Source organism: Zosterops lateralis, assembly GCF_965231275.1.
Source record: "Zosterops lateralis genome assembly, chromosome: 1".
NCBI lineage: Eukaryota > Metazoa > Chordata > Aves > Passeriformes > Zosteropidae > Zosterops > Zosterops lateralis.
In genome coordinates, this window is record NC_139762.1 from 37,957,518 (window position 1) to 38,245,875 (window position 288,358).

Below are 288,358 nucleotides of genomic sequence, written 5' to 3' on the forward strand. Positions count from 1 at the left end.
ATGCATAGACACAAAAACAAGTGGAGAAATAATTTACAAAAAAATACCAGCAACTATTACTTAGGGCATTCAACTAATTTTGCTTAGTTTAGCAAAACAAAACTTGGTTTGTTTAATATAGCATCTTTAGGCTGATTGCTGTTTATTGCACAATATGTCAGTTCTGAAGCACAGAGAGAAGCTGAGTCTTTTTAATAGAAAAAATAAATGTTAATTCAGAGCATTTTAAGTTGAGGGATTTTACATTTTTGAACAAAATGTTTGGAGGACATTGCTATTTAATTAATTTGAGAATGGGCTTAATTGTGGTAGGTTTTTTACTTATAAGACATCTTATTTCATTGCATTTTTTAATGATGGAATAAAAAATAGAATATTAAAAAAATCTTGATGAGGAGGTTTCTCTGTTAATCAAATGTGGAATGTTTTCTTGTTTAAAGACAGCGGTTAAGCCACTACAATTTTGATGACTATTAGTTTCAAACAAAGGGCAAAATTAAGGCCAGGAAATGTGTAACATTTTAAATCAACATATATTTAAATAATTCTGGTGGTATTCTGTTTATTTCAGAGTCATTTTATACACCAGAAAAATAGCTACATAATCAAAATGCACAAAAAATCTTACTTAAATCTGTGAAGCTTTTCTTAACTTTAGAGACAAAATAATCTAAGTTACTCCCATTAAATTCAGTTGGACTACTCACTTTACGAAGTTAGCAAGGTAGGAAAAGGAAAAGTCAATAACAGTGTTTGCTCTTTTTGGCTTAGCAGTTCTCTAATATTTATTAGAAAATAAATATATATTTTACTTGTCTCTGTAAAATTTATTTAACAAAAAACAAAATTAACAGTACAAATTTCACAAAAAGGCTTTGCTTCCATAAATTTCAGACACATTGTTGACTGACTTACTGCTTTTCTAGTCTATAAAACTGAAGTCTCTTTACGCTGTCAATTCATCCCAAAGCCTAATCTGGTATGATGCCTTTTGTACCTGCTGCCGCAGTCAATCTGAGACCGCCTGCACAAAGAATAATTCTATTGATCATTTGCCAAATTGTACACAGAGAATGGATGTCAATGCTCTAATAAATCAGGAGACTGTCAAGATGAATGAATATATTTGTCTTCTCCTTTGCTCCAAAAAAATTTTTAAAAAGCCAGCACAAAAACACCAAACCTTAAAGAGGCTTATATTTTCTAATTTGTTTTGTAGCTCTGCCACTGTAGGGTCTAAGCAGAATAGGAGGAGACTGTGTAATCTCCAAGAGTCCACTGTATGTATCTTCTGGTGCAGTAGTCTGGATTTTGCTAGATGAAATGGCCTGGGAGATTTTAAAAATGAGTATCATATAGCATATTTTTACATTCTACCAGGTCTAGATCATTATTTTTACTTGCCAAGCAGGAATCTGATGAATACCAAGCTATTCTTTTTGTTCTACAATAACACTTTTTAAAATTAATATATCCCTAGGAAAAGTTTTCTTTTTCTCTAGAAAGCACTGAACATAGAAAATGTGTTCTTGTTGTGATGTCTATTGCTATCACGCCTCTGGTTTCTGGTATCAGGTGCCTGTCACTTGGTTCCATCTGCACAGCACACCAAATCCCATTAGTAGCACCATCTTTAGTACCCTTCTTGTTAAAAGTTAAAACAGTTTAGCTTTCAAAAATAGCATTCTAATGAGGATCGGGACTGTCCTTTTACGTTCTGAACATCCCATTTGGCAGGGTTCAGATAAGCAGAGGGAAATTGTGCTGAATGAACTGAAGTGGGGCTTTGAATCTTCAACTGTTAAACAATAGTTCCCTCTCATGGACGTTGGAAGCTACGACAGTTTGCAAAATGTGGCTGGAGAGTGGCAGCATTTAAAAAAAGAGATATACATTTTGTTTCTTCCATGCACTAAACACGAGATATTTGCTTACAGAAAGGAGGAGAAATGGTCCCTACAACACTCATCATTAACCTGGTCTATGGCAAATGCAGGTGGGAATGCGAGGTCGTTTTTACACCACTTTGCAAAGAACGTCCTTTTTTTTTTTTTTTTTTTTTTTTTTTTTTTTTTTTTTTTTAAGGTATTTTAACCGGGAGAATACTTATCAGGAACTTCATGATAATATTATATGTTTTTTATTCAGTCCTCACCATAACAGAAAAACTTAGCATTTCATCTCAATAAAGTACAAGTTAGTGTAAATAACTTGGTCAAATGAGATTATAATGGATCAGGTATTTTGTAGTTATACTTGAGGTCAGTCTTTGATATCTTGAGACTGGGTTTGATCCTGCAAGATAGTAAAGTCTCGTTTTGGAATTTGGAAATGTAAAGTAATCCCTGTAATCTGCCTTGATGTAAGAATTCTATTGCCACAGCACATTCTTTCTCCCTTGAATGCCCACTGCAATATTTTAGGAAAAAGTTATCTACTTTTCCTTAAATTGGTGTTATTCAATTCTTGCGCTGCCTGATTCTGTAACATCAGGTTGCTTTTTCCCTTTCCAGTTAAGTACCACACAGGGCATCACACAGAAAGAAGAAGAGAATTTATCAGTTTATTTTCTCTATTTACATGTCCTAACAAAATACCTTTTAATCCTCTGAAGATCTATTTGGGATTTGAATGTTAACATTCTCCTGCTTTATTTTGGAAATAAGGACCAGCTTGGAACTGCACTCTTGCAGAGATGTGTTTCAAAATCCCCATGTTATCTCTTTCAGAAAGCATAGTTTGATCAACCAGTTCAGCAAATGCTTGCTTATACAAAAGGCTGAGAACAGATGACAACTGACATTTTTCCTGGATACAATTTTCAGTTTTTGACCTACATCAAGACAACCACTCCTTACATTCCAAATTTATATTGGTACAAGATATTCTTGCAGCTGTTAACAAAAATTACTCTTAATTCCAGAATTGCAAAAGACATAACAAAATTTTTAGAATTAGGATGGAAACAGAAATTACTTATATCCTGATTTATTCTAGCATCTTGAAATGTTTTTTAAAGATTTTTAAAAATCTGACCCAGCTGTCAAATGACCTGTTTGTGAGGGGGGGGATTCTGTTGTGGCATACGTGAAAATATTTTTGTTAATTTTCCAAAATGTAAGAAATTTGCAGGGAAAAAAATTATTTAATGTGAATTTCAAAATTGAAGTAATGGACATAATTTTAAAATCAGTCACTCAAATGCTTTTGACATTTGTAATATAATGTCATTACTGAATCTATGTAATGTTTGCAAAAATATATTGTATGTACAAAATAAAATAATAGTGAAAAAAGGCATGATTCTGAAAGTCACATCACATGGCTGTGTGCAGGCAGAAGATATTGATGCAAAGGCTTGAGGAATAATGTCTACTGTTTGTCTATAAATCATATAAGAATGTTTGTCAATGCTTTGCCAAACTGCTTTATCCTTGTTCTGATTAACTCAAAATTAGAAGTTAATTCTTGGCTTCTTTTCAGAAGGTGAGTTCTAAGTATCAGTTCCCACATTTTATGATGTGGATGCCTGGCTTCAGGAAGATGAGTTTGAATAACAGCTCATCTCACACAGAAGTATCATACATATAACTGAATCCCAATTTCCCTCCTTTTTAACTCTAATTGCCCCATTTCACTGTGCTATGCACCTGTAATACTAAAGATAAATAGGTTTCTTTGAGGCTGTAATGGTAATTTTTGTCATCCCTGTCCACTTCGAGGAGCAACAGAAGATGTCTGTTTCCACTAGCAACAGAAGATGAAAAATACAAATTGCAAATCTGAGGCAGCCATGCCTTGTGTAGGCATGATCTTGTCCAAGTGAGCAAGCTGGAGTGACCCCAATGAGTTCTAAAATTCAGTACTTGTCTGATATATTTCAAATTTAGGGTGTTGCTGTGTCTTCCTCAACTTTTGTATGTTAGATGCCAGGAATCTGTGTGTTTTGTCAGGTGAGAATGCTCATGTGCAATGCAATGTTGCTGAAGAATAAGCTGAATTTGCATCACAAAACATAAATCCATCAATTCTGGAGTCAAAAGACTATAGCATCCAAGTGTGACCTGTACAGTCAGGGACGGGCTACCAAGCCTTGAAGCAAAGTAGATCCAGTTCACAGATCCCCAACAAGAGTAGTAGTAGCCTAGAAAATGGAGCTGCTCTGGTGTTTCTGCAGTGGATTAGATTAGGACCTGTAGCTGTAGGGTGGACTGTTCCACAGTAATCTCCTCTATCCCACAGAAACAGTGAATTTGCAGCTTTGACTGCACAGGGCTCTCTGTATCCTTTTTGAACCACCTCAGGCTTCATCTGTGTGGGTTTTTTTTCCATAGTTGAGCATCCTGACTTTGAGTTAATATTGATCTGCCATCTTTGGGGTTGCAAAAATTGGTTTTAATTCACTGCAGAGATGCCTGGTGTTGGGTCTGGTGTGAATAATTTGACAATTACAATTACATACTTATCCAGGTGCAGGGAAACAAAGGAAACTTTTAGTTAAACATCATAATATAAGGCGGAAAATACAATAGAGATTTCAGGTAATCTTTTGCTTTCATTTATTGCTTTGGGGTATTTATATATTTTACTTTCATATGTACTCAAAACAGTTTTGTACTTTTTATACCATTCAGGAAAGCTTGGAAGTAGAAACAAGAGAAAGAGATGCTGAAATAAACCTGATCCATTTCTCTCCTTTACAAGCAGATGCAAAGAATCAGATCCATGCGATGAACCGATTTCTGTAGTTGCCATGTGATTTTCCTTGACACTTTTTCACTTATTTACTTGCAAAGAAGAATATAGGAGGAAAACAGCACCTTTGTCCTATTTAGTTAGGGGTTTGGAAGGAATGCTCAAGGTATGAAGATATGAGTATCTCTCAAATGAGTGGATGTTACTTCAGTCTTCAGAGACTTTGGGTCTACTCTTTTCCTTAAATTAGACTCTCATTCCTTATTCATAAGATTGCCATTTTCCATCCCTGCTCATGCTTTCAAATCTCAACTTTGAAAAGGCGAGATTTGCTGAGTCAGTCACTTTAACTGGGGTGGCTCCATATTTTACTTTTCCCTGTAGTTTTTTCTTTATAGCACCCATGAATATTAATCAGGATGGGGAAGTATTGGGGAAATCCTAGCCTGTCTTTAAATCGGCAAAGTATTAGCTGCAGAAGAAAAGCACAGTGTGATTTATAGCTGCCAAAACATTTTTGGGTTACTAAGCTGCTTACCATGTTCTTTGTCTCCTATCTGCTATATAAAAAGACTGTTTAAAAACTGTGTGAAAATTTTCAAAAACACCTTTAAAAGATTCCATTACTTAAAGTGATTTGGATAATTGTGTTCAATGGTAGCCATTATTTAAAAATATAATTAGTTGCTGAACTCAGAGAAGGAGGGAAATTTCTGCAGGTGTTTCTCATTATTTGCTATGCATACAAAATATCTGCATAAATTACCATTATTATTTCAATGTATACTAAGAGACAATAAAGCATTAGCAAGCAAAGGAAAATGTTGTTGACCCACAATCTGTGTTAGCAGCATAGTTTTGGCCTTCAGTGTTTTTGAGGCACATGTGCAACAGCATTCAAGATTGAAATTACAATTTTGCACCTGTAACAACATTAAATATGTAACAAGAGTGTATCAGAAGGACATTGAAAATGCAAAGACATTAGGAGAAAGACAGTAGCATATGCCGATGACTGTGCCACACAAAACAAGCATTGATAGGCAGAAATTTACATTCTATATTAAAGCTTCAGGTAAAGAAAGTCATTCCATAAGGATCTGAGCTTCCACTAATATATTTTTAAATTTATAGATGCTGCTACAGATGATTTGTATGTGAAGTGCAGAGACCAGTTAGGAACTTCTGACTTTAATTCTGGTTCTGAGCAAAACATTCTGCAACTTTGTGAAAGTTTCCATTTCTTATTCTGTGAAATGGAGTAATAGTAATAATAACAGATGAACAATAACCAGAAAAAAAAAAATCAAATTATCTACTAGATCAGTAATTTTGAATATATGTACTCTTTATGAATACAAGTAAGAGGAAATTTCAGACAATCTTGAATTTCATAGAAATTTATTCAGTTTTAGAAACTTGAGTTATTCACTGCTTTATATGTTAGTTTTACAAAGAGCCCTTGTAAAAGTAAGCTTTGATTAGTTTACTGGAATGTTGATGTAAAAAGAAGCATTTACTCATTTCAATAAGAGTTTTATCTTTCCTATCTGAATGTGTTTTATTTTCGTCCTTTTGTTTCTAAATTGCTATCCAATAAAGGGGAAATTATAATAATCTGAAGTCAATGCATACCCATGAATGGTAAATAAATTTGTTCTATCTTATCGATTATGAATGCTTTGCTTCTTGTCACAGTAAGTGGTATTCATAGCACCCCACCAGGTAGAAAGGACTGCCTTGAAGGGAGGAAAAAGGTTTTCTCACAGTACACAGTCAGGATGGAATGGTCTCCACATCAAGACCTTTCTAATACTTCAAATCTCATAAACTGGTGATTAACTTATGGTCTGAAGTATTTATCCTCTGAGCAGACTTTGCATTTTACAATACTACCATATGACGTTTCATTTCAATAAGGGAGATGCAGTCTATCTGAAGCTCAAGTCCACAAAAAGTCTGGAAGGGCAAAGGTAGAACTAGAACTTCCAACAGAAAAGATTAATGTACTTTTCAAATAACCATTTTCCAGTTTTTACAATGGAACAGAACTTTTTTTTATTAGTTTTACAACCCCCTTTCAAAAAAAAAAAAAAAAGAAATCAAAGGATAATCTGGTGGTAATTGACTTGCATTTCTTACTAAAAGAATGTGATATGTATAAATGCAAGATAACATGAATAAAAAGCTTCAGGAAGATTGAAATGATGCAGTGGCTATCTGCATAGGAATCGATTTTGGTGTTCTCCATTCCTTATTCCCGGGATAATGCAAGACCTTGGACAAAGGTGTATAGGAAGAGGCTCAGCTTTTTGGAGAATTTTGTATTTGTGTCTCTAAAGTTCTCCCATGAATTATAGGAAGGAAATTGATTTAAAGTCACTAGGAGGAAGCATCTTAATGATCAGGTTCAGAATTAATAGCAGAAAATTCAATAGTTGAGTTATGTCTTAAGGGAGTCAAAACATTTAATTTTTGAAAATCAGTTGCATTGATAAGCAGTCATGTTAGAAATTTTTTAGTCATCTGCTGGTAATTTTAGACCAGTTTATTCCACATACTTACAAGTTTCAATGAGTATTGTCTTCCATTGAGCAGTACTCTTCTATCCTTACTATTCTAATTTCCCTTGCTTAATGTAAAATATTTTCTCTTCTGAGTAGGGTGTTCCTTTTTGTTTGTTTTGATCTGTAAATTCTTTTTAATTTGGAAGTCTGGTTTCTTTTTGTACTGTTCTTGGTGGTTTGCTTGTTTTTAACAGAAAATTGGTAACAAATTGTTTATAATTAGTTGAAGTATGATTATCCAAAAACAACAGTTGCAAAATTTAAGTGAGGGAAAAGTAAATACTCCAGAACACATAACAAGTGTAAGGGTACACTGTATAAAGGTATCTGGCCAGAATGACCATGCTGTGTGACAAAGACTGTTTATTTAGAAAGCACCACATCTTTCATTTATCTAAAAACTAGCTACATTTAAAGTACTGCATCTATAAAACTATTCCTCCTCCTAAAAAAATCCTGTAACTTAAAATTCCATGTGGTATACTAATACTTTTAACGGTTCAAGAGAATAGCTGGAGACTAGCCTTGAAATTTATAAGGACTCTGATCGCCATCATTTTGGTGGTGTACCACAGTAACATGATGGAGCAGATTTATTCATTCTTTCTTCTGAGATTAAATGTAATTGGTTTAAAGAAATAATCATTCTTTTGTTTGAGTTTTATGCATTTCTTATGAAGAGCTAACACATTTTTCTGCAGTCTGACAAAGTATACGGTCTTTTATCCTCATTTCCCAGTGGATAAATACTTTGTTAATTAATAAAGTATTATACTAGCACTTAGTGTCTGCATTTAACAGTGGAAGGATTTTATTCAGATTATGTTAATAGATTGTCTGCTTTATTTTTGCATTAATTACAACCTTTTCCTGTGATATTGTCATAAAAGAATTGTTCCTATGAATACAGGGGGCTTGTTTGGATTATTTTTGTTTGACTGTTCTGATATAATGCCTGTTACATACTTTTATTTACGCTGTTAAGCTGGATGATTAATCATATATTTACAATTATAAAAATTGCAAATTCAACTTTTCTTCTGCTTCTCAGTTGTTTACAAGTATATCTGTATATGAGTATTTAAGCAAGTACAAATAGCAAACAAATTTGTATCTTAGATTTTCTTGATGCATTTTTTTCTGTTTATATAGCTTTTTTGATATCAGCTAAATCACATCCTACAGTTGCTAAAGAAAACGTGAGATTTCTTGCTAAGCAAGATTGAGGAATGAGAAAAAATAATAAACAGAATGAAAAAAAACCCACCATAAATATTTACCTTTGTAACAGTGTTGTAATTCTGTGCTTATTGCTAGATTGAGGTTGTCCAAAGAAATGTGTAAGGGCAGTGGCAGGTTTTTGCATCTAGTCAATAAGATAGTGTACGGATGTGAGAAACAAAGGAGCTTCATGGAATTGTAATGTAGGACACTCTTAATTAGTCTTTACTTGTGACTATGTCTATGGAATATGTGGGGGTGCAGGAATTGTTTCATAGGTTTTTTAGTTGTAAGTTTGATGTGATTTGGACTTTAACCCTAGCCAGGTAAAGCTCCTGTCTTGGAATGTTCTTATCAGAAGTTGATAAGAGTTTCCAAGACAACCCTAAACCTCTGCCTGGAGTTTTGGTCATCCCATTGTCTTTCTCCCTCATCTCAGTGCATCTCCCCTCCCCGCCCATCATCTCCCAGGCCTGAAACCTGCTGAGAGGTGTTGGACAGTGGGTGGATCTCCGAGGACTCCACCCCAATTAACCTGATTTGTTAATGTTGTGTATTGCATTTGGCATTAGCCACCTTGCTTTGTTTCATTGGTCTTGTAATTTGTGCCCACCCCTGAGATTTCTGATGAACAAAAACCCCCTGCAAACCAGGCCCTGGGTCACCCTCCTGAGGCACAGGCCTGGGACCAGGGACTGCCCCTGTGATCCCCGAATAAAACCTTCTTCCTGAGCCTTGAGAGTGTCCCCTCTTTCGAACCACGGCCGTGACAGCCAAGGCAAAGGTACTGCGGAGCCAAGACCCACACAAAGGTACTGTTGAGGCGTATCAGAGCTAGCAGGGTAGTCCAGCCAACCGCTGGACTGGCCTGAGAGACAGATACGCAAAGCAACAGAATAGATATGGAGAAAAGGAACCAGTTCCATTTTCAATACCTTTTGGCCACATTTCCTTGAAAGGGGAAATTATTTCTCACTATAGAAAAGCACATTGTATTATTTGGTTTTGCATTTCATCTCTAATGATAGAAAGAGAATCTCCATGTTGGATACTTAAAATTAGTGAAACCTCATTCTGTGGGAGCCTGATCACACTGGCCTGTAAATAGAATATATGTGACATTTTTAGAATACTCAAAACAAATCTATATGTGACCTGGGGAATTAATTCTACATGAGATGTGTTTTAAAATATACTGCAATTAATTTTTTTTCCTTCTCCATTTCCCAATAATTCTGCTGAACTGATATATTGGTAATGAAGGAAGCACCAAGTTTTCTATTTAACCTCTTACTTTTTCAGCTTGTTGTTCTAATTAAAAAAAAAAAAAAACTGTTTAAAGGCATAGATAAATTTTTTAAATCTATCTGCAACAGAAACAAAGATAATTACTACATGCACTTCATTAAAAATATCTGAGGTACTAGAGATATGTTAGAGGAGTCTCCAAGTTAGAACTTAGCCTAGGTGTCCATGACTCAGAAGGCAAATCAGTGGTTTATCATTCTGCTATCCATGGCTCGCCTTTTTTTTTTTTTTCTTTTTTTTCTTTTTTTCTTTTTTTTTTTTTTTCTTTTTTTTTTTTTTTGTTTGTTTTGTTTTGTTTTGTTTTGTTTTAATAATTACAAGTATTTCCTGCAAATATAAATGGAGTGGTGTGGAATTAAGTTTTTTAATTTTGGTATAATTTTTATTAAGGTTTTGTAAGGTTTCATTCCTACACCCCCCACATCCCTGCTCCTCTTAAGTACAGTCGTTAAGTCACACAATAGGCCCGGGCCATCCCCATTGTATGTCTATGATAGCCCCAGCTTCAGTTGTTAAGGATCTATTGTATCTTATCTTGGGTACACCCAGGTACTTGATGGCTCTGGCTGGACCAGATGGCCAGAGAGGCCTCAAGTAACATCCCACTCCCTTCAAACCTTAAATGGTAATGTCACATCCCCTCCTTTGGGCCACTCCCCTTCATTGGTATTCTGGAACACTCCTCTTGATAAGGACAAGACAGACTGAAAATCGGTCTATTTGGGCTCTCACTCTCAGACACACACTCAAGCCTGGACTACCTGGGCTTCTGCCCTGAATAAAAACCTTCTCTACTACTGTTTGTGAGTTGCTCCTTCTCTGATTTATGCACGGTTCTGACCGGGTCCGGACCTGCCTAAACTTCACAATATCACGATGAGCCCAGAAAGCCTGAAGGCTGTCTGGGAACGGTGATACATAAATAAATAAATAAAGGTCTAATTTTCCTGTGTTTAAACGGTGATCTATATATCATTATCTGATACCAGGACATGATTCCCAGCCCTTCTCATGTACCCATGTCATGGTACCAACAACAGTTTAGATGGCAGCCTCTGAGCAGAGGAGTCCAGCCCTAGAAGAAGTGAAGCTCTGCAAACAGGCATCAAGGGACATTGGCAAAACTACCTGCAGAAGCATACTCCCAGTGCTCACAGTGTACTAGGACCTAACTAGACCTTTCTGTTGCTGCTTCTGCTATTGTATTCATCAAATTCACCTAGGAAAATAGATGAAAATAAAATGGTAAAAAATACAGATGCACCTTCCAGTATTTTGCATCATGTAAGCCACCTCTACTATCTAAATATTGCTATATTTATTTACTTTTCTGACCACACTCAAAAAAACCCCCTCAACTGAGTGTTAGATACACAAGTAAGTTCAGGCCTGGGATGTCTTCTGACATTAGGGAACCTGAAAGAAACTGGCTTTTTCAATTTTTGAGACAGCAGTTTGTCTCTTAAGAGCTTATAGAATTTGCAAGGGTGAAGCATGAAGAAGCTTTCAAAGGTATTTTTCTTGAGATCAGGAGCATGCTTTTGCAGTGCATCATCCACTAATCCCCATTACTCTGATGTTTGCATTTTGAAATGGTTTAAACTCAGAGATGAAACTGCAGTGGAAGCTGCACTCCCCAATGCATATTGGAAGAATCATCAAGAGTGTTCATGTCAGATGTTCAGCAGCTACAGTTTTGCTTCACAAATCTGTTCCTGATATATGGCACAATTTGCCAATACAGACTTGGCCAACTGTATACCTCAGAGGATCCGCTAGCAACTGGATACACAGATTGCGGGAAAGAGGAATACCATGAGCACAAAAGCTTGCCACTCACTCCAAGTAGGAAATCTGTACTACAGAAAGGCTCCTTAACCTTCTGCTGATTTCAAAGGGGATCAGTGATCCTTGAGAAGATAACATAGACAACACTGAATATCTCCCAGTTTCTAGAACAAACAACTCATGATGCTTCCGGAGCCTTTCCTCAGTCTGAAACCCACCTGCTTCTGATGACATGGTCCTACCAGCTGCTCCTGCTTCATCCTGAAAACACTACTAAAGCTGTAAGAAAAAGCAGAAGACATGGACAAGACTGACAACTACCAAGAGGAAGATACTCAATTAACCAAAAGAAGGTCCCTCCCTTTTTTTCACTGAAAAAAAAGGTGCATAAGGGCACCTTTAGTCTACTAATTCAGTGGTGTTGACTGAAGTGCTTACTTGAAAGAAAACCTAAAACACCCAGAAATTAATGGTGTGAAGGTGACCTTCTGATAGTGCAAACTCTAGTTTTTCTGTTGCATAGAACTAAGAAAACCAGAATGCATTTGTTCTTTGGAACGAAATAATGTTTTTAATTACTGTGAAATGTTTAGAGAAACCAGCAGACCGGTATTAGCAACTTTTCCAGATAAACAGGGATCTTTGTCATTAAGCATGTTAAAATTTGATGCAAACACATTGCTACCTTTAAAGTGGAACATTTTTCTTTATAAACCTCTAAATATTGTGATAGCTATCAGCTGCCATTCATTTCAGGACAGTGATGTAAAATGGCTGGAATTTCAGAAGCAAATCTGCAGAACCTATTATATTTTTGTAACATATTTGGAGGCCTTCCAAGCCACACTTTCAATATAAGACTAAGATGGGCAGTATTACTGGACTATTTTTTGATAATGCAGTTTAACAGTTTGTTTGGAAGGCCGTGGGCAATTTGATTAGTGCTGTTTGATGGAGCAGTGTCATCAGCATGAAGTGGAACAGTTCTGCTTGTAAGTGTCTGGCAGGAGATCCGAGTTTTTGAGCCTCATACCGGCATAAGCAATAAACAACATGTTATTGTATGCTCCATTTTATATTTTTATAGCTGAAGAAAATTAATAATGCATGAGCATCCAATAGGTCTCCATAAGACTCTGCCTTCAAAATAAAAATACAGACTACAGCTTGTGGTAGTATAAATGTCTCTACTTCATATCTGTGAGCACACTTTCCCGTCTCTCGGGGCAAGAAGAACCTGGGCTGAATTCTGGTCCTGCTGAAGTCAGAGCTCCATTAGACTCAGATGTGCCAGCATCTCACCCTGGTTTGCAGTGGTGAATTGTGGCAATGTTGCTGCTCTAGAGACTACATCAGGTGCTGCTGCTGCTAGGCAGTGCAGATGGAGAACAATCCCTCTTTGTAATGCTCAGCTGCCCTTTTGTTCCCCCATGTTGGGGTTGCATAGCAGATACTGCATAGACTTTCCTCATCAGAGGATATATTTGAATTCAGATTTCCCTGTGCCTGTACTCAGAAAATTTGCCCTTTATCCCTTTTTTTTTCTACCATTAAAAATCTTCTAGATTATTAATCATCTGAAGTTGCAGAGGTGAAATGGGGTTGTTGGCAGGTGAGGCGTTGATAGGGTCTGCCACTAACTGTGCTTTTTTGTCCAAAAGTGGTGAAAACACATAGGAGCTGGACTGCTGGGTGCAATCGTTCCCATAACAGAGCCAATGATATGTGAACGCTGCTTATCTGAAACTTTTGGGTAGGATTTATTGGTTGATGCAAAACCATAAAATGGAATACCTTGGAACTGAGTATTATACCTCAATAACTAGATAAGATTATTACCAAAGTAATATTTGAAATATTTTTAATTTGCATCTTGCAGACAAATCTTTCTTTGTTTCATGAGATGGAGTTGAAATGGCATGAACAGTTGAAGCCATTTTCTGGTCTTTATGACACAGCTGCAGAAATCCGAGTTGTTTATCTGCAAATTCTTGGATGCTCGGTCATTGAATTAGATCAACTATTGCTTTTCACTTTGCTTTAGCCAGGATCTATACACAGCAGTAGTTGCGTGGTGAATGATTTGGGTCTGTGAAGTGCGGGATTACTTCACACTATACACGTAACCAAAGTTAGGGTTAATTTTCCAGAGTATATAAATCAACATTAATATTGGTTATGAGGAAGAAAAAAGTCACATTTATCATAACAGTGGAGCAGTGTAGGTTGGTCATACCTAGTTTAGGGATGATGTCTGTCTGGAAGACATACTTCCATAGTGTTTTGGACAAATATGAATATGAAAATCATATTCTAGTTTTGGAGTTTATATTGGGGTTGTGGTGTTTCTACTCTACTTTGTAGTGCTCTGAAACCTGATATTGTATAAGGTAAATTAGAATAAATAAGCTCAAAGGCAAAGCCATAATATAGAAATTCAGCCCCCTGTCACTGCCTCTGACAATGAGCCAGTCTTGGCTGTATAACTCACCATTACCAGAAGTCAGGCAGAATTCAAGTGTTCATGGTATTTTATAAAAACCATATTTTTTCCCTCACAAGTGCTAGGCTCTCTTTATTTGTTTATGTTTTGTTTAAAGAGCAATTATAAGCTGAAATCTAAGAGGTTGAAATTTAATTTTCATTTTTAGTGTTTGATTACACAGAGTGACACCTGATGGCTGCATAGAAGATTGTCTTTGCAATGTACATTGTGATAGATTAACAGATTTTCAAGCCAGAAGGATTCTATTAATGTGACACACCTGGAAATTAGCACAGGTCTCATCATTTCTTCACGTGATTCTCGTCTAGCACAACCCTTGTGAAACAGTACCATTCATCACCTGGAAACACAGTGAATCCTTCAACATGTTAAAGTGCTTCTGTAAAAGGATATAAATTGAATTAGTGGGGCCTTGGCCTAGGGTGGCTAACGATCTAGGTAGCTTTTCTGGTCTCTGCTTTTCTGTATTGTCTGTTGTGGTTTTGTTAGATTAAAGTTACTAAGGTGTAGAAAGTCTACAACTTCCATGGGTAAGTTCTTCCATTATTTATATAACTTTGCGATTAACAAATCAATGTACCTTGTTGGTTTATTTTCTCTTTGCACAAATTTGCTAGTTTTGGCTAATAATTCTGAAGTATAGATATCATCATGTGAGTTTTTCAGATAATATTGCTTCTTCTAAAGATCCTTGGGTGAAGAGGTGGTGAGGTGCTGCTGGGAAGGAGAACTTGCTAGGTATTTTCTGTGAAGACTAGAATTCTTCTTGCTTGCAATAGAAGAAAGGATTTAATAATATAGTTTTGGGGGTTTCCCTGTTCAAATTTGGTCTCTGTGGATGTATGTTTGAAGCAGATCTAGGTGTCTTTCATGTGCTGCATGGATATTCACTAGGAGCAAAGTAACAATTCCTAGTACGTCAACTCTGTATCATTAGTCTAATATAATAATTCAGATTAGGGATTTAGTCTAAGTAAAAGAAAATGAAGCTCAAAAGCAAGGGAATAAGTTGAAAATCTGGTTAACTTTGTCTTTATATGGTTAAAAGTCTGACAACTTCTGTGTTTAACAAAATAGATTAAATTTTGCTCTTAAGTATTATGGTACTTAAAATACCTCTTGGATTTTATTATTGAAATTTTCTAAAGCTTTTAGTCAACACAAATAAACAATGGATGGAAGAGTATTTAAAAATTAAATGACTTTAAATATCAACTGTTTTGAACTCCATGCAAAAAAACCCTTGGTCAACATTTGTAAGCTGTATTCCACTGTAAAAATTAAGAGAATACAATAAAGAACACTTCATGCAAAAAGTGTAGTGTTTGCAGAAGTAGGACCATGCTTTTCACATCTGTAGTTTCACGTTTCTTAATTTTTAGAGATTTTTATAAGTAGCTGTATGACAGCTTTTATGATAATATAGAGATCTGCAATGTTGATAAGAATTTAGATTACTAAAGAGAGAAAGCAGACAAGATCAAAAATATGAGGGACAATGCAAAGTAGAGTCTCATAAAAACGCTGCCTTTACAGCTCATCAGTGCAAATTTCTTGTCAAAATGCTCCTTGAGCTAAGTAAGGGTTACTTATTCATGTGAACACCTGACTTATAAAATCAATCAAGCACTGATATCAAAGATGTCTGGCTTTTGCATCTATTCAGGTTGATGCTTCCATTAACTTAACTTCATACTCTAAAAGCGTATTTCATTTCTAAATATGCTGTGTATAACTCATTAACATCAGAGCCCCCAGCAGTAATTGCCTGAAAGTGAGTAAAGAAAATCGAAAAAGATGAAGAGCTGAATTGCCACTTAATGAAAGAAAAAAACCCCACAGACAGACACTTAAATTGACTATCATGCAGTAGCAAGTCTCCTCTCTATGGAAAGCATTCAGACTGCATTTACAGTTCATGTGGAGATGTTTAAAAATGTGTTAAGTAATACTAAATACTACTTAAAAGCTCAATGTGCTCCTAGATGGAATTTTGCTCAGAAATTATGTTTGTTAATGATCTTTTCTTTGTGTTTACAATATTTTATGCTTCTTCACTCTACGTCTTGTGGTTATGTCAGCCTTTAGAAAGATCTTAAGAATGAAGTAAAACTCAATTTTTTTAGAAGGTATGAAGTAGCAGAAATCTGCTTTTCAGAAAACTTCATTTCAGGCAAAGCAAAACCACCACTTTCATTATCTGATTGACCTTTGGGAACTGAAGTCTTTTGAGTCCAAGACAAACCTGAGAACGTGATTGCACTTGTTTCTGGCTTGTGGCCACTGTGTAACATTTGTCAGTGTGGCTCCCCTGGCCATAATGGCTCCATTTGCCTTGGTGCAGCTGGATTGACTTCCAATGGTGCAATTTATATTGATTCCTCTGATGCTTTTACTCCTGCTTTGGGACAAAAAATTCCTTGTTTTCAAGACAGTTTTTCCACATTCCTTCGGGTAGCTGTTGGGGAGAAGGTGATACAGCCCACTGGCATGGCTTAACTCTAAATCCCTCACAACTCTTGTGGGGACACTTACTACAGGATGAATATTTGTTATTCTTATCCTGGGAACTAACACTTCAGTTTAATAATGCAGTAAGATTTCTTTTAAAAATATCTATGCAGATATGATCAAAGTAGGAACTAAATATTTAGGTAAGTATATGCTGTGTGCTAAGGGTGGATAGGGATGAAAACAACCACCAAGAAAACTGTTCTACCACTGAGGTACAGAAGGATAGCATTTAGGAAGACCAGGGTTTCACTGGAGTAGGTATAGAAGTTAATTTTTCCCTGTTGCTTTACAGTGTGTTTTTCAAAGAGACTCCAGGTAGCAAATTTTGTTTTAGATTTCTCTCATTTGAATCAAACTCTAAGCTTGACAGAGTCAGGATGGAGGGAAAAAAAAACTCCCCGCTTTGCATGGCTGCTGAAGTTTAAAAAAAAAAAAATCCAGTATTTTCAAAATAACAGTTAAGTTTACTTTTTTACCTTTGCTATGAAATGGGGAAACCAGATATTTATTTTCACACTGCACCTGTTTCTGAACACCTTCCAGTCATGAACAATATGATTCCTGTCAGGCTATGTGACACTACTGGTATTTTTTTGATCTCCCTAGAATGAAAAATGCAGATAAACTTTTCCCACACATATGTAAGGTATTTTAGGTGTGCCAAAGCTGTGCTGAATGTCTTTAGCAACAAAGGGAAGGTTGAAGACTGATAAGCCTTTAACAGAAGCACACAACAGCAGAGTTTGTTTGGTTTTTAGCCTTACAAAGCCTCATTTTACAGTTTTCAATGTGCTCCAGCACAAGTGTAGTTTTTCTTCTTGCTTCTACCCCCACTAATTCCTATTAGGCCTAATTAAACACTGCTGTCAGGGTAAGCACTTCTTCTGTATATATTTAATAAACTTTTCTTGGATTTAAATATATTTTTAACAGTTCACCACCTCATGGTTTTATATCGCACACATTCCGGAAATCTGTCTTTGGTAGTTCCCTCCCTTTTCAGGCATATGTTGAGCAACTCCATTCTGTTAAACCATTATGGCTGATTACCAAAGCATAGGGACAAGAACAGCAGAAGTATGGCTTGCTCTGGGGCCTGCACCTACAAGTAGCCAAGTCTTGGTGGCATATGTATTGTGGAGTGACATTTTGTAAAGACCTGATGGTACATGCTTCTGCTGAGAAGACAGAGCTAGTTTGTCACCCCTACTGCCTCAACACTTGTTTCTGTGCCTGTTTCCCCTACCTTAACCATGTATGGACATTTTTGGAGATGTCATGGGAGATGTGGAGAGAGAAAGTGTGTCTGTTCCTGTGCACTGCTCTTCAAATCAGACAAATGCCTGCCCGGACCTGTGCTAAAGGGTGCCATGGAAACAGGATTTGTTCCTCACCACAGTCTGGGCTTATGACCACATTACTTGTATCAGATAAGTATGAACTCAAGCATAAGGTTGAACTCATGCTTAAAATCAATCCTGAAGTAGTCATAGTAACCACACCACTAGTAGGGCGGAGTTTGCAAGAGCTACTGTGTGCCCCAAAAATGTAAACACTGCTTGCAGTACCTTTCCTTAGTTGGAAGGATTTGTATGTATACATCCTGAGGTATACAGGAATATACTCTATTCCAGGAATAGAGTCTCTACACAATAGAGAAAGATTAACAATTAATTTTACAGGAGACAAAAGTCCACAATGAGTGAAATATCAGGACTCAGGACATTAAAAAAAAATAAATCTATCAGTCTGCTAAAAAATCCCCACACCAATTATAAAGCTTATATAATTCTTTATGGCACTTATTAATCTAAATTGAAAATATGGCCACAAATTTGAGTTCACTACAAGTCTGTTACCTTTTGTTTTCATTATCATCTGCTGTTTTTCTGTGCGCACAAAAAAAATCTAATCTGAATGTCCAAATATTTCATAAGTACTTAGATGAGTAACACTCTTGCTTCCAAGGAAAACAGTCTAATATGGAACAAAGCACAAGTAATTAAGAGGAGCAGAAAAAGAGAACAAAAGGAGATTATAGATAAGACAAATGGGATCCTGCTACATCCCCATGATATTTCTGCTTTATTCTGAAGTTGCCAGGTACTACGCAATAAATAAAATCCTTTATTTCCAACTGCTGCACATCACATACCAGTTGCAGTTTTCCAGGCTTTCCTGTTAGACCTGCCTCTGCCATAATGACTAAAAGGGTCAGTTTTCAAGCAAATAGTTTTGCTGTCAATTTGGAAAGTATTTTGCAATAGCGAGTAAATGCAGAATTAAAATTTGGAAACGCTGGAGAAGCAGGAATTGGAGCATGCAAGACTACCACCATTCATGGAGTAGAAAATGTGTGCCAGTGTGCTTGCACAGAACCAGAAATATTGTGAGACAGGAAAAAAAATGTGGGTTGCGGAGGAGAAATACTTGTAAAGAAATATTTTAGGTAAAGACAAAACAAAAGTAGAATTAGTAAATAAAGATTAATATAGTGTATTTGGCTTCATTGGGCAGTAGGAAATGACAGAGAAATATGACAGATGCCTCTCATACTGCCTGTGGAAGGCTGGCAAAGGGAGCTCTGTTAATTGTGTGTTGTTCTGAGGGTGAAAGTTTAGGTATTCTAGGGGCTGTTCTCCAATCACTGCTAATCCTAAGATTAGACTTGTTCCTGAGAGTTCAAGGCTCTAGTTTCTGGTACTAACACAGATGGACACACAGTTATCTGACACGTTATCATTCACAGTTTAAGCTGCTTTATTTTTCTGTAAGTTTCTAAGCCACCTCAAAAAAACAAACAAACAAACAAAAAAAACCCCTCACAAAACCCCACAACACCCGCCCCCCCCCCAGCCTGATTATGTCTGTTTCTTTTCTTATTCTCAACTTTCAGAAACATCCAACACCAATTTTACATATCTCCTGAAAAGATCAAAAGTAAACTCTGCTCCATCCTGCTTCACTTAAACTCTAGGACTACAGTTGCTATCTGAGCTAGCAGACTTCTCCAATTAATACATTTGTATAATTCGGCCTCTGTCATTAGTAACTGGTGGGAGATGTAACAGCAAAGCACAGGGTCAGTTTTTGATACCATTGTCCTGTCACCCTTTCCATTACTCTCACCTTAAAGTCAGGCCTTTTCTTTTTGCATGACTCCCTCATCCTTCATATAGCAAAGAGGAGGAAGAACACCTGATGTTAAACTTCTGGCGCTAGATGAAGTTAGTAGGAATGACGTTTAAAAGGTCAGATTGTGCTGAATGCTCATCTGCCCCCCTCGCCCTGCCCGACAGGCGCCGCGGCGGGGTGCAGTGCGGGCAGGGGGCCGCCAGGGGGCGGCAGTGCCACGCCGCTCAGAGCCGCGGGAACACCCCGCGCGGAGTCCGGGATGGAGCGGCCCCGGCGGTACCGGGGAACGAGCCCAGGGGGGAGAGGGCTGAAAGAACACCCACAGAAGTGTTATAACAAGAGTCCATGTGTGGTTGTTTTTTCCCTGGGCTCTACTAACCCTGCTTAAACCAGTAGTATTGCGACAAATTATCTGAGACAATATTTTAGCGGTGTGCAATAGGAATTTAATAGTTGTGAGATGCAACTTGTGACACAAGATTTCAGAGCGGGATACTTGAATATGTGTTTAGCTTGCTGGCTCTCTGCTAGACGGCCTGTTTCTGTTACTGGCTTGGGTTTGTGTTTACAGTGGGAAATAAAATTTGTCAGTTCTTGATTGATAAATAAGGCTTGCACAAAGAATAATAAAACAAAGCGAATTAAAACATCTGTTCCTTTGATTTAAAAACCAACCCTGCTGTACCTTTGAAGAGAGTTAACCTTATGCCTGAAATGGGTCAAAGTTTTTCTTATGGTGCTAGAATGCAGTTTCTAGAGGTTAAGTCCAAATATGAATTTCTGGTTTGGGTTCATTCTTTTTGTTTGTAGGATATGTGAAAGGCCATGCTAAGTAAAAGGTAAGGTGGGTGGATGTGAAAGAAAATAAAGCACTGAAGGAATTATTAAGTAGCCGTCTAAAAAATAATCCTCTGAGTTCTTCTTCAAAAGAGATTTTGAATGAAGGATTCAAAGTATAAATACTAGTGAAATATTTTGTCTTTGAAGAGCAATAACGTTGACAATCTTATTTTAAGCCTTAAAATTTTTTGTTATGGAGTATTTTAGTGTTCAAAATACCTAATTTTGACAAGGAAAACCGTCTAACATCTAATTTTATATAAATCTAAAATTTCACATTTGGAACAGAATAGGTTTTAAGGGGCAAAATTGATTTTGAGGTAATGATACAAAGTATCAAAACTTTGGGGTTTTCCCACAGAAAATCAGATTCCAGAGGCTTTGCTGGAAATGGTTTCATAATGTCCATTGGGACTAAATGTATCAATTCATTGTCATAATTGCTGTTAACTTCACTAATTAAGATTGTGAGATTAAGCTTCTTACTAGGTTTCTTCTCTCAGTCTTCAATCTAACAACCAATATTCAAAATTCTTTCACTTGTAATCTCAAAAAGTTCACTCCTTGGGTTAACATGTCATAGTTTGACACTGGCCAAATGCCAGGCACACAGCAAAGCCAGTCACTCATTCTCCTCTGCAGCTGGACAGAGGAGAGAAAATTTAACTGAGGGTTCATGAGATAAGAACCAGGAGAGATCACTCATCAAATACCATCACAGGCAAAATAGGCTCAACTTAGAGATATGAATTTATTGCTAAAAAAAATCAGAGCAAGATAATGAGAAGTGAAACCAGCTCTTAAAAATACCTTTGTCCCCTGCCCCTGTAGCACCTCCTGCCCCTCCTTCTCCACTGACCTTGATGTCTGCAGAGTTGTTGTCCTCACTCCACTCTTCTCTAGTCACAAATGAAACTGCGCCACAGCTTTTATTTTATTTCTTCTCAAATCTTCTAAAACTGAAGCGTTACCACCTGTTGTGGTGTGTGTTTGGGTTTTCCAGTTTCAGTATGCATCTGTTCTTTGTTTTACAATGGTTTGTCCCATGTACCCATGTTGAACCCTTCTTGGTTTCCCCCGAGTCATTGGTGTCAATCACAATTATGGGTCCTGTCCATCACTTTACAGCCTCACCTTGAAGTCTGGAAAAGTCTAGTGAAGATGTTGAGGGATTGACAGGCTCCCTGTTCTCCTCTCCTCTGGATTTATTGATTGTCATGTATGTTCTGGGTCACTCTCTCCCCCACTTCTGGATTGGTTCCAGGCTCTCCCCTTCCCCTTTCCCCACCCCCGTACTTAAGGTGCGGTACAAGGGAGAAAACTCACTTTTTCGTGGGCTGTCACCCTGGGTGTGTACAAGTCCCTCAGGGGCCTAATAAACCCCAGCTGAATTTCTCACACGAGACGTCCTCCCTTATTCTTCACCATTGCTGATGCTTTTGCCGAAGGCAAGAACCCACAGGATGGAGGACGTATCTCAGCACACAGAACTCTACCTTTCACTGCAGGTCCGGTGCCAGGGCTGGCCAGAAATGGGACACGGGTTCCTGAAAGATGCACCAGACCACCACCACCACTGTTTCTAATTGGTCCAGCCTTGGCCAGCAGCTTGTCCATCTTCGGACCCACCAGCAATTGCCTCTGCTGTACATGGAAGAAGCTTCTAGCAGCTTCTCACAGGAGCCACTCCACTACCAAAAACCAGGCCGTGCAAAACCAATACACATAACTATCCATAACAGTGGGTGAAGCACAGAAGGCCTATCCTGAGTTTTTGAACACTCACAGAATTGTGCCTTTTGGGCAAACTCTTGCTATCGCACATCAGAGTGGTGCAGTTGTTTCATTGGGCAGTTTCACACAGTGTTTTCCTGTAGGTTACTTCTGGTCCCTTTATGCCTGTGCTTATAATGGTATTTTCTTGCTAATATCATCTGAAGTCACGTTTTTGGGTAGGTTCTGAGGAAACGTGTATGGCCAGCCCCATCCCACACAAAAATGAGCAGTCTGGTCTGAGTAAGAGATGGAATTATGTAAATGTTCCCTCTTTATCTCTGAAGAAAACCACTGTAGGCTAAAGTAATTCTGTAAAGATCCAGAAGTATGAAGTTTAATTATTGCAATTACACACCTGAAACAAAAAGTTCTCTAAATGACCTGCGGGACTGGGGGTTTGGTGTGCTGGATGATTAGATGCTAGACTAATCATGGTGATGTTTTGGTTCCTTAGAGAGCTAGTAATTTCAAAGTGAAAGACTGTGTTTGGTGTTGCATTTACAAGTGATGTTATGCTTATACATTGCAGTACAGCTCTATCCTCACACAATTGGCTGCATGCTTTTGAAACTTGTCCGATTGCCTGGTGATTAATGTATGTAATAGATGGAAGATTATGACATATGCTTAATAAACTGATTATATATAATGTAGAAGATAATACATTGTTTGGATTTTCTGAATCAAGCTGCTAGATGGCTAGAAAGTATTTGGTATTACAGCCAGGCTGTGATTTGGTGCCTTTCTTCCCCAAAAAATTTTTGCATTCTTTTTTCGGGTCTTGATTAACCACACAAAACAAGCTGGTTATGTTAATATATGGTATGTTAATAGGACTTCATCCTGTTTTATCTCATATTGAGTTAGTTTGTGCAGTGAATGATAGGACTTGTAGATGGATTACAGCCATTCTGTCAAGATCCATTATTTGTTGGTTCCGATTTTTTAATTCAAATAAAAGAAACTGTCTGATTCTGTTACAGAGATAGCACAAACCTGGTTTAAAACTAGTTGAGGGTAGTGGCAAAGTGCTTTCCTGCTGGCCTTAAGGTGTGCAGGAAACTCAAAATGGTTTGAACACCCTAGGAAAATCCATCCTCTAAATCAGTATATTTTTCCTTTATAAATCATCATCTCTGGAAAATACATATGCTGCACTGAGGACTTGCATGCAGAACCACAAAATGGAAGTGGAGGGGGGGTGTACTCTTTGTGTTCTCTGTTCAATACTTCTCTCTTGTGTAAAAAATATAAAGCATTTGTCCAATTACTGTGGCTCATTCCTGAGTTGAAGAGGTCATATGTAATTAAAATGTGGTAGAAATGTCTGTTTTATTTCAATTTGTGAGCAGAGAACAACTTTAAGGAACTGCACTGTGCACTGCCTCTGGTGGCAGATGTGGCTTCAGAAATGCCTGTGTCACCAGACCTGGTGTTAAGGGAACCCTGTCCCACACATTATGCCAACACAGATTTTGGCAGGGCTACAATATAACCTGAATCAGAGGAAATATAAAGGCTGGAAAAGAAATTTGATTCTTGAAGGTTACTCTGAATCTAGCAGAATTTGCTTATTTGTTTCACTGAGCAGCTACTAAACAAATTCTACTGTCAAAAGTAAGGAGGCTGAAACTCTTCCAGGGAAGTTAGGAGCACCAAGAAAGGAACAACTTAAAGTGGTTTTATTTGCTTTAGGCTGCTTTTCTGTTTGTCTGCTGGTTGTAATAGTAATGGAATTTTTTTCTTAGGTTAGATGAGAGAAAACAAGATTTGCAGAAAAGGTAAGAATGCTGGAAACATTTATGTGCATTTCTAGATCCACTGCCAGCCAACTTTGAAGCTTAAAGTAAACTGCCTAGGCTGAGTAGATGGGTTACTTTTATTTCTTCCATCCTTTTCCTTTTTTTTTTTTTTTTTTTTCCCCCGAATTGTAACAAATCCTTAGATATCAAAGCAAGCATCACTGAGTTGCCCACTGAGCAACCAATCCAGAGCTTTTGATCTGAAGACTTCCTCTGCTAACTTCAGTGAACTGGAGAACAAACTGGGCAGGCAGAAACCAAATTTATGTCACAAAGTAATGCTACTTTCCATAAGTATAACCTTATCCTTTGAGTGCATGTGTTCTTTCAATTAACCGTAAAGAATTCTGCTCCTCCAGCAGTAGAGCACAAATTCTCATGTGATAAGCTGGTTGTGAAGCTCATTTCTGTGCAACAGAATCATGAAACATTAATCATGACTGCTTCCAGGCTACTTTTCGTCACTAGGAAATTGGTTTCTCTTATTTTTAATTCAGGCTATTTAGCAGTAGGTGGCATCCTACTTTAAGATTAGAGTGAACTGTAGACTTCCTAGCATGTGTTGTCACTCAGTCTAGAAAGTTCTTAGAATTTCTCTTGTATTTGGACTTGTGTGCAGTATTACCAAGGAAAGACTTTTTTGGCTTAAAGTAAACAGGAATGTGTGTGAGTTCTGATGAGAGTACTATATACTGGAAACTTGCTAGTACCATGCAGTGAAATCCTAGTTGAAATTGGAATTTGTTTTGCAAGAACTTGAAGCAGACCTTTTTAAATCAGGAGAGATGAGCAGAATCAAATTATTAAAGGCTTTTCTGAGAAACTGGATTGGTTTCAGCTTTCTCGGATGCTCATTGTGTTCTGTCTGCAGTACCAGTGGGAAGTGAAAATAATTAATCCTGAAAATTAGATTGAATGGCTGTTCAAAGCAATAAAAGGAAGGAAATTAATTGCTAGTATTGATACACTATCCTTAAGTCATCTCACTCAATATCACAAAGTGTCAGATTATGTGCTTAGGTAGAAGCTAGCAAAAAAAAAATATAACTCAGATGTGTTTAATGGAAAAAATCTAAAACAAAGTTTTGAGAGGAAAAGAGTTAGTGATGGTTCTAAGTGATAATGCAGGAGGAAATTGGGGATGTGAATGACAGGGAAATCAATCAGGAACTAAAGCTGGTTTTGTGAGGTCTTAATATGCTTCACCAGAATCCCTGTGACTTGAATTAGCTATTCTCTTTTCAGACTCAACAAAGTTTGTCAGAGCTGCTTTAGCAGCCTCTAAAAACGTTCCTAACTTCCTTTTTCTACCCCCCAATCCCCCTCTGAGGTTTTTGTGTAAAGAAATACACTTTCAGCAGAAATTAAGTATAGATTGCTGAGGTATCCCTGAGAGTGTTCTTTGAAATACCAATGCTCACTCAAGCTTGAATGGGGACTGCCAGGAGTAGCAACATTTGAGACTCAGTGTCCTGAACTGGGTGAGGTACCTCTTTTATTTTAGTATGTATTTATTTGTGTGGATTTGAGCCAGGACAGATTTACCTAACAGCTGCTCATTCTCTTTCTAATATGATAATTATATCATGCTGAAAAGGAAGAATACTCAGTGCTTAAATGTTTTTGTGTATCTGGCCCTTGTGATGCAAATAAGCAGCTTTTGTAATATTCAAAATCACATGGGTGCTCAACATAAAAATATTTCATTTATTGTCTAATCTTTTCTCTTTAAGCTGATCACTTAGATTTTGCATAAGAGAGCAGCTCTGTTTTAATAAGAGGTAAAAGATTTAAGCCTTGTTAAATGTTCCATGAAAATGTACAAAGACATAAAAGGTGTTTAAGCATTAGTTTGATATGAATTGTGTGTTTAACTTCATTATAATAACTCATTTGCTTAACATCATTCATGTACTTATGTAACCACCTGAATGTGGGCTGTGCAGAGACAGGTTTATTGAAAGGATTTTTATGGCACACACTTTCATCTCAGTATTTATATTTCTGAAAGGAAAATGTTACAGTAACATGATAGATCTTGGGCCAATGCACCTTGGGTATTGCTATCTCTACAGTCTGCTTCATTACTGATGTCTTTGTGAAATATATCACTTGCACATTCAATAATAAACAATAACACTGAGTTACATGCTGTTCTGTACTGCAGATGAAGCCTTGCTAATGTTATAAAGAGTTTTTGGTGAATGGGAACAATACTCCTCAAATAAAATAATATCTTTCTGTTTGGATTTAGTTCTTACTAATTTGCTATCCATAATCTAATAGAAATGGGACACGGGAATTTCAGTATGTGTAGGCTGTATAAAAAGTGAGAATGATAATGAAGAAAATATAGAATGAGTTGCTGTGAGAAAACGAATGTGCAAAGTATATAAGGGAGAACAAAACCCCAATTTCAGTGTCAATTTTATGTTTAGACCATAGCTGGACATAAAAATATCATGTTTATCTTTTGCCATTTTCAGCTGTTAGGTAATTGTTGAAACACTTTCTTTAGGTTTTTAAGGAAAGAGAATGGATTTGTTGGCTTAACAACATCTAAATAGAGCCACTAAGAAAGATCCTTCTTCACTAAAAGAATTCTGTGTATATCTAAAACTTAGCTATTAAAGCCACAATACAGCCAAGTGAATTAACTAATCAAGTCTGGGTAGTATTATTTCTTTTTTTAAGGGCTGGGGTTTTTTTTAAATGTTCATCTGATCTGTGTCCATGACACCTGCAGTGACAGCAATAAATCCAGTGGGAACTCACAAAATGTGTATGTTGTATAATGCTTAAAGCAGAGGACTGGAAGCTGTGTTGTATCTCCAGTGCCATCTGTATAATCACACCAGCAAAGACCTAGGCTTTTTGTCTATTGAGGACCTTTAAAACATATAAGTAATCAGGTCATGCTGTAGCTGGAGGCAAACAGTGACCACAGTCCTGGAAAAATGCATGGTTGAGAGCTTAATACTTGAGTATGCTTATCTTACAAAATACACTGCAGCAAGTGCTGAAGGTATTTTACTTAATAGAGCTTAATGTTAAGCGTATTACCAGTCCTATATTAGTATATGTTTTAAATGTTTTGCTGAATTAGCTCTGGAGAACATTAAGGTTGTGCTTAAAGTACTAGAGCATTGATTTTAAGTTCTTTTTCAGAAAAGCAAGTTTAGAAAAAAAGCATGTGCTTACCTAAGCACAAGTTGTATTCAAAATACTTGCAACAGTCATGTATATTATCAAATTGAAGTGGGTCAAAATATGTTCATACAAGCTCCTTTCCTGTAATTCAACCTGTAGTCAGTAAAAATATTAATTTGGAAAAATTTCTGCTAGTTTTAATATTCAGAGTAGCATATTGCCCAATGGAAATAGAAGCACATCTAGCTGTGAAAATAATTTTCAACCTCTTCTGCCACACTTCTATAACCCCAAACTACATGAAAGATGGAACTGTTTATCAACCAGCAGGTCATTAATTTGTATTTTCACCTGAGGAAGCAGTTGGTCCAAATTAATATTTCAAATCATATTTTTCAAGTTAATTCTTTCCAGAATCTTTCACGTGCTCCTTTTATTCTCATTAGAATTGCTTCATGTTACTTGAGGTAAGGCTGCTTTTTTACTGATGTAACTATACTGGAGGATAATGGCCCAGTGTTGTGGTGCATTTTGGGTTTTTTAAAGTTCTGTATGTTTTTTGTTATAAGTTTCTGTAATAGTTCATCCCTACCATCCCCATTTCCCAAATACCTGTTGTTTACCCTCACAACAGCCTTCTGCCAGCCCGTTGTATCTTATCCATTGACACACCCTAGTGCTTGAGCACCCTGGCAAGAGCTAGGTGACTCAGCCAAGCTTCAGGTTCACCACTCCCTTTTTGTCCCAAAATGGCCATGCCAATGCCCCCTGTCCCTATGCCCCACTCCCCTTCATTACCAAAGTTAACCCCCTCTGTACTTAGGGGCAGGTAAGAGCTAGAACAGTTCACTCGCAACTGGGCCACGGCCTGAATAAACCTTCCTAATTCCCAAGTGTGAGTCCGCTCCTTCTTCCGGCCGGGAACACATCTCTGTCTGGGATCTGGACCCACAGGAATAACTTGTTTATATGGTTATCTGAAGAACAGGCTGGCTGGGAGATCAGCTCAGAACAACCATAGCCCAGTCTCATATGATGCAAATGCCAAGTGTTTGGGGTCTGACTGCATCCTCTTCAGCAGCTGCTGCTGGATGGCTGAAGAAGTTTCTACCCCAAGCACTCATCTCTGCTATCTGCTGGCTTGTCCAGCATTGCCTGGGATGGTGGTCCTTTGGAGCAGCCTGCTTCACTCATATTTATCAAAATGGGCTGCATAAGCAAGGTGAAGGAATGATTACAGGGGGATATTAAGACTGAGGACAAGGGAGAATGGGAGTCCTGATAGCTATAAATAATTTGCTTCATGCACAGTGGAGGAGAAAGTGAGAATAACTTCTCATGCCTCTATTGGGACTTACAGAAAAAAAAAACAAGTGATTCTCAGGAGGTGAAATTACACAGAGCAAAGAACCATTTTTGTACATCTTCTACCTTTCCCACCTTATCTTTAAGCACCTAAAAACCTTTAAAATTTTGATATTTATTTGTTAGTACCTTGAACTCAATGTTTTACCTGAACGTAATTGAAGTTTGAACAGGCCGAAGCTGATCCTTGCCCTTTGTTTTAGTCAATATGATAATGAGATCTCAACTGAGATATGAGAAGATTCTCTACTGTAATTCTTGTAATTCTCATCTATTACTCACAAAATGCTTTACTAAAAGATACAAATATTCCAAAGATAAACAAAAACTAAATCACAAAAATTATTTCATGTCTTCTTCAGAGTAAGAAAATGTGGTACTTCTTAATGTGAAATGCAATGGTTGTCTGTGTTTTGGTTTAAAGAATCTGAAAATCCAAATGAAATCTTATGTTTTGTGCTATTTTAGGTAGGATAAGAGGCCCAAATATCAGAGGTGTTAGAATAAGCTTTTTACTATATGAAATTGAATAAGATGAACTTTTAAGAAAAGGACATCAATATCAAGCAGCTATGACAAATGTAGATATCCATTCCAGGAAGTTACTCAAATATGCAAATGTTCCAAATTTGGAAGATACGTTCAGAGTTTTGAAATTAAATGTTTGTGAAGAACAACAGGATTAGTCAAAAGCTATTACAATAAATCTGAGAACCACAGTATAAATTCGTAAACTTTGTGTGTCTTGTCAAAGAGGACAGAATTACTTCCAAAGGTAGGTTGGCAGTTATTAGGTGACAACTTAGACTTTGCATTCTGTTTTTCTCAGTTCTGTACAAGAAAAATACGAAATGAAAATGATAGAATAAGGCAAGATAGAAAAGGAGGACTCTCCTTTTACTTATCTAATAACCCACCATGGCCTGTTGGTTGCCAAATGCTTGGTTTTCTTGTTTACTATATGTTATATCAGTTGTATCACTACAATAATTGGATTTTCCAGCATTTTCATGGACTGTTCACTTATTATTTGTTATAATAATTCCTTTCGTCTTGTAACTTAAACAAACATCCTAAACCCTGGTTTCTGCAATAGTTATGATCAGGTTTCAGTTCTTTACAAGTTGTTCAAGTGTTTATTCTGCCCGTAGTTTATCATAAAAATATAAACAAAAAGCTATACATTTTGACAATTAGGTAGGCAATAGCAAAGTGATTATCTCAACTGCTAAAGGAACATAATGAACTAACACTACTGTGAGTGATTATTCTCTGCCCAGGGCAGTAAACTCTAGAATGTTCCAGCTGTAAATTTATCTTTTCTACCATTTACAGAGCACAGATAATGTTTCTTAACCTGTCTAGTAAATACCTGACCTTAATTTCTAAAGGAAAAAATAGCTGTTTAGGTTGCAGGAGCCTAGAGGTTTATTTGGAAAGTATATTTTAGCAATATTAAATTTACTTAGGAAAATTGTAAGCTAATACCAATGAGATAACACCACAAACTGCATCTACATGTTAACCTGTGTATATATAGCTTCAAACAAATCAGATGATAGTGGTTTGAAATACCCAGCCCTTAATATTCCATATTCATCCTCTGACACATGATCAGATAGTAGAGATATACCTAGAGGTCAGTTCATAATGTTCATCTATTTCTTAGTTCACTTGAGTAAAGTTGTGATGCTTATTTTTGTAAGGCTTTTGATTGTTGTTTCCTGCAGATAACCTGGTAGAGCAACTTAACTAGAAAATTGGTACTAAAAGGTGGGAAAATTAATTCTATCCAAACTTGAATTCCAAACTTCAGCTCACTCTGCATTCGATTCCACATTATTTGATCCCACTGAATTGCTAGATAGAATAATTCCCACCTCTGCTCTTTGACACTAGATCACATGACTGTGATCACAGGTTTCTGTTCCTTAGTATGAAACAAATTAATTTAGTTTAAACCTTAATCTGAAGAGTTTTTTAGCCTGAGCAGCAGAATAAGATGTTATTTCTTGGAAAATAGATGTGCTTCAAAACACCTGGGAAACCTTTTCCATGGCCTAGAAATCTCAAAACCATACTTATAAAATGCCCATGGATTTTATTATGTTCAGTTGTTATGAGCTTGGAAGAAGCTGTGAGTTTTCGTTGGGAAAATGGCTACATTATCTATTTTAATATTTTAATTTCAGGTCTTCATGGGACAAAAAGTGCTGACACAAATTCTATACTGAGCTTTAAACTGCACTGTAACAGCAAATGCCATCCTAGATAAAAGATTAGTCTTGAAAATTGTACCAAGAATATACCAACCAGTCTATGCAAAAAGGATAAGGATATTAATTCAACCTGACTAGGGAGTAGATTATACTATAAATAGGACTCTGAGGCTGCATCTACTGCAAGGCTGGTCATTTCCTACAAAATCCATTGCATGTGAATTTGCCCTAATCCTGTAATATGATCCTCAATCTAATCCTTTCACCTACCTATAATGCCATACTAATTTTCCTATGTGGAGCGCTCTGCATACCTGAGGCTTAGTTGTTTGGATCCATTGTGGGATCAGAGCACTGCATATAGATGGAACATATAAAAGTATAAGGAAGATTTTATATAGAAATTAAGCTAAAAAGGATTGACATACCTGAAATCCCAAATTCTCTGAAACATTGAAAAAAATTGGGACAGATCAAAATCTAAATGAAACTAAGAATTCTTCAGGTTCCAAGTGTCATGCAGACTATTTTGCAGTGTATTTTGGAGCTGACTGGAGTTCAAGATTCATTTCTTCAAAGTCCAAAAATAATCTGTTTCTGTCCTGTTGGGGGTTTAATGGAAGAAGAGCCACAAAAACCAGAAGGGTGTGATTGCAGCATAAAATTCTCCTTAATCCTGATTTCCACGTTCTCACAACTGCTTCAAAATTACTGTATTTTTCTTTTTTCTTTTCCTTCTTTTTTCCTGGCTCTGCTTGAATCTTGTTGTTCATTCTTAGACCTGGTGTGCTTCCCACTCTTCTCTCCCTTGAATTCATCTCCTCCTACTTAAACCCTGTTTTGTCTGTTGTCACGTGTGTTGCACAACAGATTTAGTCTAAAGCTCAGTCCTGTGCCAAACATGGTAACTTTCACCTGTTAGATGTTTCTTTATCTGTGTACTTCTGTGGGAATTCTTTGCCAATTCCTTGCATTAGTCATTGAGACTCTTTTTCAAAAACGTTTTTCCTGCAGTCTTCCTTCACTATCTTTATCTCTTTGCAGTGTTCTTCTTTGCAAGTGTCTAACTCAAAGTACACATTCAGGGAAGGTACATTTATGAAAATCTCTCCAAAATAAGGAAGTAAGATATATATTTTTCTAATGAGGGTGAAGTAATAAGGGTAGTTTGTTTAATTTATTTGTGAAGATTTTGAGTATCTTCTAGACAGAGAAACATTACTTCTGACTACTGAAGTATCTACTGGTTCTTCTGTTTAAATGGCCTCATGAGAAGAACAACTAATGAAACTCTTATTAAGATGGGAAAGAAGTTGATGACTTGAAGAAGATTAAAAAGCAAATCAATCAGTATTAAGGCTGATCTGTTACAGCCTTGATGGATCAAGTTAGACTCTTGTTCCTTAATTACTTGCAGTTTAACTGTTGACTTCTGCAGAACTTGTTATATAGAAGTAAGATATTCTGCAAAACAAAAGGTTGTGGAGGATTTCTTGTGCTTTAGGGGTTTTCAATTTATTTTTAAACAATCATGCAATTGATTTAAGTGAGAAGAAAATTCAGTTTTCACTGGTATAATAGAAAAGTTATGTAACCTGAACTGTAGTTAACAAAAGTTTTATTTAAAATCTGTGGAAAATAGCACCTTTCTTATATTTCTGAAAGGGTGTATGTGTTGCATATCTTTAAAAATTTTACTTTGTCTAGTTGATGCAAGGATTCTTGAAGAAAGTCTAACCCCCTTTAAATATTCTTAAAATCAGTATTTCTTTTTTCTTCCCATGTCCCCTTCACTTCTTCTCCAATTAGGAAAGGTATTGTTACATTCAGTTGTCTGATAAATTTATTATTGCTTCACCTAACTCTTGCCAAAGCATTTGATCTTGGTGAGTCTATACTTATACTAATAAACCATCTTGAGGTTTTTAAAATGCATTTACACTTTATAGACAGATATTTTGGAACTATAGTAATATATTTTAGAGTTAAACACATTTTTCTCTAGCAATTTGGGAATTTTTTTAAGCTAGTGCTTATGACATTTTAATGATACATCAAATACATGTATCTCTGTGATCACTGTATTTACAATCTTCTATGGCAAAGATTAAAGACCTCAAGATACCTTTAAAGTATATATCAATTAAGGTCACTTACTATGTGTATTGAAGTAGAAGGTACATTTGACCTGCCATAAGTATTAATCCTCAATTATTTCTGTGTAAAACAATGCTAAAAAAATTAAGTTCATGTCCAGTTATTGTCTAGATATTATGAATGGTACTACAAAATATGCTAATTATACTTATGTAATGGAAAGAACTTCAGTTTCCCTGTTAGGAGTTTTCTAAAGCAAAACTTAACATCTGACTTTAAGTTATTGATGTTGATTTCTGCAAAGCACCACTTGCCAATTGCACCTTAGAGAAAATGTGCTGTTACTGTTAACACCCAAACAAGCCATATAATTGAGTGGTATTCATATTTACTATCAAACCCCCTAAATGTCAGAGAATTTTCACCTATGTCTCTCCAAGAGGATTTTTTTTTGGTAGATAAATTAGATGTCAGGTCTAATTTATATATTAAGATAAATGTCTATTAAAAGTACATACATCATAGCACTAATTTTTATGTCTTTATGATATGAAGTGATTAGAAATACTTGTTCATTATGAGCTTGGAATTTTCTAATGTTTTTAACTTGTTTTAGACATTAATCTTATATTTTAATATGAGGTTTTCAGTTTTTAAAATACAGTAAAATTTAAGAGAAAAGAGAGAATAAGACCCAGTAATGCCAACCAGGCTTTTTATTAATGAATCCTCTGTCAAGGCAATTGCACTGAATAAACTGAAGATGACATCTAGTGAAGTACTATTCTGTTTCCTTTTGAGTTTTCTGTGTTCTTGGTAGTCTTTTGTGACTTGCAGTGATTTATAACAAACAAAGTTGCAGTCACTTCCTGCTCTCCTGTCACTTCATGAATGGTCACTAAAATCTTAATTCACATCAGCACCACAACACTACTAGGGACCAGCATAGCTGTACTGCTTAATTCTTTCAGCATTATCTGTGGTGCTTTGCAAGTCAGAAATATCAATAAAGTAAAACCAGCTGGTGTGTCTCATCCTGTTCTTTATTGCACTGGTGCAAGTCAGGAAAAATATGGCTTAGTCATGCGAGTTATTTTGGTGAGGTGGAAGAAGCTTAAGCACAATATAAATTGTGCTCAAAAATATCGGGTAAGGAACAGAAAAAATTATTTTAGACTCATCAGGTTTAAGGATTTTAAAATAAGTGTACTTATGAAGGAATTTGTTCTGTCTTTGGAGTTGCTTTTTAATAATGGTATTTAGAATGTGATAATGAAATTTAGATAGGTATTTCCCAGTGTTTAGGGAATATCTGTGTGGAAGATGGCAGCACAATTTGTAATTAACTTGGAGAGATCTGTGGGAGGAATCACTTTTTACATCTGCATGTAGGAAGATGATGTTTAAGGCTTAAGAGAAAATCCCATACCTAGAGCTGTGCTGTGATTATTTTGCATTCAAAGCATCCTTCTATGTCTCTTATGCAATCAGTATCACATAAATTTTTGGACTGAGTTCTCCTTTATTTTCTCTGAGCACTCTCTTGACTTGAAAATAATTCTGGTATTGTACTCTTTAAATTCAAGCAGATAAATGGTAATGGATTACATTTAATAATGAAAATATTTTAAAATTTAGATCATAAGTGAAGGTCTGATATTACTATAAAAATATTCTCAACAGCTGTTTTGAAATTCACTAAGTGAACTCGTTCCTTTTCAAAAAGAATTTAGAACAAAATTAGCACTCCTCATTAACAGGTGAACTGGATTGGCCACTTTTTTTGAGATGTAGGATAATCTATAGCATCCTTTAACATCAGCATTGCCTCTAATGCCACAGTGTGGGTAAAAGGCTTAAGATGTCTTTTATACCCAGGAAAATAAAAAATAAAAAATAAGCCATTACAATGCCTCAGTCTCTTCTGAATTTAGCTTTCTGTTTATCTTTATTTTAGTGCAACAATTTTAATAAGAAAATTCTGTTCCTATTTAGTTTACTATAAGGTTCATCACCAGAATTGTAGGGTAGCTATTTTATTTTACTTTTTATTTAACATTAGCAGTATTATTTTTATTGGTTTTGGCTTTAGTTTTCTGAGGACTTTGATTTTGTTTACTGATGAAAGCCAAACTTCACTCAAAATAGATATTGTTTATTCAGCTTTGAATGCTAATTCTGTGCATGGAGATACATTTCTCCTTTATGCAATACTTCTTTCCAATAAACAATGATTATTTTTTCCCCACATGATGGTGCTCAATTAATGTTAGAGCAACTGAGTGTCTTCTTAATTCCTTGTTGTTTGAAATGTGGTTCAGTAACTTTCTGAATGCTATTCAATCTCTTAAATAACAACTGCTAATTTGTTTCTAGGTTTGTCAGAGATTTTTGTGAAATTTTGTTGTTATGTGAACATTAACCACATCCACACAATCCTTGGTGAATTATGATTCAGAAATTTTATAATCTTATTGATTTTGAGATCTGATAGTCTATTCACCATTGAACCATTTTTGTTTGACAACAGAGCTACCTTTGTCTTAATTCATTTTCTGTTTTGTAGAAAACAAGAGGCAGCATCTTCTCTCTTTATAAATCCAATGGACACATGAAACCTGGGTCTCTGAATGTATGAAGAGCTCTCTACCCATGAAAAAAACAAATGAATATTGTATAAATCATTAGTCTACTTAGTTGAGAATTATGTATAATGAAATTAAAACTTATCCATGATTACCTATATATTTCAAAAGGAAATGAAAGCATAAATTGCAGCCTAATGCAATGGTGATATCAGTATAATTAAACCTTGTATATCTACCACAGAGCTTTTTCAGTACCTTAGCATATGGCATGTCTCTGAACATTAGGTTTGCATCCTTTAACACCAGTACTAAGAAGAAATGAGACTTTTGCCAAAGTGTTTCATCAGTATCTACCAGGAGCAGAGAAAAAGTGACCTTTGAATCCTTAACGTCATTCAAACTAGCATCATGTATGTATTTTTCTATTTGCTTGCAACTTCCAGTTTACAGGAACTTTGTCTCCTCGTGAGCTAGAGGTTCTGGCTTTGCATTTGAACTTCAACCCAAACTGTCCCTTGTTTGTCAGAGTTTCAATTATGCAGCTCTGTTCTTGAAAAGTTCTGTTCTTAGCTTATGCACAACGAAAGGCAGGGGCCAGCATTTCTTGAAGAACAACAATCATTTATCAGGATAATATTCTTAACACGCACTACTTCAGACTAAATTAGCCTGTTCATGGCAGATGAACAGCAGGTTGCCATTATTTGCCATTTCCTAGTATTTTCAGGCTTTTTCATAATTCCTTTTTTCCACTGGATGCCAAGGTTAACAAACAAATAAGTGGGTGGCAATTTCAAGCACAAAAGTAAGCTTCAGGCAGTCCTTGTCAATTTGATTTTCACTAGCTGCTTTCATTTGCATAATTGTAGCAGGTAAGTTGAGGTCAAATAGTTAGGAGTTGCTTCCCTGACATAACTTCTTGCATTATGAGGTAATTCATGATATCGTGGAATATTAATAACAAAATTTGGGAAAAGTTCTGTTGGTTAAATCATAAATGAAGAAGAATTATGAGCAAAAATGCTCATCATGTTGCTCCTTGCATATATTCTGTGCAAAATTCTGCCCATGCTCACATTTCTGGGTAACGAGTAATAATGTAGATTATGGCATGCCTCACAATGTAATGTGCCCAAGTAGCTGTGGATAGGCACAGGGAAAAGTATGGCTGAGATTTTATTTATATACTGTTAAGTAATTTGAAGTGACAAACCTTATTTTTTAGACAGTCCTTCTGGTCTAAACTGTAAACCCCTGAATAAACTTCATTTGCAATCATTCAGGATGCTCATGGCATCCCGAAGAGTAGTGCTATTAGTCCTTAATTTCTCAGATTTGGCACTGTTTATCTGTAACTCTTATCTCTATATTTCTACACATATTTATGCATTTGAATTCAGCAAAATGCCCCACAGTGAAAAAGACAGGAATACGGGGAGTGGACTATTTACTGAAATTGTATATAGATTTATACACAAAAACCAAAGTTAGATTCCAGCGCTTGCTTTCCTGTCCTTGCCAGCAAAAATAAGTATTACATTAACACTATGTTCAGATATCTCAGATATTAGGAATTAATACAGCAAAATTGAAAGCTTGTTTCTTGAAACAAGATAAAAATTGCCTGGCTTTGTATTTTAATTTTCCTTAAACATTAAAAAAAACCCTCAAAACAGTGACTATTCAGAGTCCCTAGTTGGCTTTTCTTTTAAAGCTTAAAAATAATTTTCCAGGACTTGACTGCAAGCTTTCAGCTGCTCCTTTTACCTCCCTTTTACATAGGCTCAACTTTTGTCTGCTTTTCTTATCTATTTCTTCTTTGGTCACTAAAATTTCAGCCTGTTAAATTTGCCTGTTTTGAGCAACGCTAAGCTTCTGTGTTTTGCAGTTAACTGTCTGCAGTACTTGTAAAGTACCTATACTCTCTGAAGTTTCTATTAACAAGGATTACACTTATGAGTAAAAGTGTCTAGAATATGCTAAATACAAATGCAATTTGAGACTTTTTATGTACATTATTTTTGTAATATGTTTTATTAGTTCTTCCTCAGAGGTGTTTGAGTGGTTGCTTTGTGGTACATGGGACACAAACATAATTTTTAGGAGCTTAATTGTTACCTATTGTTCATAGCATGTAGCCATTTCCATAACCAATCTATAAGCCATGCCATGATTGTGAATCCTTGTAAAGGACAGCAAACTTCCTTCCTTCTCTCCTGAGGTTCTCAGAAACGAAGAGGCTTTCAGCATGTTCTCCTTATAAAGATTTTGATATCCATCTCTCTTGTGCATCAGCAGAATTTCCTCGTTGGTAGAGCTTTCACTGCTATTACTGTTGCATCCCCCAGGCTACTGGTGCATTTCAGTAACTAATTTGTATTCACCCTTATCAACACGGAATATACCATGTAACTCCTGTGGCCCTTATCCATCCTTTCTAAGCTGTTTGCACAACTGTTTGGTATTCTTTGTCCAAGTCCTAAAGCTTTATTAAAACATTTTTTTGTCTCATGATTAAGAAATTTCTATGACCTCTTAATAAAGCTCTAAACTTAAGCTGTTATGTCATGTGGCCCTCAAAACACTATGATTACAACTCAGACTTGGTGTGGCCATTTATGGGCTTGCAGATTTACTAGATCACAACTTGACTCCCCTGGAAAATTGTCATTTTTCCCTTTTGTAATGACCAAAGTTGAGAAATATCTTCATATGTTTAAATTTATATATGAGTTTACTTCTCACTGCCTGTAGTAGGACTAAGAATGCACTTCTTTCTCCGTCATTGTATCCCTACTTAAATGGTGTTTGGGCAGGCCATAGAAAAAAAATGCAAACTGAAACACAATTGCAGCAGACAGGCTACAACATAGGCAAGTCTTTCAAAGTTTGGATTTACCTTGACAACATCTGTTGCTGATCATTTTTTCAGAAGTGAAAACCTGATCATGCTTTTGAGGGTTTTTCAGATATTGAAGCAAGATTTTCTTTATTTCACAAGTGAGTACATGTACTATCAAACCCAACTAGACAGAGCAACTAAGTGAAAAACCATCAATAGAAATTAATTTTGTGACTCTGCATATATCAAATTGGAGGATATGACAATATTAACAAAAATTAAAAATTGATGGCATTCAGTATTAAAAATTGTCTTTTTAAGGACGAGGCTGGTGCACTTTAAGGACAAGGCTGACAGGAATTTGAGGATCATCAGGTAGCAAGAAGATGATCGTACTTTGAGATTTTGAAGACTTCCAAAGTACTGTACAGGCAGTCTCTCAGTTCATGTGCTACTTCTGCAAACTGACCTGTCAGCTCTATATCAACTAGTTTCTAAAAAGCTTCTAGTACAAGGGCAACTGGACAGATTCATGATCTCAGCAAAATACTGCTGCATTCTTCAGAGCCAAGGTGAGGTTACCATGGGTAGGCTTTTTATTGTGCTAGAAACCCTGTGTATCAGCATTTTCTGAGGTTCTGGGGGTTTTTTACATTTCATTATCTGTTGTAAAGAAAGGCCCTTTTTTCTCTTTTGTAACCTCTCTCAATGCTGCTTATGCTAAAAAGTGGGAATCACAGTCTTCTAACCATCTGGAAAAATAGAGAATCCTAGATAAACAGAAATAGCAAAAAAATACAAATAGCAGTACTGTAAAATAGCATAGGAACCCAACAGGCTTCCTCTGCACAGTGACTTTGTAGATTAGGGAGTGTACTCCCACTTCTTTTCTCTAGGGTCTCTTAGTCCTCAAAGAACATGGGGACGTTTTGCCATTGCTATTACAGTAAGGGAAATGACTGTACTATGGAGAGTTATCTGGCAGCATTTAAAGAGCCATGGTACCAGTCTGGACAGGTCCGTCTGAATGTGGAATGCCCCTTCTTTATTGCTATTTTTACATATTTATTTATTTGAACTTACATGTTAAACTTTCTGGGCTAGGATATGTATTAAATCTCTCTTTGGCTGGCAGAAAAAAAATATTTCAGGAATTTTTCAGGGAAGACTGTTGAAAGAATATTATAGGATGCATCAACAAGCACAGAAAAATGCCTATTCCTTAAACAAAAGAAATAGCCTCAACATGCAAATGGTGCCTGAGGCCACACAACTGGTGGAGCATTATCCATACCCCAGTCTCACTCTCCAATGAGCACCTCCAGAGGCATTTGCTATCCATCAAGGGTGTTTCCTTTCGGCAAAGTGAGAGCCCGTGCTTTACCCTGCGATATTGTTACTCATGAACAGGGTCCCTGTGAGCTGAGATGCCCGGGACCCTTCTCAGGCGCTGGAGCCGAGGTGTGTCTGAGCCGGCCGGGGGCGGAGGAGGCTCCGGAGCCTCCGGGAGCCGCCGGTCCCTGCGCTGCCCCGCCCCGCCCGGCTCCGCTACAGGTGGATAAAGGTGGCTCTTTCCCAGCTCTCCTCCAGCCCGTCCTCCTTCCCGGCGGCTCTCCACAGGCGCCCCCTCCCCCTTGCCTTGGGAGGGGCGCGGGGAGGGGGAGCGGGCGGTGCGGGCGGGGCGCGGCTCAGCACCTGTGCGCGCTCCCGGGGCGGGGGCGCTCTGCGGGGCCGGGGCTGAACGAGCGGGGGGCTCCCGGCGCCGGAGGCGGCGCGGCGGCATCCCCATCCTCCTTCTCCTCCCTATCCCTCCGCCTCCTCCCTCCCTGCCTTCCCCCGGGCGCCCTCTGCACTTTCTTCTCGAACCACCCTCGTAGACAAACTTTGATGGGGAACCTCGCACCGCGCTGGAAAAATGCCGGTTATGAAGGGATTATTGGCACCCCAGAACACCTTCCTGGACACCATCGCCACCCGGTTTGACGGCACACGTGAGTCCGGGCTGGGGCTCCCGGGGAAGGGGATGCACGGGGGGCATTGCGCGGACGGTGGGAGCTGCCTCTTCCCTCCCCTCCGCCCCCCGGGGGTTTCCCTGCTCCAGGAGCCGGCAATGAGGAGGGGGAGGCGAGGGAGCTCCCAGCCTCTCCCGTTCTCCTGCCTGGCTTCTCCACGGCTTTCCGGGCGAGGAGGGTGCCAAGTCCCCTCCGTCTTGGATCCCCCGCGCGGAGGCTCCGGGGGGCTGAAGCCCGAGATCCCTGCAGGAAAGTTGTGCACTGGACTGGGGCTTCCCCCGCGCCCCGGGCAGCCCAGAGACCGCCAGGGACCGGCCCGCTCAGAGCCCGGGCAGGGCTTTGGGAGGAGGTTCGGGGAATTTTTTTTCTTAAGTACCCCCAGCCTTGAGGGGCTGCGAAATCTCCCTAAAAGCTGAATTTCTGTAAGTGGGACTCAGCCGTGAGAGCGGCTGTCGCAGGGCGTTGGTGAGGCAGGCAGGCAGGAGGGGACCAGGGCCCCTCGGCGGCGGCGCTGGCGGCCCGGCGGCAGGACCAGGGACAGGTCCCGGCGGCAGGACCAGGGACAGGTCCCGGCGGCAGGACCAGGGACAGGTCCCGGCGGCAGGACCAGGGACAGGTCCCGGCTCGGGCTCCTCCCGCCCGGCGGGCGTGCTCCCCCTCCGGCCCTGGGGGGACCCGCCTGTATCCTGACTTTTGTTTCCTTAACGGGGCTTGAGCGTACTAAAGCAAATAAAAAGAGCAGGGAGATAGTGGATTTAGGCCAAAATGGACTGTCCGCCCTTTAATTCTCTTTTAAGAAATCTAGACCTTGATAGTGGAGAATAAACGAACTCGGATTTGAGTTGCTGTTAGCTGTTTCTTGACTGAAAACATTGCTATCTAATTGGATTGATATCTTCTTGATTGAGTATTGGCATTTCCTCTATGGTTCAATTACTGTGTGATTAAGACAACTGAACTGTAATTACTGAATCAGTAAGTTGTAAAATGTCAAGAAAATCATGCATTCACAGAGATCAATTGCAGAGGAGCACAGAACTGTATTATAGCTGCTCTGCTAGTCTGAGGATACACAGATAATTATGATCCAGGGTTGTAACTGATACTTCACTACAAAGCAATCTCTCAAGACTACTTAGATGTACCTTTAAGTTCCTTTGACTACAGAACTCAACGTCCTCTCCCCCCATCCTCCAACCTTTTATTTCTACAAAGTGTGTGAGTATTTACTGCGTATTGAAGCATGTGGCTCTTCTTAGAGTTTTGTTGCTGATACTGCCATTTGCCAGAAAAGCAGTTCTTCCCTTCTTTGTGCTCAGGACTCTCCCCCTTCATAATGGTTTCCTTTGAAAGGATGGAGCACACAAACTGACCTGTATGCACAAACACTTCATTGTGCTTCAAAGATTCAATTTAGCAAGCAATATAAGTGGTGACATCCAGTTCTCTTATTAAATAAAACACCAAAATTGTCTAATCCCTATCTTCTCAGTGATACCAGTCAGCAAGTATGGTAGAAAGCCTATTTCTTAGCTGGATTCTATACCCAAATTGAGCTGCCTTTTTAAGCCAATGATTTTACTGACCTTCATGAAGTGAAGGACTGACCTTTTCTTAAACAAGAAACAGACCCCAGCATCTTACATTGAAATTTAATGCTAACAGCTCATCTGCTTTCTGCTGGGATATAATAGAAAAAGAATGCAATTACATGTTTAAGTTCACCAGAAAGTACAGCACATTATCTATTTATTACAGTCAGTGAAATATTCCTTGTTAGTTAGTTTTCCAGAATTTGGCTTAAATATTAAACAGGTGTATTCTAGAAGCTGTCATTTTATGATTATTAGCATGTGAAATATTCCAGGATGTTCACACGGAAAGATGTTTTATGAACTACGTGGTGTTACATCTAGAAAAACTTTGCAGGATGATACTATTCTATGGAAAACTGCTGGCATGTCTCTTAATATATAGAATAATATATCTCCTTTAGACTGTTAGAGTAAAGTGATGAATCAGCTTCATGTCATCTGAAACAAAGTTTCAGAAATAGAAAGTATTCCAGTTCAGAAACAGCTCATCTGCTTTGTTGCTTTGGAAATGCTAAATTTAAATATAAAACTAATACTTCTTTAACGGGCCTAAAAAAATTCAAATAAAGAAGCATATTTTTTCAAAATGTGTAACCATCTAACCATCAAGTAGAAAAATTAAAACCAATTTATTGTTCATTTAAATTGCCTATGTGGCTGGTATTTCTGAGCTTGCGCAGGTGGCTAAAGATAGAAGTAGTACCCATGGCTAATCCTTGCAGGAATCAGTCCCATGTTTTATTAGTTTTACAGGTGATACAATCTTTAGAAAGAGTAGGACTGATACGTAGCACTGAATCCGATGTTATGTTTCACAAACTTTGACCTCCCACATGATGATATTTAAATCTTTAAATACTGGCTCATGTCCAATGTCTTTTTTTTTCTTTTTGCTGTTGTTTTAATATAGTCTGTAGTTAACAGACCTCTTTTTAGTTTAAGCCTCTGGGAAGGATATATTATGTTGTCATCAGTGATAGACTAATCCACCAATGCATCTTTAATCCAGAAGAGGGATAATTCTAATTCCGGGCAAAAGTGCAAGAAGGGATTCCAGATAATATTAGCAAATATGCTTTGCTTTGCACGAAATTTTCAATATTTCATTGACAGATTTTTTTTAAACTATACTATTGTAGTGATTTATGTTTAATTAGCAGTTGGAAACTGCACTATGAAATACTGCATATCTCAAAAAAATATATAAAACGAGTTCTTGGCAGCTTTTTCAGCTGCTCAGAATTCTCCTGGTGTGTGTATATATATATATATTTTTTTTTTTTTCCAGAGTGTTACACATAATTTATATATAAAACCAATAATATGTGCCAAAGTAAGCAGTTAGATTAATTTTGGGGTTACAATTAGCTGTGCAGGAAATTGCAGATGTTCCCTGCAAATTTCCCACTACGTGTGTTGCACATGTGGAAGAGTAACATTAAAGGTTGCTTCTCTGGAGTTCCATGGCAGAGCTCTTGCCTGTATGCTGTTATATTGATACCTTCTTCCAACTCAAAAATATCTTTTGTGTTCCTGACATCTTAAGTTAATGGTTTCTCACAATGTTTCCCCCCCCACACACCCCATGCCCCATCCAAAATGTAAACACCAAGTCATCCAAAGACTTTTTGCCCCCTCTGTTAACAATATGTTCATTGCCTATATGGAAAACAAGCATAAGCATTTTCAAATGAGTGGTTTGTGGTTTAGGGGTTTTGATTGGTTTAATTTTGCTTTTTAGATTTAAGAGAAAAAATAGCGTTTTCAAGTGTAAAAATATTTCAAATGTAAACCTGTAATTAATCCCACCACCAAATATTATGAAAATTAATGTCTGAAGTGAGTTATTTCACATCAAGCTTTTGAATGGAAATTTTGCATGTTGTTTCTTAATCCTATTTAGATTAGGCAAAGCATTCAGATATAGTTGCATGGTAGGAAATTATGTTCTATTGTTTTCATATATATACAGACGTACATAAATATTCTACATTTACTATTTATTTATTTAAATAGATTAAATTCACACCAAGGTGGCTGTTTCTGAAAATTTGTGAGACTTTCTCAGGGAACAAAGTTAACAGAGGTTCAGCAAATAGCCTTATTAATCTGTGTTTAAAAAGGACAACAATTTTTGTGTATGGTTATACCATGAAATGACACCTGAATTTCTATAATTATCTCCTCTCTGTCATATGTGATCAGATTCCAAATTAAGTGTGTACTTCACATTCTTATTGACAATTTTACACTATCCATCTAACCTGAAGATCAAGCTGAGTAAATTCTTTCTTGCTCAGTGTCAATGGTGATAATTTGTTAATTCACTATTTGCTGAACATCTTCTAAATTCAAATATATTTTCCAATTAAAATCATGTTCGAGTACTAACAAAAGGATCTTTGCACCTAAGCAGCAATTTTCATAACTGTTTGGGGTTTTTTTCCCTTCCTGACAAAATGGAATCAGCTTTCTGATTGTTTAAGTTACCCTTAAGGTGTGATTGAAAGGTACCTGATGAGAACATACAGATTTAAGAATACCAAATGTGATGTCAGCATACTTCTGTTGGCACTGTGGGCACAACCAGGTTGTCTCTTTTACATCATTGTCAGTTGTTACGGAGCTGAAAGCCTATGTATACACTGATCTTTCCAGATTGCAGGGTCAGATTCCTCCCCCAGTCTTTCCCAGCTACCCCCAGCACTTGCTTTTCTGTCTCATAAACAAACTGGTAATGTCTGCTAAGTTGAACCAATGAACTAACACTTTCTGCAACTTTGTTGTCAAATTCTGTCTCATTCAGTAGGAATCCTATCCTCTCTACACCAGTCAATGTGCTGCTTAATAGTATCATAGAAACTTCAAAAGCAGAAAAGTGCTTCTTTGCTGCCTGGGATCTCCCTCAAACAGGCTCAAGGAATTGCAGTAGTGTCAGATGCAGGGAAGCAACAGCTGAGCTTCCAGGAGAAGGAATCTTTTGATCTTACTCCAGGATCAGAATGGTCCACCTTACAAAGACAAAATATGCTCCAATTACAGACTGAGAGCAGAGTGGCTGGAAAGCTGCCCAGCAGGGAAGTACCTTGGGCTGCTGGGCGACAGCTGGCTGAACATGAGCCTGTGTGTGCTCAGGTGGCCAAGAAGGCCACAGGCATCCTGGCCTGGATGAGGGATCGTGGGGCCAGTAGGACCAGGGCAGTGATCACAGCCCCACACATGGCACTGGTGAGACTGCGCCTTGAGTACAGCGTCTGGTTCTGGGCCACTCAATTCAGGAAGGACAGGTGAAGGGTCTAGAGAGAATGTCCTATGAGGAGCAGCTGAGGGAGCTGGGATTGTTTAGCCCTTGGAGAAAAGGAGTTCTCAGGGGAGACCTTATCACTCTCTACCACTGCCTGAAAGGAGGCTGTAGCCAGGTGAGGATTGGTCTCTTTTAGCAGGCAACCAGTGGCAGGATGAGAGGACACAGTCTCAAGCTGTCCTAGGGGAGGTTCAGATTGGACATCAAAAGGAAATTCTTCACTGTCCCTGGAGATGTATAAGGAAAGACTGGACATGGCACTTGGTTTAAACATGATAGTGTTCAGTCATAGGTTTGACTCAATGACCTCAGAGGTCTTTTCCAACTGAGTTGATTCTGTAAAATCCTGTGACCAAGGAAGGGTGACTCAAACTATGATAAGCACTGATCAAAATCAAAGAGACTTCCAAGCAGTGACAGCGGAAAATCTGGTGGTCTGTCAAACTGTCCCTCTGAAAGAATAAGAGCGGGGAAACTGGTCTTGTTCTTTGTTGTAAAGATGAAATGAGTTAGTCAGAGGGAAATTTCCAAAGATACTTCTATTGTTGCTCCTACGTTAATGCAGAACTGTTAAGTGCTTTTACTCATATCCTTGAACAAGTAAATAACATGGTGTTGTGAATTAATCATTTGTCACTGAAAAATATATAGTAAACACTGGAAAGACTCAGTGTGTCTGTTCTCAGCTCAGAGCCCCAAAGAAGCAGACTTTGCCTTTCTCTACTTTTCTCTGAAAGACATGACCAGTACTGCACGTGCTGTAGCTCTATACTAAAAAAGGCAAATAGGATTTTTAATATAAATCAAGGACCAGATGTTGGAATCTGTGTTGTGCTGTTGCTCTTTGCTGGAAGTAACCAAGTGGCTAGATTAGGCAGCTACCTGGAAAATCTTTTGCTCTTCTTTTGGGACAAGTTTGAGGGTGTAGAACTTCATAATTTAAGGTGAGATTATCTGGTTATCTTTGCTTTCTGTAGTTATGGTAACTTCTGATTCTAACTTGAGCTGAAGTTGGACCTGAAAAATCAGATTAGAATTGTTTCAAGGCATCTTAAGACCATGTTTCTTAATTTTTGAGTTCTGGTCATAAGGATGTGATTCAAGCAAACAAAAACGCATTCAGGCATTATTTTAAATGTGCAACCGCTTTAAAATCACGACAAATGCTCATTACTGTATGTTTTATTCAGAATCCATGTTATTGCTAGGGAAAATAGTGATGTATTCAAATTCTTGGGTGATGTTCTCTTACTTTTGGCTAGGCAGAAATAAGACAGGATGATAATTCTGCAGTTCTTCCATTCAGACCTATATAATTCAGTAATCACACTAATTTTGGACTAGTATTATTAAGTTAGACTAATAGCACACATCATTGCTTCACAAATAAACCCTGTATTTGAATTCAAGGCAAGCATTGGAGATTTAAGAGTTAAAAAAGTCATTAAATAAGGGATTTTTTTTTTCCCTCAGTAACAAAAGAATATTATCTTCTGTATTGTTTTTGGGTAGAAACCTGATACACAGTGCAGTGATCAAAACAAAAATATTTGAGATTTACATATACATGAACAAACGTGTACTTTGTGTGAGTGGAAGAGATTTTTTTTAATGTTTCTAAACCTTAGATGATTATCTGGATTGCCACTAGAGAGTTTCTGTAAATGTCCCCTTTTTTCCTTCCCCAAATATATACTCCTTTTTTCTCTGTTTACACATTTAAATGAGTAAATGGGTTTATCCCGAAAACAGATTTCTCTTATTGTTATCATTACATTTGTACATTAAACTTCTATTTTATCATTTTTTATTTTATTTGTGCAGGTAGCAATTTCATACACATTCCCAGTCTTTTTGGATGTAAAGGAAAGATGCTCAGAGCATTTTTCAGGGAAATAAAGAGTAGAAATAACAACAAAAAGCACTACCTCAAGTACATGTAAAAGTGTAAGCAAATAGATGTACATGAATATATGAAAATAAATCAGGCAAGATATGGGTTTACAGAGCATTTACTGCTCCTAGTACTATTCTGAGGAAATGAATTTTTGAGAGAAAAACAAGGTACATGTATTACATATACTGTAGCCTGGAAAAGTTTAACAAAGGCAGTTGCCACAGCAGTTTTGCATTATCACAAGCAAGGTCATCTTACCTTGTGTTAAAGTGACTAAAAGAAAAAAGCAGGTAAGGAACAACCTGCTCACAGAGTAATGTTTCTTGCCCACTCAATCTAAAAATAAATAAATGAGAAATAAGGAAAAAAGAAATGGTGGTGAGGGAAGGGGGTGGGGGGAAGGGGAGGCACAGCAAGATGAAGAAACAAACAAAACAGTCTCAAGTCTCAGGGAAGAGAGAGACTTCCTTAACAGTAAAAAAAAAACTTCTTTTGGACTTTATCTTGCCAAGAGCTTCTGGCTCCTTCTGTTTTCTGAGACTGATAGTAGTATTCAAAGACTTTGGAACAGGTGTTGTTCTTAAAATACTATCGCATTCAACATTGAACTTGACATTAAATATTGTCTGAGCATCCCTACAGCTTAATGCTGGCTGTCAATCATTTCATTTCTAGTACAGCTGAAGGCAATTGTGTTATGGAGAAATATGTTGTCTTCCCTGTTGGTCTTTTGAAGAGAAAACAGCTTCCAGTGTGCCAGCACTCAATTCACTTTCTCCTCAGGCCTTACTTCTGATGACTAGGAGTCTAGGATTATTTTGCTTTTTTTCTCTTTTTATAAACCTATAGAAATAAAAGATTCATCTGAGCAGAATAGACCTGCAATTCATTGTTACAGCTTTTTTTGGTGGCATTTTCTTTTTTGCCTTCCATCTCGCTCAATAGCTAGTTGATATGTGACTAGGCAACTTATTCCAAAGGTATGAAAGAGAACTCTGAGCTGGTATTTTTATCATTTATTTGATGTTTAGAATGAGAAAAATGTCCTTGGACAAATAGCTTGATTTCTTTTCCCCCTAAATGTCAGATAACTCCTGGACAAGTAATGGGTGTGTTTTTGTGTAAGTTCTGCCTTTTCTCTCATTTCAGTTAGGAATTTCTCACAATTTAGTTTAAGGATTTATAATGATATGAAAAACAATGGGGAGACTATGTTGTTTTAGAGAAAAATATTTTTGCAGAAAAAACAACCTTCTTTATGGAAGATCAAAAAGAACTCTTTGGAAACTAAAAAACCTTCAAAAGTCAATAATAATCACTGTGTATTAGTTACAAGCTGTTTCCTCTTCTTTTTTGTGTGTGTTTTTTTAATGATTTAAATCAAAATACACAATATTTTAATCCACATATCTCTCATTCATATATGGATTACATTTGTGAGATGATAAGACATTCGCTACATTTATTAAACTGGGTTGTTTCTTTATTGCATTGAAAGATCTTGAGGCTTGGAATTTGGACTTAACATTTCCTCTTTTTTTCACTTTCAGAACTGTGGGAAGAAAAATGCACCTCATAAAACCTGTAGTTATAAAATTATATGTTAGGGATTTAAATAATTAAATGTTCAATGTAGAAAAGAATAGTTAATAAATATTAATGAAAGGTCTTGAGCTACACATTTGCCAAGATTAAGGAAAACTAACAGGATCACTGATTTACAGAGGAATATGTATAGTTATAAGTTGTGTCTGCTTCAGTGCTGTAATTGTTGGGTGACAGCATGGGAGGAAAAAGGTGAGAGAATAGTGTGGTCATGTACTATATTTTGAAGACCTTTAGAGGTCTTACTGTAAATTAGTGTTTGGGATTTTGAAAACATGGTTTTAACGGCCCTCTTTGAAGCAGAACTATGACTAAGTTATCTTTTTAGTCATGCTCAAGAGTTGCTTCTGCATTGGAAACAGAAACCAGGAGCATTAGAAATCCTGACTGTTTTTACTACCTCGTTGTATTTTTATAGGAATATTTACCCAAAGTGGTTGGTTTGTTTTGGTTTTTTTTTCAGTTGACATAAAGGAGATGATCAGAGTTTACCAGGAGAGTGACTCTGCTGACACTGCCATGCAGAGCATGTACCTGAGAGTGGTTAGAGCAAGGCATGGTCCATGGATCTGTTGCCAACAATTTCCTGCCTGGGATTAGGCAGCTGGTGCTCTTCCATTGTACTACACTGAGTGCTTTCTCTAAGGAAAGGGATGGGAGGCTTGGATACCCACATCAGTCCTGTGAACTCAGTGCAGTGCACTGTGAGACCACAGACAGGATTCATCCTTTACACACTGACAGGTATGCCAAAGCTTGTGGTGGTTAAAGCATATTTCCAGATTTTCTTCTGATATGGTGGAGGCTTGCATCCACCTATTTTCAGTTCCCTGTAAAAATTTGACATTTCCCCCTCTGATTCTGTGATTTTTTTTTTTTTAAAATTCATTAACGATTAGTTAATTAGTAATTAACTTATTTTTGTACCTGTAGAAAGTTAGCCATAAGTGATGTATGAATTTTGAAAAAGCAGTCTCTTATCTTTTAAGATGTATTAAGAACCTTTAAAAAAAAAACAGATTATAAGCAACCTTAAACACAAAATTGATTTTTTTTAAAGTTTACTTACAGAATGAACTGGAATGGTGATTGATTTTTAGAGGAAAGGGATAGTCCTGGGTTGTAAAGTGTACAAGTGATCTTTGGCCAAGAAAGAAAAAAAGGAGAGAGCAGCTGTGAGGAAGCAGAGATGGATTGACCGATGGGATTGCTGAGTGAGCAGCAGGGATTGCTTTGGAATGAACCGAATGCTTCCCCATGCTGCTGATCGATCCCTGCCGCAGAGGCTGTGATCAACAGCACTCAGGATGGACAGGTGGAAATTACTGCAGACATTTAAACACATCAGTCATAATTTTGACAGAAATAAAACAGGCAGGTGTTGAATTGTGTTCATACTACTGTCAGCAGGATCCAGATGGGGATTTGGGATTTTGGTTCCAATTACGACTCAGTGTTAATCATCAAATTAGACAGTGGGAGCAGTAACTCTTGGAGAAATGCAGAGACTTTGCTGCCTCCATCCAGCTGGAGCTATCTGAATTGCAGTTTTTCCCCCCTGCTTTTGTTCTGATTAAATAAGACAATTATGTATCAAAATTGTGCTTCCTTTTGACAACGACAGTATCTTCAGAAAAGCAATTATCTATCTGGCCATTTCAACACTTTGTATTTCAAATATATTTATAAATAGAGAAACATATGCAGGTGATAATCTACTTTAATTACAGAAGAAATCATACTTCAAATAGGATAAATAGTTCATTTATTAATTTTTCTGTTGATGTGTGTCTCCAGGGAATGATTCCTTGAACTGTCAGGGGAGCTCCAGGCCTTCTGTTTGTGTCTTTTGTGGTGAATAATTGTAATGTTGCTAAATTCTGCTGGGTTTTTTGTGGGTATGCTTTTAAACCTAAATAATCACAACCTGATATTGTATCAATCTCACTTGAAATATATCAGATTACTGAAACAATAACTTTATATAGGTATGATCACTCAAAGAAAAAGGTGGAAATAAAACCAGACACTCTATGCAATAGTAAGTCAGATGTGAAGTACAGGTAAATAGTTCAACTGGCAGTCTCACAAGTGATGAGCATGAGGAATGTCTCTTCCAGGGATGCAGCAGAGTAAGTTCAGGGAAATAAAAATAATCTAAATAAATAAATAAAATAAATAATCTGGAATTATAGTAATTATTTTGCAGTTTAGCTTTATTCTTAATTTTAAAACAAGTTTCCCTTTTATGCATTCAGTATAGGCAAGGTCTTCTCATTGAAAGGAAGAAAAAGGCCAAAAAGCCCAATAGTAGAAATACTGTGTGACCCACACCATGATGGATGGATCTTAATAAGCTGAGTTTTAGGAATTGAGGGAAATAATTACAAGTAAAGCTAAGAGGTTAGAATTAATTGGAAGAATATTATTAGGCTTTTCCTCAGCCTGATATGGTTGATACATCAGTTTATGTGAACTGTCATTGAAAATAATGCTTTCAGGTGCTATATTAAAGGCTATGAGACATCTTCTGACACCTTTACATATTCTGTTTTATGCTGGTATGACTTTCTAAGAGAAGCCAGAATGAAGGAGGAAACTTTTTACATTTGTAGCATGAAGGCATTGGCTTCTAACCTTTTTGATGCTCAGAAGCCTATAAAATTGATTGTATTTAATTAAGATGTACATAACTATTTATTCAATGAACTATTTTTCTTAAGTGAGGTTAATGAGAAAGAATCCTTGTAATGGTGTTTCTTAGTTTGATAGTAGCTGGTTTTCTAGCCATTAAATCTTGACATATTCTTGTGCTGAGAACAGTGATTTTATTTAATCTGTTTTAATGCTTAGAGTATTGTAGCAATTTGCACAGCACTTGGATATTTTGGTATTCATTTATCACGGCTAATTCATAGCTTCCAGGGAGAGTCTGTGAATGGCACAATAAACTAAATGTAATAACAGAACAGTTTGCTCCTGAAAACAGGTGCTTCCTGATAGGTTTTTCATGCTTGGCAAGCAAAGTTTGTGGCAGTAAAATAATGCAGTGAGTGTTTTAATAGTTTAGCTGTTGAAAAAACGCAAATCCTTCTTTTTTGATAGACCAGTGTTTTCTATGGCACATAATATGATGCTGTCTTGGGCCACATGACACAGAATATCTGTGGGGCTGGTGATGAAAATTTGGATATGTCTTCCAGCCTGGCTCAGGGTAACTGCAGGGCTTGCTGTTCTGCTGCAGGGAAGCACCAATACTTCTCTTGTTCTGGGAACCTCTTTTGCAGATAAGTCCTTGAATAACAAATCAAATACCAGAGCTGACATCTACATAAACAGTGTGGACACCTCACAGGAAAGGGTCTAAATTACTGCACTGTCTGATGGTCACAGGTTTGTGTGATGGGATTATGAGGCAAGAGTCAAGAGCCATCACAGAAATTTAATTTCTTTCTGGTGTCACTGCTGCCCCACACTAAGGGATATGTTTGTACACTTGTTAAATCCTCAGTAGCTCCTACATGAATTTATACATGCACTTAAAATCAAACATATGATGTTATTACAGAAAAAAACCAAAATATATTTACGAAGCAAAAAAATTATCTTCAATTTTTAATTATCTGAAACTTTGGACCAATCCTGAAATTTTATCAAGTTTTAAGCTTTAGAAATAATTTTCAGTAGCCTTTTACAATTTGTTACTCAAGAGATGTCATGATGACCAAAATAATTTCAAGATCTCTTGTAGCATCTAGGTAGTTCTGTTGTTAAAATATTGTGCTAGAGAACATAATAGCTACAGCTGAAGAGAAATAGACAAGTATGAAAAGTGAAGGTTGTATCCTATTTTCAGAAGTGCAAATTACTATGAGTTACAGATACAAGATTTTCACCACTAAAAACCACTCTTCTACCTTATCTATCCCATTCTTGCCATGAAAGGGACGTGTTTCACACCTTTAATCTTTCCAGCATAGTTACATTGTATGAATGGATTGTTGCAGGTGAAAAGCATATTTCCATCCTTACCTTTTGTTTCCAAAATTGCTCTTATAAAATGGTATCTTGACAACACCAGACTAGCTGGAAATGTTAAAGTTGGCTTAAACTATACTGTGACAAACAGGAAGAAGCAAAGCATGGAACTAGACAGTCTAGGCCACAGAAACCCATCTTGCACTATAAAGAGAAAATATCTCAATTTTTCTAATCTTGTAATGTTCTCAATCACAGACTTGGAAAAAATGAAAAGGATTTTTCACCACACAGGATTTGTGACAACCTACACTATGATGAAACAGCATGTCCATAAAGAGCAATTCTATCTTTACTTGCAATACATATCTTTCAGAATATTAACGCTCAGTCAGCAAGACAAAAACATTTCATATAAATGTGGTTTTAAATGTCTAGGAAGAAAAAATGTTCCTCTAAAAATGTACTCTACTTTCCAAAAATTGTTCTAATGACACAGCTTTCACATAGCTTTCAGACCAAAATCATAAGGCAAACTGCATAAATGTTTAAAAAGAAAAAAAAGCCTAAAAGTAAAAGAGGAACCCAAACACACTTGCATCTGTGAAAATCTGGCAATAATAAATTTATGTATTTTATCACACTGTTATATTTTATGTCAGGACTCCAGGGTTGCAAAATTAGGAAACATCACAAACAGAGTGACTTTTACTGGTATTAACTGCATTTTCTGAGGGACAGCTGATTTTGCTTTCAATCTACTGAAAGTAAAAATAGAGCTACTATGAATACTCTGAGGTGTCATGGTGTATTTTCCTGCTTTCTAAACCATCAAGACCAGAACCTCCTGACACTTCAACCAAATGCACCTATTTGTTTCTTTAATGTACTATCCTTCCATTCCGACTGGATACCAGTGACCCAACCTGACTTTCTCCCAAGACAGTTCTTGACCCAGCTCAGATGAGTCAGAAAATTTCTTTTGCCAAGTAAGAGAGAGCTGTCCTTGAAGTGTGGGAACATTTAGTGGCTTCCTCGTTCGTCAGACTAACTGTAAATGTACTGGGAGTTTTTATTTCCATAAATAATACATAGATTCCATACTGTTTTGTGAGAACAACAGCACAAGCCCAAGTTCTTCTCTATAACTCAAATATAAAATCAGTGATAAGAAACAAAAACCCTTAGACCCTAGCCCTGGACTGGTCACCTTTAATATGCAGTGAACATGGTACCAGTTTAAATGGACATCTAACAAATTTCTTTGGATAATCCTTTTCTCTTTATTTTTTAATTAATAATTTTTGTTTCCTAATTTCACAAAGTGTTGAAATTCTAGCATTTAATATTTGCTAAAGTATCAGAGAAAATATCTTCAGCTCTTTCAAGTATATGAAAGGGGTAAAAAATAGTTCTATGTGCCAAAGAATCCTTGCTTACCCTTGCAGCTGAGCTGCTATATGAATATTCTGTAATCCAATACAGTCAAGCTGACACTGAAATTTTGTGGAAATGGGGCACAAGTAATTTCTCTCCTGGCTGTTTTATAAAGCTTATTGTATCTTTTCTTCCCTGATAAATATTGCTGAAGGTAGGCAAGGGATTTAATGTTGAGAAGAGAGGAGATGGGGAGGGGAATCTGAGGGATGTGGGAAACAGAGTCACTTACATCCTGTTTGCTTTATTACAAAAAGCAACAGAACATTAAAACTTTCTTGAGAGATTCAGCAAACATGGGCAATCTGTAGCAGTTCAAATATCACCCTTTATAACACTCTGAAATAGATACCTAACTGATTCTGTATTGAAGCTTTCCAATTTAAGGGGGTTTTTTGCTTCAGTAAACTAAAATAAATGTGATACATCAATTCTGAGTCTATTGCTTTGAGGGAGAAAATAAATCAATTGAAATGCTCAGAAGATAGTAATATATGCTATTTGTCCTTCTTGCTATTTTAGACATGAGGGTTTTTTAGCACTGAACACCTCTGAAAGGTATGGTGAATGTGGCACTATTTTTCTCTCCTTAACTGGTTCAAGTTATTTGCAGCATGGAGTACAGGAAAGTGCTTTTCTTTCTCTTGTCTGCAGAGGGAACCTTGCATTCCTAATCTTTAGTGCTTCTTGGATGCACTCTAATTAGAGGTCTAAAATAGACTGTATAACTCCCCTTCATAACTGCCTAGAACTTATAAGAATCTTGTAATAGCTCCTCTCAAATCTCTCACATCTGGAAATAGTGAAGCCAATTATATTTGAGAATTGCCTTTTTCTGCTTTTATGGAAGGATCTTGCATAACACCCTGAGAATCACACCTCTAAGAGAACTAATGCAGAAACTGAAAGAGTAGTCAAAAGCAGAGCCACCTAGTTTTTTGTCTTGCATTTTTTTTCCATGAAGACAGACTTGAACTAATTTCATCAATAAAAATTACTGGCTGAGTGGCATAATTTATTTGCTTGAAACAATTTAGAAATAAATGACACTTAACTGAGTTGTCTAACAACATTCATTTTTTACACTGTTTCAGCTGAATCGTATATTAGCACACAAAATGAAGCAGCTGGAGATAGTTCTGACACTTGAGAAAAGACCCAAATTTATAACTATAAATTTAACCCATCTGGGTATGAAGAATATTATTTTAGATATGTGTGATGTCAGTAGCAGTCTTAATATGCACATAATGTATTTTCTGATAATTAAACCATTATTTGAGTATATATTCCATTATTTAATATATTTGATATTGCTGAATAAAGTATTGGTTTTGGCTGAAAATGTACTTGAGGAATATGAATTTAACTGGTTTTATTATTAGAATTAAAGTCTGGTTGCTGTTTGTTTGGGTTTTTAAAATACTAAAATAATTACTAATGTAATGATCAATGAATCAAACATTGCAAGATACTCATAATCTTTCATGCAGTCTTTTGTGGCTTTCCCCATGAAAACAATTTCTTCCTAAAATAACAACATTATCTGGCGTGCAGTGTCTGAACATCATGTACTTACTATGTTCTCTGTTGTTCTATGCAATGGTAAAAATTAAAGTAGTTTCCATATAAAGTGAACCATTGATTTATAACATTTTATGCCATTAAGTATTTCAAAATAGTTTTATCCACTGTTAGGAAGAGTTATGAAGTTATGCATTCATAACACAAAAATCAGCAGAACAGAGATACTTTTAAATATTCCTTCAGAATTAATGATTGTAAAAATGCCAGAGCTTTATCCTTAACAATGAAAATTAGAAGTGTTTGGTTGCCTTGGCCTGCATTCATACTTCCATTTGTAGGAATGGGGTAATAAGGAACAAGTCCCCATGACTGATCTCAAAATACAGATACAAAATTATTTTATACATAATCATCCATCTCTGATGAGTCAGCATGTTATATATAACTTGTAGTGCATTATTTTTTAAAGTGACTTCATTCTTGGAAATAAAATTTTCAGATAAGTCTAAGGAATGAAGTCAATTTTAAACGAAAATTCGAAACTTCTGGAGGACCAAATGTTTCAGTGTCTTTATTAGGAACACACTTACTAAATGGATTGCCAGACATAGGAAAGGGACAGGCAGGTCCAGATGGTGTTTTCACCATCTGAAAAGTGTCCTTCTCTCCATTGATCAGAGTACAGAAGTAAAGAATAAATGCCTGAAATTTGACAAGACAAAAGGGGACACTATGGTCTTTTTTCCCTGTGTTTAAATGGCCATACAGGCCACAGTTATGAAGTTCAATAATTGAAGAACATTGGTTATTTAAAATAAATGAATTTAAAATATATTTGTATGTATATACTATAGCAAGTTCTAATTGCTGCAGCGATTGAATTCAAAACCAGTTCAGAGATAAAATTTCTTTCAGACAAACCATGTTAGTGTTGATATTTGAACTTAAGTCTACCAGTTGCGTTTATCATCAATAGGAGCTTACATCTGCAGAGCAATGTATTGAAAGCTGTGTGCCAAATTAAAACTAGGAATGGTATTTCACAGGGTTGCTCTGATTTTACCCTGGGTCTGAATTTAATTCTGTTTCTAATGAAGCTAAATTGCAAATTAAAACCACTGTATTACCCTTGGCTTTCAGTGCAGGGGTAAATAGAGTAGATGTAGAAACAGCTGAACATGAGAAGCTGCCCACTCCAGGTTACAAGGAAACACAGGTGGGCCAGGAGTGGCTGGGTTGTTGTTTGCCACTTACCTTATATTAGTTCATAATCCTGTAGGCCTTTGGGAGATTACTGTGGAATTGAGTAGTCCTGTAACAATGTTTCACATAGTAATAATCAGGAATAAAACCTGTTTCCCAGTAAACAGACGGAGCTCTGTGCACCCACCAAACCGTAAACCTTTTCAGAGTAAGCCCTCTCAGGCTAGAAACACTGGTTTCTTGCCACTGTGTGCTCTCCTTCAATGTCCCTCAGGAACTTGCAAGCCCAGACTTCAAAAAGGGAAGAGGGCTGAAAATGTCACTCCACAGATCAGATCTTTCACACATAGAATATTTTCCATTGGAATGTTATTCTCATCTCTCTCGATACTGCTTGCAGCTGTACAAGGTGTTTTATTGCATAATGGGAAAATACACAAGCAGCAGGTTCATAGGAAGTATTTGATGTCTGTGCTTTCTTGCATTATTATTACTTTAATTCAAACTAACATACATCATTGCCTCTTGTTAATGAGTTTACATTAAAAATGACATATGGTCTGAATAGATCATAACAGTAGGGTTGGAATTTGAAGGTCCTTTTGAACCCTAATCATTTTATGATTCTAATAAATCTCCTGTATGTCCTTTAATTTAGATAAAACCTGTATTTGTGGTCCCTGCATGGTGTCTGTGGAGTGTTTCACATTTGCTGGATGCATTGCACCAGAGTGACCCAATTCAATGCAATTTGTGAGATAGGTGGAGTGGCCATGGAGAGTTCATTCCTGGCCTGGAATGCAGGAAGTATTGTTGACACTGTGCATGATGTCCTGTAGCAACATGCAACATTCCAGTGAGACCACAGTAATATGCACAGTAGACTGCATTTCTGAAGTTTTCTGAAAGTGAAAATCCACGCGTTGCATTGGTGGTCTGTCTCAGTAAAGGCTTTGTCCACTATTTGTGCATATCTCACAGTCGTGCTTTCTATCTTGCTCCTTAAGAAGTAAGTCCATGGGTGTGTATTGCACAAAAAATATAAGAAATTAAATTCTTTCCAGATAGGAAGACTGAGTGTAGTATGAAGGAAAATCAAATTAAGATATCTGATAGTTCTAGGGTTGAGTAGAAAGGTAGCATTTTGGATGATTCAAGTTATACCTTCATTCTGGCTCTTGAGGCAGTTACAAGGCTGAGTAAATAACAAAATTCCCCAAATCAATTTTCTTCCATCCTTGAAATGAGACATCATGTGCACGTAATTTGTGTGGAAGCTCCGAAGAATATTTAACGCTTTTAAAACATCTTGAAGACGTGCAATGATCTGCAAATATTGGCTATCATTCCTTAATTACTAAGAAATTACTCATTTCCCAAATCCGTTATCAGTGCTATTATTTTATCTTTTGGTTACTACTCTGAATGAGTGTTTTGTTTTCAAAAAATATTATATCAATTAAACTTTAAAAAGAACATTATTTTTACTCTGGTCCAACCGAAACCTCCTTTGGGGTCAGTGGCCATCAATGTCCCACCCCTGTTTAGAAGAGCAATAAGGTTGTGCTAAGTTCCACCTGCTGCTGTGATATGTCACCCAGAAAACAATACTGATGCTATAATATTGTTAATTTTACTCCAGCTTAACTGAAACTTTGGATTTCTCAGTTATGATTCCAGTATTGTTTTGAGAAGATTTATGATATCTGTGTAGCTTCACATTCTCCAGATATCATTGCCAAATTAATTGCCAAACAGAAACATTGTAGAAAAGAGTTTATTTCCTCATTCTTTTCAAAGTTAATAATATATAATGTTACTATTACTCCTTATCATTTTGTGCTTTGAATACTCTTTTTTTGTGCCCTTGCACATTTTTTAACTGGAATTATCCATTCTTTCCTAATGCAATGAATTTTTTGGAAAACATCATGATAAAAAACAAATTGTAAAGGATTTTTTTTTTTTTTTTTTTTTTTCCTTCTAGGTACTTCATTGTCAATTTAAAGTTATGGTACTTAAATTTTCTTCCTTTCTGTGTGTGAATGCTTCACATCCACATCCTAGGAGTCAGAGTGACACATAGATGGGACAGATCAGGGAAATTAATAGCTGGAAGACTAGAGCTTCTATTTGCTAAAGATTGTTGAGTCTTAAGCCAAAAACGCATATATGTTACTCTTACAAAGACTCATTGTAGAGAAATCCTACTACATGCCAGTTCCTGGAATTTTCTTCCTTTCCTTGACTTCTGAAAGTCTCTCGTTTTGGTTTGTTTGGGGCTTTTTTGCTTTGTTTTGTTTTACATCTATTTCATACTATTCAGAGTATTTTTACATTTTTATAATGCCTTCTTCACTTTCCCATAGACTGGGTGTATATGGGCAGTGAAGAGCATGATCACAAATGCCCTCTTCTGTGGCCCTCATTGTTTCCAGCTGTCTGGAAAGCTGATGGCTGGCTATCACTTCAGCTGTTGTTCAGTTATCATATCCACTACACTTCTTTAAGAAGAATTTAATTGTTTACTGGCTGATAAAGAAGTGTACTCACCTTGCTGACTCCCAACTTGTCACGGGCCAGGGTTAAGTTTCTTCTCCTTTTTTGTGCTATATGAGTTTTTTCCAGGCCCACTCTTTAACTGTTTGTGTATAAATCATGGGAGTGGTGACATTTTATCCTAATATATTCTTTAAAAATTCACCAAAAATAGTCTTTGAAACATATGAAAACAAGGTCATATGTAATCTTAGCAAGAATAATATCTTCTGAATTTTAAAGTAAATAATTATTTCATGGGGATAAATTCCAGAAGTTCACATTTATTTAAATCTTAACCTTTAAACCCACGGAGGAAGGAAAACTATCTACAATACACTACAGCTCAACAATAGCTTACTGTTCAGGCTGAAATATTTAAAAAACTCCTATGCCTATGTGCAGCCAAAAAATATATATAATAATTGATGACTGGTGAACCTTAAAGTAGGCAAGAAAATAGGGGAAAATACCTTTTTTAAAAAAATTATACTGTAAGTCTTGTTTGCCATCTATATTTAATAATAGATTTCCATGATATGAACTGCAGTTTGTGCTGTTTCTTGAGCAATTTCATACAGATTTTCAGATCAGGATGTGCCATAAATATCAGAGTATAAATAATCTATCATTATACAGACATTTCATAAATAATGTATAGCTACGAAAAGAGTGAGCAAGCATAACTTCTAACGCAGCCTTTTGAAACATTGATAAATATATGCAAAAAAAAATTTGTAAATGGTATTTCCAAATTATAATAGCTACACACTGATGTAGTAAGGAGACAAAGTGCACAGTTAATACGCAGAAAATAAAGAGCATTTTCAGACACTGTTAGTTGAAAATACAGACTATAATTTTATTTTAATCTGTTGTAGTCCTAGGTGAGAATATTACTACATTATTAGTAAATCAACTAAGGAAAAAAGCTGATGTATATTCCGCTTCTGAAAATCATGGTGTTAAGTAATGGTGCTCTGTGCAATAGCCTATGAAAACTTTTTTGGATGTATTATCATCAGAGATAAAAATATTAAAACGCAAAAAAAAAAAATCTAAAAATTCTGCTCAACTGTTGGTTAAAAATGCAACTTCAATTTTTCCTACTATTGTTGATTTATCACAGAACATAATTTTTTTCTGTGTGTGTGAATTTGAATCTTGAGTACTTCTTTGTAATTAACTACTTTGATTTCTTAAGCATATTTTATATGTAGATCTTCTTTATGAAGACCATTCCTTTCCCTGTAAACTCTTCCAGTGATGATATGTACCATTCGCTTCTGAAAATTTGTGGACTGTGACACTTTCTCCCTGAAAATCCTTTGATAATTTTAATAGTTTATCTTCATGTTTGCATTTTTGGTTTGAAAAAATACACAATTTGAAACTAGAGGAGAGGCAAAAATATGTGGGTAATTTATTATAAACAGACTTGTAAGTAAAGTTTTCCTAAGTATCACATGTGGTTATGTCTTAGAGTCTTTCAACTCTGTTAAATGACATGGAGATAACTGATTTTAGTAGAGAAAAAGAAATGTTTAAATATCTTGCATTATGCATGTCATTAAGTAGGCATGTAATAATAGACTTTTATTTAATCAATTGCAGTTACCAGCAAATTATGTCTTGTCTAACTTCTGGTATAATACTGAGGAAAACTATGATCATAACATGCTTTAATGACATGCAGGGCTCCAATTGTTTATCACTACAAGATCATTCCTCTTCCTTTTTCATGTGTGATTTGAGTGGTGGGTCATTTGTGCTTTTGAAAAGTGAAGCAGCACTCTGCACCTCCTACTTTCCTGAACAGTCAGATTATCCATTTAGATTAATTATGATGTGGAAAAAACACTACAAAGAGCTTCTGTTTATTACTTGTTCTTAAATGCTGAAAGGAGTAACAAAACCCAGCAAAAAGTGAAATTGCCCTTTTAAGTGTTTCCAAAAGCTGCAGAAAAAAAAATAAAAATCCCAATGTACATGTGGCCCTTGAATATGACAGTATTTCTTTACCAGACAGCGCTATGCGTGCAAAATAGGGGATGGGGGGGAACACTCATCTGAGATTGATTGCACTGAGAAGCACAGTGAAATCCTGCATTTCTAGGAAAAAAAAAAAAAAAAAAAAAAAAAAAAAAAAAAAAAAAAGTGAGGCTCTCTGATTATTTTGTCAGAGGACAAATCCCTTGCCTATGTTCTGTGTCCCACTGGCTGGTTTTAAATTCTGCTCAGCAATTTGGTTCCTTTGATAAGTGGCCTTGTTATCACACTGACTTCTCTCACAAAGTTGTTATTCTTTTTGTTCTTTATGCTTTATCATCACACCAAGTATCTTCCAGTCTTCTGTCTGTAGGGAGATTAAGAATAGGTTTCTGTATGCATATCAGATCCCAAGGGAAAGAGGACATCTTTGAGATGATAATTTACAATCTTTTGCTTAAATTGTTTACCAAAACCCTGATTTATGAAAGAACTGAAGCAAAAACTTGAGAGGAAATATATGTCCAAATATATTGTGTCTTTATTTTTTTCTCTTTTTTTTTTTTTTTTTTTTTCTCTTTAATTTCTGCTTGAGTGGAAAAGGAAGGACATTACATTAAGTGATGGGCTTTTTTTCTTCTGATTGTGACTCAAGCTTTTGGTTTACTAGATTATGTCTACTTAGCTTTTTTACTTTTGAAATGTGGACCTCCATTATATAGGTAATATATCCCTTTATTTCATCAAGAAAATGATAGATATTACTTTTGTGGCCATTAAATCTCTATTTTTTTACCCTACAAATAGATGGTCCTTCTAACATAGTTGCCTCTTTTGAACTTTTCCATATTATTTAACTCAATAACCTTGTGTGTTTCTGTTAGTCAGGGTCTGTATTGCTCTGATCACAATCTGATGTTTAGAGATTTATTGTGTATGTATGTATGTATAAAAATTTCTGTACACTTCATAACCTCATTTTGTATAAAGGAATTTATATGAAACACTAGAAGTGAGCCTGTGTAAATAATAGATTTTTTATTTTGGGGAGCCTAATAGAGTTTAAAAACTAAACAAAAAAAAATTTGGGGGCTTTCGTGAAAAAGCATCAGGAATTGTAGCTATCTGAAATGCTTTCACAATATTTTGAACAATTTTTCCCTTTTCAGTCACAGTCTCTGGGCTGAAACCAACCACAAAATTCAGTAAGTGGTTATCTCAAATTTATGAAAACATGGTTCAGGGGGTACTTAACTTATGTTCTTGTTCATAGTTTAGTTTTTATCAGGCTTAGTTTCAGTTACAGAACACGTCAGAAGCAGTTTCCTGGCATATGCTGCATCCCAGGGTTATCTTCCGTGCTGCAGTGTGTCTCAGTAATGATGGAATAACATGCCCACAGCAATTACACTAAGTAGTGTTGCCACTGTATTTAATACTCTCTTATCTATTTTAATACAGTGTAACAGGTGGAAATTGGAGGCAACCTGCCATCAACGCAGCAGCTCAGAATGATGTTTTACCATTTCTATGAGAGCTACATAGATTGTAGACAGATTTTAATAAATGCCAGTAATTATATAAAGTTTAAGAAACTCTGTCAAAGGGGAGATAAATCAATAACACAATGGTTGTTTTCTTCTTCAGATTTGTTAAAAATCTGAACAAAACTAAGGTACAAAACTAAGGAGTCCTAAATGACAAACAACTCCTCAGACAGGAAACAATATTATGATTGGTTTTAGTCCATGAAGTAGGATTATTTGTTTCATTTAGATGTAGATACAAAGATTTGGTTTGAAAATGAACATGTGTACCTATGAATATATAACTTGGATTAGATAATATTTTTATAAATCTACTTTAAAACCCATATTTGTCATAATCTGTCACAAATATTCTGATTTGGTATGTAAACTTTAGAAGGAAGTGAAAAGTCTGTAAACATAGATTTTAAAATATATAATTATTAATAGTGGTCATATTTTTCTATCTTTAAGTAGGTTCTAAATGCTGATAAGGGTTAGTATTATTTTCTTTTCTAGTCTGCCTGTATTTTACTGTGATATTCTTTTTTTTTTTCTTAATATAGGACATATATTTTCTGGTTTTGGAACAAAGTTTGCTTTAAATGATTTTGGGTTTTTTTTCTGGCATTCCCTTTCCATACAGTTGTGATTTTTGAGTCATACACTAGCCACTGCAATAGACATTTACCTCAGCACTCAAGCTCACTCTTTAAAGCTTTTTCACAGAACTTTCCCTGTCGATATGTGGTGAAAGGGGCTATCTCAGCACACTGCTGGTTGCAAGTTCAACTTCAGCTTGAAGCATGCATGGCATTTCTATAGAAAAATACAAAACCTTCTCTCTAGGCCAAGTCTGCATTTCATGCGCAATCCCAGCAAGCTAACTCTGCTGGAGAATGGTTTTAACTTAATTCTAGTTTCACTAATAATAACAACAGGGCCAGAATCTGCAATCATTCCCTTCAGCCATGGTCTAATGATTATTTCACAAACAGCCATGTTGATTTACAGTGTTTGTATTCTCTTGGGGGTGATTAGTATCTTCACAGTGCAGCCAGTGTAATGGATATTATTAGTGTTCTTGATGTGTTTTTGTGCAAAATCAGCCAACGTAGATTAATCTAATTTCTACCTTCTTTGTAGGGAAGTGGTGAGGAGTATTCAGGAGAAATATAGGACAACTGGGACAAGAGGTCGTGGTTCCACTAGGTGAAGACAGATTCAAAGAGGAAGGCAGAAATTCAGTACTGATCATCTTATAATGACTGTTTAATACCTTATGCCACTAAGAACTCCTTTAATTTCAGTGGAGCCATTTTCAGGGCAAATATACCCTAAAACAGAAATTATGATGATGGACAGTGGTAGTAAATTATCTATGTGGGGCTCAGTTTCTCTCACTGTGGTTTATTCCCAGTGCATTATTCCCAATAGAATCCTGGAGGAAGAAAGCACCTCTTTCTTTGGTGCTGCTCTTCATCAGCAAAGGCAGGTAGGTAGTTAGAAAAAAATAGTAAGAAGCAACTGAAGCCTTGAGGACTCCATTCTCCATCATACATCACAACTGTAGCTGAGGGGAAAAATAAAGAAAAGGGTTGACTCATCTTTCTTTCCTATCCTCTATTTTCTTCCCTAAATCCCAAAGACAAGAGGGGTTGGAAACCAGGTTTATATATTGGAAGGAGCACTTACTAAGTTCTCTGACCTATTTGTGAAGAAGGAAAAATGCAGAATATGGCCCACTGATTTTTAAGTTTGAGGAAATAAGTAAATCAAATTTGTTGTGGTTTTCATCCTGCTTTAATTACAACACCAAACACTTCAAATGTAGTTGTAGCCAGATATTTTTGCACATTCTGTGTAAATTAAAATAATCATCTTGATTATCTAACAAGATCTATGTAAAGTGATCATAAAATAGATGAAATACAGTATTAATTTTCTTACTATAATATGTTGCCTAAAACTGAAGTGTTGTGGTCCCAGGAGTGATGTATGGGAAAATATTAATCTGTGAACTTGATATTACTTCTCCATATCATGCTTGCAAGTCACAGGAAAGTACATGAAATATTTCATTCTGTCTTTTTCAGTCTTGAGCAGAAAGGTTATGAATCTGTGACCTGTCATGATCACTAATAACTGAAGACTGTAGTTAAGAAACTGTTTCTGAGGAAAGTAGTTCTAGCATACTGAGCTAAACTTGTAAGGGTTTTCTTTAAAGATAGCTGAAAATGTTAAATGAAAGACATATTGGTTACACATACATTTTCAAAGGATAAATAAGGCAATTACTCATTTTCCCTTCAAGTGTTTGGATGTATCATCGCAGAGAAGAATTTGGCTGTAGAATGATACAGTCATCTGAACTCTTCCTATTTAGGTTCCACATGGTATTTAAAACCCTTAGTGCTTTTTTTTGCTTGTTTTTGTAGACATGCTCAACATTAAAATAGTAGTGCTGAAAATTAATCTATTGGGCAAAACAAAGCTAGTTATGTCATTTTCAGCTGACTAAAATGCTGTTTAAAAAGGGAAAAGAATTATTTTGCATAATGTAGACACTGTGATGCAGAATCTAACTGCATTTTTTTTCTGTTGCCTTTATTACCTTCTTTATCCCCTTCTCCATTTCATCCCAAACAGATTTTTTTCAGAGAAGTACACAATCTAAATTTAAGCCACAGATTCTTCTATACCTGTCCTAAAATTACTGACTTAAAAAAGGTAGGAATAAGGAGTGACATATCTATTATGTTGAACATCAGACTGTCAGCAACGATGTAGATGCAAAAGATGAAGGAGGAACAATGGAAAATACATTAGGAATTACTGGCTTTTGGTGAATCTTTCACCTCAGTTTTATTTTGGTACAACTTAATTATTTTTCAGTGGAACTTGTTTACACAGTATTAGAATAAAACTTATTTTTAAATTTCTCTGTGAATACTGAGTAAAATGCTTAAATCTGCAAACTGGTATGTAAGATGTTCATGCAAACAAGATTTTGTGTGTCTGGGTAAACATCTCTGCACATATTCTTAGGTTTACAGCATATGCAGCTATGGTTACAAGTATAATTAATGCAAATACTAGACAAAGCACAGATATTCACAGTTCCATTGAAGAAAATGGGAAATCTGTCTGCTGTTACCAGCAGGATTTAGCCTGTTCAGATTCCATTTAATTTCTTGCTGGCAGAGGCATCAGTCTCTGCTTCTCTTCATAAGTTCAACTATGACCTCCTGGCGTAAACAGAGGAAATGACCAGCAACTGAAATGGTCATTCACCTGCTGGCAAGGAGAGGAAACAGCTACTGGAAGCTGCCTTGGTAAAAGCATGAAAACAGCATCATGAGATGCCTAAAGTAATACCAGAGTGGTGCCTTGAGATTTTGAGATAGGGCACTGGATTTAGAGATTTTCTAGGGTGTTATTTTGAGATTTTTTAAAAACTACAAGGTTTATATTTTAGCTGAATTTTAGGAAGTTTTTATAGATAACTAAATTGCATATAAAGGATTTTGGCAGATTTTATTTAGCAGAAATTGCTAAGTTCACGTATTTGTCATCTACCTAAAGTGCCCAAGATTAAGATATGTGTGTGTGTATATATATACATATATATATATATATATAAATCTGTACACCTCTTCCTTCAACCAACAACATCATCAACCAATTCTTGCAGAGCTGATTCTGAGGCGAAAGAACATGACTTAGTTTAATACGAAAAATATGTTGTGCTGGTGCAAGGAACACTGAACACATAGCTTTGAGTTACTGCATCTTCCCCTACCATGCTATTAGAACTAGGTGGAGAGAAAGAAGTAAAATTGATTAATGTTTGCTCTTGGGGATAGTCTTTCCCAGCAGATGAGATATGAAAGACAATGAATACACACACTAAACATTACTTTTGATGAAACTTGAATCATAGTGTCAGGTAATATGTGTTTGCGAAGATGTCTGTCACAAGGAGACCTTGTGTTCCAAACAGAGCAACAGGAAAGGCTGAGCTGGATTTTGTTTATAGACACTCTTTCAGAAATTCTGTGGACTCAAGGATTGCCTTTCCAGTTCTGCAAGCATTAATAATCACTCTGTTACAAGATCTCTTAAAGACCTCTTATGCCAGGTCATTTTTGTGCTTTTCTTGGCATCAATTAGTTAATTTAACATAACAAAATGTTATGCAAACAAGAGACAAAACAATAACTGTACAAAGAATGAAGAGTCTTGCAGACATTAAGTTTTGCTACCAGTCTTTAAAGGGTGTATTTCTGACATATTAGCCTTACTGTTCCCTCTTCATATATCCATTTTAAAAAATATCTTTGAATTCTAGTGAACCCTTTGGGAAATCCATAATTATAACTTTTCTTATTAACTAGTGTCTTGAAAGATTTAGTATATTGAAAAGGAGGAAAAATCCCTTGAAATATTTTTATATTATACAAAAATGTCTTGGGTTTGACTTGAGAGTATGCTTGTCTTTGAAAAAAATCATGAGTGACTTTGGCAGATTACATCATGCAGAAGAAAGAAAATATTACATGGATTACAGATGATGGAAGATTTTCCCCATTGTAAGGAGGAGAAATGTTTAGAAAACAACAATTTCTGCCTCTCACCTACATGTAATTTAATGACACATAGTAAAGTACTGCCCAATGAAATATTAAGAAGTGTGGGCTTTGGTCCAATGACTTTTTAAGACAGTTTATGTTTTGACAGACTGATCAGTTTTAGCTGTTGACCAGGAAAAGATGCATTTTACATAAACTCTGAACTGTGATGGATAACTGTGATTAAGCAAATTCAAATGTTCTTGGAGAGATTTGAGTAGAAAGACACAAAGCCGTACAGTAACAGAACTGCATAAAATTTTAAGTGTCAATCCTTTCCCTAATGTCTTTCTGCTAGGGTAGCAGATCAATTTGGAAGAGAGGTGCTGACTTTCTAAAAGATGATGACTGTCCAAGATTACACTAACTTCTGAAAACTCCTGTGACTGGTGATTAAGCCTGTAGCAAACATTGCTTATCACAGACAGGGTTAGGCTGTGAACCAAAGGCTATACTCCAGCAGCCCAGATGTTGGAATATGCAACTTGCTATAAGCATTTTGTGTTTATTCCTCTGTGTGTTTGAGGAAATATATATGGAAGAGATAAATGTGTGAGCACAATCCTAATGTATGTGTTTAATAAACATGGAGAACAGGATTGGATCATGCTAACTGAATGTTCCAGTCCTGTTCCAGTCAGAAAAATGTTCCAACCCATGAGGGAAGAAATCTGCAGGAAATTGCTGCCTAATTAGATCTTCCATTAATTTGTTCATTCCAGGCAAACCTTTGACTGTGCTTCCCTTATTAGTAATATATTTTTTGACCATATACAATAGAATTTGCTCTGGGTTTAGGCAAAAGATTTGCAACAGAAATCTCAGTCATGTCCTTAAGGTTCTTTCCTTGAAGGTATAAAATGAGATTTCTTCTGAATCCACATCTCTCTCATAAGCAAAAATTCACTAAGGAAACATTAAGGTTCATCTATTGGTGTCTGTCAAACTCCCACATTTTTTCCTGTGTTTTTAGCAACTTCTTTATAGAGTGTGCAAGATTAAATAGACAAATCTTGAGGTATCTTTTGTAATTGTTTTAAGTAAAATAACTTGCAAATGAAATAAACACATTAATAATCTGCACAGCTATAGGACTTTTTTTTTTCTTTCCACTTTGGCTTTTGATGATAATGATCATGTAACAATAATGTAAGGGACTGTAATGTAACTGCTGAGTGTTGACTTGTGACTCTACATGTATGTGAGAAGATGGACCTCTGTGTCATGTTGGATAATACTGATTTAGGAGCCACAGGGTTAGAGACAGTCACTCTCTTCAAGGAAAAGGAATAAAGAAGTTTTATGCAAGTCCAGTATGGGAATGAGTCTGTCTTTTTGTCAAGAGGGTGAAAATTCAAATATAAGTATAAAAGACAATGTGAGATTTAAGGACTACAAATAATAAAAGCAGATTTTTGTTTTAAGTAGATAACAAATCTCTTCTGTCCGTGAGATATGTGAGATATACGTATGATATATAAATGTGTCTTACAATGAGACAAAGAGTTTTGAAAAAGCATTGAGTTGGAATCACTAAGTTACAGTACTAACTGTGAACATTGGTATAAAATGTGATTTATACATTTGCTAAATTACTTTCTGTTTCTAGATAGTTAAGATTTCTCTAATTCTTCTTCAAAGAAAAAAAATATTTCATTAGGATAGTTTGAATTAGAGTTTGGAATTTTCATCTTCTATCCCTAAATCAAACTCCCCTTCAAATTGTTTAATTTTTTCTAAGTATCACAAATAAAATGAATTTTCATGCCCACATGTCTTTAGCAGCAAGTAAGGATTTGTCATAGGTGAAGAACATAGAATTGAACTATTTTAACATAAGTGGCAACTATGCAGGCAAGTCAATTCATAAATACTGAATTACATTACATTTCAATGAAACATTTATTTTATGTGCTTTTAAGTAACTACACTTTCTAGTTATCTCCTTTTAAATAACTACACTTACAAATTACCTAATTTGTGATTAGAGAGGCATTTCCAAAAGCATAATTATTGTTAGAGTTTTTCCCAACTCTTGAGAGAAATAAAATTACATTGCTATTCTGAAATAGGAGACTCAGGAAGCTATGACACAGCTATATCTTCAAATGAGTCTCCATGACAGAAAAACCAGCCATATATTTCAGAAGTGCAGCACAATAAAATGGGAAAGATCCGTTTCAGTAAATAAAAATCCAAGCATATTTAAAGGGAACTAGCATACCCCCGTGAAGCTTATAGTTTAAGCAATTGGAAGGAAAAAGAAACATTATAAATATATGAAATCACCTATATTTGTCATCATTAAACTTTTTTTGTCATAATTATCAGAATGGAACAATGGATGTTCTTGCCTTGGTTCACCAATTTGGCTGCATTAATCAAAACTGTCTCTAAAAAGAGTTCTGGAACAGTATAAACAACCTTTAAAAAATAAATAGAAATCTTCTTCAATGTTATTATGTATTCAGGATTTAATTCAGTATTATAACATTTGTTTTAAGAATTCTGCATTGTGTTTATATGAAATGAGCACACTACCACCCCTCCTTTGTACCTCATGAACCACAGAGTGGAAAATTCTGCAGGATGCTTCTGAGTTCTTAGCACCCGATAAGTTCCATGTTCAGTTTTCAGCATAAGATTTTAATGCTGCAGCTCTTATTTTCAAACCATTTTCTTCCAAGGAAGTGGAATGTAGGTCTGTGGGTACTTGCTTACAGAATCTTATCTACATCTGTTTTTACATGAATTGTATCATCATTCCACTGAGTTAAAGGAAATAAGATTATTTTATTTTTGATTTGTCTCTTTATGTGCACTTACTGTTTTCCTGATTATCATGTAGTGTCTTGCAGGAAAATATAATGTTGAATCTTTCACTGAAAATCTTTCACTTATTTAAATCTAAATTTTCTTGAAACATAAGGAAAAGAAGTTAAATGTCTGAGCATATCCTTTTGAATGCGTTAGTGTTTTCTCTGGTTACTCTTTCATTATACTTTTTTGACATTTTTCTTTTCTAGATTATGTCCCTATACCTTTAAGGGTTGCTCTGTGGTGCCACATAGGTGTCCCTACTTTTCTGAACTTTGCTTAGGTCTTGTGGCTCCTGCCTGAGCTCAGGACCAAGGAAATTGTTTAAGGAAAGCTATATGCAGACTTTTATCATAATCAAGCTCATTGCAAATGTCTTAATTTAACAGGATAGCATACACTATTGTCCCACTGGAGCATATGGCCCTATTCCCACTAGACACATTCACAGCATCATCTCAAATACACTTTGAGTTTACTTACCAGGCAAAGAATTGAAAAAAAAAAAATTAAAGCGTTATTTTAAAAAATCACCTTAAACTTTCTTGGTTTTTTCCATTTATGTGTAATTTTTTATTTGAAATGCATGTTCTCCATGTGCATATCACAATTGCCATAGACTGGAGAATTTTACAGGATGCTACTGACTTTCCAAGATAATTTACATTGTTACAATTAATTTTCAGTGTGTTATTTATAGTGGATCTTCCTTATTTTGAAACAAAATGTGCTAAGGATATTATGTGAGTCTGCATACGCAGAGCTATCACAGACCTCAGAGGAAAACAGCACTAGGCAGAGTCGAGTCATTGCACCCAGACAGAGGGCAGGAGCTCAAGGCAAATGTGACCCATTAATGAGTCAGAATGTTACATCAGGATGTTGAGGTACCTGTTCTCTTTTCTTCTGTTTCTGCTGTGGTCCACTTCAACTTCTGTTGGGCTACTCTTGATCAAGTTCATCAGAGGCAGATAAGACCCTATAGATTCTTGGATTGAGTCTTTTCCTGGTTGTAGAAGGTAGAATATTTTAATTGAGCACCTCCGACTATTTCCTAGAATGTCTCTATTTTTGATCTGCTTGTGGGGAAAAAGAGATAGCAATGAGTTGTACAGATGTACAGTTGTACATCTGCCCTTTTTCTAAAAGTAATGCATTGGCCTTTCATGTCAGCAGAAATCATATGAAATTAGTACAATGATGTAAGAAGGTATTCAAAGTAAACATATACCAGAAATGGACCTGAAGATATCAGACATATTCAGTTACAGAATCTTTTGCAGATAATTAAAGAAAATAAACTATCTTTTTTTTTTCTGTTTCACTGGGAGTCATTTAATTCTAAAGATGGAAAAATCTCAATGTGTCCTGAGCTAACTGTTTGCAGAGTATGATTCATCCATATGCAACCTTCTCATTCTGAAAGTTCTGTTGTTGTGGCCTTGATATAAACTAAAACAATTTAAAGGATGTTTATGTGAATTTTTCAACACCTGCTGAAAATTAACATCACCTACCTGCAATCTTCCACTTTATGCTCCCTTCAAACATCTTTTCTGTCTGGGATCGAAGCCTGTAGCCTGTTGTTATTGACCCTGTTAATATTTGCTTGAGAGTCAAGAGTGGAAAATTTGCCCAGCCAGCAGCAGCCAAAATCTGGCATCTTGTTGTAGATTGCATATTAATCTCATTCAAACACAAACAGGTGATCATCTTCCATAAATGTTTTAGTTGAGAAATTAATTTTTGAAAGCTGTTTGCACTTATGCTCAGTCATAAACCAGAAAATGCCTTCTCAGTGATTTTCTTTTAATGCTGAAGTCTTTCTGATCCAGTTGATCTAAAAATGTCATTGTTAAGCAACAAAGGCTTACAACAAACCTGTGAAAGCGTGCAGCCCCCAATCAGGGGGCTGAGGTAGAAACTTTCTGTTCAGTTTGTGTATGTATATTCCTTAAGTTGATGGTAAACTTACACTTTGTGATATATAACCAGAAAAAAAGGAATGGAACATATATGCAGATATGCCTGTAAATCCTAGTAATAAGCTTTACATGGATTTTATTTGCTTTAATTTCCTTTTCATTTTTGAACAGTAGTATAACTTACACTGGCATTTAATTTCATTTTAGAGGATTCTTTACAATCTTTCACAGAAGTTATTATTGCTATTGTACTCTTACATTGAAAAAAAAATTGTCAGCAAGGGTGGAATTCATTTCCTTCCTATAAATCTAGATTCATGATGACATTGAAAGAAGAGTAACTTATAATAAGTAAGATTTGAGACTTTTTTTTTAATTGCAATCTTTCAAAATAATATCATAAGCTACTAGAACTGCATTGAAATTTTCCAATATTAATTTCATGGATGTACAGTATTATGTCTAAGAAATTGGGTACGAATCATTAATTCACTGCTTTTTCATTCTAGATTTAATTTTTTTTCTTAATTGAAAAAAATCCAACAAAACCAAAACCAAACCCAAAACAAACAAACAAACAAAATTTTTGAAAAAATGCCTATATTTTAGTCAGACTGCAAGTTTTACTGTTCATTAGGATTTTAAAATATAAATTATTTCACTAAAATTCCTTAAGGTGTAATGTTGAGCCATTAGTGAAAAGTGAGAGGTTTCAGAGCATGGTACAGTCCTGAGCTAACTGCAGAGTATGATTCATCCAAGCTCTCTCTCCTCTTTGGCTTGTAGGTGTAGACAGTTTCTGCTAGAGAAGACAGGTCTGAATTCAGGATGCTGGCATATCTCATAAATGGCCTTATATGTTAAAAATATTTGAGGACAGAAAAGGAAATGTCTTTAAAGTGTGTTCGCAATAGCCAATATACTCTCAAGACTGTTGGGAAAGCCAAGATATTGTCAGTGAGAACAACTTGAAGTTTATTGCATGCTGTAGGTGACAATGGGAAGCCAAAGGATAAACCTGATTTTGTGTTACTTGAGGAACATGTGATGCTAAACAAATTTAAGATATATTTTTTTTTGTCCTGCTGTCTTCTTTTTGCCATATCTAGCTGGTCTATAAACATAACTTCTTGTGCTCATCCTTATATGTATGGACTTTTTCGCATATAGGCAAAGTCCTTTAATTTATACACCAAAGCTCTAGGGTCTTTAAAGCCAATCTTTTAAATTAACTCCTTTTCAGACAACTTGGTCAAGATAAATCACAGTATGTAGCAAACAAATAAAAAGTATGTAGCAAAAAAATATGTAGCTAGAATTGAATCCATTGCCTTGTCAGGTCTCATACTTCCTGTAAGAAAACCTTTTATGTAGGACCTGTTCTGCAAACAGTTTTATACAAGGGTACATTCAGAATTTCTGCCCCTATTTATAAACAACATGAATCATACAAGATGACTCATGAGACTGTATTGGGTAAGTTTAGGCTGCTGATTCTTGCTTAAGAAAAAGACCTAATTTGTAGATTATTTGTGTGCTTCCTTGGCAATGTGAAGCTGTGTGCTATGCTAGTGTGGAGTCTCCTGGATGAGAAGAATCAAGTATCCAGGCCAGACAGACATTTTCCTTCCCAAATATATCAGCAAATTACTATGAACTGGCAAGTTTGACCATGCATATTAGCTGGTGCTTCTCTATGGACTGCACTGAAGGCTTGTTCCAGGACAAAGCCACAGGTGACTCCAAGTCAGAGGGTGTTTGAGCCGCTTTCGCATTTACAGTGTAGTAGAGGAATCCTGAAACATTTGTGCAGGTGTCTTCTGTAAACAAAAGCAGGCACAAAATGGAGCTTGACCTTTCAAAGGATTGAATTTAAATTGGTTTTCAGTGTCAACGGTTTTTAAAATATTTCACACTTTTAAAATTTGTTACCCCGATTTTCATAGACCATGGTTTACCTTCTAAAAGAGTAGTAGAGTGGAATAACAAATGGCAGCTGACCTCTGCTTTTCCTTGACTTTTTGGACTATATTACACATGCTTCTCCTCCTATCTAAATATTCACCTTAAGTCATAGCCATTGTCTCTCTTTATAATTAGTGAATAGAAATAGACAACTTCAGAGCATGAGTCATTTGACCTCTCTGTGACATCTGCATTAAAACACATGGATGTTGACCACCCATCGGCCCTCTATTTATACAAAGACCAGAAGTCTAGCTCAGATTTGAAGTATGTTTAGTCAGGTGAGACTTCACCAAGGTCTAAGGAATGGAATTTTTTAATGTATAGTGAATATATACAGTCTACCTTTTGTTTCATGTGTGTGGCTTAGTGTCTGTTGTCTAGGTATCTCTGGGAAAAAATAGCTTCAAAGATTCTGCTACACAAATATGCCAGAACATACTGTAATGTGGGTGGCAAGGGTATAGAATCCTGAAGTCTCTGTTTATAATACTTATTTCATAATACGAGAATTGCAAACAATTCATATTAAGACTAATAAGCTTTTAAATATTTTGCTGTTTCTGTCTTAGATCTTGCAATAGATTTTATGGTGTTTCCTGCCCTTGCATTTAAGGGTCAGACCTGTGAAGGAAAAATAGGCATCTACAGTGGTAGCCATGAATTAAAAGAAAGATGGACATAAATTAAAAGAAAGATGGATAAAAGTTTCCTTTGTTCCAATTAATAGTACATTTGAAACTGTGGTGGTGTCCATCTTCTTAAAAACAAAGCAGCTTTTTCTCCTGTACTCTTAAAAAAATTCAGTCTATTAGCATCTAGATAAAATTTCGGGAGAAAGAAAACTTAAGGGTGACTCAAACACAAAATGTAGCACCTGATAAGTTCCATCCAATGTCCTGGGATATTAGTGACTGTGGTTGGCTCAGTCACACTCTGACTCAGTGAATGTTATCTTTCATGTGGGATAGAAAGGACTGAGAGACAAAAATTGAATACATAATTCAATAATCCAGGTATTTACAGATTCAGCCCATTTGACATCAAATCCTGCATGCTGAATAAGTGTCCAGTCTTCTTAATTCCTGATTACTGATAAAAAAGAAGGAAAGCAACAAGGACAAAGATGCATGCAAAATTCCTTTTCTACTAGGAAGAGGAGGCCCCTCATGTGGTATAAAATCTGTATTTCCAGACTACAGCATTTCTGATGAAATTAGTTCTCTGTTCTCAGGGTACTCAGTTCATGGGGCTGTGAGTTTAAAGCCTAGATCTTGTGCAAGCTTGAAGTTATAATTGACAAACGCTGCTGTGACTCTTTTACATATGCCTCATGTTACCACTCAAGTTTATTCTCCTACAATGTAATAAACTTGATTCACTGTATCTAGAGACCACTTTCAAAGCACAGTTAATAAATGCAGCCCCTCCATAACCATTGCTTTAAAATTGGAACTGGCAAGGTAGACTATGTAATACATTTATGCTCAGTTGATAAAAAAACTCTAATTTCATTCACTCATAGAATAAAATCCAGAACAAATAAATATCAGTTTTAGAGTAGAGAAGTCTTGTTTGTCTGCTACAGCTCTCATCCATAATGGGAAGTCTGTTCATTTAGAAATATGCTGCCATGTTAGACTCAGTTTATTGATATTTCTGCTTATATCACTTGTTTTAGTTCAGATTATTGTTGCATTCCTACATATGTCTAGAGTGTGTCCAAGGAAGGCAAATAAAGCTAGGGAAGAGTCTGGAGCACTAGTGAAGGATCTGGAGTGAGGGAGCTGAGGTTATTTAGCCTGGAGAAAAGGAGGCTGTGGGGGGACCTTATCACTCTCTACAACTGCCTGAAAGAAGGCTGTAGCCAGGTGAGGTTGGCCTCTTCTCTCAGATGACAGAACAACCAAAAAGGGACTCAAGTTGCAACAGAAGAGGTTTAGATTGGATATCAGAAAAAAATATCTTCACCAAAAGGCTTGAGAAGCATTTGAATGGGCTGCATAGGGAAGTGATGGAAGTACTATCCCTGGAGGTATTTAAAAGACATGTAGATGTGGCTCTCAAGGACTTGGGTTTTTGGTGGACTTGGCAGTAATGGGTTAATAGTCAAACTTGATTTTAGAGGTCTTTTCCAATGTAAACAGTTCTGTCATTCTAAGCTTTTATTAGCTGACTTGAAAAATACTGTTAAATAACTGGTAAGTAGTTGTTGCAAGTGACATAATGACTTCTTAATTAATACGTATTTCTGTCTATGCACTTGAAGAACTACAAGTAAACATTTTCAGTTTAGACCAACTTCATTTATTCTATATATTGTGTTTTTAATCTTGAGGTTGAGCAAAATGTATTGGCTTAAAGCAACTTATAAACTTCAGTCAGTTTTTCCCAGTCTTGATGAATCTCTTCAAGATGACAATCTTCTTGCAAGTCAGAGGAGGAGGTTAGTATTGGCAAGGAAAGCTGCCACACATCCTGTATCTATATCACAGATCTGTTGAGTTGTATTAGTGGATTATACAGTTGGCTTTCAGGAAGGTTACCTACACTTTGATCTCTGAAATTGTTATATCACACATTATAACTGGCTGCATAAATAGATCACAAACAATTGATTTCCAAACTCAAAAATAATATACCAAAACTAACTCCCATCTTCAATCTTTTATCTCAGTTGCAGGTACCACCTTTGCATCCTTTTGCAGTAATCTTCTGACTGGGATTGTGGGACTAAATATGGCTTGTACTGAGCTAGACAAATTAGTCAGAAAAACATAAATGAGAAAAATTAGAGAGGAGAAAGGGGAGTACTAGAAGTAAGAAGTAAGACAAACATGAGAGGGAAAGAAATATTGGTCTATGACATGTGACAAAATCCCAGAGTTATCCTTTTCCCCAATATAATAATTCATATGAATTATTGAATCCAGTGGAATTTTTTGGAGAATACTGAAACCTATTTTTATATAATTCAGTCTGGGCACTGATTCTCATGCACAAATCTACTGTAATTGTTTCTGTGTTTTGATAAGTTTTGAATTTCATCTTTATTCAGTTTTGTTTTACTTAACTTCTGGTGAAAGATCAGATGCTAAAATTGCAAAATAGTCTTTAATAATTGGACTTGTGGAATGAGTATTTAACAGTTTCCTCCAGCAGGCTCTGTATGCTGGAGCAGGATCAGCTCAGACAGCAGTTTCATGAAGAGGCAGGTCGCATAACAAAATCCATCAAAAGTTCTTTTTTCTTTAAAAAGTAGTAATGAAGGTATAGTTCTGCTCTCTGAAGTCTCTTAATATTTCTGCTGTTAGTGATTTGCAGATAGATGCAATATTGCAGAGCTTTGATGTGAATGAGTCTTGAATTAATTTCTTATCTGGTGTCAGGGAAAACACTGATTTTATTTCAGTTCTTATAGAGAAAAAATGGGGACTTTTAAGGGATTGAATCAAGGGAGTAGGTACTCAATATGCAGTTGCAGAGGAGATCTCAGAAGACACAAAAACTCCATTCAAAACTTTACATAATGCTCTGTGCATTAATGATTGGAAAAATCATATTATAAACTAAATTACAAAATTTGCAGAATCCTTTTAATCTCTTCGGAATGTCTTTTCTATGAAATACCTTTTGAACGGTCTATTAATGCAGTTTTAGAGAGATGCCACTGATATTGCTTTTCTTTTATAATTTATAAATATTCTAAGTGTATTAACTTATTGAGCAATTAGTCCTTTTGATACTGTTGTAATTTCTCTCTTAAGCAGATAAAGATGAAAAACCTATCAATACATGTTTTAAGCTTGTCACATATTTTCAGATTGACAGCTGAATGCTTTATGGCACCCTTGTTTTGCAGCAAGAAAGAAATTTAAGTATGAAGCAACAACAAACTAAAAATAGCAGCAGACTAGATAATGTAACATCTGTTGTAAAGTGGAATAACATAGTTTATAAGAGAGAGAACATGGAAGTTTAGAAACAAATTCTATTTATTGACACTAAAACTGCAACCTAAAATGATTATTGCCTTAGTTGCTGTTTCACTGATTCTCTTTTATAACAATATTACAATTTAATAAAATTGGTTAATTGCTAGATTGTGATCCTAAAATCACTGTCTCTCCTTCAGTATGCAGAGAAAATATTTTGTACAAAATGTAAATGAATATTATTGAAATCAGAATCTAATTTGCCAGCTGCCAGGGTAAAAGTGCTGGATTCAAATGAAATGTTTTTCAAAAGTACTAAAACTTAATCCAAGTTTCCAGATTTACATCTCTTCTAGAAAAAGATAGATTTATTACTGCTAAATGAGTTGCCCTGGAGATGCACCAGAGTAACTGAGAGCAGGGAGAATGAGATTTTAAATATATATATATATCTAAAGATGAAGAGCTATGTCTCTAAATTTGAAAGTGGAAAAAACATATATTAATTTAAATGGCATTAATTCCTTCTTATTATGAACTGTTCCTTTAGGGAATAAAGGAGAGGAAATGATGGTGCATATCAGGAAAGGGGTTTTGTTTGGTTCTCCCCTCCCACCTCTCTTCTTACCTTTACATTAAGTTGTAGAGTACATTTGAGTAGTACACAGAACCATGGATGTAAAGGATGGATCATAGAATGGTTGGTTGGTTGGTTTAGGTAGGACCTTGAAGTTCATTTAGTTTTAGCCCCCTTACCATGGGCAGGGTCACCTTTCATTAGACCAGGTTCTGAGTCCCGTCCAACCTGGTCTTGAAGCACATCCAGGAATGAGGCATCTACAACTTCTCTTGGTAACCAATTCTAGCATCTCATTTCTCTCTAATACCCAATAGAAACCTATATTCTTTCAGTTTGGAGCCAGTCCCACTCATCCTGTCACTATATGCCCTTGAAAAAAGCCCCTCTCCATTTTTCTGTGGGTTCCCTCCCTACAGATGCTGGAAGGCTGTAATTAAGTCACCATGCATCCTTCTTTTTCCAGGTTGAACAATCCCAATTCTTTCAGCCTTTACTTATAGAAGAGGTGTTCCATCCCCCTAATCATCTTGGTAGCCTATCTCAACAGGTTGATGTCCTTCCTGTGCTGGGGAGCCCAGAGGTGGATGGATGCAGTGTTCCAGATGGTGTCTCACCAGATCAGAGGGGGAGAATCACTTGCCTAGCCCGGCTGGCCCAAGGATACAGTTAGCTTTCTGGGCTGTAAGTGCACTTGCTGGGTCATGGCCTCTCATCCAGCAGCACCGCAAGTCCTTCTGGACAGAGCTGCTCTCAATCTGTTCATGCTCCAGCCTGTGCTGGTACCAAGCATTATCCTGACCCAGGTGCAGTGCCTTGCTCCTGGTCCTGTCAAAACTCATGTGATTCCCAAGGCCCCACTTCTTGAGCCAGTCCAGCTTTCTCTGGATGGCATCCCCCTCTTCAGGTATGCCAACTGCACAGCTTGATGTTGTCAGAAAATTTGCTTTATTCTTTTTTTGATAACGTGATTTTGGTCTGCACGTTCAGGACTCCAAAGAGACATCATGGAAAACCAAAGAGGTTACACTTGAATGAGCTTTTATCAGGATCCATTCAGCTGAACATTTTCAGATGTATTCAGACTCTATTAAATGGAGAACAACTGTGGGAAGCAAAAGTATAGAATTTAACCTTGAGTTGCTAATATCACACAATAATAATCTTTTTTAATATATATTGTGACAGAAAAACAAGATGATATGAGAAAGCTTTTGTGTACATTTGGAATCAAAGTAAAGAGAAAAGAAAAAAATGCGGGGGAAAAATAATAATGGGAAATAAAGGGGACTTCAGTGCCAGGGCTCTCACAGCACCTGTAAGAATCTTATCAAGGATTATAACTATAATTTACATATCCAGTCAATATCAAGCTTAAGACTTTCTATTCTAACTACTACTTTTTAGTTATGAATATGGTGTCTTTGAACTATGATGAATGTTATTTAATTTTGAACTGATTAGCAACCCAAGGGAAGAATTAGGTTTGAAACTTCTTAATTAAAAACCAAACCAAACCAAAACAAAACAAAAAAACCCACTCCAAACCCAACAAACAAACAAACAAACAAACAACAAAACCAAACAAACAACAAAACCAGTGGCGGGGGGGGGGGTGGGGTGTGCTAAAAAGTCACTGGCTAGAAAGCCCAGTGATTAAAATAGGAGAGTCACATCTGATTTGGGCTCTTCTGCCTAGCAAAATTACAAAATTATATACACTGGACCATTATATTATGCAAAACATGGTGACCTAAAGCTACCACCTTTGGAGGAAAAAAACCAGTGCATTTTAACAATTCCAAATAAAAGTAATCATACTCTTTATCAATGACTTTACTGAATCTGAATTGATCTAAATCTATATCAAGATAACTTTGTTGTTTAGATATTTCACTTCCATAAATTTCATTATGCAATACTATTACATCATCTTAAAATTCTTACTATTAAAATTAATATGGTAATACAAACACTTATTTTTGCCTTGATTCCAAGAAAACAAGATGTGTGCTGTACTATTCTCTGTCAGTTCTCTTTCCCCAGAAAATAACCTTGGGAACTTGCTGGTTGAATTAAAAAATACTAAGTTTGTGCAACTTGCCTGCAGAAGAAACAATCAGAAGACATGGAAAGTATTTTGAGCCATTGATTTGCTCTCAGCACCTGAGAAGTTTGACTTGAGTTACACCTTGACATAGGGACCTCAAGAATAAAAGGAGGAACTGGGGGAATCATGAGGGGAGCATGTAGGGAAAACTGCAATAGAGAAATAAGGAAAGGAACGATGAAGATGCTCTTTTCATGGTGGACTGCAGTTACAAAGTCAGTGGCTAAGAGCTGCATATCTGTATACCTGATGATCCTGTAGACCATTTTCCAATCTAAAAAAAATTCTATGATTCTATTATTATACATCCCATTAAAGAAACCCAAATTTTTGTTTCACAGCTGATAATTAAGGAATGTCCATAACTCAGTTGCTGTAACTCTATTGTGAAAGGCCTCCTAAAGGAATTTTTTTTCTTTGCAAATATTCCTGAAATTTGAAAACAACTCTAGAAAACATAAGTGCAAAGTAGGAAGCTTGCATGTACCTCATTTTCCTTTCAAAACAAAGCTGGCCTGGACACTGTTTGGGTGAAAGCATCACTAATGGTGGTCGTCAACCATCAGTAATTCTGCGTTCTGATATGGGGTGCTGAAAGCAGTGGAACATCAATGGGGCACATCTGTCTCACAGCTGAGAAGCAGGCTTCTTGTGAATTATCATCTTCCTGAAAAGTTTTATAGATTGCATATTAATCTTGTAATGAGTGTGGTCTCTGTTTACTTGTGACTTTGGAGAGCAAAAATCCTTTTGGAAATGAAACACCTCAGTTACAAAAAAAGGTTGTCATGATCAATATAAATCTTGCTTACGTGTCAATGTAGCAACATAAGTGTTTGGCTAGATATGGATTTTAATTTTTCTCTAAGTTTTTTTTTTTTAGAAACAACTCATATCAGATCTGGAAGTGAAATAAAATAAATGGGCCATTTGTCTCTTCTAGTTTGGTTTGAGTTACAGAAAGTGAAAACTTACTGATTAGTTTCAACAGCTGAGTAGGACTGGGTTAATTACCATCAGCTCCCACTTCTTCAGCATAACTGAGAGCAGTACCTGAAAATGTCTGGCGTGTCAGTAAAAAATGGAGAAAGTAATAATCGGAAATTAAATATTCAAATAATTGCCTAGTAATATATTGAAAATGTGGATGTCACTGTATTTAATTGAAAATGTGGTAGCATGATACAGGAATATACTTGTGAAGAGAAATCTTTAACATTGCCTCTCTTTACAGAAGAAGTTGTTAAATGTAAGTTTTATAGTTTCCTTCACTTCTTGTGGAAGCTGAAATATGTACAAAAGATTGTTAGGTTACTCACTTTTCTACTGTGGGCATATAGCTGATAGAATAGTCTGGTTTAGTTGTGTCTCTGGAGGGCAAGGATATGATCAAGGGACTCAAATGGAATGAGGCTACTCATTCTTCTCTAGGAAAGCCAAAATGGAAGAGAAAGATGTTCAGGAAGAAGATTAGTTGTAAAATGCTGCAAAGCCAAGGGTCCATGTGACTAACCTTTTGTTATAAACTTTTAGTACCACAGAGAGAAGATCAAGATTGTGTGATTCTCAGATTCTTGCTTAATTCAGGTCTGAGGCAAATGCTATTCCTGTTCCAATCTCATTATTTCATATTGCCTAAATCCAGTCAGGGACAGATACCATAATAATCACAAAGCCCCTTTCCCAGGGATTCAGACCACTCAAAGAAATAGTGATAGTTCTGGGAATTGCAGTGGCAATGGAGGCCAGAAGAGGTGTGTAAATAGATGAGAAACGAGTTTGACCATTGTTTAAAGCAGAGGGCCTGGATGACCTCTAAAACCAAAAGAAATTGCTGAGAATGCCTCTGAAGAATGACATTTAATGTCTGTGGCATGGAATTTGGTCCTCTAAATCCCATTCATACATTACAAATTTATTCATTCATTAAAATGTGGGGATAAAAAGCCAAACTGAAAATCCTTTACTGAAATATCACCAGTGTATTATTTTCCAAAGCTCCCAGCACATCCGCTTTTCTTGCACGCTGCAAAAATGTTGGTTAATGCATTATTGAGGCTACACCCTGAGAAGAACAAAAGCTTTGGGAAATGGTTTTCTTTATTTCTTTTCTTAATTGATTTTTTTCCCTGTGTGCTGTTTTATATTTTCATTACCATGGTGCATGAAATGGTAAAAAAATAGCTTATCCTTATTACCTTTGGTTTCTATTTTTTTTTTTTTTTTTATAAGGTCATTTTTCATAATGAAAATTAATTTACTTGAAACTTTGATTAAATTTTTATTTCATTTTAATCTTAGCTTAAAATGCATGCATGTATTTGAATAATTTTTTGAAGGCATGCTCTTACAATTTAGAGATTATATGGACAAGGTATTTTTAAAAGCACATTTAAATGTTAATTAAAAGCTGGTTAGGAGTACTTCTAGAGAAATACTTAATACACTTCCTGCTTCTGAAGGATCCTTTGAAATATCGTCATTTAGTTGGTGGGCTAAAAACGTAGGGAAACATTGCTCTGGGACAAGCCCCAAAATTAATTTTATGACATTATTCCTATTAATTTTGAAGGATTCTAACTAATCACACATTTTTATATAGTGAAAAATAAACTTCAAGGTATTATTATAAAAAATTACCTTTTATCATGGCTTTGATAAGAAAAATATCTTAATAATATCTAAAACTCAATGTTTATGCACTTTTCTCTTTGGAATATCTTTAATGAAGTGGAGTGAGGAAGTAAAACCAAGAGGTTAACAGAGGTTAACCTATCTACAGACATCTGTATCCCATAGTGTCCTCTGGAAGCAGCAAGCCAACTATGTCAACAACTTTCCTGAATTCACCCCCATCTTTTAATCAATTTTTCCCCCTATTTCCAATTTTTTCCCTTTCTGTTGCTTTCTTTAGCGTCTCTTAATTTAAATATTGGTTCATTATTAAAGCAGTTTAGAGGACTTTTTCAATTTTTATGTGTGTATGCTCATAAAGCATCCTAGAACATAAGCATCTAACAAAGAGCAAGTAGTTAGTAACACCGACAAAGGACAGGGAGCGCAGTGGGAACAGGAAAACTCTCTATAGTAGCCACCCTGGAAAGCAGTGACAGCATTCACTGAAGAGCTCTGGGCAGTTCTGTAGTGCAGTGGCTGGCTGTGAGGTAGATGATTTTTCACCTGGTTTTTCTCTATTGCTATTCACTTTTATCAGAACCTCATTTTACCCTCCATGTCCTCATCACCGGTTGTTATTAAATGAAGGCATTAGTGCCATTTGATGAATTAGCCATGAGTGATGTGTATTTATTACTTATTAAGTTTATGTATAGACTTTTTACAGTTATTTTTACATTTATTTACATTTATTGTCAAATAAATCAGTATTCATTACTTCCATCTGCATGGTGTTTTGGTTCTGTCTAACAAACTGATATCTTACAGAATGAGATAAGGAGGCAATGGGAGTGGAGGGGTTATTCTTAAACCAGTGTTAGATGCTTATTGTGAGAGGCCATCACTGTTCAGCCTTGCAGTTGCAAAGCTGGGAGAAGTGTGATATAAGAACTTGAGTATGTGGAGAATAAAGGAAAAATTATACTACAGAGACTGAAAACTACCTCAATAATGCAGGTAGAGGTTACAAAGCCATAGTATTGTCAAGGCTACTACTGTGGTACCTAAGATACCACAAAACATTTGTATTATTTCTGATGCAAATCCACTGTATCATGTTTTCTCTGGTTGTGTGAAGTCATTTGACTTTAAAGATCATGCGTCATATCTTTTTTTGTTTTGTTTTGTTTTGTTTTGTTTTGTTTTTTGTTTTGTTTTGTTATTTTTGTTATTTTTGAATAAGAGCTGTAGATTTTGTAAAGTTTTGCCCAGAGTTCATCATTGCTATTTTAACTTAACAAAGTTAATTTATACTGTTTTGCACAGTCTGTGTATTTAGCCTATTTACTTATATTTGTATGTATGAAGTGGTCTGAAATGGAATAATTTTCCTACATCACAATACAATCCACAAGTTCAGATTCCTACTTCATGCACCTTATTCTATTAGTATAAAAAAAACCCCACCAAAACTGGCAACAAAAATTGCACTTATTTTTCTCTTTCCTCAGAGTAATTTCAGATTAAGAAATTAGTTGTACAGTATCTCACCTACAGATGTTCTTTGACATTTATTTGCAAGAAGGGAAGACATGGGCGTAGTCAGGTGCATTTACTCAACATTTAGAGCCTGGCTGTGTAAACGTAGTACAGAGGTGTTCTGTTTCTGGCTTGATGGTGATGTTACCCACTTCCTGGGCTTTAAGATGATGCTAGACTTGAAGGATTTTGATCAACACACCCTCCACATATGATAAATATAAGTCTTTTTTCTGACTAACCCCTTGAAGATGGTCCTTCCTATCATTCCAGTGGAGTTCAACCTCCTGAGTCCAATACTGAGGTTGAGCAGGTTAAAGGAAATGTTTTACACTGGTTCAGTGATTTGGCCACATGTTTTGCAAATAGCATTTCTGCTGGTGTATATGATGCTGTTGGTTAAATTCTCCAACAGAATTTTAGTCTCTGAATTATTTTTTTACTTTCAAAGCAGTATTTAAAGCAGCAATGAATTTCCACATTTATAACATCAGATTGCATAGGAAATGTGGCAGTATAATCATGTTGTAATTTATAGCTTTCTGGTACTTTTGGTGTTTTGAGTAAGTGTAATTTATGGAACCTTATTTCTGTATTTTTAGTATTTTTCTCTGTTTGCTCAGTGCCACTTATACTTGATGAGATAAAGATATAAATATCTGGTTTTCTACAAATTCTTTCTAAACTCTCAGAATAAAAAAGATTATTTTCTTTAGCATGAAAACTTTGCAGCCAGATACAAGCACCTGCTGCTATTTGTCAAGATGCTTTTCATCACTTTCTTCAGATTGGGCTCCATAAAAACTAAGCAAGACTTCAAACTACCTCCCATAGCAGCACTGGAATTAGACTGCAGCATTCTTATAGCTTTTTCCTTTGGAACAGAACAGTTGTGTTGCTTTTATCTAGCAAGTAAAGTGCCAGCAACTGGGTTTTTTTTACTTTAAAATATTTTGGACCAGTTAGAAGAATTTAGTTAAAAACCCTAGTGGAATTTGTATATTTTGACAGAATTCTCAGAAACATTACCTGGTTCCCCAATGATATTGACTCACTGCAGTACAGTTAATAGATAACATTTTCCTGGGATTTTGTATGTTTGGGACTTGCATTAATTATTGAGCACTGGTCTATTGTTCTCCTGAGAGTCTCCTATGTAAGTAAGGTAAGGGTTTTTTATGTTTAGGTAGCTCTTTGGGGAAAAGAGGAGGGAAGGGGTATTGGTTTTGTTCCATGGCAGAATAAAACTTTTGCTTTAAAATGCCAAAGGTGGTTCTGTGATGCTTGGTCTCTTTATTTCCTGTGAAAAAGAACTAGAAATAGAACAAAGCAAGCAGACAAAAAAAAGGTCTAGATTTAGATAACTATCTTCAGTCCTGTCATTATTTTGGTGTGCTTCTCTTATCTGCACTGTGTAAGTCCTCAGGGGTTCAGTTCAGTGAAATTTTTTATATCTCCTTCTGTGTCTGATTCTTTTCATTGAGACAATACTTGGCCCAAAATAATTTTTTCCTCTTCTAAGGTAATCAAAATCCTGGGAATTTCACCGTGTGTTTATATATGCATTCCTTTACTGCAAAGAAGTTGCAGATGTTTTGTATCTTCAGATCATATTCGTTTCTTCAGCCAAAATCTGGATTTTTCTCTAGAAGACAACCAGGCAGCATTCGCTTCAAGCCTTTCTGGTTCCCCGAGCAATCTCTTCTATAATTATTTGTATATCTTGAATAAATCAGGAGGTCTGTGCTGAGGTACTCCTGCTGTAAGCCATGCCAGTCCTTCAGGAGGTCCACAGAAACTTTATTATGAGAAATAATAGCTTATGTCTACTTCACACATCTGCTTTTCCATTGAGGTTATTCTGCTTGTTTATTCTACAACAAAACTCACCCTTCCACATATTTTTAGCATTTTTCCTCTGGATTTTTTATGACATCATTCTTAGTTGAGAAATCCACTACAAGATGATTCATTTTCCTTTGAATATGACTTAATTACATTCTCACCTGCAACCTCTGTCTCATCCTTTTCCACCCTTAAAATATTGTCTTTTTACAGATCTTGCTCAAGACAATGCCAGTGATGCTTATATTGAAATTTTTCGGATATTTTTATGCAGAAGGCATGAGTTTGACATATACTGTGTAATTCTTTACAACAGTGCAAATAGTGCAGTATACAACTCTCGCCTCTGGAAATTGCATTTCCTGGACACTGTACATTTTTTTATGGACCATTTTTAATATGATTTGTGTCAATTTTTCAGCAGAGCATTCTTTTCCACTGCATTATTTCAGATTAGTGTTGCTTCTCTGAGAAAACTGTGTGCAGAAATTCTTGCTGTTTACCGAGAACTCATTTCACTGAAATAGACACAAGGGAGTCTGGTTTTTCTTCCCATTAAAATTAACTCAAGATTATCCTTTAATTTCAGGGATTGAAAGATGGTCATATAAACTATAAACCTTTCAAAATGGTTACTCTTAAAGTTCTTACACTTTATTATTGAAGTACAATAATTATAGCGGAAAAATCAATACAGTAAAACTCACCACTAGCTGTCATGAAATTGTCATGGGAGTCATAGGGGATTGTAAAAGTGACAGTGAAAAGCCCAGAAAATATGTATATGGGCTAGCATACATGAAAATCAGCTTTAAGTCTTTTTGAGTAGCAACTTCAGGCTAGTGTTGCACTTGTATAAAATGGAAAAAGTTTCTTATTCAGAGAATGTAATAGAAACATGTGATATCTGAACAGATAGTGGTTTTGACATTGCCATTTAGGTATCCAGCCTGTGAAAATGAAAATCATATGCAAAATTGAGGATACTGCATCACCCTCTGTGGAGCCCAAGTGCTGCATTAGGCAGATGGGGCTGAGGAAGGATGACCACTGTGCCTTTTGCCTTCAGTTTAAAACCCAGATGCAGGACTGTTTTTTTTCCTGAGGATACCTAAATTTGTTCAGGTGAGGAACCTTGCTATGAAATGACTCACTGTCACTGGAGGACAATTAATACCTTTATGATTTGTGTCTCACTAGTCTCTCCACACGGCATGGCTTGGTCTGTTTCTTTCATGGTCAATTCCAGGGCAGCAAGTGGAATTTCTACTCCTTCATTCTTGGAAATGGTGGCTGAAAGTTCCCTTTGCTCAGCATGTAGACACTAAATACCTTCTGGCTTTGCATGGTAGAAGCAAGTGGAAGAACCATAAAGATTTTCTGCTCACTTTACACTGCTATCTTTTTATATTTCTGTATCGAAAATATTTGCTTTATGTACTTACTGATATCATTCTATTACATAGGGTATAGAATCCACAGATTTATTTTTTTTTTAACATGGTCACTTTAAAGGGGAAACAAATTTCCATGAAATCTTCTCATTTCAAGACCCTAGCAATTTCTCTGTGTATTCATATATGTGGTCCTTCACTGCAAAAAAGTTCCAGATACTTTGAGTCTTCCAGACTATATCCACTGCATTTCAAGTGATAAGATGAAACTTTCCCAATGATAGTTAAATAGTCCTTGAACTCCACATCATCACATTATAAAGAAATTTGGTTTCTTGTTTCCAGTATCAATGGTATCACGATATTTTCGAAGCCCCTGAGCTACTACTCCATAATTAACACAGTCTCATAAGAGGAAAGGAGCATTAAATTTCAAAGAGCCAGGAACATGATCTTTCAAAGCCATTTCACACTGGCTTCTAAATGTCTAGCTTATGTTCTTTCTCTCAGTTGTGCAAGAATAGTGTCTCAAAAATCTTTTTCCCTGTATTCTTCCACTAGCTCTCCTAGCAGAACCTGTAATATATTGCTGCTCATGTATTGCACTATCAGTTGCAGTGCATATATTGTGTGCAAATATTCAAAGGGTTGTCCACTGTGATGGCATTATAATTAGTTTCATCAGGCATGTATGTAATAAAGGGAAGTGTGGGACACTAAACCCACAAAATATTATGAAATGGTGAAAATTTAGTATGCCTGTAAACTGAGCACCAATTGTGAGTAGGTGACATAATGCTTAATACAGCTGTAAACAAAACAGCTTTCAACTCCTTATTTCATTTCTACTACAGACAAGTGATAAAGGAAGGTATGGACAAGATCACATTAATAAAGATTTGTTGATGATGTGGCCCTCGTATTTGAAAATATTTTTATTCAGGAAGAATGTTGTCTGCAAACCTTTTTCTCATTTGAATATTTGAACACAAGTCATAGTCCCAGGCTCCTAAATCATTGGGCTATATGATTTGAACTTAGGAGAACCCTATGTGTTAGTTTGATTTATAGCAATTCTATTTCCAAATTTCAGGTGAATTTTAAACCAGTGGAACAGTTGGGGAAAAAAAACCCAAACAGCAAATTTGTATGGGTAACACAAATGGTTCTTCTGCCTGGTGGATGAACTTAAAATTTCCATGTATTTAATTGGAGAAATTGCAAAACATGTTTCCCTTGGAAATGTGAACCTGCGCACCCTGCTGTGCGATGGGCACTCAGAGAATGCCCATCTCTCACTGAAGAGCAGCTGAACTCTCTCATGAGGGATATAGGGTTCAGTTCTGCCAGAAGAACAGGCACCCAGCAAGTAACTTCTGGATGACACGGCACATTGTCACAGCATGCTGGTGACTCATGAGTTACAGCATCTCTTGATTGCTAATGTCTTTGTTTTTCTGATTTTTTTTTTTCCCAGTGGCATGTGCTGTTTTTCTTGCAGCACTTCAACGTCTATAAAACTGGCATGTAAATATTTGACAGCTGCAATATAGCTTTTTTAGTTACATCTGCACTGTGCACTGGCAGCCACTGCACAATCAATAAAACAAATAAAGCTCATCAAATAGAATGTAATCGTTTTTTAACTGAAAAATAATTATTTTTCAATATTGATAAAGCTTAAGGGTGGGAAAAGAAGTATTTTGTTGCAAACTTGATTCAACTGACATATGTAAATTTGTAATTCCAGGTAAATATAAAAGCAAAAGCTAAGATGTACTTTAGACTAATTCATATTTCTCTCTGAGGAAAAGGTGTAGCTATTTACTTCTTCTAGTGGAGCTTAATTTTGGAGAATTTAAAAGTCATCTCTGCTGAAAGATTTTATCCTTTACTATAGTTCACCCTTTACAATTGCACTGATTGTTTATTTCAAAGGTGCTCTGTAATGATAAGTGAGCAGTCACAGTAGTGCTATTATTTCAACAAAGTCTGTCTCAGTCTTATATTTTAGAGTTTAGCTGGATTTAAATGATACTGAGATTGGAAAAGCAATAGGAACATGCAAAAAGATTTCTAATGGAGCAACAAATGATTTTTTCCTCAGTAAGATGCCAGAAGCCCATTTCACCATGAGGTTCACTATTGCTTTTGGTTTTCGCTTTGTTTCTCTTTGATACAGTCTGCCTTTTTGGTCTGCTTTCTTATAGGAATAGGTAATTTTACTGGTCATGCAGAAAGCTGCAGTAATTATTCCAGTATTGACCTGATGCACTAATGGCGATGAAAGCTGAGTTTGGGATCGTTAAACACAGAGTCTCTTAAGTGGCTTAGGATCTTGTGTTTATCAATAAGGCTGGGAAATGATTTAGCAACCAGATGCCTAAATTTTGCTTAGATACCTCTGTGCTGAACTGCATTGCAGATTAACTCCTCTTGTAGCTATAAATATTGTATAGAGTAAAGCATTTTTCCTGTCAGACTAAATATTATTGTAAATACAAAGTGAAAGGTTTATTTCTTAGCTGCTGAATTCAGAATTTTTCTACTCATTGTAAATTATTCCTGTCAGTTCAGGTCAAGTAGGAACTATGGAAGCTCACCCCTTCAGCTGAGTCCATAGGGCTGGGTACTTCAAATACTGATTCATAACTCTAAATTTGTAGCTGCTGCCCAATTTTATGAATCCTCATAATGAAATGAGTAGGCCAATTAAATCAATTATAAAGGTTACAGTGAGTTACAGTGATAGGTCTTCTGTTCATCAGTCCATACTTTTACTTTATAATGCAATAGTTTTACCTTTCACTGTGCTACTATAAATTCATTGCAATATGAATTAATTTTTAGAGAAGAGTGGGAGGAATTATCAGTATAATCAGCTTTTTTTTCTGACTTGCTTAGATCTAGATAAATCTTTCCTTCATATTAGTGACCCAGTCAACTGTACTGAGATTTTTCAAGAGGAATTTTAATGTCTAGAAACGTATGCATTATAAAAATCATCTTTGTCTCGATCAGATTCAAAGGACACTAGCTGGAAAATGATTTTGAGCTCTAATTAAATTCATTTGCATCTATATGTGCTGACTTAATGCTAAATGTTTTCATACATACTTTAATCATTCAATTAATTGGTAATCTTAACTGTTAATGTGGTCATGTTCTCCCTCATGGTATTTTGCATGAACCTGGAATGAGATTTCCCTTGTTAAGTTGCCTGTGTACAAACTGTGTGTAGTACGAAACAAATCTGTGTGTAGTACATCCTTTCATCCAGGAGAATTGTGGACTGTTCTGCAATCTGTAGAGCAACTACGTGAGTCAGCAGCTTATTTAATGCAGCTTCTTTGATTGCTAAAGATTTTTTCTTTTGTAGGATTTTTTTCTTCCTCTTTAATTCTTAAATACCATGACATTTAAAATTAGAATGGTTGTTGGCTTTGCTCAGTTGCAGAAGAATTCAGGTGTTCTCTTCATGAAATCTTCTGGACTTTGATCGAAAAGAACTGGGGAAGCACAAGGATGAGATTTATAGCAGACATAGCCCTAGTATTAAAGGAAAAGTCCTTTTGTCATTTTTTGCTAGATATGACAGTAGGATTCATGAAGGGAGTGCAGAATATAAATTTAACACAGTGTTATTACAAACAGATAATTTTTAGGCATTAATTAGGGGGAAGAGTATTGCATAAAGCCTTTTTCTTTAATTATCTCACTTCTAAAACTTTATCATGGGATGTTTGCTGAATAAGATTCTCTGTATCTGATGGCATGAGATCTAAATTTCTGTTGCTCCAGTTATGATTTTTTGGTATCATGCCATTGAAACAGGGTAACACTGTCTAAACCTGTGATTGAAGGTATAGTTATCATGGTTCTGGTTCATCCTTTTTGATTGTCTCTGGCTTTATGTTGTGTTTCTGGCAGAGATTTCTGAAAACCACATGAGTCTTCCATTGATCAATGTCCTATCCTATCCAGTATGTTCTACTTCTGAAATAAAGGCAGGCATGCAACCTCCTAATGGTTTTCCTTCAAAATTTCATGTGAAAAAGTAACTTGATCTTCATGGAAAATAAGCATAAAGTAATAGAATCACAACTGAAAGAAATCTGCTTTTAAATCATGCTGGCAAGCTGGGACTTCTCTCATATTCATCCATCTTTGCTGACTTGCTGCTAAAGCAAAAGCTCATGAATGTTGGATATGCTGTGTTTAGGCTTCTTCTCCCATCTTAGCAGAAGCACTTTTAAATTATCTTTCACACAAATCTCACAGGCTTGGACAAAAAATCAAGTATTTGTATCCAAAGCTAATATACAAATATCCAATTTGAATCTTTTAAATTTATTTTGCAGAGATTTAACACCACTTAATTTCTGAGCTGAAACCTACGGTTGAATGGTTAAAAAAATATCCAGTCTGCCCAGTCTCTGGGCTCTGTGGCAGTCACACTCCCAGCTCAGAGACTTTCACTTCTGGGACCGAAGCCGCTTCCCTGTGGGTGGCTCCAGTGACCCCACAGGTGCCCACCTGACTCCCTGCACATCCCACACTCACAGTCAGACTGTGACTTTCCCTCCTCAGTCCACCCCAGATTTCTCAGAGCAGACCCTCAGATGACTCTTTCCATAAAGCCTTTTATTCATGGCACAGCAACACAGAAACAGCCCCAGCTGGTGTCTCTGGGGACAGCAAAGGAAACCCAAGAGTTTTATACCCTCACAATGTCTCCTCACATGTCTCGTTCCTGAGTCCTCTGCTCCTGCTGTGTCTCCCAGAGTTTATCCATCCAGCTGTCACCACCCACCTTTGTGCCCTTTGCTGACCAAAGGGTTGGCAGCTCATGATCTCTTGTCTTGGGCTCCCAACAGCATCTCAATCTGCATCTCAGTGTGCAGTCGACAAAGTGAGCTACCTGCACCAGATTTAGTCCTCAACAGTCCAAATCAGCTCTTTCCTACACAGATTTCAGCAGTTCTTCTCTCCTTTTCCAAAGACTCACAGTTACATCTTTCTCAATAGATCAAGTATTGGATGTATTGTCTCATCTAAAAATAAAATTAAAAACAAACATCCACCAGTAATCTAATATTATCTCCTGATCAACCAACCTGATCATCAAAAGAACCTAATATTCCATTGAATGTGCAGAAAGCATAACACAGAATTCAACAACTTCTATATTTTTATGGAAGTGGTGCAATCAACACACAAACATATACCAAAATACACAGACTAGCAGGTTTGTATCTCCCATTGCAACTTACCTACTGCAAGTACAAAAATAAGCAAATATGTTGTCTTCTAGTCCATAAGTTTCTAATAAATTATTCCAAAGAAAATGTCATTTATTTTACTCTAGATTTTAAAATCCAGCTAGTTATCATTGAATATCACAAAATTGCGTGCTGGATATTTTATTTGTATCACAAGAAAGACTGAATGATAAGAATTTCACCCTCAATACTTTTTTTTTTTTAATATTTTACAGTGTTTTACATATGCAAGTAATAGCAAGTGATATTAAAGATTTGAAGCTACAAAAATATATTACAGAACTAAACAAACTTTTAACCAGAACATTTTAAGGTATGAGTTTGTTGGGCTTTTGTTGTTTGGTTGTTTATTTTTTTAAATTTATGTAATAATGATTTATGTAATAAGTAAACATTAATCACTTTATAAATGTTACTGAAGAATTAGGTGATACATGTAATTACTGGGTACAATATTCCTTGGTCCTTTTCAGTATGACAACATTTTTTTCAACAAAATATTTTGATATGTCCTTTAGTGTGGGATTTAGGTGCATCTCTTGTTATTTTATTTAAAATTCAAGCTCAAGAAGAACAGCAAATATAATTCTGATTATATTTTCCAGATGCTTTGCTGTGGTACTCAAAAAGTTCAGTAAAATTAGGCTTACAAGCCCTTATTAGACACCTGCTGATATTAAAAGAAAAATAGGCTGTTATTCTAGCTTGTGCTGGATTGGCATTTATAAGTAAACTGGTTTATTCCATGAATCTTAAAGTAAACACAATTGTTCAGGGTTTATTTTGATAAAATAAATGAAAAATTACTTCATAAATTTATATCATAAATGAAAATAGAATTTTACCACTTTACATTTTTCATAAAATCACGGCGTGCTTGGTAAGCTCTGCTGTATTCCTGTTTATAGTGACATTCATTCACTACTGAACATCCTCTCTACCTTTTCTGTCCTTTCAGTCTTCCATATTCTGCTTCATAAAATTCTCAACAATTAGAATTAAAGAGAAAAACAAAACCCCAGTGCAGTCTTTGTATCACATAATTGTATCTTAAACAACAAGAAACAGGGAAGTAAATTAATTTGCTAGCTATGAATGTATTTGGTATGAATGATCTGCTGGTCTTGCACCGTCACACTTTCATTATGCACTGCAAACATATGATTTTAATTTTTTTGGCAGTGTGGGGATTTAGTTTTGTGTTGTCAGGAGGAGCAGCATGTTAGTGCATGAATGGTAATGATACTTATTTCCCAGTTAGGCAAATAAAAATGGCAGGTTAAGTCAAGCACTACACTGAACCAGAATGCATTTTAAAAACACAATATTTGGTAAATGGGAAAAGACTGTTTTAATGTAACAATCATTTATTGAAAAAAATTAAATTTGTACAAAATGTGGGTAACTGAAGGAAAGTCTTGAGAGAAAATTGATCATTTAATAAACCTCCATTGTCTTAAAATACTGAAAGCAATATAAGAGTAGTATTTTATCCCTTGGGTAATTAAAGAGTAACATAGCTGAGATTGTTAGGATTTCACAGTTGTAGAACTCTTCTGACAGTTCAGACTGAAAACAGATTTATTTTTCCTCTATTTTAGTGCATGAATTCTGTGCCTCCCTTCCCAATCATAAATAATATATCTCTGTATGGGGATTAGGTATATCAACCTGAGTTTTCCATTAAAATAATTCATTTCTTTCTCTTTAAATTTATGAATATTTATCAAGGGATTATGGGTTAGTTAATAGTATTTCTCCTTAATACATACACATGAATTCACTTGCACATAAGTCTGAAAAATGAGAGGTGTCTATCTTGGGACTAGACTGCTCCTAAGCTCCTGCTAGTAAGCTGTAAGGTAAACATTCCTTAACAAGCAATGGGCAAAAAATAGTCTTTCCTCCCTCAATGTGAAATGTAGACAGATTTTGCACATAAAACTTTTCTTTTTCACTTTAAGATAAGGAAACACAGGCAAAAAACCTGTATGAGAAGTTCATATGTTGTCTGGAAAGGGTCTTCCTGATAACTGAAAAGGACTGTAAAGGGCCAGAATTGTTGACATAGGCTGAAGATGAAGTTCTGAGGTACAAAGCCTTCTAAAGCATTTCAGAGAGGGGTGGAAATGAGCTATTAGGCTGCCAAACTGTTATTTGCCCAAGATTTGAAATCAAATTAGGACACCATTTCCTTGGTTGATGCCCATATCAATATGCTACTCTTGCATGTATCATACATGATAGCTGCACCTTAAACACATTGAAAAATTATTATAAAGAGCATTAACTATAACAGAATGGTGAATCTTTGTGTTTCATTTGGGACAAATATGGTGGGACTCCAAAAGACAGGTGACTGACTTTGGATGATTTTTTTTTCTTCAAAAGCAAAAGCAAACAAAACAAAACCAACCAAACAATAACAAAAATACCCCGACGAAATCAACCCCACCCCCATAAAGGACAAATAATTCGCTGTAGTCTAGAATGTCCCTACTTCCGCATAGCCTAGCATGTCACTCAACTGCTTTTAAGGATTCCTTTGCAAAATTATATAGAATAAATTAGTTTGCTGATATAGGTCAACATTATCTTATTGAGATCATGGAGATTTTCAGGGTTTTATCTTGTAGCTGTGTCTGTTCAGAGTGCAGAGTAGTCTGAGTGGCAGCATAACACAACATTTGAAATTGCTCCAAAAGTTTTAATATTTGTCATTAGTCTTCGGTTGTTATAATGTGATGGCATCTATCTTAGAGGCAACTATCAGAAAGTAGTCCTTGAGGAGACCATGAGGCAAACTGTACAAAACCATGAAGAACTATTGTATATGACCTGTGGACGAGATCTGTGACTGAATTTCAGAATAATAATCTGAAACTAGAAATTAGATCCTTGTTTGCAGGCATTTGGGACTTTGCTTTAAAATGTCTGTCCAGTGTGGCTGCTTATGATGCTAAAGAAAGTACTCTGTCAAGTGGTGTAGAATTTAGACTTTAATTCATATTTTACTTTTTTGTTCTTCTGCAGATAGTAACTTCATCCTTGCAAATGCTCAGGTGGCTAAGGGATTCCCCATTGTTTACTGTTCTGATGGCTTCTGTGAGCTTGCTGGATTTGCACGGACTGAAGTCATGCAGAAGAGCTGCAGCTGTAAATTTTTACTTGGTGCTGAAACAAATGAGCAGATGATTCTTCAAATTGAGAAATCGTTGGAGGAAAAGACAGAATTTAAGGGAGAAATCATGTTCTATAAGAAGAATGGTAAGTCTTTCTTTCCTGTTCTGTTAGTCATAAGGAATGAAACAGCATATAATATATAATATATATATAATATAATGTTCATTTCTAAGTAATAATTTAGTGTGTCTATCATCAGGCCCATGAGAATAGATTTGAATAATGACAGTAGGTACACATTGAGACCATGGTTGCACTGGTGTTATTGATTTTAAATAAATATGTTACAAAGCTGCATAGAAGAAATTCAGGGTACTAAATTGCATCGTGAGGCATTTATTTGCACTCAGTACGGCACTGTTTTTTCTTCTTTTTCTTATACTGAAGTTTTTACCTCTTATTGCTGAAGATGCAATGAAAATATTCATATTCACCACAAGACAAGCTACTTAAATTTTTCAATGCCATCTGTAAAATGCTTAGATATCTGAATGAGCCAAGTGATTTCTTCTCAATAGCTATTATACATAAACACAATAATAATTTATGGTTACTTCCTAGCTGTCCACCGGCCAGCCCTGTTCTTCAGATAACCGCATAAACGAGTTATTCCTGTGGGTCCAAATCTCAGGCAGAGATGAGTTCACGGCTTGGAAGAAGGAGCAGACTCACACTTGGGGATCAGGAAGATTTTATTCAGGCCTGAAGCCCAGGTGCAAGTGAAGTTTTCTGGGGCTCACCTGCCCTTAAATACAGAGGACGTTACCTTTAGGAATGAAGGAGAGTGACTTGGGAACAGGTGGCTTTGGGGTGAAAAGGGAAGCGAGGAAACCTGAAGCCTGGCTGAGTCATTTAGTTTTCGCCAGAGCACTCAAGCCTTAGGGTGTGGCAATGGGTCTTATAAGGGAAGGATTACAATGAACTGGGAGTATGCTATTGCAAGGGGAAATGACAGGGATTTGGAAAAGGGAGGTCGTAGAGATGAACCATTACAGAAATTTAATAACAAAAACATACAGAACTTTAGAAAACTCAAAATACACAGTGCAACAATAATTATTTTTGAAAAGTGAAAAATTTATGTTCGACAATGTAATGTCACATAAAGCTTTGACTGCTATGGCAAGGCATTTATAAGGACAATTTCATTGTCAAGATGAATGAGGCACAGAAGACAGCAGCTCACCATGCACAATTCTCAGCTTCTTTAATTTATATCAGGCTCCTCCAGTGTACTTATTCCATGTATTCCTATTGCCACATTCATGTGATCTTCAAACATGTGACACTAAGTTTGAGATAATGGCAGGATTTCAACCAGGGTAACAGGAGCTGAGTGATACAAGGACTCCCTGGATCTATGGGTGTTGAGAATCACTTTCTCTTTTATTATATGGCTAGAGTTTATAGGCATATGTCTAGACCACATTTTTCTCATAGGTTTTCTCTCCCTCTGTCTTTATTAATGAAACATTTTCTTCTCGAATAACACTATTATTATATGCTTTAAAAAGTTATTTTCTAAAAGTGATAACTGCATAATGACAACAAAGTGATTTGGAGGATTAGGAGAATGCAGCTTCAGTTTCACTCAAAAAAATAAAAAGGAATGTTCCTTAGTTGGCTTGTGTTCATGATGGCTGCTCTTCATAGTATGAAAGTTTGAAGTTAATCTGGAAGATCCTACTGAATGCTTCCTCCTCTTGAGTCTTTGGAGAGGCTTGGGAGTATGGGAGGGTGTTTGGTTTTATTTTTTAGCTTATAGAAGAGACTCAGACAATTTCTTGAAATCTTTCAGAAAGGTTATTCAAATAAAATAGCTTCAAGTTGTAAAACATGTCTGAATATAAGGGAAAAATTGTTTTAACCTGGAAGGATAAGAACTGTTTTTTTCCAGTATTCCATAGTGATAGCTGGGCATGGAGAGAAGATATTTCAAGGTATTTAAATTAAAGAAGTAAAGCTAAGACATTAATTTCATTGTCTTCATCCTGAATGATAAATTGTGATTCCTTTGCATTATAAAAAGGTGCTTCAAATATGTAATAGATATGATTAATACAGACAGAAAGAGAATGCAGGTCAATTAGCAGAGAAGTAACTGAATCACAGATAAATAGATAAAGAGGAATTTTTGAGGCTAAAAGAATTCCCACTATCCATCCTACATTCATCCCTCTGTATAATTTGACTGGAAGCTTCCCCAATACATTTTTTAAATTGGAATAAATTTCCCTAACTGCCCATTATATTTTTCATTTCCATGTGGTTTTGTACCACTGGGAAACACTGGTATTAAAATAACATGATAATTTTTTATATAAAAGGAAAATTTATCTTAAAAAAATAATCTTGGTTTTTCAGCAGAGCTACAAGGTGCAGGTGCTAAATTTGGCAAATTGGAGCCATTTTAGCTGCATGTTTTTGGGTTGGGTTTGGAGGGTTTTTCAGAGGAAAAATTGAACTTCTGAAGGTGTTAAGCTTATTCAACTTTGTCTTTGTCCAGAAAAAAAGTTTTAAAAATATTTTAAGACATAAGAACTTTGGGAATCATGTCCCTGAAATGATTGTATGGATACATTCCAGTATGTCCAATATGGAAAATCATTGTTATTTGGGCTTCTATAATGCCAGGAACATAGGTGAGTGGGAGACACATAGCTAGCAATGTCTAGTTATCACTGGGCCACATTTCAGTGGCCTGTTAGGGCTTTAGGATGTCAGAGGGGAACCCCTATCTGGCTTTAGGCTGCTATTTAGCACAGCCTTGCTTTGTAAGCCTAACTACAAGACCAAACAAGCACTTCCAAGCCTCAGGGGTAATTCTGAACTCACGGAACAGACAGATGTGCCTCAGAATACTTCTTGAAATCTTAATAGTTAGTACAATGTTTTGATAAAAATTACTATGAAGCGCATGAGTGTATGAATACAATAATTTCCTCTTGGTTTGTTCTTCTGGATTTGGTCTAAAATGTAGATCATATGTGTCCTGTTTTTTTGCGGCAGATGTTCAAGATTACAAAACTGAACATGCCTCTATCTCTTAATTGTCACATTTTTCAATATTTTAAATTTGATTTAAACTTATTTCAAAGATGGTTCAGTTTTTATCATTAAATTAAACTGTTCATTCTCAACAATGAATTTGATCTGATTTTATTAAGCTTGAATATGGACCTTTTACAGTTATTTAACCATCATTAAAGAATTCACGTAACACCTCTGCTCAGTAATTTTTAGTTAAAGGAATGATTGCTATAACTAAAGCAACCCCAGCAGTCCACATACACTCTCATGGAAGTTTCCAGACTCCTCTGAGCTGATAGTGCAACAAGAGTAGTGCACAAGGAGTTGGGTAGGAAGCTGAATAAAGTGGATTATCTGTCTGTGTTGGATGAACTGCAGTGTTTCATTGCCTTTGTCATTGGGGTTTGGATTTCAAGAATGATATTAAGCAGTTGTACTCTGACCAGTCCTGAGACCACTAGAAGTGGATAAGAACTTTTTTCTATATATGTTCTCATTTGGGAATTTTAATGTATTTCTAGGATAGGATAAACTGGTTGTAACTCCTCATCCTGAAAATTTTCTGCCATGCTAGAAATGGAGAAGTATTACAACCATGGCAGCAGATACAGCAGCTTCAGAGAGAGATGTCTTTTGAAAATTCAACTCAAAATATACTTTTCATCATAGTTTCAGTATTTATTTTGGTTCCTCAGTCAGTTTCTTGCTTTTTCTTTGACAGAGCTATATTAGTTTCTTGAAGACTATCAGAAAAGGAGACTATTAAAAGACAAGAAATTTTATGATTGTTGCCTTCTTCAGAAAGTTTTAAAATTATATTGCTTAGGAGCTGATTTTAAGCTTTTTTTTCCCTGTTACTATTTCTACATTTTCTTTAAAACATCTGCAACAAATTAAGTTGTCAATTATGATAATGGAAATGCAAATTAACCTTTCGAAAATTCAGGCGAGTTGTGAGAAAAATGTTCACTCCTGGATCTCTTGTTTAGAACAATCTAAAAGCAGTTGGACACTATGCTGAGGAACTGTATTTAAATAAACCCTTCTTTTTCTCCCTGTCAGACTTTTTCTGAAATTTGTCAATAGCAAGTACAGGTAGTTAAATGAGATGCTCACATTCCCTCAAACTGAAGTACAATTAAGCAGCTGTGTGGATGCTTTTCCCTTTCTGTTATAGCCTAAGATAATGCTACAATAAGCCCTGTAATCAGTGACTTAGTCCAGCCTAAGCTCTCCATCTTCAGCTGCTGAGAAGGTCAAACCTTGGGTCCCCTACGACCCCATCAGATTTATTTCTTTGTCTCAAAATTAGGTTTGTAGTGTTTGAAAAGACATCTGTGCTTACACACAACCTTTTAAAACATGCAGTAGTTCCACGGCCTACCTTCACTGAAAGGAAATTGGCCTCTTTCTGTGTATGTATGAGTTGTGTGAAACACAGTGTTACCAGCAGTGGCCACTTGTGATTTATGGACATTTGAGAGACTTCACTGAGGGGTCCACCGTGCACCCCAGAAAAAGGGTGTTTGCACAAACCTTTGTGCACAGTAAAAATCCCCACTGGAAAAGGTCTGGAGCAAGTGGGTATTGCTGAGACTATCTTTACAAGGTGCTTTAGGACTTGGGTGCAGGCAGAGTTTGCTTTATCTGTGACAGTTAACCATGACTAAAGAGATAGTCAGCTTCTACACTAATTTAAACACTTTCTGGGTTATGTTTTAGGCATGTTCCTTGTAGTTCTTGGTCCCTCAAGGTTTGGTGAGTAAATTGTAAAGTCAGGAAGTTATGACGTATTTAATTTTGGTATTTATTTCTTCATTTATTATAAATCAATAAGATTACATCAAGGTATTTTCTCTCTTCTCATCACTGCATGAAAATATGTGTTTTGATAAGGTTGTATCCATATCTAGAAGGTTGGGATTAAGGTATTGTATCAAATGGGTGGAAGATGAGTTGAGAAAGGGTGAAAGTCAGACCCTCTTACTGAGCTAGTGGATTCATCAGGCAAAAGGCTGTTTGAGGTCTGATCTCACATGAACAGCAGTGACAACCCCAGGTAAATGAAATAAAGGCCATGAGACATCATCGTTTCTGCCATGTTTGTGGTTGAATAACGTGGCTAGAGAATAGCAAAGGCTACACAACATCATTTCTATTTAATTCATTCCTTGTGTTAAGAAAAAAAAAGTCTTTTTCTAGACAAAGAGTTCAATGTTATTTAAAATTGTAGAAGAATTAATTAATTATGAAAAAACTGAGGAGAAATTAACTTCTTTTATAATGAAAGAAAATTGGATTTTCCTCAAGCTTGTCTACAGAAAGTATTTTTCTTATTGCAGAAATGGTATCTGTTCCAACAAGAAGTTTGAACACATACTTTTAATAGTTGTCCAAAAATATTCTATAGTATTTGAAACATGGGAGTTGTATGGTATGAGGTTAACATTAACTGGCTGCTTCCTTTAACAATGTCCTGAAATCCATCATTTTGGAAGCTAAGCCCAGCAGTAAGAAAAGGGGCATTTATTAGAATTTTCTGACTGGAAAAAAAAATTCTGTACAGAGACCTCCATTTTCTTATGACTACTTTCTACTGCTTTGTAGTGACAATTTTCTACTTACTAATGTAGAGAAAGCCCCTTGACAAGTTGCTTGACAGAGCAGTTTGTAGCAATGTGGCCTCACTACTGCTTCACTGCTTCTCTGCATTAAAAACATCAACTAAAAAGCTTTTGTGGAAGGCTTCCTCACATTTGCTAAATTATAGTACAAAATACAGGAGGAGGGAAATAAAAAGCAAGCAACACTGAAAGATTAATCTGAAGGTAGCATCTAATTGCTATTACCTGAGCCATAAAAAATAATTTTCAACTTTATAAAATAAGAATTTTTCTTCTTTCTTTTTCTCTTTTCTTTTTTCTTTTATTGTTTTGGGGGGGTTTAATTTATTTTTATTTTTTTCTATTTTCTTGTTCTTTTTCACTTCCCCTTTCATATAACTTTCATAATCATCAGGAAATTTCACTGATTTTTGGGAAGTCTTCCTCTTTAAAAAGCAGTAGAGAATATAGGCAGAAGATAGGTCCTTATTTTCCTATGTTTCACAGAAGAGAATATTTTTGTCTCCTTTCTCTCCAAACCCTTCATTTGCTTGACCCATGGCTTATGACGAAGGGTGATGTGTACCTCTGAAATGTTTTGATGTATTAGAGGCAGTCACTGTAGCAGAAAAGGAAGACAAAGAAGGTTTGTGTTCCTCTGCAGTGCCCTGGCTTAAACTCTACAGAGACCTGGGTGAAGTGGTCAACAAAAGCCTGAAAGAAGATAAAACAAAGGGATGAATTTCAGTTAGAAGGGAAAAAAAAAAAAAAGGCAGCAAAATCCTCTGTTGGCGATGTGATCTAAACCATCCGAGACCTTTTCTAGAATTTAATGAGACATCAACAAGACTGCAGCTTAGTGACAGTGCTGATACTTCATCCTGATGGCATTCATGGTGATATTGGCTAATAGCTCCTTTCAGTAGCAACGTGGTGTATTAAAAGCATAATTCACTGAGAAAAGACTTGTTCTTCTAGAACCACATTGATACGTAAATAAATCTGTGTGAAATTTTCCTGTTACTTGTTATATTGCTACAACTTGATGCCCTTCACTGCTAACAGATGCAATTTGTTTCCACACAGGCACCCAGAACTTGCAGCTGCATCTGCTATGAATGGCTGTTGGTGCTGCTGGATGCTCTTTTTTTTGTTTTTTAAAAAGACTTTTCATTGTACTTCTTTTTATACATCTATTTTCAGTAAGAGATATTGGTATACATTTTGCAGAAGGATGTTCATAAGAAATCTCACTAGTCACCCTTCTGCTCAAATTTTTCTCACAATTTTATGGCGACACTGAGTCTGCTGCCTTTTATTTTTATGAGATTTAAATCAAGCTTTGGCTAAAAGCTGACTTGGGTGCCTGTGCTCCACCATGAGTTAGGCTGTTCTTTGGATCAAGGAAGTTCAAAGTATCATTCCTCCAGATGACCATATGGCTCTCTTCTGCTGACATTTCCTTATTTCATTCCTGATCCCTAAATCCACTTTCTGGATTATGATGCAGACCCTTTGCCAACCCCTGTGCTGATGCTGCAATGGGTTCTTGCTTTAGTTCCACAGTTTTTTGGAAGGTGGTAGGAGGCTCATGTTAGCATAGCACTGTCTCCTGAACTCTCACTGATTTGGGTAGGGAATTGCAAAAGCAGTTTGATTTTATAGAGCAGTTAGATAACTAGAAGGTTAAAACCTGCTGCTTTCCAACTGGTGGGGTTGCTATCATTTGTCACACTGGACAGGCTCAGACACGGTTTACAGCATGTGCTCACATGGACTGAAGTGGTGAATTGGGAAGATTAATCCTCTCTACCATGTTACATAATTGCTCAGTGTGTGTTTCAAAACCCTTCTGTACAAAAATCCTCCAACCTGACAGGATGGAATTATCAGTTCAGATCCATGACTCAGCTCTGTCTCAAGTCCCAGAGTTAGACCCCTCCTTCCAGAGAGTTGCCCATGGTCTGCATATGAAGTACAGGTTCAAGTTTTTGAATCATGGCCTCAACAGAAAATCTGTAAACTTGCTGAATAATATTAAAATTCTGAATAATATTAACAGATAAGACAAGGATCGTAGAGCAAAATATTATTCGACCTATCCCTATGGGAAAAGCACTGTGACATAAATTGATCAGTTTCTAAACTGTAGCCTTTCAATATAAGTGGAGGAGTAACCAGCAAAATCCCCTTTTTGTCTGTGTCATGAAGTTAGAAAACTTCATGAATAGGCATGAAGTTGCAGCCAACCTCTTCCAGTATCTCCCATCCTGCAGACTCGAGGCCTTCTGTTTCTAGGGGCTGCCACTGCCAGAGACACCAGAGTGAGGGTCACAAAAATATTTTGCAGATATTTTAGTTTATATAATTATCACTTGATTTTTGAAACTTAAAATGTGATTTTTAATTTTTTTTTTAATAAGTGTAGTGGTCTGTTTAGAGATTACTGGGTTTTTTACTTACAGTAAATTTCACATCATCTTGGAAGTCTCTCTTTTCAGATAATAAAATTATGAGCTTAAAAGCAAAATAATGTAATTTGAAAGCATGGCTATGTTTAGGTGAATGTGTGCTTTAACTCCTTCAGATGTGAAAATATAAGATACAATTTCAAAATAATAAATACATTCTTATTCATATATATGTATATATACAAATATATATGCAAATATATATCCAGACATACATAATGTATAGGAGAGCTCATCTTGTTTTAAAAAAGAAATAATCTTGCCTTCTTTTCAGAAGTGCATCCTGCAGCAGGCTGAGAAATCATATTTACTGCTTTGATTACATCTGTATGTTGACACTGAAAGTCCAAAAGGAATGACCACAGGCTGTAAACACAGTTTTAACAATAGATTTCAAAAATACAGTAATCAATGGAAAGCAAATTTGGCTTATTTGGAAATTGCTTGGCTGAAAGCAATGAAGCAAAGACTAAACTGATCAGGAAGGATCAAGCCTGACTATTTTTGAAGAAGTCTGTATAAAGGTATTGAAGAAACTGTATTTTGTTTTGTTTTGTGGTGCTTTTGTTTGGTTTGGTTGGGTTATTTTTCATTTTAGCGATAGTTATTCTATATTTGTTTATATAAATAGATTGTCTCAATTAGTACCTTCCCAGGAGTTGGTTGACAAATGTTGAATGCCCTGCACTAATATAACTGTGACAAAGTAATTATCATTGGAGGGGGAGGGAAAGTAAGTTGAAGACTGATGATGTTTATGAGTCTACCCTGAAGCTTTTTGCATTTAAACAGAATGCATCTCACTGACTTAACTGAGTTTTTAGATAATCCTCTGTGTTTTGCTAATTGTCATAACTGGAACCTAGTAAATGTATTACATTGGGGAAGTACTTATCTCCCTAAATGTTGTTTTCTTTTCTAATCTGGATGGAGATAGGAAAAGGAAATTAGGGCAGACAAAAAGAAAGTGGCACGCTTAAGAATAATGTATCTCACATGGCATTAAAAGACATTGCTTAGTTCTCTGCTTTTGTTCAAGGAAAACTCAGGGTAACTAAAGGATTTTGAAATGGTTTCATTAAGGAGAGAAGATAGTGGAGCTGTACAAGGAGAGACCAGAAAGCTGAGTAAACAAAGCTGAAATGTAGATGTGCTGCAGCTCATAAATTAGTTTGCATGAAACATTCACTGCACACTGTACTAGCTGTTGCATACAGACACTGCTCCACTAAGGCTGGAAAAGACATCCACTCAAACTAAGAGCTGCCATGACACCGACAGTCTGTGTCCAAAATGTGACAAACAGAAACTTCAGGGCTGTTAATTAAGCTTGTCTGTGCTTAACATTGGCAGTTTGCAGAAGAGGCAAGGGTAGGAGATTGCTGTGTTGAGGAGGGTCTTCTCTTGGGGCATCCTTTCCCTCTGCTCATCTCTCCATCATGGCAGCAATGGCAGAGAAAGTTAGATGTGCTGGGCAATATGAGGCACATGACATATGAAGCACTGCATTACCTGGCAGCAGAAGGAACAGAACAGAGGTTGAAGCTGAAAAGGCACAGAAAAAGCTAGGAAGACATGGAGGGATGGATTTATGTATCTCTAATGAGATGTAATAGGTTTAAATAATTGCATGTGGTACTCTGCAGGGTATATAAAGAACTGGAGAGCTTTTTTAAAAAAAGTTTTAAATCAACTCCACAGGATTAATAATTCTCTACTTATTCATACTGAAATACAACTTTTTACTTTGTTATTAAAGTATCTTACTATCATCTTTCATCTACCAAATTCTTGGGACACAACTGTATTCTGCTTTGAGATGGAAATAAATTTTGGACTGGATCCATTTTGGATGCATTAATGGATTACAAATCCATTTTAGAATAAATTTACATTGACTCTTAAAACTTGTAAGGAGACTTACTTCCAGGATACAAGCATGATCTGGTGGTCACACAGGTGTAGGGGAAACAAATTCTTGAGTCTTCTTTACCACTCCTATGAAAATGTTAACACAACCACATATTCCCATATAAGTTTCAGTTTCACCATTAGTTCATAGTTTTGCAATTTTTTCTGATCAGAATGTCACTGCCAGCAGATAAGCTGCCACCTGCAATAGCAGAATTCAAGAAAAAATTTGATTTTTTGCAGAAATGATGGAGAAGAATGAGGTGATAATTTGTTTAAAGCAGTAGAACTTTGCATTAGCTGCATTAATTGATCATTGTCAAAGTTATGATATTTACAAAAGAGAAAGTATTTGAATTTATAGCTGTAGTTTTCTTACAGCTTCTGTTCTTCCCTGTTCAGTCCAGTTGCAATTTTTTAAGCATTGTTTTCTTTGCACTTTACTCTCCTCAACAGAATGTTGACATCTTGTCAAAACCACATAACTTTCAAAATTAAATGTTATCAGTGAGGCTGGGAATTTTTGGGTAAGCTGATGAGAGAGTTTGGTTTCCTCAGACAAAGTCTTTGGCATCCTGGTCTGTCAGTCTTGAAGTGCACACTTTCTATGATGGAAAAGTGGAAATGATCAAGCTCAAATATGTCTGGTGTTATCATGTCTCCAGCAGCAGGTTTATTTTGCTAAAAATTAGTAACCCCCAATGAGACACTGTTGAAATACTGAGGATTTAGCATCAATCTTGTTGACAAGTTATTGTAGCTATCTACATGGAAATAATTTGATCTATGTCTTTTACATAAATTCCTGGAAATAGGGTGATGTGTTTTAATAGTTTTCTTTAAGGCTTGATTTGCATCTCCCTACAAAAGCATTTAGTTTACTAAGTCACCTACTTAAACAAAAAGATATATTCCAGATTTATAATGGCTTGTGAAGCCTAATTCTGCCCTTTTATGCATGTATATAATTATTCCTTGAAGAGCTATTGCTTCATGCCACAAGATTTTATATCTAGTATGCAAACCATTTAAACTTTCATTCTTCAGATACTTGGATTCTTAGTCTAGGGACCATTACATTTGGTTAATCTGATATGCTATGTGCAGACTCAGAGCTTCACAAAAGAGCTTGATCCCTCTTCCTTGCACCACAGAGAAGTGGAGACAGATCACAGAAATTTGTATGTTAGTTATTTCTGGCCCCTGAATCATGGAAGGGACAGTATAAACTGCATCATTGTCCCTCTAGAGAGCAGTGAGGCAAGAAAATTCCTGAGGAATTGAGGATCTGGAAGTGGTGGATATAACCACTCAAGTCAAAAAGTAAAAGGAACTCATAAGCTTTTGTTCCTGGACAAAACTACTCCCAGACTGTTAAGAGCAAAAGAAAGCCATAGCTTGGCATAAGTAGCATTAATTCCAAGTATTTCTTTGATTTCTGAATAAAAAAAGTATTAAGAAAAAATTTAACAAGATGGTTGCAGAGTTAATTTTGTTAAAGAATTACATAAACTTTTACCAGACCATCACCTCATGTCATATCTCAGTTATGAAACCTCTGCAATACCCAAATATCCACCAAAGATATTTCTATTCTTAGTATTTCATTGGGCTCTGTCTGGGGTGAGCATGACTACAGATTACATATTAGCATACAGTGAGTGCACACAGCTCATCAACAGAGCTAATGGTCTCAATCTGTCCCATGGTTTAAGCAGGCCTTATTTTCTAGTGAAAAGAGTGTTTGGTTTTGAAGGCTACTGGCATTTTAATGGCAGGGTTTTGTATAAAATCTCCTTTTTAAATGCTGTGGTCTGTTGACCCTTGTTTTGATTTTAGTCTGAGGACAGACTTCTAGCTGTCAAAACGAGGAAAGGTAGAAAGGGTGGTTGAGAGAGAGACCATAAAGCACTCTCCTTTTTTTGTATGTATAAAAGGTGGACTATAGCCAAATTGCCTTGTGATAAGATTATGCTCCATTTGGTTTCTTTTCTCCTTCCCTGTGATGTGCTTATATAAGCCTTGAGGATATTAAAAAAACCCTTCACTTCATAATGCAAGAGAAAGATTAGACTCTTTCTCCAAGAGGGGTGGCTTGAAGCAAAAAAAAGAATCTGTATATAAATAAACCTCCAAAAGAAATTTCTTTGATAGACGACTTGACAATACAGAAAACCTTTGTATGCACCATCTGAAGCAGGGAAGGAATTTCTACCTCACAGATGACTGCATTCAAAAGAACTGTAACAAAATTAGGGCACTACTTTTTTTGATGAGGAGAAAGTTCTGCTTTTGGTTTATAGAATTATGTGATGCTGGCTTTCAGTAAAAGCTATGTAACAGATTGCATTGCAGTTTGTTTTTCCGAGGATGCTCCTCAAGAGTGAAAGAGACAGGTCTTCTGTTCTTGACAGAATGCAACCTTATATTGACCTAGCCCTGACCTAAAACCCATCATCTCACCTAGTCCAAAAACAACTTCGTATTCATTTGCTCCTTTCAGAGAAAAAGCAGAAAAACAAATGAAATAAAAACACAAACCCCCCCCCACCCACCACCATCTAACCAGCTCAGATTTAGGACTTCTAAAGATTCAGTGTATAAATGCAGCCAGGACTGACAGCCTACCACACATGGCACTATCCTGGAACTCTTCAGGAGGGAAGTAGCCTGTGCAGGTATTGGATGTGTATTTTCTTTAGTGGCGCACACCATATTTTATGCATGTTTGCTTTGCTTAGTTAAAATATATTCAGATATATTTATAGAGAAGGAGAATGAGAAAAGAAAATGAAAGAAAATATGATTGAGAGAAACTAAATGATGACAGGATGTGGAACAATTTCAATGACCTGTGTTCAGTGACAAATGTTCACCTGTAAAGAATTCAAATGCACTTACTTTGATTATACAAAATAGCCAAAGCATTAAACCATGAAATACTAAATTGATTTGTCTCTAATGATTAAACATGTGCACCCTACAAATCCATCATTTCAGACAATATTACTGTAACTGAGTCAGGTTTGTTTGAAATGGCTGATGTCTGCAACTTTCTTTCAGGCCTTAATATCTTGTGTGTGTGTATGCGCGTAAAATTGACAGGTAACAGTTGAAAAGAGTAAGACATGTTTCCACTTCTGGAGGAGATGGAAACATTTTCTCAAAAGACCATTGGCCCCCTCGGTGGTGTTTAGAAGAAGGACTTGAGAGAGACATCTTGTCCACTGAAACTACTACTAGAATGCAGCTGGGTACAAAGTAATTTTTCTAGTAGGAGTTTGATCACTTTAGAAGTTATGATGGCATTTTGTAAGGACTCATGTTCTTATTTTAAGCAGTAAAGTTTCTTAATGCTTCTTCTCTCTGAATGGACCACTTTAGATTGGGAAGATGATGACTCTCTAAAACATTTCTGACAGTAATGCTACTGAGCAGTTTTTACTGGAATTTTAATATAGTCAAATCTGTTAAAAAAAAAAAAAAAAAAAAAAAAAAGAGAGACGGAGAGAAGAATGGAGAATCAAAGTGGGAGAAAGAACAATAGAAATGCCTTGCTTCTGATTCTGACATAAGTTTTACTTTCTTTTAAAAGGGCATCTTTTCCTGCTTTGTCTTCAAACCTCAAAATAAGAATATTTAAACCCAATACAAAGCCAGTCTGCTTCTTTCCACAGGTTTTTCTGTCCTCCAGTTTTCTTTCCTCCTGTTCCAGTTTCTCCCTGTCCCTTCTTCAAATAGCTTAAGTAGAAGCACTGCCAGATTGCTGAACTAGTAATGTTAGTCTCAAAGCTGTCTGTGTGACTCTTGGAAAATTTGATCAGGACAGAGAGGGCCAGATGAATTTCCTTTGAAGCAAATTTTTGTACCTTTAACTGTCTTGGTCCTTCAAAAGAAAAGCTGCTCTTTCACCTATCATCTTCATCTACCGTGTTCAAAAGGCAGCCAGGTAACTTCCACCTAAAAATCCAAATTATAAAACTTAACTGCGACCTTCCTGTGCCCAGTTCTTTTTCAAAAGTGGAAACTTCAGAAGACAGCACAGCAGGAATTGGCTAATCTCTTTGCTGTTCCTAAGGAGCCCTCCAAAGCTCAGCTGATCATTTGACAGCAGTCAGCTGAGGCAGCAGTGGTCTATGGAGCTAGTCTTGTTTCTTTTCATGAATTTGAGTAGACTTTTGTTTGTAAATGAATGCTAAAAATAGTATGTTGTGAAGCAGCAGATTGTAGAAGTGTAAAGACATACAAAAAATGAATTTTAAACTCTTTAGTGGTACTTATATCTTTTATAAATAATATTAGTAGGCTGAGGGTGGATGGAAGTAGTTAGCATTGATATCTAAAACCTGAGAGACAAAAGTCTGGTACTAGGCTGAGTTAGCCCAGAATGGATGGGAGTGGGATCTAGGACGCTTGCATCTAGGCATTAAATAATTTCTTCCTCCAAGTGGTGTTGATAGGAATTGAAACTGAACATATCTTGCAAACAGGACATGTGATGTAAACAGTAAGCATTTATTATAAGCTACATCATTATGTAGCATGTGTGGACAAAGAAAGGTTGATAAGAATTAAAAATATTGTCAAACTCAGTTTTGTCCAACTTCAGCCTTAAAAAGGTGAACATTAAAGAAATTAAAGAAGATAGCTGATATTAATTTTAGAGATTATGTCTGATATTATATATCTCACTGACTGTGCAATGAGTTTATTTCTATTCTAAGTCTGATATCTGATTAGTTTAAATATCTTTGAATTAGTAGAATGATGCTCTGATTATCAGGTCTTCTGTCAAGAGGTTTTAATGAGTATCAAGTCAGATGATTAAGGTAGAATGATTCTATAGCAGACATGAATGTTTCAGATGCCGACTTAACAAAGTGAAAGCTATTCCAGGAAATAAGCAACATCAGTTGAGAGTTCAAAGGAAAGCATGGTTTCAGAGGAGTAAGCAGCTTCATTAATGATCCCTGTAGATAAATTTTGCATTTAAATTAATGTCTTGTGTCTAGAGAAAGCAGTATTACAGAGCTTCAACCAATGATGCAAAGTGATTTACATGAGCTGAACATCTGTGATTCCCTGACTACTGACCTCCTAAATAAGCAGTTCACATTTTTTCCCCCCTCTCTCTGCTAAAGGACAGCTGTTTGAATTAAATTCATTCTTTATCCTTGCAGGGTCTTCATTCTGGTGCTTACTGGATATTGTTCCTATAAAGAATGAAAAAGGAGATGTAGTGCTCTTTCTGGCCTCTTTCAAAGATATAACAGACACAAAAGCGAAGATTGCTGCAGAAGACAAAAAGGAAGGTTTGTGTGAATTGCAAAAACATTGATAAAAACCAACATTTAAATGATTTTAGGAATTGCACCTGCATGAGCATTCTCTCGCATGTATATTGTTCAATATAGAGACATCCTAGTTTTCCAAAGGAGAAATTAATATATCACATGGAATGATAAATAATCTGTTTAGGTTTATTATTTACATATTGCTGCAGGTTCTGTAAACATGGAATTTAGGAGACAATATTTTGTCCTAAAAATTAAAATTGTTTTTTATGTACCAGGATTTAATTTATTTACTTTCAGGATATAGTTTGGTATTTCAAAAAAGTTAGACCTTTTCAAAAGTTCCATCTATGCATCTGATTTCAGCATGGCTGTGAGTAAATGAAGGTGTTTTTTCATGCTTTCCAATGAGCAGAGTTTAAAACAGCTATAAAAATTATTTTGCCTATTGATAAGCATATATTCTTTTGTGTCATCTCATTTTCATCGCACTTTAAGTTATAAGACTTACGTCATCAGAATTATTCGATAGTATAAGAAATACATTCTCACTTTTATTTGCTTTGGAAAGGAAACACTGCAAAGGTTCTTTTCTATGAATTTGGAAAATTGTCATATGGGAATGGCTCACAACAGCCATAAAATAATTTTGACAGCATAGTGTAATCGAGGTTTGCTAAATTTTTCTAACACAAGACAAAATCAGTTTAGGGGGATGAAGGCATCAATTTGTGCATCAAAAGCAGTGAAATTATTTCTGATTTGCATTTTCTAAAGGTATAATGAACCAACACTTTAGTTTTGTAATTTTTCAGTCTCGAAGGAACTGTTTAGAAAGAGTTTATCTACAGACCCCAAGGGTAGCTCTCAGAATTCTTTAAAATCTCATTGGTGTTGAATGTGCCAACCTGTTACTACTCTGGGATCTATTTAAATTTTTCACCCCGTGGTAGCCATTGATCTCTGCATATCTCGAAAACTACACAGTTGTGGCCCTTAGAACACATTTACTCCTCATGGATTTCGAAAGTAGGGGAATAATTAATATTCAACTTTTTCTGGTTTTAAATGTTCACTTTTAAACAAAAAAAGTTTATTTCAGTTACAGGGGTGTAATTCAGTATTCTTTTATGAAATTTTAGTACTTTAAACCATAAAAGCTCTCTTGTGCTGATTAATATTTATAAATCATCACTTATGCTTATGATGTCTTCCTCTTGCATACATTTGGACAAATAATTTCACCTTTTACTTAATTTTCAATCCCTGAATATTAGAAGGTTTTGGAGGGGTGGGGAATTTTGCATCTTTCCCTTTTTGCACTAATATATTTGAAAATTTCTAAGCTGGAAGGCTGAAAAGTGGTTTTCAAGTAGTACACCAGTACATTTTGCTGCTTTTCCTTACATTCAATTTAAACTAATTGCTACTTCTTGAAGTAAAAAAATATAAGTATGAAAAATATTTTACCTTGTTTCTCCTTAAGCCTCAGAAAACCTTACTCCAATAAAAGTTTTAGGAAAGTAATTTATTAAGACCTGATATGTGGAACCATGTAGGAGAGAGACTGTCAGAACATCTGTGCTCTAAAGACTAATGATTTACTTACAACTGATGAAATTTTTCAGGATAGTCTCAGTGAGAAACCACGTTCAGAATGCCAGTGATGACCTGAAATAGGTATGTTGCTGATCACTTGCAAAATGTCAGCTATTGTTTTTCTGATAAACATTTTGTAGCTGCATGGTTATTTTAGGATGGATTAAGATGGTCTTTTGACGTGGTTTCATGTCAAATTATAAATCTAAGCAGATTTTAACTCTGCTGTGTGCTGACATAGGAATACACTTACGCAGGGCTACACTACATCAGCAAATGCCCATTGAATTGCTACAAGCAATGAATATTGACACTTGGCTTTTTTCCATGATGTATTCTTTGGAGTACCATCCTGAAACTTGGCTGTTCCATCCCTTCATATTAATTTTAAAACCATGACAATAATTTTATGTTATTAGCATCAGGGAAGCAGAAAGTAGCACTTAGTATGGAGCTTTGACAATTTCAGCGTTTTAAAAAATAGAGTCAGATAACAAACAGGATTTAACCATTTATTTAAAATATTTTTTAAAAAATTTAGCATTTTAATTTTGTGTATATCCACTTGACTATATAAAAATAAATCTAGGGGTATATCAGCTCTTTTTTAATAACATTAAAATTCTTCCTATGCAGAGTGATTTACTTATCCTCCAGTGGTGAATATCATCTCGTTATTTTTTAAAAAAGAATTCCCAGTACAATCTGTGCAATTCATTCAGTATCTGAAATTTCATAATGTTTAACTTTTAGAAGTAATTGGTGCTTCTTAGACCACAACTACTATCAGGAATGTACAATGCACCTTATATTAACCAAAACTTGAGTTAGTGTTTTGTTTGGATGTATGAAAAATCTTTAATGTTCAGGGATCGATTTACTTTTTCAAGGATGAATTTTTCCTTTCAAAAATCAAATAATTTTTGAACTTGTAGTTGAAACTGAGCTGAACATAATGCACTGTTTTCTATTGCCTTTTTAGCATATCTCTTGAGGTTAGACACTCATGGAAGGAGAACCTAGATACAAACATTTCCAGTGTGAAACTGCTCTGCCCATGCAAGACCCCTTTATCAGTGTTTTTGTTTCAGTCTCTCTCTTCTGTTTTCTGCCTAGAATTTTTATAATTTGTATGGATCATTAATAGTTATATTCCATCTCACTTTAATTTCTAAACTCCTTAGAAAACTTTTCTAACAAAATTCTTTCATGTCCCTTTTCTCCTAAGTCTTCCCCTTTGACATCCCACCAGCACTTTACAGTAGCGCGCTGTCACTGGTTGTGCCTCCAAAAGCTTTCTCCAGACTCCTACTTGCTCAGGTCTTTCCTACCTTTGATATCACCTATTTCTTCTGTAAAATCTTGTTCTCCTTGTACTTTTACAATGACACCTTCCTGAACTTTATCTTCTGATTTTATGGCCTCTTTCTTCTTGTGCGTTGTATATTTACATTTGCAAATCTCAGGAGCCATTACTGTCTTTGATTTTCTGCAGACATTTTCTTATCTATTTTATCTCATCTGTTCGCACAACTTCAGTCGGTCCTTTGTGCCAATGTGCTTTGCAAAAGTCCACTTTTTTACCTTATTTTCCTTTACCCAGCACAAATGTCAGATGTCGTCTGTGACCTTTTCTTTTGAATGTGTCATTCTAAATACAAATTTAACGAGGGGTTTTTTTCTGCTCTTCTTCGGTATAAAAGTTTCCAGTGAAAAGAGCCCTTTTAACCAATGGGAGAAGCAGATTTTTTCTAATTCTTTCATATAAGAAAATGGAAAAACACGTCTGAGAAGTCTGACAGTCTTTAAGAAGTGCTATGACAGTCAGCAACTTTCACGCTTCTTTGGTTTAGGTTTGGTTTTTAAGTAATTTTGTCAATATCATTAAAGGCATCAGTTTTTCAGTATTGTTAATTTACTTGCAACAATACACGTTTGCCCTACCTGTAAGTTTACTGTAGAAATACACTCTGCTTTCCATCTGCTTAATACTATCTGTAATAATTTGCTGTTGCAAAAAGCAACTTGCCATCTTTTCTTGCTAAAACTGTACACTTTAAGCAAATTGATGGTCTTTCCAATATACAGGAAAAGGTTTGTTTGGTTATTTTTTAAAGAAACTGTTTCTTAAGTACTTTTAGGGTAAGTACTTTTAATTTTAACATTCTAATTTACAATGAGCTATTTTTTGATAAACTCGTTCAAAGTCCCATCATCCTTTTGGAGGAAAAGTGATTAAACTGAAAATTCTATTCTCCAAATCTGCCCTCCAGTGTGGCATGGCCGGGCTAGTGTTTTTTCATTTCTGCATATGACACTAGAATATATGCTGGAATTTAGTGGCAATACAGGAATCCAGGTACGAAAATAAAAAAATAAATTATTCGGTGACTACTTTTAAACCTCTAATCTGCATGCTGCTATGGAATAAGGTTACATAGATGTAGAGTTCCATTGCTATAGTCAGTGCTAAAATTCCCCTGATTAATTCAACTCATTCCCCAAATCTTCCTTTAATTTCCATTAGTAATCTATTTGCTTTTGTTTTGGTTTACTTTACTGTGAAATTTTTGAACTTTTTGTTTGAAAGGAATTATTTTAGGACAGATTTTCTCAGCTGTATTCCAGAATTATTATTAAAATATGTGCAATGTATAGTAACCACACAATCACACAATATTTGAGGTGGTACTCTCTGGAGATTATCTGGTCCAATATCCCTTTCTCAAAGCAGGGTCAGATTGAATGGATTGCCCAGGAACACATGCAGATATGTGCTCAATAGCATGAAGGATGGAGACTCCACAACTTATCTGGGCAGTCTGTTCCAGTGTTTGATTCCTCACAAAGCAAAAAAAAAAAAAAAAAAAATGTTTTTCTTGAACAGAATTCATGTTTTGGGTTGGTCTGCCTGTTGGCAAAGATGCCTTCATTCTCAAAATAATGTGACTTAAAAGTTGGACTACACCTTCTGCCACCACAGATTAAACTAAGATGTATGTTATGGTTCAACTGTCTGGCTTTTTCTGGGTTCTTAGTAATCCTTAGGTCCATATGAATTTCTGAGGAGACAGATTTATTTTGATTATGTATCATTTGTTGGAGGGAGGAGTTGTTCTTTTCAGTGTGCCAGAAGTGAAATACCATGTGCCAAACATTTTACATTCCAGATTTTTTATGTTGAGAATGTCTATTTGGAGCATCACGGGCCTCTTGTAAGAAATTCTGCAATATGTACTTTGATTTATTCTGCTTAATTACTGTGTCAGTACTTCATGATTGTTCAAGCTACTGCAGTGAATATTCAGGAGGCAGTTTTTCATTTTAGAGCTCCTTATACCTGTCAGGAGGCAGTATGCTGGGATGGGGAACATAACCACCTAGACTCACAACAACCAAAGCAGGTGAAATTGTTTCAGAATGTACAGGCACCATGCACTTCTATCAATGGATGAGATGGGATAGAAGCAGAGTTTTACCCCAATATTCCTGCTGCCCAAAGGAAGAACATATTGTGGAAGCCTTTATTCTGCAATAAGTCTGTTACATCTTCCCTTGGATGGCTTTGCTCCTGAATCACCATCAAAGTAAGAAGGGCCTGAAACTCTTCTGCCATCATTAAAAAGAAACTCCTTTCCTCCTAGTCTGTGGACAATGGTTTAAATATTAGGAGACAAAAAAAGCTGTCTTTCTCTCCCTGTTCCTGTTTGCATTTGTGAGCACGTAGATGCTCTCGTCACCTTTTCACCTTCTTTCCCAAGCAAATAAGTTGTATTTGAGCCTTGAGTCTTTAGAGACATATCAATCTTTGTAGCTCTTGCTTTAGCCTTGCATCAAGTGTTAAATGTATGTGGCAGTTCCATTCCAGCAGCTCTCAGAAAGGCACAGGGCATCTTCTGGAGCTGAGGGGAAAGTGTCCTTTGTGATATTTGTAGAATGAAAATGAGAAAAAAGAAAGGCAAAGTCTGATTCTTTAGCAAATGCAGAGACCAGACTGTATTCTGGGATATCGTGGAAGGTAGAGAGAATATATACTTTAGCAATGAAAAAGTTCATACTCACCAGTTTCTAGATAAATTTATGCCATTGCTTCCAGATTTTCATTAGAAAACAAAGTTATCAAGGTGAGGGGAGAAGAGAGAAGTTGTTTGTTTGGGTTTCTGTTTTGTTTTGTTTTTCATTTTGCTGGCACATTGTTGGAAAGTATCTTCAGACATTCCTTTTAAAGTTTGAAAACTCAGACATGTAAGAGACAAAAGAAAGCATGGAAGAAACAGGGAATATGTTCAGTACATATGTTGCTGAGGAACTTTTCAGAGGGGTGTGTGTATGGTAGGTGATTTTTTAACAAGTCAGACCATTTTCAACCTTCCTATATAATTTACAACCTTTCTAATTTCTATGGGAAAAAATGTGAAATGGAACAAACATCTTTAAAGGCTTTTACTGGCCTAGACACAGCCTGGTATCTTACATTTTTTTAAGAGACCATGAGGACTAGAATGCATATTTCATGTGTACTTTGTGTTCAGAAACACATCTAGGAGGCCTTGGGCCATTTGCAGAATTTAACTGTAATTGCAGTTTTAGTGTGTGTAGTTCACGCTGTAGATCCTCAGAGCAATTCTGAGGTGCTGTAAAGATACAGCAAGTAAGATCTGTTACAAGTGAGTTTTGCATAGCTGTTGAAGAGATGGGTTTACAACTACCTGTTCTAAATTGCACACTTAAAATTGTATAACCGATTGAGTTTAGGACCAGTCACCCTCAGAGTCTGAGAATCTCATTTCTTGAGGGATAAGCAGAGATTCTTTCTGGGTCTTCCAGTGACCACATGGAATATATACACAGACATCATAGGATTTTGAACTTACATATTTCTTAAGTTTAAAAACTTTTTTTTAAAATCTATTTCCCTTCCTCCTGCTCTTTTCACTCAGGGAAAGTTACATTGACCACAAAACATTTTTATGGGTGACTTACTTGGTTCTGTGTTGTACATAAATCAATTAAGAAAACAAGTCTTCATTCTCAAAAGACATGCTTTCTTTGCAAGATAGCAATTATTTAGGTTTATATATTACTATTTTTACTTGAGTGAGCAAGGTGTATTTTAACATCATCATCTGTGCAAATTTTTGAAAAAATTATTTTGCAATTAACGACTTTGAAATTATGATCATCTTTTTCTGAATATAAAAATGGAGGAAAAATATCTACATATGAAATACATAATTAAATTAATAGAATTAAAGGATCTGAGATATTATGTCCTTAAATACTACACACTTGCAGCAGAAGACATATTAACACTTGCTGAAGAGTGAGAAGTTTCTCAGTAACTTAGATGGTTGGCATTATATAAGTTCTAGGGGTTCTTAAAAAATATTTCAAATATTCTCCTTATTATTACAGTTATGTTTTTGTTCATAATGATATATGAGCATATCACTGTCTCATGACCCTTGTGGGATTTTGCTGTGGGAAATTCAAACTGTTCTAGGAAAAACCAGTCCCTTTACATACAACTGGAAGTGAGTGATGACCCAGCTGTAAATTCAGTGCTACATTTTATTCTGTAAGAACAACATATGACCACTCACTTCAGTTGAATCAATAGACATATCTCAAATCTGATTACATAATAAAAATGATCATTTTCTGGTTTGTGAGACAATTCCAGAGTAGTAATAGAAGAAAGCTGGCAAATAAAATATTTTTACACAATTACAAAATAGCTATTAGAATATTTCATTTCATCATAAGAGTTCTCTAACTTTTGGTAGTAGCATTAATAAATGAGAATATAGTTTAAAGTAATTCTCTTTCAGAGTTCTTCCGCTGAAACTCAGCCTATTGGAAGCAGTTGAAGAAAGATCTGTCTTTTGGATTTTTTTTTCCCTAACTCTGAGTTTTATAAGATATACCCAGATACAGGCATCTAAAAAGGAAAATTTATTTTTTCATTTAGGGGTGTACTCCCATCCACCACCAAAATGGAAGAGGAGAAACAACCCTTCTTTTGGCTTTGTGTGTCTGTTTCCTCACACTTTTTTATCTTCATGGTTGAAGAATAAGCAGACAAAAATGTAGTTAAGGATTTTTATCTCATAAGCTCTTTAAAGATCTTTCTAATTCATTAAAACATTAATATGTATAATATTTCTTCTTTTCTCTTTCTGTTAAAAGCTGCATTTTCTCTGAAGGCATAATACTAAAATTATGATAATCATACCAGTGATTCTGTGTAAAATTTGCCCCTTTAAAAAATGTTCTGCAATAATGTTTACAGTGTATAGCTGGTATGTGTGTTAGGTACATCTTCTTATTGAATCAATTAATCAGTTAACAGAATTAAAAAAGCAGCTAGAGGCTAGCCTGGATCCACCATACAGCAAACACTTTTGTGAATTGTTGGTTGCTATTGACAGAAAGAATGTGTCATACAACCAACAGAACTCCTGCAGCCTCTTGCCATGGTAATGCTTTTATTCCGTCATTAATGTCAAAGATTACTTTTATCAGTTTTTTCTTTATTGGCAACTGCTGGTGTGCTGTCCCCTGAATAATAAATGAAAATTTGCTAGATTTAAAAAAGTCTAGAAAAATTATACCAACTTTCCACATATTCTGGTTTTAGAGGGGGTTTTGTGTTCATTCAGAGTTGCTTTACACCAGTTGATTCCTTCAGAATTTCCTTGGTGGTTTGTTTTCCTTGAGGACTGCCAATGAAATGTGTTTTGTGTCAATGACAGTGGATATGATTTAAAACCATTGTGTTTCCTGTAGACATCATTGTATTTATTTTCTTGCACATGAGTTATTCATGGGGGCCTATTCAAAGATCACACTTTCTGTTGTGGTATTCCTTACCTTATGAAGCAAGTGATAAGGGTTTCTCAAGACATGTATTAAAAGGACAAAAAAAAACCTTATTGCACTTCTTAAAAGTAAGCCTTTTATAAGTAGAGTTGTAAGATGAATGAATGATGAACAAATTCTTTAACAAATCATTCACTGAACCCAGGTTCAAAAAGGAACAATTCAGTACTTGTAAGATATTCCAGGTGCAAACATCTCTGTGCGTGATTGGGCTGTGTGGTTGTGAGAGCTTAAAGATAAACACAGGAAAGGCAATGGGGGAGGTTTATTTCCTTGCCTGATTTCAGAATAGAGCAGCAAGAGAGATCATACTGGTATGACAGTATACCACTCTTTTTTGAGCATGGAAGAGTCCAACCAGAATTAAAACCACAGTGTTAACCTGGTTGCTATGCATTTTCACAGTGTTCCTTCCACTGTGTGCATGGAACAGCATCATGGATTACTTCAAGTCTGTCCATTTCAAGATAACTTTTAGCAATGGAGTCCATTTTTTCTGTTCTACTCTGCTGTTGATGTTATTGTTCAAAAGGAAATCTAGTTTACACATTCAAAATTATGTTACTTCTATGATAAATTTTCTCAGATGGGACTTAGCATTACTTGCTGTTTCATCTCATGGTTGACTTTAATTTTGTAAACAATGAATTAAATAAAAAGTTCTTATCTACTCTGCCAATTTATCTAGTCCTTTGAGTAAAATGCTAGTAGAATAAAATTTTTATCTTTTTGTTCCTCATATTCCCCCTTGGCTTAGATCTCAAGATAGCTAAGGTGAATTAATCTCATTATTTTATGGAATATATTTATAAAAGCGTACAGTACACTGTTAAATAAACCTAAAATTTAGAATTTTCACAGAAAACGCACACTATAGAGTCCATGTAAATCCAGAACTCACTGTTTTTCTTCAGGACTCTTCCTTGCAAGGTGTTTAAAGAGATCTATAGCTGTATCACCTTTCCTGCTTTTGCCCAGTCAGGGTTATTGAACATCATGACTTGAGATGGTCATATTTACACTCTTTGAAGAGGATAGTCAATGTGTCTGAATCAATCTTACCCTAAGCCTGACAACCCCACCTGCCAAGCAAAAACGACAGTGGTGGCAATCAAATAGATGGAGCTGGAATATAATTTTGAGCATGGAGTTAAAATCCTTGTGAAAATTTAAAAAATCAGTGAAGACTCACAGTCCTGTCCCTAGTGGTGAACCTGTCTTTTCTTGGCTACTTTATTGCAGAAGTATTGCTTAGAGATCCAGGTCTGCAGCCTCACAGCCTTTAGGATAACTGTCACATTGGTTGCTGATAGAACTACCATCTCTGAATAAAGTTACTCAGTTGTACATGTGTTTCCATACCTAAACTCCCAGGCTTTACATTATCCCTCTCTATTTCATTCATATACTGCCAGTATATTGTATTCTGGTCAAATCTGAGAGGTCCAGGTCACTTTTATTAATTTTCTACATGTTAGGTAAAACACAAGCAAATCTCTTGGATTCTCCTGTGTCATATGAAACAGTAGATCTTAATTTTCTGGTTTTTGTCCATGCACACCTCTATTGAAAATTTTCAGTTGTAATGACCCATGATCAGACTGGGAGATATTTCCATACAAGAGTATGTTGTGTATGTATCATACCACAGGGAACTGTAGGTAGTGGTTTGAATGAATGCATGAATGAATGAGAAAAGTTATAACAGTTCTTCTGAAGGGATACAAATTCATGCTATGAAGAATGAGGAAAAACTACCAAGACTGAGACTTTTTTTGTAAACAAAATGCAAACTTTCTGGCCAGAGCAGATTAGTTCATTTTGATATTTGGAAAAAAAAAATGGATTTCATGGTCTCTCTCTCCAGAGATTGTCTGCTATGGAGTGAGCATAGTGCTTCTGGGTGGTATCAGGGTTATTCAGTTTTCACTACGAAAGTGGGGAGCTGCTGGAACAGCTCAGAACTGGAATAGTGAAATGGTCAATGTTCCATCCTTGGAAGTGTGCAAGGCCAGGTTTGATGGGGTTTGGAGAAACAAGGTCTAGTAGAAGTTGTCCCTGCCCATGGCAGGAAGATTGGGACTAGGCGATCTTTAAGGTCTCTTCCAACCCAAACCATTCCATAATTCTATGATCCTATAAATATGTCAGACTTTACCAGGAGAATGAGATAATTATAAGCCATGAATTATTCTGGATTCTATCTAACGCTATGCTCTGACTATTCTGATTTTAGGAAATAATTCTTCATCAAAAGAGTTATCGAGTTTGGAACCAGCTGCCCAGGGAAGTGGTTGAGTCACCACCTCTGAAAGTATTTGAAAGATGTGTTAGAGTTGCACCTGGGGATAAGGTTTAGTGGTGGAGTTCACAATTAGCAAATGCAAATTGATGCTCTTAAGGATTTTTTCCAATTTAAATTTTTCTAGGATTCGATGAACTGCTTCAAAGGAGAGCAGACATACATTTGATGTCAATTTAGTCAGTAAACTGACTTTCCAGTTCCTCTTCATTGCTAGGGAAGCGCATGCCTATGAAAGTCTGTCAGAAGTTGTCAGGGTTTATATTTCTGATTTATACCTAAGAAGTAGATTATTTTTTTCCAAATGGAGAAGAAAAGAGTTATGCCTCCACTTTCTATTAACCTTAAGTGGATGATTGAAGGCTCATTTTCACACAATGGAAAAGACAAGAGTTACAAAGGCTTCTGTGTCTGATTGTGCTTTCTTTCACTGCAATCTTCCCTCACAAGATTGCAAGAAGTCTTAAGCTGTTAGGAGGCTAATGTTAAGCTTAGCAAAGAGGTGTTGTGTTATTTTCTTAGAAAATCTTTTGTAATTGTCATGTCTTGTTGGAGTCCAGGACATCCCTTTGGATGACCTGGGACTCGGGAAAGGGAATTTGAGCCCTGGACAGGGGGGTGTGGAGCCAGTCCAGGGGGGTTGGAGACCTTGCAATGAGCCCAGGAAGACACTGAGTTTGATCTTAGCCCATGGGAGAAACTTCCAGCACAAGGAGAGGAATTACAAATCACCAGGAAGTGAAAATAGTAGTTTAGCACAGTAGAACATGCAAAATTTAGTAGTTTTAGGATTCTTAGAATAGAGGTAAATGGGGGACAAGATGGTGGAATTTGGATGGTACCTTGTGTCCCTCTCCTTCTTCCTCGTCCTCCATCTTCTGGGGTGGTGATGAAATAAGATAGTTAGAGTGGATTGGGTCAAAGCAGAAGTGACCCTTTTAGTGTAAGCACTAGGCATTGGTGTGAAATAGTAAATATCCTATACGTAATTATCTGTATAAATGTAAGGTGATGTGCCATCAGGGGCAGTCCCCTCGTGTCCCAGCCGCTGTCCAGACCTCGGCTGGGAGTGGAGAAAAACTCTGTGATATCAAATGATAAACAACTCAAGAAACCAGAAAACAAGGCCTTGAAGACTCCACTTCTTTGTACCAACATGACTCAGGGCTTTTAGAGGGCAAGGACTTTAAACAACCGGGTGAGAAAACCAACCCGAGAATGTCTGATGGTTGTGATACTATACCTATCTCCATTTGAAAGGAAAACAACCACAAGGACAGCAGTAAGAGTTAAAAAATGTATTACCACTTTTCTGATAAAGGAGAGATAAGAAAAAATTGCAAGCATCCTTTTAAAGAGCTATCTTGGGGAGGGGATTACCATTACACAGGGAAGGGGTATGTAGAAGCAGCAGGAAATAGACCCCAAAATCTGGGATTTTTCTAGAACAAGATTTCTCACTGTATTTGGGGAGATGAGAAATCCTTTTGATTTTAAGCACAGGGCAAAAATAAGCCAATTGTATTCAAGTGACTTTCTGCTTATGTTTGATTTTGTTCTTGGGTCTTTTTTTTTTTTCTAAGATCAGCCATGGAAAAAATAAAAAATCAAGTCCGTCAGGTACCTTAATTTTTGAAGGACCAGAGAGAAACAGATGGGAGTTTATAAAAAATGAGCTGTCTCTTCCAGAATAGTGAGCTGTGAACTGAGAATGACAAGAAAAGAGGGAAGGTTACAGAAAACAATCACACACATGTAGAGGCACACCTGGTGAACAATATAGTTTGCTAAGGCTCAGGATTGATTCCTTTCTTGGAGGCATTGGGAGACCAGAAAGCAGGAGAATTAACAAATGTCATTCTCTTATTTATGTTATAAGCTACTGACATGTGCTCTGATGGCATCTTATCTTCACAATAAACTTATCTTCTTTCACTTCTAATAAATAAACTTATCTTCTTTCACTTCTAATAACAACCATAAAAACTTTTTTGCCACTTCTGGTTATTAAGAAAATTATCACTTCACAACTAATGTAATGCTTAACTTACTGATGCATGCTTTTCTGTCTCGAGGAGTTGAGTGACTCCCAATAGTAACACAAAGGTAGCATTAATCCTTTGCAAATAGTGTAATCAGCATGTGATGGAAGTTTTTACTTGCTGTGAAAATATGCGACTGGTGTGATTCTAAGTGCCATATCAAGTCCCACAGCCTGAGCAGATTAGTGAGTACAACATCCTTAGTGACTGAAACACTGAACCTAGGTAGGACAGAGGGAATCTGTGTAAAGCCAAAAATTATCAGGCTGCTGACACATAAAATTTAAAACCTTACAAGAAACCTGTCCTCGTTTAAAGAGTGTATAGAAAGTGAAACTCTGTGTCAGTAAATATATGGGAAAAAAAGAAACAATAACTGAATGTGTGTCTACATCAACTGTTTCCATAGTCTCATGACATTCTGGAAAGAGATGGAATTGTGGACAGCTTTCAGTTCAGTGCTCAACATATGAGAGAAAGGCACATCTGAGCTTAGGAGTTATAAAGAAAAAGCCCGAAGGCAGTATTACACCATTGTATCAGGCAATCATGTATCCATAGCTTGAAAGCTGCATGTTATTCTGCAAGTAGCTACTGAAAGGATACATTCAAAGAATATCTTTGAAGTGGCATAGGTGATCTAGCTGAGGTAAAGAGAAGACTTCCAAGGCTGAAAAGAGGTAGAGAAATCCACTTCCACTCTGGAAGGACCTTGAATTGCTGGGGTGTTGAAAGTGCTCAAGGAAGTTCCCCCTGAAGGTACCAGACCTGCCTTCTGAATGCAGTTCAGTGTGGGTCTCACAACACATCAGATCACCAAGGCTGTTTTATCTGCCAGGATGGAATACCTTGGGTTCTATAGGCTAAGGACAGATATTGAACAAAGTACAGCATGAGGATGAAGCCTTAAGCTAAAGCATCTCAAAAGTATTGCTGGTCAGAAGCTCAAAAAAAAGTGTTTTCCCTGCATTCCTCAGAACAAATCTGAATCCTATTTTATTGACTGCTTTTGGATGCAGTAGAGTGAACTGAGTGGCCTCATACAACATGGCAGTTTAGGTTGAGAAAGGAAAAAAGAGAGGCCTGTAAATAGTTTTAAAGAGAATTTCAAAGTTATATGACAAAACCAGGCTACCATAGCTGAACAATTCTACAGTGAAGACCCAATTCAATTGACTTAAATTCATTTTTCCTCAGAGAAAGAGATAAGCACTTTGTTCTCACCCAGAATGTAAGAAGACCTAAAATTTAGTTTGAGGTTTAAGTAATTTGATGATTGAAAGATTATTCTTTCTTAAAAACAACATTAATTTAGTAGGGTCTCTTCTGAAATAATGTTTTTTTGTTCTATTCTTCTTCATTGTAGCTGACACCAATATGTGTTGGAAATACAAAAGTATGAGGCTTTTCCATCTGCCTCCTTCAACTTTTGAGTATTTATTTGGCTTTGCAGTACAAAGTTTTTCCCTTTTTATTTTTAGTTTTCTTTTTCCCCCTTCTCTTTCCCCTTCTCTTTCCTGACAAGTTAAAAAAATTCTCAACTTGCAAGTGCTCTTGCATGAATTACACAGAAACTTCTTTATTGAAAGTTTGGAAAATTTTTCCTCCTACACATTTTGTTATGTATGGTTTTGTGCTGTTAAGCCAAAAATACATCAGTGTCCTATAATACAAATCTTTCTCACTTTTCTAGGCAGGTTCCAAGGCGTAGCTATTTTGCTTCCTTCTAAATTCTGGCTCTGCTAATTAGCTTTGTGTTTTGTTAATTTTTTTCCCCTTAATTTGTATGCATTCAATTGACTTTAATTAAACCTCCTTGACAGACGGCTTCTTCCTTTAGTTCTATAATTTCTTTTTTCTTAATCCTGACACATCACAAAAAGTCTGCTTTCATTTACTCTGGCATCAATTCACTGTAATTCCATCAGTGTGACTGGAATTACTTTGAATTTACTGCTCTATAAGCAAGAACAAAATTTGTTCCCATGATTGACAATTACAGACATCTGAATGGAGGTAAAAACCACAAACCTTTCCAAAATAATGTTCAGTCTTTACTCTTAATGGGTTTCATGTCACCAAGGAATATGTCAAGTGATTTTGCCAGTGACCATGTGGTGGGAAAAGAAATCTAAATGCATGAATGTAAGAATTGATTATTACTAATGAGCAAGCTTACAAATTAGCATATTCTGACATAATGGAAGCCTACTACAAGTCAGACTCTCTGTTTTTAAAAAGTACGCCACAAGGGATTTTTTTTCTTTCTGTGAAATGAGAGAGAGAGAGAGAGTAGGATCACCTCAAGGATATTTTCAGTGGTTACTTCTAGACATCGTTCCCTCTGGTCAGTAATGTCTACTTTCTGAAACAGTAGAGAGTACATTTTTCTTATCTCTGAAATCATATATAGGAATTATCTGCTTCTGACTTGTGTAATTTGACAATTAAAATTTTACAGTGGTTTTAATGTTCTTCAGGAGAGGAGAGTTTTGTTTCTTTGCTGCAAAAGATTAGGCAGAAGAAAAGGTGTGCATAATATTTGCATTTCTACCAATGTCTGAAAAATCAGTAGTTGAGGTCTCAAAGTCTAAAGCATTATTTCCTGATATCTAATGAACTCTCACTTCTGTTCAGCAGAAAAATGGAAAGGAAGAGGAAGAGCAGGATCACATTTTGAGTCGGCACGCAGACGGAGTAGAGCTGTCCTTTATCATATCTCTGGACATCTACAAAGAAGAGAGAAGAACAAATTAAAAATTAATAATGTAGGTTAAATTCTTTTCTTCCCATCCACCCCTGCCCACCCCCTCCCCCCCCCCAAAAAAAAACCCCTCTTTGCACTATCTTAAAAAAAAAAACCATTAAAAAAAAAAAAAATTGAAAGTGCTGTAAAAGGTCAGTGAGTAGTTAAAAAGCATCCTACTCATAATTTTACAGTAACAAGGATTAGAATGCTTCTTGTTGAAGTATATTTCTGCCTACTGTGGTGTTTGTTACCATATAGCAAGATAGTGCATTTAATTGTACTGTAAACAAACATTTAATGCCATGAATGCCACATTATAAAATTTCTTAGAATTTAAATTCCATAAGTTCTCAGAATTTTAGACTCCAATTTACCTTGTCATCTCAATTATTTTATCTCAATTATTACTATTTGCCAAAAAAACCCCAAAAAATAAGAGACTCGAGGTCTTATTCTAGCTGAAACTCTTAATGCTGTTAAGCTTCAAAAGGTTATACTTCATTTAGGCAAGTTTTCATGTGGATTTCTCCAACTATCTTGTGATATTTATCTTTTCATTTCCTAATTGAAATTGTAATGTTTCTGTCTTCAAAATAGTTCTGTATTCCCTCAGTAACTATAACTAATGAATAAGTTCACAAAACATGCTGTAAATATTGCTCACGCTAAATCAAACCATAGACAAACTAACAATATAACAGCAAAATTACTTCTTAAGAAATGTTAATGAGAAACAATAACTGTCCTGTTTTGTGCAGTACAAATTAAAAGTCAGAAAAACTTGGTATAGATTAAAGACATGAAAATACACAACTGGTCATCTGACATACTGCCACTTCCATTGAATTTAAATATTAAATGTTGAAAAAAGATTAAAAATTGAAAAATTATATTTAAAAAAAAAATTACAAATGTTTCATGTTGAAGAAGCATAATAATAAAAAAAACTTGCAAAATATGACCAGGTCTTCCAGGGAAATTTTCATTGTGTAGTCATATTATAATATTTTTTAGGAACATGACTGTTAAATAGTTTTTGACGACTTACCTGTACTATTAAAATGCTAGTGCAGATGTTATTTTACCATGTTAAAGCATTTTTTCTGAGACTAATTTACTAGCTTTAGTACATGCATTTTTGGAGCTACGGATTGGAAATAATTTGAGGAGTGTTTTTCCATTATTAAAAAATGGGCTGATTCTAAGAACAGTGAGAATTCAGCTGCTTAAAATTCATTAATAAGAACCAAGAGTAGAGAAGGTAATGACATCAGTATTTCAAATTAAGCAAAAAGAGAAAGGCTGTGACAGACAAGGCAAATGTAGTTAAGTGTACAGTTATGCAGGTTTTGTCTTTTTAATTTCATAGTGAATAACTTCAAGATCAGAAGTAATCTTAGCTTGCTGAATGCACAATATTGTTTTGGGAGGCTCTTTGTTACTGGAACAGCATTAACCAGGAGCACAGAAAATGAGCAAGAATTTTGTTAGTAAATAATGCAAGACATGTCATGTCCCACATGCTGCTTTTTAGGAGAGTAGGTGTTTTTCCTTAAAGTTCTGAAAGGTGAAAACTAAGAATTTCTATAGCTTAACACTGAAATCTTGGCTGCATAAAACAGTGGTAAGACACAGACTCAAGACAAAACTTAGTCTAGTGACAAAGGTAGTCAGTTCTGAAATCATATTATGATAGATTAATAGTTTGATCTAGATCAGGAGTGCAATTTTAAAGAAAATAAAAAAGTTATTCTTACCAATTGTGTTTTCATTCCCATGAACTGGATTATTCCTGCAAATGAAACTAAACCAGGAGAGGTGGTCCAAGTACTGGAGCTGTCCAGTCCATACGACCAGGCTAGAGATAGTCAGAAAGAACCTCCTCACAACTCTGTGTATAGGATGTTTTCCAACAGCAGCTGCTTCTTCCTCTATGTTCCTATTTACAGTCCTATGTCTTTGTGTATACAAAGCTCTCACCTATCTGTCCAGTAGGAAAACACTCCTCTACAGTGAGAATTAGTTCAACAGAGGAAGAAATAATTTGCCAGATGCAGTCTCCTCTTACACCATTTAATCTGTAACTTAGTCTTCTTCCTGCTGCCTCAACATTCACAAAAGTTATTCCATGAACAGAAACATCGGTATAAATAAATGTGAGGTCTAGGTTAGAAAAAAAAAATAGCATTTGTTTTTGCCTGCATATAAGTATGTCATATGTTATTATGATATTTTTTTACAAAAAATATCAACCACCTAAGGGCTGTGTTGCAAGAAACTTATGCATAATCAAATTATTGTTTTGTCTCATTTAATTTTTCTTCTGTTTCTTTCAGAATGTTTTCGTAGATAAACCAGCATTTCCAGAATACAAAGTTTCAGATGCAAAAAAATCCAAATTCATATTGCTGCATTTTAGCACTTTTAAAGCTGGCTGGGACTGGCTTATTTTACTGGCAACGTTTTATGTTGCTGTGACTGTACCTTACAATGTTTCCTTTATTGGTCATGATGAGCTGTCTACAACTCGAAGCACAACTGTCAGTGACATTGCAGTGGAAATTCTCTTTATCATCGGTAAGATATGTTTGGGGGTTGTTTGGGATCTCTTTTCTGACATTTAGGATTTTCGCAGAATGAATAATATTTCAGAAAAGGAAATAATTATCCCCTTCATGACTTCAAAGAAAATCAATTTTAGCTCTATGGCTTGTATGGCTTGATATTTTATCTGAACTTTAGATCACCTCTTTTCTTTTTTTTTTTTTTTTTTTTTTTTTTTTTTTTTTTTTTTTTTTTTTTTTTTCTTTTCTTTTCTTTTCTTTAAATTGATTTGGGTAGTTCTGCTATTACCTAAAGGGACTTTTGTTTTCAGGAAGATTGAAACCCATTGTTTCACCCCAGGGATGTCTGAAACTTTACCAGTATAGGGATGCCCCCTGGAATTGCTACAGTTTTGTTCACAATCTATAGGGTTGTTTTTTTGTTTGTTTGTTTGTTTGGTTTTTTTTTGTTTTTTTTTTTAATTTAACACTTAGAAGAGTTATGGACCACAAGCTGCATAGATTTTTTTAAAATATCGATGTAAGATTAAAACTTAACACTGAAATACCAGAGTACAATATCAATGTGCTATATTGACAACTGGGATAGAATTTGAGAGACTTGAGTTATCATCTGATCCATTCTCTAAACTTTTTATTTCCATGACCTGTTTAATTCTTATATCTCTTAAGAATCAAAAGGAAACAGGATCATATCTAAAAATGGCTTTGTATCGAAGAAATTTCTATCTTTTTTTGTATCTTTTTTTCGGTATGTTTTCTGAAAAGAATCCCTGAATAGAACCAAACAGATTGTTCCCCAAGATTTTACTGTTATAATACCACCTCAGTTCTGTCACACTGATAAACCAGAACTCAGATCTTGCGCTACTTGCAGGTGAATTGAACTATTATTTTTAAGAAATAAACCAAGTTGGGTAGGTCTTTCTTGAATGTGAAAAGGGTTTGGATGGATTCTGAGAGAGAAGGAGAACAAAAAGAACAATAAAATCATTTTCAGCTTAGAAACTTTAGAAACTTCTTTTCCACTTTAATCTTCCCTATTTTGTCATGTAAAAATATAGCTTAGCTCAAACATTAAAAGCAACATTATGATCTTCTCTGGGAGAACTAAACAAAATTGTAACTCCATAAACGCTAAGCAATAACTCAAAAGATTTTCTTATGGAAGATTTGAAGAGTTTATTCCATTTCTCTATCAGCTTTACTCTAGAGAGTAAGACTGGTAGTTGATATGGATGATGGAAGAATCCGATGTTATGATGAATAAGTATTCGTTTCCTCCTTTGTCATTGTTTTGTCATTAGACTCAAGGTATAAATTTCTGGTTTATGCTCACTATTAGATCTTGGTGGACTCTTTCACATTAATGCAAACAATTCACATTCAAAGATTCTCAGGCACTGCAGTAACAAACTGATTACATTCTGCAATGCAGATCATCAAGGATCATCCTGTGTCTTGAGTAGTGAGTGAAGTTTTGACTCTAGTCAGTCATAAATTAATGTTAATTAAGAATACTAAATCTAATAATCCCACTTGAGGTACCTGGGTGACTTTATAAAAAGAGTAGGCTCAGGGTTACAATATTTTGATACTGGTGTAAATAACTGGTTTGTGTTAAAATGTGTATTCAAGAAAGTATATCCTATCTCTTACTGTTTTATGTGCTGTAGTATTCATTTGAAACAAGACAGATGGTGAACTGCTCAGTGTTACTTTTCTGGTTATATATTTTGCTGGAAATATGGAGTCTTTATATCAGTAAGTCAAAAGCAAAGACATCTCTATGATCAATAGAACAGCTGAGTAAGAAAAATAAAGCAAAGAAGATTTTCTGTAAATTTCATATTTTCCAGTTAGATTTTTCAGTCTGTAGTCCAGGAAATCAAACTATGGCTGTAACTAAATGCATTCAAAGAAATGTACATGGAGCACTAGAAGAGGCTTTGACTAATCATGTTACTGGTAACCACAAGCATTGTACACTAGAATACCAAAATTCCTCCCCCAGAGTTTGAATAATGGCTCAATTTTTCCCCAGAATAATTTTTTTTCTAGAGTTAATATCTGATTTAAATCTCCAGTTCTGAGAAAGGGTTTTTGAAGTATTTTCAGGACATTGTCATACTGCATTTAAATCCCTGCAGTGAATTTAAAGAAAATAGTGTGTTTATGATCATCTCTCCAGGGTCTCTTGTCTGTAAAAATGTTGAATTAATATGTCTCAGAACATATATAACTATATTGAAAGTAGTAAGATTGACAGAATACTTAAATTTAAGCATAGGTTTCCTGGCATTTGTTTCACTATGGCTTTGACGAGCTCATCTTTGATGGATGATATATGTGCTATGAGAAAAGTCAATAAGAAATGTTGAGAAAAAAAATCTTGTTATGATGCTGCTGCCTCAGAAATGATACAGAAACCTCAGTTCTATTACAGCTTTGTAGTCACAGATTGAGGTATCACAAAAGTAGTCATGGATTGGAAAAATAGAGTCTATCTATTTTGATTTTATTCATATTTCTGGGAGCACAGAGTAATATTCCTTTCATGAGCATAGCTTGCATAAGCACTCATTTAGATTTGGCAAGGTCTTTGTTTTTAGCTGTGTTATCCAAGACTGACTATATTCTTGGGCATACGGTGTGACTTTTGGGGATGGTTCTGTGGATGGCCAGGAACTAGACCTGATGGTCCCTTCCAACTCAGCTTATTCTGTGATTCTGTGATGTGTGTCAACCTATGTTTAATCATGATAAAAATATGTATGGAAGTCTTCTTCTGACTTGGGATGTTTACAAGTAAGAGCATTGATATGAATTATATTATTTATGAGAAAAGCATCTAGCTAGAGATTTAACTGCTTTAGCCTTTAAAGTTCTCTAAAACACAGACAGGAGATAAACAATTATAAGAGCCCATTTTGTGAAATCTTCAGAGAAGAGGATGAAGGGAGAACATAATTAGGTCTTCTCATATGAAACTAAATTTTTTCACTTGATGTTTCCTGTGATAACTTGTGTGATGTTGTATTTGAGTGTACTTTCATGATCTGTTTCCCTTTGTTATTTGTGCAAACCTTCTCTATCGTCCCCCTGTAAATCAATCTTTTGCTTCCTCTAACAAAAGATAGAGTAGAATTAGTTTAGTTTTAGAATTTTTTCATCATCTTATGTATTCAAAAACAATAAGGGGGTGTAGAAAAAAACTTGTTAGCCTTACTGTATTTAAAAAAAAAACTCATTTAAAATATCCTAAGAAGTGTTTTATCTGGTGAGGGCTATTAACCTGCTTTGTTGCACTATTTGCTTCAAAGCTGATACCTCTGTATTTGCATAGACAGTAGCTGGGTTCTTCATTTCTGGTTAGGTATGTCTGGGAGCCTGAATATCAATTCTTCTAAGAAGCATAATGGATCTTGTTTACTTTTCAACAATATTTTTCAAGTTTTCTGTCTTCTGGAGGAAAAAAAGGCAGTAAAACCTCTCACCAAGTTCTTTCAATTTATTTAGTAATAAACTCCCAAATGCTTAACTTTTACTCTTCTGTAACTATCCAGTGAAGTGTTTTTATTTCTGCAACAGTTTCATTCTAGTTTTCAGATATTGCTTTTCTTTATCTGTTTTGGGTTTTTTTAAAAATATTGAACATCTTGATTAAAGAAAGCAATAATATCTGAGCAATTATCAGTTATTTATTGTCTACTCACAGGACTATTTGACTAAGAGGCCCTCAACAGGAATTGAGATCAATGCAAGGGTTCACTGAAAATATGCATAGGCTTTCTGGATAATGGTAATGCATTGTTTGCTGAATAAGATCAAAAGGGTCTGAGTATTTTGTGTCTAAGGTGGCCAGGAACAACTATAGAGAGAAGAGCTCAATTTTCAATTTGTGGATCATCTAGTTTTTTAGTGGAAGACAAACACTGGATACTAATTATGGCTATGAAGTTGCACTTTTTATAAACATACTGGAGAGTTATTTAAAGTGATTTCCTGCAGTATACTACTTTGCCACCTGTGGGGGAAAAACCCACATCATTCCTTTCTCCACTCTCCACACACACACTGGCATCTGAAGACTTGATCAAGACAGAAAACTGATCTTGATTTACACTAAGATTTCCTCTCTTTGTATGCATATTCCTTTCTTTCCCATTAAATACTATTTAATAAAGTGTTTTATCAGCAATTTCTGTTTCTAAATCAGTATGTTTAAAAGTTTTAAAGCTCTGATTTGTGTGGCATGACACTGTAGACTAACAGGACTCATGTGGCCATTAGCATTGATCACAAATTTAAATTATTCAAAATTTTTTTAGTAATTTCAATCATATGAAGTCCTTGACTCTCACATGTTTAATATGTAGAGACTTAAAACTATGGTATCAACCTTGTAGAAATTAATATAATCATTCATGACTTACACAGTAATTCAAGGATACATAATATTGTACTGAAAATAATATATGTTGAATGAAATTTGTTGGAATAAGATGAGGAAGTATTAAATGCTATAAATTTTATTAGATTGCTTTAAAATGGAAGGCTCACTTTCTTTTTTCTTTCTTCTTATTCATTATTATCATGACTATAATTTCCTATCTTTGCAAGTGCACAGAAGCTGTTTTAAAATAATTTCTGTGTCTGGGGGACCTCACGTCTAAGAGAACTTCTGCATTTTGAAAGGAAATGGCAGTGTTTTGACTTTTGAAAGTGTGGTTACACCAGAAGGCTGTAATATTCTAAAATTCAAGGGAGTGGTTTGAAATTATCTCTGAGAATTTATTTCTAAGCAACAAATGGTGTCATCTGTGAATGCATATGAACAGAGCATACAAACAGAGTCACATTGTTGGCATACCTAATATCTGAAAGAGAAGGTCATTAAAATATTCAGGGTCTATGGATTACCTAGTAATATGAAAAGAACAGTGCAAAATATTTATGCTGAAAAGCCATAGTAAGCTTCCTAAAGATAGTTCCTCAAAACATCAAACTCAGGTGGGCAAGACCACTACAATTTTAATTTTTTTTCCAATAACCTTCCTTGCATAATTGTAAGGAGAAGAGATGCTTGTCTGCAGACAAGATGCTGTTTCCAAGCACAAAAACATCAACCTCGACCTAAAAGAGAAAAGTTTAAGGCACAAATGATTATTTCATAGAAGTATTTCTGCATCTCCAGATAGATGCACATAAGTATTATGGTAATGGAGGCACCCTGAAAATTTTACTTGTATTACCTTCACTAACTCCTCTTACTTAGAGCTAAAATCAGACAAAAGTTATATTTACTATCCTATAATACAGTGGTAAGACAAAGTAGTATTTTTCAATAAGATTAAAGCATTTTAGTAAGCAATCTATGTAATTTCCAAGGAAATTATTTAATACTTAATAGTTTACCACAGTCTTTGTGAATTAGCATGTGGTCTTTTTTTTTTTTTTTTTTTTTTTTTTTTTTTTTTTTCATGATTTATGGCTATTTTCTATGCAAATTGCTGTCAAACCACATGGGGTAAGTGCTGAGAAAATTATTTCAGACTTTCTCTTGGAACTGGTCAAAACCTGGAGGTGAATAAAGCAGTTATGTCACTATCCACTGAATATTTTACTGATTTGATATTTGCTTTGTTTTCTGCAACATTTATGTGAAGTAAAATCTACTCATAAAATACCCAACTATGTCTGCTTCACACAGCTTGAATTTAGTGAAAAGTTACATAATTTGACCGGTGTTTCTCCACTCTTTGGAAATTACTTTTTTCAGCCATATTTCTACAGGTTCTATTAAGAAAATTGCCCATGTAGAAACTTTCACACTTCTGCAGTCACACATACTAGCTTCTTTTCAAAGCAGAGCTAACAGTTCATTTTTCAGAAATATTTTGAGTTCTTTGCTCTTCTCTCAAGACTCCAAAGTCTGTATCTTCTTTTGCAGAAAAGTCAATAAAACATATTTCAGCTATTCAATAAGTTCAGAGATTGAGTCTGTTTTCAAAAGATACAGCATAGTTTATAAGAAAAAGTCTTTCCAGTCCAGTATGTTATAATGGTCATGATACGTGATGCTTTTCTGGTGTGTCAGCTACTACGGGACTGAGATTATCTAATCACATTATAACACCCTCATAGTCAAAGAAAGCAACTAAAAAGGGCAAACTCCAAAGGCAAAAAACCAAAGAAGCAGGTAAAATAAATAATCCCCCTGTCTTGACATTGGGGTGCTGGCCATTCATGTCTACAGCAGCCCAAGTATGGTGTTAGATAGAGCATATCATGTTAGCGCATTATCGCTGACCATGCCCTTCTGGAGAGAGTGACTTTTGTTATAAAAACACCCATTCAAAAGATGCCTTCAGATTACTTTTTTAAAATATATTAATGGATAATTTGCCCAAGTAAAACAGTATTTCCACTTGGATGTAACTTCAATATCACATTACTTTCCACTGCAAGAACAAATAGTAAGGAAGAGCAAATCACTGTCAGTTATAGATGGATTTGGGGAGTTACTTCTACTATGATCCATCACACCCAAAAATGGATTTTCATCTGTTAAAATCACTGGAAATGTTTATTTGACAAACTTGAATGAATCAAGGCTGAGAACATGCATCATAGCACTCCCTTAGGACAAGGACTGTGCCACTCCTCATGTACTGTGCAGTGCTGAGCAACTTGGTGTCAAATGGTAAATAAACTCTTCTCACTGGAGAAGTCTGACTGGTAAAACAGCTCAGTATATTCAGTTGTGACTTTAACAGCAAAAGGACTATGAATTAAAGTTACTCCATGCTAGCAGAAGTCCATCAGGTTACATAATGCCATGTGTATTGTGGTAAAGATTTTAAGAATTTGTAGCTTTTAACCATGTTCCTGTTATTTATCTGAATTCCAGTCATCCAGCTAAAACCATAAGAGTTCTAAAAAAGAGCTTCTTTCACTGGAGGTATAATGTGGGTCTAAAATGTGTTTTCCACACTCTGCTCACACAAACAAAATGGGGTTGTTTGCCCAATATTCTGAACAGTTAGAGACCAGAAGAAAATTACATTTGGGGTTGCACTGAAAGGAAAATAGGAGGGAGAGGTATACTTGGTAACCATATTTTACTTTTTTTTAATGTACAGTTGCTTAAGGGCTAATTCTAATGCTTTTCCATAATTTTCTTTAATGATAATGCTCCTCAATGAGATTCTTTTTGTTCTTTCTGTTTAAGCTGTGGAAGAGAACAAATTTTCCTAACACCATTCTGGTAGTACAATGATAGGTCCTAATATTTCATTTTAGGTACCAAGTCCATTAGGACCTAGACATCATACCTTGGGATACTTAATTTCTTTAACTGCAAGCAGTATATAATTTGGTCCAACTTCTTCCCTCTCACTGTTACCTACATCGATACAAAACACTTGAAACTTCAGTTATGTGTAGTTTTGTATGATCTTTCAGCTCTCAAAGATTCTGACAGGAGCTAGAAATATTTACCATCTCGTTGAGTCTTACATAGAAGATACCATATTTAACATGTGTATTAAAGAAACTATATTCAGATAAAGCACATTTTCCTGAAGGACATCAACACTTCTTCAAAGACCTTAAAGATTCCACAACTCTCTTTACTTATGACTTGTAAACTACATATTTCTCTTTTGGAGGGTTTTTTTCATCAACCTGCAGAAGTGACATCTCATTGTCTGGTTTTTAAAATGTTGCTACCTCCTGACTCTGATTTTGGGCACACTGGATTGCAATTTGACATCTGATATGACACAACCTTGCTTTGTTACTTCATTCCAAAATTAGATAAGAATTATATATTGAATACATCTGGATTTTCTACAAGATTATTGTTAGCTTTTCTTGTAATGACATGATGCTATTTACTAAAAAGGAACTAAAGTTTCTTATTAGTGTTTCTTTCCTAAAACTGTAATTTTCCTTCATCATGGACACCAGTGATTTCTTTCTCAAACATATCTAGGTTTTCATTACAATTTTTCTACTTTATATCAGCTATTACTTAACATCTGTTCACTGTTTGATATAACCTTCTAAAAAAGAAGAAAAAGTTCTGTTCCTCCAGCAGCTGAAATAGGCTTTTACTAAGGCATAATTTTGATTGTATTATTTATATAGTATGTATTTTATTATATTTTATATATTTATTACATAAAATTCCTACATTTTAGTACTTATTTTATTGGTACTTAAGTTTTGCTGAGCTTTTTTTCTTGTAAGCTTTATTTGATTTCAAGTTCTTCCACAATGGTATAAGATGAACATTACTTTCTTTTCTGACATCAACTCAATTCTACCTCCCTCACCTGATCATGTCAGCCTCTGAAAGAAAATCATCAAGCTAATTGTGGTTATAGATGTCTGGAAGAAAGATGCTGAACTGAAAAATCACACTTCCACTTGAATAAATTGTTCCTAGGCAATTTGCTAGGAACATCTATGTTTGTCTCAGCAGTAGAATAGAAAAAAAATAAGAGTTTATATAGGGACAGATAAATTGTTCTCCAAAGAATATGGTACTAATATTTCTTGAAAACTTTCCTAAAAGCTCTCTGGACAGATTCTAATATCATTATCTTGTATGATAAAATAAAATTTGCTCAAACAATCAGATAGATGAAAGAGCCTGGACTTTGGGGAAAGGATTACTAGCTAAGGACAACCAATGTAAAATCACATAAAGAAAAATGAAAAAAATACAAGAAATTAGAGACGAGTCAGTCATACCATCTAGAAGAGAAAGATAATGTAGAAAACTGTCTTTTCTGAACATCAATGGGGTTAACATAGCTAAATCATCTCGTTCTCAAAGCACAGGTTTGAGTGACTGCAGTCTAATAAAACATCACTGCTTATATGTATGCCACTTGCCCTAAAGGCACAGTATTTTTCAATTTCATTTAGTTCCCAGTGAAAGACTGTTAAACTGTGGTATATTATATTGCATTTTCTGAAATTTAAGGCTACAACATGGGCAGCTATTGAATCACCTGCTTAACCCTGAACTGTTATTCTGCTATAACTTGATCATATGTTTAATCCTAGCAGGATTTATTTTTAAACAATCAAGCCTTAAGAGAGAGAAAAAAAAGTTGTCACAGGGAAATCAGCTGCTTCAGGTAAAATAATCCTGCTTATGGGTAAAATGGCTCAGCTAGCCTCCAGATATCTATTTTTTAACAGGGATTAGAAATTGAGATTATACACAACACATATTGTGCTTTTAAAATTTTACAAGGGGTATTATATTGAAAAACATCTTAATGATTAATAGGTTAGCTTGATGACTATCAGTTTGTGGCTTTTGTTCCTTTTATATCATTTAGGAGACAAATCTGCATTATGTACAAAGCAAAACCTCAATTTTTTCAACATAAGTTTTTTTCCCTTTGTTGAACATGAGTTTGAATTGGTGTTTTCATACAATTCACTGCATGAATGTCTGTGAATGTGTCACATAATAGAAATCTAGAAAAAGGCATGTAGCAAGGATGTAGCATGTCATACAGAGCTTTAATCCAAGAGACACCACCAATTTCAAGATCTTATAAGCCTGCTTAGATTTCCTGGATCTTTTATGCCCAGCTATGAAATAAGTTGCCTTTTCTTAAGGAATCAAGCATTTCTAGGGCGTGGATTTCACATTGGAAGCTTGTGAAAAAGAAAATAGTCACCAATAGGTGAGTAAAAGGCATTAGACCACTCAGATAAGGAAAGTAATTGTTTAGAGCTTTCCAGTTATATCATGTTATTGGACAGAGATATTTGGAATGAAAATATCACAGACCTATGTAGCCATGTTAATTACAAACTTGGAAGACTTTCAGGTAATGACGGTCCCAGTGTTCTGGTGTTTACTGCTATGAATACTGTGTGGGAGCTTAATGGGAGCAAAATATATAAATAAATTAGGAACTGCAACTGTATATAGATAACAATTTTAAATTCATTTCATGGCTGAAAAAACTAGCATTTGTTTTTATAAAACAACATTTTCTATAATCCTTCAGTGCATTTTTGCATGAGTTTTGGAGATATCACATTTCTTACAAGATTTTTTTATGGGATGTGTGCCCATAGCTTACCAGTAGTGCAAATAGCAGACTGAGAGAATCCATGCAGATGGAGCTAATTAGCCATGGGATCTAACCATGAGAAAAATCACAGTCATGGTTTCACAAATTCACTGTTTATTATCTCTGCATGCACCTTAAGGACTTAATGCCCAAAGGGGCTTCTGGTCTCTGTTGAGTTGGTAGGGAAGGGTGATCAGTCTGCAGGGTAGAGAGAAGGGGGACTCAGAGGAACAGGATTCAAAAGGCAGAAAGCAATTGCATCAGCGGGGAACTGTGATCAGAGGGTGTGTGGAGCAGAAGCCCATTCTCCTACTCAGTGTGCAAGGGTAATGGGATTCCTAGTTCCAAGCCTCTTGAAATTGGAGATCTTGGGTTCTCCCTGTTGGGCACTTTCAGGTCAAGTTTATCTTTATGTTCAACAACAACAACAACAACAAAATAATAATAATTTTTAAAAATCACTGCTTGGAACACTGACACTTTTTGCTCAAGGTTCACACACAGCAATGTGTATAGAAATGAATGGGGAAGGAGGAGATCATGACTGGCTTAAGACACGGTGTTTGTTATCACAACATGTATCTGTGTTAAACACAGTATAAGTTTTGTGGAAAAAGCCGTGTAGTGAAACATTATCAAAGGACCTTTCTTAAAGTCAATAGGATAGTCTAGACTTTATAATGAGCTTTAATTTACTTGAATCCTGACTTTTTTTCTGTCTAATTTGAACCAAAATTGAATTATTTGACAAAATAAGAAGTCAAATTTTTCTGAATGAATACAAAAACAAAGATGTTTCACTCTTTTTTTCCCCTGTCTATATCAAGAAAACATGGTATTTTAGATATGTGTGTGCTGTGCTTCAAGACAGGTGTAATGAGTTAAGCAGTTTGATATTTTCTGCTGTTCCTCCTGCTTTTGTTTTACGTAACTTTGTAATGACATTTCTCATGTCAGAGACATTATTTAAATGCTCCATTATGCTCTCCTGAGCACATGGCATGTGTGGCTCACAAGACCAGTTAAAGTGATGCCTTCCTATCTCACATTAAAAAATTGCAATAAAATATATTCAGAATTTTCTTTATATAACAATAATCTTTGTAATTAATGTTTGGGTTTTGCATTATGAGAGGTGCTAAAGCAAAAGAGGGATTCTAGTCTTTGTCCCAGCCTGCAAGAAACATATCAAACACGGCTTTAAATATGAAGTTTGCACAGGCTGAAGTTTTTGTTAGAGCATTCTTAAAGATAGTATATTCAAATGTACCTCTTGTGGAAAAATTTTAACCAACTAATTATCCAAATATATTGGAGTCACTTCACATATAAGATATAAGAATCAGCTCAGAGATTCAGCATTGCTCTTGCCTGGTTTACAGGTGTAAACTTACAATTGTTGCCCTTCAAGTTATAGGAAATGATTAAAACACACCTCATCTCAGAGTGTTTGGAGCAAACTCAGAACTAGAGAAAACCACTAGTTTTGAAGCACTTGAGTAATCTGGAATCTCTGAAGTTTTACATTATTGATACTCGTGTTAAATTTCAGATCATTCTTTCAATTGTCATCAGTTTGTAGAAGCTACTGCACAATAAGATTAACAAACAATTTCTAAAATATTAAATAATGCATTAGTATTTTCAGAAGATATTACTAGTGATAAGAAAACATTTATTTAAAAAAACAGAAAAAGTAAATATTCCACTTTTTTAACAGAAATCCCAAAAATACTGTTAAATATATAATTCCTAGAAATAATACAATCTCCCAGAAGAAATGGTTATTTCTAAACTTGTGTTAAAGATTTTGTTGTGCTCTCAGAAGTTTTTTGCCTTAGGAGTTGTTTTTTCTGTTTTTTCCCTTACAGATTTCTCAGTAAGTACTTTAGCACAGCAGTTAAGCTGGAAATAAGATTGCCCAGATGAAGAAAATGTTTACACCCAAGTATAGCTCAGAAAGTTGTCAAGGAATACAAGATGGATCACACTTACTTCCTGCCCTCTGGACTTTTATCTAATAAGCTGGATGCAGAAAGAAGCAATTAACATTTCCTTTTTTTTTTTTTTTTTTTTTTTTTTTATATATATATATATAGCTATTATCTGAGGCTATTGCCCTAACTTGCTTTGATACAAAGACAGAAACGGGTGCAGTGCAGAAAAACCTCTAATCTCTTCAATCTTGAACAGTGAATTGCATATGCACGTTGATAAGCCTTTGGTGTATTGGATGCACTTACATTTAAAGCAAGGATTTATCTCCTTTTCTGTTAAAGCTTTAGTTGTTTCACAGATGCTAATGGACAATAAATAAGCAAATACTTTTTCTGACTTTGATAACCATACTTTGGAGTTTGTGAGACAAATGAGAATGAGAAGTTTCAAAATACTGGTGATGCAAATATCTTTATCTTTCTTATCTCTATGAAACAAATCTTCTTGAAGGTGTTCTGTATGTGACTGGCGCTGCCATACTGCCCTGGAAATGTGACTAGTAAACAACTGTCTCTACAAAGCACCTGTGGAGTTAAACACACCCCCTTGCTCATTATGAACCATGTGAAATTATGTTATATTCCCATCTTAATTGTATTATTGAAAATTTCATAACATTTTTGTAGCTTTAAGAATGTAGGGACAGCTGAGACTACTTAATGAGGTAATCTAAAATGATTATATACCTGATTTTATTTGTATGTTTTATTCAGTCTGAGGACCTGGTTGACTGAAAACATTAGTTCCTAAAACATGAACCTGCAAGACCTCAGTCAATGGAACCAGATACCCTCCAATATGTGTCCAGGTCACTTTGTGTTATGGTTTTGCACTAAATCCTAAATGATTTGCAGGATCAACACTGTGCCAAAAAAAATGATAATTTCCCCAAATATTTCATTAATTTAGCAGACTTGACTCTACTGGGTCAAAGGGAGGGAGCGGGCAAGGTCAGACTGTTAGAAATACCACAGGTTTATTACCAGCAAAGTATGGGTTAACCAGTATGACAAATAATCATAGCAGGCTGTCCAGTTTCAAGATGCAGGAGACAGCAAAATTTTTTCTACTAGTGAAACCAGGCAAATTATTATTTTTCAGACCTTGAAGATTACAACTTGGGGTTTGATCAAAATTTATCCTAAAGGAATCTTTTTTGATACCCCAAAGGAATGATCCTCTGTGTGCTGAACCTCTCTCTTCTTCTCTTTGCCCCCAGTGCAGGAGGAAAAGATTGTTTCCTGTCTTGCATGTTATGGTTAGCAGGCTTGAAGAAAGGGTCATACTTTATGAAGTCTTAGTGTAACCTACCTAAAGAACTTCTAGGGAGAAATGCAAATCGATCTCTTTTTTCCCCCTAAAGCTATCTTGCTCTAAAACACCAGCCTTAGTGGTTGGCTACACTTTTTTTTGACACTGTAAAAGTTACATGAATAGTTCTCACTAATGTTAGTAGAAACAGGGTGCATAGCTTGAGGACAGATTATAGTCTTTGTCTTGTAGGACATGAAAATAATTGAGACTCTGTTGTCAAGACCTGAGTTTTTCTTCTAGTGCTAATGTGTTTGGGCAAGACACGTCAAAAGTATATCTCATACTGAAAGACATGCATCCTGGAATGTTAGATGGGAACATGCAAAATACACAAATCACCGAGCATTTAATATCACTTTTTTGATCTCCACCATAGACCAAAAAGCCTTTTGTTCAAGTGTGTTCAGCATTTTTCAGTTGATAAAAAAATGGTTGTCCTTGAGGATGACCTTTGTCATCTGTGCTAAGCAGTTTTCACTAAAAGAACTTAAATCACGTCTTTTTAATACAATAATTAATGATTTTTTATTTCAAAATAAATGTAAATAAATTTTATGGACAAAAATAATACCCTTATTTTTTTCTTTTAGAAAAATAACAATATTTGTACACTTTTAAGATCAATGTGTGTGGATGTTATTTTTTAATTTAAACTCCTTTTTAAATCAGTGAGTGATAAATGTTTTAGACATTCTGTTTACTCACTGAAAAGAAAATGCATTCATTGTTTTAACTCCATGTATATGCATCTCTTACCACTATGGTTTTTTTGTTTCTATATTAGATTATCCATCTGATATTTATGATGCAGAAGAAAAACAATCAGCATTATGCTGGATTCCTGGTGTTATGCCCAGGAATTATGAAATCTCTGTCTCTGATTCTGTTCATTCTTTGTCAAGCAGATATTATTTTAAATTTCCGAACAACATATGTCAGCAAGTCTGGCCAAGTGATATTTGAAGCAAGATCTATTTGTATCCACTATGTGACTACATGGTTTATCATTGACTTAATTGCTGCACTTCCTTTTGATCTTCTTTATGCTTTCAACGTCACTGTGGTAAGTACTAACCTGTCTTTAATTGTTCTCCTTTTTCAAGAGGGGCTTGTTGATGTGAGGTTTTTTTCCCAGATCTGGAGAATGAAACGGAATTAACTAAAATACCTAGATGTCTTTTACAACTTTGTGGTGTATTTTTACCCCTGGGTGCACCAATTTTTTAATTCAATTATCTTTGCTTCGTAAACAGTTGCATCTATATTAGCTCAGTGTCTAATAACTGTACTCAAATACAGTTTGCTATGGCTTTTGCTCTCTTAAGGTGCATAAATTCAGTCCTTAATTTTTCAAGACTCATAAATTTTTACTGTGGCAAATTAAATCATTGTTATGGTCAGCATGTTTATTTAGTCAGGAATCCTCTTTCTCTTTACTTCTGAAAATTTTAGTGAAAAAATTGCAGCATGACTACTAATTTTTTGTGTGTTCTAACATGTATTTCTTACAATTCTCATTTACTTTGACTTCGATTTCAACTCTTTTTTTTTTGAATGAAGTGACAAAAATCCTAATCTGCTTTGAAAATGTTTGTTCTAAAATTAGGTGATGTCAAAATCATGATGGGTTACATTTGCATTGGCTTACTTATGCTATGACAAAGGTTTTTATTCCGCTAGCCCTACTGGATTTTATACAGTAAGGATCTAATAAGCAAAATTGCAATAAACAAACAAGCAAATGATCCCCCCCCAAAAAATGCAAACACCTCCTGCCTCTCTGAATCAGAAGGTTTAGTTTTTGAAAAAAATGTTGGCAGAAGTTTCTTAATTTTGTGGATTTTTGCCACAGAAGACTAAGGTTTTCAGCTGTCCACTTTTCAATTCCCAGAATTTTGATCTTTCGTAAACAGATGCACTCAGTCTCAATTTCATTAAAATGAGGTATAAACAAGTACAGAGACTATAGCATAAAGACATCAGGAAAAACAAACAAACAAACAAACAAAAAAGAAAAAAACACTAGTCAGGAATGGTGCCAGATAAGGTATCATGTTTGATTTTACCATTTAATTCCATTTCCTTCAATGGACTCCCTTTTCATGTCATTTATCACATAAAGAACCATCAATCTAATACTGGTGTAGATGCTTTGTAAAACCTGATAGTTAATAGTTTCACATTGTTTACTGCTTCTGTTAAAAAGTGGGTAATCTATTTAAATACATTACTATCTCAGTTTATCCCTTACACTCAAACCAAACAGCCAGCATAGTGCTGTTAGTGCAATTTCCATTAATAATTTTTATTCAATTAACTGTGTTTGATTTTTCTGTCAAAGAGAAAATTAAAAAACCTGAAAACAACATTTTGCCCCCACTGGAAGGACTGATAAGCTTTCCATACTTGATTCTGGAAAATAAAGTACTATCCATTGATTACTTTTACAGTTAAAATGTCACAATATTAAAAATACTGCCATAATATGATTAATACACATTTCCTGTCGTACTTTTAAGCTTTTTCCCTTAATAAGACCTCTGTATGATTCCTTGATGGGAACACAGTGCCTTAGTCTATCATATCTCCCGTCGTGACAAGACTTGGGAACTGTTAATATAAACCTCAAGATAACAATGACTTATCAACTGTTTCAAGAACGGGGGGAGGTGTTAATCACATTACACTGCTTTCAGTTTTCATGATTTAATAAGCCATTTCCTCATGTCTGTCCTCAGTTTTTCACTTCATCGACTTTCAGATGTTGCCTCAACAGAACGGTGAGAAGGGGCACCAGGGAGCCTCTCACTCCTTTGCTGCTCAGGCCCCGGCACAAAGGGCAAACCTTTAGGGATGCTCTAAATTCTGCAAGCTATAGGTATAGTGCCATACATACCTACGTATGTATGGCACATACATGTCGTACCCCAGTTGGAGGTTGATGGAGCCAGAGTGCATATAAATGTTGTGGAGTCTTTTGCTATCTTTGCACATATTTTGAAAGAAATGGAAGTTAAATTGTATGAGTTGGCTCTACTGCCTTTACACCTTTACCTTGATTCTGCCCTACCGTTAAAATCAGAGAGTCTTTGGAGATCTGGGACCACAGGCACATTCCTGCCTATCCTCAGTGCATGTCATGATCCCAGCTCCTTCCATCCTCGTGTTCATCTGACATAAAGGATTCCTTAATTTGGGGAAATATGATTTCAAATGTTGCCATGAAAGCCAGGACATTAAGTACTAGCTATAATGATTGAATTGCTCCTTTTTGGGTAGCTATCGATAGTTGTAGAACAAGCGTATCATTTTTTGAAGAAAAGCAACTAACCAAGGGGATGAAAAATGATTACAAATCTCTCCCACTAGTAATTTCTTAAAATGCATCCCATTTCTTCATTAACTATTTTTTTATGTAGGAGATGATTCTTCCAAGCAGAGAATTTCATCACTGGTTTGTAGCAAGTTTATTTTTTTTCAGCACTTCTCAGGAATATACTGATTGAGTTTGTGTTAGTTTCTGATAAAAGTCTGTCCCTGTCCTTTTGACAGAAAAAGGTTAACCCAGCTAGTCTAAAACTATTAGCAAAATGGAAAATTTTGATGATTTTATATCTGTGGGCAAAGAAAAATCTATGCAGGCACAAGTATGAGTGCTGACTCCTTATTTTGTCTTCCTAAATTTGTGACATAAAAAAAGAAGCTGCCTGATGGCATTTTAGATCTTCCAATGACATATTGGGCACAATACCAGAAGAGCATTTGGCATGACTAATGAGAAAATTCAGTGAAATAATACACGATTAATTACATCTGTGTTCAATTTTATGAAGAAATTATTTTGAAATAAGGCAGTCCTTAGGCCTTAAAAGGAAACCTGCTTCCACATTAAAACAAATATTACAATATATGATTCACTGTCTTTATATCTGTAGCTTAACAAAAACGGTCAGGATTTAGGCAAGACTGATAACTGGCAGGGCATACATATAATTGTAAGAGTCCTTTTGCCATTTCTTGTTTGCAGGAATCTAAAAAAGAAAAATATAGTAAGAATTATTTCACCAAATCTATGATTTAGTTGTGATGTTTTAGAACATCGGCTCCCACGGGAAGATGAAGGCTCCAATGTGTAGGCCATAGCACATGTACAATCATTATATACAAAATCATTTTCCAAATGTTTATATGTTACTGCTACACCTTGAAGTCAGTCATTAATAGGGACCCATTTATGTTATAAGCGCAAGTGAACCATATTTGATTCAGACAAGCTGATGAGAGAGAAGAAAAGGAGACTTTGGGAAATGAATTACCGCTGAAATAGAGGCAGTTGGTGCAGTTTCATGGGAGTTAAAGAATAACTATAAATTAAATTTATATTATTGTAGTATACACAAACATGGTAATTACTTCAAATATTTTTCAGCCTTCTGCCCTAGATTTGCAGATATTCTTGGGCTTAAGGCCACAGACATAACTAGTTCTCTGGCACTGTAGATGAAGAATGACATAAGATGAGGAAATGAAATGCAAGAAACGACCTTGTAAATGTTTGTGTGTTCAAATGTCAGATCTTTTTTTAACAATTTATTTTGAAAAAATGTCATATTTTTGTTGATTTTCTTTTTTTCCTTACTATGTACATGAGAAAAAATGTAAAGGTTCTTGAGAAAAAACACGACATTAAATAATGGGTTGCAAATACTGCCCTTTGAAGAGGCTCATGGGAGAATTACTTATACACTACCAAAACTGTAGTGCCAAAAAAAAAATAATGCTTGTGGATTTCTTATTTTCTTCTTTACAGGTTTCCCACATACTTAATTCCTGAGAGTGGAATATCGTCAATGAGTTTAGTCTTTGAACATATCAAAAACACCTGATGTTACAGAATATATCAGTCGCCAATAGCTGTTGGTGAATGCACACCTATGAAATTTAGATTTCAGATTATTTGCTTTGGTAACAAAAGGGTTGAGTTTCTGGATTAACAGAAGGATGTTGATTGAGCTGTGTTTTTAGAGTTGCTTTTTAAAGAGCTCTTTACTGTGCTCTGGGAGTGCTGTAGCAAGACACATCAAGTCTGATGTTACTTTTCCAGCTGATGCAGGTATCCTATATCAACCAGGCCTTAATCTCACTGTCTCATTAATGAGGGAAGACACAAAAATGTGCAGTTAATGAAAATTATGGCTATTTAATCTTAGACAAATACATTAAAACTATTTGGATCCTAATCTGTATATTGTCTGCCCAACAGCTGAAAAACAAGCCAAATACATTCCCTGCAAAACTGTGGGCTGTGCATAATATGGTATGGATGTAGGTTTCAGGATGCTCTGCAAAGGTTGGGGTCATTCAGAGACTTCCTGCTTTATGCTGGAACTCCTCTAAGGCCAGAGCCATATACTTCATAAACATATACTTCATATACTTAGGGTGCTGAGCAGATAAGGTGCTGCTTTTGCCACATAAACTTGAAAAACAATAATATTTAATTTTGGAATTTAAGAAGCAGTATTAGAAGTTTAATGAAAGCTTTTTTGGACTACTACTTAGTGCAGAGCAGTAAAATATGCCCAGGTTCCTGAACACAGGGTTAAATCTCAAGAACAAATTTGAGCCTTCTCTAACTTCTCTGCTTTATTGTTCTGCAAAATATCTGCGATTGGTTATTGCCTCTTCCATGCTAAATTGTAGGGTGGTTTCATCTCATACACAGTTAAATTAGGTCTGCTGTTAGCTGAAGATGAAAATCATTGTGTGCTTGGAGATATTTATTTTGTGGTTTCATATTGCAATCAAATGATCTTTGGTCAGTTTGACAATTGTGTTTCTCTTCTAGAGCTGGGAAGAAACCATTTTTCACAAAAACAAATTTTTAAGCTAAATCTGAAAGAAGACTGCATGAAAAAATGACAACATGAAAGATCTAGTATTTTAGTTTTGTTTGGTTTATATCAGAAATAGTAATTATGTATTTTACACATCAAAATTTCACACTTTTTTTTTAAGCATCTTTGCTGTTCTCTGCTGTCTTAAGATTTTGTCTAGTCAGCTATGCAGCTGAAGGAAGAGCGGGCTACATTTCATAGAGCTTTAGAATTTCCTTTCTTGAAACAAGAGAACTGTGTGATAGAAGTAAGCAGCTGACAAGCTGTTTGGGTGCTGACAAGTGGTTTTCTCTCCGTGTTCTCCCAGGTCTCCCTTGTCCACCTCCTGAAAACAGTGCGGCTTCTGCGCCTCTTGCGCCTCCTTCAGAAGCTGGACCGCTACTCCCAGCACAGCACAATCGTCCTCACCCTTCTCATGTCCATGTTTGCCTTGCTCGCTCACTGGATGGCCTGCATCTGGTATGTCATAGGGAAAAGGGAGATGGAACAGAATAACCCCCTCACCTGGGACATAGGTAAGTCCTTCCTTTCCATGTGTACATAGACACGTGTGTATACATCCATAAATGAATGTTAGCATATAAAAACACATGTGTAAGTCACTCAATATTTCAGGTTGCATTCAATCTTACAGCATTATTTAATGCTGTTTGTAGAGAAAAGGAAGAGACTGGCGCTCTCTGGATTTCAGGTCAATCTGAAAAAGAGGGTAAAATAAAAATATTTTGGAAAAAATAGGAAATAATTTCAGATTTTTAAGAGTGATTCAAAGTTTGGAAGTCTCAGGATCTGTATAGGAAATGGCTAGACAGACTGTGCAGAAGAATAGATTAGACAACTCATCCTGGTTTTGCAAATTAGGAAAATTCATCAACAAAAACATTCCCTCAAGTGTGCTGATTATTTCTTCCTATACACTGAAACAGATAGGCCCTGAAATGTCTTCAAGTTAAAAACTCCCTTTGGAATTATTGTTTAGAGGATTTGCAGGTATGAATTTTGCACAGCAGATGAGGTGTTTATCAATGGAATGCTCAGTTTTGGTCCAGTCTTTAGTTTTTGTTCCAGCCTTTATTCTGATCTGACTGTTCCACATTAACTCTTCAGATTTTAAGCTTTTCTTTTTTTGTAATGAAACATCTTCCACAAACATAGTTTTTCTAAAGGTGAGAAAGTTTCCCAAGAGAAAAATTTTTGATGTAGGGGATATAATGCAAACTGTGACCAAAGGCTCAGTGCTATTCATTCAGACTGCAGATTGCCCTATGCTTAGCTCCTTTAATTTGTTTTCTATTATCCCCATTATTACCTGTCTAAATATCACCTAATTATGATAAATGAGGGAAAAATGACAATCATATAAAGGTGCTTGACCTCAGAGAAGTGAGGCTGGGTCAGAAAAAGAAAAAGAAGCAAGAAGAAAGTCCAAGAAATATGTGTTCCTAGTTTTTCAATAGGTTACTTAAAGATTTGTGGAGTTTTATTATTCTTCTAAGTTGATTGTTGATTTGTGTTTTCATTTGTAAACCAGGTCTGTGACCTGCTGCTGAATTCCTTATAGAGAGCAAACTTCTGACAGAAAAGACTGCAGCTCTAGGAGGGAGTATACAAAGAAAGCCCACTGTGCAAAAATTGGTCAAATACCGCTAACAGAGAAACAAATCCAGATAATAATAATGATGATAATAATGTCTCTCTGGTGGCAAGTAGCTCTGAAGGCACTTTGTCAGCTTATGTAGGCCACAAACAATAGCTGCTTTCAAATCATTCATTGCAGTCCAAATGGTGATGATGGGCTGCATCCTTGCTCCCCGGGTAGGGCTGTTGGCCGTGCTCCCCATGCTCCCTTTTCCTGAAGCAAGGCTGCATTCAGAAAACTCCCCTCATATACCCTGGACCTCTTGTCATTTATTGCTGTGAAAACATTAACCTTCACCCATCAGCTTCGTCCTTTCTTGGACAACAGCAGTAATAACCAAATGTCCCAGCAATCTTGTTAGAACCAATCCCATTTTAACTGGAATGGAGACAGTTCCCAGAAGTCCCATTTGTGTCTCAGTGAAGAGGGTCATATCTGGGTTAACACACACTGATCATCTTCCAGTGGGCTTCCCAGGCCAGAACTGTTCCTTAACAGCCTCTCACCACTAACTTACTTCAACCTATGACAATCAGGGACATTCCTGGGACAGCTGTAGGTAGTGCATTTCCACATTGGATGGGCCCAAGCACTTAGGTGTGTGTGCTCTCAGACTTTCACCTTCTACATGGAAAAAGGGCTTTTCTATTGGGCTTACAGACAGGCATTTTTTTACTTTCCTAAAGGTGTGAGTTTACATTTTTGCTTGGAAGGCTCTTTCACCACCTTCGTGGATGGTCTCTAAAATATTTAGATGCTATAAATTTATAATAAAAATTATACTGCAATGACTCCTGTAATGCTCTTACTGATATTAGTTCTAGAGATAAGTTAAATAATTTATAGCTTTGGGGATTTGTTTGGATTTTTTGTTTGTTTTTGTTTTTTGTTTTTTTTTTTTTTTTTTTTTTTTTAAGTGAAATGGTTTCAAAATGTTAAAGTATTAGATGCTGGTTTAAAGAAAAGAGTTCAGAAAATTCCAGATATCTGTCATGAAGCTGTTGTTTTGCAAAGACCACTCCAACATTGACAAAATTTCTAGTTAAGCTTATGTGTTGCATATATGAGAACAAAAATTCAGATTATGTAACTTTTTTCAATCAGTAAAAATTCTATTGCTCTCCACATGCAAACTACTTGCTGATGAAACACAATGAAATTAAGTCTTGGTCCTCTGTGTATCTTTTGCTATTCTGATGATTATATGTAGCCAGCCTTTCTTTGTCATTTAAGAAAACTTCAAATTACAAGTTCACTACACCTCATAGTATCCACACTGGGGATATTTTCGGGGAGAATGGTAGGTGTAATTTAGAGTATGAATGATTAAGCAAAGTAAAATGAGGTCTGGAAATCATAATAAATCAAAAGCAAATAATGCACACAGGAGAAATCTTGCTTGGAGTATAATTAAGGTACTATTGCTGTAAGACACTGAGGATATTCTGTTCTCTGGAAGGAAGACCTCAAATGAAAAATTTGTGCTGTTTTGGAGAGCATGTAAAAGAGATTACTTACTGAAGGCAAAGCAGTAGAATATGATCCTTACTCATTTTGAACCAGAACAAGAGACTCAATTTTCCATCAATGCATCATACACAAAGTTTATTCTAGCCATTAAGAGGCTTTCTAAAGGAAAACATTAAAAAAATACCATCCAAAAATTATAATTCTTGTACTTTTTTTAATTAAAGGAAATTTGTCTCTTCCTTGAAAATTCTACTTATTCTTCATTGGAATGTCTCAGGTGATGTCCACTTGAAAACAGTATAGCATCATGAGTAAGAAGGCTGCAAAGTGAAGGCTGAAATATAGAAATGTGTTTGTTCTAAGAAAGGAAAATTATGTCTGGAATGAAAAGAAAATTAATTTGCTTTTTATGTTTGCTGCTATTTTTGGGGGGAGAGGTAGAGGGAGAAAAAAGCTATTAGCTTTTGCCTACTCCATTTAGTGCTTCCTCAAAAAGTCTGTAACACAGATTTCAAGACTGAGGTTTGCCAACACTTAAAACCGACATTTTAAAGCTGCAGTACTGCTAACATAATACTTTGAACCTTGCTGTGCCATCAGATATGCACCATAGCCCAGATCTAGCAGCATTTGCTTCTGTGTATCTATTTCTCTAGCTAATTTAACCAAATGTCGTGCTTAATTTACATTTGAATTGGGGCAATGGGAGTGATAACATTGTTCCTATGAAAATACCCAGAACTGAAAATGGCATTTGCTTTGTTCTTACTGGACCAAATTGTAAGCCTTTGTTTCACTTTTTGTCCTTATTTAGGCAACATTCCCATTGCAAATAATTTAAAAACATGGTTATATTTACATATTTAGCCATGTGGTTGCACAGTGAGAAAGGTGAACTGTCTGGGTCTATTACTGATGAACTGTCATGACATGGGGGTATTGGGACATAACGTTAAAAACTGTCTCTTCCTTAGCTCTAGTATTGCTAGATTTAACTGATTTCATTATTTGGAAGATACACAGCATGGGCACTGCTTTTAGATGCTGGAAACCTTTACCTCAGCAAGTTCTTCCATCTTAGGAGAGAGCTGTTCCATGTGCAGCATTTTGACTCTAATGCCTGATAAAACCATGACTCCTGAACACTCATTTTCACCCACTGGAAATATATACAGTGGTATAGTTCTTGTCCTGCTTTTCCCTTCTAGCATTTTCAGGTCCCTCTCTGTTCCATTTCACCTTGTTCCCCTCATTTGTTTTCTTTGGTGAAACCAATGTCTCCCTGAGACATGGCATGATGTCCACCAACCTGTAAAAATAAGATTAATTTTCTGTTAGCTGACATGGAGTAGAAGCTGTTTAGGTAACTGGCTGATCCTAACACTTCAATTCTATTGGCTCCCATTTCTACAGTTTAACTGGCATCAGATTTAAGCATGGGGTCTTTATTTGCTGATTGCTATTTTGTATTAATATATACTGAGCTAATCCCTTTAAAGATCTTATTAAATATGAGAAAATTATTTTTCTACCTCTCTCTACAGGAAACAGATAATATTGAAAATATTTCCTGTTGCTGAAGGCATTCATTCTATGAGAACCATGTGAGCTGTTGAAACCCAGCTGTCTTGAGCAGCAAGGAGATTAGGAGAGGGCCAAGAGTCAGGATGCTGGTTCCCTTAGATAATCAAAACTGTCAGGTATAATTTGTGCCACCATCTCAAAAAAAACCCATTCCTTCCTGTCCACCAGAAATCTAGCTGCAACCTTTTGTTAGTAACACAACATTCTGGCTATGGAGAGGTTGTTATCAATGCAAAATAGAGTAAAAAAATAACCTATATTTTTATAGTTAATAAATTATTTCTTTGGAATAAGCTTTAAAATCAGGTCTGTAAAGGGCATTATTCTTCAGCTATTTAACTCTTTATTTCAGTTGAATATCTCAAGTTTCATCTCAGGTTTTTACTAATTTTCTACTAGTTTTTTGATGTACAGCACCTTTGAGAACAAGAACTCGATTGTGACCGAACCACATACTCAGCAATATAAAACTTCCCCCACACATTTTGTTTATCACACTCTTGCAATCAGAGCCTTTAAAAGGACTTGGATCCTGACTCCCAGTGAATACTCACAATTAGCTGTCACTGGCAGAGTTAGGTACAGAAAAAGGTGCTCAGCACCTGAGTGGTGCCAGTAGGAAATGCTGAAAATAAGACTGTGCTTTCAGGGCCTTTCAGTCAGGTATTTTATGTGCCATGTTGGACTGAAGTTAACAGCCTGAATTCACAAAACTACCTTTCCCACTGAGTCATTCAGTAAATTTAAATGCAGGGACAAGGTGACTGAAAGATCCCCACCTGGTCCAGATAGAAGAGAATTTCCAAGTGTCTGAATCATGTAAAGATTGTGGTGCTTCTGGCCCGATGCAGAAGTTGGCTGAAATGGGTTTTCCAAAACACAGGTGTCCTATGTCTTACATGCAAACTTTAGGTTAAAATCTTGAGCTCAGGTTACTAAATTCTGCCCAAGTCCTATGTGGTCCCCAGGTAGCTTCACTCTTGTCAGAATTTTGTAAGTCAGCATCCAGCTGGAATATCCATTAAGAGGGACATTTACCTGTAATTCTCTTGAGTTTCAACAGCCTGGGAAGTTTTAGTACCAGGAAGCTTTTTCCTAATTTATGCTTAGAAACCAGAGGCAGCTGGTTTTAGTTTTCACAAGGTTCTGAGCAATTTTGCCAGGAATTCTAAAGGTACAGATTTAAGCATATACTTGACAATAGATACTTTTGCATTGGTACGTTTATTCAGGTTAAAAATCAGCCTATCCTCTTTTCAGAGGTAAGACTATTTTTAGATACGTGTGCATCTGCTAGTTCTTCCACAAATATTGTATGTTAGTGAACTAACAAGTTCCTGATGCTCTTAGACTCAGCATAACCATTGGATAAATAACAGTAGAAATCATATCAGAAAAATCAGTGCCATTACTCCCATTCTTAATCAATACAATACATAACTTGTCAAAGCAATAATTAACTTTCGACTCCTAGTGTTTTCATATTATACTAACTCTCAGAATATAATGTAAAACCAGGTAAATATGAATGTATTTTTGCAAAGCAGAATTACTTAAATTGATAGACATGACAAAGACTTGGTATGAAAGTTGAGATAGAGGTTCAGTGCTTATTTTTCTTTTTTTTTTTTTAATATATGAATTGTCTTCACTTGTAATAATCTTAGATCATCCAGCTTTTGTCCCTGTAACTTTCCTTCTGCTAAAAAATTAAAAACTTGGGTTGGAATGAGACATGAGCACTTTTTACTAAATCTAAGCATTCAAAATACATTTTTAAAAATTGAAAAACAATGTTGTTTTTAAAATATGTGATTATCAGTCTGCTTTTGAACCCTGTGAGACTCATTTTCACAACATATTCTTAGCAGCATTAGTTTCAGGAACTTAGGAACTTAGTTTCAAAAACTAATATGAAAACTGAGATTTTGTGTGATGACAAATCTCTAGGTAGTGGGGCTGTAAGGAAAATCAGCTAACAGAAGACACATGTACTGTAGTGCCAAGGAATGATCAGGTTTTGAACCCAGATGATGGAAGTGTTGGTGCATGCAGGTACGTGTACCTACTTCTGTATTCCAAACCTACCTTCTGGAGTTAGAGCCTGGACCTACATCAAAACAGCTTCCAGTAATTTCAACAAATATTCAGCTTGTGAAGAGCTAGTACTAATGAACTACAACTGGAGCCTTGGGAAAGGCTGCAGCTGGCACCTGCTCTCGTGCTGTCTGGCAGATGGCAAGGTTCGGCACAGGTGCCCAGCACGCCCTGCTCTGCTTTAGTGGGAACAGCAGTTCAGTTTGTTTTGTGGCACTGTAAGAACTAAGTGAACCCTCCTCACTGCCAGAAGGAGTACTGGTAAATTTCCAAGGATCTCAGCCAAGCGAATTGTGTTCTACTGTAAAATATTGGTCTGGTTTCACTACTCCAAACACACATCCATCAGGTTAGAACTGACACGTGTAGATTTATGAATCCTTGTGCAGAACAAGAAAGAACATCATGCTGACTACACTGCACAACACATCATTCCCTAGCAGTAATCAGTTGTTCACTTCAGTCTGTCGCCTCTCTACCTGAACGTTTGATTTTAATTTCTCTTCCAGTCCACTGCATTATGTTCTCAATTATTGATTTTCTTCATTTCTTGTCATTGGTAATAACAGAACCTGTTCCTCTGGAACTGTGGTTCTTTCTAGTTTTGAAGAGGCATATTTAAGGAAAAGAATATCAAAAATATACTTATTATGTCATGCATGAGTGCTGATATCTTCAATTTAGTAAAGTAAATTTTAATGCTCTGTTGACCTGGGGTACATGTATTGAAAGTCCATTGTTGTGTGGAATAGAAATATCTGTATACTCACCTGTCCAGTTTTTTGGTGGGTTTTTTTGTGGGGAACAGGGCTGAAAATTCACTTCTAATTAATATTTGAAGGAAATGGTTAATGGTTACCACTCTTGTGAAGTATTTTGGGGTATCAATATCTGAGACACTCAGCCAACCAGTCTGGGTCGTTTCTTGCAGAACTATATAAAATAATTAGCCCCTGGAGTGTCATACAGAAATAATAAATAGGAATGAACTAGACAACCAAAACAAGACGATCACTTTGAAGCTATGAAACTTTTCAAAGTACTCATCTTATGAATTACTACAAACAGTACTTATTACATTACATATACTTTGAAAAAGACAAGGATATTCCAAAGTTCGGAAGCATTACATAGTGATGAAACACTCTAAAGAAGTTCAAACAGAAAATTTTAAACCCAGGAGAATATCTAACATTAGAATGCTTTTAAATAGATTTACTGCTTTTTTTGGTCCTTAAAAGTTTTACCCCTCTGTGAAAGTCATGCTTTTATTGTACACGTAATGTGCAAATTTTCCATGAATGGTTTGATATTCACAATATCTAGCTTCATTAGAACAAATATACATAAAATCATTAAAATCATGAAGAAATTAGAATTAATGTACTATGTATTTCAAAACAACCAAAAATCTTTATTTGAAGTCTTCTGGATATCTTACCTGAATGGTGAAAATAATTCTGACATAAAATACTGTATATAAGGCCAAACTTGGAGAAGCTTGTGATGTGAAATATTAATGAACGAAAATTTTATTTTTTTCTCTAATCAGATTAGACTTTTGAGTAAGGTAGAAATGAGAGAAAGTTCATCTGCTTTTGAAGAAATCCTATTTGCAGATAAACATAGCTATTCATTGCTTTTAGTGCAATAAAAGCAGAGGCACATTATATTTTCTGTGTTTGTCAATCTGCTAGATTGGACACAGAGAAATTTAACTGCTGCAAGCGAGTTTTATGTGCAAAACTGTAATCATCAGAACGTATTTGGCAAGTGTATGTCGAAACCTCTCTGCACCTGGTACAGACCTACACTTACAAATCAAGGTCTTGGAAAGGCTTATCTGAAACTCTGGCCCTGCTGGTTTGCCTGTTTTATGTGTTCAATACATATTATATGAAAAAATACTAACCATATATCAATATACTTTCTACAATAGGTTTTCTTTATTAAAATCCCTCATTTCAGAGCAGAGTACATTAGATCTTGTCAGGATTTAAAATATAAATTTGTATTTTAAAATATTCATAGAAATTAGGTTTGTGTAAATTTTCCAATTTTCTATTTGTAAACCCAAACCACTGTTTTTTGAGGTGCAGGTGTGTGAAACTAAAATATAATTTATTGAGCTGAACTGAAATATTCCTTTTGCATTTAGATTTACATCAATTTGTATTTTAGCTGCTCTGGGCCTTAGTAACTCTTCCCTGCTGTTCTTTCCTACAGGTTAAGTTCCTTGATTAAACTGTATTTTTCTTTATACATCATATTTGCCTTCTGATTGAACCATTTTGAGCAATCACCAAATACCCCAGGACTGAGATACCCATTGGATTTGAAGCTCAGTTTAAAAAAAAAAAAAAAAAAAAAAAAAAACAAAAAAACAAAACAAAACAAAACAAAACAAAACAAAACAAACCCACAAAACCAAAAAACAGAAACCCACAGACATGAAAGTACCTTATTAAATGGAGTGTGAACATTTTTGCATCATTATTAGTACATTTCCAAGATTTTGTAAGAATTAAAAAAAAATATGGACAGTTTTTAAGTCAAAGTTAAAAATCTGGCATACGGATGAAGCCCCTGAGATGTGGCAAAGTGTCCTGCTGCATTGAACCACAGATTACCTAGGTATGATTTATTAATTCTAAAAAGCAGTTTTTATCCCAGTGGAAAAGCTGTATCTGGACCAATTTTTGCAATCATGATAGAAATTCTCAGTGCCACATGTAGGGGGAAAATCTGCCTAGTAAAGACCCCAGAAGAGAGGATCATTCCTAAGAGGTAAAAGAATGCCAGGATCTTTTCACAGGGCTTCTGTCATGGAAACACCAGAAAGTATAATTTGTTGCAAGTTGAAAATATTGTGTATAGAAGCTCTGTTCAATTTGAAGTTACATCAGAGTCTTTAACTCTTAACTGCTGTACTTGGAACTGTAGAACTCTTGGCTGCAGAGAACCTCTGGGGTTTATTTAAACCAGTCAGATAGTTGAATCAGGACTATCATGTGCAGTAAATCAGGCCAAACACATCTTGCTCCATCCAAGTCCTGAAAACCTTGATTGGCTAGCTTGTTCTAGGGTTACACTACCCTCCTCTGAGAGCTTCGTACAGTTTGCTAAAACTGTACATAATGGTGTAATAGGAAGTTCTGTTAGGACTTCTTAGAAATTTCTACCTCTGTTTTAAAGGTCATGTCTTTAAAAAATGTTACCCCACACCTTTAGAGGGGCAACACGTTGGGACATGGGAGCAGACGTTCACAGAGGTCAGCATGCAGCAGCTTGGTGAAACATGGAAAGCTCTTTTATTATCTGACTTCAAAGGCTTATATACATTTTGTACAGAGGGCCAAGATTGGCCCAAAGAGGTTACAACCTCCTGACTCCATTGATCAATATGACCATCAGTCAAGTTCTCTCTCAGAGAACAAGAATGCAAAACATACAGACAATTTCTAAGAATACAATATTGTTTACATGAAGCAGCGTGAGAAGCTGCTGCAAAGACTCAAACACTTGAAAGGAATAAATGCAGGGATGACAAAAAAACTATAACTTTTCAATCCAGCTTAAACCCATGAAGCCTTTGCTATGTATTTTGAAATCTTTCCAGCAGCTGCTTCAATAGGTGATTGGGCTGCCTCTCAGCCCAATCACATGGGTAGAGATCCTAGGATGCTAAAATGTCATGTTGCCTTCCAAAGACATCTCATAATGACTAAAATAGCTTTTCTTTTCTTTTGTAGCACAAGCATGCCTTAAATTTTTAATTTAGAGATGTTCTTTGCATATATTCCTGTTTTCCATTTATTTATCCTTTCTCCTCCACCCTTTACCAGAGCAGGTGCTTCATAAAAGAAGGGTTTTCTGCAGGCAGACTAAAAAATCATTTCATTACAGAAATGAAGAAATTATTCAAGAGCCTTTTCTTTCCAGTCTCTCTTCAATTTTCCTATACTCTGGAAAATATTTCTGCTCCTTTTGTACTTTCTGGTGACAATGCTTAAAGTTACCTACCAAGTACCTTCAGCCAGAGAGGCCAATGTGAAGCTGTGAGAGTGTGTCAATGAATTCTGCAGCATGTAAAGTTTTATACAAGCCACATTCTGTAAAAGTAATTATATCTAATTATTTTAAATTGTTTTTCACTGTCAGGCTTAAGAGAGCTGGAGATAAAAATGCTAATGCTTAGGATTCCCTTATGTCATACACTTCAAAAAGACCTGTCATGCCTGCAGACATAGATGTATTATTTCAGAGCTGCATCAACTTTAAAAATGTAGTGTGCTTTTCCATTCAGATAGCACCTTTCTTCTTTACTTTTTACATCAAGCCCTTATTACACTGCAAATTCTTGGGGGGTTTTATTATATTTAGATGTAATCTAGAGTAAAATATCCCCTGTTGTTGATCTCCCCCTCACAAAAGCCAAATGTAGTTGAATTTAAACCACCTTGATTCAAGTGGCACATAATAAAAAAAAAAAAAAAAGGATTGAAAAATGTTACTTATGTTGTAGAATCAAGGAATAAAAAACTAAGACAAAGCAAGAGCAAATAAAGTGCTAATGCCATTTATCATACAGCTGCCTGTCAGAGTCAAGTCCCTTTACAGCACAGTGGCTCCTTAGATAAGATCACAGAATAGAATATTTAGACAATGCTGTAAAATCGATGGAGCAAACAAGGAGAAGATTGTAGCGAGGGTTAACACACTCAGCTGTTATCTAACCAGCATGGATGTTATTAATATAGAAGACAAGGAGAACTGGATGTCATGTAGGCTGCAGCAGTCTATACTGACCCAAACTGAACTCTATACTGTCATTATCATCTCCTGTGTGATTATGCAGTCCAGTCAGATCGAAATTAGCATGGTTTTATTGCAATTCTGCAATTAACCTTTCATTTGCAGTTAGACCTAGAAAAGGAAACAGTTCCTGTGCTGAGGCTTCAGCCCCTGTTTTGCCAAGCTGGGAGACTGCATTTGAACAGGTAGTAGGTGCTGAAAATTGTCTTGATTTCTGGAGTGGGGAAGATAGCAGGAGAGGGGAAGGTACCACCTGCCAGGGACCATTTCTTCCATTACTCAGATTTAAAAAGAGGAGTCTGGGAGTAAACAGCTCTACTCTTGCAGATTGCTGGCAGTTAGACAGAACGAAAATATAAAATATGTGTAGCATACTGCACTGCTTTTCTAAAAAATATATTCCTCTTGATATCTTGCTCTTGCAAATAAGCAATACTTTTCTTTACAAAGATTTTATGATATTGATTACCACTGTCATTGCCTCCTTGAAAATTTATTTGCTTATTCTGAGTTAGAACTTTAATATATTAGCTCTTAGGACTGAGATTCTTGTAATAAGAACTGAAAGACTTTATTCAGTTTTTCTCTGATGGTGAAACCTGAGCAGGTGAGAACAGCAGGGTAGAGGTGAGATTAATTACCAACTATGCCATGCTGCGCACATTTAGACATAAAGTTTTGAAAGCAACTTTAAAACTTGCATTCTGCAGGGCTTTATTGTGTGGGAGACTTTGGCCTATTTTGATAATAAAGGTTTCATTTTAAAGTCCTCTGTATTGCTTATGGAAGAGAGTGCTTATTTCTTTAAAAAGACATGAATAGCCTGCCTGTAGTAGCTCAAAATCTTTTTGGCATGATGGGCCTCCAAACGCATAAAGCTGCAAAACAGGTTTCTAACTCTTTAGCTGACACTATAAAAAAATCCCACTCATTACCATAAATTTTATTGCAGGAACACCTGGGATGCTACTTATAGGTCAAGGCCCTCTTGTCTCCATTGCTGAATTAACACAGGATAAAAAGGCTGCTCTTGCCCATAAGGATATTACAGTCTAAATATAAGATAAGAAAAGCTCTAACAGATGGGTACAGACTGATGAAGCTCAGGGAACCAAAGAGGGCATAGATGGACATGCTCTTTGCACTGAATGGACCACCAGCACAAATGTGTCTAATTCCAAACTTAGCTGCAAGGCATTTAATAGCCTGGAAAAGGACAGTAACAGCCAGTTCGCCTAAGGAGCAGTAATGTTAAATACTGAAATTCTGCGGTGACACTGTGAGCATTTCCCTAAAGATGATATTCATATGATTTATATACTTCTGATTATGGCCTTACAATTGCATTTCTCAAATTAGCTATACATTTAGATTTGTATGTTTTACCTGTAATCTAAAAATTAAAATAACATTTTACAATAATACCAAAAAAGTAGTTAATTTACTTACACCACTGGGGATTTTTTTAGTGTAAGAACCCTAGGAAAATATGCTGTGGAGAACAAAGCAAGATAATTTTTTTAAAAATGGAAAGGTGTTTTTCTTCACTCCAAATATATTAATGGGATTAGAGCTGTTTGTAAACTGTTCCTAGGAAAAGTAAAAATTTTAATAAAAATAGGTAACTGCATTAAGTATTTTGCATGTATTGTTGCAGAAAGTTGATATTGAAAATTTACCCATCTTGTCCTCTCTTTGGACTTGATGATCTCCAAGGTCCTTTCCAACCTAGCTGGTTCTGTGATTCAGTGGTGTGGGGAAAAGACAATAAACTGCTGACTTGCAAAAGCAAGAGGGATTTATACCCCCCACATATTTAAATGCAGCCATCTGACAAATTACTGTTGAGAAGAGTGGTACTAGCTTATCACACAGAAGAGTTTCAAGAACATTCCTTTTCTAAATATTCTGACTCTTTGATAAATGAGGCTGAAAGAAGTTATGACCTAGTTCTGCAGAAGTGCAGGTGCATTGACCATGTACACTGGAGCTTCTTTGCAACAGTTAGTCTAAATGTTTATAGAACTATCATAAAATATAAAGAGGAATGAGTTCCTTGCAGGTCTGCTGATTCAGCTCTTAAAATCCTTATACATAGCTCTTATATGTAATATAGACAGGTCTCTATCTTGAAATTAATGTATCTCTACTGTAAGGGGAATCTATTACATTACACTATGAGACTGGTACAGAGGTATATTGGAGTCTTCCACATAAATATGAGGAACAGATCTGTCTGATTTGTTTATCCATCCACACAATACCAGCTGCATGTCCCAGAGATGCACCCTGCAGCCTTATGAAGCAGCAAGGCAGCGTGGGGGTGAGAGGAATAACTCACCCAGAGCCTTATGGAGGTGACAACCTCTGTGGTCCTGCAGAGCATTAGCTGGTCTTTGGAGATTGTCTTGGAGCTCTGCCCAAAGGGATATCTCCCCCCTGTACCACTCCTTTCTCTCATCTGTCACCAGAATAGGCATGAGATAACTTCTCTGGAAAGACAATATTTTGCCACATGGTGGAGAAGAAATGTAAATAGCTAATTCACGTGAATTATCTACCAACTTTAAGAAGCATCTAGGGTTCTGACTGTGAAACTTTATCTGGGCTGTTCCTCATGGATTTATCCCAGTAGGAGAAAAAGTAAAAGGGCAAAACTTAATTTTGCAGAAAAAGAAGATAAGACATCACCTAGAATTTTAAGATTTAATGCGTCAACTATAGTTAGATTCTGGCTAGAAATGTGCAGGGCTTGAAATGTGTGAAGTTGTTGGTAGTTCATGTATACTGTGTTTTTTAGAGTGTTTATGCAGCATTTTGCATTAGGTGTAAGATATGCCCAACTCCAGACTGTTCTAACTTGTTGTTAACTAAATATTTTAAAATATAGCTTTCCAACATTGTTTTCTAATCAAATGCTACCATTGCAAGTATTTAATATCAGGCCTTTTACTCTACTATTTTTAAGCCATGAAAGGTGCCCAGGAGTGATCAACCAGAGGCTTTGGAAATTGTTTTACAATTCTTATGGTGTCTTCAATGGGGTGGATTTCAAGCTTTCCACAAAACCATCTCTCATTGTACTTATGGCTTCCCAAAATGAAAATGTAAATTATTTAACAGACCACACCTTGGTGATGACAAGAAATTATTTCCTACAAGGAAGTTTTCTCCATATCTCAAAGGTGGCATCAATTTTACCATGAGAAAAGAAAAATGCTACTTTTTTATTCTAAGTAGTGATACTTGCAATTTAGAGTTGAGTTTTATCAGATAATTAAGGCCAGGTTTTCAGCACTTCTGTGGACTCAGCTGTGTTTTTGTTGTTATAAGGAAAACTGCAATTAGATGTTAGATTTTTTTCCTTTTCTAATTCCTTGATTGAGCTTCCTACTGAAACTACTTAGTTCATTGAGTATTTCACCATGAAATCTTTATTTTCAGTGAGAACAATGGGTCAATATCTTGTTATGACTTTGTTGAGTTAGATGAGTTAAAGCTCTGTGAAATGTAATTTTTTTAATGCTACCTTCTAAGTATACATGCAGTTAGAAATACAACAGCCAATTTATTGACAAAGAATATTAGTTAGTCTTATAAAAGAATTCACCTTTCAACTGAAATTAACTTTTAATAGACTTGACAGAGGTTAAGCTTGTATCCAGAAATGCTCTAATCCAACAAGGAGTACACATTTAGTTTGGAAAGCTCTATGGGTCTAAAAGTATTTAAAAAACATCTGTGTCGATTTATGTTTCTGGATAGTCAAAAACTTTCCCTAAGGATCTTGGGAAAGATACAGTTTCCTCCAGATTATTTTACCTGCAAAGGGTAAGGCAGGGATTCAAAAGGAACCAGATATGAAGGTATTCGTGTCACCTACCTGCCTTTGACTACAGAGGTTTGTGCTTTTTCAATGTCCAAGCCTCATGAGCAATACAGGGACATTTAATTTTTATCTGTGTTTTTCTCTTCTGACTGCACTACGTCAAAGTTCAAACTTTCTCTGGGTGATGTTACAGATGCTCAAAAATCAGTGGTAAAATTCCCAAAGTCTGGCAGAAGATTATAATTTCATCTGATCTATGTTCAAACCCTGTTTTTTTTAATTTGACCCATAATAATAAAAAAGTAGATTCAAGGGTCTGAATTGTCAGTTTTATTAGGAGTGTGTTTGTGCCTTGGATTTTAGCTCATGACCATTTCTCACTTCATGTGCTACTTTGGGAAGAGATAGAATAAAAATTCTGTCCAGTTTCTCTACAATGGAAATCAAATGGCGTATTTATTGAATCTATCCATTACTAGCATTCACCTTAAATCTTGTACAACAATCCTTAAAATTGCTACTGGTGGGTCCTCATCTATAATTTTGGAGAGATGTCTCATCATATGTTGTTTCTGAGAATGATTCTTTGAAATTCTCAAATATTTTACTTGTAACTTTAAAGTATTTATTTCTTTTTTGTAATTTCCATTGTTTTCAAGCTCCCCAAAAATATGCTGTTAATATTTTTACAAGGATGTTTAAATGACATATATACATGGCACATACATGAAAGAAGACTCTATTTTTGTTTATGGATTAGATTTTAAAGAGGTGAACATCTGAGATCTGAAGCATGAAATCTTATAAAATTTGTCCTCTCCCCTCTGAAGATTTTATCTGCTGAATAGAAAGCAGCATAGAGCACTTGATGCAAAAGGGGTTGTTTTTCTCCTCTTTGATTACATATTAGAGGGGGTTTTGAGGTGTTTGCTTTTTTCCTTATTGTCTGTAGTGTGCACATCCATCAAGTAAATGTATATAAACTTTTATATATGTCTGTAGAAAATCTTGTGTATTTTCCATCCCCATGTCTCACATTTTGGCACTTGAAAATCTACTCGACCAGAGCTTAAGTATAATCTGCTTGTATAAATTTAATATAGGTTAATGTTAAATTTCATTACCTGGGTTAGATGATGCACCCAATGCACCAGAAAGTTACCTTAATGTAGAAAAATGGGGGGAAATACTAAAATGGACATAAATTAGATTTAAAAGTATACAGAAAATGGGTTTCAAAGGTAAGAGAAAGGCAATGTTATGATCTGTGGAGGGCAGACACCCCTGCCTTGCATTGATCTGAAGCACTAATTCCCATCCTTGCTGCATGCATGGCAGTTCCAGGTCAGCACAGCTGGTGTCTGGGCTCTGCTCCCAGGGTCACACAGGGCAGCCTTGAGTCCTCTTCATTCACAGGCACTTGAGATAAAGCCATGTTTCGTGTAGTTTAAGTTAAACCTGTTTCTTTTCTATGTCATGGCAAAAATTTCCCTCCACAAAATTTGGAAACTGTAGTAGGTGTTCCTTTACTCCTGCAACACTACTGGTCTCATTCATACCCATATTATGTCTTTTTAGTTTAAGGAAAAGAACCTCACTAAATTCATAATAATAAAGAATATACTCTGATAAGGACCATATTTTACAAAGCTAAAAATAAGAGGTATTTTGAATAAATTATTTTGAAACTTACTTTAATATTTTTAAGCAGTCTCAGTACTTGAGAAATACGTTATTGTCTTTATCATATTTGTTTTCTTTCTCATTTTAGGTGTCCACTCTTTGCAGGAAAGTGTGTTAGCAGAATAAAGATCAAGGGAACTAGATTAATGCTAATTATTCCTGATGGTCCTGCAGCCATTATACTTATGCCTGTTGTACTAATATTGAAATAATTTTAGTTTAATTTTCATGCATTGCTAATTAACTTTTACTTATCTTGAATACCAGCTAATTTTCTTCAAATATAAGCCAGAGCTGTTCCTTTGTACCCTGTACTTCTTGACATATATAGACACACCTCTGGTTTCCTCTTACAGATAACACTCATTTACTGTCTTCATTTTGAAAAAAAGCATAATGTCTTGTATTTTAATATTGTGCAATTCTGCCATTTGAGCACATGTTCTGGAGCTGTGTTTTCACACACTCAGAAGCTGCAACTGTGTCACATGTTCAGCACTCTGTCTTGTTGGGGTTTTTTTTGGTTTGGTTGGGGTTTTTTGGGGAGGCGGGTCAGTACATTTTTGGGGTTTTTTTCCTAATTTGTGTGAAAGAAAACTTGATTCTTGTTCTACTTATTGACCCAGTCCAATAAGATCTGGCATATATACTATCCTCTGTAACAGTGGTTAAGGGTATGATTGATCTTCTCATATTTGAGGTTTGTTAATCCTAAACACATTTGCTCTGGTACCTGGGAGCCTCCCCTAACACGACAGGCAAAACTCCACCATAAATCAAACCTGTAAACAAATGATCAGGTTTTTCAGCAATGAAAGAGTAACAGCAATATTTCACAGGGTGAAATAGTAGGAATGGTGTTGTTTGGTCTATTAATAGTCTGGGGAAAACCTACAAATGTTTTAGCAGGGAAAAGTCGCACATGTCAAAAACATTTTGGCTAGACAGGAATAAAAAGGCTCTTGTGAAGAACCTGAGTAATCACCATGAGAACAGAGGCAATGATTATTCAATAATGCAGTCACACACTCAAGAAGAAGTAAAATGATTTGATCTTCTTATACACTTTTAGATTCTGAATGTAATATATCAGTCAGCAACATCTAGAGAGTAACTGTGCAAAATTCTTTGGAAGCAATCTTAAAAGAAAGCTAATGTTTTAATGTCTGATGAATGGAGATAAGGGTTTGATTGAATAAAATATATTCATTATGCTGTTATAAGAAGAAATCTCATCTCAAATACAATTTCAGCTCTGGCCTCCCCTCCTCAAATGAACTTTAACTATGATACATTCTGAAGAAGCCACACAGGCAGTTGAGGGAAGTGATTTGGACATCTAAAAATCACAGAAATTGTAATCACAGGTGCTTTTACCTAAAAAGAAGGAAATTCACCTATTTGCTCTCTCTTAGCAACTGTTCTGCCTTAAGGTTTATTTTGTGGAGGCTAATACAAGGAAGCATAGAGATGGATACAAATGAAAATCTTGGTTCATTGAGATCAATAGAAACTTGGAACATTTTTTCCCCCATTTAAAATGGAAATATGAGATGTTTATTTGCAGATCAGGGGGTGCTGCTATGTGACGAAAGGGTGGTGTGCTTTGCTCTGCAAACATACAGCTCCTGGCTGCCTGGCTCTAGATCTGAAATGAGGACCTATCAGCAGTGATCAGGGACTACTGCAGGGGCAATCAACACAGCTCTCAGACTACACAGTGATTTTAATCTAAAAATTCATTCCAGTGATGAAGGATCTAATTTCTCTTGTATAGTTTTTATCTTCTCCTTAATGACCCTAAACTGCCACACATTAGTAGTCATAAGATAGCGACTTCTGTGCTGAAACGTATAATCTATTTATAGCAGAAGGCTGCATGTGCTCCAGTTTAGGACATTTTTCTAATATTATTTCTTTTCAGTGTAGTCAGAAAAGCAACACTCAGCCTCAAACATACTCCTCAACAATAATCCTCACTAAAGACAATCCACAGTGTCCTTTAGTTAATTCCATCATTTCTCATTACATATTCTATTTTTTTACTATCAGCATAGTGTTGCTTACTCTCTCTCCACACTAGCATGAAAGGGCCAAATATGGTCTGGCCCTGAATGAGGCTTAAATACTGTTCAAACATTAAAAAAAAAAAAAAAAAAAAAAAAAAAAAAAAAAAAAAAAAAAAAATAAAATCGTTATTTGATAGCAGATAGGCTTTTCTACCTTCACATTTGCCCTAGGAATATTTGAAGTCCCTAAAATTGATGTGGATTCATAGCAGAGAGAAGCTTGGCCTTTGTCTCATACTTTTCCCTTTTAACATCATCACTGCTATTGCTTTCAGACATTCAGGGGTGCTCTAAGAGGCACTTCTTATCCACACCTCTTTATTCTTCCTGACACTGTAATACAGAATAAACCAGAGACTTTTGGTGTGTTTTTTTAACTGGAAAAGAAATTGTTACTCTTATTTTTAAATAAGTGCTATAGTTAATGAATTGATTACAAAATGCAACTAATTTTTAAGTTTTTGGAGTACCAGACAGTATTTTGGTATGTTAAGTGTCTGATATAATAGGAAAATCTAAGTATTTATTAGTATAAAATAAGTATAAACTAAGATATAAATCTAAGTAATTTTACAAGCAGTAGTATAGAATGAAGCTGCAATTTATAGGGAGTATTGTATATACTCAATGCAGAGAATGCACCAAGCCAGGGGAAGGACTGATTTTCTGGATGTTTAGTAAATGAAATAATGTGGTTTACATCCAGTTAAAAAGTATATAATTTATGGAGGTTCAAATGCTTTTTTAGGCTTTTTCTGATACTTGAGCACTTCCCAGATATAAGTATATGAAACTCAATACAGATTCTTACAGCAATTTTCAAAGTAGTCTAATGGAGCTAGATATCCAATTCCTATTGACTTTTCCAATGGGACTTGATTACTTAAGTGCTCTTTTTCCCTTTGAAAGGCCTTCCTCTTAATTATGCCAATTGGCGCTTTAAAATGTTTTCAAAGTCAGAGGGTTGTACCAAGACAATGCTAATTCTGACCCAGACAAGCTTCATAATGCTAAATTCTAGGAAGCTCCTTCTGACTACAAGGTATATTTATTTTTCTCTTCTTCCCTGAGGGCAGAAATTAATTACTCAAGCTTGCCAGAGAATCTGCTGAGAGCTGTTACCTGCAGGAACTGAAAAGGAAAAGGCATTAGTCAGTGATGCTGCCTCATGACTATTTCCATTGCCTGATGAGTGTTTACACCCAACTGTATCTTGCCTCTACCTTGAAACTGAAAAAAAAAAAAAAAATGCAGTGCTATCAAGAAATATGAGGAGTACAGTTGATCTGGAAGATATTGCAGCAGTTTATATACTCTGGATGAAACACCACGTTACACAATTTTTTCAAAAGTTCCTGATTAGGTTAATCTCTGCCAGCCAAAATAGAAACGAGAAGCTGTAAACATGGTCTTATCTACAAGTCAGAGGAATTTATTTTTGGGGTATTTCCTTTCAGACAAACATTTTCTCTTCTGAGTCTAAATCTCTAAATAAATTTACATCATAGCTTTTCTTTACATTGTGGGCATTATTTTAGCAATCATTAAGAATTGCTAATCAATGCTCACTGCTACTGTTTTAGCTCAGTGATAAGCCTTAGATGCTACTGAGGGGATGACTTCTTTGACCTTCAGTTCTACCACAGAACTAGATACTGAATATTAAATTCATGTCAAGTGCTGGAATCTTGGCCATAAGTGTTTGCTAGAAATTGTAAAATTATTATATTGATATTTTGGTGGTCAAATTTTTGTAGAAATATTATACAGACTTCTACTGATTGACACAGCACACATAGACTTTCATTTTTGTACTTTACTTTTACTAGCTATATGAATCCTTTAGGAACAACGATGTTTCAGTAGGGTTGGATGAAAACCTTAGACATAAAGTGAGTTGTAAAGGAGAAACCAATTCACATGTATCTCTCAGTTAAAGAATGCAGTCATCCACCTTTCCTGGATAGCACTGGAAATGCATGAAAAGTGAGAAAAATGGAGATACACAACCTGAGAATCAGTGGCTTTTAGAAGACTCCAAGGCAGGAGATGTTCTCCTAACAGGCACATCAATTACTGTTCTTTAAAATAACTTATTTGTTTCAGTTTTGCAACTGAAACAATTTGAGCTGATCTTGAACTTTATTATTGTATTAGTTTACATTAGGTTTAGATAGATCTTTTTTTTTATATTTTGTCCCATCTCTGCCAGAGATTTTCTTGGGTTTTTAGTCTATGTTCATAAATGTTTGTGATTACATTCCCTGCTATAGAAATACAGGAATTAAGTCTAATGCAGTGCAATCTCAGAAAAACAGTAGTGCACAGAGGACTGGTTTTGACTCAGCTAGGCTTTTTCTCTTTTCTTTTCTTTTCTTTTCTTTTCTTTTCTTTTCTTTTCTTTTCTTTTCTTTTCTTTTCTTTTCTTTTCTTTTCTTTTCTCTTCTCTTCTCTTCTCTTCTCTTCTCTTCTCTTCTCTTCTCTTTTCTCTTTTTTTCCCATTTTGCTCTACTTTCATTTTAAATAATTGGGAGCCATAAATATAAAATAGCCCCACCTGATTAATATCCAGGCAAAATCAAGGAGATTTTCATATGCTTTCTTGTCTGTTGGCAATCTGAAACATCCTAGTCAGTACTGCCAGCATATGACAATGCAGATTGCTTTCATTTATGCTTTTGATCAAGTTCCCTGTTCTGCACAGAGTGGATCAGCAGGGTCATGGCCAGACCTTTCTCTGCCATTACCCAGCCCTTCTGCCTGAGCTTTCTCTGCAGGGCAGCATGCCAAAAAGCATGGACCTGAGCATGGGAGCAGCCATGGGTTCACCAGGTCTACTCTAGGTGCTAAATTCCTACAGATTTTTTTCCCAACTTAATTGGAAGTGCTGGGACTGATACTTTAAATCTACCCCCTACTTTTGCAGACATTCTCTTCAATGAGATTTCCCCCAGTTCATTTTTGTATTCATCTAAATGGATGCTGACTGAAGTGCAGAGAGAATAATCTTCAGGAGGTGATTCAGTCTGTCAGATCCCAGCTTACAAAAGGGGGACCCCCAAACAATTTTTCTAAAATAAACCTCTCTCTGTCAGGATTATTTTCTTTTGGCAGTTCTCCCTGTCTACCCAAGAAAGATTCCCAATCTCCCAAGCAAGCTGTTTAACAGACAAAACTGGGAACACAAATAGATTTTTATCTCTTCTTTTTCCCAGTCTTGATTTTTGGGAAGCATTGTGTTTATGTAATTCGTTCAGGTTGTGTTTTCCAGCCGTGTATTTTTTTTTTCCTGCATTGTTGCTTTGGGGTTGTTTTGTTGTTTTTTTTTCAAATATCTGAGGCAGTAGCTAATTCTGCTTTCTCTGGCACATAGACTCGTTCATCAAAATGAAAGGAAAGATTAAATGAACAATTTAGAAAATACTTACTGAAGCATGTTTCAAAAATTAATTCTAGTTTGTAAGTTATGTTTAGTTCTTTGAATCTTTTCTACTGTAAAAATAAACATGTGAAAAGCTCTGAATATGTAATTACTATTATAATGATTTAGTCTTAGAATGTCAAAAAGCTTTCCAAGCATTAATTGATTGAAAAATCAAATGATGTTGCATTGTTGCTGCAGTGCTATTAGGTGAAGATTATTTTTTTAGTGACATAATGGATTTTATAAATTATCTAATTAGACCTGTAGTATGCAATTCAAAACCACTTGATTTCAATGCAGAAATGCAATTTTTATAATAAAAAATCATACATAAAAATAAATATCCTGGAGACACAATACTTAATGTGCTGCATAAATTCCCACAGTTTTATGCTTTTTTTATTCTTGGAATTGTGTGAAGACTATAATGTCTTTTAAGTAGATTTTTGGGGGTTTCTAGAACTGGTTTTTTAGTATAATGTATAATTTTCATGGTGGTGTCAGTGTTACTTAAAAGTAACTCCTTTTATGCTTTGTTTTGCAGGTTGGCTTCATGAGCTGGGAAAACGAATTGAATCTCCTTATTATGAGAATAATACACTAGGAGGCCCATCAATCAGAAGTGCCTATATAGCTGCCCTGTATTTCACTCTCAGCAGCCTCACCAGTGTTGGCTTTGGAAATGTTTCAGCCAATACTGATGCTGAAAAGATCTTCTCCATTTGCACAATGCTGATTGGAGGTAGGTACAGTCAAGTGTAATTTAAAACATTTTCAATGAGTAGGAAAAAGTCAAATAAAAGCTGAAATTTTGCTAAGTTTCTTAAAAGAAACCCCAAGCAAACACAGCGGAGAGCTTAATAAATTTAATTTAAAATGACAAAAAAGGAAACAACTTTGTCTGGCTTACACTAGATAAACTCTCTTAGGCAGACATATTTCTAACCTTTTGTTCGCTGATGGTGACGAAAGGCAGTGTTGCTCACTGAAATGCAAGTTATTAACAGTGGAAGTGGTCCAGCCATGTGTTGGGGATTTCAGGCATTACAGACACTTTTCCAGACAGCCAGGTATAATGTGCATGTCAGCTGCAGTTCCACCCCCACAGCAGCCCTGGGAATGGTGATGAGGGGAAGTGGGCAGCAGGACAAAGTATCCGTGAACTGGTGTGTATCCTCATGTGAAGAACCTGACCAGAGAGAAAGAGAGACAGGATAGAGTAGAGCCAGGAGACTGTTTGATGAGCCTTAGCATTAAAAAAAAAAAAAAAAAAAAAAAAAAGCACTTCAATTATCATTGACAAAAATTTGATTCGGATTTGAATCAGAATGCAATTTTTTTGTCATATTTGGAACTCATAATGACATTTATGCTGATTACTTAGTTTTATTGTCAGAGTAAGGCACCTGTTCATTTGTGATCCCCTTCCTTCTGTTGAGGCACCCAAGTACAACAAGCAGCGATTTGGAAGCCAAGACCCTTAGAGAAAGTACTGGAAGCTCTGTCTTTATGTTCATCTTCCTCCCACAAAAAAATCAGCTGTGCTATTTTACTATATGTACATAGTACAGCTCAGCTCAAAGCTGTCACACTGGCCATGAAGAATAAAAGCAAGTCACTGCTAGAGTACTCTGTCCTCCCTTTTTCTTTCTGCTGGCTTAGATGCTCTGGAAATACTAGTAGATGTTTCTCCAGCGCTAGTCAGTAAAGCCCTGGGTGTTAGCTTTGCTGGATAAATTCTTCTGAGCAACAATAAACTGGAAATTTGACACTTGAAAGACAGGGAATGTGATGAATTAACTGTAATCTATATATTTGCAGCATTAAGTGGTAAAAGAATTGTTCGATGAATAATTTTCATTTTTCCTCTGTCCAGAAAATAAGAGGCAATAATGTAATGAATCATCCAAGAGTTATATAACTTTTTTTTTTTGGACAGTGTCACAAAACCACAAGCAGTTCATTAATTTCTTTCAGTGGTTGCATGAAATTACTGTGATCTCTGTTCTTTGGGGCTTTCATTACATAAAATCTGTTGGAATAAAGGAAGGAGTTTTCATTTCTATCAAGAAATCAAGAGATCTCTTGTGTAAGGCAGTGATGAATATTTAACTCACTTTAATATAGCAGGGCTTTCATAAATATAATAGAGTAGATATAGAAGTATGCTATACATTTATTTAGTCCAGCTGTAACAATTTCACTTTTATTTCTTGTAATATGCTTGTACATTGAATAAATTGTGAAGAACTAGTTAGCTGAGTAAAGTAAGAGGGAACTGACAACTGAAAGGTGAAGTTGCTTATAGGCAAGAAGATAGGAGAATGGATTTATATCTGCAGGGGTCCAGTGAACAAGATATGTGCAGGTAAAAAAAGCAGAGCGAGCTGATTTGCAGACATTTTCTTGAGGAATTTTATTTTAGATACTAGCAAAGAAACTTGAAGGAGTTAGAATGATACTGTGAAGGTTGGTGAGCATACCTTAGAAAATTCTGTTAGGAATTAAGTGCTAATCTGTATCCTCAGGGACATTATATCTCTCAATTTCTTAAAACCTGTTTTAGTGTATCTTTTTGGCTGATATTTAATTTTAAGATTCTCTAATGGAAAGTGATGTTCTGAGAAAAATTGATGTGTAAGTTTTTCAGACTTTTGACCAAGCCATTATTTAATGAAATTTCAGGTGTAATGGAGAGGGTGAGCTAGTTTATCAGCAGTTTTTCTCTATCTCTTTAATGTATGACACTACAAACAGAAAAAATGAATTAAATTTACTTAAACCTTGAAAAACTTGAAGACAGAAAAAAAGAAGTGTAAATTTAAAAAATAAATAGCATATAGAATACATTTCTAATATTTACCGTCCTCTTAGCATTAATTTTTATTTTGCACAAATTTGAAATTTAAATTTTTAACAAGTCATGTTCTGATGATAAAAGATCTTGTTCAATACAGTATGTCTTCATAAAGTTGGAAAAACTGTAACTAGAATACCTATGATATCCAGCATCTGTAAAATATTAATCAGATCTGCCCTCCATCAGGTGATCATACCATATTCTGTCTTTTACTCTCCGTGTTCTTTCAGAAAAAAATGTGTATTTTTTGTATTTAAGAGATTGGAGGCCCACTCTAGTAGCTCCAGTCCTATCTGGGATCAGATGTGTTCCTCTGTACCCTAAGCAACTACAATGTGATTTAAAATATCTAAAAAATAAAGGGCACTTTATGAAATACAGTTCCTAGAAGTTTTGAACTTGTCCTACTTGAGTTTAGACAGAGGCATAGTAGGTTTCCTGCAGAAAGTAGGGTAAGTGTATGATTATTTGATAAAGAATTCTAATGCCTGTCATTGCCAAGAATAGCTTGTCATTATGAGAAGCAGTTGCCTTCCAATGCATATAGGCAATGACAGATTCTACCATAATAATAAAATTCTAGATGATATTTGTGCCTATATTAACGTCACTGAGATCTCTACACTGTCCAGCTCCTAACCTTGGAGTCTGACGAGGGACTTGCATCACATGGGAGTCTTACATTTGCATTCATACACCGCCTAATGCTTTATCCCTCCCCTCATTTAAACTGATTATTGCATCCTTAAAGAGGTTACAACTATTTCTTTAACTTATTTATCTGTGTCTGGCTGAATTGTTTCAGGCCTAGTTGTCATATTCCTAATATAATATCCTGTATCTAGTATTACACCAGTCCCTCACATTTTGTTGCTCTAGCTTCTGACATGAATGGTTTAGCAAGTCTCTGCACCATCATGAAAATAATTGACTATTTTTAGAAATAAATTTCTAGTTAGGATTGCTATTCTTACTACATCCATAATCCTTTTCTTTCTGGTATTGCTACACTGCAGTTCTTTATCTGTTTTTCTGCACTCCCTTCACTAAGGACATAGATATTGTTACTAAGTCCTTTGTATTTTTCTCAGCCTGTAAAAGTTTTCTCTCTCCAAGCTACAAAATTTTCTCTCTCTTTCTAAAAAGTGCATCCTTTCTTGTCTTATTTCCCCTTGTCTCTTCTCACTCACATTGGACTTCTGTAAAGTGACATACAATGCCAACAACTTGTTCATCTTGTTTATAAACCAATTCCTTTGTCACTCTGAGAAATCCATCTGCTTTCTTTCAAGCAATATAAAGACAGATGTCCCTTTAGAAAAAATAATAAAGATTTTAGTATTTTTTTAAAAAAACAATTTGTAGATGTGTGTATTCTATACATCAAATCAATATCACATGACAGACAATTTAGCAGTGATTTTTCCAATTCAAATAAGCAAACATATTTCTGCACAGACAAACCCAGATGACCTATATCTGTAAATATTTCTTCAATTTTGCTTCTGGTCTTTTTATTCCCAAACCAATATCTAATTGCAGACAAACTCCAGGATGTCAGAACACTTTTAACCATATTTGACCCTGTCAAGTGACATAAGAAATGAGGTTTTCTCTTTGAATGTTTCTTTTAACCTGAATTCCTGCTTTGCAATGGGTTTTTTCCCTGACTTTTAAAAAAATATCTCCCCCAGAATACCATACATTTAAAAATGTTATTTACAACCTCATTTTGCTACACATGGTCTCCAATAGTAATTGTTTTTATTTGAGTTCTTTGAAATCTATTACATTCTGTGTAGTTTCCAACCGACCATTTGAGTCTAGTTTTCATATGGATTATAAGTATCTCGTTATTTTCTGAGCATATCTGCCTACATGCATTTCTTCCTGTACATTTTTACAAAGACTTGTAGTAACAGGACAAGTGGGAACGGTTGAAACTGAAAGAGAGGAGGTTTAGATTAGATATTGAGAGAAACTCTTTACTATGAGGATGGTGAGATGCAGGAAGATGTTGCTCAGGGAAGTTGTGGATGCCCCATCCCTGGCACTGTTCAAGGCCGGGTTGGATGAGGTTTTGAGCAACCTGGTCTAATGAAAGGCATCCCTGCCCATGGCTGAGGGGCTGGAACTAAATGATATTTAAGGTTCCTTCCAACCTAAACCATTCTATGATTCAATGTTCTGTTTTCCTTTTCTCTTAGACTATGGACTTAATTTGATGTAATTATTTTGTTAGGTACCCTGACTAGGTAAAATAAGTTGCTCTACCCTGTCCCATGACAGTGACTCGTAGTGTCTCAAACACCAGAAATGAACAATCATATTAATATCACAGTATTAATATACCATTACTGAAGGAGTCTTATATTTAAAAGCTTTCTTATATCTCTCAATCAGGAATTTTTTGCTCTGTGAACATGCTGTTCATTTTCTGTGTTGAGATTTATTGATCAACATATCACTCCACATTGCATGTAATTTCTATACTTCCTAGCTCTGATGCATGCCTTGGTGTTTGGTAATGTGACTGCCATAATTCAGAGGATGTACTCCAGATGGTCCCTTTATCACACAAGAACCAAGGATTTGAAGGACTTTATACGGGTCCATCACCTGCCACAGCAGCTAAAGCAAAGGATGCTTGAATATTTCCAAACCACGTGGTCTGTCAATAATGGAATTGATTCCAATGAGGTAACCAAATGAGAGGGAATTGTGTTTGATTGTTTTGACTGTGAACTATGACTGTGAGTCAAGGAGGGGGGTATTTTTTATTTCGTGATGCTGTTTTTTGTGTGAAGTTGCATACCAAAGAAAACCATCAAATAAAGTAAAATTTAGTTCTCTGTGATTCTCAAATGCTGAAGAGGCATTCATCAGAAACTTTTTAGATGATGCCATCAGAAATTGTATAATGAGTAGTTCTGTCTTTCACTAAACAAAGTATCTACATGGGGATTTTAGGTCATTTTTAAAGAAGGGACTATGATGCCTTTTACAGGAGGGACCATGATGCCTTTCCTTCCTTCTTCATCTTATTTATTGCAGTAGTGTAAACAAATGATTTAGCCTGAATTTTTATGTTATTTATATAACTACATTTTTAAATATTGCAGAGTCTAACTTGAGAGTGAAATCAAAAGACAGATTTCTGGTGGTGTCTGTGCTTGCTTGTTTTAAATTACGTATCCAGGTTATGCGTTACTGTAGTGCAGGAGAAATAATGGCTTCTCTCTGCTGGAGTTTTATTTGAATGGAGTATTCCCTTCAGGTTTCTTGTTATCTATGTTATAAAACTCAGTGGTCTCTAAAGATAATGTGGCAATAAGCAGAAAGATTTTGGGGTTGGAACGTTCTTTTCCTGATAAATTCTTTTTGTGTTGTGCACAGCACAAAGAATGGGATTTTCAACAGCATCTTAGCAACAGAAGGAGCTTAGTAAGATTTACAAAGGTACAAAAATTACTTAGATGTCAAAGCTTTCCTAGATGTGATTAATGCTCACCTTCAGCTTTTGTACCTTCTGTACCTTTAGTTACACTGAAAGTGAGTGACTGCTGTACTACAACCGCAGCTCCTGGAGAGACCATCAGTCTTTCATTATTTCTCTCCTATGGATAAAATGCCTTGTCCGGGCCCACCAGGTCAAGCATTGGCTGATTGCATTGTTCAGATGCCACATCCCCTCAAACTACAAACAAAACTATATTTGTGGGCTTGCAGCTTGAAAGGAAAAAGTGAGACTTCATGGTCTTTTAGTTTCCATAGGTACTTCCATTGAATATGTATCTCATCTCCGTTCCTTTCCCAGCCCTCCCTCAGTGTCCAGTTACATTATTAAAAAAATGAAAATAACAAGAATAAAAACACATTCACAGCGGGTTTTTTTTTTGGATATTCCTCTTTCACTGGTTTAACTATAGAAGAAATAATATTGCATATTGATGAATTTTATACAATTCTCTGCTTTCATTGATACAATGGTATACCTGAGCAGCCTACTCTGTTCTATCACAGAGAACTCGGACAAACTTAAATTGTGCATTAGAGGGAACTTGTACAGTGTTGTTGACCTTTTTTTCCTGGGTGTTTTTATGGGGAGTTTTGGGGGGGGTTTGGGGAGGGGTTTGGTGGTTTTTTTTTTCTTTTTTTTCTTTTTTTTTTTTTTCTTCTTTTTTTTTTTTTTGTGAGACTTTGTGGGGTTTTTGGGGTTTTTTTGGTAGTAAAAAGGCATACATTTACTCATGTTTTTCCTGGAATTTATCGGTGTTAAAATTTCTTAAAATAACATGTCTCATCAAGGGGATAAGAAAAGTCAAGGGGAAGTATTTGCAACAATATGACGTGCAGCAATACTTCTGCAAAAGTGGAAACAACTTTAATTTTTAATTTTTTGTCTCTTTTTCATCATTTTTCCTTCTTTTGGACAGCTTTTAAAAGACTTCCCAGACGAGCTGCGTTCAGACATCACCATGCACTTGAACAAGGAGATTTTGCAGCTCTCCCTTTTCGAGTGTGCCAGTCGTGGTTGCCTCAGGTCTCTGTCCCTGCACATCAAAACCTCCTTCTGTGCTCCTGGGGAATACCTCCTGCGGCAGGGAGATGCCCTGCAAGCGATCTACTTTGTGTGCTCAGGTTCCATGGAAGTCCTGAAGGATAGCACTGTGCTGGCAATTCTTGGTATGTTCATAATCATAGGCTCAGAATGGTCCCCCACTGAAGTAGAATCTTCACTACTAACTGGTAGTTTAGTGTGTCCTAATTGTCTGATGAGCAATAATTTTTTTAATTTTAATCTTCAATTCTTATTCTATGTACACTCCTATTTTTTTAGTTTTAACTTCCTTATATTTTAACCTAAGAAGCTTTCAATTGCCAGACTGTTAGCTGTGCAATATTCCACTTCTGGCTTCCTCATATTTATTCCCTCTTCTTTTCATGTACAGAGGTACTTGCAAACTTTTGACACAAATTGCTACTTTCTGCTATATTTGGTGACAGTATTGACAGCTCAAAGAACATTGGTCATCAGTTCCTAAATCTTTCATGAAAATTAGTGGCCGAGCAATGCTCCCACTAATGCTCCCAAATGAAAAAAAGCAATATGAGCCTACTTTCATTCTTTGGCACTTGCCTATGAGCAGCCCTTGCAGAAAAGCCATGTGGTGAAGAACAAGCATTGTTGGCTCTGCTCCTCCAAGCTACCTCATGCTAACTGGTGCTGTCTGCAATCATCTGAGTCTGTTGGAACTGAAAAAGGCCAGAAATTCTGTTCTAATAATTTTTTTAGTTTTTATTTGCAAGAGGACTGTTTTTAGTCATTAAGGATTAAACATCTCTACCTATAAATTTCTGTGATTTGCCTCAGTCTAAGGCCTACTAAAGAAATACTCTTTATCTTCAGATAAAAGATTATTAGACTTGTCTCAGTTAATGTTTATAGAGGCTTTTTGGCAAATAAAATATAAAATTTTGCTCTACATGTAGAGATTTCTTTTATTTTATCACTTTAGATTTAAACGTATTCTTCTTTCTAATAACTTTTAATATTCTTATGAAACAGAGTTAAAAAGAACATTTCCTTTTTAGCTTTTCTTCCTGTTTCATGGGATTACACTAGACTTTTGATAATAGAAGCTTCTGGTCTTCTGTAATTGAATTTCCTTTATTTTACTAGAATGCATTTGATTGGTCTTTTTTTAGAATATAAATGTGATACAGGTCCTATTTGTTTCAGAACTCTTTAATTCTATTAGATTGACAGTCCACATCACTCCATCACTTGTTTTTTTCTAGGAAGTTTAATAATCTCTTGATTTCATTGGATCATATAGATCAAAGATTAAAAATATGACTTATAATAAAACATAAGCTAAAACCAGCAAAAGTTCAAGAAGTACTTCCATTAGAACTATGATTTCATTAATGATTCCATCTTCAGGCACTTCTGAAAATGTTAATTAAAACATCATTGTGTAATGGTGACAATCAAAACAATAAGAAAGAGATTACTGTATTTCTGAAAGAAGTTAATGAAATCACAATGCAAAAACATAAACATAATGCAATGAAATAAGTTTTGTTACAGTGAATGGGGACTTCATCATTTAAACCTAATTAACACCAGCAGAAGGTGAATGCATCAAAACCATGTAGGTCCCTATGAGAAATTGTGTTACTGATGTCATGTAAATGCAAGACACCGGATTTTTCCCTGACAATTGTCCCCTGCTGAGTTACTTGCAGTTCCCAGAATATTTTATAATTCTGTCCTGATTCTAATTTTAGTGGATTAGTTTTTGTTTACTGAACCATTCTCACTAACAAGCAGTGCAGCAACAACTCAGTGAAATGCTCTCATTAAATACATCTTTGCTTCCTCTAGAGACTATTACTTTATCTCTAATAATGATGATTAGGATATATTTTATGGGAAAATATGTTTTAATATGCGTTATGTACTGTTTGAGCATATATCTTTGATTTATTAAAAATATTAGCCATAAGTTATTTTTAAAATATCCATAATGAGAATATTTATAACTTTGACTGCATGTCCCCAATTTATTGAAAAACAGATGTGTCTGTGAGAAACATGTATATATAAGCTTGTTATCCAATTAAAGAAAAAAGAAAAGAACTACTAAGAATAGCTTAAATGATTCTGTTATGTAACGAATGTTGACATTCAAGGTAGAATCATTTAATCACTTCATTAATTCTACATGAAACTTCAGGTTACTACCTACAGCCTTTGCTGCATGATTTTCATTTGAAAAAGAAACATATTTCATTTGAAAAAGAAGCACTACCAGATCAATTGTAGTATCTTTAAGCCTGAAATTACTTCAAAACTTTAACTACAATCAAATAAAAATCTAACTTTTTTTTTTTTCCAAAATGTTTATACAGTATTGATACTAATACTGTTCCTATATCTAAAAAGCTTCTAATTAAGTTGTTCAAGGATCAGTTTTGGTATATTTGAAATATTCTTTCTCTTGTCCACATTACTGCCAGCAATAAATTCACAGTTCCAGCCCTTTGCTTAACATAATGGAAGAAATCTAAGGAATTGTTGATATTTAGAGTAAAATATAAAAGTGTATTACTGCTTAGCTTTATGCTATATTTTATTATGTAGCAATGAATGTTGTGATGAGCAATGACAGATGTTATTGTTACCTATCAAATTTCTCTTTCCTAGATTGACCTAAGCTCACTACAGTTCTCATTTATACTAACTGAGATTTTTAAGACCCCAAACAAGCATTGATATATGTATATTCCTAGCATAGGAGAAAATTTCTCCCTACCCTGAGTTTATAAATACTTTTAAGAAAGTTGTTCAAGCTCCACATAAATAAAGAAAAAATATTTTAGGGTACTAAAAATGATATTTTAAATGGTAAAACTACCCCATTTAAGAAAGTTCAGAGATGGTTAACTGATTTAACTTAACCTAAAAGCTGACAATTTCCTGTGTAATATACAGTTGGAATCACATGCTGGATGGATTTTCCAACGGGACAGTCTTAACTTATTATTTATTGATCACAGAATGATGTAAGATTGAAGGGACCTTCAGAAGCTACCAAACTTAAACTTGTTTAAAACAGGGCAAATTTATCTCAGATTCCTCAGGGCTATGTCCAGACAAGTTTTTAATATCTCCAAGGATGCTACAATTCCACAGCCTCTTTGGCCATGCTGTGGCACTGTTTCTTGACTTTCATTTCCTGATTTATAATGAGAATTTTATTTGTTACACCCTGTGCCCAGTACATCACGTTGCCCTGTGCATTCTGAAGAGAAGTTTTACTCTGTTTTCTCTACAACTTTCTGCTGGACTGTTGAAGACAGTAATAACATCCTTCCTTTGTCTTCTCTTCGTAAGATGGAGCAATACCCCGTGTTTTCAGCCTTTTCTCATAAACTATACTCTTTAGTTCCTGATTCTTGGTAGCATTTTTTGGACTTAATCTAATATGTCAATATTCTGTCTTGTAATGGGAAGCCCAAAACTGGACACACTGCTCCAGATGAGGTATGACAAATATAGAGGGAAAGAGTAATTTCCTGGGACTTGGTGGCTCCACTCTTGCTAATGCTGCACAGGAGGTCCTTGAACTTCTTTGCTGTTGGCTTTTCCACAAGGACCTCCAGGGCCTTTCCTGCAAAGCCTGCTGTCCAGCTGGTCAGTTCCAAGTCCATACTGCTGTAGGGAGGGTTTTCATCCCAGGTACAGGACTTGACATTTGGTTTTGTTGAACTTCATGGTGTTCCTAACAGCAATTTTGTCTTTCATTGAGCTCCCCCTAAATAAGCAGCTTCATCCTTCAGCATATCAACCAATTCCCCCAGTTTGGCATTGCCCATGACTTGCTGAGAATGCACTCCATCGCACTGTCCAAGTCTTTAACGAGGACCATCTGCTTTAACTTCTGGGGAAAACCTCTGGTTCAATGACTCCACTTTGGAATTTATACCTCAGATCAGATGTTTGTGGAAGCTTTTAATTGTAAAATCTTTGTGCTCCTCAATAAATGGTAAATTGAAGTTTTTAATACAAGCAGAATTCTAAGACAGTCTTGCCCATAAATGAAAAAAAGCAAGCAAACAAACAAACAGCAAAAGAATTCCTTCTTAACACATTTTTTCTTCTCAACAGAAATGCTAAAATACTACCTAAACACCTTCATGTTTCAAGACACCCACAAAAACGCCTGACAACAGCTTTATAAAAAATAATTGCACCTGCTATTAGCTACTAGTGTAAATCTTCATTTTATACTTATTTACTTTATTGCTCCCTTAAATCAGCCAGTTACCTGTCTGGAAATCAGTTTTTGTACCTCCAATTAATTGTGGATAAGTTTGCACCTGCAGAAAAAGGAGAAAAAATTAGTATATGATCCTTTAGTGTGTTATTAATTAAACAAGGCATTTGTAACAATGTTCAGGGGTAGCAATTATATTAAACAGCTTTATGATTCAAAATAGAAGTAAAGGATTAATCCTTTGAAGATAATTATTTTTGTGTTCTCTTTTAGGTAAAGGAGATCTAATTGGAGCAAACCTATCAATTAGGGATCAAGTTATTAAAACAAACGCAGATGTTAAAGCTCTAACATACTGTGACCTCCAATGTATTATACTCAAAGGTCTCTTTGAAGTGCTTGACCTTTACCCAGAGTATGCTCACAAATTTGTTGAAGACATTCAGCATGATCTCACTTACAATCTAAGAGAAGGCCATGAAAGTGATGTAAGTATCTTTAAAGGTCTCTGCAGTTATTGTAATCTTTCAGGTGTTTCTCATACCTTAGTCATTTCTTAAATTTTGTCACAATAAAGGAATAATTCACAAATTATGTTAAAGGAACTGCTGATTCCATTTGCTTGATAATTCAGATATTACCTACATGAATTTTTTTATCAGTTGGTCAGATCATGAATATTGAACAGCCTCTCTGCTTCTCATTTTTCATAACAAACATCATCCATGAGAAAAAAAAATTACTATTTTTTTGGGTATGTCTAAAAATAGTTCATAGTTATGTAAACTGTGTGTCCAAATAAAGGTTTTTAGCCATACCTTTTCTAGAAGCTCATGTGCCAGCCTAATGAACATTCATTTCATACATCATTGGTTATCACTTTTAGTTAAGAATGTCATCACACACACTGAAAATGAAAAACAGTTGTTTCTCATACATTGCAATTAAAATGTGCTTTTCCACTAAAATGAGTACTTTCTCTTGAAAAAGAAAAAAAGGCAAAAACAAACAAAAACTCCAAACTAAAACAAAGCAAGAAGAAATTCCAAATAAAACACTGCTGAAGGGCTTCAGTACACTCACTCAGTACTCTTTCACTGATATTATATAGAAAATATGCATATTTGGATTTTAATAGTGAGAAGCTTTTATGACATCTTTCTTTTTTCTGACTTTATCATGTGAATGCTCAAAGACAGTCATAGCCAAACTTTCAAGTTGGTGTTTAACAGTTCAGATGGTTGTCTTTGTTTTGTGCTTCCCCTAACATAGACAGAAGTAACTTTGGAAAAAGATGAATTTTCACTGGGATACTCTCAAGACAGGACAAATATAATGCCAAGGAAGAGTGCACCAAAGTACTTCTCAGTGAAAAACTCCAATGAGTTTGATATATGGGCTTATTTTTCTACATAGCTTCCTATTAGGTGTACTTTGGTGCCAGTGTTTCCACAGCAACACTCCATTAAACCAGTGCAGCAGAAAGGAGTCCATATACAAGTGTGTACTTCTGGAGAGGAAAATAACCAGGATATCTCATTTGTTTGTCTCTTGAAATGTCTCCAAACTTCCTGCTGCTGAAAACAGCAGCTGAGAGTACACAGCTGTTCTGAGAGCCTGGTGATTAGTTTGTATAACACATTTCCCTTGGGGAGGAATGTTTGATCTGAAAAGGAGTAAAACTCCATGTAAAGATAGAGTTTGAAGATGATTGCATTCCCCACTACAGTCTTGTCATGGAATTTGATGAATCCTCACAATATGTTGCTTCATGCTTTTCTGTATGGTGACAAATCTAAGGATTACCCTCTCAGCTGCATTCAGTTTTTATAAATTCAGGGACAACTCTTCCCAATTAAAGTCAGCTGGGCGATGTACAGATTGTGCTGAGAGCAAGCCTACAGCAGTCTTGAAGGTGTTTCTCAGGCTCTCTGAGGAGGATGGGGTTTAAAGTAATGTGGGTCACATCCAAGTAATTTTTCTGCTTTAAAGTAGAAAATACTTAGAGCATTTTTTATGTATGCTATATTTTCATGGTATAATCTGTTACCTTAAAATTAAAGGAAAAAATATCCTGATATGAAGTAGCATTCGGTATCGCAGGGGATAAACAGAATCCAAGACAGATTATGGGTGTTACTTTTGCTTACATCCTCTGCTGTCTGCTACTATTTCTCTTGCAGTAGAACATCTCATTTCTTTTCAAACCATTTTACTTATCAATAAGGATAAACAGCACAAATAAGGCAGCCAAAAACTGTACCACCACAAAAACAGGGTTCAACAAATGAGGACAGATATTTATGACAGATATCTATCTATCAGTAGCAATTGTGACTGGTCAACCACTCACTTTACTTTGGCAAAAAACTACCCTGTCTCTGCTTCAGCTGGAAAATACTTGCAAACAGAAATAATTGGAGTTATCTGATGGTTACTCTCAGAGAAAAGTAAGAAGAACATTTTCAGATGTACAGTTTGTGGGAATGTTGATATGACTTCTTGCTTCTCTTTGGTTTTGTTTTTCTTAATACAGCATTTGGGAATGGTGTTATGGCAGAGTTTGTCAGCTAGGTCACTGTAACTGGATTCCCTCTCCTTTATATAGGGAGATTTTACTTTCAAGAGTATCTGTGACTTCTGCAGCTTTATAGAATTTTTGGATTTGGAGAACTTTTCCATGTTAAACAGTAGGCCTATTCATTTGAATAAGTCTGTTTCTTACTTTCTTTTTCTTGGATGTTTTAAATTACTGTAAATCTGTAGCTGAATGTGAATTTAATACTTCTCAAAATTAATCACCAGCAGTATTTAGGGTCAGGTGAACTGTAGGATGAAATAACATGAATTTCCCTACTATGACTTGTGAACTCTTTTTCAGTCTTGAGCTAAAATGTTATTGCATTTTCAGGCAAAGTCCACAAAATCTACTGTACGTTGAAGATTTATTAAAACTTTAAGCCAGCATTAAAAACTGAGAATGAATAAGAATTTAGTCCTGGTGGTTCATTATCTCCTTTCCACTTTCATTGTGCTAATTAAAATTGAATCAGAGATTTGAACTGAATTAGAAGCATGTGGACAAAAAAGGTCAGAAATCATCTGTAGTGTCCTTCTCCTTCTCCAAAATCAGATACTTGGCACTAGGTTACGTTTCTTCTGTACCTACATACACTAAAAGGAAACGTTTCAAATTTGTTTTCTTGGTTCATTTGCAAGGATATAAAATGATGTGCTTCATCTGCACTAAACTCTAAGTAAGGTATAACTGCGGAAAAGGCTCAAGGATTTCCACAGTTGTGTCTCTTCTCAGTAAAAGGAGATGCAACCAGGTTTCCTAGTAACAAGTAGAAACTGTAGCTGTCTGGTTATAGACTGATTGAAAGCATTGTTTAGCAATATTGGAAGAAAAGCCCAGATTTTAAGTATAGGAGCAGATGACTATTTCAGGCTCTAATGAGTAAAAGGAAGAAAAACAGACACAAAATCAGAGACAGTTCGAATGATTCCTTGTGATAACTCTTAAGCTAGGAATTGCTAACTGAATTATTATTAAAACCATTAATGTGTTTTCAACCACACTGGCAGTGCTACTTTCTCATCTTTTCATACATTTTCATCACAGTAAGATTTGACTTAGGAGAAGACTTCTGTTGATTTTGCATATTCTGCCCCATGCTTTCTTTGTTCCTTTTTGATCAATAAACCAATAACTGTGTTTGCAGACGTATTCAAATATTTAAGGACAGTTAGAAAATACTAATTTTTTTCTGGTACCTGGAGCTGTGACATTAAAACCATTCAGCCATTTCAATCAATTTTTCTAGGTCTGTGACTATGTTGTCATAGTAAGGAAATAGTTTGCTGAGTGACACAGATTTTGACATGTGCCTCACCCTCTCTGTATAATTTTTCACTATGAATTACAGATTGCATATGTACTAGGCAGTGAGAGTGTCCCATATCTGATTTGATAAAACTGAGCACTCAGAAGTAGGTTCTTAAAACATATGTGGATACACCTATACACATACATTAATATGAAAGACACTGAAATTTATTTTGTTATCCACCAGCCCTGGAAAAGGTGTTATTTGATGCATTTAGAGAGTAAATGCAGAAGCAGCTGTTTCTAACTCTGAATTATCCTATGAAGAACTCAGAGTAAGTAAATGTTTGGACAATATCTTTGTAGGTTCTGTGAGATCTTATTGTTTTCTGATTATTTCTTATGTCCATGCAGAATTTACAGTGTAGACAACATAATTTAGATTAAAACAAAACAAACAAAACAAACAAACAAAAACAAACAAAAAAAACCCCCACCCAAACAGCAACAACAAAATTGGACCACAAGAACTATCCAAAAATCAAACCACAGGCTGTTAAGAGTCGCATCGATAAAAAGAACAAGAAGCCTTCTTGACACCTATACTGTTAAGTTATAATTAATTCCCAAAGGAAGTCAAGGCACATGCAGGCACAATCTTTGTCTCACTAAAGCTCTATCAATGTGAGTCATTTTCAAAAAGAAGAGGTTATATTCCTGAGGAGTCAAAAATCTTTGTTTGTAGATAGGACTTGCAACTAAAAAGAATCTACTTTTCCTTTTGAGGACTTAAAAGTAGTGTTCTGGCTCCTATAGTGTTCTGGTTCCCCTCTCCCAAAAAAAGCAGCTGTTCTTTAAAATGAAATCTCTCAGTTTGTGAGACACAAGGAAGGATTGATTCCATCAGTGCATCACAGTGTAAATGAAATACAATGCCAAGGTTTCATGAAAATGTGGTAGATTTCTTCTCCAGTGGGGAACATGGAATCTTACTGCATCTTAGCCATTCTCCTTGCTAATAAAATAAATAAATAGATAAGCACATTTAAAAAGGCAATCTAGCAACAAAGAAACAATAAAACCAAAGGATCTCCGCCCATCTTCCCTCTGAAAGGCATTGTCTGACAAAATAGGGATTAATTCTTGTCCTTTGAAGAGGTGTTTAGAATTTATTAAATTTTAATGACTGACTTGTGAGGAATTTTTAATATAATAAAGCTCAGGTTGTTATTAGCAATATCTAAAAAATTACAAGGGATGCACCTCATTTTCTACTGGAAAATCTGACAGCAGAACAAATCAATTGTTTGTAAAGGTGAAAGTAGCTCTAAGCTCTGGAGCATACAATAGAGGGCACAGCTTGGGAAGAAAAACGTCTACAAATTCTAATCTAAAACATACTGAGCTGTCTGGTTTGTTCTAGCTAAGCCTTAAGTAAGTATTTTAAAAGCATGTAAGTAATTCCTCTTCATGCCATTTTAACTGCTTATTTGAAGACTTTTATCTTCCTTTGTTCTAACTGTTGGCATTGCCCTTGTAGTCAGAAAATGAATAGCAAAATATATTTTGAATGTAAGTGCAAAATTCAGATTAAATCTCACCTTGACACTGTTTGGTTTTCAGCTAGTGGGTTACATATTTGACATGCATTCATTCTTATTTCTTTAGTCATGCTTTCTCTAGATCTAGACTTCTACTATAGGTCATTTGAATTTATGAATGTTGCTTTCCAATATAGCAATAACACTATTACATATTTGATTACCTATTATGAATCAGCAATGAAAATAGTGTGAAATTTCTGATTTTTTAATGCATTGATTGTCTGCATAGTAAATAGTATTTCACTTTAAAGAAGCAAATAACTTATCCTATTTGCTACCCTATAAATATTAAGGAAAAAATAAGCTTTTTTTCTAACTTGCTTTTAATCTTGGCAAGTTTCATAAGATAAGAAAAGCTGAGAGAAACTTCAGTCACAGTTTATTGATGAGTTTAACTTTCAAAGAAAAAAAAATCTTATTTCATGGGTATCACCTATGTGCTTATAATAAAATTCATACATTGAAAAAATTAATTTCCAAATCAGTTCTTACTGCACTGCCATACTTAGTCACTGTTCCTCTACTCCAGCCTAGATCATAGTTCATCTTGCATGCTGTAGGGTAATCACAAGTCGAAAAATATTTTCAATAATAAGTAATTTTCACAGAACATTTCCAAAATAGTTCCAACCAGCTTTTCAATAGAGGAGATGGTTTTGTCACACCATCCAGCAGCTGTGTAAAATGAAGTGGTTTACCTTAAAAAACTCAACCAGTCCAACTTTAACAGTAGAGCTGGATAACTTTGAGGAAAACTTTTAATTTTTAAATATTCTTAGAGCATATTAAGCACCCATCTTTGTCAGTAGCTTGTCTGGCAGAGGATCATGTACTATTATTGCAGGTGTAACTGGGGCTTATTGTCAGTAAGTATAAAGCTTGCAGAAAAAGACACCAATCAGTGGCAGTTTTTGTGTTTTTATACAAGAATTATTACAACAGGTAGAATATAGAATTGAATAAATCACCTAAAGTGGAAGTCTAGTACCTTATCTCTATGATTATTAAAAAAAAAAAACAAACTCCAAAAAACAACTAAAATAATTTTTAAAGTGTGAACCAACGGTTTATGATCTTTCTCTTTATTCCATATACACATGATTCCCTTTGCTCTACTTCTGGTAAAAGCCCTAAGTGACTGATGGCTAAACAGCCACTGCTTCTGCCCAAAAGACATCATTTATTAATTTTTCCTTTATACTTCTTGATATGAAGTGGAGTCTATAAACTTCTCAACTTCTCAGTGATTATAGCGTAGGAATGAAGGTGCTCCTCATACTGTCAAAAGCAAAACTAATTTTAAAACTGGTAACATATAATTAAATTTGATTCCTGATATGTTCATTGGAGTAGGTCTCTTACCTGCCTCTGTGTGTGGACTACTCTCCAATTAGGGTTGCTGTCAAATATAACTCAGGGCTCTCACATTTTACAGGCTACTCAGAGTTTTCATTTATACTTCTGGGACGATCTGGAATATTTTTCCCTTCTTCACTCTCTCTCTCTCTCTTTCTCTTTCTCTCTCTCTTTCTCTCTTTTCCTCTTCACAAAAAATGTTACTCTATTGATGAACAAGACAGCACTGGCACAATGTCATTTACACAGATCAAATTTCTTCTATGGAACAAATCATGCAGCTGTACATGGACATGAGCACTGGCAAAAACAAAATCAGAGCAGTAAATTCACTTGTTTTAGACTTCAATTTGATATTAAAAGGATGAGCTGTATTTTGGGAATGGGCTCTGTCCAACAGCTCTCTGCCAGATATTTCACAGGTCTCCCACCCATACTCATGACAGTAAGCATGTTTTGGTGGGTCTTTGGCTGTTAGGTTGGATGCTGGTTTCAAACAAGGAAATCTGCTGCAATAGCTTCCTCCCTGTGCAGGGCTACAGTCAGTCCTTCCTGCAGACCCTCAGCCTGAAAATTAACTGCTTCACTTACTATGGGAGCAAGGCTGACCTGGAGCTGTAGTGTAGGCCAGGTCTGATGCCTTTTTTTGTAGCCTGGTAGCTCATAAATCTTGTTTACTAGCAGTTACTGGTGACCCTGGTGTGTGATGCCTCTGAGCCATCTCTATCTCCCAGTAACCGTCAAGATAATCACCTCACTGTTGTGTTTCTAATGTATTCTTCAATATGGTAGGCTGCTGAGAAATAATGCAACAAGGAAACTTGTAACTCAAAAAAAGATAGACTCGTTTGCTTTTTTATTTTCTTTCCTAATACCTTTACCCAAAAAATCTTTTTTCACTAGTAATCTCCTGTTTCATTCCTGTAGTCTTCAGTTATTCTAATATTTTTGAAAATAATAGCACAGACACCTACATTGTCTGGTTTTGTCTCTAGTAATTTTTTCTTCTGATTTGTGGTCATTTTCCAGTTAGAAGATTCATCCCACCACAACTTATTTGAACAATTATGTAATCTTATCCAATAATATTTTTTTCATTTGTTGTTGTATTTGTATAAATCTTTCCCATTTTACATCTAAAAAAAGTGGACAATTCACTGTAAGGGTGAATCACAAAAGATACGGAAAAGGACAAAGAGGAGAAAATTAACCTATTTATATTAGTTTGGGACTATATCTGTGATCCATACCCAAATTCCAACTCTTACTTTTGTGAATGGATTAAGAGACAGGAATTATGAGCTTTACTTTATTTATTAAAAGCTTTACGTTACTTATTAAAAGATTTTCGTAAGTAGACCTTAGCACTTTCTTGAAAAATACTAAAAAAAAATTCATGGTAACTAGAATTAACATGTTTTAAAAAGTGATAAAATTTTACTTCTAATTTTAGCTATTGAGTCTTTTTTAACAGTCTCCATTCCCATTCATTTCACTTCCTGGGATTATTACATTCTGCATCAGATTATAAAGCTTAACCCAAGGGCAATACATTGAAAAAAATCTAGTCTAGCAAAGCAGCTTATTGATGTTTTTAGACTGTTGTATGAGGAGGGTATAAAACACTGTGTCAAATAGAATTTTAGACAGGAAAAGCTCCCAGCTTTCAGAGTATGGCCTTAGAATCCAACCATATTTCTACTTTAATTAGACAGGCATGCTATGGGATAACTTTTTTCCAATATGTTTCAATGTGCCTTGGGGAACATGATAATATAACTTTTACAATATTAATATTATCTTTGTCTCCGCACTGTAAAAATTGGAAAATATAATTAATCCTAATATAGCTAAACTTTAAAATTATATCAATTTGGAGAGTGGATTGATTTTTTTTTTTTCATTATTCCTTTTATTTTGTATTGATATGGCACTTAGCTGTTGGGGACCTTAAATTTAGGAATGCTTTTACAATAGCTTGTCCTTTTATTATTCTTGGTAATATAGGACTAATTAATGAAGGAAATGGTAGTACCACAATGTCTTCTATAAAAACATTAGTTCTGAGGGTATAGACTACCTTGATATATAATGTTCATGTCAGAGTGGTTTATGTGATGAAGTTTCTACACGACTTGCAGAGTCATTGTAACCTCAGGACACATGCTGAAATGTGCGAAACTAAATGTAGTCTGGTCCTTGAGAAAACTGTCTATAATCTGTGCAATTTGTGTGAAACTGGCATTTTACAGTGATACAAGTGTGTGTTCTCAGTTTTATTGATATGGTAATGTTTTTGGTGCAACTTCTCTTTAAACACATCATAGAGGAGTAGAATAGCAGAGCTTGGAAAGGACCTCTGAGGATCATCTACACCCACCACTCTGCTCAAAGATATGAAAGCATGTAAAATCAAAAAATATTTATGTACAGATGCAGTTAGTTTTTATTGATATCAAAAATAATATATCTGCATATTTTTCTTTTTAATCTTCTATACTTTGACCCAGCAAAACCAGAGCTTCAAAACCTGCCTACATAAGTGCAAACACAGCTATGCTGAAAATAGATTTGATTCTCAAGACATATATTATATGATTACAATCATGTTATTATTTACCACACCAGTGAAAATTTTCAATGATGTTGTAAATAATAACATGATTGTAATAATAAATATACACATACATTTTACACATATATACTGTATGTACAGTGCAGTACTGCATAGATAGTAAGTGTTCAAAGACAGATTCCATTGCTAATCACAGTATCGTCACTGCTCATTCCATCATTGTCCAAAATTGACCCTGGATTTCTATGACCATGTTTGGTTTTATGTTGTGCTACTTCAAACAATTCAAGAAATTTTCTTTAAAATTCTCCATGGATATAGTGCTGACCTCAGGGAGGCACTTACTAGCACTCATCCCACTCATTTGTCCTGTGAGTGCTAAAAAAACACCTGGCCAACATTGGGAATATGTAGAAATAAACAATTGGCAATAATAAATTTAACTGGAGAATATTCTTCAATATCCACTTCATTGTCCCCCTCTTTCCTTTTCAAGAGCTTCTCTGAAGTTAGATATATATTTAGATATAGATATAGATATATAGATATAGATATTTACATAAATACTAGTATGAAATTTCATTTAAAGATAAAGCTAACAATCCAAACACAACTCCTTCACAGTATCTACAGCTTCAGACTGAGGAGTCTAATTGATTATTAATCAAGGGCCAATCATGCAAATATTTATGAGCCTGTTCAAAACCTTAGAGCTGCTTGAAGTTAAGCATATAAGTTTTATTGGTTTGAAAGGTGTTAGCCTTTATTGCAGTTACTATTATATAAGTCATTATTTGACTGTAATCAAAACTGCAGGAGTATTAAAAACCTTTTTCCACTGTATCCTTTTTCTGCAGTAATCTGAAAGCTCTTCCAAAAATACAACCTGCCAGACAGTACAGTCAGTGCCAGGTCTATTGTCTATTTTAACAATTCCTCCTTTTGTCTTCTTTTCATCTTATTGATACATTGTTCTTTAATTTTATTTTATTTTATTTAAAATACTTACTGGTACAGGCTTACTATGAAAGATACATTTTCAGAGCAGTTGAGATCCTAATTTCTTCTCCTGCTTTGGGGTAGGGTAGAGGTATGTAAGCATATTCAAAGTAAAAATTACTAATTATACCATCCACATTTCCCATTTATTTTTTCTTAATGTGGCACAAATGACAGAGACATCAAATATTGTTCCTGAAATATCTTTTTAACAAGAAATGCAATACAACCTGTGTTGCTAATGAAACAATTAAAGCATAACTTTTTTAAAAAAATTAATGCATGCAGTGAGGTTAACATTAAGTTTTAAAGAAATATAGGAAAACATATTTTTTAATACCAAATATAAAAGCTCATGTGAGAATTTTGCATCCAAGAAAGTATTCATCTACAAAAAAAAAAAAAAAAAAAAAAAAAAAAAAAAAAAAACTATCCAAAAGTTATCCACAAGCAGCCAGTTACAGAACATTTGTACCAACTTCACAAGTTAATTACAAAGAAACAAAACATTCAGGACAGCAACTTAACAGGAGATTGCAGAGCTCATGGCAATTCACAGTTACTGTCTCCCTAGGACAAAATACCAGCGACAGATCTGCTGTTCAACTTTTGCTGCTAACTCAATGTACTCTATATTGTAAGAAGGATCAGAGAATGCTGTACAACATCTGCTTCCACAAAATACTCTTTCTTTATCTGTCCATTAAGCAAGGATGAGCGATAAGAATAACCCTGAGAAAAGACAGGAACAAGCCAATGAACAATAGAAGGTCTTAAAAAGAAAAACTAAACAAGAAAAAATACAAAGGGTCCGTGGACGGCAAATTGCTCAGCATGAAACAATTATATCTAACAAGCTCTTTGTGAGTGATTGAGTCTTTTGTGATTTAGAAGACTTGTGATATTTCATTAAAAATTTTTTTATTACCAAAAATGGAGGCCTGAGCACACGTGAGGCATTAAGTTTTGCAGCAGTCAATAATTTCTTGTTATGTACTTGTATCTTTTCCATTACCATACGGTAAATTTGTAAAGAATAGGACATCTGGCATTCATTCTTGGGTTTTTTTCCCACATTTCCAGTGCTCCTAAAAGGGTTTTTCCCCATTTCCAAACGCTGACTAAGAACATTAATACTTCAGTTTGATTTCAAATCCTTTCCTGAAAATGTATTTTATCCTTTTGACTCCTCAACATAAAGAATTATTAATGTACTTTAGTATCAAAGATTACAAGAAAATAAGTGAAATTATGTTTCTATTTTTTTAGTCTTACTTTTTGTGAAGGCAACAAGAATCAGACCAGCAAACACTGGTAACAGTCTATTGAGCCCCAGTATGCAAACTTACTGACTGGACATAAAATGTATTAGCCTCCAATTTCTCTATATTTTTTTTTCAGGGTTTTATCATTAGAATTCATCTTGAATTATTGTACAGCTAATTACCTGGGTTGGCCACAGTTCCTGATAGAGATTCTTTATAAATGACTGCTGCCTCTTGACACTGAAAAAATTTCAGATCACTGGCTTTCAACAGCAAACCACTAGTGTTTTCAGCTGCAGAAAAACATTCTTATTTTGCTTCTAATAAACAATGTTAAGGATTATGGAATTTTTTAAATCTGTGCATTAAGATATTAAAAAATTGGAAGATTATATATTTTTGATTCCATACATGGAAGAATTTTAAATGAGTCTGCTTTTGGTACATGATCTATTATTGTTTTCTCATGTAAAATTAAATTTAATAGCTGGTTTCACCAGGGATGAAATCAAAAATTTAATTAGACTCTTTGACAGTATTTCACATAACTCATGCTAACATCAATCTTTCTGGGTTTTTTTCAATGCATAGTAAGTTAAATATCTGTGTGTTTTCTTTTATCAGTCCTTATCCTTTAAGACCTGTACTTCTTTTAAAAGGCAGGCATATGAGGTATTCAGCACACTCTTTGCATAAGGAAAAAATAGAGCATTTTACAGAAGACTGCATTAGTGTGCCCTAAATAAAAGGTTTTAGTGTCTTGAAACTAGGGCAACATCTCCTAATTATTTACTCTGCTACCACATTTTTACAAAAATAAAGATATGTACATAATGAGGACTTTTAATTTACTGCACTTTGGCTTTTTCAAATTCTTGTCCATCTTTTCTCTTTGAGACTGAGGGGAAAGAAAGAGAGGAGGTGCTGGAACAAGTTTAGAAGCAAAATCCTTGAGAATTCTCTCTGGGCACAGATTGGTGTCTTTTGCCAACTTTCAGCTATTAAGTCATAAAGCCCAAGTCCCTGTTGTGTGTGCAGGACAGGCTGTGCAATGGTAGAAGCAGTAAGTATGTGTGCAGTGTATTTATACAGAAGCAATTACAGTGTTCCTTACTGCAGATTTTGTGCTTATGTAAAAGATAGCTTATAGGTCCATAGTTTATTTAAAAATATCAATATTTTTAGACTGAAATAGTCCCCAGTGGGTTAAAGGAGCTAGTTTGGGGAAACAGAAGTCTGATAGGCAGCTTCTCACATCACGTGCTCTGTGTTCGTATTTACCCTTCTTTTCTGTTCCATGGCCTCCTGAGAACGCTCCCTCCCCTCCTTGCAAAAAGCAATCTGCCTTCAAAAACTCCTTTACCCTTCTCTTGGGAAGGTCACAAGGCAGCACAGTGCTGCCACTGACCCCATTTGCTGTGCAGCCAGTTTCCACCTGCTGCAGTGATCAAGCCAGGGTAGCAGAAAGGGATCAATAGGTGGCTGTGGCGCCTGTGCTGAGGAGCAGTGGGGAGGTCCAAAAGCAAGGGCACAGTGCTAGCAACCGGTCATGCAGCTTAAAACCCACACAACAATTTCTTAGTTTATGTTTTCAAGATGCACAGTCAGGATTAACATGTATTCAGGTGGGGGAAAAAACAACATTAAAACAAAAAGTGAGGGAAATCTTCACCCATGTTATGAATTATGAATGATAAATCAATGCTAAAGCCTTCAGCAGAAAAATGCATACTTTCTGAGATGTTTTTTGTGAAGCTGCTAATAGTTGGGATTTGCCTGGAATTTTAATTAAGTCTGCTGTTTAACATTCCTACTGTACCCATGCCTACAAGCCAAGCAAACTGATGCCCCAAAATTTAGGGCAAAATTTTAAACTAATATTTTAAAAATACATGCAAATCAGCCCAGTAGTATTTCCTAATTCTGACTTTAATATTTTAGCACATTTCTAGTTTCCTCTCATCCTGAATCTTGAAAAAAATACTGATTCTTCAAATGGTGTAGGTTACAATGCAGCTTGTGAGATTTCAGTATCTGACATCTCATCCTCTGCTAATAACACCTAGTACTTTATCGAACTCAGTAAGAACACAGCAGTTATTTTGTTTACATTGCCTAATTATTGCAGTAGGTTGCTCTGTTTTGCAGTTATTAGAGTGTTATTGCTACATTTAATGATACACCTGCTACTGGCTTGGCTGTCATGCAGTAGGATTTCTGCTTATGAAAACTTAAATATTCTGTATTTGTATATTATACCACTACTAGTACCCTCACTACAAAACAGTTTCTAGGTTAACCTGAAAGACTTGGAACAAAAAAACCAAACCAAAACAAACAAACAAACCAACCCCACCAACAAAACAACAAAAAAACAAACCACAAAAAAACTACACGCAATTATTATTTTCAAATCTGTGCCTAAAATTTGAATATCTAGGAGTTCTGAAGACTTTTGTTAAACAAACTGAAAAATCCAAATTACTTTCAGATATACCTAACTTGTATCTATGTTTAGAGAAAAATAAATTGACTGATGGGTAAGCCTTTTTTGCCTTGATATGTGGGTTTAGGAGAGCTGAAAATAATTTCTCAAAATTTTACCTGGCAGACTAAAATATCCATCTAAATACAGTATATAGACTGCCAGAGACCTGCTCATGGTCAAGATGTGGACATTCAAATAAACAGCAGAATTTTCCCAACAGATATTACTCAGCAGTTCCAGTGGATTTTTTTAGAATTAGTTACACTTGAAAGTTGCATAATGTTTTCTTCTTCCTTTTCTTTTTTTTTGTTTTGCCCTCTGTGTAATTCAAGAAAAGAAAGTATTATGGCCTTGGATAGGTTAGACACCTCCCCCTAAGGGCTACCTTGCTCCTACTTGCTTCAGTCCCACCACTGCTTTGGAAAATTCCTCAGAGATGCTGGAAATACTTAGTTCATTTTCACAGACTAGGCTGGCACAGGAGCCAAAGCTAAGCAGGGCCAAAGTAGAGCATTTGTTCCTGATTTTCCATCAAACCAGCACTGAAACCTATCAGGCATGCTTTCACACATCTACACTTATTCACAGGTTTGGAGTCTTGATCTACATTTTTATTAAAGTAGAAATCCTTTTTATTTAGGATGAAACAAGTTTTTTCTCCCACAGCATCTGTTTGCAAGGATTATCCTTAGTTCAGTGTTATGTCACCATTTAATTTAATATTGCCATTTTATCATGAGTGTCTTTTCTTGTATTGACATAAATGTTTTGGTTTAGATATTCATATCCTGTTGGAAGCCAAACTGTGCAGATGTACATATTTCCTACCTTTATGGTTTGTTTTTTTCAGGTAATATCAAAATTATCCAACAAGCCTACACTATCCCAGGTATGTTGATCACATTTTAACTATGCAAAGCTTCACTTTCATTCACATTCACATAATTATAACCAGAACAAAGCTTGAAAACTCCTTCCTTTCCTTCTCAAAAACAGATTTCAGTTTTTTCAGAATGAGAATTTGAACAGCATCCTGCAGATTGTCCTGCCACTGCCCATTTTATGAGTAACAGCTTCTGATCTTTTTTTCCCAGGTGCTAAATTTGAATATCCTCTTATAGCAACTACATTTTTGGCTACAGAAATACATAGCTACCCAAGCCAAAGTTTTGAATATGGGTAACACTCATTCTCTATAGAGTACAGGCAGTATCAGTGCCAGGTCCTGTACAATTTGATCATCATGACAGCCTTTGAATGACTGCTACAGTTGACAACAAGGCTTTTCTATTTTATAAAGACATGCCTTCTGACACAATTTAGAATTCTTACCTCTTCATATATACCTCAAATGAAAAGTTCCCAGTTCACTAAATCTGTCAACATATACCAAGAGAAAGGCATACATTCAATTAAAGTGTGCTGTAACACACAACAAAATTAAACCTATGCTGCAAAAGATTTAGACAGATTTTAATAGGGGCTTAGAATATTTGGATAAATTCCCCAAATCTGTATTTCCACCCAGCCAATCTGACTTGGCCTGAATGTGAGAAATCTGACTATGCAGGGTTATCTGAGGTTTTCTATCTAAAGCTAACAGTGCCTTAATCAAGCTTGATTAAGATGAGTAGCCTGTAAAAAAAAAAAAAAAAAAAAAAAATTAGAAACAACAACTCTGAAAACATGAAGTTGTATTTGGTTTGTTAATTTGACCTGGAACCTGAGTCTGCCTTAGGCCATTCACCTACTACCAATACAGTAAGTCGTGGAATTTATTCCATGGGAATAAATGGAACTATTTCTGAATTAATGTCTGATCCTGTCTATGTTGGCATGTGTTGGCACTCATGATCAACGTACTTTGTTACCATGAAAAAATAACATTGATCTCCTGCGTTGTGGTTTGATTAGTACATAAACTACAGAACCCAGGTCTATGTTGCATCTAAATTTCCATGGTTCCAACATCAAACATCTAAATTGCATGTTTTTCAAAACCAGATGTAGCTCTGCTTTCTGATGACTTAGTTCTGAAGCTGGGACTGTCACACTATTGGTGCATTAATTACATTTTGAGTGAGCTGGAAAGTCTGTCTAGCATCCTAGCAATTACTTCAGCTACAAAAATTAAGGACACAGAGACCATTGGGCTTGAGCTGCACTGCTGTAAATGACATCTATACATTATAAAATGTTCCATATGAAAAAGTGGTATTATTTGAATTACCAGCCTCAGATATTTTCTGTAGAGCACCAAGATTCTCGTATCATAACATTCAAGAAATAATGCCTCAGCTAAACAAAATTAATCTTATCAAGTGTACATATGGCAAATGGCTTGTTAAGAACTAGCCATGTTCTCTTTCTTGGTAACAAAACATATTGCAGCGAGATTGCTGACCATGTCATGAGTGACCCTTTGTAATTTGTTTGTATTTTTCTTCTGTCTGCACGCATAGCCATAGCTGAGGCTATAGATGAGCTCCAAAAGAACTCTTTCTAAGGAAAAATGAAAGCTGTGTTAGATCTGGATTTGTTCCAGAATGACCAGAAAAAAATGTGTTTCTGCAACATCAGGCTCTGAATTTTACGCTAGTATATATCATTTGTTATTTTAGACAGAACTCAAGGGAAATGGAAATATAAAGAAGAGACTCTCTTCAATTGTGGAAGATGAAGATGAGGAAGAGGAGGGAGAAGAAGAAAGCAGCACCCTTTCAACAATTGATACACGAAGCACAAATAGCTCTCAGCAGAAGAAGGCTACAAGCAGTAAAAGCCACCTAGGGAGAAACTTGAAGCAGCTGGCCTCAGGAACTGTGCCCTTTCATTCCCCCATCCGCGCTTGCAGCTCAAACCCCTCAAGAGCCAAACATGAAACAGAGCTCCATTACTACTCCAGGAGGAAAGAGAAAAACCTTAAATTGTACCTGTCAGCACTAACCACCAGTGGCCCACCAGATCTGAGCCCAAGGTAATAGTTATGAATGGTCATTTTCTTCTCTATCATTAACTCCTTTTAAAAATATGATTTTGACAATATAAGAGTTATTGTAAACTTTTAAAGAAAAGTTTATACTTCTGTTCATCCCACATTACTGTAGGAACCATTGCACAGTATGCAGAATGTTATGACTTTAGACTTTTATTGCAAACTAAAGTATTTTTGCCCATAAAAAGGGCAGTAAAAAAAATTAGCAACTGCAAAAAGGGTTATTTAAATAGTCTGGCCCTATGGAATCATTTTGTCTATAATATTCATTCCAACAATAGCACTATGAAACATTCTGAGTCCACCAGAGATACAAAAATTTAGGAAGTAAGTAGATGAAAATATAGCATAGCCATGAAAATACAAAAAAATTACTGGAGTAGAGAACTATAGTGGAAAACAATTGCCAAGCAATTTTGGAACATATTTAGAGGGTTTTTTTAATTAGACACAGGAAATCTGATAATGAAAGTTATACAGAGTTTAGCAAATCTGTTTTGCTCTGTCTTTTGACATAAAAAAAATCAATACCATTTATTGAGGTATTACTAGTGTGCAATTTAAAATAGTTCAATTTTTTATTTATACACTACTTACAAGTGATTTGTGTAACTTGTTTCCAGATTGCTGCAGTGCAATCCTAGTTTTAGGACCAGTTCTCTAGGGAAATCACATACATACATACAAGGAGATGCAGTAGTTCATCTTCCAGTTCAAGTTTTGTCATGTGGTTTACATGTCCAAGGACTTGCTTTATTCATTAGAGGCAGCGTGGAAGTTTCAGGAACTTGCCATTGTAAATGTGAAACAGCCACAGCTTGAGCATTATTTAACTCTGTCAAAGCACCAGTCCCTAGAAATGCAATCATAAAAAGGTCATGGAAGATTATATTTCACCCTCATAATATATTTTATTGGTACAGACACATTTCAAATAGTAGCAGGATACAAAACAATTTTAGTTTTGTCATAAAATCATAGAAATCAGAGAATCATTTAGGTTGGAAAATACCTCCAAGATCGAGTCCAGCCTTTGACAAAACGCCACTATGCCAACCATAACACTATGTGATACTTTCTCATTTGTTCCCTAGATCTCATATGAATTTGGTTCAGTCAGCTATAAGTAAAGGTCATTATCATTCATATAATAAGTGGTAAAATTCAGGGAAAAGCTACTTTTTATATTTTCTGCTGAAATGTAGTCTTGCTCATTATTGCTGTGAACTTAGGCAGCCAGACATTGGCACCCAAGGCTGCAAAAGGAAATATGGAAAATTATGTTTAAATATATTATTTCCTGTTTCCATTCATAATTTTATAACTGCAGACTAATCCTGTTAATAGGCTGGAAGACTGCCCCAAGTTGCATATTTTTCAGCCCTTTTTTTTCCAAACAAAACGTTTTCATGTTATCCCCTAGAATGGGCTTATATTATTAGAATACTTAAACTGACGAGTTAATACCGCTTTAAAAAATAGCTTTAAGTGTTTCATTGTAAGCATTAAGGAGAAAATAAGACCTTAATTAAAATCCTCATTTATATTTGGTGTTGGCAAAGGAAGCTAAGGGAAAGCCAAGACTCTGGTTGAAATATCCAGTCAGTGCTGTTCTGAGGTGTATAACCACAGTTTCTTAAGAAAATTCTGCTGTGGATATTTCCTAGAGGAAACTAACTAGAATTTTTTACAGGTACTTCAGGTTCTTTCTTTGTGCTCCACAGTGAAAGCAAGAAAGCCCAGAGACTGGGTCAAATATTCAAAGAGCTCTTGGTGCAAGGAACAGAAGCTAGAATTGTAATTTCTAGAACAGAGCCCCAGTCTTCCCAATTGCTTTTTGGGTACTGCCTATTAAGTGGAAGAGCATGAAAAGGAAGAAAATGTTAGTGATAATACAGGCAGCCCTAGGAGGAGGCATTTATTTAATTGAATCTCCTCAGACCCACACGCAGGAGTGTACTCTAGCTCTAAGCAACTGGACAGAAGAGGTCACATTTTAGTATTTTCTGACTTTTTTTGCTTCTGGAGGGGAGTTTTCTGTCTTCAGGAGAAAATTCAGGGCTGTACAATAGCTGATTCAGAGAGGGGTGAGGCTTACCAGTTGCCTTTGTCCCCTCATGTTTTCAATTTACCAGGTTATGTGATTCCCCAGCCACAATTGTATATGAATAAACATATTGCACATCACGTATTTCCCACACAGAAGCCTGGCATTCCACAACAAGGCATTTTTGCTAACATAATTTCCTTTTAATCTGAATCTTTAAACACTATAAAGAACATAGCATCTATAAACTCCAAGTCACATCTGAGTAAGCTTTCTCCTGTGTGTTTTAAAAGCAATTAAAATGTTAGCATTTTATATAATTAGAAACCTCTACAAAAGTGATATTGGTGTTTAAAATTTGCCTTTTGAAGCTGTGAGGCTAAATGACAGAGGTCTGAGTTACATTGATCTTTCAAGCCAAATACATCACAGATATCTCTGTGTTGTCTGTTCTTTTTTTCTCCAGGCATTTCCAGTCAATAAGTTTTCCTGAAAATATCTTTATTAGATATTTTAGAAAATTTTTTAGATAGATATTATTAGAAAAGTCTAATTTCCATCATCACAAATTTATCCCCAATGACTGAGAGATTATGAACTTTCTATCTTAGTCCTTCCAGATTCATTTTTAACTTGTCTGTCTACTGTTAGATTATGAAATTTTTTCCCGGACAAAACAAGAAATTGATGCTTCATATCAGTCAACTGGAAGCTGTATGATTCTCTTCCATTAACTTCAAAGTAGTTGTCTTTATAGCACAATTTATTTTAACTGAGAACAGAAAATATTCATAATTATAAATTTTTAATACTCTGTTGTGATCCTACCAATACTGTTTTTTTATTCTTTGCATGCAGAACCTGATTATTGTAAAAAATACTGCTTCTTTTTTTTTTTTTTCTTTGGCTTTCTTGAAATTGCAAATTGGAGATAACTACTATGCATGGGTAGAAATAACTGGGGAAAATACCTTTTCTAGTAGTCAGATCCAATACTATTATTAATGTAACTGGGACACTGCAGATCTAGTCTGCACATCTTTCTATATGAAATTTGCAAACAAGATTTCCCTGCTTGAGCTAGTTCATTTTAAAGAAATTTGGAATAACTATTTGCATAGAAATGACACTTTTGACTGAAGTTTACAAAGATATTTTCATAAAGATATTATGTTCAGCGTTAGGCTCTGCCTGAGTAAACCTAATATAAGAGCCTGATTATGTGCAGGGAGATTTTAGCTTCACAAGAGCAGAGTGAAACCTCTTTAGGTTGTGCAGAAGAAAGAATAGCAACAGATTACTGCAGATATGAAAAGCAAACTATAGTCCATGTAGTTTTGGATTGAACTCAGAATATGCTGCAAAAGTCATGAAAATTTTGAAATTTCAGTTAATTATACTTGGTCTCGCATTCCTTCCGTTATCAGTAATTTTAATTTTTAGTGACACACAAGAAGTTATGCCAGCATAATAGATTTTGTTTTTCTCTAAACCTAATGTTGTGAAAAATTTACCATTGTTTAAAAGTGTGCCCTTTAGGAGTAATTTTTACAACATAATTATGAACATGATGTTTATGAAACTGTTCCATTACTCCAATTTTTCTCAACAGAATTGTCGATGGGATTGAGGATGGAAACCATAATGAAGAAAGCCAAACTTTTGACTTTAGCTCTGATCAGCTCAGGCAGGAATCCAGGTTATCTCCTACAACTGGAGGTGAGCGTTGCCTGGGAAAATCATTTTGTAGAGAAAACAGTTTTCATAACTGCTTTTTGCTCCTCTTTATTTCTTTTATCGTCACTAGTGGCATAAATAGAATAAACATATATATATTTGTACTCTCAGTTCCATTTCAGTGCCACAATTGTAAAAAGTACAAGGTCCCAAAGATCACTTGTTGTTTTCCTGCTAATAGACAATCATGATAAAACAGTTTTTGGAGGGAACTGGGTTTTCATGCTCCCAAACCTTTGATCATGGAAGGTACTAAACACAAGGACAAAATTGAACATAAAAACATTCTAATAACAAAACAAACTGACAAAAAATACAAATAAAAATTAAAAAAAAACTATTAAAAAATACAAACAAAAAAACTCAACCGAAAGAAACAACAAACACCCAATTCATTAAGAGCCATGTCTAAATCTGGCTCTTAACATTTTTAAGGATATTTAGAGAAGTGGAGGTGAAAGGGAGTATGTTGACTTTTAAAGGAGTTAACATCTTGAATAACAAGGGGTTTAGGAAGCCTTAAATGGCCTATAACCTGAAAAGGTTGATGAAGTAGCACCACAAAGCAATGGAACTTGTCAAGATGGGGGGAAAAAAAAGATTAAAGAAGGAGACAGAGGAACTGTTTCCAACATCCCCTCTTTTAGAAGTAAACAGTCCGCACACAGCTAAGTACCTTTATCATGGGGGCAACTAGAACATATATTGCTTCTCTTAAAGCCAAGCAGGAAAATAATAATTAAAGTTTAGTCATATTTACAACTATTTAAAAAGTGTTGAGCTGTCATATGGATGGCACCAGGGTTGTCATTTTCATTCCTTTCAGGTCCAGAGTGAAGAGAGCACTATGGACTTTATTAATTGCTCTTCTCTCAAACATTATACAATGAACACCAAACATGGTTTAATTTTCATTCCAGCAAACTGCAAAACAGGTTTAAGTTTAAAGCATTGGTTAAGTGCAAGAACAGTATTATTGTTTCCAAGTGATTAAACTCATTTACATGGATTTGAATTATTTTCAGAGGCTGAAATTGGTGCTGCTGTGCTTGTTATCAAGGCAGAAGAGACTAAACAGCAGATCAGCAGGCTTAATAATGAGGTAACGAGATGTTGTGGGGGTGGGGATTGAAGGATATTAACAATGGTTCAAGGAATGCTGGAGAAAACTCAAAAAACTCAGGAATATGATAATTTTGTTACAAATGAATTTACAAAACTGGCTGAGGTTCCTACATGTAGGGAAGCTTGGGGCTTTTAACTCATTGTCAGATCAATTTTCTACGTGAAAACTACATAAAATTTTGTGTCATATGCTAGGGCTAAAACCAAAGCGAGGATTTAGCATTTAGTCTCTTCTGGGTATGCCTCTATTTGTCTCATTCCTCTCATGTATTTCCTCAAGTTCCTTCTCCCAAATTTTCGTGTCTTGATGCATGTTATGCTTTTAGAGAGTTTCCTTGAAAGAAATACAAATCCATTCATATTCAAATTTACATAAAATTATTCAAATCACTTTACCTGTGTTCTGCTTAGGATGAAAGAGAACTTCATCTTTTCCTGCTCAGGCAATATGACCTGAGGAATGCAGGGGCAATGTTCAGTGGCACTTTCTATTCCTCCCTTTTAATAACTTCAAACCTGCAATCAATTATCAATCCAACACTAAGGAGATGTTCAGTGCTAAACTGCTTCATTTACACAGCCCTGGCAGTATTTCCGCTAGCAAGATTAAAGAATCAGACTAAATTCACAGTTGTACTGCAAGACTAAAATATGTTCCCAGCCTACTGGTTTTCAGTGTGAAAAGATTAGATACAATTCCCTATACTTCCACAGGAGGAAACATTTAAATAAGTCCTAAAACACTGTTTCGCTTCATCCCTGAGCTTTTTGGTTACCAGAAATGTCAAGTTTTATTTTTATTTTTCCTTCTTTGTTGTGTACATTTAATCTAGTTATTATTTCCCACTTACATTGTATTGGGTTTGTAAACCTCCTTCATCCTAAGTAGGCTTCACTTGGTTAGATAACTTAAATATCCTAAGCTAGGACTGCATGCATGGTTAGTTACTATACTGCATCATTTCATTCATATGTCAAACTGCAGAGTTCAAACAAAAGTCTTATGACCTGCTGACTATGGGTCATGAAAAACTATGGGTTTTTATAAGACTTGGTCAAAGAACTCAAGAAAAACTTCAAGATGTTCATTGACACCACCATCATGATAAAAAATTATATTTCTTACGTAATGACTTTGAAACACACAAGTGATATTGATTCATCCCTTTCAAGGACAGTAATTTTTAAAATAGGAGGATGTATTATGTGGCTATCCGCAAGAGGCAATTGGAAAATATATCATGGTGACAGATGTTCCAAGGCAGGCATCGTGTGGATTAAATAAACATTTCAACTGGAACAGTTCTGGGTTTCTCAAGCTTTTCTGGTGAAAAATGATAAATAAATAAATCTTGGAGCACGGTAATATGTAAATCAAAAAAGGAAAAAACCTCCACATATTCAAGGTCATTTCTCTCCACATACAATTCTAATTTTGCCCTAATAATACTATCTGAACAAAATGTTATGCCACGTGTTTGTTCACATTAACATAACACAGGAAGAAGGAATAGGTTTAGATTTCATAGGTAATATTCTGGGCTCAAATCCCAGAGACGGATGGGTATCCTCCAAGTCCTGCCAGGGATCAAAATTTACATTGGAAAAACTGCATGACTGAATGCTTAATTGCATATTCTACATGTACTCAAACATGTCCCAGCTGGAGTTTCTGAAGTGATAGTACAGAGTTGGTGCTTAACCAAATGAGCCTCTGCGTAGCCTTGCTGATCCACAGGAGCTGCTGCTTGGAGTTTTCTGTTGTTGTATTAAGTATAGAATATTTGTAGACCCAGCGCTTTCATTATTCCATCATTTGATGATGACCAGTAATGGGAACTTATCACTGATGCTGCAGCAGACTACTAGCAGTAGTTAAAATACCAGCAGAGTCAAACAAAGTTCTCTATTAAAGACGTGCAGTCTCCTCCTGGTAAAGGAAATATGAGAAAACAGGTCACAAGTAGCCAGCAGCAGTAAATGCTGTCATTAATACATTTTCCAGTGGAGATCAGAAATCAATCAACAAATGCAAAAATAACTGCTTTCATGAAAGGCAATTGTATTACAACAGTTCACTAGTTAGCTTAGAAGCATTTCAGCTATTTGTGGGGGAAAAAAGACGTGTCTTTCCATTCAGACTTTCAGTACAGTCTCTTGTTGGCAAAGCAAAGCAAAAAGTTACCCCAGAGAAAAAAATCTATGAAATTAGCTATATCTAGTTCAGAAATACAGCTGAGCTCTTGGCAGTATTTTAGGTGTATGGCACTCACTACATAATCCAAACACCATTTCATTTACCTAAGAGAGTAACAGAAGCCAGTGCCTTAGTTTCCCTTCTCAGATTTGTTAACTTTAGTAGTAATTCCTCTAAGGCAAGTAGTCTCCAGAGTCAGCACAGTTGATACGAGACAAACTTGAACACAGCCCTCATTGCTGTTGTACAGCTCTGTGGTTTGGCTGCTCAGCCAGTTACCCACCTTTTCACTTCCTCAGCTAACTTCACTGCACATTGAGCCTGCATGAGATTCAAGCTGATATGGTAATTGCCTTTCGGTTAGGTATTGCAAGGTACAGGGGAATAGGAACACTTTATTTCCTACCATGTTTGTCCCTTTCACTTAGAATAACTAATCACTGAATAAAGCAGGCCTGAGATTAATTGTGGTTCAGCAACTTCAGTATATGGCAGGTGAGAGCTAAGGTTCAGGTTCTTGTTCTGGTAAAAACACAGTAATTTAAGCAATAGTTTCAAGATTAGGTTACTGGATATCTATCAGCATTGTGCACTTGCTAAGGTGGGGCAAGCTTGATTCAGAGTCCTGCTCCAAACTAGGCAGAGCAAGAATTCAGGAAGAGTATTCTGCCTTACAAGTCTATGTCCTTCCTTTGCAGAGATCTGTACACCTGACCTGGTCTTTCCTATGCATTTGCCTGCAAAGGCTGATCAAATGAGTTTATCTGAACATTGAGCATATTTTCAGAGGCACCATTTATCTGATGCAATCATAGATAACTACTAAGGAGCCCACAAAGTAAAAATATGAAACCACAAAGCAGATTTTCTGAGGTATAGAGATGGCCAAGACATCTAGATTAAAGCCACCTGCCTATCACTGTCAATTGCCTGTGTCTTATCAGGCTTTTAACTCTCTATCATTTAAATGCCACTGTATGAAAAGAACAGAAACATTTTTACTTTGATTCAGTCTGAAAAACCCAAATCTGAATTATTTAAACCAGACCAGTTAAAATAAGAAAAATACCCAATATTTAGTAATCTTTCCCCCCCTAATTACGTCTACACATTCTCCATTCAAAAACATGGGTACGTGATTTTGAGCTCAGATCAAAAGGCCATCTCATGCAGTGCATGAAGACAAACTCAGATTGCTTTCTCATGTCCCCTGGTTTCCTCCTATGCAACCCAGCTTCAGTGCAGCCTCCCTCAGTTTCAGAAATCTGGAGGCTGATTCCGTTTTTTACCACATTAGTAGATCCCACAATTACGGTACTAAAACAGTATAATGAACACAGTATTCACATTTCTCCCATTCAACTGAAAAACAAACAAACATGAGGAAATATGAATAGGGTCAGGTTTTGAGCTAGATAATTGCCTTCTATTTAGCTCCACATTGGAGCACTTAGTGGAAATTCAGCTATTTTTAATTTTAGGTTTTTTAAATGCAAGTACTTAAAATACTCTAAGCATCTGGTACTTATGCAGAATAGAGAAAATATATTCACAGGGATATTTAACTTTCATCTAACAAAAGGAACAATCCTAAACAAATATGTTTATTTTCCAAATCATAAATTTTATACAAATATCATTTTTAAATGTATTTCAAATCCAACTGCCAAAAATCAATCCCATTCTCCTCTCAGTCCAGAAAAAAAGAATTTTTAATATTAAAAATATATGCAAATGATAATCAAGGCCACTAAAGAAAATCTGGTGAAGCTAACCAGGCTTTCAGTTTTACATAGGGGATATACTGCTAAAGTTCAATTTGTGACTTGAGAGTTCATATAATGAACTCACTTGACTTAGAGTAATTAAGTACATGTTCTTCTTAACAAGTTCATAACTATATTATCACATGAGAGAAATTACTTTGCAGCAAGGCTATCCCAGTGATTGGGTCTGTAAAATATCTTTCAATCAAGAAAAATGTGGCAAAAAGTGAACTAAATTGCATTTATAGATCACAAAAGCTATAAAAACAAATCTATCCATTTTGGATTTTAGCCATGTAAATTTCGCATTAAAGCCAAGACATAAAATCAAGTATCATTTTTCTGAAAAAATAAAAGCTTTCTAAACAATACATGCAGAATAAATGCACTTTGTCTACTGAGGTTTTTAAAAATATATATCCTCTTTTAGCACTGGCATTCATGTTTCCAAATAACTTCTCCCTTGTTATTTTGTCTCTCTACACTCATACTTTGGTAGCTGAAGAGAAGCCTTTCCAGTTAACTTTTTTCTTCTTTTAATATTAGTTCAGTAGGTATTGGCTGATGATGGAAACAAAAGTAGTTGATACTCTAAAGCTTAGATTATATTTTTTAAGCAGAACACACTGCACATACATGGCATAAATCCCATATGCTGTGATACATCCCTTGCACCTGAGGTGGAAAGGCACCTGAGACAAAGCAATTAACCAAGAGGCAGCCATGCAATATACAAATCAACTGGGCACCAAAACCTGACTTCAAATTTGAAAATTATTACCATGACAGATTATGACAATTGTCTAGTTAATCTCTATTGGGCATTTCAAAGTGATCCTGTACTCATAAGAACTGTTTTCCCAGAATCTAAATTCAATGCCTGTGGGTATGCAAGTTCATAAGTTTGCTTTATTTTATTTTATTTTATTTTATTTTATTTTATTTTTCCATAAGAAAAAGTTGATTGGTGTTCTCCTTCTAAAGTCAATTTATTCTGGAAACATGCTATTCCAGCAGATCTCAGCAAACCAAATTGCTTTTGACTTACTTTGCCCATTATATTTGCTAAAACCTCTTCATTGGTATTATTTTCTTTGTCTTTGGTGACATATTTGAAGTCACTGACAAAGTACACAATGTCAAGCAGCTTTAGTAATTCCTTGTGAAGAGAACCCCCTTCTAGAGTTCAATTAAAGAAAACACACTCTTTGCATATCCTGGCAGTATGATCAATGCCCACAAAGTGTCATTCAGCAGAACTCCATAGACATTTTTCTATAATACTCTGCATAGGCAGAATATTATATTCATGCCTCTGATATTTTCTTTTCAGATGTAATGTTTAACATTTATCTTTCTTGAATTTCATATCACTGGTATTTAAAAGTGAACATGAATTCCATTTAGACATTAAAAATAAACATTAAATAAAAACAGACCAGGATAAGGTGCTAAAAAGAATATCTTAAAATGTTCATGGATGACAGCAATCTATTGTTCATAAATCATTCCAATCATGTAAGAATCCAGCTGATGGTGATTATGTCCCCTTCACATTTTCTAGTAGGTCTAGAAGAATGTCAGGCAGAGAGTAACATCTTAGAAGTCTTCTGACAAGATGTATATTACATCTGAAGTTTCTTCTCATAATTTAAAACAGCTTTTCAGTTAAAGAAGAGAATTATTGTTTTGCCATGGTTTATTCTTAAGAAACATAATGTTGCCTGTTCTCTTTTAACTGTTCCTTTAGATTCTTATAGAAATTTTCTCCTTAATATTTTTGCCCTATATCATACCTCAGGCTGCCTTTCATCAGTACATATAGCCAGCTTCTCCTCTCCCAGCCACCTGGGATTTCCACAATCCTCCATTTTCTCTTAATCAATAGCTAGTCAGTCAGTTTGTCCCTGGTAGTTTTCGAATTCCTTGAAGCAGTAATTTCCAAACCTGATTTTCTTATTGCCACCATTATGCTGGCACCATCCTGATTCTTTGCCAGCCTGAAGGCAGAGTCCACATCCAACAATCCAACAATAAAATCATAAAATTACTTGTCTTGGAAGGTTCCTTAAAGATCATCTAGTTCCAACCCCCTGCCATGGTTCCAACCCACTAGACCAGGTTTCTCAGAGCCCCATCCAACCTGGCCTTAAGGGTTCCCTGTGCAATCTGTTGCAGCGCCTCACCACACTCACTGCAAAGAATTTCTTCCTAATACTTAAACTAAACCTACTGTCTTTCAGTTTGAAGCCATTCCTCCTCGTCCTGTCACTACATGCTCACATAAATGATCCCTCCCCATCTTTCTTGCAGCCTCCCTTCAGGTACTGGAAGGCTTCAATTAGGTTATTTCAAAGCCTTCCTTTTTCCAGGCTGAAAATTCCCAATTCTCTTAGCCTTTCCTTGTAGGATAGGTGCTCCATGATTCTAGTCGACTTTCTTTTCCTACCCCTCTGCCTCCCCTCTCAATGAAGACTCACTCTCAAAGAAGAGCTGCAAATTATTATTAAAACTGCACTTTGGGAACCCCTTTTGTGGACTGAATTTCATGGGACCCCTGTTAACTTGAATATGTTTAACTAAGCTAGTCCTTTATACTTCTCTCGTTTACTTCTGTGTTTAATAGCAATAACCTTGGTGTTCTACTTTACTCAGACAAATTGGTCACTGGAACTACCAAAGATCTGGCTAGAGAGTCAGCAGACAAATGACAAAATTTCCTACTCCTACACAGTAGGAGCCAATTGCACAACGGTCCAGATTCCTGGATTTATTTCACTGAAATTGAATCATCATATCATTGCAGAAATCCTATAGATTTAATCTGAACTCAGATTAGCTGCACTGGATTTATTTTTTTTCTTTCTGCAACTAGCTTTGTTCTAAAGCCATTAAATCAGAAACGTCTGTCACCATAATACCAATGGTCACAGAGTTGCTGATAGATGATCAGTAAAGAGTCTGTCTCCGCTCAATTCTCATTTCATTCATTCAACAACATAGTCAGTAGGAAACCAAATACCAGCAGTTAGTCAATGTGAGCCTTCAAAGGCAACTCATTCTAGCTGAAAATCTCCCTGACTTAATGAAAAAACCAGAATAGAAGAAGCAACGAAAGACCAAGCAAGGGAATAAAGAAGCTGCCATATGCAGTGCAAGCCAGGCAGCTCCTCCACTATGCCAAAATGCAGCTTCCATTTCTCAAGAAGCCAATATTCATCTTCACTTCTCTGGGTATTCAGAGAGAGTCATAGCAGGAAGATATCTGGGATGAAGTTTGAATTTCAAAAGGGAATAGACAGAGAGAGAGAAAAATATTTACAAATCAGAATCAGCTTCTAATCAGAAAAAAAGTCTTATTCCAGATTTATCCAGGAACGATGATGAGAGCTAGGCATTCCAGTTGAAAATTTGTCTTTAAAATATATATATATTGGAATGCATAATGGAAAAACAAAGAAATCTGTTTAGCCATTTAAACAAAGCAATAAGCATCATCTTACATCACACCATTCCTACCTAACTAGACAGAACAAAATAGTCAAACTGCTTGACACTTTAATTATAGTAGTAAAGAAAAATAGTCTTCCTTCTGAAACCGTCAAAGTAATCTGAAAATACAAAATACATCTACTAAAATTTTTATTTTAACCTCTATTTTGAATATATTCTTTCCTGCTAACATAGTCTACTTAAAAGGCACCAGCACACTGCTTTCAATCAGTTTGAGAAGTACCTCTTGCTACTTGAAGCTAAATCTGTATAAAACTCAGTTTCTACACCCAGAAACATTGCAGTATCTTTTTCAAGTCCTAGGAAGTGTCAAGGCAGCATTTCAAGTATATTTGAGATCTCAGAGATAATTTTAAAGCTGTCTGCTAGCGCAGCACAAACCATTTGTACCAGTAGCTGTTTTGCTTAGCAATAATCAGTGAGCTCCTGAGAAGAGTGCAGCCTTACCAGCACACCAGGAATCAGCCTTTTTCCTCAGGAGGAAACTTCCAATTTCTCTTTCATAGACTTAAAATTCCTTTAATTTTTAATCCTAGTTCCTTTGCGCTTTCTCAAACACTGTGAAATTGTGAATAGTACTGATAAATTTTTTTCCCTCCTGTTACACCTTTTTATTTGCATCTGCTCAGGGATCTCTGCAGGGTATAAAAATAATAGCATAAACAGTGTAAGATTGGTAGGAACATTAATAGAATGCTATGCATGCACAGAGCTATAATAATATAGAGACAGATGATAGCTAATAGTGATATAGATACTGAGCTTTAATCTTGTAATCTTGTCATTACAAAATCCTGAAAGTTACATAATTTTTTGTCTATGTGACATCCAGAATAGGTCCAAACAGATCTTACTAGCAGGAAGTGGTGAATAAAGTCTGGCATAACTACTCTGTCTATCACATTACTGGAAACCATTAAAGCCTACTTTATAGGGGTTTATCAGGTATATTCCTATGTTGGAGCAAGAGCAAGTTTATGAGAAGACAAGACTCTATAAATTAGCTGATATATAAAAAATAAGGTATCTGGGCACTAGAGCAAGTTGTAATTAACAGAAATTCAGGGCTGTAACAAGTGCTGATGCTGGGATTGATTTTTGCTGTATTTTCTAAATGAATTGGCAAAAGAAACGTGCTAAATAATGATTCAAAATCTAAGAAGCTCATAAGTGATGAGAAATGGAAAACAAAAACATGGATCAAACCAAACAAGACATTTTAAAATTGTGGATATTTTCGCACAGCATTCATAGTTCAGGTAAGGTACATACTCATAAGGTAGTGTCAATATTTCTAATTGCACACCTGCAGAAAGCCCTGAAAAAATGGTGTAAGTTGGGAAATTATACACACAAAATCATTGCTGTACCCACTAGGTGTAGGGGCCAGTGATGATCCTAAAAAGAACTGATGACCACTGAATCTAGATAGCCATGAGTTTGATTGTCTGTCTTCTCTCATTCTTCCCAAAAAAGTTTTTGGAGGTTTTGCAATATCATCTCCTAGGTTTTAACAGAACATAGGAGTTCTTGTGAAGTTGATTTGTCCAGAAATCTCACTGATTTCTTACAGTCTGACGGTACCAAGAACCTTCACTGGCTGCTCTGAGCCCACAGGAAGCCTGTTCACAAAACACTTTGGCAGCATATTTTAATTTCTCACAATAACTGAAGTTACTAGGCATTTAAAACTTAATCTCTGCTGGCAGAAGGGGATCTCATGGCATTTTCTGTCTCCCATGACTAAATTAAACAAGGCAGAAAGATAGAGAGATGCAGAAACACAGAGATCCTGTCATCTGCCACTCAAGAGTCTCCTCCCTTTAAGGATTTTCTCTCCAGTGATAGTGTGATCATTGCAATACTATTAAACAATATCTTGGGTTTGACCTCTAAGCTCAGAGAAAAATAAATAGATCTATAGGAGCTGTATTGGAGCTTCCTACTTTCTTCTCCAAATTACTTTATTGTGCCTGTAGTAACACAATCAAACAACATGAAATTTATTTCCAGCAGATTTCTTCAGAGCTATCCTGCCAGAACAATGAAAATTAGTTTGTGTAGGCCATCTAACCAGTGGTGTCTTTACATGAGATCAAAGAAAGGCTCCCTGAATTACCTTTTTTCTTTTTGACATGTGGCTTGAAGATGAATGTGAAGTCATGTCTTTTTTTCAACAGAGTAGCATCAGGATGAGAAACTCTATTTATAATGATAATGACAGTGCTTTGACCTAAAATAGATTGATAGCTATCATGGAGACAAATTTAATTTCTACCCTTTGAAATAATGAGTGGGTTACTTGTATGTTTGAGCTAGACTTTTCACTACCCAGAACATCCTTATAAAGGCCTAAAAATGTCCCCATTAATGTTCAAATGCCAGTCAACTTCAAAACACAAATTCAGAACTTGCCAATCTGATCCCCACCCAAAACAGCAGTGAGGAAAAACTTCATGTACTTTACGAAACCAAAGGGATGCTACTGGTAATTTCAGCATTTAAAAGAAATGGTCTAATAAAAAATCTGATTCTTCCTTTTGCACACACACTAGAGAAATCTCTGCAATGAATTACTGTCTGTTATATGTAGCATCTTTCAAGCATACACAAAAGTGCATAGAAACAAGCTGTTTCACAATCCTTTACATTTTTTTAATAATTAAAGGTAGAAAGTGGGTTTTAGAGTTTCCAGTTTTTCCCTCTTTTTTTTTTTTTTTTTTTTTTTTTTTTTTGTTTGTTTGTTTGTTTGTTTTTTTTTGTTTGTTTTTTTTGTGGTTTTTTTTGTTTTTTTTTGTTTTTAATAGTAGTCTACAAGATTTTCATATAACTACTATTGCATCCAACAACTTAGAGTATGGATTTCTTTTATTTTACTATTAAGACAGCAGTATACTTCACATGTATTTCTAAACAAGATTTCACAAGACCTCATCTTTATGTAATTCAACAGTATGAAATCATTTAATAAGAAGGTTTTATGGCTTAAAATACTTAACAATTGATCAAGAAAATATTGATGTCATAGTGCATCTAGAAACAGTTCTGACCCTATGACCATTTTTTATATATAAAGAATAATTTGAAATCAGGTGGATTAAAGTAGCTGGCAGGGCTCTTTCCCACACATACAGTAGCAGAGAGCATTTCTTTAGTGTAGAGACTTTGTGCCAAAGATCAAAGTTGCTACTGCTAGAGAGAAAAGAGGGATGTATGCACATATTTTAGACATGGTGCATGAATAAATACTGTGATATTTTGCCCTTTCATAACAGATGACGACTTTAAGTCAAGAAGTCTCACAATTACGTAAGGATATGAAAAATGTGGTGCACCTTCTGGAAAACCTGCTCACGTCCCAGAAGCCTCCAGGATTCTGTGCTGTGCACAGCATATCTCGAAGTCCCACACTGGATAGTCTGCAGTCTCGAGTGGCTTGGACTACACATCAGCCTTGCTCGCACATGCAAGCTGGGAACTTCACTTGCACCAAAGCACAAGTTTGTCGTGGAAACACATTATGTGACATTTGGAATACAGATCTGTCTTCTGTAGGCAGCAGTCCCCAAAGGACTGAACCCAACCTGCAAAACTCTATGGATGGAGAACTTTACTATACAACAGGCCTTCAAAATTCCCCTTCCCAGTATCAGGTAATTCAGAAAGACAATCTGCAATTCTTAAGATGCACCTCTCCCCATTCAGACACTACCCTGACTCCTCTTCAGTCGATTTCAGCAACACTTTCTCCTTCGGTATGCTCTTCATCAGAGACATCACTACACCTAGTGCTGCCCAGCAGGTCAGAGGAAGGGAGCTTTAGCCAAGGAGCAATCAGCTCACTAAGCCTTGAGAACTTGCCAGGATCGTGGGACCTGGAAGGAACAGCCGGAGTAACTTCTGCACAGACTCCAGATTTCCCAATAGACATTGTGACAAGCACAAGGGATGTTAAAGATAAAGATTGCCAAGCCATAGATGTATGAGAAACAGTGAAGTGGTACTCAAAGCATGTTCCACAGCTGCCAGTTTTAAATTTAGAGAGTACTGCATGACTGCTTTATTTGATCTCTGTTCTGGCGATCATGGAGACTTATAAACATGAAAATTCAGACTTATAGAAAGTAAGAAAAGGTAATGTTGGTTCATACTATAGGAAAAACAATAAATTTCTAGATTCTAGAAGCATGTTGCAAAAACATTTTGAATACAGATATAACTTGTCTGTTTGGCAGACTTTTGTGATAGTCCAAAGACCCTGAGGGTCAGAGCAGCTGGAAGTCTAGCACAAAGAACTGTCGTGGGTGGCTTTTGTTCATCGAAGCGAAGGTTTTCCCTGAGTGTCTGACTGTTGTTCCCAAACAATGTCTATGGCACTGTTTGCTTCAGGTGATCGTGGGTCCTGCTGGTCTTTTTGTCAGTTCTGTGAAAGTGAAGGGACAATATTCGCTGCATGTCATCTAGACAATCAACCAAATAGAGCTGCTAGAGAGTGCTTAGTTGTTGCACGTTGTCATGTAAATGAAACCTCTTAATTTATCTAAAAATACTATTTTTATATACTTGGTATGAAACATGTACCTAAAAACTATTTAAAATATTTATAAAGAGAATAAGAGTTTGGTTTCATTTTGGTAAAAGCTTGCAGTTTTAACAAGAAATGCACTATCATCATGTATTAGATCAAATACTATTTATTGTTAAAATCTCATGTAGTTTACAAATGGCTTCCCTTTTATGTGCATGCAATTTGCAATGAATGTACTCATTCTGGTGGAATACAAATAAATCAAGGTATTATTTTAACTAAAAAAAATAAAAGAGCTGGAATGGTGTATCCTATAATAAGGCATCACTACTTAAAAAGTGAGTTGTTATACTGATAACATTAAGTACTCTTGGTTTGTGTCTTAGTATTGCATTGTCATTTGTAAGACCAAGTCTTGTAAGACCAAGTCAACACATTAAAATACTTTCTTGTTTAGGGGCTTTATATCTGGTTAAGAAAATTAAACAGTATTAAAACCAATGAGCAAATTCAGGAATATTAAAGGACAAAATTACAATTTTAGTAAGTCTGAATCAAAGAAATAAGATTAAAATAATTATTTATTAATTGATCTTTTCGTTTCATCTTGAAAAGCTAACTTGGATTTTTAGTCATAATTTTTTTAAAAAGAGATACTATAGGTTTGGCAAATTATTTAATTCAGAGTCTGACTTAATGCTCCCCCAATTTTTTTTTCTGGTATATCATGTACCAGAAACATATTGCTACAGTACAACACCAAAGCTACAGGTCTGCATTGGAATTTTGATTTTTATATATAATGATGCGCAGTATGCATCATATTTGCAGATTTTTAATAGCAAGCCTTAGTTAAAAAAAAATACAAGCCAAAATAAATGTCCTAAAATGGATAAGTACAATAAATTACATTTAATAATTAAGGTAAACTGGTGGTTATCAAATTAAAATTTTTACAGAGCACATATTTAGATTTAACTTCCTTAAGAGGTCATTTTTGTGATTTTTTAATGAAAACTTCAATGATGGAATATATTTTAACTTTTGGCTGTGTGTGGGACACAACCCCCAGCTGATACTCTGTGCCCAAGTTACATCCTTTCCAGATATTTTCCTACTGGTACAAATTAAGGATAAAATTTCATCTCTCATTTTGGGCTACCTGAATTTTGCCAGTGTGTCTACACCTCAGTGTGAGCGTTTGTATACAGGGTTTCTTTCTTACCCTCTATTCCAGTTTTTTACTTAGTTTAAGGTTAAATAGAGAAGTGCTGATTAAATAAAGAATATCCCAGAAAATTAAAAAAATAATAAAGTAATAATAAAAGCAAATACAGTAGCAAGTGCAGGTCTGTGGTATTTCTGCAAACAATCCTGGTTAACCTTCAGCCATCTGCTGCTGTCCACCCCTCTTCAGCACTGGGCAGGAGGCTGGGGGTGGCTGCCTGCTCCCCTCCTCCAGGGCAGGAAACCCACCTCACCTCAGCACCCTATAGCTACTGTCCTGTCCTGTCTTCACCACAGGGCACAACTGCCAGTTCTCTGGGATGCACGGGCACATGCTGCGCAGCTGTCCACAAATCCCGATTCCTCAGCCTACCATATTCCAGCTGTTGACTGAGAATGCACCACACACCATGCCTAATTCCCAATATCATTTAACAATTTCCATTACACATAAAAATTGAGAGAAGTATTTGCTTTCTCATTTTATGACAAATAAATCATTATATATATGTTAAGATTTTGGCATTGTGTTTTTTTTTTTTTGTCATGAGATTAAAACCAGATATTTTGTGCTGGGGTTTTTATGTCAGTTTTGTATGAAAGTTTAAAAAGGTCAATTGAAACACAAAAAACCTTTTTGCATACACAGTCTCAGCTTTACTGTTGTACATTTAATTCTCAAATAATAATAATTAAAAAATAAAATGTGCAGTAATTATGAAAAAATAGCACCAGGACATCAGTCCTGAGTGGCTCCTTGTTTCTGCAACTGTCAAACACATCCCAAAAAAAGTTAGGAAACACTATACCATTTATGTTGGCCATAGTTTCAAGGAACGAACCCGAATTGAAGAGATTCTGTAAGATGGGCATCACACAGGTGAGTGTACTGCCTTCCAGGGAAAAGCTCAGGGAGCTTCAGACAAGGCAAGAGTTCATCCCAGGTGTTGTGGTTTAACCCCAGCCAGCACCCAACCCCATGCAGCCATTCACTCATTTCCTTCCTGTCAGAATAAGCAACAAAATTGGAAAAGTAAAAGCCAGGAAACTCATGGGTTGAGATAAAGACAGTTTAAAAGGGAAAGCAAAGCTGTGTATGCAAGCAAAGCAAGGGATGAATTCACTGCTTCCCGTGGGCAGCAGGTGTTCAGGCACCTCCAGGAGAGCAGGGCTCAGTCATGCGTAACTGTGACTTGGGAACACAAACGCCATCACTCCAAATGTCCCTCCCTGCATTCTTCTTCCTCCAGCTTTAATATGCCCAGGATGGCACCATATGGTATGGAATGTCCCTTGAGTAAGTTGGGGTCAGCTGTCCTGGCTGTGTCCCCTCCAACTTCCTGAGCACCCCCAGCCCCCTTGCTGGTGGGTGGGGGGAGGAACAGAAAAGGTCTTGGCTCTGTGTAAGCCCTGCTCAGCAGTAACAAAAACTCTTCCATCACCTTGTTTCAGCAGAAATTCAAACCACAGCCCCATACCAGCTGCTGGGAAGAGCTGTGTGAAGCAAATTAAAAATCCCAGTCAAGACCAGCACACCTGGCCAAAATCAAGTAGGGAAAGAGGAAGGTCTTGAAGGATTGTGCTATTTTAAACTCCCTGACACCATCATAATATGAAAGTCCAAGGAAAAGCATTCTCCAAGCAGCTTTTGTTGGAAAGCATCTGCAACCAGTGGAAAAAAATTCAGTTTTGAAGGTGGAATGACAATTCACAGGGACAAAGGGAAGGCACATACTTTTGGAATGGAACAATATCCAAGCAGGATTACCATTGATGTAATAATTCTATACAAAGACTGGTCAATGAGGATACCTGAGATTAAAGCAACAACCACTGTAATATTTACATATTACCTTCAAAAGACTCTCAGTATGAAAATCAATGCAAGCACCCCCCACCCTAACATCCAATCACCTGGTTCAGACAAATGAATTTATTCTTTTTTTACACTAAGCTTTACAAAACTAAATTTTTTTTTTTTTTTTTTTTTTTTTTTTTTTTGTTAAGGATTGTTCCTCTCATCTAATTGTGTATCAGTTTACTTCCTAAATTTGCTACATTTTCTTCTTTTCTTGCATTTACCATCACTGTCAGTTTCTTCTTCTGTACAGTAATTTTACTTTTTTCCCCTCCATATTTATGTCCCCATCTTTTTTTCTCACTTATTCAGATTTATAGCCTCTCTTTAACTTCATTGAACTCAACTATGTCTTTCATTTCCTGGTACTTTTTCTATTAAGAATCGTCCTAAGTCTGCCACTAACAAACTAAATGGTTACTGAACTCAGTCATGCAACAGGACACCATATTTTGTCTCTGTCAAGACTCAGGCAGTAAACCACTGGACTCTAACCAAAATCTCCTGCACTGTTACATTCTCACAATGCTGCAGTTGTTTTCACTGAGGATGGGAGAAAAAAATGGAAAATATGAAAAAGATGCACTGGAAAACAAACAAAGATACCAAAAGTAGGAAATCTGTCTTCTGCTTCAGATACATCATTAAAGATACATATTTGTCTTGTGCCCGTGGTACCTACTACTAGATTCAATTTAAGAAACACAGCTTATCAGAAGTTCTGCAAACACTTATCATTTTTTTACAAATCATAACCAGCTCTTGTGATAACTTTGCTTTGACCATTGGCTGGTTATCTACCACAAACAACTTGTTCTAATTAGTCCATCTGCTAACTGCACATGAGATTTCAATACATTTCCCTTTGTGAGGAAATTTTATAATACACTGGGTCAATAACCTACCTGGTAGCTTGTAAAAAAATCCTGTGTTTCACAAATGAAGTCTTGGCATGAAACAAAATTCTCAACATTTTCTGCATCTTCTTTCCTTAACTTAAAAGCACACAGTCCTCAGAGGCCTCTCAGTGGGATGCACTTTAGATATTTTCTGCTGCTAGGACTACCACAAAAAGTGCTCAGTCACATTCCCATGTTCTAGAAAAACACTTCTAACAATTTACCTCAGCCTTAAAAGAATGAGGCTAAGGTAATTTAGGCAGCAGTGGAGTAAGAAATAAGAAAAGGGCTGGTGCTTGATTTTCTGGATCACTCTCCTATCTCAGTAACAGGAATTTGCCCAGCTGTCATCAATTCCAGCAGCCTACATGGTACTGAATCTTTGCTCCACTCAGAAAATCAAGCAGCTTATTACAAGAAATCTAAGCTCATCTCATTCATTATCTGCAAATTGTCAAAATAGTTAGATACTAGTAAAAAATAATTCATAGCTGCAACTTTGTTAGATAATGCCACATGCAAAATTGGTTTTAGTGCTTCAAGATGAGCATAAAAATCACATCATCATTCCCAGACCAACCACTGATCTCCTGTGTATTTTATAAAATTCTCTTCCCAGGGTCACTCCTATCATACATTGTTAGTGGCAACAACAGTGACAAGAAACAGCAATTTCTGGCTTCAAAACCACAAAGAAATTCCACAGATCTGATCCTTTCATTTAGAGAAACAGGATGATGAAAGGAAAATTTTATCTATGTACTTTGATACTGGAATTTCCCAGTCTTTGGAAATCTCTCAAAGAAGTAAGTTAATGATGTTTAAGAGTTGAAACAATCATGTCATTCAGAACTTGGAACCACAAAAGTTGTGCAAGAAGAAAAGCAGTACCTTCCTCTTTCAAGTTATTTTAAATTTTAAGATTTAGTATGGATCCTTACATTTGTGTCTTGATGGTATGTTTCAAGTCTATGCATTTATTTCCAAGCAATCAACACTTGAATTTATTCTCTCTTCATTGATCCTCTGGAACCCACTGATTTTTTTGCTGTGGTAAATCCAGAGGTCTTATACATGATCAAGAAATTGAAAGGTAGAAAAAAAAATAGTGAAGATCTTTATCTTCAATGACACTGAACTTTACAAATTATGCATTATCAATTGTAAATGGCTAGTATGTATTTAACCATATAATAAAATATCAACAGAATTAATATGACATACAATATATGCTTCCACCAACAGGCTTCTAAGAAATATTTCCTCAGTTTTCAAATTTCATTATCCTAGATATTGTTTTATCAATTTCACATACTCAAAGTTCTCTGATAGGGTCCCTAAAAGAGCTACAACTTCAGACAACTATTTGAATTAATTCTCTTTTTTAAATGCCTTTGATCTATTACATTGATTTCTCTCAAAATGTAAAGTGGTGCAAGAGTTAACACTGTCATAAATGACAGCGGTAGGAACAGCTGCATAGACTTGCAGTTTTGCCTGTTGAAGAACATTTTCTTTGTAACTCTCGTGATGCCTCAAGGTCCTTTGTGCAGAAGAATCCTAGGGTCTTAAAAAACAATGGTGAAAATTTTAAGTAAATCAAAGAGCAATAGAAGATTTCTCAGGGAAACGTGCAAATATAGAGAAGATTTTTTTTTAAATAAAAGCTCACAGACCTTCACATTTAACATCTACATACCAGGATTTGTAGGACAGTCAATGCAAATTTCCAAATATCTAAGTGCAGTTCATCTGCACTTAAAATTCACATTTCATATGTAGTGGATAATGTTTTATGTATGTATTCACCCTGTCCTGGCCTATATAGTAACTGTTCTGATTCTTTATTTTTAGTGTACTCTACCTCTGATTTCTTTGTGAAATTAAATAGACTATGTTCTTCTTCTGGTCATCCCAAAACAATACAAAATAACTAGTGTAGTAGTGACTAAAAATCCACATATTTGGAGGGGTTTTGCCTTCATGCAGCACTTTAAAGATTTTGCTTCTTGTTCAAAAAATCAAAGCTTCCTTCAAGAAGGTGGGGATTTAAAAAACCCCACTCAATGTTAACCTTCCTATGTGCAAACAATCAAATCCCACATGCCAGTCCCTTTTTGACTCTGCAGTCAGACACAGGACAAAAACAGCAGTATCCTGAGACAAATTGGAAGCACAAGCCTCAATAGGCGGTAACGTTACAGACTAATTATGCCTTTTTAAAGGCCAGCATTGTCAATCATTTACTTCCTGAATTTCCTTACATGATTTTTTTTAACTTAACACATATATCTAGTGCTGCTGGATTTCGTTTCCTCAGCCCTACACAGCACCGATCCACAGAAATAAAGCTCATAATCTTACTAGAAAAATGCCAACATTATTTCAGTAACCATGCAAATAGCTTTTAAGCAGAATTTTAAACCTTGCAGTATGCAAGGTTTCTTGCATTATACTTGTTTATCGGAAAGGAAAATGATAACCACTTTTTTTTTTTTTTTTTTTATCTCACCCACAGTAGTCTGAAATTGTTTTCCACAAGTAAATAGCAAAAGTCTCTTCTGTGTCTTTGCTTGCAATGAAACTGTGGGAGGCAAGGACATGACACAGGATGGACAGGAACAACACCACTGACACACACATTCTCTGAGTGCTACACTAGCTCATGATATCATTTCTAAATGTTACTGATTTATGATCATGAGTCATGATTTATGTTACTGAGTCATGATTGTCAAACAGCTTAAATGTGTTCAAAGACATGCAATCACCTGCTTATTTTTTCCCCAAATAGAATTACCAGTTTGTGTTACAGATTGTGCCACAGGATCTCTGATGAATGTATATAGAGAGTGTAAGAATAGTTACTGGCACTTGTATCATAATCACAAAGGAAGCAAAAATTCCTTACTCCCCACCTCTCCAAAAACATGAAAAGCTTTTTTAAAAGAAGAAAATTGCTGCTTAGTCTTTTGTAAACCATTATACTTGTATTGGGTTTGCATGGGCAGGTTTTGGTAACAAGGGGTGCTTCTGTGAGAAGCTGCCAGAAGCTTCCTCCATGTCCAACAGAGCCAATGCCAGCCAGCTCCAGGATGGATCTCCCAATGGCCAAGGCTGGGCCAACCAGAAACAGTGGGAGTATCTCTGTGATAAATGATTTAAAGAGAAGGACTAAAAAAATTCTTGCATAGATGTAATTGCAGCCAAAGAAAAGCAGAGTAAGGACATGTGAGAGGAACAACTCTGCAGACACCATGGTCAGTGGAGGTGCTCCAGGCACCATAGCTGAAGTTTCCCTGAAGCCTGTGGTGAAGACCATGGTGAAGCAGCTGTACCCCTGCAGCCCATGGAGGTCACCAGGGATGCAGAGATCCACCTGCAGCTATGTGGGGAGACCCACACTGGAGAAGCTCCTGGCAGGGGCCTGCAGACCCAAGGGCAGAGGAGCCCACTGGAGCAGGTTTCCTGGTAGGACTTGTGACTCTGTGGGGCACCCAAGTTGGACCCAGCTGTGCCTGAGGAACTGCACTCCACGGAAAAACAACCCACATTATAGCAGTTCATGGAGAATTGCTGCATGTGAGATGGACTCACTTTGGAGAAGTTCATGGAGAACTGTCTCCCATAGGGAACGCCCGCTGGAGCAGGGGGAAGACTCCTCTCCCTGAGCAGCAGCAGGAAAAATATGGAGTGAATGGATCATAATCCTGCTTCTCTGCTTCCCTGCACTGCTGAGGGGGAGGAGGTAGACCTGGGAAGGAGGGAAAGGAGTCAGAAAGATGTTTTTACTTATTTGATTTGTTTTTACTTATTATCCTGCTCTGATTTTGATAGTAAGAAATTCATATAATATCCCAAAATTGAGTCTCTTTTGCCTGTCACAGTATTTGCTGAGTGATCTCAGACCTTATCTCAATCCATGAGCTCTTCATTATATTTTCTTTCCCCTGTCAAGATGCAGAAGGGAGAGATAGAAAAGCTTTGGAAGACGTTTGGCATAGAGGGTCACCCAACTAGGCTTTTTGGGGCTGAAACCCAGGAACATAAGGGTTTTGAGAAAAGGATGGTAATTGAGAGAGGTAAAATGAACTCTGCCTCAGCCAGACCCAATGCAATCCTTAATACTCTTCTTCAGGATCAAATTCTCAGCAGTAGCAAGTATAGGGCATCCAAGGTGATAAGCTGCCCATTCCTGACGCATATCAATATGTAAATTCTTTCAAATGTTGGTAAGAACAGAGTTTTTGAGCAACCAGCTGTTATGAAAAGCTGAGGTCTACATATCTAGTTACTAGCAGAAAAATGAAATAGAAGAATCATAAAAACCTTCAGGGACGTTTGACAATATCCTTATCAGAGCCATAGTACAGTACAGCCTTTTGAAATATTGGTCGCCCTTTGCTTCAATAAGAAAATTGTATTTGAAAGTAAATGGCATCCTATGGAGCTTAGTTTAGCAATTATTCACATTGTAGTAGAAACTGGAGCACCTAAAAGAGTTCAGGGGTCTGTTGTATTCACCACAGTATATGGAGATAATACAAAGTTCAGAGAGCTTTCAACCTAACAAAAAAAAGGAGTTGCACAAAGAGAAAAAGGAGCATGAAAAATTTATCCAAGGTCCCACAATAGCTTGCAGGGAGGCAGGAGCAGAACAGCTGGCTGCCTGAGCATGGGTCCCTCTGCCCAGCCTGGAGGTAGCAGGCAGGGGTGGACTCCCTGCCTGCCCCACTTCCCAGCAGTGGAGGAGCAGTGTGGGCTGCACCAGGAAACAGAGCTCTAGGAGAGCAGAATGTTTTCAAGCATAAATGCTAAAGGATTCCCAGGACTATACTCTGTAAGAAATAAAAGTACCTACAAACAAGACATATAGGAGGGTTGTCAGTGGTGAGGGCTGTATAGCACAGCATTTTCTGTAACCAAACTTATTAAGTTTCTGAAAGCAGGTGCTTGAATTATGCCAGCCAGTTTGATAATTAATTAGCCTCTTTGTGTGTGCAAGGTAGAATAAAAGGAAGGTCTCTGGAGGCCTTGCGTAAGGTTTATATTGCACCTGCAACACCAGGCTAGCAAGAGCAGCCCACAGCCCTTTTCCTTAACCTGCCATCAGACATAAACATCATATCTGAAAAACACCTACCCATGAGGATAAAGTTTGCCTCAGTCAAGTATTTTCAGGGGCAGGAAGGCAGACTGTGTGTCCCAGCAATATGCAGCACATCTGCTGACTCTGCATGCACAGCTGTGCAACCCACACTACTGCTACAGTCAACCTTGCAGCCACAGGCAGTCAAGTCCTTGAGAGGCATTTGAAGGCATCCTGCGCTTTCCCTTCTTCTACACCTTTTACTCCAATCATTGTGCAAGCAGTCTTACAACCCCAGGCCCTATCTGATACCAGAAATAAACTATAACTTGGGAAACACTGTAATGAAAATTAAACAAACTGGGGGAAGAAAGGAAAGATTATGGTTGGTGTTGCCTCCCAGCATAGCCTTTGTGTGACTTAATATCACTGAGACTCTCAACAAGGTAAGGAAAAAGATGGCAGCTTTGGGAATGGGAACAGGCTCTCCACACACCAACAACAATTAGGTCCTTTACAGTTATTTACACCCAAACTTCAAGTTTAAAATTTGAACAAATTCCATATTGTTAACAAAGTTGGACAATTCAATGTTTAACTAATTTGCCAGGTAATGTCGAATAGGCTGATACAGACACAAATTCTTGTGTGGATGAAGATGTTAAAACTGGAACCTGACTCTAAAAACATTGTTCTTTTTCTAGGAATAGAAAGATTAGATATTTTGTTGTATCTTTGAAGAAAAGCAAAGCCTCCTCAGCATTCATATCCTTAAGCAATTAGGTTCAACTAATTTCAGATTGTCATATGCATATCAATTCAGACTTTTATTTTCCATTTAATTTAAACTCTCTACATGAGGTCAGTTGGTCCAAGGTTACCTTCTGCAATGCCCCGGTTAGAAGTCCAAAATAGACCTAGGTACAGGACCTTCCTCTTGTTTTTTTTCAGTGACCATTTGGTGATTAAATCTGCAAGCTGTCGTCTCTCCAACATGTTTTTTGCCTACCACTGTTAGTGGCATTTGTTCTCCAAACTATATTTGAGAAGTGAAAGTTTCCAACAGTGAAACAGTTCCCTGTTCTCTTTCTCTCTCACAAATAACAGCACTGAACTTTCCAGACACATCCAACTCTAGCCTAGAGAGTTTATGACAAGTTCCTAATATTTCTAGGGTCCCTTGCCAGCTCTAAGCTCAGTTCTGCAGAGTGAAAGAGCATTTAAGAGTTTTTTTTCAATTACAAATGCCAGTGGCTGAAATTATTATTTTTTTTTTTAACTACAGCTTTATTGTATTTCTTCAGCCAGGGTATGACTTTCATACAGCCTAAGCTTTCCTGAGTGAACTCTTAATTCTTAATATTGATGTGAATCCATTCTCACTTTCTACTTTCCCACTATTGTTCGGTTTAAACCAGAATGTGGTGACTTAGAAATAACCTTTTTCCTCTCCACAGGGAGAGGTCCTGAGCTTGTTTTATCTTGTGTAAACTCTGTCATGTGAGCAACATTGGTATGAAATAAATGGCTTAATTGCAAGATAAAAGGAATTCATTGTGCTATTCAGATTCAGCCAAATATTAAAACTGCTGATCCACACAGAGTGTAAATCTATTATTTTTAAATCAGTGCCAAATGAACACTGGTTTTAATATTCATTGTCTGTATGTATGTTAAGTGGCTGTTACAGGCTTCATTTATGACAGAGGTGCAAGATGGCCTGGAACAATGTACTTTGCAAATAATGACTATGAAAACGACATGCATTTCAGTTTGCTATTGTTCTTATCAATAAATAAAGAAACTCCCAGAGCAGTGGAAAACAGATAAAGTAGCACATAATGATTCACTACCAGCTGGAAAACATTTAACAAGGAAAACCTGTAAAACAACAATCAAAGACAGACTAACTGCAAGGAAGGGGAAAGAATCACCAAAACACAGGAAGGGGATTGCATAAGCCTATAAATGTGAGGGTCACCAGCAATCTGTGGCATTATCCTGAAGTTGGGATACAAGAGCTGTCTGAAATAAATGAGGAACCTCAGGACTTAAGGTTTTGGTCTTCTCTCATTAGCATCAATAACAAAAATCAGACAAAAATTCTGATGCCCTTGTTTCCAGCTAATGATCCACAGGAAGGCAATAACAGAAACCTAGGACCTGCCTTGAGTTGTCTGGTTGTTTAGGGTACATCAGATTGCAACTACTCAAAAAGACTTTTTCCCACTAGACACAATGTTCTTAATCTTGGGTCCTTGTTTTATTTTTCCACATTGGTTCTTAATTTACATTTCAGTTTGTTAGCTTATGTTCTCATAAAAGCATTTCTGTGGGTTTTCTATTTTTTTTCTCTATATGTTTGGTCATTCTGTTTTTGCACCTTCAGGGCATATTTCCCTTTCATGCTGGTTGTTGCCCATAAAAAACAAAGTTTTTTGATTGTTTATTCTCCAGCTAATCAAAGATGGAACATCCCTATCCGTCAGCAGGCTTTATGGTTTCCATATCAAAGCTAACATAGTCTCTGCTTCAGATAATGAGAAAAACTATAATCATTCCATCTTCTACTTGTTACTCTTTAGGGTGCAAGGCTGAACTGTCATTGGCATTGATGTGACTCAACAGCAATCATATGCAACTCTCAAAACCACCAGAATTAGATGTCCACTCAAACTAGTGGGCCGAAAGCTGTAGACCAATAACTTAAATACACATACAGCAATGTATTTTATGTACTCATAAAGTATAAACATCTGTCAAACACATTTGCTACACTGGGAATTTTCAGGTGAAACAAATTTAACTGGAAAATTTAGAATCACTAAGCCCAAGATGTTTTCTAAAAATATCTAAGTTGCCACTAATGTTTAAGAAAACCAAGACAGGTACCAGAAATGAGCCTGATAGTCTTTGGGCTTTCCAAGTCTGCTTTTCCAGGGTAGTCCCTGCTATACACAATACCAGAGATTTTCACCTGTGTGATACCAAACTCTGGGTACATTGGAAATCTAGGTCATGTATACCAAAGAACCCTAAACCCTAATTTCTAATCTCAAGGACGTTGAGAATTCATCTTTGAAGTTTCAGAAACTACATCATATGTACACTAGTAAATAATTCAGTTTCAAATAACTACATTAGAAAAGATTTTTAAAAGCTTTAAAAAAAATCTCCTGTTTGGTTCAGATACAGCTAAAACACCAGCTGCTGATATTTCTCACTGAACAGAAATTCCAGCTTTGGACCACCACATCTCAGGTATCTTGATAAGGTGTACTTTATTGACACTGCCTCAATAAATAAGTATCTTTCTTTGTCATGCTCATTCTACCCGAACATTTCAGAAAATTATTTTGAGCTGTTATTTTTCCATTAGTAACTTCTACAGAATACTGAAAAGCCCCTACCATCCTTGCTTGATCTATTGTGAAGAGACCATTTTCTTTCTGCCAGAGCTTTCAGCTGGCTGAGTGTGTGAAGGTCAAGGACAGATGCGCTCTCTCTGCTAGCAGAGCCAGTCTGCAAACCACAAATATCACTTTCCTATTACCTTCTGGTCCAAGCAGGAGCATGCATTTCTCATCTATTACAGGAGTCAGAAGCAGCTCACTCTCTAAGCAACAATTTTTTGAGGACATCTGAAAAGTTACATTAACCCATTGCCTAGGGAGGGACAATTTTATAGCCCTTAGATCCAAAGAGAATCACTCAGGTGACTGCCAATTAAGGCTTTATAATAGGTAATCAATATCTTTCTCCTCTACATATACAATCAGCATGCTGCCAGAAAAAGCCTTTTCACATGATTCTCTAAAACTATTTTTTAAAAAATTTCTAATACTTTATTTGTTATTAATTATTTCCTTTCCTTTCATAATTCGTTGCTTTTCACTTCTAAAGTGTTGTGCTGTAGGGATGGGAACACAAATTTCTAACCTGCATGTAGTTTTCTGTTTGCTTATACAATGCTTTTGTCATTATGTGCAGTTCCCTGAGAAGCCTGAATTGTCACAGCAGAGTATTTGATCAGCTAAGGAAAGAATCAGATCTCACCCTGGCCAGACCCATACAACAACAATAAAAAACTTCACCTCTCTCACCTCTGTCACTGAACTCTCTAAGGAAGCACTAAGCATCACATGGAGAAAACTTGAATAGCTAATAAACATCACTGTCTCCTTGTCTGAGGTACATTCCACTTCAGGTTAAATTACTAAATTACAGTTTCCATCAAGAGAAACAGGATTTCCAAGACTCCAGTACTATATCAAGCATATAACTGTGCTGTTAAGACAAGTTTCTTGCTGTCTCAACCATTTCTTTCCATTTTAAAACCAAGTGTAGAAAGCCTGAAAACAGAACATTGCATATCTACTTAAAAGTCAACAATTTTCAGACTTCCAGTTCAGCAAAAATTTCAAAATTTGTTCTTGTTGAAAGTGAGATAGTAAACAACCCGGCATTTATGTTTTCAGTGAACTACAATCATGGGGGTTTTTTTTGTTTTCTGTCTTCTATGTACTTCTGCAGCCAATGACAACTAAAATACATTTAAATTACAAATAATTCAGGATTAGACTAAAACCTGTGTCTGGAAAGTCAAGCCAACCTAGGAAAAAAGAAGAAAAAATTCAAAGCAAAATCAAAACAGCCAGCCCATCTGGAGCTGGAATTTCTTCCTACCTGCCTTCCCTCAGCTTCATTTCACTTCACACTCCATTTCATAAGAAGGAAACAAAGGGCCCCCAAATTAAGCTTCCTTAAGGAAGCCCATTTACAACTGGATCAGCTTCTATCAAGTTAACTCAGAGCCAATGGCTCCTTTGCCCACAGAGCAAGTCTTGTCATTCATATCTGAGTACTTTGGTGTCCAGGATGTAAAGGACCTCAGCATTCTTTGGCTGCTATTTTAATTTGCTTCCTACCCAAAAGATTTTTAGTGAATTGTGATAATCTTTGAAAGCAAAATCACAGCAGTAGGTAAGAAGCACCAGCAATAAACCTCCAGGGAGGGAGGCACTTCTACTGCAAAGAGGAGAGGAACAAAGAAAACCACACGAGAAGCAATAAGTTAAAAATTGGGGGGGGGGGGGGGGGGGGGGGGGGGGGGGGGCGGCGGGATATGTGTCTGTATGTGTGTGTTAAAAAATAATGGCAGTGGACCTGGTAATTGTGGGGAATGGCAAGAAGCAGGCAAAAATCCCCAAACAGGAAAATATTCTGCTGGGGAAATTACAGGTTTTGACAGTTGAAAATTCACTGGGATTTTTGACAGCTCACAGCAGTGCCTTGTGACAGCAAGGCACAAATACATAGTGCATACTCTGTGACAATGCATAGACTGTGACAATCCACACCAGCAAAATCTTCCTTTTTAATAAAGAAGATACATTAACTGCCAAAACAGCAACAGCACAGACAGGAAAAGCAACTTGCCAGTGAGAGATACCCAGCAGTCTGTCAAGGAAAGCAGCAGCAGGCATGAGCTCTCTGTATTCATAGGACAGATCCTCTCCAAACAGCCATCTCCCAAACATTGCTAAGCACTTCACATGCCAGCTTACACTCAAACCACCTGGGTACCAGTGCACATCCTGCATTTGTGTAGCAACAGGCTGGCCATCAACACCAACAGCCCAGTCCCCTGACAGCTTGCACAAGCCATTCAAATACTCAAGAATTACATGATCCATATGAAAATTGCACCAGTCCCTATCCCTGAGTTCCTGGTGACACTCAAGGTGAAAATTGTGGCCTTGTTATCTTACTCAATTACAGTAAGAAATGGATGCAGCATCTTTCTACTGCTCTCCAGGCAATTTGCACATTTCCTGAATGTAATTTAGAATGCTAGTAACACCCAATCCCTGCCACACAGAAAGCAGCAGGTAAAATTAAAAAAAGGCAAAACTAGTCAAAATACAAAAGTTTGTGCCTAGAAGGACGAAAATGTTGTGAGTGTCTCTGTCAATATATGGACAACAGGAAGAAATGTTAGAGACCTACAGAGTGACAAGAAAACCTGAAATAAGATAAGGATATTTAACAGGGTCAAATATATCTAGATATTCAAATTTTTTAATGCCACATAATTCATAAAATGACAGCACCCTGTTGCACAAGGTATATGGTTCTGATATACATAGATCAAAAGTATATGCAGAAACTTACATGAGTACATGCAGTGCAGGTGATATCATGTTTGTAGTGTGACTTCAAACTCTTTGGGGGTTTGTAAATGAAGACCAACTTAATTAAAGTTGTAGAGCCATCACTGACAATTGTTTTTCAGCCTGACATGAACACAGTGTTAAATTCAGGTAGCACTTTACAGCCTCTCTTTAACACTGCAGAAGACAACTTGCACATGTATCATAGATTAGAATAAAAGTTTACTCCTCCTAACACAAGTTTCCAGCCTGTGCTCCTCTCCTGGCTGATGTTGTGAGCGTTGTGCCCTCTTCACAGCCTCCAGACAGCTGATCCCTGAAGGCCATCACGCACTGCATTACTGGAGTCATTTGCAGCCTGAACCACATCCACATGGCTTTTATTTATACAACTCAACTTTCATTTTCACAAGAAATCCTTGCTTCTTTTGTACTAGAGGGATAATGATGAGGTTCAAAGCAGTTGCACATTTCTGTGATGCCCCTTGAGAGGCACATAAATGTCAACAAATGAACAAAAATAATAACCATCTTCTCTGTGACTTTTCCTCTCTTTAGTACCCTTTCTCTTGCCACACCCTTACTACAGTTTTATTATATAGCTACATCTCTATATTTCTTCAACATTTCCTCTTTTTTTTCCCCCCACATTTTTTAAGCCAAAATGCTGTCTGATATTTATTTTAATAGTAGATGTTACCAAGAGGAATAATTCATGTCCAAAGCCACTTTTAACTCACTCATGCATCACTAGCAAATGATTTGCAATAGTGGTTTGTAATAATACTGTGTACTGAAGCATTTTTGAGTGGTTTTCAAAAGGAACACATCTATTTATCATCTCTCACTTTCATAGAAAAATTCTGGATAAGAAAATTCTCATTTGAGTGTCAGGCACTTCTCTTAAGCTCTCTGAAGAACAAAGCAATTACTGCATATTGCCTCTGACAATTTTACTTATCTTTAATCGGCTCCTGAAAATCTATTCCAATTATCAAGAGAAATACCACATAAAATCATTGCATGAACCATAAAGGCACAGTAGAAGGAGCACCAAGGCTTTTTCTTCACAGAAAAAGCAGCTGGGCTCTGGAATGGGCTGCCTAGGGAAGTGGTGGAGTCACTGTGTTTGGAAGTGTTTAGGGAAAAAACTGGATGTGGCACTTAGTGCTGTGTTGTAGTTGACAGGGTGGTGTTTGTTCATTTAGACTTGATGATGTCAAAGGTCTTTTCCAACCTAGTTGATTCTGTGATAAGAAGGAACATCCAGAAAACATATCCAGGGTAGCATATGTATTTAAAAAAAGAAAAGCCTAGAAACTGAGTTGTTGTGTCCTCTTACCCTTTTGCTGCCTTATGAAATTATTCAGAGGAACTCAGATACAGAGAAACCGGAACCAGATAAACAACCTCGGCCTGCATACATAAAGAGATTTTTTTATGGTGACACCCGAGACATAGAAATCAGTCGGCTGAACCCAGTATTTAGATACAGCAAAGAAGAAAAAGCTTCTGAGAACCAGGGGCAGGCTTGGTTGCAGGCCATGAAGGTTTTTGCATTGTTTGATACTTTTTGAAAAGACTGAGGCTTTCATTTGTTTTGAAAAGTAAATGCATTTGGCCTTCATATTAGGGTGAACTCTGTTGTAGTGGAGCTTATATGGCAGGCTGGAATGCAGAGTGGAACACCAAAGGAACACCAAACCAGGCTTCTAGATCACCTTGAACACGGGATCTCTAAATGTCTGGAAATTGCCCAAAAATCTTCTTCCCCACTCTGAGAAAAATCATTATGACCACACTCATTCATAAATGGGCTATATGCAATGCTACATTCAAAATAAAGCTTAGGATGCTAGTCATAGAAGTGAATCAAAACATTTATTGCCTTTTGAATTCTGTGCCAAACTTGCTTTCATGAAAACTCCCCCATCTTTAATAAGGAGTATGAAAAGGTTTTGAAGTCAATTTCCTTAAAAACTTCAGGATCGTTTTTCCTTCCATGGGAAATACAGGCTTTGTATCCATTCTCTTTTTCACAAATTCCTACATTTCCCTCCATATACGTTTTCTTTCCCCTTTACATCCTTCTAGAAACCCATCCACCCATGTGCACTCCACATGCCAAATTATTTCTGTCATCACATTACACAAACAACTGTTACAAGAAATAAGAGAAAAAAGCCAGAAAACCATAACGAAACCCATCTCCTCCCAGCACCTTTATTATCTCTGTCGTACCCTATGCTTTCATATTGCAGGGACATGATTTAACACTGCCCTTGTCCCATGTCCCAGTGTGCAATGTCATGTACCACAGCACACATGCAGTTGTAGGTTGTCTCTGCCGTGAAGAAAATGGCAAGCAGACAGAAGGAGGATAAGACAGGAAAGGTGAAAAGTGCTGCCTAGGAGAGTAGTGGAGGTCCAGCCCCTACCACCTCACTGCTGTTTCCACTCAACTATTTTTTCTTGTGTCAAGCCAAGTCTTAGATCACTACATTTTTTAAATCAATTTGTTCTGCTTCTAGATATTTTTACATAATTGTTAAAGGGCTGCTTATTGATGAGTTGTTTTATAGCTGCAAGCCATGCCAAACATTCAGAAGAGACGTGTTTCAGTGCAGGTAAAGACAACTATAACCTAGAGAAGACTGACTTTTGCATGACAATTTCTTACTGGATGTAATCGTGGTTTGAAAACACCTGCCTTCATAACACATAACTACCTTTTTCTTAATAATCTTTATACTGCAAATATATCTTTTTGAGCTGTGTTAATGCAAGCAGCTGATTTATAGTACTTGAGCACATTATACTTTCTTAAAGCTTCTAACGATTGACTGTCAGAGTAGTTAGATAAGATTCTTCTATGAACTTGCAGACTACACATAGCAGATACTGAGATCTGAATAATTCACAGGCAACAAAAGCAGAATTACTTGCATTAACATTTTACACGCTGCATTTAAGCCTAACCTAAGAAAGTTATCTTGAAAGAGATTAAATACTCTGAGTGGAATACCTTGTCTCTTTCTACGCTTGACATCATTTACAATAAAGCAATTACTGTCTTAAAACAGATGTGTTTATTTACCTTCTGTATTCAAGTATTTCTTGTGACTTACTGTACAAAACATGTTTTTAAAAGCATAGCTGATCTCCTTTCAATGAATGTAATCAGATTAAATGCAATGGAAAATTTGCTAATAGGATAGATTGAAAAAAACCACATTCTTATAATCCACAGTAGTCTTACGGTGTTCAGGTGTTATTTTTAACTACAGCAGTATTTTCAAGAAGTGCCATATGGCATTTGTATGTAATACATCACCCCACTACGTTATGACCTTCTGATAGGAGACAAAAAATCTGCCAACTTTGGAACTCCCACAGTGATGGCCTGTCTGTCTCCCTCTGCGACCAGCACCGATGCTGTCCAAGAGGCTGCACAAGGGTTCCTTGCTCTCATCTCCTTCAAGTAAGTCTTCTTTTCCAACAGGTGAGCAATTATGCCAAGAATCCACCTGTTCTCCCCTTCCTTGTTATACCATGAACTTTAATATTTACTTGCTGACCTGGACTTACTAAAAAGATTATCCCAGGACTGGGTGGAGTGTTTTACTTTGGTTGAAGAAGGTGAAGTCTTCGGTCAGAGTTCTTGATGAGGCAAAAGATTGATCTCCTGACACTCTTCAGTTGGTGTTAAAGATAGATAAAAGGCCGGCCTCACACAATAATATTTCTTCTTTATGTGCACCCATTAAACCAGAAGTAAATGGGTATGTTCTGTTCTGGCCTGGCCTCATGGCACTGTCCTCATCACTCAGACTAGCAGTACACTCCAACTGCAGAGAACATATTAAGTTCAGAATCCACCCTAAGGAAGAGAAAACCAACACACGGGCTGGTTAAGGGTGCTACCATATAAAAGACCACATTCCACAGATATTAGGAATATTTGAAGGCCAAATGTGGAGAAAAACTGAAAAGAAGAACTTAACTAGAAGACAAACCAAAAATGCGTGTACAATATCAGTCCCATGCAATGAGCTGCTGAATCAGTTTTCTATCAATGACTCCATATCATTGTTTCAATCTATGCATCATAATCCAAACTTTTAATTTACAAGCAGATCATTTTACAAAGAATGTAAGTCATGCCTTTATTTAAATTTATTATAGATTGTTAGCAGTTATTTTATCCAAAATTTGAGACATTTTTAGCTACATGTATTTTTTCTGTATAAACCATACTTCTAACTCCAGTTCATATTTGTAACAGTAATATAAAAATACCTTTAAAAATACACTGAGAACTGTCCTCAAGAAATTTAAGATTTGTAGTATCTCATTCAGCTTTCAGGTTTGAGGAAAACCAGCTAAAAGGTGTAATTCTAAATTACATGAGTGCTCTTTCACTCACCTGCAGACAAATATTAGATTGCAGATTCAGATTTTTTTAATTGACAAAGGCATTGTGTCATAAGAAAGGGCATTGCATGAGCCTGCAGTGGTTCCAAACAAAAAGGCAAAACCCTGCTGAAACAAATAAACACCTGAACTCCACCTTGCTACTTAGGTCGACCATGTCAAGATCCAAGCCACACAAACCAGAAAGCTGATAGCACCCTTCCTGCAGTATTTGATGTTATTGTTCTAAGAGCTATTAATACTCATTAATCAGGTAGATGCAGGTCTTGGAAAGCATGGGTGGTGCCTTTATCAACTTTGGATATGTATTACGCTTCCCTACACAACCCTTCCTTTTGCTTCCCTAATGTTCCTCTTTACTGCTGACATTAGTATCAGCTTCCTTGTATATTCGTCGTTTTTAGGTCTTCTGTCAGGCTGATCAGCAACAGCTTCTTTTTGGCATCCACAGGCCCTCATTGTCAAGCACAACAGCTGTTTGTTTTTTCAGAGTCTCAAGCTTAGTTTTCCACAAGCAATTTGCTTTCACATTTTAAACGCTTGAACCACTTTAATAATGGTGAGTGATAACCTGACAAACTTCTTCCCACTGAAGACAGTACACATGTTAGACTTGCCAAAACAGAGCAATGTTTCTTCAGCTTCAATACCAATTTGCTTTACTTCTCATATGATGAAAGGCGCTCCAGTCGCTAAGTACTGGACCATGAAGAAAACCCACAAGAACATAAAGGCCCATGTATTATTCAAGTTGCTCTGAGACAGACTTGTGGTGAACAAACCTTGGTCTCGTCTAACACAAACCACAAGATAATGAACAGTTAGTAACCACCCAGCAGGTGATCTATAAGCATAGAGCCCGTAAAGTGGTAAAAAAGTTCAATAAAAAGTTACTTTCCTGTTAGCCATCCCTTTTGTTAGCAAAATGTGTGTCTTTAAAGAGGTAAGTTCTTTACAAATGGTACTATTTATTTTTAAAACCCTACCATAAGTACTTTCTATGAATTTTATATTATATACAAATTAGAAGTTTCCTTCTTGTGCTGAGAAGTGATGTATGGCTGTGCAAGAAGAGCTAAAACAGCATGTGCTTGGCTCTATGGTTTTGATTTATTACATTAAGTTGTGAGAAAACAAAGGTTACCTCAAAATACTGTAGCACATATGTTCATAGAGTTATTTTTAGACTTGCATAGATTTCACCTAAGAAAACAGGTTGGCTTATGCTGTGCTGTGTGTACACAATACCCTGTGGGCCTGAACATACCTGAACACTCTATAAGCAGTGTGATTTCATTAAAAAATTAAGTGATACAACAGGGAAAGATTCATATTTACTGCTCTATTGCCAGCATCTGCCAACAACTCTTCAATATTCTGACAAGCATCAAGATGGCATTGATGCTGTTACTTTTAATTAAACTTAAATTGATGTGTGCCATGTTTGGGGAAGATGATTTTTACTTTTTAGCATCAAGTGTTTGTGCTTCTGAAATCAAAATATTCCAATTCAATTTTTTTTCTTTCATTATAGACTGCAAATATCTAGTAAACATTCATTTTTCTTCTACTAAAGAATTTTATTGTGGAGGGAAATGACAGATTTAATAGCTTTTCTACTAGCAAATTTACTCAAGGGTTGAAATAGTGGGAATATCATTACTAAAAGAGTTCCATTCAATCATTTGGTAATAGGATCTGACTCCATTTTCCTTCACTGATCTAATAAAAATTTGTGTCAGTGGTGCCAACATTTTCAAAGCCTTGTTTGTGTTTAAAACAAAATATATTTGTTAACTTAAGATAATACCATAAATTAAGCTCTGCACTTTTCCATACCAAGATTGGGAAGCCATGTTCCTATGGCTTTCTCAGATTGGAAAGCTTTGTATCACAACTGAATAAAACTTTTATTAGGTAAAGCAGAGGTAATGCACATAATAGTTAAACAGATTCAAACACGTACAACTATAAGCATTCCAGAAAAATAACTTCACATATGATCAACAGATCCTGTTGTGTATTTGTGTTCTCAATAAGTTCTCTTTATACTGGACTTGTTCTTGTGCAGACTTTTACAGTTTCCCCTGCATTTGTTCTGTGAAAGGAATTAAACCCAGAAGAACTCACTCTCTGCTGCTTGCTCAATGATTCAAGCTCAAAACCTCTACAGAATACACTGGGAGTAATAGAGACTGAGAGAACTTATAGACAGCAAATATTGTGCCATGATGTGTTGCAGTGTGCATTTTGGGTTTCCTAAAGTTCTGTATGGTTTTTGTAATGTTTTATTATCTGTTTAAAGTGGTTTATTCCTACAATCCCCCTTTCCCAACTCCCAGTGGTTTTTCCCTAAGTCACTCCCCCTTCATTCCTAAATCGGTTTTGGGTGTTGCCTTGCCAGGAAACGCCCCCTGCGTTTAAGGGCATGTTGAGCCCCCCAGAACTCACTTCCACCTGGGCTGGGGGCCTGAAATAAGCCTTCATAATTCCCACGTGTGAGTCCTCTTGCTTCCAAACCGTGGCCACATTTCTGTCTGAGATTCAGACCCACAAATATTAATTCTTATGGTTCTCTAAAGAGCAAAGCTAACGGGTGAAAGCAGTTCAGAAGAAACCAAATGATGCAGACTTAATGAGAGCTTGCATGCAACCAAAATCTTTCCAATTTTCACTGCTTAATTTGTCAACTTAAATTGCTCACCATTATATTATAGTGAAGTTAACGTTTTTTTCTAAAACTTGATCATAAAAACAACTTCTTTTTTACCTACACAGGTACTTTTCAGGATTTGCCAGCTGTCTATCCTTTCACTTTTTTTGGCAACAGTAGCTGCTGTTCTAGCTAAGTTAAATGAGGAACTAAGTTTAAATCCCTAGTTTTGTAAATTCAGTTTCCTGAGAACACAGCTGTCTGTCCCAGTGAAGTGCCCCATTCAAAGATATGAACCTGATGTTTAGCCAACATCTAGCCATGTTTACCCAGTTAGCCTTGGAAAAGACAAAGCAACTTTGCTGCAGGCTCCACAGGGAAATGTAGGAGCTCTGGGCTCTGTGTTTCTTGCAGGGGATCTCAGCCTGCCCCCAGGCAAAGCAGGCAGGCATCCATGGAACACTGCAAAATGCTGCTAATGATTCCAGCTCCAATCTCTGCTCCACCAGCTGCTGCCAGGCTAAGCAACAAACTGGATGAGACTAGTGGAGTGACTCCACTGCTCTGGTTCCAGTTCTTTTAGCATCAGCTTGGGGATATCTACTTATTGTCTTACAGAACACTTTAATACTATGAAACTTACTGAAGATAACATCTAATTACATTAAGGTTTGCACATCTGATTTAAAGGCAATGTACCTCAAATGTGAACAAAAATATCTTGAATAGAATGCTTGAACATTTAAGATGACAACTATTATCTTTCTTCATTTCAAAATTTCACTTTTCTGTGATTTAATGAATTATATATATATTTTAAATGTCTTTCTTGCTCACAGAATTTCTAACCAGTATTTTCAGACATCTTTCTGCACTCTGATTATGACTACATGATTACTATCACTTGTGAGATGGAATATTTTAAAGCATAGAAGTGTCATAGATAGTGGTATTCACTTGCTGGGAAAACAGCCAGCCTCTCATTATTTCTCCAGTGAAAACATTTGACTAATGAAACTGGTGATAGACCAATAGTAAAGACTCCTCTGGGACACATTTCATGGCAATACAGTGTGCTTCCTTTCAGCCCATTACTATCCTCTCTGGATTTCAGGATGAAAATAAACTCGAAAGGAGTTCCAAGCCTGAATCTCATTTAAAAGTTTGCTGGATTTCCACAAGACTAGCAGATGTGCTTGTCTGTTAACTTCTCTCATCCACCTACCTCTGGTGAAGAAATTTATCAGGTTATTAATTGCAATGAAATATCAATCATTAAATAAATATGAGAACATTTTGCAAGGCTTTAAAAATCTGTACATTCTGTGCCCCTCTGCCAAACAGTAACAGATGTTGAGCCAGCTTTCAAACAGATCAGTGACATGGAATCAATGTTTATAAGTATCAGTTCCTGGACACAAACGGCGTCAGATTGATTTGGTCATTATCTTTTTGAGAAAATATTTTAGGTCTGGGTTCCTCTTATTTTGGGTACAGATGAGGGCAAAGTGTTAGAAAATATTAATTTGCCCAAACCAAAGCTTTTCAAAAGACATTACAAACTACTAATAACCCCCTAAAATAATTTAACTCACTTGCTTAAAATTCTTTTAGGTGACACATGCAAGTGAAATATTAGAACTAGACTGATAGGGCTTAGACACTACAATAAAAATTAGCTGTGGTACATCAGCCACATCAAGCCAGTTATCCACAATCCTGTTCTTCCCCAATTATTCATCAGAGCAGTGAGAAAAAAAGTGACTTTAGGCAACCCAGCATTTGCCAAAAGAGTTGTCCCATATCCATAATTTTTTGTTGAACCACCAATACATATTTTGTTCAGGTATCACAGTCTTTATATTTCGCTTGGGTTTTATTTACCACTTCAAATGTCCATCAGATCATTTAACTTCCTTTTATATTAGCCACAAAAACTGTTCATCATAGGTCAAAAGGGTTAAGAGGTGCATGCCCCAGGGGTATTTCCATGCCCCATGAGCTGTTTCACCTCAGTCAAATCTACTTCCTATCTTCATCCTTCCAACTACATAACACCTCTCCCTCAATTACCAGTCTAGATGTCTCCAAATCACAGTGCAGGGAAAATCCTAAAAATGACGCATTTTCAAATTATACATATTAAGCTAATTTTTTTTAAATCTGAAAGTTTCCAGCAATAATTTGTCAACTTAGGTTCCCACATGTTCTTTTGGTTTTTCCAAAGACACAGTCTGTCTGCTCCTTTCTGAGAGAGTAACATCTTGTGGCAGCACCTGAGCACATCACAGCACTTCCAGTACTCGATGGGAGGGCACAGAACAATTCGCCATATCTCAGCATCCTCCTCAGCACCCTGGCTTTCTTCCACTGAGCCAGAAAAAATTCTATCTACAGCTGGGTCAGTGCTGCTGATTTTACTCTCAGCATAACTTTCATCAGGGCCTAAACCAAAAGCTTACTTATTGCAGCACAGGACAAAAATTATTCCCTCAGAACCAGGAATTTGTTCAGGGTACTTGTGACACACAGTTGGTCTCCTTCAATAGATCCTCCTGTCTCTTTTGCAGCTTAATACTCCAAGCATTCTTCCCTCTGTGATTCCCAACATAAAAGAGCTCATCCTTATGGTACAGCTAGGCAGAAGAGCTGGTGGAACACATGCCTGTGGTCAGGCACAGAGAAGTGTCCTGTGAGCCTGCTGGCTTGGCTCAGAGTTCCTGCCCTTCCCAGCAATTCTGCCAGCGGAGCTTTGTGTCCAAAATCAGTTGTTGGGGATGACAATGCATCAGCAGTGGAAGCTCTGGTGTAACAGCAAAACTTAGACACAGCTAGATGATGATTTTAGGTAAAAAGGACATACTGTGATCAAGATATTTGTTAGATCCCCATCCTATAACTAGATGGAGGAATGTGGACTACTGAATGAATTATTATTATTACTATTATTATTATTATTATGATAAGTTGCTGTAAATAAAATTTTCAATTCTTCATGGAAAAACAAAGCACACCATAGTTGATCACTGTAAAAAAGTTACTTTTACTTGTACTATCTTAGGAAAGCTTTCACAGGCTAACTATAAGAGAGCATGCTATGAAACAGACTGATTCATTCTACACTCTGTTAATGAAAAATTGTGTGTTTCTTGTTAGTTGTCTGAGACTGAGTTAGGTGTTGTAGAGCATTCCTGAAATAATCAGTCCCTTCAGATCTCTGCCATGGAGGTCAAGAGGGTTGCTGAAAGGCAAGATCCCTGTTCCAGAGATTCACTACACAGATTTTCTTTCTTGTCTCCTCTCAGAAACTGTGATGCAAGCATTCCTCTCTTATGGAAAAGAACTTCCTCTCTTATGGAAAAGAATATTTTGCACTATGCAGTAATTTTTAATTGTTCCTACTTGCACAATTCTAAAAATAATATCCTCCACAGCAATTTTAAGTTACATGATTTTCTTATATTGCTCTTTATGTTCATTATACAGCTTTTCAGATTTGCATTACAGATTAAAGAACTTCTCTCCTACAGAACCCAAACCTGTACCATGTTTATGGCACTTTTCATCCCAAATTTATATTGTACATGAATGTATCTCTGGCAGCTTAGCATGGGAATTTTATTTTGACTGGGTACAGGAACAGAGCTTTCAGAAGCTGTCATAAGCATGAGTCTCACCCATGCTATTAAGTCTTTTTTTTTTTTCACATCTTTTCTCTCTATAGCCCTCTGCCAGTATGACTCTGCTCTCCTCTGGGTAAAACAGGATCTTAAAATTGCAGCTGAGTTCAATGTAAATATTTAAAATTTTCTCACACCAAATTTAATTCTCCTTTTCTTGGGTATTGCACTAAAAAAATCTTCTTCCTCCTTCCTTAGATAACCCAGACCTAGATCTCCTCCCCCATTCTCCTTTGGGTTGTGTACTAAATGCTCTGAAAAATGTGCATAGTTTTGCACTGCTATAGATATATTTAGAGGTAATTTAAGAAACATAGTAGTCAACTGTGATAAAAATTATTATTATCATTCAAGGAAGTGTTTGAACATCCTTCTCAGAGATTCTGAAGTCACACTTCCAGACACTATAAATTTCCATTTTTTTATTTATTCATTCTTCTAAAGAAAGAGAGCTTTAGTTATATTTGGTTTCAAGCCTGGGCAGGAGGATGAGTAGCTCCCTCACTGACAAAAGATAGCAAAGTTGAGATATGCAAGTGTCACTCAATGAAATTTATATCTTTCTCTCAAGCATGATAATTTTGAACAACATATTTAGCGAATCTCTAGATTCAGAAAGCATCCTAACATCAGATGGAAAGAATCCTTATGATTCTAATGACAATACAGAAAACAGGAAATATCCAATTGTTGTTTCATGACATCTGGAACAGTCCCACCTTCAGCAATGAAGGATAATCTTCCACTAAAAAGGCAATACTGAGGAAAATATCTGACAGAATTTAGGGAATGACAATTAAACATGTCCCCACGGGTAACCTGCTGAACTGTTCACTCTTGCCTGAAACGTCAGGTTGAAAATTTTAGGTGAAAGCTATCTACATTTGAGGTTAACACAGACAAGGAGATGGAAGATGTAGGTGACAGAACATTTGAAAATTAAAAACTCTAGTAGTAGAGATAAGGTTTGCCCCTCATAAGCATTATAGCCTGTGCCAACCATCCTCACCTCCATGTGCAAGAGCCCTGTATTGTACAGTGCTTTCCTTGCACAGCTTTACCCTGATGCCTCTTGTTTTATTTCATTCAACTGTATTCAAACAACTCCACTGCAGATCTTACCAGTTTCCATGTAGAAAATCACTACTGAAATTAATGGGTGATAAAGAAAACTACCTTTGGATGGGGCAAAGCAAAATAAGAATTGCCACAGCAGAAACTCCCAAGAGTAACAGAGCTTTCCTGAAGAGCTCTGGAAATCAGAAATACAGTCATCCAAACAGATGCTGTCACCCATGCCAACACTATTCTCCATGCCAGGAAATCTGTACTGAAACAGAAGTCATTTTTTAATGTATCCCAGGGATAAGACATAATATAGCTATAGCCTGAACTATGAACTTATTTTATCCCTGAAAGACCTCATTGCTTCTAGAATGACACTAAAGGATTAGAGCTACTCTTTTCTATTGCAGACTTTTCAGTTTCATGCATTTCCCATTGGCAGTCTCAGTAGAATAACCTCTGGCAAGATAAAGCCAAAGAAGAGAGATTCCATTCAACCATATTTTTTTTTACAGGAGAAAAAAATTAAAGGGCTAAAAATAAACTCATATGATAAATCCTGTTAAAAAAAAAAAAAAAAAAAAAAAAAAAAAAAAAGAAAAAAGAAAAAAAGAAAAAAAAAAAAGGTCATACAGGATACTTAAGTGTAGGAGTGACTTATTTAGAGCAGGATAGCAGAAAATTGTTCAAGAGCAGCCTGCAAAGCCCATAAAGAAAAAAGCAAGAAGGGTGTCAAAAACAGCTTTCAGGTACATGCAAAAAAAGACAGAAACACCAGTCTATCAATTAAACACACCTTCAGAGAAAAAAAAAAAAAAAAAAAAAGGCAATTTTGTTTACTATGGTAAAGAATGTAAGATATAATTTTTTAAACAGCTATGTATAATTAAACTTGATGCATTTTTCACAGCAATTGTACACAAATTTCATTAGCAAAATATCTTTAAAATGTGCCTTCTGCTCCAGTAATAGAATCACAGAATCGCAAAGTATCACAGAAGTTGCTAAGTTGGAAGGGACCCTTGAGGATCATTGAATCCAACTCCTCCTCCTGCACAGGACCATTCCCAAGAATCACACTATGGGCCAGAGAGTGTTGTTCAAACACTGTGAACTCTGTCAGGCTGGTGCTGTGACCCCTTCCCTGGGGAGCCCATTCCAGTGCTCTAGTATTCACAGAAAGGGTAGAAGCTTAATTTTCCTGGATAGTTTTTCTTCTCTAAAGTGTGGCTGAAATTGGCCATATTGCAAAAGCCACGTGAAAAAAGTGAAAACAAGTCCACATAAAACAGGTGTATATGCACACTCAAAGCCAAAGGAGTCAAATAAATGACAGAGCAAATCAAAGGTGGCAGGTTTATTGGACAGGAATGAGGTAAAGAAAATTATATGAATGAGTGTTAGCTGATTCAAAAACACCCCCAAAACTTAGTAATGATCAAGAGGGCAAGAAGCAAAAATAGCATTGCGTGAGGGAGAAAGAAATTGCTGCTGCATGCTAGGTCAGCACAGGCATCCAATCAAGCAGCAGGAACCATGCTGGGGTTCACTGATAAACAGCATAAAGTTACTCACAAAAATCATAGTATCAGGAACACAATCTACTTTGCAGCAGTGGCAAGATGGATAGAAATTTGGAAGTGAAAGGAATTAATTTGGAGGACAGGCAGGGCAAGAAGACTGATAGCAGATCACTCACAGGGACACTGTAGCAAAGGAGGACTTAGAACACCAAGATTCACAGATTAAAAGTTTGGAGCAGACTGGGACAACAGCTTGTACCAGCAGGAGCAGAGATGCTGAGTGTAGTAGGTGGAATAACACAGGACGGAGAAAATAAAGTTGAATGATATAACCACAGATGGAAGAATAATTGTATTCCTAAAACTTTCCTCATCACCAAGAGCAAAGGAAAAATTTAACAAGTATTATTATAATTCACAAATCCTAGAAGGAAGACACCATTGTAAAAGTTACACACTGAACTTATACTTGGTCCACAAAACACTGTGACAGCTTTAAGAGCAACACAGCACATAGTTTAACCAAATGGGATCCCCGGCGCTGAAAACAGGTCTAAACATATGAACACAATTCTTCAAAGACTCAAATGAAGGGAGAGTATGTGTGGTGGAAACACGTGAAGTTGTGCCCAAATCTCATAACAACTCAGATCCATATCATAAAGTTTCTACAAGTAAAATATTTTGCCTTTCACTGTTTACTTTCTCTCTTAATTTGCTAAGGAAGAGGAAGACAGCAAGGCACTCATTTTTGATGCAGATACATCTGACACCTTGAAAAACCCAGCTTACAATTCAGACTTCGAGCCCTGACAGAATGTAAATGCAACGACAGCATTGCATTAACGTGAATGAGATAATGTTCTTCCTTCATAACGCCCTTCCAGCAATGAGAGTTGAAAGAACTAGCAAAGTCATCCGCACAACATGTTTTCAGATAGAATGAAAACAGGCGTGTGTCTCCAGTGGTTGCTGCTACCTGAAAGGAAAGCAAGATTTTAGCTCACATAGCACTGCTACCATGAGATTGTCTGTGCCTGGCACCTGGACAGCTGAGTGCAGCTCACTGGATCTGACAGAGGGGGAGACAGGTTATGCTGCTCTGTATGCCTGGCAGCTGAGGGCATTGATGGGCATTTAGGTAAGATCAGCATGAGCAAGGCTGCCCAAGCTCCCTTCCTCAGGGGGTGGGATGAGAACTCAAGACTGTTCTTCACTTTTCACCATCTCCACGCTCAGAAGTATCAAAAGGTGCTGAGAGATTTCACATATTCCAAATTGCAAAGCAGCTTTAATTTATCTACGTCAAGCAAGAATCTCATGCGTAAGTGCTACCTAGACTTAATATAAGAGCCAAAGCTTGGGCATAGAATCTCTAGTGAAAAACGCTGAGTACATCTTGCGTATTTTGAGTTTAATTTCATCCAGTCCCTTACTCTCTCTTTTCATTATTCTGTTTTGCCAGCATTTTTCTCTCTTCCTCAACTGTTCTTTGCTAGTTGCTGCTTTCCCTTAGTGCAGGTACAGCACACCCACAGTGTTTTCTCTGCAATTAAACTGTAAACTGTGGTACTGCATAGCCTGGCTAGCTTCGTGTTTACTAAACAAGAAAAAGCTGCTCACTGGAAAAAAAAATACAAGTGTTTTTTTTAATCACATCTTTTTGAGCAGCAGTGAAATCCTGGCACATCCTCTCCCATGGACTTGCTACCTCTTGCAGGGTCAAGTGCTGCTGGCACTCATTAAGAAAGAAGAATTTTGGCAACAAATGAAAGTCATAGGTCTTGGTGAAAGTGATTCCCTGATCCAGCTGGTAGACTGCCCAGTCCTCCAATCCCACATCAGAAGCAGCTCTGAGGGTTAGCCAGGCTATTGGAATGATGAGGCATAAGCACAGAGCACTAGGAAGTTTAGCTTCATTTACTTCCTTTGTTATGTGACAGACAGATCCATCTGCTGGGCTTCTGATGACCCAAACACTGAATTAATTCCCCAGGGGCTGTTACCACAAATGATTTTTATTATTTTCCATTGTTTTGGGTTATTTTGCCATTTCCCAAGTATGCTAAAATGCCTGCTGTTTAAAGTCAAAGTTTTTAAGGCAAGTCACCCTTTTTTTGGTGGCACAGTTAAAAGTGTGGGTTGCTTTCATGGCAAGCAGTAGCCCTAAGGGAAGGAGGAACAGCAGGTAAAGGGGAAACTAAGTCCTTCAATGCTTATTACTTAAGAGGCATCAGAGGTAAAATCATTAGGATACTTTAAAACCTGCCCATAGTGAACAGAGATAAATGTTGTGGAGTCACTAAAACCTGCCCATAGTGAACAGAGATAAATGTTGTGGAGTCACTTACACCCTCTATCCTGAACATTCAGTTCAGTAAAAGAGCAGAATCCAGAATTCTGGAGCTGCTGTAGCCTAAGTGTGTATTAGATAGTGAACACTCTTGTTTTTACTATTTTGAATTACTGTTCTATATATTTTGAATTACTGTGTTTAACCTAACTGTACTCTTTTGTAGGCTGCTGTGATTTCAAGTAATTTTTCTTACTTTACAGCTAAGAAGAGTGAGTGGAAAATGTCAGTTCTAACCACCAGTGACTTCAGTTTTGTAAAAACAAGGATTAGAAATCAGTGCATTCCTAGGATTCCTGCTCTGGACTATCCCATTGGGCTGAGTGAAACTCAGTGTAGAAGTTCTTATTTTCATCACAAACCAAGCACAAGTGCCACATGATTGTCACATGCTGGGCACACGACTGCTGTGTGCCAGGCACGTGATTCTCTTCTAAACCAAAACTTGCCACCACATTCCAACTGTGTTTTTACCAATGTTCAGAATCTCACATTTTTTCCAACTCTTCCATTTCATTTATCTTTTTCCTTCCTTGTGTTACACTGTCAGCTTCTGTTCAGGTTCTGATTCACACTTCCTCCCAGATTTTTTAGTGAACTGCTACCTGCACAGTTAAAATCAAGGGGGAATCCTCAATTTTGTCATCAGAGTAACTGATAAAAACATTGAATTGTATTTCAGACAGGATGGATCCCTGAAGCATCCTACCTTGTTTACTCATCCAGTCGGTCTTTTTGTCCCATGTCTACTGAAATTCTTTTCTACAAGTTACCATTAGATGTATTAATCTAATTTGCTTGTAGGAATACAGTGCATATCAACAAGAAAGCTTTACTAAAGATACCCAATATATGTTTCTTTTCTTTATGCAAAAGCCAGTTACCTCATCACTGGAAGAAATTAGATTGGTTTGGCATGACTGCTTTCAACAAATACACATTGACTGTTACAAGCCAGAAGTTTCCCACACGTGTCACACTGGCTAATAAGATCCCTGTGAAAAAAATTCATCGAGACCTTTAGCTTTTATCTAAAAGGTAATTAAAGAGATTTCCTTAGTATTACAGAGGTAGCACCTTACCCACATTGCATTTTAAATAATTTTTCAAATGGTCTCCCAAACAACCACATGAAAGAAAAAATTCTGTAGGAAGACAGATTAATAGAACTAAGCTCAAGTACTTTTAAAATTTTAAATAGTACCCATAAACAACTCTGATCTTAACAAAAATCTCCAGATTTTAGGGCATGCAAGACTTTCTGTGGCAGAGGAAAAAGATACATGTTCCTCTCATGATACTTGAAATCTCAATGCTGCCACTTCACCAAAGTGAACCCCAGCTTTTATTCTGATAAGCATCATCTCTGCTACTCAAAGTTATTAAACTTATCCAAATTTTAAACTAACAATGGGTTCCATTGATATCAGTAGTCTCAAGGGGATTTGTTACTTGGTTTTATAATGGATTTGATTGTCCTCTGGATTACTTAGCATTGATTTTTATATTAACTGTTTCAGAAATTTTTAATGAAGCCATTGTTAGCTGATATGAATATGAAGGAGTGAGATAAGACAATTATAGTTTTTCTGAGATATTCAGTTCTTTCTTTGTTTTTCACAGAGTTCCAGAGTAACATTGGAGAGGTTGAGGTAAATACTATGTGCTCTCCTAAAGCAATTAAAATAAAGAAATTAAGTACTTAATTCTTCAAATATAACTTAAATATTTAAATTTTCAGGCAAATTCACAGGGCCTGCATAACCATTTCTAGACCCAAATAGGCCTTTTTCCAATCATACCAGCAAAAAGTCCTGCTAACAAATCTTGATTGAAAAATCAGCAGTGGCCTTGGTAGAGACTAAAAAGCCGGAGGTGGGGATCCAAACAAAAATTAAGCAATAAAAATTCAAACAAGATCTAAACAAGAATTTCTTGAGTGCAAAGCATTCCTGATGATTCCTCTGGAATCACATCCTGAGCATTGCAGAGGAGCCTGCTATCAGAGATGTGCATAAGTACCTTCATCTCCAGATGCAACCATAGAGGTAAATCCAAGCACTTTCCTGTGTGAGAACACTAAACTGCCTGACAGTCCATGTGACAACTAAAAACCCAGACAGCTTTGATTGTAAGGCTCATGCTGTTGAGATAAGAGAATTGGCTTTCACTCCACCTTGCAGCTTATACACCAGTAGTGAAATGGCTTTCAAAGCTGTTTAATTCTAGCCCCTACTGCTCTCTCCATGAGCTTTAATGCTGCAACCAACACATATGGCATTTTGCCTGCTCTCCATGACAGCTTTGTCTTTGTTTTTAAAGCACCACACGATTTCTCATATATTTTTTCCAGGTCTGGAAATTAGTTTGCTTGAATAAAACATTCATCAGCCTAGGTAGTGGGGGAGATATATTGGGATATATTCATGTTTTTGCAACTAGATATAAAGGAAGATTGCCTTTCCCTCCACATATCGTGTCTCAGTCAATAGAGGAAGATAAGCATCCAAAGAGAAAAATTCAGAGCACCTCCTTCTCTGCAGGGATTATGTAGGTGTGAAATTAAGAGCCAAGGCCCAGTTAGATACATCAAATCTCATAGTACAAACAACTCTTTCCTCTTCAGAGACAAAAGAGCATTTAGAGCTGGATGAACAATAAAATGACTTACAGCCATTTTAGGAGAAGGCTGTCACACCTGTGGAGTAGATCTGTGTAGGTGTATAGATCTGTTATACCTATGCTGTGCTCCTGAATACATTTGACTCTGCTTTACTTGCAGTGAAAAGCAGAATTGTGTAAAAGCCATGTAATCTATTTAGACAGCTCTGTATTATTAAACTAGACCACATATTCCTCTGCAAGATCACATTATAAATCCAACTACTCAAGAACTGAGATTAATTCACCTAAATTCACTGGACTGGTTTAGGAAACCGTCATGTGATGTTACAGGGTTGAGGGGGAGCAGTCTACTTTCAGACTGTAAATAGATAAGGGACATCCAACCCATCTTTTTAAGTTTCCCTCTATGAGCATATTTTTTCTACTCCCCAACTATTTCATTGCCAGATAAAAAATCATTTGCATCTAGTGGGCTAATATAGTTCTTATTCTTCAAAAATCACTGGCCTATGGAGCCACACAGTACTCATCCTGTAGAAAGAACAGGAAAGCCACCAGCCCCATTATGCCAGCTTTTATCACTTCACCAGGCAATCAAGTATGACTTTGGGGTCACCAATAACCAGGGACCACCAAAGAGACACCCAGGACAGAAGAACACGTGTACAAAGGGGAGGGAACATATGTTAATGCCTTCGGCAAAACCTATGAATATGCATGTAAAATACAGTATACAAACAGGAGCTTTTTCTGTACTTAGCAGGCATGATATTTCAGAGGAGATATCCCCTCATGCATCCATCCAAACAAAGAACATTGGAAAAGGGAGTGTCCCGAGGTTGGGGGAAAATCAGACAGGAAACCTAAACCTGGGTCTTCAAACAATCAAACCCATGACCTTAAATGATGATGAAGAATTGCCCTGAAGGGGTCCAGGGGAATCTTCCTCAGCTGACCCCCCGGTTACGTTACTAGTGGGGAATGAAAAGGTAAATTTCATATTAATTTATACAGAAACAACTTCAGTGTTCAACACCTGCAGAGAAGAGCTTCGCTCAGAATATATCAAAACCCACTAAGAATAAATAGGGATGGTGGACAGCCAACAGGTTATAGTTCCACTTCCTGTAATGAGGAAAATAATGGAAAAAGAACACAACAAAACCCACTGGGGAATTGAGTCCATGATCTCTGGTCTCTAAAATTCTGTACTTAGTGTGTGAATGACTGAAATAGCAAAATCAATAAAAGTGAAATGTCCCGTTTGTTTGAAAAACAATCCTATAAATTGGAAAAAGCCACCTCCTGTAACAGAGAAATTCACCTGGAGATTACTGGCAAATAGGTTTCTCTGAATTACCTAGACTAAAAGGGTATCTTCTGGTATTGGTAGGTACATTTTCTGGATGGCCAGAGGCCTTTCCCTGCCACACAAATAAAACCAGGGAGGTGGTAGAATTATGCTTAAATTATACCAACCTGGAGATTTTGTATATGTAAAGGCTTGAAACTTCAAATCCTTAAAGGAAAAAATGGAAAGGACTTCTCCAAGTCCTCCTGGTAACCAACGCTGAACTCAAGGAATTGAACACTGGGTTCATCACGCACAAGTACAACCAGAAACTACAGATGAAATACAGCAAAAAGAAGACTGACACGGTGGAGAGGTTTTTTTCTTTTACTTCTTGTGAGGAATTTGTATTTCTGTGTTTCTGTTTAGAGACATAAATCCTATTTCTTGTTTTAGGTATAGAATATGTTTTTCTTGCTATTTCTAGCTCATGCTCCTCCCAGGGAAGACACCATCAGGTAAAGAGATTTGAGTAAAACTCCAAGAATTCCAATAGATAGACAGTGACCTTGACTCACACTACTTACAAAGTGGAGACAAAATGTGAGTGATATACTTGGAAGGAACAAAAGCAAAGAGAAATCTGCATTGGGTGCATGTGGATGCTCTATTGCAGAATGCCAAAGCTTCAGCAATTGCACCATTTCTACGGGCCTGAGTGTAATTATAAATGACATAAAATTTCAGTTTCTGCAAGGGGCCAAAGCAGTTTTTCCACTTTCGTTCTTCTCTCGCTGACTTTTCTCCATGTCAGGCAAAAGGATAAATCTTCCTTTACTTCCATGACTAGGCATGGAAAAGATAAAGTTTCTTTATCAGATTATATTGTAGCAGATAATAAAAGAAATAACAAAATGCAATCTGCTACTAGTGTATGGCAAATCATTTTGAACTACAAGTGCAACAAGGTAAGCCTGGAGGCTGACAATAAATTTATGTAAACCCAGAAACTTAGCTTTCTCTTTTATTAAAGGAGAACACCAAAGGAAATGCCTTCCAGAGGTGGGTTAGTGAAAAGAGGACTATATGACAATAAGCAAAGAAAGAAAACCAGTGGAGAACGGGTGCATCAAGAAAGGATGAAGCCAAATGTTTGAGACTCTGCTTTTTCACTTAAATCAGGTGTGAACTCCCTGCTTTTAAATCCCTTTCACATGTGTGTTTGCTTTTCTGGGAAACAACAGCCCAGTTTATGAAGTTTTCCTATCCTTGCCCATCTCCTCATTTCTCTGTAAAAGCTACCATTTTCTCTTGTTCAAGGTTTCTTTGCCTTCACCAAACAATAACTGTGACCTTCATCTGCAGTTTTTACACTACTTACATAAAAAGGCAACCATTATACAACCTCTACAAGTGTTCAGGTGTGTTAAAACATTCCTCTTCTACAGACAGCAACAATCCAGGTTGCCAAATGCAGAAGTCAATTGACATATTGATATATTTAATAAATTTTTGCAACCTTCATTCATTCAAAGTGTACTGTTACATTTTAATAGTTCTGATAGAAAAATGTGTGTGAAAATAACCATGACGATGCCAAAGATTTGGCTTTTCTGCACTGGCACTCTTACATGCATTGAATTACAACAAAGTTGAAGCTGTTGTCCTTCTTGTTCGCATTTAGAAATGTATTCTCAGAAACCTTTCCATCTTAAAATGCCACCTACAAGACTCTGGACAGAACTGCACATTACAAAGAGTTTTATGCACTGTAGCTATTATATACATCTGAGTTTTATCAGTGTTTTTTAATACATGAAACAAAAAACCCATCACAATCCCTTGAAGCATCAAATACTAAATTTCAATCTTAGCTACAGAATAATTGCAGGATCTGAGTTTTCAGACTAATGTTCTGGAAAATATATTTGTGCATAGGTGCAACAAGCAGCAACTAACAGGCCACCATATGATGCAAGTCAATGAATCTATTTTTTCTGAGTATTTATACAAACAGGTAAGCTTAAGGAACATACTTGTAATTAGCATGAAAGGCTGAAGGTAGTGATACACTGTTAATTAAAAATTCCATCACAAACAGCAAAGGCTTCTTACACAAATAAAGAACAAATTTAAGCTGCGGTTCCAGGAATATTTTGTTTCGAATGCTAACTCAGAGAGACATCAACCTTTTATTGCTGCTCACTGTCCACTCCCCAAATAAAACAGAAACAATTTTGTGAGTGGAATAATATATTGCCACTCTTCCCTTCACAGCATGAAAATAATACTCTTAAATAGTTTCTAATTTTGAGTCAATTCAGTTTACATATGCCCCCCTGCACCCTTCCTGTTATTTTTGTATAACTTCAGAGAAAGGGTGGGAAATACAACACTTAGGCCTTTTCTACAACCAAACCCACCATTTTCAGAACCTCAGGTGTGAGCAGAAAAAGACTATAAGAGCATTAAGACTAAAAACCTTTTAGAAGCATCAGTAATTTTTCAGTATTTCCCACACACACCTCGCTGGCAGCCTTTCTCGGAAATGTACACCTATCCCCAAGTGCACAAATACACCAGACATACCTTTCTCGTAAGTAAAAGCAACTCAAAATGTGGGAATAGGGCTAAAACAAAAGGTTTTAGGTGATGCAGTCTGGGACATTTGGTACACCAAACACACTTGCTGAGCAGAAATGTCTATTGCTTCCCTCCCTATTTAGCAGGCACACTGCCAATTTGTCCCAAATCTCTTTCCTTTCCTCCACTCAGTGCCCACCTTCCCCTTCATTATCAGCTTCCTGTGGCATCCATAGCAGCCATTACCCTGCAGCCTGCTTAAAGCAGCAACCCTTCAGCCCTCAGGTAGCCCCCAGGGGCCAATGTTAGTCACAAATACAACAGGAGAAATACACATGAAGTACACCTTAATGAGCAATATTCACTTTAGCCTCTCAGACATTAATTGCTTCATTCTTCTCAAAGCTTTAGGAACACAAGTTCCCCCAGGATGGAGAGTTGGCGCAAGGTGTTTTCTCCACAGTAACTTCTTGCTTCTATTTTGTCCTTAGTGCAGTACAGCTGATGGGTAATAGCTTGCTCCTAGGTCAAAGCTGAGAGATATTAAAATGACTATCAATAGCCATTTACAGTGCTTCTGTGTCTTTACCGTCCTTCCTTGCTTCATTTCATAAGAGAAAAACACACAAGTGTTCCAGGGGGACACTCTCTGGCAGGAAGTGGGAAGCAGTAAGACTGTTCTCTCATTCCAGCTCACAAGACCTTCTGGCAAAGGCAGCTGTTAGAATTAAGCTGGAAAATCAAAGCAAATGTGTCCATATAGTACTGAGTAACTTCCAGAAGCTCACACAGGATGAGAGGCCAATCCCCTTCTGTATGGCCTGGTCTCCTCTTCACAGCAGGTCAACAGCAAGCAATAGATTTCAATATAAATTTGCATTGCCATCAATCTAAACATAAGACTTTGAATAGATGCATATCTTCTCTCCAAATGGATTCATGCACAGGGCAAGATTTTGTGAGTTGGTTTGTTTGGCCGGGTGTTTTTCTGTTCCTTATCTCATCCATGTTCCATCCTGCTCAAAAGGCAGGGGAAAAGTCCACATTTGGGTTTGGAATCAGTATTTGAACATGGGTTACTGGACTGCTGGGAACAAAATGTGAGAGAATTTGTCAGAAATTATCTGATGGCACAAGTGTTAGTTATGGGAGTGTTGTTAAGCCATGCTCAGGGGTTATACTCTTTCTGTTATGTCTGTGACTCTTCATAAACCCTACTTGCATAAAATGCACTTGATCACACACTGGACCCCTGACATCTCAAAGTTACAGTAGCAAGTTTATTCACAAAGAGACTCTAAAAGCAGACTTAATCTAATCTCTACATTGCCAACTAAATCAGTGATTATCACTGTGATGGTTTCATTTCTAAGAAAATCCATAAGGGAACATTCCATTTTGTCATAGAGGAACGTATGCAATTACATAATAACAGCAACAAGAACCCCTTACACACACACTAGAAACACTAGAATAGAATCAGGAGCTGGAAAAATTAATTTCAAATTTTGTGGGGGAAACAGACTCCTGATTTATCAAGATGAATAAAGTAGTCCTGAAAAGACAATGAAGCTTCTGTTCTTTCAGTTAGGGAAAAAAAAACCCAGCCTACAACACCTCCTTTGAATTACATACTTCCTTCTGAACAATTTGCATATTTTTCTATTGAATTTCAAAAGAGTTAAAAGCAAAATTAATGTGATTCACTGTGAATGCCAGGAACACAATTACAGCCCATCAAAATCTGCACAAAAGAAGGACAGAATTGATGTGCACAGTAATGCAAGCCTTTTTTTTTTTCTTTTTAGGCTTTCTTTAGATTCAGCTAAGCACAAAACTAGAGGTTAAGTCTATTTTATTCATGCTCTAACCCAGCTGTCCAGCTGGTGTTATCTTACAATGTGTTTGCTAGCCTGACTTTCAGAGACCTTACATTAAAGAGCAGTAATCTCTTCTTTAGCCCATCCAGACTGAAGCAACTCTTTTCTTTACTTGACATTCCTTAAAAAACATTAGTCTAAATATTCTCCTGTGCATTTTTAGGATAGCAATGCTTTGAGTAGCATCATATAAACTTGTTCAAGACACTGTGCAACTGGTTGAGGAAAGGGAGTTAGAGATTTGACAGTATGTTTTGGGTATGAAGGTATCTCACTGCTTTCCTGAGGAAGGAACAAATTATAATCTCACTTTAGACAGTCATTCTGTCCACTCACAGGATCCTTTGCACCATTGTCTGTGTGTGGTTTACAGCACATATGTACTAATAATATGCACGCTGCATATAAGTATTTGTTCTTGTGTGTTACAGTCACTAATCCATCCCAGAGATAATAAAGATATTTTCCATACTTCTTTTTAACAGAGCCACCCAATCTAGTGCATACTGTATGGCCAGGGAGCTGTTCACTCTGACAGAACAGTTTTAGGATGAAGTTACTATTTCTATTACTGAAAAGTTCATACAGACAGCAGATTAATAGCCAGATGCCTAATACCTCGATGCTTTCTTTTATGTTCAACATGTAAATCATTGGTTTTGACTTTATCTATAACATTATCAGTGATTTGATAGATACTTCCCTACCTGCTTGAATCCTCTATTGAACACACAAAGTATTTCTCAAGTGTCTCATTTGAGGAAAAGGTGACATTCTGCACAAAAAAAGAAAACTTTTTCACAAAACTGAAAGAGTTCATCATCAGGTAGTCCTCTTTTTACTTAAAACATGGATCTCTTAAATACTGAACCAGGTTTCTACTCTGAGCCTGGGAAACTCATCAATTCAGCATATAAAAATTCTGCTGTTGTAATCTTTACAGCTCTTGTTCCAACAGGATCTAGTTAGTTTTTCCAGAATGTTGCTGTGACTGACCAATATCCCACATGACAGCTGACAGCCTCATACAGAGGAAGCTCATTTTTTCCCATAGGAAAGGATCACATTTGGCATAGTATTTGTCTCCCATTTACAAAACACATGACCCTTTTTACTTTTTCTAGTGCTAATAAAGATAAAGCAAGTCAAATAATAAAGCAAGTCAAAAACTTGCAAAAGAAAAATCACTTCTTAGTTACTGGTCTGAAGTTCTCCACTGTTTTTCCTTATTCCAGTGTTGAAAAGGGAGACATGATACAATATGTGTACATCATGTCCAGGTCTTTAAAGCTTTAAAGTGTAGCAAAGACTGAATTCTCTTCTGCCATTTCTGCCATTCAACAGCATTAGTTAGACTTTTTTTTTTTTTTTTTCTTTTTTCTTTTTTTTTTTTTTCCCTCTTTAACAAGCTAGTGCCATGCAATTTGTAATTTTTGCAGGAGATCCACAAGTGACTTTCACTGCTGGAAGATTTGTCTACGTTGTTCTTTAACCTAGTGGCAGGGAATGAAGTGCCTTGTCTGTAAGCAATGTATTCCTCCATTCACTTTCAGCTCCAAAAAGATTTGGGATTTTTCATTGGTTACTTTTGCTAGCCTAAATGAAAAGTGGATCCAACACCACTTTTACTTACAGCATTTTTAAATGAGACTATTAAAATAGCTGAAGGAAATTTGGAAACAAAAATCAATTAAATGTAGTCTTTCCATTAAATGTAATCTTTCCATTACTTACTACTAGTTAAAAATCTAAATTAGGTCCCCAAAGTTCATGTTTTATTTAGAGTAAGCATTTGAAAATTAATTTTCTGCTCTCAGAAGAAATTCTTGTCCTGATTAGGTTCTAAGATATTCTACAGTATATCTCCTTCAACAGCAGGTTTTGAATTTGTTCTCTTCTATGCAATTATTAAATATTTAGAGACATGTATTCACTATGTCCTTCATGGCCACAGGCATCTTATTTCTGTGGCTATTCATAGAGCCATAGAAAGTCAGAACTTTTGTCTAAAGTATATGATTTCAGTGAAGATCTTCTGTAATATGCTTGCTGTAGGCAAAAAAGTTGGGTCGTACTTTGTTATTTCATCAGTTACAAACAAAGAAGATATTACATAAATTAGAGAATGTGGAAATCACTTTAATCAAATTTTCCCTAAGAAAATTCCAGGGTCAGACTGCAACCTGTAATTCAAACAGCTGAGCAGTTTGAACAGGACATTCAATATGTAGCTATTAAAAGAAAAAGGGCATATGATCCCCAGTCATAAAAGGATTTGCTGATCTTCACAACCCTTCTAGGTTGCACCCCATTAAATAGGAAAGATTTCAGCCATCACAGCAAGATAAGATATTCATCATTGCAATAACAAGTAAATTCTTGTCATGTATTACATCAAAAAGTAATAGAAGGTGATGGAAAGTCTTCGAAATGGGGGAAAAACACATCTTCCTTTGCTCTCAATAGGTGTTTAGCTGTGTTAGACAGACAGTTAAGGATCACTGGTACACACTACAATAGCCATTATCCCTATTTTCCAAGCTGCTAAAGAATCATCATTATCCCGTTCTGATTGCTGCAGCACTAAATATCTGATTAAAGAAAAGCCTTTCCAAAGCACTAACAATGGCTTTGTTAAAATGCTGGATAACTTCACAATCCTTGCAACGAAGGCTTCTATTCTTAATTCTTTATCCTCCTTTAATGCATTTAAAGAAATGCATTAAAAATAAAATAAAAACCCCTGAAGATTGAAAGGGTTTTGAGGTGTTTTGGGGTTGGTTCTTTTTTGTATTTGAAGAGTATGAGAATAATATTTTATGCTTCTTAGGAAAAAATGCAAAGAAAACTTTTTAAAATCAAGGCTGAAATATTAATGATAAGGATACAATATCTACCCTTAGAAGGAGCTTCAAAATATGAATCCTGTTGAGCCATTTGCATTAGTTCTATGCAAACATTTTAGCAACAAAACTGCAAAGACTTTAAAGACACTGTACTTTTTCACAAAACACAAGTATATTAACTCTCTCCCCAAAAATATACAGAACTGGATTTTTAGTGGCAAAAGTCTCATAATACAGATCAGAACAGATTATTTACTCTGTGTTGAAGTCTGACATGCACATTGAAATATATGATTTACCCCTAAAAGCATTTGATCCATTCAGCATAACAATTCACAAAATAAGAGGCTGAAGTTTTATGTCCATAAAAAATATAAGATTACTTTTCTGAATATAAAACTCTGACAGCAGGTTTTTCTTTCAGGAAAGGAAAAAAGAAACAAAAACACGCATACACACACACACAGAATCTGTCATGTCATAAGTCAAAAATCAACAAAGTTTTCCAAGAGTAGTTTAATAATTCACACAAACAGGATGAAAAAAAAAATAAATTGTGTTTCAGATGGATGAGCCCATAAAATAGAAAACAATATCTTTATCTAGCTCCCTCTGTACCATTCCCATACAGCACATCTAGAGTTGAACAGACCACACAGAATATTGTAACATTCCAAAACTGCATACATTTAGGAGATTGTCCATCACCATCTCAGGGCTTTGGAAGAATACTTAGCTAATATCTACTTAAAAACTGAAGTATATAGACACATGGCTCTGAAACCAAATAATTTGCCTGAATGCCATTTAATCCCCTTCTATCCAAGATCAGAAGCACTTGAGCCATATTCAGGCTCAAGTATGGCTCTAATATGAAGGAAAAGCAAAGCAGCCTTACTCTGGGGATCAAAGGTCTGGTGTGTCAGCAACGGACCCAGGCATGCTGTGTGATAACACTGGAGACAGATTTCCTGCCTGTGCCTATCCCATCCATCTCATTTTTCCCACTCACTGCACAGTCTATAAGAGTCACAGAAAGGGAGATCTGGCGCTGACTGACTGGTGGGCTGGTGTAACACCCCCAGGCCACCATCAGTGTCTCTGTGTTTTCCTCCAGAGGAATTCTCTGCTGGAATCCAGCTGTTGCTCTAAGAACATTCCATCTCTGTCTGACAGTAACCATCCCATAAAGACAACATATGCGTGGCCCACCACGAGGAAAGCTGTGATCTCAACTCTATTAAAAATTCAGTATTTTTTAGCCGGTCACTTTTTTAGAAAACCAAAACCAAAACCAAACCAAACAAAAAAAAAAAAAAAAACCAGCAAGCCTCATCTGTTTTTTGTCACTGTCTACATCAAACTGAGTTTGAAGCCCACACTAGGTGTCATTTCTGAGGTACCAGGAAAGAGAATAGGGTGACTGAAACAGACTTTTAAATAACCAAAATTAACCTCCAAACTAACAAACCATTTAAGCCATTATTTTACCTTGCTATCACTATATGCTATTTAATATTATCCAAACAGAAAATCTACTGAAATTCACAACTAGAATTTTTTCTAACTCACAGTTGGGAAAAATCTCATTTGATTTTGCCAGTCAAAATGACCATGTTTCCTGTCTGCCTGCTCATATGATAGAAAGTCATTACAAATTAAAGAGAAATGTGAAACCCATTAACCTGGATCAGCAAATTCATACTGGTTTGATTGTACACACTTTACATCAACAGTTGTTTAGGAGATTAATTTGACTCATCTATATGTGTATGTCCACATTTCCTTGTGAACTGGCCAAACAAACAAATCTTCACTGACCTGAGCACCTGAGATTTCATCATCCAACACCTGAAGCAGATTTCTCATATGAAACTAGCAATGTATTGGAAGAGAAAAGCTGTTTAAGAGCAAAGGAGCAGATAGCTCTTCATGTCTCATACCATATCCTGCAGTTCAGATTCCCAGAGAGTTTATCATGCTTTACATGAGACAGATAAATATTTTAGTGTAATCAATGTGTCTTATTCAGATGAAGATCTGCGATAGATATGCAATTGTCTGTGCTTTTCTGATGCCAGCATTGAAAGTTGACAAATAACTATTACATTCTCTTCAAGGAGAAGGAAATAAAGAGTACCAGAATTTAAATTTAAAAAACAGTAAGAAAAAAAAAAGGGATGGCAATAAAATGAGTTCTCCATATTGTGATAAAACACTCTACAACTGTAATCTGATTTTTTTTCACCTATGAGCTGAACTGCTTTGATATGTATAAATTATACTGCTTGTATGAGAACAAGTGGACAATATCAGGCCTGGAAGCCTGAATTAATTTTGATTTCCTCTTTATGGAAGTTTAAAATTCAGGTTTGCTACAAAAACAAAAGACAGAAACAATTCAGCACCCATGGAAACTAGAGAAGGCAAGGAATTTTATAGAAGTAAAATACCCTAGGTAAATCAAAAGATATTTTCCAATCACTAGACCCTTCAGTTTTTTATAGGAGGTTAGATTTAGTGTTCATGTCTATCTTTTATATTGGTTATTCAAGTAACTTCGCTCAAGAAAAGTTATTAGTTCAGCAAATAAAAAGGGAATAACTTCAACATTATTTCATTTCAACTTCTTTATTTTTAATGCAGCTTTCTGAGCTGCACATGTATTTTTTTTCTCTCACTTCTACTTCATTGACCTGAGAGGAAGAACAAAGGATAGGACAGTCAACAGCCAAAAACACACAGTAGAAAGTATTTGTTACCAGCAGGGCACAAGGCTCCTACCCACCACTCTGTCTCACTTGTCTCCTACTCTGCCAGTCCAGAATTTCCTCTAAATTCACCAATCAGAAAGAGGCCAGTTTATGAGACAGATGCATTGCTCATACAAATGATACACAAGGAAACTTAACATGAGCAAGAGATGATTTATTCCAAGAATCTCAGTTCATCAAAGCAGTTGCCCGAGACCAACATTTAAATCTTCTGCCACATGGATACCAAAATAACCCTTTTGTAATACCATTTAACTTGTAGAATAACTGAGGGTTGGAAGAAGGTGAAAACATAAGCTTTTCCTTTTGTGGCTTCAAATGCTCTCCTTGACATCTGACTTGATATTGTGGGTGGAAGGACAAAAGAGAAGAGAGAGGATGGAATTTGTTCTCCAAAACTCTTCATTGCCAGAGGCACACTGCTGTCCGCAGCACCTGGATCCCAATCCTCCCATGAGATAAATAGCTCCTGTCTTCCCACTCTCAATCTGACTCAGATCCCTTGAGCTGAGCATTTCTCTGCTCTGTCACTTTCCTGGAGTGGCAGGGAGAGGGATTCTGGCTGGACACAGAACAGGGAGAAGATAGAGTAGGAAAAAGAGAGCAACAACAGAGTGAACACAGCCCACTCCAACTCTCTTCCCTCTTCTTTTCCCTATGGCCAGAGCAGTTGGTCTCTGTATTGCAAAAGTGCACTGCCCTGGGTACACAGAGCTCAGAGCAGAACACAAAACTGCACAGGGCAGGGGACTATATAAACACTAGAGCAGTACTGATGCTTAACAATTTTTACAGTTTTTGCCTTCACAATTCAAATATGACCAATGGTACTCAAATAATATAACTTAGCATTGCTACAAGCTATATAATGTTATCTCTTTGTGAAGGATTCTGCAGTGATATCTCTCTGCTATTTGATCAGTGGTAAAAAGTACTTGATTATTAAATTGACCTATTTTTCCCCTTCATACCTTTCTCTGTGTTGGTTTTTCTTATCTCTGATCATGTCAGACAAGCTTTGTACCTGCTTACTTAGTAGTTATCCCTTTACCTGTACTCTCTGAGTATCTAATAAAAATCCTAAAGCTTGCTTCCCCTATACTTCTCTCCTTTGATTCCTCTTTATCAGATTCTCAAAAACTCCTTTACATGCTCATTTTTCTCCTATTTCCAGGCAGTTTGGGTTTTATTCTCATTCTTAGAAATTTATCTCTTTTCCTATTCAGGCTCCATTTATCAGGTTTTACTACCTGGTTGACTCAAGTGATGATGAGCTGCAAATTCCCTTCATAACATGTTTCCACAACACCTGCACAATCCACTCAACTGTGCAAAACCAAGGAATCCTGGGAACTTATGTATCCCTTATGACAACTGAACTGTAGCCTTTATCCTCATATAATGACTTCCCTCTGAAAGCAGAAGGAAGACTGGACAACGTCAGTTCAAGAAAAATTAATTGAATCGCTTATGTTCAGAAGAAGTCTGAAGCTGAAAGGGAACTGGGAAAACACCAGAATGAAAGGAATCCTGAATTCCAGTATCTAACAAAAACACATTGTTCTCTTTTCTCCCTACAGTCTCCACACATTATCATATGCAACAGATGGACATATGTTCATTGCAATATTTTGTTATCTTTTTGTTTTGTTAATGTGAAGCCCTAGATTTTCTTTACTTCATATATTCAGCTTCAGACCCAGGCCAGACTTACAATTCCATTTCTACCAGATTTCTCATTCATGTTACATATTTTATAATTACAGCATTCACAGAATATACAGATTACATTATCCAACTTTAAGGTACCCATCTCTACCATCCTCTCAAATTCTAGATATTTGTGGTTTATAGAAAAGGAACCAAGGAGATTAAGCCTTCCTTGCATTTGTAGAAAGTCAGTTTAAGTGGCTCTTTCTGGGCTCCACTGCCAGCACCCCAAGTCACCTAGACTCTTAACAGTCCCAAGCTCTTGACTTAAAGCTCTTCAGCTACATTTTCTCCCTTTCAGATGGCATCTCTAAGGACTTGGGCACAAATACTCTTGAAACTGTGCTTTGCCCAGCTACTCTTAATTATTCCTCTGGCTTTTAGGGGCTGTTCTTGTTCAACTGCTGTCTTAATGCTACTACTTACCAATCTTTACTGGTTGTCTGAAAATGCTTGTGCAGGAACAACTTTCCTCAATTGAAATACAAACATTCCAAATGAACTTGCTACAAAAAAAACAGCCTTTTGATTCCTTCAACTGCTGATGAATATCCTGAACATAAAATTTAAGAGCATATTGGATTAACACTGCATTTGGACTAATTAAGAGACAGAGAAAAGATCCCCTACTTTGCCACACTTGTAGGGTCAAGACCAGTTTCACTAATAATTTGAACAGAGGCGGCTCTTTGGATCAAGAACTTCCCACACAGTGTCAGTTCATGCACTACAGATACTGAAACTTCATCTCTGAAGGGAAGGATGCATAAAATAGAAAAAGAACATCTGGATTCAGGTGTTATCTGATGCCTTCACAGGTAATTCTCATATTTCATTGGCAATTACAGTTGTAAAACAACTCCTCTACCATCTTCTAGTGCACAGATGTACTACTGATGCTAAAACCCAGTCACTGCAAAATTAATCTTAGTGCAGAACAGTGACCTACAATGCTCTGTGCTAGTTTATCACAGTAGACATAATAAAAAATATAATGTTAAGACTAATTTGTGCAACTACAATAATTAAAAGCAAATGCAACAAAAAGACAAACATGAGCATTAATCTGTCTGAAAGAGAGAGGAAAAAATATGGATTATATTTTGTAACCAAACCAATATGCAAAGCTGTAGTCCACATAACAGGAGAGAATTGTGAAAGAAAAATGCTCAGTGGCTTCCTTTAAATGCAAAAGTTTTGATTTGTTTACATTGAAGCCAAAATGAATTGCTTTCGTAGTACAATATTTCAGAAATCCAGTTCCTAGCAGGTGACAGCCATCAGGTTAGGGACTGAAGCAGAATGGCAAACTAGCAGAAATGTTCAGGCCATAGGCTACTCCAAGACCTCAATTTGATCACTCCTAGTCATTTTTTCAAGGGAACAAAATATTTTGAGACCTAGTCTTTTGCAACAACCTTTCATAATGGGATACCTCCAAGTTATTTTAGAGACAGGTCATAGTGACTTTGCCCCTCTGTCTCTTTTCTTTATTAGGGCCTTTGAAGGAAAAGGAGAGACACTTGTTACCAAATCTAGCTTTTTTTTTTTTAAGCCTTCCCATACCTCCAAAAGCAAGAATACACCTGGTAAACCATAGACACTACAATTCCTCTGAAACCTTTTTGCTTGTTTAGATGCTTGCTTAACAGCACTGCCATCATTACAAACTTTCAATTTAAAGTTCTCTACAGTCACCAATATAAATACTCTAAGATGTTCCTCCTCCAAAGCCATGGGCACTAGCCAAGAAAATAGAAGGGCATTGGGACAAAGACATTCTCCATGGGCACCCTGAAAAGCTAGAATTGTAAAATGATTGTGTAAAACTCACAAGGTTTCATCTGTCTCACAGTACCTTTAAAAAAGGGTTAAGAAGTACTAACAGAGAAAGCTTGAACATGATATTTCTCCATACTTCCCGTTTGCAGGGAGCCAAAGGATTTTTATTTCTAATGGTGTTAATATACCAACTTTCTCAAAAAATAAATTCACTTTAAAAAAGCCACAAAACCTCTGTAGAGCACAGAAGACTGCAATATATATATCTGCCACTGTGCACATTGCTAGCTCAAAGATTTCTTCTTCTATTCAGTGCATTATGCTCCTGACACATACTTTCTATAAATAGACTTTATTCTGGTAGTCTCCCTTTACAGTTATCTTGATATCACCACTGAACATGCATTTTTCAGAGCCTGGACTTGCTGCTTCCTATGTTTTCCTTTTTTTTTTTTTTTTTTAATCTTATGTGCCAAGTCGCTTTGCCTCACAGTCTATCCATGTACAACACCATGTGTGAAGAGCTTTATAACACAGTTTTAATCATGATTAAACCAGAGGAGGCAAGAGAATATGCAAAACAGAGATAACAGTAAATATGCTTAGGTGTCTCTGACCACATAAAGGGATATTGGCTTATACTCAAGGGATTTTGTGCCACTATATAAGGCTGAAACTGTATTACAAGCTTGTCCTGATTGCAGAGAGGGGGCAGTGTGTGTTTCTTTCTCCATTGCTGTCTTGCTTTCAGTAAAACATTATCTCAACCCATAGTCTCCATGTTTGTCCCTCTCTTACCAGAAGGAGCAGGGTCAAGAGAAGTGGCTTCTTTAGAATTTAATTTCCAGCTTATGTGAACTACCCCAAAGCTGTTCATGTTCAGAGAGTACGACATTTTCTGTTCTTCAGTGGCATGTTTTTGGAAATAATATTTAACGAGAAGGTATATCTGACTCTGTGTGTTTCTACACTAGGATTATATTTCAGTAAATCTTAGACCTTATTAAAGAGTAGTAGTTTTCTGCAACACAAAATTAATATCATAAAAGGGATCTAATTGTGGTTGTGTTTTTGACAGCTCAAAAAAAAAAAAAAAATTGATCAGTTTAAAAAAAAAGCACAAACTTCCCAAAAGCTTAAAAAATTTTAATATCACCAACTTGACCAATCACAATGTCATGGTGAGCTCAGTAAAAAAAAAAAAAAATCATGCTCAACTGTAACAAGACATCACTAGTATTTATCACAGAACTGTTTAGATTGTAAATTAGGATGCCTAGGAATCCTATTTTGGAAAACAGTTTATCCACCACAAACTAAAAGTGGCTGATTGTGGCAATGCAATCCCTACACCTCTAGCAGGTGCCTCCAAATAGGGAAAGAGTCTCACTTTACCTTTTGACACATTAAGAAGTTAAGCTGGAAAGTTCTGTGGATTTCTGCTTGTAATTGGCTCAGAGCCAGCCCAGAAATGTGGCTTGAACTCCGAGAACATAACTCAAAGACTGTTGTTACTCTCATTGGACCAAGGGCCAAAAAGCCCACCTAAGCTATTAAGTACTAAAGAGAGAGAACAAAGGAAGTCCACACTTTTCCAGGTGCTGTAGCAAGCAAGGAGTTTGTCTCTGTGCTGTGCTTGGCTTTGTTGTTTTGTTTTTTGTATTATTTTCCTTCTTTATTAAAACCTTTTGGGTTTTTCAAGGCACTCTTGATCACGCTGTCTCACTTATTATTATAGCCACGTTTCTGCCACGTCGGACCCTCAGAGTGTGGGTAAAACCCATAGCTGATTCAGAGTTTTTGCAAGAATAATTGTCAAGTCCAGTTCAGGAATAATTTGGTTGAATAGAAATGTAGTTGAATAGAAAAATAGTGGAAATGCCTTCTGATATCCTTTCACGTAACATTTACAAAACTCACAGAATTAAACTGAGAAATTGACTCCATCCTCTCTTCCCCAGCACATATTCCTGCCATGAAACACATGGTATTCCTGTGTTGAGCTCTCTCTAGTTCATTTTGAATCAAATATTTTTCAGATCCAGGAAGAGAACATGGGGTTTTAATCTCCATTTATCTGAGTAAGCTATCATTTTGGTCTGTGTTCTGACTCATACAACAAAAATGCATGAACCAAGATGATCTGCTCTTAATCTGAGTGTCCTTCAATGCTGGCTACAAGGGAGGGTACAACACCACTACTGCCACTTCAGTATGAGCACATTCATTGCATTTTATTTATAACTCACAGAATTATTTTTGTTTCATGAGAAAACTCAGCCATTTGACTTTTCAAGAAGGAGGAATTCCTCAACCTATTACATATGTACACAGCTGCTGAGTGCAATCCCAAGGACAATCGTGACTCAGAGACCTTATTCCGTTAAAGGGTAGCTGAGAACAATCTGAATTTTGCAAAAGTTTTTCCTTATGAGTTGTCACTTTTAAGGTAAGCTCTGAGAATCAACCTCCTGCTACCCTTCTTCCAGATTCTATCCAGGCAATTTTTATGTGATTGAAAAGCTTATGAGTTTACTGGCCTATGTAGCATCTAGCAAAAAAATAAGTTATCAATAATCATTCAGTAAATGTTTCTAGGATGGTGATGCTACAGTCCATCACCATTATCATAAATTACTTTTACTTGTTTTAGTGTCAAACTTTAAGTCTCTCCTCCTCAAAACGGTATGAGTTTGTTTTCACTGAAAACTAGCTGTTCTGCAGAGTTACTAAAATCTGAACATTTGTTTAAAAAGACTTAAGTAACCCCTTTTTGGTGTGGAGTGCTAGAGTCTCATTAGATAAACATTTGCTCAGGAAGGTTGTAGATAATGAGGTAAGAAAAAAGTCTCAAAAGAGAATAGAAGGTGTTTTAGCTGGAGAAGGTGAACAAAAGGTGTTCCTGGGACCTCCTCAAATAAGTGGATGTTAAAAGGCAATGCTAAAAGGACTTGCACAACAAGGGCTTTTAAGGGTTAGGTAGACAGGAGGGAAGGTGGCCTTGCTAAGCATTAGAATTTGTGATGCTCTGGAATGAAAGATTAATTTCTTATTTGGAATCAAATTTCAGGAGAGGTCAGAAAATGCGTATCTTGGAATCAGAGTCCCAGAAAAGTGAAAGAAAAAAAGAAACTATCTAAAACAATTCAAACTAAATTTTTAGACAAACTATACAGCCTGCAAGCTTCAGATCATAGTGTTTTGCTCCAACATGCAAAATATTGTATCTTAACCATCAAAATATTTGACTCTTCTAAATCAAGAAACTGAGCAGAATACAGAACACATCTGTCTGTCTCCAAAGCAACAGGCTGCCATGCATAAAGTCCCTTGTTCCTGTAGGCAGGTTTTCTGAAGATTATAGCCCATTTTAACTAGATTTTAAGCTGTGAAGCTCCTGGCGATACAAGAGAGATCATTATAAATTTTCAGAAAGATAAACGAAGCATACAGGAAGAAGAGATTTTTCCAAACATCACAGAATTGCTATATGGCAAGAAACCAAACTTTCCTGCATTGCAGCCAAGTGCCCTACTTTGAAACCATACTGCTTGACAAGAACAGGATCTGCTTTGTTTAAACAGCTCCAGCCTTTCATTAGGTCACTTACGCCCCTCACAAAACTCCCACAGCTTTACAGATTAGAACAAAAGTTGTGAATGTAAATCAAAATTTTGCTGAGCATATTATTGCTATGTGGGGAGCCATTATCTGTTTTGAAAGTGAAGCACAAAGGAGTTTTGCCATGGATTCCCAGTCTTAGGAGACCGCTTCCTCTACCATGCACTTCTCGGTACAGAAAAACTGCTCCAGGGTTATGTGCAGTCCCTTCACAGCTGCTGTAAAGTTTTCCTTGCCTATAAAATTCTTCCAGAAAAAAACTCACTTATTTACATGTGTATTCAGAAAACAAATGCAAAATGGAACAAAAAAATTCTGTAAAGTGCCACAAGGACCACAGAATTTACTTTTCTCCCCATTATGCTGTCTAAACTCACGCCTTTAACACTTGAGTCTCCTCACTCCAAAAAGCCTCAAGTAAATATGTAGAAAACATGCCAAATCCATTCTTGGTGTAGTTCCATGGTCCGTTGGAAGCTCCTCCTTGCCTTTAGTGCAATTTAATGCTTAACCACGTTCATCTTGATAAAATATCAATTAAATTCTAATGAATGCTGTTAGAAAGTGTGTTTGTTTGTGGGTGCTGCTTCTTTTGTTCTTTTTTTCTTAATAAAAACACTCTAAATATTCATTACCACCCACACCACCACTCTATTCTCAGAGAAAGAAGGAAGAAATTGCTCAGATATTTCCTGTAGGCAGCTATCCACAAGGCTGAAATGTCATTTAACATACATTAAATTTGCACAGCTAACAATGCTGTCTTGAACAAGACATACTGTAAAAAACAGCAAGCATATAGCAGTGCATTTAACTGGTATACAGTTAAATCCAATTAAGTTATTGATGGCCAGTATCAATAAAATTACTGATGCTTATTCTGGGAGTTAGAGTCAGTGAAACCTACCCCATGAGAGACAGCATTTGCTTTGTCATAGCACAGTCTTGTCTCCCTATTAGGGATCTCAACAGTTTAGTCCTACAGCTTATTAGGAGCTCTAAAAATTGCAGGTAAAATAAGGATCAGAAAGCTGAAATGATGATTCATCTACTCCTTTATTTTCCAAACAGAGGAAACAGCTGGGGGTGGGGAAGGTGGAATTAAAAAAAAATAATAATAATAATAAAAAAAAATAATAATAACCACTTACACAAAACCAAACAAATCAACATCGGCTCTCTGAAGCACACCAGAAAGCAACACCTTTAATCCTAGGGAACCGTAATTCTCAAAAGGAGGGGCGGGAGAGGGAAATCCTACTGCACATTTGCAAAGATCAACTGCCATTGTTGCAGAAAGCCTTTGACTACAAATAGGCTCCCCAGGACCCTGACCTTAGGATGCAGAGTCTTTTCAGGGCTCAGCTCCTACTGAGACAGCTGAGGCTTATGTTGCAGTGCCTGAAAAGACACTGAAATGCAGTTTGTACTGAGATGTGCAGCAGGATTCAGATAACCAGTAACAGGACACAGGAACAGTCCTGTACAATTTGTGCCCATCCCTTTTTTCAGTTTCACTCATTGTTATTGCAAAGAAACTTTTTAGCTTGAAAAGTTTTCTGAACGGAGTAAAAATCTTTTAAATGGCAGGTAGGGTGTTCTTCACACTGTCCTCACACAGTGTGGGCTGGCACAGCCAAATCCTATTCAAAACTGTTGTCTGGAAATGCTAAAAATAATAATAAAAAATAATAACAAACACTCCCAAAGCCATACAGAAAAACGAAACATGCAGCAGGGCCAACTCAGCCCACCTGAGGGGTATAGGATGTCGGAACAGCAAGCCAGGTTTCTTTCCATCTTCTTCTGCACAAAATTAATCTGCTAATTTGAGTGGATTCCCTACCAAGCCAGTGTGACAGATAATGAAGATCCATCCCTCTCATGTCCCTCCAGGCCTTGTAGCATAATATCATGGAGACTACATGTTTTCTGGCTGGCCTGGATCTCAGGAGAGGTTCGGTGATCTGAACCACAGCAAAATGCAAGAGAAGCAGCATTCTTTAGTAGAATTGAATATCCCCAGTAGTCATTTCTTAACATCTATAGGGAGCAGTAGCCTGAGAACCTTAACCTCTCCCATCCCACACTTCTACCTTCAAATTACAGAGAGCAAAAGGCAGACAAAAAATCACCCTGGTTATAAATATCATAAGAGCAATTACAAATTATTAATAATTCTTTCAATGCCTAAATACCTTTTTTTTTTTTAACACAGAACGCCTCAGGTGAGGTAGAAGCAACATCTAATATGGTAGAAAACAGCCACATTCCCGATGGAAAGAAAAATTGGAAAAGTCTATAATGCTGCTAATTTTATAGCAATACATCCCCATCCCACTTCAACGAGTTATTAAAATCAGCTAGACCATCCTAAACCACTGGAAAATCATGGTTAAGCTAGGAACATATGTAATTCCAATGCAGAAGGAATTAAGGTTGAGCATATGAAGTTTCAGCAACAATCCTTTCATTTACAAGTTCCAGAGCCTTTACCCCCCCATGAGGGCATTACTGAGTTAATATTGTGCAAAAGTGATGGATGTAAAGGTTACCTCTCTTTTTACAGACATGTGAAGCACACATATAATGTCACACAAAATCCTGAGCAAATGGATGTTTAAAGCCATTCTAATGAAAGAAAATAAGAATAAATGTCAGCCAGCAGAAAATATCTATTTTGCCTTTTAGGTGCACTTGATGCTCTGCTTCATCCTCTGCACAAATTCTGAACAAGCCATCAAAAGGCAAGGATTATTTTCTTTAATCACCAGCTCTTGCCTGTTGGCAGCAGTTCCAGTCTACAGGATTTCAGAGAATTTCTTTTATGCAGACATGGATTTACTGAGGAATATAGATCTGGCCCTTTCCCTCACCCCTACTCATTGGCCCTGCCTGATGCTGTGCACGCATGTTTCCATGCCGCAGTCAAATCACAGCTGTCCCCTCACTCGCCTCATTTAATCAAAAATCAAAAAACAGTTTCCCCAGAATCTAATGCCCCCCAGTGAGGCATAACAGGGGGCAAGAGAGCCTTACCTTCATACACTTAACAGTTAAATCCATCCTGGACACTAGAAGTGATAACCATGTGAAAACCAAATGATTGCTGTGGAGCTCTCACATTTATCCTTCTAACAAGATTGACCTCTGCTATTTGTGTAAAACCTGAGCTGCAAGAACTCCTGTAGGTATTGAATCTGCCTTGGTGTCACGTAGATATGAATTATTTCCTCAAAATCTCCCATTCCTTAAAAAGTTTTATTAAAAAAAAAAGAATGCAGAATAAAACCACAAAAGAGAACAAAACCTTCATACTACATGTGAGGAGTTTTAGAGACTGCTTTTGGAAATGCAGTTGATGTTCTGGGAATTTTTCAAATTAAACATCCAATACTTAGTTGTCTACAGGTAGATATATGGCCCTGTTCACCAATTTCTATGAAAGCTCCTATTCAGATTAGTACCACATTTCTGTAATAAAACATCACGTAGTTTTACAGTTAAGTTCAGGGAAAAGGAGAACAAAGGCTTGAAGTTGGGCACTTTCTACAAGCAACAGTAGAAGAAAATATAATCAAACTTGTTACAGCAGTTGAAAAAGGCAGAGATTTGCCTTTAAGTGAGTGTTTGTTGTTGTGGGGTTTTCTGTTTTAGAGATTGATTTTGGGAAAAATGACAGAAGCCCATCATCTAGGAAGCTTCATATTAGGATAGCCCTGTCTTCTGCTGCACCTTGTTTGTCAATTTGTCTCCCCTGCCTCACAGAACCACTGCTCACAAGTAGCAGCTCCCATTTGTCCCACTGGTTGTGACTGTCCCCTGTCATTTTGTGATAGCAGTGGCTGGCATGGGGATGGGTTGTGCTCTCTCTTACTGCAGGACAAGACCAGAAGGAGTGTGGAAAGACAGACAGTGGCTGATGCTGCAGCTGCTCTTGCTACCATCTGCAGATCACAGTTCCTTTATAGGTGACAGATCCAGCAAACAAAGCACAGCCTTTCTCAAGGCAATGAAAGGCCCTTGGATCATGTTCTTCAAACACAACTTCTCCAGGCTGTAGTAACCTTTACAAGTGTTCAAGTGGCTTCATATTGCTCTGAAGACTGGCGTCTGCAATTTGTTGTTATGAACCATATCATGTAGAAATATTTCTGGAGATAATAATGCTAATAATAACAGTAATCATAAATGACCAAAGGTGCATCAAGACAACAACAATCAATACCAGCATTTTCTACATCAGCTTTTCTGGGAAAATATTATTTTCTGTAAAACCCAGTTTTTAACCTTGCAAGTTTGCCATCTACTTAAAGCTATAACAAAGCAAGGATTTTCAAGCTAGGTTAAATCATGCCCTGGTGTTCACTTTTTTTTTTTTGCAAACTGTCTATATTTTAAGCTGACTCTTGTGGCTCACTTTTACAGCATGGCTCCGTATCTCAGAAATATATAAATAAACTTCACTGATCCCTATGAAAGCTTAAAATGTCAATGCTTAGTTGAAGATGTTTATGGTCATTATATAATGAATAAATTCAGATATGTAACACAATCTTATTCACCCTTTCTCCACAATTTTTGAAAAAGCTCAGGCATATGTGATCTATTTAAGTAGCACAGTAGTAGTAGCAGCACAGAAGTTTATTTCTATTGTTCTTAGAAAATAATTGATACCTCACTCACGGCACCCTCCAAAAGATATTTATGTAATAATTTCCTACATTCACTGTATTAAAAAAAAAAAAAAAAAAAAAAAAAAAAAAAAAAAAAAAAACCCAACCTACCATAGTCCAAATCCTTTCACATTCAGGGAAAAGAGGCATACTATAATTTAGGTTTCCTTACTTAAAGGACCTTTCCAGACAGCATTTACCCCAATGTCATACTGAGGATTTTTTCCCTGAGAGCCCTTTCTACAGCTCATTTGACCATACATTTTGTTTTCTGCAACTTCTCTGTGCTATTTTTCATTAAAAAAAAATAAATTCTTACAGGTCTCTTTCTGGACAGGGCTCCAGTGCCCTATGTTTGACAACATATTTAAAACAAAGTGACTCAAACTGCTAAAAAAGAGTTTAACCTCTTCATGAACAGTCATGACATCACCTTTGGGGAGCATTTACCCAGTCCACAGAGAACCAAGAAAGCTGCCCCTACTTGAAGCAGCTGCTGTAAAATTTGAAGAGATTTGTTTTAGGCAGTCCCATTTAGGATACTACCAACCTTTTCCACATGGCTTTTGACGGATTATCATGATTTGGCAGTCTACAACTAGTAACCACTCAAAACCCAATTTTGAGATGAGACTGAGAATCTGAAACAAAATTTAAACATTAAAAAAAAAAAAAACCCCAACCAACAAACCACAGGGGGGAAGGACTGACAGGTAACTTATAACTGAGATGCTTTCCCTTAAAGAATGAGTCAACAGTTTCAGTAAGCACACAGCTTTTCTTTCTCCAAAGTTATTTTGCTCATTTTCTGAAATGGAAAAATGTTGTCTCTACTACGACTTCAATATATCTGAAAGCTTTTGCATCTCCTTGCACAAATGTAACTTTATAAATTAGATCTCCAATTTGTTAGCAGCATACACGAATTTTTGTTGGTGTTTGGCAAAAATCACAAGAAAATTGGGGTTTTTTTATGAAAAGCATCAGTTAAGCTTTGGGCAGCAGAGGTGTTTGTTTTCGAGTCTTTCTAAACACAATAAAAGTTGTTTTGAAAAGTAGTGTTATATTTTCAGAAAGAGATAAAACACATGGTGCAGCTGAAGGTTCTGAAACCAACTCGTGTTTCCGTGGCGTCTGCAGGAAGGCAGTGTGTGAGCATCTCCCAAAGATTGATAAGCTCAGGAGACTGAGGGTCCCATTGAATCTGCAAGGACTGAAGAAATCAGGCCACAAGGCTCAGCTCAACCACTACAAGGCCACTAGCACACAGCAGCGTCAGCAAGGAGCTGTGCAAACCAGACCAGGTGGAGATAAGGCCACAGAGATACTTGTGCCTCCTGGCAACAAGGTCTCTGAAATCTGGCAGCCTCTGGGCATCCAGCTTCAGTTAGCCCACAATAGAGATGTGAGTGAGTTAACAGTTACCTACTAATTATTGTTTAATGAACAAAGGCATTCTTAATAATGCTGGTGTTCTGTGATTTGCATACCCATACAAATGGGAAAAAGAATTTCACATCGCATACAGTAATAACATATTGATGTCTTTATAAGGAGAAACTTTGATCAGATATTTGCCACTGATGCTTTTATAAATGCATTTATAGGTGTACCTGGAGACTTCTATTTCAGTGTAGCACATGTATTTAATCTCCAAAAATACTCTCTTAAGTAATTATTATTGCTAATACATTGCATCCCAAAACCTCACTGCTTTCAAGTCCATTTCACTGTCCATTTCAGAAGCACACAAGGCCAGCATTTTTCATTTTCCTCCTGCCCCCTTTAAGCCAGCAATGACTTTATGCTTCCATAACAAATACCAATACTTGTTCCAAAAAGGAACAAGTCCTACTTGAATTCTCTAATTTGAGAATAATTACTGGACGCTTCCACATCTTACTTTTATATACATCCACATAATTCTAATTTGTTTCATATCTGCTGTCAGCACATATGTTGCTTCAATAAATTCACGTTGCATACAAGCTCCATGTCATGCGTGAATGTAAGCAAAGGCTGTCTCACTTAGCACTTCCAATCTAACTCAACAGAAAATACAACAGGCAACCTGCTTTCCATAGCACCATGCTGACTGGCATTAGCTGTGCTAACATTGCTGTCTGATTGCATCCCAAATCAGTCTCAATCATCTTGTCTAGTGGCGGTGTCCAGGCAACCAGCCCAGTTACCGAGGTTATTTTGCCTATTTTGTTTAAGTGCTGATGAGATCTTCCCATTTCCTGGAACTTCTCCAGACTTGCAAGACTTTTATATAAAAGAAAATTGCAACCAATATTAATTTTTGTAGCAGTTCTTAGTAGAATTTCTCTGTGAACATTCAGAAAAGTTTTAATAATAGTAAATTAAAAGTCCTCACAGCACTGTGAAGATCTCAGTTTAATATGCATTAACCCCTACCCCTGAATAGTATAAATATGAATATTACATATGCAACAAACTGGTAAATAAGGTTGTGGCAGTTTGTTGTGTTACTATCTGCAGATCTTCATTCTGTGTTTTACTCCTGGCAATTGCAGTCCTCACAGCAGGAGTTAAAAAAAAAAAAAAAAAAAAAAAAAAAAAAAAAAAAAAAAAAATCAAGAAAACAGCATCCAGAGCCCAGCTGTCACAGTTCACAGCATATTGTCTGCAGTCAACATCCACTTACACTGAAGTGCAACAGTGGAGCCACAACTACACAAATTTCTCCTCTTACACTGGAGAGGGCATGGGAATTGCTGGAGGAACATAACTACTACACATGCTTACTTTATGAGACCTTTGATTTGTAAGAGGCCAAATAGAGAAATGGTGTTTTGAAACCACTAGCTGCTACATGTGGCCAAATAACTTTTTGGTCCTCTTTTGTCCCCCAGAAGTTGTTTTATATGCTGTTACCTGTTTTGATTTGGATGTTTTGTTCATTTAAGTTTGTCTTATTGCAAATGCTGTCAGTAAAATAATTTTTTCCTATTCTAAAATTTAAAGTCTGTGTTTTGACTTTAGTAGAGTATCAAAGTGTTATTACAGAAGAGTCTGGGATTTTAATTTTTTTTTTCTATATCCCATACTGGCCTGAGGAATTAGAACAGGTAAGTTAAAATGCCAAACTCTAAAAGGAATCTAAATAATTTCATTAATACTGCAGGTGAATTGTGTATTCAAAAACCCAAACACCTTTCCTCTGTCTTGAAAAAGAGCATCACTAAGCAAATGCAAATTGCTTGCACATGCTTTAGTTACAGCTGCCTTTTTTTTTTTTTTCTTCTGTGCAAAATTTGTGGCAGGCTGCTGAAAACCCTGGCAAAAACTACATTTGTTTCTGTTTGTACAAGTTATTTCTCAGTGACAGATAACACCACATGAAAGAAAGAGAAAAATTATAAACTAGAGACAGACAATCCCAGTCTCACTCAAATATTTTGTGATTTTAGCACCTGTATTCTCTTGGATGAGCAGGATGGGTTGGATTTGATGATCTTAAAGGTCTTTTTCAACCGTAGGGGGCTGACCCTGGCTGGATGCCAGACCCACTCTACCACTCCCCTCCACAGCAGAATGGGAGACAAAATAAAATAAAAGATTCATGACTTAAGGACAAGGAAAGATCACCCACCAAATGCCATCATGGGCAAAACAGACTCAAGTTTGGGATATTAACTGAGTTTGTTACTGACAACATCAAAGCAGGATAATGAGAAGTAAAATAACCCCTTAAAAACACCTTTTCCCCCACCCTTTCCCAGTTCAACCTCCTCCCCTTCAGCAGCACAGGGAGATGGGGAAATGGGGGTTATGGTCAATCCAGTCCATGTTTTTCCCACTGCTCAGGGAGAATGATCTTTCCCCTGCTTCAGCATGAGGTCCTCCTCACAGGAGACAGTTCTCAATTAACTCCTCCAATGTGAGTCCATCGCAGCAAGAGTTCTCTCCACAGACTGCTCCAACATGGATCACTTTTCCATGGGGTGCAGTCCTTTAGGCACAGCCTGCTCCAGCATGGGGCCCCCAAGGGGCCACAAGTCCTTCCAGGAAACCTGCTCCAGTGTGGGCTCCTCCCTCCACAGGTCTGCAGATCCCTGCCAGGACCCTGCTCCAGCATGGGCTTCCTTCCCATGGGGTCACAACCTCCTCTCAGGCATCCACTTGCTCTAGCATGGGCTCCTCCATGGGCTGCAGGTGGATCTCTGCACTCCCACTGACCTTCATGGGCTGCAGGGGCACAGCTGCACCACAGCCTGCAGAGGAATCTCAGCCCCAGTGTCTGGAGCACCTTCTCCTCCACTGACCTTTGTCTGCAGAGTTGTTCCATGAAGGAAGCTTCTGGCAGTTTTTCACAGAAACCATCCCTGTAGCTCCTCCAGCTACAAACCCAATATACCAACCATTTCCACCTTTGAAATATCCAGTAGATTTTCTTTATTGAATAGGAATTTTAAACCACTGACCTTTATTTTTAGGTCTGTTTCAATAAATGTATTGTCAGTATTCCCCTTTTACTACAGAAAGATGAATAGTTCAGCAAGTTGGACTCTGAGCTGTAGTTCAGAAGATCCAGGAATTAACTCCCCGAATTATCACCCATTATTCAATGAGACCATGCACAAGTCACTAACAGAATAAAGGTCTAGAAAGATGTAGACAACAGACACCTGCACCTCTGACTCCAGGCTATAAAGACAGGTTAAATGCCTCATGAAATGTTAAAAGTTCAGTAAATATCAGTTCAGAAATATCCAAAACCTATCTAGTGAATAAAAAGAAAAAATAGAGCACAGCTCACAATCCTATTTAAGCAGTGAATTAATCAGCACTGCGTCCCATCCATACAATCCCCTCTGTTTTAGAGGAGTAATGCCTTTGGTTATCTTTTTATTGAGTAAACTTTGGTTAGTTTTCTCAGAGCTAATTTCCTAAGAGACTTAAGTATATGTAAGTGCTAGGGTAAAAATAAAGTGGTCACAGTGTTCTCTTCACATCATCATTCATGCAGGAAATATTTTTGAAACATAAGGGTCAGCCCCTAGGCATTGAAAAAGACAGCCAAGAGGTTTAGGAGCCATTGTGCATAAGTAACAGCCGCAGAACCTGCAAGGAGGACACAGAGATTATTCCTGGATGAGCAAGGTGCAGCACATCGTTTTGCATGAGGCAACGGCTGCCTGCCTTTGCTGTGCACCTCTGTGCAATGAAACGGGAATAAGCACTTTCATTCTGTTCTCTTCTGCCTCATGGGGCACAAAGGAAGAACTGTCAAATCACACATTCTATCACAGCAGTGTGACATCATTTTCCCTCTGAAGCATCAAAAAACCCGTAGCAAGAGAAAAAAACCTTGAGAACAGAATTAAAACAAAACTCGAAAAAAAGGACTCCTAATCTTTTTCTTCTGAGAGACAAAAACTATACACAAAAGATAAAGCTACAATAGTTCATTTCAGGAAGCTTGCTGTAAGAAGAGGTGCAGCATTCCAGACAGAGTATTTGGAATCAATTTCATTTTTTCCACCCTCTCCTTTAGGGGAAAGAGGCACAAAAATAACGCCTCTATAGTTTTCTTATCTAGAGAAGGCCAATATTAATACTTTTTTTTTTTTTCCATTTAAATAGAAAGAGGGAAAAATATTACATAAATGTGGATTTAAAACTAAGGGCATTAGTGATATTAACTAAAATATTTACCCTTGGTGAGAAATATCTGATGTTACAGGACAAAATTAAAATAATTAAGGAACATTTCAGGAACATGTCAGCTGGATTTCTGCAACCTCATCTACAGGATGCTCTGCAATCACCTTATTCATGTGTTTACTGATTTCTCGTCATTACTAGCTAAAAAAAAGTCTTAGCACCTTCTGTTCATTTTACATTTATTCATAACAGATTCACTGTTTTCCTGATATGAATGTTTTCAGCAGTTTATAAAAAGCCAGAGCAGCCATTCAGTTAAAGAACTATAATCCCTTTTCTTAAACTGAATAAACAGTGCTCAAATCTCCTAAACATATGGGGACCAGACACTGAGCTCAGAGGTACTAAATAATGAGCTGCCATGCATTCTCTATCTCCCAGGATCACGCTGAAAGTCATAAACTCTCATCATTCTGTACAGTTGAACTCCTCATCCAGGACACCACTGAGGACAGCAGCACTGTCTGGTTTTGCACCAATCAAGACATAATCAGCATTTGCACCACTCTTATCATGCTTTTGGTTTTAGCTAGATTTAAGGATTAGCCCTGCTCTCATATTTTTGACAAATTCCTTAAATTGTTTAGTTCAATACAGTCTACAACCTGTTTATAACCAGCATCGCTGGAGGCAGAACCAAATTCTGGACCTGGACAGCACTGAAATGCAGAGGATTTGTAACTCAGCAGTAATGAAGGCCCTCTGTTTTGTAATGCCACTTGTGGTGTGAGGTTGCAGAGAACAGGCAGCTGAGGGTTTCAGAAACATTGACAGTAAACAAACAAAACTGCTTAGGAGAATGAACAGAAATAAATTTTGACTAAGTCTGTTTTGACATTTGTTAAGGCAACTTATTGGGTCCCAGTGGGAAAGAGAAATGAGGAAATATGTATACTTGAACCTGAAGTTCCAGGCTTTTTCCTCAGTTCTATATCCCAGTTTCAAGGAGTTTTTGCCTGATTTCAGGCAACTTTTGTTTGCCTGATTTCTCCCCACTCAAAATATTCTGTGATCCTGTGTGTGAACTTGAAACCTTTCACAGCATATTTTTATAAAAGCATCATTAATTAGTCTCAGGAAAATAGCTCTACAATACAGTATCCATATAGCATTTTGTAGTAACCCTTTCAAGTTTTTTTTTAAGGCTCTAAGAAATAGAAAGGGTTTTACTTAAAGAAAAAAAAAAAGTCAGATATAAAAGTTCCATTTACCTCTAGCTTGAACAAAAGCAAATAAACCACATAGATACCACAAGAATTAACAAAAAGACTATCACATACCTCTTTTCATTCCATCTAACCTGAAAGTTTTGCAGCATTAGTGGGGATCCCACCACAAAAAGGCAGAATCATCAGGCCAAGGGAAAGCAGAAGCCTACAGAGAGGGGAATTCTCCACCCTTTCCCCGCCATGAACAGGACCTGGAGATAAAAAGCAAGACCTGAATAAGATCCCAGCCACCTACTTAAGGAGAACAAGGGGCTGTGGGGAGAGCAAACTTTCTTTTTCTTGTTTTCATCTTCTCACCTGAGTGTTATTTACATTTAATACAACCAGCTGTGACTCTTCCCATATGAAAGACATTACCTTATTCCCTTTCAGGCTGAGGGCAGGCTATTCAAACTAAAAACACCATCCCAGTGCAATTAAAGCCCACATACCTGGCACAAAAAATAAAACAGATTGCAGGGGAATATGAGGGCTTAGAGAAGACTCAGGAAGAAGAGTGCCATAATTTCTGTTAACCAGGCTGAAAATTACTGATTTCTCTATGTTGTTAATTTTTGTTCTAAAATTCCATGTTTATGAAATTTGAGTAACTGAACATGAACCCACAATACCTTTGTATATTTGAAGTAGTAAAGCTTCTTTCTTTACTTTAAAGATTTTTTTCATCTCTTAGACACACATCAAGGCTAGACATGTAGATCAATAAACCTATTTTTCTTTAGTCTTCAAAGCAATGAGGTAATTACAGAAAATATAGTTTTGTTTCTCATTTAAAATTACAAAGATATATAAGGATGACATTCGTCTTTTCTTTAAGAATACAGAAATCATACTGAGACTTCCTGACAATTTCAACTTATCTAGGGATTTAGTCAATGAGTAATTTAAGCACAAAAACATGTTGTGTCTGAATTAAAGCATGTTGTTCTGAAGAACAGTGAAAGTAAATAAGGTGAATACCAGAAAAAAAGAGCTGGCTAGATGCAGCGTAAGTATTGCAGCTAGACCATAAGTTTATTTACTATGGATTTCTAAAAGAAAATTAGAAAAAGTTGATTGGAAAATAACAAATAAAAAAGCAGCCACATGTAAAACACAACAAGTATTAAAGAAATTAAAATAGAAATGGCTTCTTATTTGTCTCAACATTTACAATATTTACACCAGTGAATTAATACTAATCTTAGTCCACTGCATCTGTTGATGCTGCTCGATGTGCCTGGGTAGTTAAAACCTAAAACAAACGACATGCAGAGCTCTCAACAGCAAATGTTACTTAAAAGCATTTCAATGGAGATCAAACAAACAAAGAAAGAAATCCAGCAGCTTTCACTGAGTTTCTGAGGTTTCTTTATGTTTCTGGATTTTTTTCTTTGGGGAAACAAACCACAAACTATTTTGAAAAATAATAATTTTCTACCTCATTTTCTTGGGCACAGATGCCTGACTTACTTTCTATTGTCTTTCAAAACACATACAAAATATACATTTAAGTATTAGACAGAGCAGACACATTTTTCACAAAGGAAGATCAATGAGGATCTCATATGTCCTGCAGTTCACCCTCAAGACAGAGAGACATTGGCCACTCCGGCAATCTTACAAAAGCACAAGCCCAACTACTGAATTGCTTCATTATAAGTAACCAGTCCAAGCACAAAATTTCAACACATTTTATTCATCTTCATCATGTTCTGTCCAAAAGCCACAGTAAGTAGGGAAGAGAGGCTTTAAAATAGTTTCTGAGGACCATATAAAGGACTCTGATGCAAGACAGGCTCAAGGATGGAAGAAAAAAGCCCTTAGTAAGTTGGTACATTTGTGCTTCCAGGAGAGAAAGCAAAGTGAAAGTACAAGAGTAGCTTGAGAGGGAAGACTTGTAAAGACAAGTCTTCATCCTGAGACCATAGGAGGAGCTTTGGGATAGATGTCAGAAATTAGGAGATTACAGAAAAAGGGAAGAACTAAAATCTAGCATCAGTTTGGGAGTCTAAGATTATGGTCAAAGACAACAGCCTTGGCAGCAAATACTTAACAGCAAAAATTAGTGAAAGACATAATTTTGCTAGTTCCAAGAGAATAGCTTCCATTTAACCTAATCAGTTATACTAGGAAGGCGTCTGAATTTTCAACAACCCAAAGAAAACAGTGGACAGGTAAATAACCCTTAATTATTAACTTTGCTTCCATGTACAAGCCCACACATTGAACAAAGGATGAAACGTGGCTTGAGTGACTTGTACAGAGGTCTGACCATGGACCATTTGTCCACAGACTAATACACAGTGTCAGCCTGTCAGCAGCTTGTGTGTCACCATCATCACTTTCTGCAGCACTGCCGGCGGCCAGAGCTCCTGCTAACACGGAGCAAGACCTCTCTGCAAGGGCCACAATGTTTTGCTGGCAATGTTTTGCTTTGTTGGATGGCACTGGAGAGGATATGCTTTTGCAAGCAAAGCATGATTCCTATTCAACCCTAAGGGTAAATTCAAACTCAGTCCAAATACACTTACAGCTGTGTTTGCTCTTTCAGTTGAAGTTTTAGAATTTTCACCAACCGTTAAGAAAAAAATTAAAATATCAGGCAACCTGACAACATCAGGACTAGGACTTGATTTTTTTCCCTACATTATTCAGGAAATGTAATACACAAGTAGAGAATTGAGATGTTGGTTCAATTCCTCTGTCATTAGACAAAAGTGTCATGATCAATTTAGTTATTGTTTTCTACTCACTTCTTTAAAAGCAGAAGTTAAATTCAGGATCCCTTTACCAAAATTAGAGTATGAATCACTGGGAGATTATGGATGAAGTAATATTAAGACATATTGCTTTGCTTGTAATGTCTCCTGCTATGAGTGACCACATATCTTGTTACTTTGTGAGAGATTTTAATGGCCTTTAGTTTTAGAAAATACTGGTAGCCTATCATTTCAAATCCCAGACCTCTTAAAAGTAATTCAAGTGGTCCCAGGAAACAAAAAAAATAAATTGAAAGCTGATTAAATCTCCAGTACTTAAAAAAAACCTTTTTAAAAAAACCCTCCTCTTAAAATCAGATGGGTTTTCTTTCCCCATCTCTCTATAACCTTACAGAAAGATATCCTTCAAAAGATATCTTTCAAAAAATATCTTACAAAAGATATCTTTCGTCTTAGAGTCTGGATGTTTGTTGGAAAAAGGAGTGTGAGGTGAGGACTTAGGAGAAAAAAGAACTGTACACTCTCAAGATTTGTTTAATACAGCAACAATTTCATCGATTTTCAGCTCAATTTGTTTTGGTTTCATTTTGCTTTCTACAGAGAAAGACTTATAGGTTTTAATATAGTTCAATTTCAAGAGCTGGAGATGTGACATTCCCCAGTTCTGATCCCATGCTCTGCAACAGTTCCTGGGGCCAGGTGTTTAGAGTGAATTTATTACTGTGTGAATGGGAATATACTTTACCATGAAGTAAGCTTAGCATTGAGAAAATATGAGAGTCAAAAAGAAAACATATTACCAATGTGTGTTCAAGCAACAGAGTGAATGAATCACTACTGCAGACACCATGTTTAGCATTACACAGCCAAATGCTTAATTCAAAATATGTTTGTTACCAGTCACGTCACTAATAAAATAGAAATAGCAATTTTTAAGTAATTTTTCAATCATTATAGTACAAGAGTATTTCACATTATCAATACTAAACAAATAACAACAAAACTAAAAAAAATCCCAACAAAAAACCCACAAAAAAAGAAGAAAACACTTTTTTTTTGTCTTTTGATTGATCAAACCCTGTACATTAACACTGAAGACATAAGTATCTCCCTAATACATGCACTCACTAATGAATCTTCTTCCATACTTACTAGGTTATTGTAAATTGTTATTGCATACTACCATAAAACCTGCAGTTGTTTTGAGTAATCTTTTCCAGAGTTTTCCTTTTTCCCATTTTAATTGCCTTTCACTGTGGCTGCTATATATGTCAAATCAAAATCTTACCATTAAAGGAACAATAACTTTTCACGTAACTTATATATTTCATAGATATTAATGTATCTACAGATCTTTATATAACTTGCATTGTGGCTTGCATCAGCGACAAAATGTGATATCTCCTGAAGATTTCTGAGCTATGAACAAAGTCTGCTGCAGAGAGCAGCTCTGCTAACCCTAACAGAGAAAAATATTCTGGACATTTGTGTGTTAGTTTAATACTTACTGGACTTGACTGGAAATCTTCTACCTGCTAAAATCTGTATGTTAAAAATCCAATCGTATACATACTACCAAAAAACACGACGATAACTTACACAGATGTATAGCAGCGGAGGAAGCACGTTAAGGTATTTATTTACACATCACAATTTTCCAGTGTCATTAAATTGCATTTCTCCCAGGGAAGGTTACACAAACCAGAGCGAACAAGCCACATTAAACATCCCCAAATTACTGTCCCTCCCTCAGAACTGAGTGCGGAGGAAGGGGCGACTCTGGGGCTCGGCAGAAGAGGGAAACACCGTCTGACGGCGTTGGCTTTGGAAAACACGGCGTTATGCGATTCCTTCTGTGGTTCAGCAGCCGCACATCCCGCGGGAACGGCGCTCCCGGCCGCGCCTCCAGAAAGCCTGGAGCGCCGCCTGCCGGCCACAGCCACTGCCACAGGCACGGCCACAGTCCAGCCACGGCCACGGCCACGGCCACGGCCACAGCCACAGCCCAGCGACAGCCACAGCCACGGCCACGGCCACGGCCACAGTCACAGCCACAGCCACGGCCCAGCCACAGCCACAGCCCCAGTCACAGCCCAGCCACAGCCCAGCCACAGCCACATTCACAGCCACAGCCACAGCCACAGCCACAGCCACAGCCACGGCCACAGCCCAGCCACAGCCACGGCCACGGCCACAGCCACAGCCCCAGACACAGCCACAGCCACAGCCACAGCCACAGCCCCAGCCACAGCCACAGCCACAGCCCAGCCACAGCCACAGCCACAGCCACTGCCACAGCCACAGCCACAGCCACAGCCACAGCCACAGCCACAGCCACAGGCACGGCCACAGCCACAGCCACGGCCACAACCCCAGCCACAGCCACAGCCCAGCCACAGCCACGGCCACGGCCACAGCCACAGCCACAGCCACGGCCAAAGCCACAGCCACGGCCCAGCCACAGCCACAGCCACAGCCACAGCCACAGCCACGGCCACAGCCCAGCCACAGCCCCAGCCCCAGCCCCAGCCACAGCCACAGCCACAGCCACAGCCCAGCCACAGCCACAGCCACAGCCACAGCCACAGCCACAGCCACAGCCACAGCCGTGGCCCAGTCACAGCCGCTGCCACAACCCCAGCCACAGCCACAGCCACAGCCACAGCCACAGCCACAGCCCGGCTTAAACTGCTAAATGGCACCTGGCAAGGACAGGGAGCTCCCCTCGCTCTTGTCACTGCCATTGAGGAATAAGTAAATAGATTTAAATTGCATGAATCACTAAGAGCACATGCTGAGGCAGCAATGCGCTAAAAGATAACATTTTCTTGTGGTTTTTTGTTGTTGTTGTTTTTGTTTTGGTTTGGTTTTTGGTTTCTGGTGTTTTTGGGTTTTTTTAAATAATGGCGTTGATCAAACTCACAAATAATTTTAAGGGAAAATACTCTCTTTCACATGATAATAAAATGTACATGGAAATGGAAGGCACAAATGATGCCTAGTGACTAAATAAATTAAGTGCTGAGTCTGGAAACATCATAGAAACATAGTTTGGATTGGAAGTTATCTAAAAGACCATCCAGTTCCAAGCCCCCCTGCCAAGGGCAGTGACAGTTTCCACTAGACCAGGTTGCTCAAAATCTCATCCAGCCTGGCCTCGAACACTCCCAGGAATGGGGAATCCACAGCTTCACTGGGCAACCTGTTCTAGTGGCTCAACACCCTCAAAGTAAAGAATTTCCTCCCAATATCTTATCTAAACCTGCCCTCTTTTAGTTTATAGCCATCATCCTTGTCCTTTTATTCCCTGCACATGTAAAAAGTCCCTCTCCAGCTCTTGCAGGCCCCCTTTAAATACTGGGAGGCTGCTCTAAGGTCTCCCTGGAGCCTTCTCTTCTCCACACTGAACAGCCCCAAACATCCACCAAGCTCATGTGCTTAATTTAGAGAGATTCTAGATCTCCTCTTGGTCCCTGAATAGTGAGAAAAATATTGGAGAAACTCAACTGCCACGTAACTGCACATCTTTCCTTCTGTTTAATGTGAAGGAACCTTTAGGAGAGTTGGTGCTTCAGTAGATTGCCTGCAGCTAAGGAGAAAGACGGAGGGATCTTGTGCTTAACATCATCAGTGATCCTATCTCACAAATACATATCTCAATTACCATAATATTTATGTTTAAAATGAAATATATTCTTAAATGCTGGATAAAACCATTTTGTATGACTCACTGTTACAGAATGTCATTACTAACTTGGAATCCTGGAATTAAAGACATGAATGACATCTAGAAATTCAAACAAACGGGTTGCTTGTCAGAAATGCAGTGGTTGCAGCTCTCATTTCTGACAGGAAAATGGATTTGAAGCAATACAACACATCCTCCCACTTGTATGAAACACTACAAAATATTTAGGCAAGTATTTTTTCTACATCACCCCAACAGCAGTCACTCAATAAAGTGATAATTATCAATATTCCTACAGTTTCCAGGGAAATTAAGTAGAATAATAAAACTGTACTTCAATTGCATGACTAACAACTTAGGAAAGAATGATGATTTATTATTATATTTATACAGTCATTCAAAATAAAGAATC

At 36.3% G+C, this 288,358-nt stretch overlaps 1 protein-coding gene across 1 annotated transcript; it reads left to right on the forward strand.

Moving 5' to 3' along the window:
* Positions 1-40,328: 40,328 nt before the first annotated feature.
* On the forward strand, positions 40,329-217,349 carry KCNH8 (potassium voltage-gated channel subfamily H member 8; the record flags this gene model as incomplete). Its single annotated transcript, XM_083867048.1, has 16 exons — positions 40,329-40,404; positions 96,694-96,927; positions 112,039-112,170; positions 127,618-127,745; positions 130,063-130,303; positions 144,620-144,777; positions 149,919-150,126; positions 172,766-172,963; positions 177,582-177,781; positions 179,518-179,767; positions 184,141-184,355; positions 198,834-198,872; positions 200,605-200,960; positions 204,638-204,744; positions 205,788-205,864; positions 216,639-217,349. The coding sequence occupies 16 exons, from the start codon at positions 40,329-40,331 to the stop codon at positions 217,347-217,349; spliced, it is 3,330 nt and encodes a 1,109-aa protein (XP_083723174.1).
* Positions 217,350-288,358: the final 71,009 nt, after the last annotated feature.